The 263265-nt window shown below is 34.3% G+C and overlaps 16 protein-coding genes and 1 long non-coding RNA gene across 29 annotated transcripts in view; 9 read left to right on the forward strand and 8 right to left on the reverse strand.

Moving 5' to 3' along the window:
- The first annotated feature begins 18706 nt into the window (after positions 1–18706).
- On the forward strand, positions 18707–30829 carry LOC133199465 (polycystin-2-like). Of its 4 annotated transcripts, XM_061335271.1 has the most exons (15): positions 18709–19011; positions 20630–20957; positions 22317–22430; positions 23553–23680; positions 23840–24096; positions 24343–24730; positions 24824–25060; positions 25575–25756; positions 25880–26099; positions 26250–26383; positions 26492–26609; positions 27197–27535; positions 27850–28032; positions 28387–28405; positions 29393–30829. In XM_061335271.1, the coding sequence occupies exons 2-14, from the start codon at positions 20714–20716 to the stop codon at positions 28399–28401; spliced, it is 2559 nt and encodes an 852-aa protein (XP_061191255.1). In that variant the 5' UTR covers positions 18709–19011; positions 20630–20713; the 3' UTR covers positions 28402–28405; positions 29393–30829. The 4 variants fall into 4 exon arrangements, with proteins under 4 accessions (XP_061191252.1, XP_061191255.1, XP_061191253.1 ...); XM_061335268.1 differs by lacking the exon at positions 28387–28405 and having other exon boundaries at positions 18707–19011; XM_061335269.1 differs by lacking the exons at positions 18709–19011; positions 28387–28405 and adding an exon at positions 20263–20393 and having other exon boundaries at positions 20632–20957.
- Positions 30830–50825: 19996 nt separating this feature from the next.
- On the reverse strand, positions 50826–51416 carry LOC133199672 (uncharacterized). The gene has a single exon (XM_061335546.1). The coding sequence runs from the start codon at positions 51411–51413 to the stop codon at positions 50826–50828; it is 588 nt and encodes a 195-aa protein (XP_061191530.1). The 5' UTR covers positions 51414–51416.
- A 7564-nt stretch (positions 51417–58980) lies between these two features.
- Positions 58981–60036, reverse strand: LOC133199469 (ADP-ribosylation factor 1-like). The gene has a single exon (XM_061335274.1). It carries the CDS (start codon positions 59972–59974, stop codon positions 59351–59353), a length of 624 nt encoding a protein of 207 aa, XP_061191258.1. The 5' UTR covers positions 59975–60036; the 3' UTR covers positions 58981–59350.
- A 3020-nt stretch (positions 60037–63056) lies between these two features.
- Positions 63057–63793, reverse strand: LOC133199467 (uncharacterized). Its single transcript, XM_061335273.1, has one exon. The coding sequence runs from the start codon at positions 63750–63752 to the stop codon at positions 63114–63116; it is 639 nt and encodes a 212-aa protein (XP_061191257.1). The 5' UTR covers positions 63753–63793; the 3' UTR covers positions 63057–63113.
- Positions 63794–63980: 187 nt separating this feature from the next.
- On the forward strand, positions 63981–86712 carry LOC133199466 (sodium-coupled monocarboxylate transporter 1-like). Its single transcript, XM_061335272.1, has 15 exons — positions 63981–64669; positions 64872–64937; positions 66196–66247; positions 66360–66427; positions 67399–67553; positions 67645–67785; positions 67907–68036; positions 74252–74340; positions 78473–78591; positions 78716–78783; positions 83419–83505; positions 83681–83937; positions 84935–85035; positions 85235–85353; positions 85744–86712. The coding sequence occupies exons 1-15, from the start codon at positions 64298–64300 to the stop codon at positions 85870–85872; spliced, it is 1953 nt and encodes a 650-aa protein (XP_061191256.1). The 5' UTR covers positions 63981–64297; the 3' UTR covers positions 85873–86712.
- Positions 86713–88049: 1337 nt separating this feature from the next.
- LOC133199329 (alpha-2-macroglobulin receptor-associated protein-like) lies at positions 88050–95314 on the reverse strand. The gene is made up of 7 exons (XM_061335138.1): positions 95155–95314; positions 90432–90573; positions 90118–90267; positions 89784–89879; positions 89175–89401; positions 88824–88982; positions 88050–88569 (listed from the first exon to the last, which is right to left on the reverse strand). The coding sequence occupies exons 1-7, from the start codon at positions 95287–95289 to the stop codon at positions 88501–88503; spliced, it is 978 nt and encodes a 325-aa protein (XP_061191122.1). The 5' UTR covers positions 95290–95314; the 3' UTR covers positions 88050–88500.
- Positions 95315–95603: 289 nt separating this feature from the next.
- On the forward strand, positions 95604–99644 carry LOC133199330 (FAS-associated death domain protein-like). The gene is made up of 3 exons (XM_061335139.1): positions 95604–96063; positions 96964–96996; positions 98879–99644. The coding sequence occupies exons 1-3, from the start codon at positions 95694–95696 to the stop codon at positions 99145–99147; spliced, it is 672 nt and encodes a 223-aa protein (XP_061191123.1). The 5' UTR covers positions 95604–95693; the 3' UTR covers positions 99148–99644.
- An 8831-nt stretch (positions 99645–108475) lies between these two features.
- Positions 108476–126383, reverse strand: LOC133199470 (ankyrin repeat domain-containing protein 17-like). Of its 3 annotated transcripts, none has more exons than XM_061335277.1 (35): positions 126067–126383; positions 122110–122263; positions 121544–121700; positions 121074–121218; positions 120763–120910; positions 120432–120665; positions 120177–120319; positions 119886–120075; positions 119503–119694; positions 119288–119397; positions 119122–119209; positions 118895–119022; positions 118637–118774; positions 118413–118506; positions 117363–118310; positions 116417–117235; positions 116142–116287; positions 115908–116050; positions 115500–115605; positions 115306–115413; positions 115013–115188; positions 114814–114875; positions 114504–114700; positions 114133–114365; positions 113861–114003; positions 113329–113613; positions 113099–113198; positions 112835–112987; positions 112590–112751; positions 111099–112483; positions 110714–110971; positions 110260–110502; positions 109675–109829; positions 109004–109177; positions 108476–108785 (listed from the first exon to the last, which is right to left on the reverse strand). In XM_061335277.1, exons 1-35 carry the CDS (start codon positions 126238–126240, stop codon positions 108750–108752), a joined length of 8127 nt encoding a protein of 2708 aa, XP_061191261.1. In that variant the 5' UTR covers positions 126241–126383; the 3' UTR covers positions 108476–108749. The 3 variants fall into 3 exon arrangements, with proteins under 3 accessions (XP_061191261.1, XP_061191260.1, XP_061191259.1); XM_061335276.1 differs by having other exon boundaries at positions 121074–121224; XM_061335275.1 differs by having other exon boundaries at positions 109004–109174; positions 121074–121224; positions 121544–121712.
- A 3822-nt stretch (positions 126384–130205) lies between these two features.
- On the forward strand, positions 130206–132172 carry LOC133199472 (glutathione S-transferase 1-1-like). Its single transcript, XM_061335279.1, has 5 exons — positions 130206–130340; positions 130546–130725; positions 131378–131436; positions 131523–131667; positions 131885–132172. The coding sequence occupies exons 1-5, from the start codon at positions 130284–130286 to the stop codon at positions 132170–132172; spliced, it is 729 nt and encodes a 242-aa protein (XP_061191263.1). The 5' UTR covers positions 130206–130283.
- Positions 132173–132255: 83 nt separating this feature from the next.
- Positions 132256–140944, reverse strand: LOC133199471 (STAM-binding protein-like). The gene is made up of 10 exons (XM_061335278.1): positions 140881–140944; positions 140396–140625; positions 138179–138254; positions 137939–138031; positions 137341–137744; positions 136784–136958; positions 136282–136419; positions 135932–136044; positions 135604–135706; positions 132256–133665 (listed from the first exon to the last, which is right to left on the reverse strand). The coding sequence occupies exons 2-10, from the start codon at positions 140617–140619 to the stop codon at positions 133600–133602; spliced, it is 1392 nt and encodes a 463-aa protein (XP_061191262.1). The 5' UTR covers positions 140620–140625; positions 140881–140944; the 3' UTR covers positions 132256–133599.
- A 1857-nt stretch (positions 140945–142801) lies between these two features.
- LOC133199475 (protein FAM13B-like) lies at positions 142802–176107 on the forward strand. 3 transcript variants are annotated; one of them, XM_061335284.1, is made up of 29 exons: positions 142802–142919; positions 153562–153680; positions 159758–159855; positions 161196–161391; positions 161876–162085; positions 163981–164164; positions 164611–164734; positions 164954–165043; positions 165253–165407; positions 165682–165735; positions 165948–166040; positions 166267–166414; positions 166550–166602; positions 166742–166823; positions 167590–167917; positions 168051–168177; positions 169304–169363; positions 170539–170601; positions 173046–173107; positions 173313–173371; positions 173476–173557; positions 173648–173823; positions 174248–174331; positions 174511–174594; positions 174682–174759; positions 174952–175205; positions 175411–175512; positions 175620–175674; positions 175823–176107. In XM_061335284.1, exons 3-29 carry the CDS (start codon positions 159793–159795, stop codon positions 175889–175891), a joined length of 3135 nt encoding a protein of 1044 aa, XP_061191268.1. In that variant the 5' UTR covers positions 142802–142919; positions 153562–153680; positions 159758–159792; the 3' UTR covers positions 175892–176107. The 3 variants fall into 3 exon arrangements, with proteins under 3 accessions (XP_061191268.1, XP_061191269.1, XP_061191270.1); XM_061335285.1 differs by having other exon boundaries at positions 142850–142919; positions 167596–167917; XM_061335286.1 differs by lacking the exon at positions 169304–169363 and having other exon boundaries at positions 142852–142919; positions 175823–176106.
- Positions 176108–177931: 1824 nt separating this feature from the next.
- On the reverse strand, positions 177932–179431 carry LOC133199331 (L-rhamnonate dehydratase-like). The gene has a single exon (XM_061335140.1). The coding sequence runs from the start codon at positions 179335–179337 to the stop codon at positions 178048–178050; it is 1290 nt and encodes a 429-aa protein (XP_061191124.1). The 5' UTR covers positions 179338–179431; the 3' UTR covers positions 177932–178047.
- A 5299-nt stretch (positions 179432–184730) lies between these two features.
- On the forward strand, positions 184731–187853 carry LOC133199477 (L-threonine 3-dehydrogenase-like). The gene is made up of 5 exons (XM_061335289.1): positions 184731–185295; positions 185383–185533; positions 186052–186148; positions 186372–186540; positions 187544–187853. The coding sequence occupies exons 1-5, from the start codon at positions 184851–184853 to the stop codon at positions 187744–187746; spliced, it is 1065 nt and encodes a 354-aa protein (XP_061191273.1). The 5' UTR covers positions 184731–184850; the 3' UTR covers positions 187747–187853.
- A 3163-nt stretch (positions 187854–191016) lies between these two features.
- Positions 191017–206761, forward strand: LOC133199473 (calpain-9-like). Of its 4 annotated transcripts, none has more exons than XM_061335281.1 (20): positions 191017–191508; positions 192117–192186; positions 192552–192653; positions 194501–194654; positions 194741–194918; positions 195790–195882; positions 195984–196069; positions 196159–196236; positions 196398–196491; positions 197294–197381; positions 197538–197686; positions 200217–200434; positions 200890–200920; positions 201287–201410; positions 201518–201579; positions 203081–203149; positions 205780–205858; positions 205993–206121; positions 206353–206417; positions 206508–206761. In XM_061335281.1, exons 1-20 carry the CDS (start codon positions 191350–191352, stop codon positions 206532–206534), a joined length of 2055 nt encoding a protein of 684 aa, XP_061191265.1. In that variant the 5' UTR covers positions 191017–191349; the 3' UTR covers positions 206535–206761. The 4 variants fall into 4 exon arrangements, with proteins under 4 accessions (XP_061191265.1, XP_061191264.1, XP_061191267.1 ...); XM_061335280.1 differs by lacking the exon at positions 203081–203149 and adding an exon at positions 201748–201816 and having other exon boundaries at positions 191018–191508; XM_061335283.1 differs by having other exon boundaries at positions 191018–191508; positions 206005–206121.
- Positions 206762–210001: 3240 nt separating this feature from the next.
- On the forward strand, positions 210002–212412 carry LOC133199332 (uncharacterized). The gene is made up of 6 exons (XR_009722789.1): positions 210002–210067; positions 210774–210806; positions 211187–211237; positions 211453–211488; positions 211745–211808; positions 212205–212412. It is a non-coding gene; the product is annotated as an uncharacterized LOC133199332 (long non-coding RNA).
- Positions 212413–232984: 20572 nt separating this feature from the next.
- On the reverse strand, positions 232985–255479 carry LOC133199476 (cytochrome P450 4V2-like). 2 transcript variants are annotated; one of them, XM_061335287.1, is made up of 12 exons: positions 255309–255479; positions 249177–249289; positions 248334–248419; positions 247494–247684; positions 247194–247263; positions 245339–245465; positions 244594–244797; positions 243706–243808; positions 243467–243534; positions 241689–241755; positions 235019–235198; positions 232985–234497 (listed from the first exon to the last, which is right to left on the reverse strand). In XM_061335287.1, the coding sequence occupies exons 1-12, from the start codon at positions 255460–255462 to the stop codon at positions 234334–234336; spliced, it is 1527 nt and encodes a 508-aa protein (XP_061191271.1). In that variant the 5' UTR covers positions 255463–255479; the 3' UTR covers positions 232985–234333. The 2 variants fall into 2 exon arrangements, with proteins under 2 accessions (XP_061191271.1, XP_061191272.1); XM_061335288.1 differs by lacking the exon at positions 249177–249289 and adding an exon at positions 250103–250215.
- A 263-nt stretch (positions 255480–255742) lies between these two features.
- The window catches only part of LOC133199479 (uncharacterized), a 17308-nt gene continuing 9785 nt past the window's right edge, over positions 255743–263265 (forward strand). Inside the window, exons 1-4 of one of the 2 annotated variants that reach the window (XM_061335291.1) lie at positions 255743–255839; positions 262242–262485; positions 262907–263003; positions 263173–263265. The exon at positions 263173–263265 is cut by the window's right edge and continues 41 nt beyond it. In XM_061335291.1, the coding sequence (XP_061191275.1) occupies positions 255787–255839; positions 262242–262485; positions 262907–263003; positions 263173–263265 (487 nt within the window). In that variant the 5' untranslated portion in view covers positions 255743–255786. The remainder of the gene's footprint in view (positions 255840–262241; positions 262486–262906; positions 263004–263172) is intronic. The other variant, XM_061335290.1, reaches the window with a different exon arrangement.

Raw genomic sequence — 263265 nt, forward strand, 5'->3', positions numbered from 1 at the left:
TGTTAATGACTGTGGACAGATGTCGTTTTCAGAGACGGATCGATAATCTATCACAAATCCTCATATCCACATATCATATCCTCATATCCAAATCCACATATCGAACCAATACTTGAGAAACATTTAGTTTTATATAGATTGAGATACTCGTTCATACGTTTAACGATAAAACAATATTAAATTGAACTACATAGAATTCCGTAATTCAGTTCCATTACAAATGAAATAAATAAAAGTCAGAATAAACCCCAATATTAAGAAGAGTTTTCCATTTAAGGTATATTTAAAATACATGCTAGATCAAAAATATTTAAAAGATGTGTATCAATGCAGTAAACATGATTCGGAAAGGATTAATGTTCATGAGTACTGTGCGATTGTATCTTATTATTTCACATCCTTGTTTGATTAAAATCAAACTTAATTATTACACGTTTCATTTGAAAAACTTCCGTTTGGTCATTATTATACATGTATAAGATGTAGTCACTTGACCGTTATAAACCAATCGGAAAAATATTCGGAAATGAGAGTGTTCCGATTTAAGATCTTTAAGTTTCTATTTAAATATATGTACATTCAATAAGCTAAAAACTTGTCACAACATGTCCTCTACCCAGAACAGTCTACATCTAAGAAACGAGTGATACATTCTAGTGTGCACATTAAGCAATGGTGAACGTCGAGTTGACGTACGAGAATGGAAATCAACGAAAAATCGTTAGTTCCCTTCCAAGAAAGGCATCAGTTTAAACTTGCAGCTATTTAAAAGCCTAACGCTTGCAACTGATATGGTCCACGCAGCCTTGAACAAGAAAGAAGACCTCCACTATCACGTCCGTGCTAATATTTTCTTAACGGTTAAAGGAGACTGTCCCTGTGTTAACATAAGGAAATACTGGAAACCAAAGAATGAAGAAAACCTCATACCTACCAAGAAGGGGATTTGCATCCGTTCTCTCGAATATTTGAATTTAAAATCACATATGAGTGGCATTGACAAAGCGGTTCCCGATCTTGAAAACACTGTACCTCATTCCCTAAAAGACGATCATCAAAATCAGCTAGGGATGCTTCAATGTGCGATGTGAAATTCCTTAGAATACCAGAACTGTTTAAACGACTACAGACGAAATGTGTCGAATATTCTTTTTATGTGAAAACTTTACAAATCGTGTGTGACAATCACACCTTTTATGTTTTGTAAACCTAAATTTTTACTTTGTGTGTAAATTCGTATTAAGTATATGTAATCTAATAAATATATGTATCAAACACAAGTCCATGATTTTTGTTACATCATCATAACTCACTAGCGGAATGCGAATAAATTACAAGCCGATTGTTGACAAAGCGTTGTGCATCAAGCAAATAATGAAATTTGATCTGAAAGTCTCTTAAAACGTCAATAGATTTATAATATGATGTCTTCTACAAAATACCATCTAGATATAAACATCTGGACATTGATATATGTACATGATAAATAAATGAATGCAAAAACTATAAAGTATAAATCAATAAATGGTTTGTGCAACAAGGATTTTCATAAATGTAAATTGCGGAGTAGAACTTCATTAAAACACTCTCTCTTTTCTCCTCGTCTTGCTGTGTTGTGTATACTCAAAGTCACCGAACGATGTCGATCACGAACCAATACGACACATCGGAGGGGAGGGGGGGGGGAGCAGGGCGGTGTTTCTTTTGTTTTGAAGTCTTAGCAAAATACTGGTGTCGATAGCCGAATTTTGTAATCTAAAATAATTTATTATAAATAATTTGTGTTACTTTACACTATAAAATCATTCAAATGAAAGATACACCAAAGATGAGTGTTGTGTAATACTTAACATTGCTATCACCCGCTACGGACTGTTGTTGGTGTGACTGATCCGAGAGACCAAAAACTGTTTTACTATGAGAGGAGGAAGGGGGTTAGTGTAGATACACTATCAACACAACATAACTAACCATTCGCCAGTTTCAATTAAGCTAATGCTACATTCTTTCACATATAAAAATGTAAAAATAGAGAATGGGGATCAGAAATATGTGTTAGTCCTATGGTGAAAAATAAAGAAAAGAGGTAGACATAAGGGATATCGATGGGATTGCGCCAACAACAAATTCTTTTCAGCAAAATCAAAAGGAAGAAACTTGAAGTAAGAGTTGTTTAAAACTCTCATTGATGAGATAAACATGATCGCCACGGCAAGATGTAATAAATCAAGCTAGATTTTCACATCGGAGTCAATATTTTCTGCGTCATTAAAAAAGACAACCCTTGCCTAAATATTAGACAATTCTGGAGACGACACCAAGAAGAAGACATCGTGTGGGAAAAAAAGGAGTTTTTTTTTTGTCTGACCCACAGAGTACGAAAGACTGAAATCTCTCTTTAGCGAAAGACAGCAAGCTTCCGAATCAGACCTACCTTGGTTCCTTGCTATCTAATAGATGGTTATTTGAATGAATTAAGCATGCTGTGTTGCCCCTATCGAATCAATAAGAGTACCAGAACTGGTCATGAAACACTGAATCAAAATGTGTGTAATATCCAAAAATCTTTAAATAATTATATTTTCATGTTCGTGAAACTCGTGGAAATGTTATCATGTATATACATATGTAATTAACAATTAAACAAAATGATTATTTATGTTTATTGTTGTGTAGCTTAACTATGATTCATTTAAGATATATAAGGTACTCACTGGGTAGTGTCTATCGCTATATTTGAAAGATGAAACGTTGTTTGCCAAAGAGAAATGAATTGTGTTATCAATTTCGCACAAAATCATATGGGCGATATGATCCACATACATTTCCAAGTGTGATGTTTCACATAAAAATAATAGGATGAAATTGTTTGAACTTTTTCAAATAGGAAGAATAATTGCAATGGGACTACGCGACGATTTTAAATCGGTTTTTAAGACTCATCTTTATATAAACATGCTAAAGAGGAGGGGAGGATGGAGTGTTTGTGTGTATGAGGGTATATAACTTTTAAAACCTCTGTTACTTTCAATTAAATTTATCTGCAGAATAAAATATATTTTATTTATATTCTACATGTATATGAGAAATACAAGTCTTGGTACGACCAAATGAAGTTAGTATTGAAACCCCAAGACGTGGTCCCAAGAGGGTTCGCAGTCAAGGGAAGAAATGTATTGTCGCTCCACATATGATATGCACAAGAATCTGTCTCTACAAAATTAAAGGCGCTATCAAATAAAGACGTAGTCTTTTGAACTCTCTTTTGAACTCTCTTCTTCACAGGATGACAAAGATGGAAAACATCCAAATATATTTATTTTCTTTGTATGACGTCACATTTGTCGATCACGGAAATGATCTATTCGGGATCTGCCCATTTGTTCACGCCACGGACTTTCATTCACTCAGTTGAAGGGCTCCGACACCTTGAAAATATGGATGGAGACAGGAAAGAGTTAGTAAGACAATCGTATTAAGATTCGAGGTCTAAAAACTGGTGTTTTATATACGAATTGAGAGATCGGGTCCTAGAAGAAACATTTAGGAGAGATATGCATGAACTGTACGAATATGATAAGGCGATCATTCAGTATATCATTTGGAGATATTACCTTCAATCTTCAGGGGAAATAATAGCGAAGGGATATATGAGATTAAGAAAAAAAGGAATAGGGGCACAGTTTGGAAATTTTTTGCACCATTGTGGATGTTTGAGGTAGAAATATACTAGGAGCGTTATTGCAATGGTCATACAACCATGAAACAGTATCTCAGACCAGGAGACAGAGACGATGACTGTTGTCATGTAGAACTTGGAAACTTCTACGAACACTGTTCACGTGTATGGATCCCTAAATGGGTCAGGAAGAAAAGGTCTATTCAAATCGGTCATTGTTTTATTTGTTTGAAAGACAATACAAAAAGTTCCTGGATTTGTCGACGCTGTCATCAATATCCCTGCTGTCTACAATGTAAGAAAATCATGCAAATCATGAGAATTCAATCCTGCCCCGTTTGCCGCTATTGTGGTGAATAAACACATACTAACAATCTTTACCACTAATCCGGATAATCCTTCTTTTGTCTCTCTGTTGCTTTCGGACAGCAAAAGAATATGTTGTTTGATCGCCCCGCACAGATACTATACTACTTTTGATGTACCATTGCCGAAGAGGTTACCATAATAATATATGGCGAATTTCCACAGGTTGTACTTTACATAAAAACTATGAATTGTCAAAATAGGGAGCTCAAATCGTGTGTACACATAAGCTTCTTACCGATTTAATCCACGCCAAGCAAACATTTTGGGTGGTGACTACTGACAGATGCGGCGGAGAGGATTGCATTGGTTTTTTTTCTTCTTTTCCTTCTGCGGATCATGTAGAGTTTTCGATTCATTTGAAAATACCCCGAGAACCATCACGAGAGATTCCAACAAATCTGATTAACAATGGATCTTAACATTTATGTAACACAGTTCTCCAATCTAGTCAGAAACTTCAATATGAAAAATGTGGAGATAACACGAACAGTGTTTGAACATTTTTTGAACAATTGATGGATATTCAAAGTGGAAGTGGATGAAGAAACGTTTTCTGCTTTATTATTTTATTCAAGATATTTTTAAAATATAAAATGAAAAAAAGAAAGAAAGAAAGAAAATAAACACTGGAAAGAAATATACTAGATATAGAGATGTGGTAAATAAACAATAAAAAAAAATCCACGCAATTTGCCTGTGTAAATCTGATGTATTCGTTTAACAACATCAAAAAATCAATGCATAAATAAAAAAATTAAATCCAAGCTTATTCATTTTGTATTGCCATTTCTTTTTTACAGTCTCTCAGTTCTACAATGTTTACGGCGAATGTCTCCATGTTGTCTTCTTTAGAAGTTGCTTTCGGGTCTTCATTCAGATATAATTGAGTTTTCACTTCACTCATCACTTTCTCTAAATGACATCATTTTGCGAGTCTTCTCTTTGTGACTTTTTCATTAACTTTTCCTGAACATGACACGTCAACCAACAATGATTACCGTGTCAGTTACATCAGTAAAACTGGACATACGTCGTTTTTAGCGACGTCATAGCCCTCAACCGGAAAGCGTCCGATTTTCTTTTTCTTTTCCAAATATTAGCTGCTTGTGATGAATAGTGTGCTGACCATTGTGGTTCAGCCACTCCAACAAACAATAAGCAAGAGAGTAACGACCGCGTTCTCTTGGTTTATAAATTTACTTTCTACTAGACGAGACACGAAAGAACCCACAAGCATATTCTCTCAAAGCACTGATACATGTACATAGATTGGCATCTAAATCAATTATTGTACTACATCTTCGTTTTTAGAGGTTGGGATTTCACGGAAATGTTTAAACATGATTCTAAATCCCTTGAATTAGGTTTTGCTTTTATCGTATCCATATACGTCGTTGGCCTGATCAAAAGATGCAAAACTAGCCCCTCCTTTCTACTGTCAAAAATTAGCCCCCTCTTTTCTACTGTCAATCTGCATGCAAGACCGACTCCGAAATGCTGCATGTAAAGAATCAAAAGAACGTCCTGTGCGGAAGATTCGACTTTAAAGGTTATTGTACCAAACAAGAAAATCAGGACAGAATGTCGTTTTTTTCCTCCCAGACTCTGTAACAAAGGGTGTATTTTTCGTAATATTTGGACATTTTAAAGAGGGGAAAATAACTTCATGTAGAGGACGGTTGGAGCAATTAAATTTTTCATTAGACACTTAACATTTGATAAAGGAAAAAGCTGTTACATTCCTGCCCGTCGAAAAGACACGAAAACCCCGAAAAATTAGAGATGGAACTCAGATACTGAGTAGTATTTTAAAAATGTAAACACAGGAGCACATACGCAGGCATAAACATTATTTTATTTTCGGTTAATAAGCCATATTTCAAACCTAGCTCGAGATCCTTGACGAGATAGCTTTTGAAGAAATTAATGTCATATGCGGCCTAACTGAAAGGAATGCAAAATGATTTGTTTCAGTATTCTTTCATTTTAAAAACTTTAATTTTCTGAGTATTTTCTCCCTTCACCAATCATTTTTTTTTTAAATCACCGTCGTCATGTTCAAGGCATTCCGCCATGACTTTGTCCACATTGTCGACGAAAACAGGGTTTCAAGGGCCTCGAACACGTAGATAATTTCTGCTTTTGCACTATTAGCTATCATTGTCATGTATTAGAGCATGATCCTAACCAAAGTGTTGTTAACTGGTTTTATGATATAACGTGGATCAGTGTATCCATCTATGTAAGAACAGATGTCAACAGAGATGGGAATATGAGTATCTGTATATTGCTAAAAACCAGAGCTTTATTGTTTATAGATCCTTACATACTCTCAAAGTCAAACACTAAAAGCCACTCGTATATTCTTTCGTTCTCGGGAACGTTTACACCGAATTGATTTAATCGATCAAATACAGACCTTGGGGAATACTGAAACCAACCTTCATAGTTTTCCTTTTTTTTTTTAACTTTTCGTCCGAACACGAAAAAATTCATATTTTTTTTTAAAAAATGAAATGATGACAAATATATTTTGCACTGGAATTTTTTGGTATTAGAATTAAAATTCGAGATGTAAGACAGATGATTTCGAATAGATTTAATTTAAACCTGCTTGAAAATTTACCTTGTCATTTGTAGACAGACTGTGTCGATTGTTCAGAGAAAAGACATATATGTTAAAATTGAAGCATTTTTCATATCAAACAAATTTCTTTTGAGGTAATGCATCGTAAAGTTTTAGTCGTTTTGGTGAGCTGTTTTTTTTTTTTTTTTTTTTTTTTTTTTTTAAATAAGGCACAATGTTGAATCAAATTATTTACACGAGATTCTGAGTCATTGTGATACTAGCTTTGAGGAAGCACTATACATCGTAATGCACAAGATTAAATATCTGTATATCATTGACCTTTCTGGTCCTTTGTCAACTTAACAATGGATTTTGTTCGACTAATGTTGTGAAGTTAAATTACGTCCGTATTTTCAAATACAAGATTAAGATGTTTTATGAAAATGCGTGCATTGGTTACTAAATATGGCTTCCATTTTATGTAATTAGAATTATTAAGTCGTCGCATGTGCTACTGCAGGCAATTTAAATGTTCGCGCCGCGACACTTAAAAAGTCTCTGAAAAATCCTTGATTATGACGGGGTTTGAAATACCTATATTCTTTTGTTTCACTTTGTAACAATACGTGTTCAAATTCTGAATTTAATCTGAACGCTCTACTTTGACAATAATTCATGTTCTTTGCTGATGGCATGCTTTCCCCAATAGAAAACAATATCTATGGAGAAATTTTACACACTACAAACACATCCCTCTTGGTGACGTCTTAAAATGATCGGGACAATAAGTTTGTTTGGTTTTTTTTATATCCCTCAATTTATCATCAACGCTTCCAACTTCTTCCAGCGGAAGAATCCCGTTCCCCCATGGATTGCTTGTAACTGTCCCCTCTCTCTCCTACTTGAAAATGTTCGTTCATCTGGTGAACACAGTCCGAGCCGAGTAAAATCTGTTATTACAAGTTCTACATGTATCATTTCATCGGTTCTTGAAACATCAAAAAAAAAAAAAAAAAAAAAATAGAATTCAACAAATAAATGAAAATTTAAACTTTTTTCTTAAGTATTTCAATGTATGAAAAAAGAGCTTTTTTAAATATGGTAAGCTGGAAAATAAATATACGAAGCATAGCTCAGTTATAAAGCTTGAAAATGATATTTAAAAAAATGTCTAACTCACTTTGATTTTCAGCTGACCTGTGACTGCGTCACGAATCAAAATGATTGTTCTGTATAATGAAAAAAGATTTATTTGAAATTATTTGCTTAAAAATTTGAGGGGTTAATTTAAAAGAGAATTTATTAAATACCCCATTTTGAATACCATCGGATCTCTAACTTGATATCGGAAAATTCTGATTTTTCTTTAAAACGCACACAAACACAATCTTGAAAAATTTATATTTTATTAAAAAAAACGCTAAAAGATACAACAAAATAAAATTAATGAAAAAGAAATGTTATAACTAACACTTTTTAAAATCTTATTTGTTTGCTTTTAAAGTCTGATTTTTACATTTCAATTCTGAAGCAACTAATTTTTGCTTTACAGAATAATTAAAAAAAATATTTCTTCACAAAGATCCATTGAAATTAAAAAAAAATCTTCTTTTCTTGATTTGATTTTAATTTCACCCAATTCATAGGCATTTTTCAAGATTGTGTTTGTGTGCGTTTTAAAGAAAAATCAGAATTTTCCGATATCAAGTTAGAGATCCGATGGTATTCAAAATGGGGTATTTAATAAATTCTCTTTTAAATTAACCCCTCAAATTTTTAAGCAAATAATTTCAAATAAATCTTTTTTCATTATACAGAACAATCATTTTGATTCGTGACGCAGTCACAGGTCAGCTGAAAATCAAAGTGAGTTAGACATTTTTTTTAATATCATTTTCAAGCTTTATAACTGAGCTATGCTTCGTATATTTATTTTCCAGCTTACCATATTTAAAAAAGCTCTTTTTTCATACATTGAAATACTTAAGAAAAAAGTTTAAATTTTCATTTATTTGTTGAATTCTATTTTTTTTTTTTTTTTTTTTTTTTTTTTTTTTTTTTTATGTTTCAAGAACCGATGAAATGATACATGTAGAACTTGTAATAACAGATTTTACTCGGCTCGGACTGTGTTCACCAGATGAACGAACATTTTCAAGTAGGAGAGAGAGGGGACAGTTACAAGCAATCCATGGGGGAACGGGATTCTTCCGCTGGAAGAAGTTGGAAGCGTTGATGATAAATTGAAGGATATAAAAAAAACCAAACAAACTTATTGTCCCGATCATTTTAAGACGTCACCAAGAGGGATGTGTTTGTAGTGTGTAAAATTTCTCCATAGATATTGTTTTCTATTGGGGAAAGCATGCCATCAGCAAAGAACATGAATTATTGTCAAAGTAGAGCGTTCAGATTAAATTCAGAATTTGAACACGTATTGTTACAAAGTGAAACAAAAGAATATAGGTATTTCAAACCCCGTCATAATCAAGGATTTTTCAGAGACTTTTTAAGTGTCGCGGCGCGAACATTTAAATTGCCTGCAGTAGCACATGCGACGACTTAATAATTCTAATTACATAAAATGGAAGCCATATTTAGTAACCAATGCACGCATTTTCATAAAACATCTTAATCTTGTATTTGAAAATACGGACGTAATTTAACTTCACAACATTAGTCGAACAAAATCCATTGTTAAGTTGACAAAGGACCAGAAAGGTCAATGATATACAGATATTTAATCTTGTGCATTACGATGTATAGTGCTTCCTCAAAGCTAGTATCACAATGACTCAGAATCTCGTGTAAATAATTTGATTCAACATTGTGCCTTATTTAAAAAAAAAAAAAAAAAAAAAAAAAAAACAGCTCACCAAAACGACTAAAACTTTACGATGCATTACCTCAAAAGAAATTTGTTTGATATGAAAAATGCTTCAATTTTAACATATATGTCTTTTCTCTGAACAATCGACACAGTCTGTCTACAAATGACAAGGTAAATTTTCAAGCAGATTTAAATTAAATCTATTCGAAATCATCTGTCTTACATCTCGAATTTTAATTCTAATACCAAAAAATTCCAGTGCAAAATATATTTGTCATCATTTCATTTTTTTTAAAAAAATATGAATTTTTTCGTGTTCGGACGAAAAGTTAAAAAAAAGGGAAAACTATGAAGGTTGGTTTCAGTATTCCCCAAGGTCTGTATTTGATCGATTAAATCAATTCGGTGTAAACGTTCCCGAGAACGAAAGAATATACGAGTGGCTTTTAGTGTTTGACTTTGAGAGTATGTAAGGATCTATAAACAATAAAGCTCTGGTTTTTAGCAATATACAGATACTCATATTCCCATCTCTGTTGACATCTGTTCTTACATAGATGGATACACTGATCCACGTTATATCATAAAACCAGTTAACAACACTTTGGTTAGGATCATGCTCTAATACATGACAATGATAGCTAATAGTGCAAAAGCAGAAATTATCTACGTGTTCGAGGCCCTTGAAACCCTGTTTTCGTCGACAATGTGGACAAAGTCATGGCGGAATGCCTTGAACATGACGACGGTGATTTAAAAAAAAAAGATTGGTGAAGGGAGAAAATACTCAGAAAATTAAAGTTTTTAAAATGAAAGAATACTGAAACAAATCATTTTGCATTCCTTTCAGATAGGCCGCATATGACATTAATTTCTTCAAAAGCTATCTCGTCAAGGATCTCGAGCTAGGTTTGAAATATGGCTTATTAACCGAAAATAAAATAATGTTTATGCCTGCGTATGTGCTCCTGTGTTTACATTTTTAAAATACTACTCAGTATCTGAGTTCCATCTCTAATTTTTCGGGGTTTTCGTGTCTTTTCGACGGGCAGGAATGTAACAGCTTTTTCCTTTATCAAATGTTAAGTGTCTAATGAAAAATTTAATTGCTCCAACCGTCCTCTACATGAAGTTATTTTCCCCTCTTTAAAATGTCCAAATATTACGAAAAATACACCCTTTGTTACAGAGTCTGGGAGGAAAAAAACGACATTCTGTCCTGATTTTCTTGTTTGGTACAATAACCTTTAAAGTCGAATCTTCCGCACAGGACGTTCTTTTGATTCTTTACATGCAGCATTTCGGAGTCGGTCTTGCATGCAGATTGACAGTAGAAAAGAGGGGGCTAATTTTTGACAGTAGAAAGGAGGGGCTAGTTTTGCATCTTTTGATCAGGCCAACGACGTATATGGATACGATAAAAGCAAAACCTAATTCAAGGGATTTAGAATCATGTTTAAACATTTCCGTGAAATCCCAACCTCTAAAAACGAAGATGTAGTACAATAATTGATTTAGATGCCAATCTATGTACATGTATCAGTGCTTTGAGAGAATATGCTTGTGGGTTCTTTCGTGTCTCGTCTAGTAGAAAGTAAATTTATAAACCAAGAGAACGCGGTCGTTACTCTCTTGCTTATTGTTTGTTGGAGTGGCTGAACCACAATGGTCAGCACACTATTCATCACAAGCAGCTAATATTTGGAAAAGAAAAAGAAAATCGGACGCTTTCCGGTTGAGGGCTATGACGTCGCTAAAAACGACGTATGTCCAGTTTTACTGATGTAACTGACACGGTAATCATTGTTGGTTGACGTGTCATGTTCAGGAAAAGTTAATGAAAAAGTCACAAAGAGAAGACTCGCAAAATGATGTCATTTAGAGAAAGTGATGAGTGAAGTGAAAACTCAATTATATCTGAATGAAGACCCGAAAGCAACTTCTAAAGAAGACAACATGGAGACATTCGCCGTAAACATTGTAGAACTGAGAGACTGTAAAAAAGAAATGGCAATACAAAATGAATAAGCTTGGATTTAATTTTTTTATTTATGCATTGATTTTTTGATGTTGTTAAACGAATACATCAGATTTACACAGGCAAATTGCGTGGATTTTTTTTATTGTTTATTTACCACATCTCTATATCTAGTATATTTCTTTCCAGTGTTTATTTTCTTTCTTTCTTTCTTTTTTTCATTTTATATTTTAAAAATATCTTGAATAAAATAATAAAGCAGAAAACGTTTCTTCATCCACTTCCACTTTGAATATCCATCAATTGTTCAAAAAATGTTCAAACACTGTTCGTGTTATCTCCACATTTTTCATATTGAAGTTTCTGACTAGATTGGAGAACTGTGTTACATAAATGTTAAGATCCATTGTTAATCAGATTTGTTGGAATCTCTCGTGATGGTTCTCGGGGTATTTTCAAATGAATCGAAAACTCTACATGATCCGCAGAAGGAAAAGAAGAAAAAAAACCAATGCAATCCTCTCCGCCGCATCTGTCAGTAGTCACCACCCAAAATGTTTGCTTGGCGTGGATTAAATCGGTAAGAAGCTTATGTGTACACACGATTTGAGCTCCCTATTTTGACAATTCATAGTTTTTATGTAAAGTACAACCTGTGGAAATTCGCCATATATTATTATGGTAACCTCTTCGGCAATGGTACATCAAAAGTAGTATAGTATCTGTGCGGGGCGATCAAACAACATATTCTTTTGCTGTCCGAAAGCAACAGAGAGACAAAAGAAGGATTATCCGGATTAGTGGTAAAGATTGTTAGTATGTGTTTATTCACCACAATAGCGGCAAACGGGGCAGGATTGAATTCTCATGATTTGCATGATTTTCTTACATTGTAGACAGCAGGGATATTGATGACAGCGTCGACAAATCCAGGAACTTTTTGTATTGTCTTTCAAACAAATAAAACAATGATCGATTTGAATAGACCTTTTCTTCCTGACCCATTTAGGGATCCATACACGTGAACAGTGTTCGTAGAAGTTTCCAAGTTCTACATGACAACAGTCATCGTCTCTGTCTCCTGGTCTGAGATACTGTTTCATGGTTGTATGACCATTGCAATAACGCTCCTAGTATATTTCTACCTCAAACATCCACAATGGTGCAAAAAATTTCCAAACTGTGCCCCTATTCCTTTTTTTCTTAATCTCATATATCCCTTCGCTATTATTTCCCCTGAAGATTGAAGGTAATATCTCCAAATGATATACTGAATGATCGCCTTATCATATTCGTACAGTTCATGCATATCTCTCCTAAATGTTTCTTCTAGGACCCGATCTCTCAATTCGTATATAAAACACCAGTTTTTAGACCTCGAATCTTAATACGATTGTCTTACTAACTCTTTCCTGTCTCCATCCATATTTTCAAGGTGTCGGAGCCCTTCAACTGAGTGAATGAAAGTCCGTGGCGTGAACAAATGGGCAGATCCCGAATAGATCATTTCCGTGATCGACAAATGTGACGTCATACAAAGAAAATAAATATATTTGGATGTTTTCCATCTTTGTCATCCTGTGAAGAAGAGAGTTCAAAAGAGAGTTCAAAAGACTACGTCTTTATTTGATAGCGCCTTTAATTTTGTAGAGACAGATTCTTGTGCATATCATATGTGGAGCGACAATACAATTCTTCCCTTGACTGCGAACCCTCTTGGGACCACGTCTTGGGGTTTCAATACTAACTTCATTTGGTCGTACCAAGACTTGTATTTCTCATATACATGTAGAATATAAATAAAATATATTTTATTCTGCAGATAAATTTAATTGAAAGAAACAGAGGTTTTAAAAGTTATATACCCTCATACACACAAACACTCCATCCTCCCCTCCTCTTTAGCATGTTTATATAAAGATGAGTCTTAAAAACCGATTTAAAATCGTCGCGTAGTCCCATTGCAATTATTCTTCCTATTTGAAAAAGTTCAAACAATTTCATCCTATTATTTTTATGTGAAACATCACACTTGGAAATGTATGTGGATCATATCGCCCATATGATTTTGTGCGAAATTGATAACACAATTCATTTCTCTTTGGCAAACAACGTTTCATCTTTCAAATATAGCGATAGACACTACCCAGTGAGTACCTTATATATCTTAAATGAATCATAGTTAAGCTACACAACAATAAACATAAATAATCATTTTGTTTAATTGTTAATTACATATGTATATACATGATAACATTTCCACGAGTTTCACGAACATGAAAATATAATTATTTAAAGATTTTTGGATATTACACACATTTTGATTCAGTGTTTCATGACCAGTTCTGGTACTCTTATTGATTCGATAGGGGCAACACAGCATGCTTAATTCATTCAAATAACCATCTATTAGATAGCAAGGAACCAAGGTAGGTCTGATTCGGAAGCTTGCTGTCTTTCGCTAAAGAGAGATTTCAGTCTTTCGTACTCTGTGGGTCAGACAAAAAAAAAACTCCTTTTTTTCCCACACGATGTCTTCTTCTTGGTGTCGTCTCCAGAATTGTCTAATATTTAGGCAAGGGTTGTCTTTTTTAATGACGCAGAAAATATTGACTCCGATGTGAAAATCTAGCTTGATTTATTACATCTTGCCGTGGCGATCATGTTTATCTCATCAATGAGAGTTTTAAACAACTCTTACTTCAAGTTTCTTCCTTTTGATTTTGCTGAAAAGAATTTGTTGTTGGCGCAATCCCATCGATATCCCTTATGTCTACCTCTTTTTTTTATTTTTCACCATAGGACTAACACATATTTCTGATCCCCATTCTCTATTTTTACATTTTTATATGTGAAAGAATGTAGCATTAGCTTAATTGAAACTGGCGAATGGTTAGTTATGTTGTGTTGATAGTGTATCTACACTAACCCCCTTCCTCCTCTCATAGTAAAACAGTTTTTGGTCTCTCGGATCAGTCACACCAACAACAGTCCGTAGGGGGTGATAGCAATGTTAAGTATTACACAACACTCATCTTTGGTGTATCTTTCATTTGAATGATTTTATAGTGTAAAGTAACACAAATTATTTATAATAAATTATTTTAGATTACAAAATTCGGCTATCGACACCAGTATTTTGCTAAGACTTCAAAACAAAAGAAACACCGCCCTGCTCCCCCCCCCTCCCCTCCGATGTGTCGTATTGGTTCGTGATCGACATCGTTCGGTGACTTTGAGTATACACAACACAGCAAGACGAGGAGAAAAGAGAGAGTGTTTTAATGAAGTTCTACTCCGCAATTTACATTTATGAAAATCCTTGTTGCACAAACCATTTATTGATTTATACTTTATAGTTTTTGCATTCATTTATTTATCATGTACATATATCAATGTCCAGATGTTTATATCTAGATGGTATTTTGTAGAAGACATCATATTATAAATCTATTGACGTTTTAAGAGACTTTCAGATCAAATTTCATTATTTGCTTGATGCACAACGCTTTGTCAACAATCGGCTTGTAATTTATTCGCATTCCGCTAGTGAGTTATGATGATGTAACAAAAATCATGGACTTGTGTTTGATACATATATTTATTAGATTACATATACTTAATACGAATTTACACACAAAGTAAAAATTTAGGTTTACAAAACATAAAAGGTGTGATTGTCACACACGATTTGTAAAGTTTTCACATAAAAAGAATATTCGACACATTTCGTCTGTAGTCGTTTAAACAGTTCTGGTATTCTAAGGAATTTCACATCGCACATTGAAGCATCCCTAGCTGATTTTGATGATCGTCTTTTAGGGAATGAGGTACAGTGTTTTCAAGATCGGGAACCGCTTTGTCAATGCCACTCATATGTGATTTTAAATTCAAATATTCGAGAGAACGGATGCAAATCCCCTTCTTGGTAGGTATGAGGTTTTCTTCATTCTTTGGTTTCCAGTATTTCCTTATGTTAACACAGGGACAGTCTCCTTTAACCGTTAAGAAAATATTAGCACGGACGTGATAGTGGAGGTCTTCTTTCTTGTTCAAGGCTGCATGGACCATATCAGTTGCAAGCGTTAGGCTTTTAAATAGCTGCAAGTTTAAACTGATGCCTTTCTTGGAAGGGAACTAACGATTTTTCGTTGATTTCCATTCTCGTACGTCAACTCGACGTTCACCATTGCTTAATGTGCACACTAGAATGTATCACTCGTTTCTTAGATGTAGACTGTTCTGGGTAGAGGACATGTTGTGACAAGTTTTTAGCTTATTGAATGTACATATATTTAAATAGAAACTTAAAGATCTTAAATCGGAACACTCTCATTTCCGAATATTTTTCCGATTGGTTTATAACGGTCAAGTGACTACATCTTATACATGTATAATAATGACCAAACGGAAGTTTTTCAAATGAAACGTGTAATAATTAAGTTTGATTTTAATCAAACAAGGATGTGAAATAATAAGATACAATCGCACAGTACTCATGAACATTAATCCTTTCCGAATCATGTTTACTGCATTGATACACATCTTTTAAATATTTTTGATCTAGCATGTATTTTAAATATACCTTAAATGGAAAACTCTTCTTAATATTGGGGTTTATTCTGACTTTTATTTATTTCATTTGTAATGGAACTGAATTACGGAATTCTATGTAGTTCAATTTAATATTGTTTTATCGTTAAACGTATGAACGAGTATCTCAATCTATATAAAACTAAATGTTTCTCAAGTATTGGTTCGATATGTGGATTTGGATATGAGGATATGATATGTGGATATGAGGATTTGTGATAGATTATCGATCCGTCTCTGAAAACGACATCTGTCCACAGTCATTAACATCCATTTTCCCTTACGATCCTCATAAGGAACGTTAATTATTGTATCATCACCTACAAATCTTACAATCTTTTTCATTGCATTATATTAATCCAGAGTAATCGGGTAGAATCTTTTTTACAAAGAAAATATCAAATTTGACTCCTCTTATCAGAACATATAGCAAATATATTTTCCTCCGACTTTATTACACTTCATACTGACATACTCTCGGAATACACATTAACAAATTAATTCAATGAAACTTGACTGTTCTTATAAACCCGAAGATAAAACATTACACGACATTTGTCGAAATGGTCCCTACGAAAATTATCATTTTATCAAAGTATTTTAATATGTAAATATTACTTCTATGAATTGATGAACGGATTAAGTTGTTAAAAGGATTAAAACTTTCGTGTTATTGATCTATTCATATCCGATTTTTGACTTCCTGATCTTGTTATCCTGGTATAATACACTTCCGTGATCTATCGTAGCCTCCTCAAATTTGGTGGCTCCTCAAATTAGCACGAAATGTCCCTCACTATACTACTTAAAACCTTTTATAATAACAATAGGTATTATGATTTTTTTTTATATTTACGGAAAATTTCGGTAAAATTGATAGGTATGCGAACTCCTGTGATTCAAGCATTCGTATTTAAGATATTTAAGATAACAAACCAGGCAATATCATCTACAACCAGTGGTAGTTGGCAGTAAGCAGCTGGCAGTAAGCAGTGAGCAACTGGCAGTAAACAGTTGGCTGTCGTTTATGGAATACCATAGAAATGACATTCTTTCAAAAAATGGGTCTTGGTACAAAAAGGTCTAAAAATATATTTATAATTTAGATGTAAAACACGCATAACTTTTAAATAAATGCAATTAAATATTGTTTTTACGCAAGAAAATTCAGATATGTTTAATATTATATTTTCTCGATTTGGATTTTTCTCAGAGATTAAACCCCAAATATTTGAAATTAAACGTTTACATGCATAAAAATTGATATACAGAAATCTGCAGCTAGGGTGTAAGTTGCATCATCGGTGTAGTGCATGTCACTATAATTTTTTAAGACGTTTTCAATGGAAAAAAAATTAATTTATATTAATGTATAATTTGAGTCAAATTATTGATGTGATAATTTCTTTGTTTTAAATAAAGCTGAATATTATTTATCTAAAGTTGCCACAGCAGAGTTGGTCTGTACTCCTAAATTTAAGTGGCACTGATAAAAAAATATTACGATGACAATTGCCCCCCCCCCCCCCCCCCCCTTAAATATGTTTTACATGAGTTAGTTAAATGATGTTTTAAGTTTGAAAAAATTCCCTCAGAAATGACAATGGCTTTTCCACCCATAAATGTTTTACGTGAGTTAGTAAAATAATGTTTTAAGTTTGAAAAAAAAATCCCTCAGAAATTAAGTAGAGTATGGCTCTTCCTTAATATAGTTCATTCTCAGTTCAATTCAACATAAAATGGACATTTCAAAATATAATGAAACTCGTCTTCGGCGTCATTTTGACCAAACAATTTACAAAATCTCATATTCCTTAAGGTCAAGATCTAGTAAATGAAAGGTGCGTACAGATTTCTCAAATTTGAGAAATGAATTCCTTCAATGATGCTTTATAACTTTAGCTTGGTCAAGTAAGGTGTTTTGGGGCATAATTTGTAGATGAACAAGGTGAAAAATCATATTTCAAACTGTCATTTTCAATGAAAAATTAAGAAAACCAGACATGAATACGGGAGTTTTTTCCATATCAGACAAAGGAAATTTATCCAGATTGCCTACAGTCTCTTAGAAAACGATAATTTGTATGTTCTTGGCCTCTTCTTTAAAATAATATTAAATTGAATATAGGTATCGGGATTGCTTTTCACATGATTTCAAATTGAATTCCATGAAAATACTTTATTTTCTACATAATTCTATTTGTCTGTTTTCTTGGAGGTTCAGCTGGGGGAAAAATTGGCCTTTTATGGATTTTATTAAAATGATCATAAGGTTACATGGAAAACTTCATAAACAAAAAGATTAAGTTGAAAAATATACATTTGTACTACCCACAGGAAATAATGAATAGTTTAATAAAAATATCCCTCAATAATAAAAGGCATTGAAGAAGGGGGGTTCAGGTTGGTAAAGCATGCTTGTTTCAATTATAATATCGAAAGTGGTAAAAATTTTTTAAAAATGTGTGTGTAGGAATGAAATAATAACTATAACGTGTAATCAACTTAACGAACCATTATTATATTTAAATGCCACTTGTCACAGTTGATGCAGCATATCTCTCCCAACATCTTATCAAGATGAACAAATTCTTATATCTTATACAGTGCTTGGAAGCAAAACTGTGTGTCATCGATTGTCTTTGCCTTTAACATTTTTGAAACAGTTATTATTGATAAAAGAGTTCTTCGGAGTGTATAAAATGTACACGATCTTGGCAAAATCAATCAAGCCTATTGATTTTACCTATGCTTAAAATACGGTACCACAGGTAGTGCTAACAATTATTCCATGTATAATCGTGAAAAATCGATGGGAGTGAATAATTGATGGGACAGGTTTAGAAAAGTTTTGTTTCAGCAGCTACTTATTGTTATTTTCTGCTGACGCCAATATTGATCCCGGACCATTACCTTGGTAGCGGGTCGATCGCTGTATAAAGACCTATTACGTACCCACTTTCGCCCAACATCCGCACCGCACATTTCAGAGTATAGGTAAGGTCTCTTACTTTTTTGGTTTTTGTTGTTTTTTTATGAGTAATTAAATTGAAGTTGATATTTATCATACCAAATGTTATTACAGATGTTTTGGGTAGGATTTGATATTTTTATAACAGATAAAAAAGGAGATATCTATTATTTCAAATCAAAATGACCAAATATATTTTTCTTTATCTCTATCTACGCCATAACTAGTATATGTACTTAAATGAAATTGACTAGAAAGCTAATGAAAAGGTGACGAAAACGAACAGTAGATCAATCTCGTAAATCGAGTAAACTAAACGAATCGTAAACAAGGCAAAAACACGGACCTCTGGAAACACCGGAGCTGGGATCAGGAGCCTAGGAGTAAGCATCCTTTGTTGACCGGTCACATCCGCCGCAAGCCCAATGTATTGATCAGGTATTAGGAGCACTCCGTAGTCGAATTTAGTATAAAGCAATTACCTAACAAATGCTATCAAACATGTCAAGCAAAATACGCTAGGTTGTTTTTACAAACAAGATCATTATAAAGACCGTAGAATTTGCGAAAAACTGACTTTAAATGAGGTTGTTGAAATCCTTCTAACATCAACTTATTTGTCAGTAGCTTCTCTGATTAAAAATTGATCTTACTCGGAGCACTCTTGCGAACATCAACTTATTTGTCATTAGCTTGCCTCTGATTAAAAATTGATCGTACTCAGAGCATGCTCTTTCGTATCGAATCAGTTGGGAGACATATAAACACCATATGCAATTGATGCTGGAATATTACTACATATGGTCGTTTCTCTTCTCTAAGAAGAGATAAGACCCTATTCACATTAAATCACTAAAAAATAAGCTGAAAAGTTTGATAATCGAATAAATTTAATTACGAATTACGAAAGTACCACGAATCCATGAGATACCAGGCTAAATAAGGGAAGTTGACGATGGCTGAAATCCCCGTTTGTCGTACAGCTAAGTTATTAGTTGGCCATTATCGTCTATAGTCAGTAAAACATCCAATTATGAAACAGATGTGGGAGACTGTAGTGTCTTTAATTTCGAGTTCACATGGATATATCGAGTGGAAATATGAATGAAATTAACTATTGCTAATTTATAAAACGACTCTTCTATGTTTTTCCGCGATATATGATAATATTGACTATGGATAAATTATGCCAGGGACCTATATACTTAGTATATAGGTCCCTGTACGAATACACTGCAGAGCGAGTTAGTCAATAGTGAAGCGCCGTCTATTGAAAATATTTGACTTTATTAAAGCAGAGTGATCGTTCCTGATAGCATCATCAACATTAATCCAACAAAATAGTTTTCATTTATAAACGAAATATTCATTCAGAATGCTACAGCACTTGATCTTATCACATGAGTAAGTTCATTTATTCCATGGAGTTCTAACTGTATACTGATCATTCATATTGAACGTATCATTTACACAATATTTGATTAACTTATTATGGTTCATTGAACAAAATGAACCATCACCATGTTATGATCTTGTCGCTGTGATGTCATGTAGGAGCCTTTCGAAAAGAAACAGGTGTAGCGTAAGTGAAAATTACTGTTTATCTAATCCGTTCTAACATTTTAATATCTACTCATTACAGGTTACATTTCTATAGGTCTTATCTAACACCAACAAGCGTACAGTGAAGGGGTCTTTCTTGTGATTATCCCAAGACTTTAAACATGGCCTCGCGGGACAATCGGCCTATGAGCGCACAGTCACGCACGGCTTGGGAAGACATGGATTCTGGTTACGGTAGACCGGACAATCAGTTTGAGTTTGGGCCAAGAGACGATCCAGATTTACCAGTGGCTATGGAAAACGACATTTACATGGATCGCGACAAGGGAAAAAATGATCAGGTGGCCACCACCAAACCTGAAGAAAAGCAGGGATGCTTCACCAAATTCAGGAAGGGTGTCCGATGTAAGTTATCTTCTTTACATATATCAGCGCATTTCATTTTTATTGTAATTTGTAGGTAAACAAAATTATATGAAATAATGTTTCAAGGTACTTGTCAGTGAAGCTTTGTTATAGAAAATTATTAACAGTAACTAAATCCTGTACTGTTATAATTAATCTTTAATTGGTATTTTAGATTTTTATTTCAGAGATATACTTTTTTAAACTTTGGTTGTTTCAATTGCAACTATAAATTACACTTAGTATAAAGAATTCAGTGGAAATAAAATTAAACTTGTTTATTTTGTTAGTTCATTTTTAAATAGTTGCTGTATTGCAAAAAGGAATGGCTGTTTTTCTGTTATCTCTGTTTTGTGCCTATCATGTGTATTCATTCTTTGTCCCACTTTCTGAATTGATTAAATACTAAGCCTCGGATCGGGCATTTAAATTCTGTTTGTTCAAGTTTACTTAGTATAGGATTTTAGACCAAAGTCTTGCACTGTGGAATGAAAAAAAAAATATTGATTTCTCCTCAGTAAATTTAAATAACAAGGTGAAAAAAATGTGTTCCAACTAAATATATTTCAGAAAAGCTGATTTTGCTTGATAATTTATTTAGGAAAAGTTAATTGCTTTGGTAGAGAACAATGGAATTGGTAGAAACTATACATGTGTACAACCTAGATCCATACACTTAATATATAGGATTTACATAAATGTTGTTAGGTTAAATTAAATAAATATTGAATGACTAATTGGGGATTTCTTGAACTTAAAATATGATGGTCAAGAGATTGGTGGTGGAAATACTTAATAAAATAATGATTTATGTGACATAAAAACATTCATTTACATGTAATTGTATTATGGTCATATGCAACATATCTCAAAAAGTTACCTCTGCATTGATAAGTTTTCAAGATACATGTACTTTATAAATTCAAAAGCATGGTACCATCAGCAAGAGCAGATATTCTAAGAGTAAGATAAAATGTCAACATACATTACCAGAGGTTTTGAAATTTGAATAGGTATCAAATGCTAAAAATCCTTTAAGTGTGTTTTTCAAAGAAAAATAAACAAAAATTACCAAACATAGTTTTATTTGGTATTTTCTCAAAATTTGTTTAAGACGATCTGCTTAGCATTGTTAGGCATAAAAAAAATTGCTTACAGATACTTCTATTATTGGAACTCTTGATTGAGAATTTTCAAATAAATGTCAAAACTTTGTTGTGTATATCCTTTATTTAATATACATTAATATAGAAATGGGATGAATATTTTTATGGTTGATTTTTTCAAATTATACATAAATACAAGTAAAGATAAATAAATCCAAGTTTCCGTTATTATTATTTTTCTTTTCTTTTTTAGCTCTGTGGGCTACCAGGCAGACAGAGGAGACCAAAGGCAATAGAGAACTTCACGTGAAGACCACATTGAGGGAACTCATCATATACCTGGTGTTTCTCATCATTCTCTGTGTTGGTAAGAGGGGGAAAAACAATGATAAACATACACTTATATCATAAATAAGAGGGGGAAAAAACAATAATAAAAATACACTTATAACATAAATAAGAGGGGGAAAACAATGATAAACATACACTTATATCATAAATAAGAGGGGGAAAAACAATGATAAACATACACTTATATCAAAAATAAGAGGGGAAAAACAATGATAAACATACACGTATATCATAAATAAGAAGGGGAAAAACAATGATAAACATACACGTATAACATAAATAAGAGGGGAAAAACAATGATAAACATACACTTATATCATAAATAAGAGGGGGAAAAACAATGATAAACATACACTTATATCATAAATAAGAAGGGGAAAACAATGATAAACATACACTTATATCATAAATAAGAGGGGAAAAACAATGATAAACATACACTTATAACATAAATAAGAGGGGAAAAACAATGATAAACATACACTTATATCATAAATAAGAGGGGAAAAAACAATAATAAACATACACTTATATCATAAATAAGAAGGGGAAAAACAATGATAAACATACACTTATATCATAAATTCTAAATTGAAGGACAAAAAAAGTTTATCTTATATACACGTATGCCAGTGAGAATCCATGTAAAAACCACAAGTTTGTTTCCTGAAAAATGTCTGTGTTGGATAGTTTTTGGTACAGTATTGATTTTTCATACCTGAAGACAAAGATTATACATATTTCATCAAGTGCGCTCACAAACACCATAGTTATCAATACAGATGAAATATTGATTCCTGAACCTTTCTGTTTATTGCTTTAGATGAGCTTAATGGTTATCGATTTTGGAATATTCCGTATTCTAATTATGTTTTAAGGCTATTGATCTCTGAAAGTAATGATACCTCTTTTGCATGTACTAGCTTTTCTAATCTTGAAGAAGTCAATATTTTATTCCATTGCAACACAATCAATTTCCAGATAAAAGCAATAAGTCCAATTAAAGGTTCTTCGAAAACATTTTTAAAAAAATACACAAGAAGTAGCAAATTGATTTATTATCATTTATAAATTAATATTCAAGTGGCACAGTGCAACTGAAAGGAATAAGATATATAAAAGTGAATAATTTTTTTAGTGACCTTTGGAATGACCTCTACCACTATGTATTACTACACTAAGGTCATGAGTGACCTGTTCCTGGATACAACTCATAAGTCTGGTGGTAACTTTAGAACCATAACAAATGTCGAAGACTTCTGGAAAGTAAGATTATTATTTAAAATCCCGCAAATAAAAAAAATAATTAGCTGACGTAATAAACATTTTTGCATAAAAATCATTTGTTTCCCACACTTTTCCTTTTCTGATAAAAGAAGTCTAATTTATACTACCATGCTAAGTGAACCTATGGTTCAATGACAGTTTGCCCGAGACCCTTTGGTGCGAGGTCTTCACTGGGAGACTTGGTACAACAATCAGCCTCTGCCTCAATCTGAACAAGGATACATCTACTATGAGAACAAGCTACTTGGGCTTCCTCGACTGAGGCAACTAAAAGTCAGCTCCAATTCCTGTGTGGTCCATGAGAACTTTAAAGATGTCATCCGTGAATGTTATGACTCCTACTCTTCAAACCTGGAAGACAAAACCTCAGTCGCAAATGCAGATAATTACACTGCGTACGTAGAAGTACTTTGTATTAGTTTATTCCTTTTGGAGATTCACACTGGAGTGTGCTTTTAGATTTCAAAAAAATTAAAGTCTGATATTGCTACGTATGAGAAATATCTCTACATTACATGTATTGTTTATGAATCAATTGAATATTAAAGAAAAAAAAATTCATGCACAAAAAAATAGCAGGGATAAAGTAGATGTATGCTTGATATAACATGATGGTAAATGTTATATTCCTTGTTCTTCAGATTCACATACAAAACAGAGGATGAACTTGATGGAAGCAGTCATGAGGCAACCATTGCAACATACAGTGGAGCTGGATATGTCCAGAATCTTGGAAAAACAAAGAATGAATCCCTTGAAATCATAAATTATTTGTTTAATAAACTGTGGATAACTCGAGGGACTAGAGTTGTGTTTGTGGATTTCACTGTGTACAATGCTAATATCAATCTGTTCTGTGCCATTCGACTGATTGTGGAGTTCCCAGCAACAGGTGGAGCAATTTCATCCTGGGATTTCCGTACAGTGAAACTGATCCGATACGTAACCATCAAGGACTACTTCATCATGGCTTGTGAATTCATCTTTACTCTCTTCATTGTGTATTACATTGTTGAGGAAGCCCTTGAGGTAAATTTATTTTACTCAAACATTTTTTTTATCAGCTAGGCTTTGTAAAGAGTGTTTATACAAGATGACAAGTGTTTTTGAAATGTTTTGTAGATCAAGAAACACAAGCTTTCCTACTTCAAGAGTCTGTGGAATATCCTGGATCTGACTGTCATCATCATTGCCTTACTCTGTATAGCATTTGATATTTATCGGACGGTTGAAGTGGACAACAAGCTCAGTGAACTCATTAGTCACCCTGACCAGTATGCAGACTTTGAGTTCTTGAGTTACTGGCAAACAAGATTTGACAATGCAATTGCTATAGCTGTCTTCTTTGCCTGGGTGAAGGTAAATTAATTTTCGTTTTAGATTAAGGACCCTCTCTACACCAGTGCAAAATGTTTTTTGGACATTGAGAAAAATATATTGTATAAAGGTGTTAATATTGAGCTTATCTATTAAATTTTCACTATATGGTACGTGGCAATTACCCCCAGAAAAAATGTTTAAACACAACACAGTGTCAGTGAATAGATATCACTGCTGTTTACTTCCATAGAGACAATACATGTAAATAACATGTTCAATTTATTTATCTTGGCATTTTGAAATGTTAAGAATACTTGAATTAATTACAAATTGAATAATATACTGTAAATTTCTTTTTTTTTAAATTTAGATCTAAGGGCAGATCACTCTAACTACTTTAAAATACCAAGGAATCAAAACTCTTTAGTTTGCAGTGTATGTAGAGAGGGATTTTAATACTGCAAATGTACAAAACTTGACAATATAACAGAGTAAATTTTAAATGTAAATTGATCCTTTGTATAACCAGGATTTTTTGTTTTTTTTTTGAAAGATTTTCAAGTACATCAGTTTCAACAAGACAATGACTCAGCTTTCCTCTACTCTTGGCCGTTGTGCAAAGGATTTACTTGGTTTCGCTGTTATGTTCTTCATCATTTTCTTGGCCTTCACACAGCTGGGGTACCTGCTGTTTGGTACTCAAGTCAAGGACTTCAGTAACTTCCCCAACTCCTTGTAAGCTCTTAATGATCTGTTTAAAATTTAATTCTATATTTAAAATTTAATTCTATATTTCAATGCATATGAATGTTACATCATAATGTATATTGAAATACATGAACACATGTATGTTTGTAGCTTCACCCTATTCCGTATCATTCTGGGAGATTTCGACTTTCACCAGCTGGAGGCCGCCAACAGGTATCTGGGACCCATTTTCTTCATGTTGTTTGTCTTCTTCGTCTTCTTCGTGCTGATCAACATGTTCTTGGCCATCATTAATGACACATACTCTGAAGTGAAAGGAGACATGGCCAACCAAAAGAATGAGTTTGAGATGACAGACTACTTTAAGAGAGTGAGTGGTTTAGTAGTTTTTACACAGAGAAATAAGACAGTGATTCTATGGTTTTCTTTGCTTTACAGAGATACCAGAAGATAGCTTAGTGAGTAAAGTTGTTGATACACAGGGATATGATGTATATGTGATTTTTTGTTTGCTTTACAGGGATACCAGAAGATGGTGGACAAACTAAACCTGAAGCGTGACAAGATCCAGGATATTCATGAGACACTTAAACATGCCGACATCAATGGTGATGACAAGCTCGACTTTGACGAATGGAGACAGGATCTCAAAACGTAAGACCTATCATATAGATTCATTCTTTATTATAAGTTTATTCTTTCATAAATAATGCTTTTGAGTTTTGAATACATTGTATATATACCAAATTAAAAAAATTGTAGACGTGGTTATGCTGATGGTGAAATTGAGGCTCTCTTTGCTAAGTACGACATTGATGGTGATCGTGTATTGGACAAAGATGAACAAATCAGAATGCAGGAAGATCTCAATAACCAGAAGGTATTTACTTACCATATTTAATTCATCCTCTCAGAAAACTTACACTATAATGAGAACATACATCTGGACTTAATCAACCTTAATTACATACATGTATTCCTTTCAGAATGCTTGTAAGTTTTCCAACTTGATTTAATATACTACAACTTATGTGTCATAAGAACATCATTTTAAACAATGTTTGCTTCAAATAATTAATTCAGATAAGGTGTTTATTGTAGAGAAGCATGTTTAAATATAGAAAGCTTAAAGGAAAGCGTAAGGTAAAACAAAGAGCAGTAACCCAGGCAGCTTATAAAATTAACATAGACATATTAAACACAAACTGCACAAAGTCAGCTCATGGCAGTTGAATAACTGAAACACTGGCATTGTATGACGTAGTCAAAGAAATAACAAGATTTTCAGAGTTTTCACAGCTTTTTCACTGTCATAGTGATCAGAACAATTTTCACGCTGATTCTCTTGCAGTTCACCAGAAGTAGTGTGAGAGATGGCTACCTGAACTTGAATTTATATTGCAATGATTACAGGATTTAAATGGTTAACTTAGCCAAGATGTTAAATCAGTGTTAAATTTTATACAGGCTGCTCTAAATAAAGAATATGACGAGTTGGAGAAAAGTGGAAACAGACCAGGAACAGCGCGGAGAGCCAGCAGCAGAATCAGTGAGAATGACGACAGTGGTGACGAGAGTTCGGAGATCGATGACAACGGATCTAAATCCACCAGATCAGGCAGAGGTTCTAATGGTGTATCATACGAAGAATTTACAGTTTTATCTCGAAGGGTGGATAGAATGGAGCATTCTATTGGCAGTATAGTCTCTAAAATTGATGCTGTTTTAGTAAAATTAGAAGCTATGGAAAAAGCAAAACTCAAACGAAGAGAAACAATGGGCAAAATTTTAGACAGCATTACAGAGGTATGACATCCCAATTAATGTGTCACTAAATTTGAGTTTTGTTGATTTTATTTGCACCATTTATAAATATATCTGAAAGTTCCTAAATCCTTTTTCCATGACAGAGCACAAGAGTTAATGATTTTTTTTAATAATTTGATTAAAATTGTACACAACAGTAACCAAGTTTGTAATTTTCCTAACAGTTTTTTATTCCTTCACTTTTTTTCTTATTACCATTAATCAAAACAGATGTCACTGCCTCCATTGTTCTCAAGGGAGTGCAAGTTTTGTTGCATCACAATTTGTCTATAATAATAACCAATGTTATTTAGACGGATGGCAGCAATAGTGATGAAATGAAAAGAGAACAGATGGAAAAATTAGTTCGAGAAGAACTTGAACGATGGGATTCAGAAACCTCTTTTTCACCCAGCGGACGAGGTGCTTCTCCCAGTAGTGGGAGCAGTGCTAGAGGGGTCAGGGCACGATCTCGCCCAGGCTCAGGACAGCATGGGGTAAGTTAACCAGTGTAGGAAGGGAGAAATTTGTAAAGAAAAAAAGTCCTCTAAACTTGAAAAGTCTCAGTTGTTAAAGTTTTGCCTCAGTATGTTGTTTAATACATGAAAATAAATGTAAAATGATTATATTGACTTATGAAGGCGAAGAAATAATAACTTGGGGTAGGTTTGGTTTGAGGAATGACATCTAAAAAATGCTTTAATGTTTGAAATGCTTTTTGAGAAGTTGTCGAAGTATCTTTGATGAAATTATAATGTTGGATTCTTCATACCCTAACCTCTGTGACTTACATTAATGCAGAGTTTGGATTAGTAAGTGATTTAATAACTGTTTTTATTTGGTTTGTTTAGTCATCTGAAGTGTAATAGGGTAAATATGCAGACCTCCACATTTAAGTAACAGTTATTTTTATGAATCGTTTTCTTTTCTTTTTTTTTTTGGTTCTCATTTATGATTAGTATAATTTCAGTGCAAGTTGCATTATATGTAAACCTTTATTTTTGAGTTTTTATACCATTATCATTTGTTCAGTTGTAGAGACATTTGTTTTTTTTTTTTTAGATAAAACATGATTATTTTGTTCTAAATGTGTTATAAAAACTTCTTTGTATGATGTTGTAGTGGGGCAGGGGGAGGGAGGGGGTGTGGATTATAGTACATATGTATCAGCAATTGACTTGGTTGACTTGGGTTAACAAGTTTTTTCTCAGATAGGGAGGGAGTATAATATCAGTAAATAGATTCTTGGAACATTGGGGAATGTTATGTTTTACTAACAAGTTTGAGAAGTTTAACAAAACACTGTGATCTACCATTGACTAATGATAAAGACTGGACAATTGTTTGAGATAACTGAGAACTCACAAAACTAAACACACAGATATTTAAAACTGAAAAGACAATCTTATTTTGTTTAATATTGAAACTCCTACATATATAATGATGTGTAATTAAGAGAAAACAATAAATGAGTAGAACTTGTATCAATATGTAAAAGCCTTTTGTAGATGAATTCTGCTAAAGTCTGTTGAGTATCTATGGTGTATGTGTATTTGCAGGTTTTATATTTTTTTAGTTTTGTACATGCACTGTTTTGTCAGAGATGATTTAATATCTTATCTTAACTAGAGATAACGAAACATAATGTAAATTTATACATCATCCTCAAAAATCCATATTCTTTCATTAAAAATTTCTGTCAAAATTTAATATGTATTCAAAACTAATGTAAATTATACAAGTGTAATTATCCATAATATATATTTTGTGCTATGATTTTAATATTATAATTACCAGATAAACTTAAAAATTCCTTCTATTAGGGTGGCTTTGTTTTATATTTGTGTTTCATTTCAGGATTACTATGATTCTCGGGGTTACCATGTGTAGAGAAGGAACGCGATCAATGACATTTTACTCTATCATTCCTGCCATTGAACTGAATCTCGCATTACCCTAGCAGTTATGTTGTTGTGTGCCAGTAGGTGCAGCTTAAAACTTGATCACTTCTTAATGGGATAACTCTCTGCCCAGGTGTTTTAAAGAAACCAAACATTGTATACTTAATCAGGGGAAGTTGTTGCCATCTGATTTTGTTGCTTGACTGTGATAGATTACTATTATCTTTTTTTTTTTTGGTTAACCTTGAAAAAAGTGCTGAAATCTTTATATTGACACTTTAGCAAAATTGCGCTGATGTAAGGTTTGTCTTTAATCAAGTAAAAATTATTCAAAAAAAATGACTCTAACAGATCAGAGAGTTCAATTGAAACACCAAAAAGCAGTGCCACACCCAGACCTTAAGATCCACCCAAGCAAATCTTACATCACTGGGTTTTGTTACATTCATATATTATATGGAGAATGGATATGATCATTTATCAGTTTTTCTACAAAAATGTCCTGAATGGGACCAATATTGTCATTATGCAAAATTTATCAACTGCTGATTCTTAATTGTGATGTATTTAACTTTCATAGAATATACAGTGTTTCCTTATGCATGTTTTATACATTAATGGAGATACTAATTTTAGATATAAGTGAAATCCTGCTAATTTACATGATGTACCGTCCAATGAAATGTCCATTTTGATCCCTCCATTTAGCAGTTAGGTATCCCATTGTGAACTATCATAGATGCTGATAATTATTGTGATGTGTTAATCTAGTCTTTATGCCTTGTTTATATTCTGACTTGAATCAAGATGTCAATTTTTTTATTGTTTAAAACTGCTGTTGAAAAATTGTTAAGAAATCTAGAACAAATTGTTTATGTATATGTACCGGTAGTTGCATTTCCACAGAGCATGTCCAACCTACTAAATTTTGCAATACAACCAGTGCTGAGTGCAGGTGCAATGCTACATGTTTATAGTTTTTATTATTTGTCAATCTCAACAATTCGTGACTTTTTCGTCATGAAGCTCTACCCACAATCAGAGTCTCATCAGAATTCCGTCCACGTTTGATGTTTGTAACTTCTGAGTCCAACATGAGTTCAGTTCACTTAAAAAATTAAAAAAAAAAAAATGTACTTTCTTAAGATTTCTTCACAACCATGAAATAATAACTAAATTTGTATCAACAATAAAACTTGTAATACATTGTTGGTGAACACATGTAAGACTGATTTTTTTTCTTTTAAAGTAACTGCTCACCATGACAGATAAGGATTTATGCAGGAAGTCAGAAGTTACTTACAAGATTGTAACAATGTTGTGACAGACACTTTTTAACTCTGTGGTAGATGTACTTAACTTGTTACAGAACAAATATATTTCACTGCATTTGCCTTGTGTTATGTGTTCTCTATGAGGCTGCCTTTAATATGCTGTCAAAGTTTTGCTGAAGGTTGAATGTACAGCATGATAGTGGGGCTAATTAATAATACAAAACATGGAAGAGAAATAGGACTACTCAGAAAAAAAGGAGGGCTCAATGCATGATAGTGGGGCTAATTAATGATACTAAACAACATGAAATAGGCCTACTCAGAAAAAAAAGGAGGGCTTAATGCATGATAGTGGGGCTAATTAATGACACTAAACGATGTGAAATTGGCCTACTCGGAAAAAATGATACTAAACAACATAAAATAGGCTTACTTTGAAAAGAAGGAGGGCTCAATGCATGCAACACTAACAGTGATAAACTATACACAAGTATATGCTAACAATGATCAAGTCTATATTAGAATATGAATGCTATATATATTTCTGAGGGCAAATTTAAAAACAGCATATAAAACTATTATAATAAAACAATGTATGAAAGAATACTAGTCATAAATAAATGGTATATTGGTTAAATTGTTCAGTGTTGTTAGAAAACAAATCATTTACAGGAAAATCTTACTTTTGTACAAAGAACAAGGTATGGTTTCAACACAAATCTTGCCCTGTATTTTTCTTTACATTGAAAATTGCCATGTTAAATATGAAAGTGATGTCAACAATTAAAACTCTTGCTTTCTGAATCATTGAAATTCCATGCAGAAAGATCATAGAAATCATTTTTCTCGCATGACCTTCCAAATGCTAATTTTGACGTCATGAATTTGTACATTTTCCCCTATTTCCTTAAAAACTTGCAGAAGACATGAATTTTCAATGTAATTTTCTATCAGACAATATAGACTACATGCATCGCCCACAAAGATTTTGAGATATGCGATTTTGCAAAGAATTTTACACAACATATCTAAAAATTAAAGTGGACACTGTTTTTAGCTCTTCTGAGCCAAAGGCTCAAAGAGCTAATGCTATGGCCATTTGTGCGGTGTGCGTAAACTTTTTAGAATATGGGCCATAACTCAAGAACACCTTGGCCAATTATTGTCAAATTTGTCACAGGGTATCCTTGGCCCAAGGGCTCCCTTTTGTACTAAAAATAGGGTTGTGACCCTTAAACAAGGGGAGATAATTAGGAAAATAGAAACAAAAGTGCTGGTTGCTAAAAAATCTTCTCAAGAACCACTGGACAGATTATCACCAAACTTACACAAAAGGATGAGGATATGTTGTAGATTAAAAATTGTTCAAGGCATCACCCTGGGACAAAGGGCGTGGTCTCAAGGTCACTTCAAAGTTGACCAAAAATTACATTTTATTAAAATGTTGATACTTTGCTTACTATAAGGACTAGGATCATCAAATCTTGTCAGTTGATGCATCTAAGGACCTCATATCATGTTGACTCGAAAGTAGGTCACGGTGACCTACTTTTTAAATTTTGTGGCTGTTCTTTTTCAAAATGATTTAGAGGCATATTTTGAACAATTTAAGGCCTATGATCATCAAACTTTGTCAGTTGACGTATCTTGGATCCTCGAAGTACATCGACTCACCTTGACCTACTTTTTGAGTTTTATGGCTAATCTTTTTCAAAAGAATTAAGGTCATTAATTCGAATACAGAGAGGTTTTGAATCATGAAATCTTGCAAGATGATGCATCTTGGGGCCATAAAACATGTATTAAAAAGTAGGTCATAGTGACCTAGTTTTTGAACTTCACAGGCATTCGATTTCAAAGCGTTTTAGAGGCATAATTTGGACATTTTAAGGCCTATGATCATAAAACTTTGTAAGTTAATGCATCTTGGGTCCTCAAAAAACGTCAACTGAAAAGTAGGTCACTGTGACCTACTTTTCAATTAATATGACTATAATTAAATATTTTTCAGGTACTAATTGGCTTTAAATCATCAAACTTTGTCAGTTGATGCATCTTGGGTCTCTGGAGTAAGTCAACTGAAAAGTAGGTCACCTTGACCTACTTTTGAAAAATTATGGCTTTAATTAAATATTTCAGGAACTAATTGGCTTAGAATCATCAAACTTTGTCAGTTGATGCATCTTGGGTCCTTGGAGTAAGACAATTGAAAAGTAGGTCACCCTGATCTACTTTTAAAATTTATGGCTGTATTTAATATTTTTGGGAATTTTTTGGCTAAGAATCATCAAAATTTGTCAGTTGATGCATCTTGGGTCCTTGCAGTAGGTCGACTGAAAAGTAGGTCACTGTGACCTAATTCTCAATTTCTATGACTATAATTAAATATTTCAGGTACTAATTGGCTTAGAATCATCAAACTTTGTCAGTTGATGCATCTTGGGTCTTCAAAGTATGTCGACTGAAAAGTAGGTCACCATGACCTACTTTTGGAAATTTATGGCTTTAATTAAATATTTCAGGAACTAATTGGCTTAGAATCATCAAATTTTGTCAGTTGATGCATCTTGGGTCCTCGGAGTAGGTCGACTGAAAAGTAGGTCACCATGACCTACTTTTTATGGCTAAAATGAAATATTTCAGGTACTAATTGGCTTAGAATCATCAAACTTTGCCAGTTGATGCATCTTGGGTCTTCAAAGTATGTCGACTGAAAAGTAGGTCACCATGACCTATTTTGGAAATTTATGGCTTTAATTAAATATTTCAGGAACTAATTGGCTTAGAATCATCAAACTTTGTCAGTTAATGCATCTTGGGTCCGCAGAGTTAGTCGACTGAAAAGGATGTCACTGTGACCTCTTTTTGATATTTTATGCCTTATTTTAAATATATCAGGTACTTATTGGCTTAGAATCATCAAACTTTATCAGTTGATGCATCTTGGGTCCTTGCAGTAGGTCGACTGAAAAGTAGGTCACTGTGACCTACTTTTGAAATTTTATGGTTATAATTTTAAAAATATTTTAGGTATTAATTGGCTTAGAATCATCAAACTTAATTGATGCATCTTGGGTCCTCAGAGAATGACAAGTGATGAGTAGGTCACCATAACCAACTCTCAGGTACTAAGTGGCTTAGAATCATATTGGGTTCTTGGAGTGTTTCATCTAAAATGTAGGTCATGATGACCTACCTTTGGAATTTCAAGGGTTTATCTAAATATACAGGATACTTAGAGGTTCAAATAGAAGTGATAGGTTGTGCAGTTTATCAGAAGAGCGATTCAAGGCCCTTTGGCCTCTTGTCTTAAGGAAAATAACCCTTGAAATGGGTCATTTTGAGGCTTTTTCTATTTAAAATGGAGAAATGCATCAAATTAATGATATCATACATTTGTATTTCCAGAATGGTCCTCCTTCATGCCATATTTTTTCTTGATTTATCACAGTCATCTCAATAATACTCATATTTAAACCAGTTTCAAAACTTGGAAAACATTAAATTTTTAGGGGCACAAAAAGCCAAAACCGTGCCTTCTTTTTACACATTAAATGAAATGTGATTGTAGGTCATGAAGTCCCCAAAAATGTGATTTGTACATGTATAGTAGTATATTCAACTGATAAACTTGAGTCATATTTTGCCTGCGATAGTGACGGAACTGACTTTGGTATCACTTGATGTAGGTTATGTGGCCAAAGAGAAATGGATAAATAAGCCAGACTGAAGTTATATTCATAGGACACTTTAAGTGACTCAAATTGATAAGGAGAATGTTTACTTGTAAATGCAGATAAATGCACATTTATAAGTGAATGGAACAATATTATTTAGTTAATTGATATAACAACTACATTGTATATGTATCAGTTGTAAACTGTAGTTTACAAGCGTTATTTTATACATTAATATACACGCATTGATCCAAAGTTTCTGCATGAACATCAATTCCTTTAAATGGGAATCATTTTTCGATGTACAAAGAATTGTTCATCTGAGTTTTGTTTCACAGTACATGTAAAACTATGAAACTGCTTTTTTAAAGTTTATCACCATAAAGTAATATTTATAGAATCGGATGGCTATGAATTCTGATGAAATGTAATGCATACTGTGTAGGAAAAATGTTGAAGTCCAAACAGACTGATATTTACGAAAGAAGTTGCAGTCTCTGACCTTGTAATATTCCTGTAATTCAAAGAGTTTAGAATCTTAAAGTGGACAGCGAATAGGAAATGTTCTTTGAGGTTTTTATTTTGATAAAGTGTATCAGTTTACAATGCAGATGATATGAAACGCAAAATTGATGAACAATTTATAGCATTGTAGTTCATAACAGTAAGGAACTCAAAAAAAAAATTCCTTATACATTTCAACATAAAACCTTATACCCCTTTTGTGGCTCCTTCCGGCTGCAAGGATAGACCATGTTTACCTAATTATTGCATTCAAACAGTAAGCTGCTTTTTTCGTACAAGTTTCGATTTTGCGTTTTCTGTCTCTTTGATTTTTAGCTTACGTCAGGGAAATATCGAAAATGCTTGCTGTCTACGAGTTCTTATTTAAACACTTCTTAAAGTCAATTTTGCAAACTATTTGCATGATTAGAATAAGTATTGAACTCTCTACAAGAATTTAAAAAAAATTATGAACTATGTACCCAAAGTTTAAGAAAAGTGAAGTCAAGGTCAAAAGGAATGGTTAAGGTCCAAAAAATGTTGATGAAGTGGAATAGTTCTCATCAGTATGTATCAGCTTATATGGATTGACAAAAATATCTTGAAAAGTTTCCCTGAAATTAAGCTGAACACAAATTTAAGAAGCGAGGTCAAGGTCAAAGGAAAGATCGAGGTCAAAAAATGTTGATGCACTTGAATAGATTATCAATATGTATCAGCATATGACGTTTAATAAAAATATCTTGAATAGTTTTTTTTTGAAGCCGAGCTAAACGCAAGGTGTGACGGAAGGACGGAAGACGGGCATGACAAACACTATATGCCCCGGCCATATTCATGCCAGGGCATGAATATCTTTTAAAATATCTTATCATGAACCACAGGACCAGAAAAGATGAAACTTATATGCAATCTTCCTGAGGTAGTGTAGATTCCACATTGGTCAAATCATGGCCGCCTAGGATAGGGTGAGACCACAATAGGAGATCAAGGTTTTACAATGAATTATACAGGAAAAATTTTCTTCCTATGAATCACTGGACCAGAAAAAAAAAAACGAAAGTTATGTGAAAGTAGTGAAGGTTCTAAATTTGTTAAATCATGGTCCCTGGGGATAAGGTGGGACCCAGGAGATAGAGGTATATTGGGGAAAAAATTTCTTATGAAGCACTGGACCAGAAATGTTGAAACTTATGTGAAAGTTTCCTAATATCATTTAGATTTTAAATTGTTCAAATCAAGGCTTAGGGTATGATTGGGCCATAATAGGGGATCGAAGTTTTTCATTGAAATATACAGGAAAAGAATCTTGTGCAAAAGCTTTCAGACATGATGTAGATTCTAACCCAGCAGGCACACAACGTTGTTTAAACGTTGAATATCAGTTGAAAATGGGTTTAGACGTTGATAAATCTAGATTCAATATTGATTCAACGTTGACTTTTCAACGTTGAAAATGTAACGTTGATTCAACATTGAATTCAAAATGAGTTGAATTGCCAACATTGATTCAACGTCGGATCTTCGTTGAGGTGGCAGGGGATAGTTTCGTACTAAAGACCCGGTCAAATTTCTTAAAAAATTGAGATGTCCCCTGTTTGATGTGATATTTTATGTAGAAAAATGATTAGAATAATTATGGGACACATTTGCAGTGTAGCAGAGTGCTTGCTGAAAAAAATGATGTGCAACATGTAGGTGTCACTATGATGCTTATCATATACAGAGTTGTAAATGTGAAACTAAGACACGTGGTCAGTTGCAGAGGAAATTCAGCTGAAAAGCAGTAGGCCTTAGAAGAAGGTGTGTATCTCAGAGGGAAGGTGAATGGCCCCATATCAATTGGTGAATTTTTATTAGGGCTTGCATTGATTTACAGACTACTGGGTGTTTTATCCTGCTCGCTCGGGCCTGGGGGTGGGTTGTATGGGTGTGAATGAGGCCCATTCTTGGAAAAACAAGCCAAAATTTGGGGAGTCCCCAGGTGCATTTTTGGTACACGTGCACTCTAATAGGCAGATTACATGTAATTTGTTGACATAATTTGTGAGCCATGGGCATATGAAGTGTAATTAATTAGCCCCTGGAAAACTGTCCCCATGTACATGTTGTTATGGATCGCATGTATATGTGTACCCCCTCGGCACATGTTTGGCATTAAAAAAAACTATCCTCTGCCACCTTCAAGAAAACACCAATTTTCAGAAATATGTAATTTAGTCTAATTCTTCTCTAAATAAGTTTACTGATGTATGCCATTTTCAAAACTCACCATATTTCTTTTATTTGACTCTTATTCATTTAGGTAGAGAGACCTAAACACAAGGGGGGTAAACCTTTCCCAGTACACATTTTCAAAGAGTTTGAAGCATCAGCATAACAAATCTTAACAGAGTAAGGCAATTTTTTTCAGAGAAAAAAATATTTGTTTGAAAATAATAGTTTGGGCACTGTCACATATATTTTATCAAATTTTGATGCAATTACTTAGTATCAATTAAAATTAAAGGGGCTTAATCATTGCGATATCACTGAAATTACATAAATTTACTCTTTTTTTACATGTATTTCACTAAGTATCATTATTTTGAAAAAAAAAGAATGAGTCAGTATGCAAAAATATCAGTTCACAGAACCACATTTATTCAAAGAATTATTGTGCTTTAATTTTTTTTCAAATTAGACACATTTTACTATTGATGATTACATAAAAAATACCCCCCTCCCCTTCATTTTCCCCCTCATTTGTCTTCTATAATGTGATAGAACTTCAACTTTTCATTATTTTCATATAGATTATATATTTTTCTTTAAATTATAACAAAACAGATGGTCTTTTTGCATATTTAATGAACAAAATATCAAAAATATGTAAATTTTCATGTAATTATTGGATTCTACTAAGCACCTGAAATTTACTCACAAATGCCAAGTAAGGACAGGATGATCACTTTAAATATTCAGGGGAATCAAATGCATGTATTTGATCATTCAGATATGTTGAAATCGAATGAAATATACTCAGAAAAACCCTTAGCAAAATCAAATTGATTGAATTTTGATTTATTTTGTAGTTGTTTTCTGAGCATTGGATTTTCATTGTTTTTTGATTTGCAAAGAAATCAACTGTGCCTCCTTGCTAAATTGTATGGGAAAAAAGCATTGAAATAGCATTGAACATTGGATTTTGATTTATTTTGCATTGACTTTTGATTGAAAATGGCTGGATTTTTGCGAAATATGTAAATGAGATGAAGGATTAATCTGACATCACGGAAAAATGCAAAATCAATGCAAAACAAATGAAATACAGTATGAAGCATTTATTTGATGTCACTTAGCATTATTGTGACATCACAGAAAAATGTTAAAGTAATACATATTAAAACATTTAAGTGATGTTATGAAACTTGAGAAGTAACATAGAATAAATACATATGGTAACAAACAATATCCAGCATCATGCTCAATGCAAACATTATAACTAATAATCCATCACATGTATCTTTACCAAAATTTTGAATACTTATCTTAAAAATTCACCAGTACAGTTATAAATTCAAGTAAATGAATTACTAACTTCCATGTAATGTATCCATTATTTGTATGGCATCTACTTAATTCAACAGCACCATCTTTTCATCACCTTCAATATCACTTGTCTGTCACAAAACAACACTAGCTGTCTTCATCATTCTTAGATTCTACACAACTTTTTGCCATAATTTGAATAGTTTAGTCCACAGGGAAGAACACAACAAAATGTTGATCATTTCCATCAAAGTACATCATGGCTTCTAGCTTGTCTGGATGCAGCGCCAGCAGAATTTGAAATGGCTGATAAAGTGACGTAGAGTAATCACGTGATTTTTATCAGCCTCTCCCTGGATATATTTACAGCTGGTCAGCACTAATATAACCAGCAATATACACAGCTGATAAAGCTACCATTTATTTCTGAATCAATGCTTCAGAAAATAAATACAAATTCAATCATGGATTTACCAAAGAGATCAATTCATGTGTAATTTGTTATTGGTATGACATCATATAAATTCAAAATAAATGCAAAATAAATGCATTGAAACAACATTTATTTAAAAAATCAAATTTCAATCATTCCAAAATCAATGGTCTGAAGATTTTTGAATTGGATTCAATCAAAAATAAATGCATAACCAATGTTCAATGTATTTTCAAGACAAATAAAATCAAAAATCAATGCAAATATAGCATTTGTTTTTGCTAAGGGAAGGACAGTCAGGAAAATCAGATTTCCACAGTATATTTTCAATAGAATCAGGTAATGGTTGGAGGGGTAGGGTAGATAACTGCAATTTCCAGGACATTTCTTCTTGAACCTTTGATGCAAGAGGGGTTTTTGTATATTATAATAAATATCCTGAAAAATAGATTAGGTTTTCTTTTTGCAAACAAGCTATAGATGTATAAATTCAAGCAATTAAGAGGTAAAATGGGATTTCTCAAAACATCAAAAATAGGAGAGTATGTGTTACATGTGAGTACATTTCATCAAGGCATGCAATTCTTATTGAATTTTTTATATGTAGCTGCATTTAAAATTGATCAAAGTTACCATTAAACACTGTTTTGATAAGAAATAGTTTCTTTTGGATTGTAGGAGTTGGTCATTTTTGAAGTAACACAAAGAATATGGGGTTAAGGTGGTTGACCGACAATTGGTGGGGTCACTTATTTGCCTCTAACTTTTTTATTTTTCATTGAAATGGGACATATTTAGTATATTTGTACTCAAAATTGATTGCACTTTCTAAATATGGAAAGCTATTTTAATTGAAAAGCAAACTTTGAAAGTTAAAGGTGGCAGGGGATAGTTTCGTACTAAAGACCCGGTCAAATTTCTTAAAAAATTGAGATGTCCCCTGTTTGATGTGATATTTTATGTAGAAAAATGATTAGAATAATTATGGGACACATTTGCAGTGTAGCAGAGTGCTTGCTGAAAAAAATGATGTGCAACATGTAGGTGTCACTATGATGCTCATCATATACAGAGTTGTAAATGTGAAACTAAGACACGTGGTCAGTTGCAGAGGAAATTCAGCTGAAAAGCAGTAGGCCTTAGAAGAAGGTGTGTATCTCAGAGGGAAGGTGAATGGCCCCATATCAATTGGTGAATTTTTATTAGGGCTTGCATTGATTTACAGACTACTGGGTGTTTTATCCTGCTCGCTCGGGCCTGGGGGTGGGTTGTATGGGTGTGAATGAGGCCCATTCTTGGAAAAACAAGCCAAAATTTGGGGAGTCCCCAGGTGCATTTTTGGTACACGTGCACTCTAATAGGCAGATTACATGTAATTTGTTGACATAATTTGTGAGCCATGGGCATATGAAGTGTAATTAATTAGCCCCTGGAAAACTGTCCCCATGTACATGTTGTTATGGATCGCATGTATATGTGTACCCCCTCGGCACATGTTTGGCATTAAAAAAAACTATCCTCTGCCACCTTCAAGAAAACACCAATTTTCAGAAATATGTAATTTAGTCTAATTCTTCTCTAAATAAGTTTACTGATGTATGCCATTTTCAAAACTCACCATATTTCTTTTATTTGACTCTTATTCATTTAGGTAGAGAGACCTAAACACAAGGGGGGTAAACCTTTCCCAGTACACATTTTCAAAGAGTTTGAAGCATCAGCATAACAAATCTTAACAGAGTAAGGCAATTTTTTTCAGAGAAAAAAATATTTGTTTGAAAATAATAGTTTGGGCACTGTCACATATATTTTATCAAATTTTGATGCAATTACTTAGTATCAATTAAAATTAAAGGGGCTTAATCATTGCGATATCACTGAAATTACATAAATTTACTCTTTTTTTACATGTATTTCACTAAGTATCATTATTTTGAAAAAAAAAGAATGAGTCAGTATGCAAAAATATCAGTTCACAGAACCACATTTATTCAAAGAATTATTGTGCTTTAATTTTTTTTCAAATTAGACACATTTTACTATTGATGATTACATAAAAAATACCCCCCTCCCCTTCATTTTCCCCCTCATTTGTCTTCTATAATGTGATAGAACTTCAACTTTTCATTATTTTCATATAGATTATATATTTTTCTTTAAATTATAACAAAACAGATGGTCTTTTTGCATATTTAATGAACAAAATATCAAAAATATGTAAATTTTCATGTAATTATTGGATTCTACTAAGCACCTGAAATTTACTCACAAATGCCAAGTAAGGACAGGATGATCACTTTAAATATTCAGGGGAATCAAATGCATGTATTTGATCATTCAGATATGTTGAAATCGAATGAAATATACTCAGAAAAACCCTTAGCAAAATCAAATTGATTGAATTTTGATTTATTTTGTAGTTGTTTTCTGAGCATTGGATTTTCATTGTTTTTTGATTTGCAAAGAAATCAACTGTGCCTCCTTGCTAAATTGTATGGGAAAAAAGCATTGAAATAGCATTGAACATTGGATTTTGATTTATTTTGCATTGACTTTTGATTGAAAATGGCTGGATTTTTGCGAAATATGTAAATGAGATGAAGGATTAATCTGACATCACGGAAAAATGCAAAATCAATGCAAAACAAATGAAATACAGTATGAAGCATTTATTTGATGTCACTTAGCATTATTGTGACATCACAGAAAAATGTTAAAGTAATACATATTAAAACATTTAAGTGATGTTATGAAACTTGAGAAGTAACATAGAATAAATACATATGGTAACAAACAATATCCAGCATCATGCTCAATGCAAACATTATAACTAATAATCCATCACATGTATCTTTACCAAAATTTTGAATACTTATCTTAAAAATTCACCAGTACAGTTATAAATTCAAGTAAATGAATTACTAACTTCCATGTAATGTATCCATTATTTGTATGGCATCTACTTAATTCAACAGCACCATCTTTTCATCACCTTCAATATCACTTGTCTGTCACAAAACAACACTAGCTGTCTTCATCATTCTTAGATTCTACACAACTTTTTGCCATAATTTGAATAGTTTAGTCCACAGGGAAGAACACAACAAAATGTTGATCATTTCCATCAAAGTACATCATGGCTTCTAGCTTGTCTGGATGCAGCGCCAGCAGAATTTGAAATGGCTGATAAAGTGACGTAGAGTAATCACGTGATTTTTATCAGCCTCTCCCTGGATATATTTACAGCTGGTCAGCACTAATATAACCAGCAATATACACAGCTGATAAAGCTACCATTTATTTCTGAATCAATGCTTCAGAAAATAAATACAAATTCAATCATGGATTTACCAAAGAGATCAATTCATGTGTAATTTGTTATTGGTATGACATCATATAAATTCAAAATAAATGCAAAATAAATGCATTGAAACAACATTTATTTAAAAAATCAAATTTCAATCATTCCAAAATCAATGGTCTGAAGATTTTTGAATTGGATTCAATCAAAAATAAATGCATAACCAATGTTCAATGTATTTTCAAGACAAATAAAATCAAAAATCAATGCAAATATAGCATTTGTTTTTGCTAAGGGAAGGACAGTCAGGAAAATCAGATTTCCACAGTATATTTTCAATAGAATCAGGTAATGGTTGGAGGGGTAGGGTAGATAACTGCAATTTCCAGGACATTTCTTCTTGAACCTTTGATGCAAGAGGGGTTTTTGTATATTATAATAAATATCCTGAAAAATAGATTAGGTTTTCTTTTTGCAAACAAGCTATAGATGTATAAATTCAAGCAATTAAGAGGTAAAATGGGATTTCTCAAAACATCAAAAATAGGAGAGTATGTGTTACATGTGAGTACATTTCATCAAGGCATGCAATTCTTATTGAATTTTTTATATGTAGCTGCATTTAAAATTGATCAAAGTTACCATTAAACACTGTTTTGATAAGAAATAGTTTCTTTTGGATTGTAGGAGTTGGTCATTTTTGAAGTAACACAAAGAATATGGGGTTAAGGTGGTTGACCGACAATTGGTGGGGTCACTTATTTGCCTCTAACTTTTTTATTTTTCATTGAAATGGGACATATTTAGTATATTTGTACTCAAAATTGATTGCACTTTCTAAATATGGAAAGCTATTTTAATTGAAAAGCAAACTTTGAAAGTTAAAGGTGGCAGGGGATAGTTTCGTACTAAAGACCCGGTCAAATTTCTTAAAAAATTGAGATGTCCCCTGTTTGATGTGATATTTTATGTAGAAAAATGATTAGAATAATTATGGGACACATTTGCAGTGTAGCAGAGTGCTTGCTGAAAAAAATGATGTGCAACATGTAGGTGTCACTATGATGCTCATCATATACAGAGTTGTAAATGTGAAACTAAGACACGTGGTCAGTTGCAGAGGAAATTCAGCTGAAAAGCAGTAGGCCTTAGAAGAAGGTGTGTATCTCAGAGGGAAGGTGAATGGCCCCATATCAATTGGTGAATTTTTATTAGGGCTTGCATTGATTTACAGACTACTGGGTGTTTTATCCTGCTCGCTCGGGCCTGGGGGTGGGTTGTATGGGTGTGAATGAGGCCCAAATCTTGGAAAAACAAGCCAAAATTTGGGGAGTCCCCAGGTGCATTTTTGGTACACGTGCACTCTAATAGGCAGATTACATGTAATTTGTTGACATAATTTGTGAGCCATGGGCATATGAAGTGTAATTAATTAGCCCCTGGAAAACTGTCCCCATGTACATGTTGTTATGGATCGCATGTATATGTGTACCCCCTCGGCACATGTTTGGCATTAAAAAAAACTATCCTCTGCCACCTGAGCGGGAATCCTATTTTTCTCTGATAAGTAATTCGGACTATAATAATGTCGGACTATAACATTGTCGGACCATAACGAGGTCGGACTTAACAAAGTCGCACTACCGTATATCATTAATAACCATTACAACAAACAAGAATGGTAAATATATGTATTTTACAAATTCAGTGATTAATATGAATTCAGTACGAATTTGCCAATGTACGAATTAAGAGCATGCGCAATAGGACATCCGGAAAATATTCAAAAAGACAGGATAACAGTTACTGGTAAGTTTTGATAATTTTAAGATTTAATATATACAGCTGTTTTGAGATTTTAAAAATATAACTCGATTTGGCATCTATCTTAATTGCTCGTGATTATGGATGTTTTCGAATTCCAACTGACGCCAATTTCAGTTCAATATTTTTTTTTAAAGAATGCATGAAGACCATATTGAAAACTATTCCATTGTATAGTTTGGTTAATTGATCTTCATAGTTTGAGAGTATTACATATTGTGTATGTTAAGTGTTAGGATATATAGCATAAACGGATCAAAGATTCTGTAAAAAAAAGGGGGGGGTGGCCACTTGAACATGTTGAACAGTGTTGAAAGGGGAAGTCAACCATCTCCACCGAAAGCTTTCGGGCAGTTTTCACGGCACACCGAGTCCCGTTTACATCCCATTCTCACGTCTGTAACATCTTAAGGAACCCTGATTTTTTTATTTTCAGATTCTTATGGACCTGTCTTTGTATAGCTTTACTGGGGGGGGGGGGGTGCAGTCAGGAATTCCCCGTTTGTTTTCCAGTATATCCCTTTCCCCTTTTTTTATTTGATGAGTAAATAATTATTTTAAAAGTAATTTCCTCTTTTAATGATTTTTTTTCATGTCTTGGATTTGAGTTTTTCTTGTAAATAATTTTTCAGGCCCGTAGGAAGCAAATTTAGTTTGGGGGGCACAGCCATACATTTTCAGTCGACAGTTGAGGGGGCTCTACCAAAAATTTCCTGACAAGCAAAAAAAAAAGGTCATCAACTACCAAAATTCCTTGACAAGCAAAAAAAAAAAAAAAAAAAAAATGTCATCAGAGATTTTTATTGAGGGGGAACAAGGCAAATAGTATCTGTGTTTACTATAGTAATCTACATATCCCCCCCCCCCCCTCCCCGGTTCCTACGCCCAGGTGTTTTATGAAATATTGAACTGCTGCACAAGTTTGGGTTGAGAAATTCATGTGTAAGTCTTTTGCTTTGATGGAACACAAACTTTTAACAATTTTTTTCTTTACTTTCCTGTTACACTTTCAATTTACTTCATTTTATTTTGTGTTTTGTGAACAGTAGGCATGGCTTTTTAAGAAATGGAAGAGATAGATTTAATCTCACGGCCAAACAATGATATAGATGTACCTTGTTAATGAAGGACATTCCAGCACCTCACAGCCTCCAGCAAATTAAGCAGCTGATGAATGTTAACACATGGAAATTAAATGGTACAGTGCATTAACCATTCTCATTACACTTTAAAAATTTGCATTTTAAAGTTTTATTAATAAATATCATTTGCAATGCCAAGAAATTAACTAATTTTTGCATATATGTATTTATTTAATAATTCGTTTTTAATAATTATATTTGTCTTTGGATTGATTATTCATAATTTGGAAAAAAGCGCAAGATATTACTTGTTTATTAAGGAAGCTCTAAACACTGCGCACTAAAGAGTTCTACTTATAGGGTAGTTTTATGCAGTTAGAGTGATCTGCCCTTAGAAGTAAGATAGAAAAAAACCCAGTTATTTACAGTTAATTACACAATTTGTAATAGATCAGAATATTCCTAGCATTATATTAGACCGAGAATAAGTAATTGGAATTCATTTTTCCATTGATTTTCCCAATATAAGTAAACAACGGTGATTTCTGCTCACGAGTAGTCCATTGTCTTTGAACATTTTTCCTGCGGAAATAAGGCAGGTACCCTATGATGAACATGAACTAAACAGACTCAATATACACACCTTTATATGATATATTTTTCCAAAAAGCACTTTTTATTAGTGTATAGAGCTTCATTAAAGTTTTCGTCAATTTTCACTGAAAGATAATTTTGGAATAAAAAGATTATGAGATTGAACACAATTTTAACATATTTCATTATACAAATATTTATTATATTAAATTGTACATTGTAGGGGTAATCAACTAAAACGCTGCAAGACTCTGTCAACTCAGAAGACCAACATAATCCAGGAGAGAACACTAATCAGGAGATCAACAGCACCCCAGGCGTCCAACACCACCCACGAAGACCAACACCACCCTCAGGACTCTAACACCAAGATTTAATTAAAAATATATTTTTTAAAAGAAATATTTATCAGATTTCGGATTTCCGACATTTTGGTATGAGCATCACTGAAGAGACGTAATTTGTCGAAATGCGCATCTGGTGCATCAAAATGGTTACCGTATAAGATTTACATCTTATCTTGGAATGTTTTCATGTATTGGACTATTTCTTGACCACGGGTGAAAATAGAAAACGTTTGTAAAATGTTTGGGTTTTGTACTGATTACATGTAATTTATAAAATGTATTTTTGTGAAATTTATAATTGTAACTGATCTATTGATAGGAAGTTAATAAAATGTTTACAATATAGATTTATATATGTTTTCCTTCATATAGTTATGAAGGCATCATAGTTAATAAAAAATTAAAATTTTAAATAAGTAATCACCAACCCCCCCCCCTCCCGAAAAAAAAACAACGTTGAATTAACTTTTATTCAATGTCTAATCAACATTGATTTTCAACATTGAATCAACGTTGAGATTTCAACGTTGAACACAATTTTCAAAATCTTATATAAACTAAACGTTGAATCAACATATATAATCAACGTTGATTCAAAGTTTTTTTCAATGTTGTGTGCCTGCTGGGAAATTATTCAAATTTTTGCCTCCTGGGATAGGGTGGGGCCACAGTCGTTTTAGCAAATTTGACAATTCGTCACATCGATTTAAAAAATATTTTTGATAGGTCCTAAATGGGCTTCCTTATATAAAGGCCCTTAGCAACGGTTTTAAAAGTGGAGGGGGAAACCTCCATACAAAAAAAAATCTGACAAGCAAAAAATAAGAGTCCAAAAGGTTACAATGCTCACCTGAGTAACTATGGCTCGTCCGTTCTTCATCAGACTTTTCCCCTACATATCCGTATGTAAAATTAAGATTATATATTGTAGCCCCATCCTACCCCCAGCCCCAAGGAGTCATGATTAGAACAAACTTGAATCTGAGGATGTTTCCATATAAATATGACTAAACATGTCTTTGCTGATCTTAGAAGAAAATATTTTCCTATATATTCCTATTTAAAATTCGATTGCCCATCATGGTCCCACCCTACCCCTAGGGATCAAGATTTGAACAAACTTGAATTTAAATTTACCTGAGGATGCTTTCATACAAATATGATCATGACTTTACCGTTCTTGAAAAAAAATATTTTAAAGATTTTTCCTATGAAGTCCTATGTAAAATTTTAATGGCCCATATTGGCCACACTCTACCCCCGGGGTTCATGATTTGAACAAAACTTAATCTACACTACCTGAGGATGCTTCCATACAAATATGACATCATGAATTACTGTTCTTGAGAAGAAGAATTTTATAAAGATTTTTCCTATGTATTCCGATGTAAAACTTTGATCGCCTAAAGTGGCCCCATCCCGGGAGTCCTGACTCAAAAGGGATATCAAAGGTGCTTGGACACAGATTTGAAGTTAATATTTTCTCAAATTTTCTGTATAATTTCATGACTTATATATTGCTATAGCATTTCATACTAAAATGGAATAAAAATCTTATTTCATTTCGAAGTTATTAAAACTTCAAATTTCTGGACGCTTTGGATTGACACATCCTTGCGTTTTCACATATTTTAATTTTATTCTTAATACTTAAGAAAAATGGCAATTTTGTTGTGTATTAATAAAAAATATTTAAAGTATGACCCAGAAAATTCAGAGTAGAAATGTTCGAAAGCAAAACCCACTCACAGTATTGTAGGTCCGTGCTCAGTGGTGCGTGCAGAGTTTAACAATTGAACACACCCGGTGAATCGTAAACATTAACAACAACAGAGCTCGTGTCCTGTTTACAAAAACAGTTTACGTTTCACGGGTGTGTTCAATTTGTTAAATTCTGTACACATCACAGAGTACGGACTGACAATACTTGTGAGTTGGTTTTGCTTTCAAACATTTCTATTATGAATTTTCTGGATTATAGATGTAATATTTTTCATTAATACATAACAAAATCGCTTCTTTTCTTAAATATTAAGGATAAATTCGAAATTTGTGCAAGTGCAAAGATGTGTTAATCAAACGCGTCCCGGAATTCGTAGTTCCAATAATTTCCAGATAAAATAAGTTTTTAATTATATTTTCGTGTGAAATGCTATTGCAATATATAAGTCGTGATATTATACAGAAAATTTGAGAAAATATTAAGTTCAAATCTGTGTCTAAGCACCTTTAAAATTTAAGCGGGTTACTGCTACACTGCTAAAATAAGCCATAGTTAGCACCCCGCTAAAAAAAAATCCCGCTATACTGGGTATATTCGATGCAATCATTATTCAATTGGGGCTTGTGAAGTATGTTGACAAATGACAAGTTATTCAATCACAGTGCATTTTTACTGTGTAATTAACAAATCTGATTGGTTTGCTAAACAATCTGATTGTACACACAAGTACTCTGAAGTTGACATTAAAAGATGCTCGAGTTTCTGATTGACAATATCTATGTGGTTTTTGGAGACCAGGTCTTCCAACAATCTATTGGAATTCCCATGGGTACCAATTGGGCCCCGATATTAGCAGACCTATTTTTGTATTCATATGAAGCAGAATTTGTTCAAAATCTTTTACGTGAAAAGAAGAAAACACTTGCTGTGACCTTCAACTCGACATTTAGATACATCGACGACGCATTGTCAATTAACAATGGTTATTTCCATTTTTATGTCGACACGATATATCCCGGTGAGCTTGAGGTAAAGATACCACAGAGACTGACACATCTGTTTCTTATTTGGATGTTTTATTAGAAAAAGACGTTAATGGTAATCTAACAACAAAGCTTTATGATAAACGTGATGACTTTAACTTTTCAATCGTCAGCTTCCCTTACTTATGCAGCAATATACCCTTATCACCTGCATACGGGGTTTATATCTCTCAGTTGATTTGATACGCAAGAGCATGCTCTACGTATGAACAATTTCTAAAACGAGATAACTTATTGACAAACAAGCTGATGAAACAAGAACATCAGCAGTCTCGTTTAAAGTCATCATTTTGAAAGTTCTATGGTCGATACAATGACCTTGTCAGCAAATACAATCTATTATTAAGTCAAATGCTGACTGACTTTTTTCATTCCAATTGTTAGGCCATTATTTACTCACTGAATTGTCGACGAATTTTTTTTGTTATTACCCGATCATGACAAGGAGCACACGGCGGGTGTGACCGGTCGGCAGGGGATGCTCACTCCTCCATGGCACCTGATCCCACCTCTGATGTTTTAGAGGTCCAGGTTTGCTCTGCTCTTCTTTTGTAATGTTTAATGGACTTTTAAGCTCGAATACTGTTTGTTATCTCCACATATTGATAACACATGGTCGAGGGCTTGTGGACTGTTAGTCCCCGAGGGTCTCTACAGCCCAGGAGCTAAGTACTTCGGTACTAGCTTGAAAATACGGATATATATTTAATTGCTGTGGTAAAATTTAGAAATTTATTTCAAAATTAAGGTTCATCTGCCTCTTGCATAGCTCTGATCCTTCGACGTATTTTGCTACAGTCTTTGGCACCCCCCCCCCCTTTTCAGCTCTTCAAAGTTTTGTTATTTAAATTTTTCGGAATTTCCAACGTTACTGAAGAAACATCATTTGTCGAAATGCGCATCTGGTGCATCAGATTTGCGTGGTTTATACGATCTCATCCGAGGACCGGTCTTCATGTCCCACAGTGTAATATAATTGAATATCAGTGGCTACGACAACTAAACACGTAATATTTTCTCAGGTTTATTGATAATCTAAGGTTGCACAATAGAATAATTTGGATCAATGTTCTGAATTCCTTCCATCACGTTTTATAAAATTTTCTTGCTATTAAGCTTAAGGACATTTTAATAGAAATATCGGGTCAAATTTATTTAAACACAGATTAATAACAAATAACAAGATGCTGTCACAAAACAGTAAATAGTGAGGATAAATGTACCCTTTTTCGTACCTGAGTAACCGGAGAAGCTAGAAACAACAACAGTTTTTTTATAGTTACATGTTAAATTTTTGCCCCGAATTGGCCTCACTGATGAAAATGGAAATTCCAAAAACCTTCTTGCATATCTATATGAAGAGGTTGCTGGGAACATGATTTTGGTTTAAAACGTTGTTTTCGCCTTCTAATTGGTCTCCCCCTAAGTCGATAAAAAATAGGTAGCAACTGTTCCTTCGCCATGCGCTCGGCACTTTGAAGTGAAAGTTGCGGGTCCTTCGGATGAGACCTTAAAAACCGAGGCCCCGTGTCACGGCAGGCGTTGGCACGATAAAGATCCCTCACTGCTCAATGGCCCTGAGTGCCGAGTAAAGGTCAAAATTTGAAGCCCTTCACCGGTATATGGTGACGTCTCTATATGAGTGAAAAATTCTCGAATGGGACGTAAAACAATATACAATCAATCAATCTAATTGGTCTCCCAGGTGAAAAGAAAAGTCTGATGCCTTATTGCACATCTATAAGACCCCACCAATTATATTCCAAAAGATGAATTGGCTATTGCCTAAAATGTAAAAGAAGTTCTGGTCCAACATGGTTTTTATAGAAAAACGTCAATTTTCGGTCTCCTCTAGCCTCCCAATTGAAATATATTTCTAAACCTTATTGTACATCTACAGGAAACTTCCGATCATATTCCAAAAGATGACTTGTCTACTGGGAAAAACGTAAAAGGAGTTCTTTTTCGACCCTCAATAGCCCCCAAGATAAAATGATCTACTGCACATCTTCAAGGCAAGGCCATTCATTCCAGAAAATGTTTTTGACTACTGTCATCAATCGAACATAAAGCTTTTCATTTTCATTATTGGTTGCCATATGTAGGCAGGAAAACGATCTACTTTTGGATTTCTTAATGCAGGTCCATTTTGTTGTTTGGCTGTTTCCTCGAAAACCCATTGTATTAATTTATCGAATTCCTTTTCCATCTCGTCTGTTGGTCTGACTGTCGTTAGAAAAGCTTCACAAGGCATATCTTTTTGGATTTTCTTAATCTCCAATTTTTCCATTATCTCTTCTTTCCTCATACAGTTGGGGAGATCTCTCTTATTCAGAGCGAGAGCAATGGGAACATCACTCAGTTCATCTCCAGGCAGAAGTCTATGGAGTTCCTCTTTCGCCTCTGTAATTTTATCTCTGTCGCCACTGTCTACAACAAGCACAAAAGCATTTGTGTTCGGGTAGTAATGCCTCCGGAGCGGCCTTATTTTATCCCGAGTGCCTACATCCCATACTGTCACGTCCAGATTCTTGAATTTCAATGTGTTCACAATAAATCCTACAGTAGGAATTGTTGTGACAACTTCTCCGAGATGGTAATGGTAAAGAATGCTAGTTTTTCCGCCAGCATCAAAGCCAAACATCAAAACTTTTTCACGTCGGCAAATTATACCAGCAAATTCCCCATTCATAGTTTACATAAATGACATATCCCTCATGGCGTAACCAAAGTAAATAAACAATCTTACATGGACCTCGAGTCAGATGTAAAATAGCCTACTGTATAGGTCTTGACCTATTGGGCACTATAATAGGTGGTCAAATTGTTATAATGGAATAAATAACGTACTTTTTACATATTCTAAAAAACTACAGTTCCACGATTAGTCATACTGATATGCAAGCGTCCTAGATCACGTGCAGCCTATTTGATCAAATAATGACACCCGGAATTAGAGATGGCCACATTGACTGATTGAGTGACACTTAGGAGTAGACAGGGAAAGATCTCTAAAATCTCTACAAAATCGACAGGGTTGCTTTAAGCCTTCTTAATGCAACAGCATCTTCATGAAGGTTGTTTAAGTCATGACCTCTATGGTGAAGGTAGGACAGGGTCAGCATGTCACATGAGAAAACGTATATGCAAATTTTCACCGAAAGACGTTCATTAGAAAGGCCTGTAATTTGACATGAACCATTAAAGAGGTCAATGGGCCATATCGCTCACCCGATTTACTATGGCCCTGTTCCTCATCAGCAGATTTTTCCCTACATATTCCTCTGTAAAACTTTGATCACATATTGTGCACCCACTTTACCCTTAGCGGCCATGAATTGAACAAATTTGAATCACAGGTACTTGTGGACAGGACCCCCCCCCCCCCCCTCCAATATGCCCCACAAACCAAAAAAATATTTTTATGTATTTTTTTCATAAATTATTCTTCTAGTACACATTTACAATGTATTCCATAAGAAAAATCAAAAAAATAACGCAGAATTAACGTTTTACTAAAAAATCATACCCACGGTATTATAAAATAGAGAAGGTAAGTCACTTCCATTTGTTTACACTGGACCCCTCTTGGATATCAGGCCCGAAATATCATTTACCTAATACATGTCACCGAAATGTGTCATGATATCTTGTTTCGGTAGATATTTTTGTCTTTAATCGTGCTATTTAATTGCCCAGGCATCCCATAATAATCCGAGTATTCATCGTCAAACGTGAAAAATGCTACAAGATTTGGAAATGTCAGAGTAGAAATTACGGAAGTGATGCAAAAACGACACCTAGCGTGTAACTCTCGAGTTCCGAGTGTTATAGAACTAAGGGAAAAGTCAGAGGTCTACGAAAAAGTTCGGGAAAATTTTGATAAAGAAGTCGAAATTGATTCTTTAGAATTAAATTCTGCTTAAGATTTTCGAGATGAGCTAGGGTAGTCGTCAATATTCCCTTTAAAGGATGTTATCATTGATACCAAGTAGCGTAGTAATTCGGGTGACACATTTCGGTGACATGTATTAGGTAAATGTGTACTAGAAGAATAATTTATGAAAAAAATACATAAAAATATTTTTTGACCTGTGGGGCATATTGGAGGTTGGGGGGGGGGGGGGGGTCCTGTCCACAAGTACCTGTGATTTGAATCTACACTATCTGAGAATGTTTCTTTCTAAATCTAAATAATTATGACTTTGCTTATATGGAGATAACAAACAGTATTCAAGCTCAAAAGTCCATAAAACAATACAAATTTTGGAGCAGAGGGAACACAGACCTCTAAAAATTCAGAGGTGGGATCAGGTTCCATGGAGGAGTGAGCATCCCCTGCCGACCGGTCATACCCGCCACGTGCTCCCTGTCATGACTTTGACTTAATGATAGATTGTATTTGCTGACAAGGTCATTGTATCGACCATAGAACTTACGAAATGATGAATTTAAACGAGAATGTTGATATTCTTGTTTCATCAACCTGTTTGTCAATAACTTAACTCGTTTTAGAAATTATTCATACGTAGAGCATGCTCTTGCGTATCAAATCAACTGAGAGATATAAACCCCGTATGCAGGTGATAAGGGTATATTGCTGCATAAGTAAGGGAAGTTGACGATTGAAAAGTTAAAGTCATCACGTTTATCATAAAGCTTTGTTGTTAGATTACCATTAACGTCTTTTTCTAATAAAACATCCAAATATGAAACAGATGTGTCAGACTCTGTGGTATCTTTACCTCAAGCTCACCGGGATATATCGTGTCGACATAAAAATGGAAATAACCATTTTTAATTGACATTACGTCGTCGATATATCTAAATGTCGAGTTGAAGGTCACAGCAAGTGTTTTCTTCTTTTCACGTAAAAGATTTTGAACAAATTCTGCTTCATATGAATACAAAAATAGGTCTGCTTATATCGGGGCGGAATTGGTACAGATGGGAATTCCAATAGATTGTTGGAAGACCTGGTCTCCAAAAACCACATAGATATTGTCAATTAGAAACTCAAGCATCTTTTTAATGTCAACTCCAGAGTACTTGTGTGTACAACCAGAGTGCTTTTTAACAAAATAATTCTGTAAATGACCAATGACAAGGTAAGTATATTTACGATTTCCATTTTTATTGAAAAAGCAGCTGTCTATGATGTCAAAAAGCCTGGACTTCAATTTATCGTGGAATATGGTTGTATAAAGTGTTGAAAAGTCGTACGTTTTGATGCTATTGATTTTAGTAAAATTTTGTGATTTCAAATTTTCCAAAAGTTCTTTGGAGTTTTTAAGTATCCACATCTGATTTACACCACTACTCGAATATACTGTTGTACAGTACTCCTGAAGTTTCTCCTTCATTACAGTAAATATTTTAGTGAGGAGTAAAGAAAGGGGCTTGGTAGAACATTTACTTGAACCCGCTATGTATCTTTGTTTGTAAGGATTTTTATGAAGTTTAGGAATCCAGTAAAGGTATGGTAATTCAAATTCATTTGATTGTTGGGAATATTGAAAGTATCTAAAACGGTTATATGATTTTGAAGAATTTCCTCCTTAGAAAGGGAGGTATGGATGTAAGTTGGATTTCCGCCCGTAGAATTAAATCCTAGTTCCTCTAATATACAATTCAAATAGTGAGCCTTACAAACAAAGACAATGTTGTTACCAACTGAAAACTTTAGCTGTGGCCTTCAATTCGACATTCAGATATATCGACGATGTTTTATCAATTAACAATAGTTATTTCTCATTCGTATGTCGACTCGATACACCCGGTATCCCAGTGAACTTGAAAACAACCACAGAGTCTGCCACATTTCTTTCATATGTAGATGGTTTAAATGTTTCACTGACTATAGACGATAAAGGCCAATTAACAACTAAATTGTATGACAAACGAGATGACTTTAGCTTTTCCATCGTCAACTTTCCTTTTTATGTAGCAATATTCCACTAGCATCTGCCTATGGTGTTTATGTCTCCCAACCTAATCGCTACCCAAGAGCTTGCTCTGAGTACGATCAAATCTTGAAGCGAGACGGGTTACTTACTGATATGTTGATGATACAGGGATTTCAACAGCCTCGTTTAAAGTAAGCATTTCGTAAATTTTATAGTCGTTATAATGACCTTGTTAACAAATATAACATATCATTGGATCGTATTTTGGCTGACTTGTTTCATACCAATTGTTAGGATTTTGTTTTTGTACTGAATTGACTACGGATAGTTTCGTCTACCTGATTAATACACAGGGCTTACGGCGGGTGTGACCAGTCATCAGGGGATGCTTACTCCTCCTTGGCACCTGATCCCACCTCAGGAATTTTCAGGGGTCCGTGTTTTATGCCCTCTTCACATATTTGTATTGTTTATGGATTTTTTTTTAGATCAATCACTGTTCGGTATCTTTACCTTATACATTAGGCCGGCAATGAGCCTAAACTCATAACAAGCATCAGCAAAGCAGGTGATATGCCACTGCAGTGCTTCCTCCTCTGTATATCTTTGTCTTTGCTCTGAGTGACGCCAGATTTAAGAAGTCCTCATCACTCCTAGTGTGGAGAAAAATGCCATCTTCATTCTTGAAGACGTTTTGCACCAGCAACAAAATAAAGATGCCAAAGATTGTTGGTGCCAGCACACATCCTTGCTTAACACCATTTATGATTTGGAAGGGATTTTAGCTTGATCCATCATATTGGAAAGTGCCAGTTATGCCGTTTTGAAAGGACATGATCATACTTAAGAGCTTCGGAGGACAACCAATCCTGTATAGAAGCGAGGAACCCCTTCTGATGATCAGTTTGAATTCTTTATCAGGTCAATAAAAGCAAGGTACAAATGTCGTTTCTGTTCACAGCATTTTTCCTGAGGCTGCCAGAGGGAGATCACCCTGTCGATTGTTGATCTGACCGCGCTGATTCCACATTAATCGTTAATCGTTGGAGTCTTGATACTACACGAACAAAGACTTTTCTAACAATGCTGAGAGGAGAGATTCCGCAGTATTGGTTTGCATGTCAATAGTCTTTGTAAGCTCTTCAGTGGATGGTGGTGTATTTCAAAAGATCCATAATTGGTAGAATAATGATACTAGCACTCTCAATGTTTGAGTCGATGACTATACTTTCTCTGGAATAAATTTCTTGGTCATTTTATGCCCATCTTTCTACCTGTCAGTAATATCGCCTGATGTGGATTTAAGAGGGACAATCTTGCATGCACAAAGAGCAAAAGCTTTCCTCATCCTCTAGTAAATGGATCGGATATTATAGTAGAGATTTGGATGTCACGAAACAGGTTCAACAAGTGGTCATTTGGATACTTTCGAGCGACGCGTTGTACATTGCTGTTCTTGAGGCATAAAGTGTTTCCTCGGTAGGATGCTTTTTATCTGCATGTAATATCAAGTGAATGTTGCTCTCACTTTTTGGGCAATTCACAAGGGCTTCGCTTAATGCTATTGTGAATTGCTCACGTAGACCTCGCAAAGATGTTCCATCAGTGTTGTTTTATGGACGGCCTTTCTCCTCGGATCAAGGGCTACATTTTGGTTGTATGTGTTCTCTGTTGCTGACTAAGGAGTGGTCAGTATTGCAGACTGCATTGTAATAGGTGCATGTGAAAAGCAAATTTCTGACGAATGGTCTCTTAGTGATAATAAGGTCCAGCTTGTATCAGGCTTTTGACCTGGGATGCCTCCATGCCACTCTTTGATGTGGTTTGGTATGGAATAATATGCTTGGAAAATAGTTCAAGTAGTCGCTGCCTGTTCTCAATGAGCTTGCCAATTCCAAAGTGCCCAATGCATAGGACCAGGAACTGTATTCTGAACCCACCGGAGCTTTAGAGTCACCAAGCATGTATAATTCCCCTTTTAGAGAAAACTCTCCAATCTTTGAATCAAGTTCCTCATAAAATGCATTTTTGAACAAGTATGGAACACATAGTGTAGGGGCGTATATGCTGAATATGTTTACATGTGAAAAATTAAAACTAGAAACTTAATTCTTCAGAGAACACTTGGAGGATTTTCAATCTTTCAATCAGAGGTGAAGAGGCGTAGGGAAATAATTCGTGCAGTCTCCTTGGTTGGAAATTTAACTGATAAAATAAAGAGTTGTTCCATACACAAAATCAACCCCATGAAGCCTGCATTCGTATGCCTCGAGCCCTTGGCAAGAGAACGTGTAATCCCTCTCTACACTCAGACTATTTCCGCAACATGTCTTATGTAGTGCCTCCCCGTGATAGCAGATGGATACCGAGTACTTTTCAGACCCAGGCAAAATTACAGAGGGGTAGACTGGACTTCGTTGCCTAGTAAGGAGTCTCGTCTAGTATACAGATTTTATATTGTTTTACGTCCCATTCGTGAATGTCTTCACTCATTTAGAGACATCACCATAAACCGGTGAAGGGCTTCAAATTTAGACTTAAACTCGGCCCTCACAGGGTCATTGAGCATTGAGGGTTCTTTATCGTAGCAACGCCTACCGTGACACCTGACCTCGGTTTCTAAAGTCTCATCCGAAAGACCCGTGACTTTCGCTTCCAATGCCGGGAGCTTGGCGATGAACAGTAATCCAATATTCACGTTGTAGGTTTGAAGCAGCGCAGCGAAAGCGAATCAAACTCGGGCCTCCCAATCACGAAATGAATGCTCTACTACTAGGCTATCGTGACCGGTTAGTCTAGAAGAAAGTATACCCTGATTTCAAACTAGGTCGGTAGCGACCGCAAGCCTAAGGAGGCAACTACTCAAAGAAAAAGAAAAACCCGAAAATAAGAATTCAGGATTAAACAGTAGCCATGGGAGTAACCCCTGACAAAACCCCAGAGTGGAGCCCTGCAGGCATTTTGGCGAACCCTGTGATATCCTCCGACAATTCCTGTTGCATCGATGGTCCGACCGTATCAGCTTGTCCTTTTCATCATAAAATGCCAGCAAGGCTGAGAGGGAGGTTCTGACATCTGAGTAACCCAGGATTTCCATACAAATCTGCACAGGCCTACGCCCTGGAGAGGTCACTTCAGAGAACTAAAGATAAAGATCTGATAAGCAGACTGAAAATTCTGCACCAGTAAAAAAGAACCAATACGGGTAATAACAGTCTCGTGTTATAAGTTTGTCACCGTCTCGCTAGCCTAAAACCGTGTACCCCAAGTCAGTTAGATGTTGACACGCCACGGTCTGCCTGTTTCAATTGGTGCTTGGAATTAGAAATGAAAATCTAATAAGCAGATTGAACAAACAACAAAACAAAAAGAAACTGCCAGTCCTTTGGCTGGTCATCGACATTGCCGCTCTGTACGAGGTATGAATCCCCTCAATATCTGCTGAATGTTGTGCGATGCTTCTAGTGTTGGTGTTTGCGTCTGTGTGTTTGTCACTTCCCACTTACAGTCCTCACTGCTGGCTTAAAGAAATGCAAAAAGAAGGATAGAAAAGGGCATAATGGTAACCTTACAACAAAACTTTAGCATAAAAGTGATGAATTCAACTTTTCTATCGTCAGCTTCCCTTATCTATGTAGCAATATACCCTTATCACCTGCATATTGAGTTAATGTCTGCCAGTTGATTCGATACGCAGCTCTACGTAAAATTTCTAAAACAAGGCAAGCGATTGACAAACAAGTTGATGAAACAAGGACATCAACAGTCTTGTTTGAAGTCAACATTTCCATGTTCTACGGTCGATAAAATAATATTGTCAGCAAATACAATCTATCATTAAGTCGAATGCTGATTGACGTTTTTCATACTAACCCGTAGGCCAATATTTACACACTGAATAGTCTGCGGATTTTTTCGTTTGCCCAACCATGACAAGGAGCACACGACGATTGTGACCGGTCGACAGGGGATGCTTACTCCTCAATGGCACCTGATCCCACCTCTGATGCTTTTAGAGGTTTTTTGCTCTACTCCCGATTTGTATTGTTTTAATTGACGTTTGAGCTTGATTACTGTTCGTTATCTCCATATTTCATATATACCACTCTCTCCCAGTATGTAGTCTCTCCATTTATGAAGTCCATTTAACTTGTAATAAAATTTATTTTCACTTTATTTTTGCAAACTAATATTTTATATACATGTATGTCAGAACAAGCATGATAAAAAAAAATATGAAATTAATAATCGGAAGGTCTTTAAGAATAAAAAGGTTATAACAGCAAGAAAAATCTTAAGAACCTTATAATTTACAACAATGATACAGACCTTCACATTCTTCGAGGAGACAAACATTTGATTCTGAAAGGGGAGGGGCTGGCAATTCAGATTATTTGTTTTCATGCCATTCAAGGACAGATTATTTATTTTCTTTTTCACTTAAAAAAGTTTGACTGGGACAAATATTAAAAAGGAAAACGCCCATACTCTGTTTAATTGGGGGTGGGGTTGGGGGTTGAAGCATTAGCCAAGGACCGATTATTCATTTTCTTGCCAGTCGAGGACAGATTATTTATTTTAAAAATCTCTCCCCCCCCCCCTCCTCCTAAGAATTATACATTGGTCGTCCCCCTATGCGTCAATAATTTTTTCCAAGCAAGTGTCTTAATCTGACTCAATTAAGCAACAGGGTTCTGAGCTTTGCCAAAGCCCGTTCCATGAAGTCTACAGATCGTGCCTCTGTCGATTGAGTCTCTTTTACAGAACCCCGTCTTTCTCTAACGATCTCATAGACCCAGTATAACATTTGTTGAAGTTCCATTCCATTATCAGAAATCACTGACGTCACGAACGTCTCACAAGGTCTACGTTTCCTGATTTCTGACACTCCAAACGCATCTTGTATCGTTGAAATTGTCATGTGGTTAGGTTTATCCCATTTATGAAAGGCTATGGCTAGTGGAATATTCTGCAACTCGGGCTCAGACAAATGTCTCATTAACTCCTCTTTAGCTCTTTCAAGTCCATCTTCATCACTACTATCCACAACAAAAATGAGGGCGTCGTTGTTTGAATAATAATGTCTGTACAATGGCCGAATTTTATCTCGCCCCCCAACATCCCATCCAGTTAAAGTCAACCGCTTGTTTATCAATGTTTCAACATTAAAGCCAATCGTGGGTATCGTTGTTACAACTTCTCCAAGTTTAGTATAGTGTAGAATGCTGGTTTTACCCGAGTCGTACAATCCCAACACCATAATCCTCACAGGATGTCTCTTAGCAGATGAATTCCCCATACTGTTGCTAAATTATGATTAAGACATATTTTATGTATTCAATATCACTTTGCAGCTTACATGCATTAGTTCCACGTCATCCATTACAGGTGTCCAATAATATGTTGTCAATGTAAATTATTTATATGATATTAGTATGAACACCGAGCCCGACCTGAACTTTATTCATTGCAGTCTGTTATACTGAGGTATTGAAAAACACATTGAACAATTCTCGTGAATTGCAATAACTACTTGAAAAATGCCAGGAATAAAGTTTATCAGAATACAACAGAGTGAGATAATCACTCTGTAGTTGTAGATAAAAGTAATAAATGAAGCTCGTATTGCCGCCACTGAAAATTATACATATAAACGCATGACATAATTAAGGATGTAAAATTACTTAAATTAGTTCTTATATTTAATAAAAGGAAGCATATGATCAATGAATAAGGAAAATTTGTCACGCTGTAAAACCACCAATAGAAATATCACGAAGCTGAAAATTACCCAAAAAGCTTAGGAAAAAAAAAAGAAAACAAGAGAACAAAACTTAATGATTGAAAAATTGTGTCGGTCGAGGTATCTAGAAAGTAGATTAAAAAATATGGTACCATACAAGAAATGTTAATTTGTTTGTTGTTTATTTTTGCCACTGAGAAAACTGAATAGAAGAAGGTAATTAATACACTTCCTTCTCATCCTTGTTAAAATTAATGTTACAGTAACACATTCCTCGTGAACACTGTAGGATATTTATGTATGATTTTACTGTTAATGAACTGCTGTTTTTACGTACTGGTTTAAATACAGGTGGAGACTCTTTCCAGTCATAATGACTAGAATAAATCCAGTGTTGGACAACTTCATATCACGGATATCAATGTCTTTATACCCTTTGGTGGCAAACTATCATGTTGTAAATTTTGTATTTACTGCCAACCGGTAAATTCAAATTTACAAAATGATAAAACTATAGTGTAACAATAATTTATATGGTTTTGGGATATGGTGTTTCGAGTTAAACCTTATTCATACTTTTTTTCATAATTAACGTTGTAAACTGTAATCCACACTAGTAAGCTACAGTTTTACAAAAAAACTAATAAATACAGTAAAAATTGTAAGGTATATATGTTTTCGATCGAGCTATGAAATATAGCATCATATTAAAAAATCCTGATACAAAACGAGTTATTGTCGTTAAACTTTTCCAACGTTAAACAATGTTTATTTATTAGTTATGAATTAGAAACCCTTACAAGCCGAGTCACATACAGTAATATTAAAGTCATATATGGCGTATTTTTGATAAGTTCAGACTAACTAAAGTTAAAAAGATCTTTCTATTTGTTTTATTACTTTATATAAAGATAGCACTTTCCTGTAAATTACACAATTTAAATCAATCGCGTTTCATAAATATTAGAAATTTAAAACAATAACCTATTTATTTACCGACTCCGCATTTATATATGAGATACAGTTTAAAGTCAATTTAACTACAGAAACGTGGGAATATTCAAGCTCAAAATAGGTGAAAATTTTAATTTGAACGTAAATAACAAATATTAAGTTCATCTGCACTCGATCTTGTATTTTTATTTTTTAGCTCAGACACGCCATATATAGCTTTAACTATCATCTATAGTTGCTAGCCAAAGTTTTTTTTTACTCGTGAATTATTTTTATCAGATAAACCCTGTTAACACTTGTCAATTATAGCGTCATTGATAAATAAATACATGAATTGTGCATCATGGCACAATGAACAATGAACACATTGAACAATAGAGATGTTAAATTGAATTTAACTACACTTTATACCCTGTAAATGGTTGACAATTGATAAACTCCCTTTCACTCATTTTTGTGAATTTGGTCTGTTATAAATAAGCTTACGCATGTCTTCTTTGTATAGAGTATTTATGTTTTTCTCTAACCCGGAGTCCGTTAAATTTGTTATCGTTTACTGATATAAAGACAGTCCCCGTATTTTCTTAAACTTGCTTAAATTTAATGAACACAATCGGACACAGTATGAATTGATTACTGAAATTTCTCGACTTGATTTTCTTCAAGTACAATTTTGACTTAAAGAAATTGCAGAAAACTTTTTTAAATTAAACTCTTAAAATTTACAAAATCTGCCGTTCGGCAAGGTTGGAGTCGGTGGTTCGAGCGCTCTGGCTCTCCCTTTCCATCTCCCACATAATCGAACATAACATTTTAAAATACACCGTAACCAACAAATGGAAAATACAAAAGTATAGCGTTAAATTAAGAGCTCCGATAATCCACCCATGCATTTTGTGCATAAATCATGCACTAATATTGCTTCAATCAAGTGCTTCACAAATTACCAGAAAACACCCACAGGCGCTTGACGTTTTTAACCTTTCTTTCAATAAATAAAAAATCCCCCATACTATAATAATAACCTTGTTATTATTATAGTATGGGGGATTTTTTATTTATTGAAAGAAAGGTTAAAAACGTCAAGCGCCTGTGAAAACACTAATACAACTTTCAAAGTATAAAAGCGTCCAATATTTTAGCCAGTTATGCAATTTCTCAAAATGAAGAATTAACATATTGACAAAGCTGTCTCCAGTCGTTTTGTTATACAGTTTTTGTTAGGGGGTGATTTTATATTAAAAGAACCTTTAAAGAAGTCTTTAATAAAAGAGACAAATCAATGCATTCATGTAAATGTCTTATACTAATTTACAATAGAAAATGACAAATTAATCGTTTTAGTGTATACAGAATTTAAACGCTACTATTTTTTTTTTTTCAAAAAGCATCATGATAAATACTTCACCTGTTTTCTTGAAAAAGTAGATGTAAACAATTGAATACTAGTAATCGTAAGATTTGTAAGGTTTGGGTAATTTGTCTGAATTCTGTCCAGCATGCATCACTTCTCAACAGACATTCTAGATGTTAAGGACATTTTTTTAATATAGATTTAGAATCAATTTTAAAAAACACAATTGATTCAAATATGAGTGATTCCCATTATATATCAGCTTTATCCAGTCATCCGTATTAGTGAAGTCAGTGACCAAAAATAATCGTATTTTGTAAAATGTTATTATCTGCATCAAGACAACAAACTGATCAAAAGTTGTTTACGAAATAAAAATGTATACTGTCAATCAAACATCATGCTTTTCATTTTCATAATCGGTTGCCACATGTAAGTAGAAAATCGATCCACTTTTGGATTTATTAATGAAAGTCCATTTCGTCGTTTGGCTGTTTCCTCGGTAACCCATTCCATTAATTCATTGAACTCCGTTTTCACTTCGTCAGTTGGTCTGATTGTCGTCAGAAAAGCTTCACAAGGCCGATCTTTCCGGATTTTCTTAATATTTAATTTTTCCAGTATCTCTTCTTTCGTCATACAGTAGGGAAGATCTCTCTTATTCAGAGCAAGAGCAATAGGAACACCCTTCAGTTCATCTTCAGACAGAAGTCTATGGAGTTCCTCTTTCACCTCTGTAATTCTATCTCTATCGACACTGTCCACAACAAACACCAGAGCCTGGGTGTTCTGGAAGTAATGCCTCCAGAGTGGCCTCATTTTATCCCGAGTTCCTACATCCCATACTGTCAAGTCCAGATTCTTGAATTTCAATGTCTCCACATTAAATCCTATGGTAGGAATGGTGGTGACAACTTCTCCGAGATGTAGATAGTACATAATGCTGGTTTTCCCGGCAGCATCCAAACCCAACATCAAAATCCGCACTTGTTCACGTCGGCAAAATATACCAGCCAAATTCCCCATTTTGTCTTCTTTGAATAACCAGTGTACCTACATATCTATGTGCTTCTATATTTAAAACTGTCACTTCCTCCACGTCAATAAAGATTGCAAAATCGGAAGTAATGTAACCAAAGTAAATAAACAATCTCATGTGGACATCGAGCCCGATGTAAAATAAAATGCACTGTTTACTTCATGTTACACTATGTTGTCGAGTTACAAAAGCACTTGCGTCAATGCGAAAAAATCCTCAAGTTTATTTAAACAGATAAGACGGGTCTCAACGGACTTACTGATAAAATATGCAGCGCCGATAAAATTGGAATTAAAATTTATCTGTTTTACCGCAGAATTTCGATCTAAAAATAAATAGGTATATAGTGCACGGCACTCCAGATGTCTATGAAGGTCGCTGGGGCGGCTGCTTCAACAGTTCAAAATATTGAGCACACGAGTCACATACACTATAAATCTAAAGAGGTTGTAGTAACGTTCATTTGTCATTCATAAATAGCTGGGACAGTCGCGCAGCTGACACAGATATTAAGTAGTACACAAGGTGAACTATGGCGGGAGAGCGATTGTACAGTTTTCAGACCGGACAGAAGAATGAATTCCAGATTGTGGATTATATTCTCTTTGCAGGATTACTGTTTTGTTCTGCAGGGATTGGATTATTCTATGCCATCAAAGACAGGCAGAAATCTAACACAAAGGACTTTTTACTTGCTGGAGGAGACATGAACCCAATACCAGTGGCTTTGTCCCTCCTGGCAAGTTTCATGTCCGCTATCACTCTCCTGGGGACCCCTGCAGAAATGTATAACTACACCACGATTTACTGGTGGATAGGCCTGGGCTATTTTTTCGTTATTCTTGGAGGAGCCCATGTTTATATGCCTGTATTTTACAGACTTCGCGTAACCAGTTCATATGAGGTAAAATCTGCGCTTGCATATTTATCACAGCAAATAATACATGACATGAAGATATGGTTTGAAATATATTATAAAGATATACCATCCCCAAAAAGATGCCAAGATACAACCATCTTAATACCTAATTACAACCGATTAATAAGCCAACGTAACTGGAAATCACACAATCTATGTAATGAATATCATTAAACTCTAATTTCAGTATTTGGAACATCGGTTCGGGAAGATTTCTAGGACGATTGGTGCCATTATATATGTAACTCAAATGGTGAGTAGTGTACAGGTGAAAACCTTCATCCACAAAACAGTTTATAATGCCACAGCTGTTCAATATTTTTAGTTCAAGTTACACAGCGACCAGGCAGTTCAAATACACTTCTATCACGCTCAAGGCTTCTGCTCCTGAGCTAGGACTCCTGAATAACTGACTTTAGGAGAGAGTGCTCGAAATGAACGCACGCTGTTTACAAAAGAAAAAATGTTTTCAATTAAGTAGATTTGGGTCAGAGATTACATCTGAAATGAAAGCATGCTTTGGATTTTTATCTCTACTATTGCTTAATCACGAACGCTTACAGCAACCTGATATTGTTACAAATTTAGTCTCTCTCTCTCTCTCTCTCTCCCTGTCTACGATGTGGAATAGTGGGGAAAAGAGAGATGGACAAATAGGAATTTCTTTTTCATTTCCCACTTTTGTCTCGAGAAAGGGGGGGGGGGGGGTTATCGTAAATGATCAAGTTTTACGAACCAGGAAGATATGTGATCAGCTAAATAAAACTTTTTGTATTGGTCCGATTATCATTAATTTTAAGCCTACCAAAACACTCACAGAAACCAGTAAGCAATTAAGGACGGCTACTTGATGTCGGAAGCAGTTATCAACAACAGTCCCTTTATATTTTACATAATTTTTCGGAAATTGCAAGCATAACGAGCATGAAGTGAGATGAGAAAGAAAGAGTTCACTGCACGAAATGTTTATGGTCGTGCAAGTGCAACAGCCTATCAGATCTCACCTCCCACTCTTACTAAATCGAAGTCCTTGTACTATTTATTATACAATCTTCAGGCCCGTAGAATGCAGGGGGGGGGGGGGCTCCCCCCACTTTTTTTTCTGAGTATAATATTTTTCTATATGTAAATTTTCCTTTAGATGCTGGTGTTGCCCCCCCCCCTCCCCCCACTTTTTGTTGTTGTAAGCCGAGCACTGGCAAATTCTAGGATCTGTATAGTAAATTAGCTTTTTTTTTTGCTTGTAAGATAATCTTAAGAAGTTGTCAGATTTTTTTTGGAAGTTGCCCCGATAGTGGTAGCACTATTCACTTAAAAATGTGGCAGAAAACTAATACATAGGTAAATGAATACATTGGTTTCGGCCATGATTATAATAAATTAATACGAATGAAGAATTTCACAATCTGACAGTATAAGACACATTTATAATTACCATATGTTTATAAGGTTTATCATAAGGTTTATCATAAAAGGTTTTACTAATGAAGTAATTGTTTTTTTTCCACCAGACTCTGTACATGTCCATTGTGCTTTATGCGCCATCTTTAGCTCTGAATGCAGGTCAGTTTGGGAGATATTTTAGAAGTTTAATGCTGTTGACATAAACCTGAATGTTTTTTAACATAATAATTTTGACATTTAGAATATACATGGTTTTGTACTTATTTTCCAGTGACTGGTTTTACACTATGGGGTTCTATTTGGGCAGTAGGCTTAGTCTGTATTTTCTACACAACTATAGTAAGTATATTGGAACAATGTTCACATAGATCTATTTATTGTCGTTCTATGTAATTAATTTAATATTATTTTCATCGGTTTGGAAGAAGAGTAATGGATTACAACATATCAATAAAGCTGGTCATGTGTTGATTTTAGTTTTTAGAAAGATGTTGTAAATTTTCACAGACTGAACATTTAATATCAAAACGGTAAGTGGATCAGGAAACTGAAAAGGGGGGGGGGGTAGTAGAAAAACAAATCTGTTCGACAAGCATAAAACTTATTCGGACAGAAGTTAATACAATGATAAAATTTAATTGGAAATCTTATAGAAAGAAGAAATCTGAACAGTACTCAAGTTTTTGAACAATCAGTGAGGAATTATGGGTAGTAGGTGATGAGGTTTGTCCGGAAGGAGAGGGGGGTAGGAGCAAGATGTTGTGGTAGGTAATTTTTATGACGTTGTTTTGTGTCCCAATCCATACCACCAGTCCGAGAAATTACCTAAAACAAACATTTTATAAAAAAATCCTATCTCACTCTACATATAAAACCAACCATTGTTGATTTTATATGTAGATAACAAATATGTCATATACATAAAAATAACAAGAGTGTATCGGATAGGAATTTTTATTAAATATTTGTTTTGACTTTTGGGTAATTTTTGGGATTAATGATATGGATAAGACCACAAAATAGTCATAAAAAGATGACATTGAAAAAAAGTCGAAAAGGCCCGAGGGTCTATATTGTGAAGGGGGTCCTGTCCTTAAGCACATGTGGTTTGTACCATACTATACTGGTTTTTTCAATATTAACAGTAATAAAATGGTCTTTAACGAAGAATGGGGTGGGGTGAAGGAGTGGGGCTTTCCTCTATGCAAAATCGATGCGATCTTCTTGTAAAATCTATGAATTCACATTTTCCAATTATACACTAAATGGTGTATCAGAACTGACATGGATCTCCGTATTTTGCTTCACAGGGCGGGATGAAGGCCGTGCTATGGACCGATACCTTTCAGGTAGGTATGATGATGGCAGGACTACTAGCGGTGCTAATTCAGGGCAGTATAGAGGTGGGTGGATTCGGTAAGGCATGGGAGCGCTCCGTGGTATCCGGCCGCATCAACTTTGTTGAGTAAGATTTTGAATGTCAAAACTATATTAAAAGAGTTATTTAAAAATTAACTGAGTCCGTAATGTATAAATTATGATTGATTTATCTTCAGTTTTGACCCTGACCCTGCAATCCGCCACAGCTTTTGGACCTGTGTTGTTGGGGGTTGCTTCACCTGGCTTTCCGTGTATGGCGCCAATCAAGCTCAAATTCAACGCGCGGTCACGTGTTCAACCTTAAAGAAAGCACAAATGTAAGTTAGATATTGCAAGCAAAGCCTTCCTTACATTTCATATTCTCTTTATTAGCACAAAAATAAACACATAATAAAAGATATGAATACAAATAAATTAGTAGGTATTCGTTTTCGGTAGAGCTTATTGGTTGAATTGGCCAGGACTGTGCATCATTTTGTACATCTGCGCTATGATTGGTACTGTGATTTACGCCTTCTACGAGACCTGTGACCCAAAGACCTATGGATTAATCTCGGCTTCCGACCAGGTAAGTCTCTCACATGATCACTTGATATTCCTAGGTTAATGACACTGCTTTGTACATGAAATAAACTTGGCTGTTTGCTCTTAGTCTATATTACCAATTTAAGGTATATGTACCTATACATTCTATATAATATTCTCTGTATCCATTACTTTTTTGGCGACGCATGGTCACCGATTTTGATTAAACTTTACAACCAAGCACCAGAAACATGTATCAAATAAAATTGCTTGCTATATGTCTTGGTTGCCATGGTAACAGTCAGAAAAGTCTGAAAAATTTAGATTTTCAGAAGTCGGTAAAAAAATCAGTAATTGTTTTAAATTTTTTTATATCTTTTTAACGCGATTGAATCATAAACTGTGTAATTTACAGAAAGAAAAGTCCTATCTTTATTTAAAAAAAAATAACGAAACAAATAAAAAGATCTTTTAAATTTTGGTTATCAAAAATACCCCATATATTTTATATATATATATATATATATATATATATATATATATATATATATATATATATATATATATATATATATATATATATATATATATATTAAATCCCATTGAAATAAAATATATGCAGTGTTCTGATCAATAATAGTCATAATATTTATTTATTATCCCCTTTTTATTCTATTTGTTTATTTGAATATATAGAGAAAAAAATATGCATGTCAAGAAATTTAGATTAATTTTGTCCTTTCTGACATATTTCATTTTGTCAAATAAAATAGATTTTATTTGATAAAATGAAATATGTCAGAAAGGACACCATGATTAACCGATTAATCGGTAGGAAAGTCTTCCGGTTAACTGATTGCCCATTCTGTATTTGATTGCCATTTCTAATAAATACATATTAATTTACCGCAGTGTGTATGTATATCGTATATGTCCAAATACATACAGAATTAATGATATTGGTGATGCAACTCAGAAATGTTCCAGAAAAGTTTCCGAGGAAATCCGCGATTCTCATAATCCAGAATCGGCAAGAAAGGATATGGTGCTCGATTCTTGAATTCGATTATTGAATTCCAGAAACCTTTAATAAAGTTAAGGTTTTATTTCTTAAATGCATGCGTAAAATAATTTCGACAGTTTTTCTGACATGTTTTCCCGTTTTAACTAGAAGGTGGTATATTCAGAACAAATATTTTTCATTTCTGTTGGAGATTATTACAATATTTTCCAACCCCCATAGAATACTACTGTAGAAGTTGTCACAAGACTGTAATATCTTCACGTTTAAGTGTTTAATGCACTCTGACTCTCCCTTGTACTTCGGAAACTAGTGAAAAAGCCGCAATAGTTATTCTATAATTTACATATAAAAATTTATCATAAACTGCTGAGATGAGCATGTGGTGCATGGGTCTTTCAGTTTTTCATTTAATAAACTAATTACCAATCTTAAATTAAAGAATTTTATGACGCATAAATTCTGTTCAAAATAAAATTTAGAAAGGTTTTACTCTTTTTAAAAAATTTGCTCCTAATTGGTCTCCGGATGAAGATGAAAATTCTTAATAACAGGACATCAACAGTCATATTCCAAAATAGGAATTTTGGGAGCTAATTTTTTGTAGAAAAACGTCATTTTTCGACCCCATTTGGCCATTGGGATGAATGTTCCTAAACCTAAATGCACATATACAGGACACCACCAATTCTATTCCAAAAGGTTATAAAGCTATTGAGTAAAATTTAAGTGAAGTTTTGGAAATATGGGGATTTTTTAGGTTTAGAAAAAAACATTGGTTTTTGACCCCCAGTTGGCTTCAGTATGAAAATCTACAGTCCACTAATCATATTTTTAAAGATGATATGGGTAAGAGGAGTTTTTGAAGAAAAAAAAATGTTTTATATCCCCAGAGACCCCCAGGATAAAAATGAAAACCCCGAAACCTTATTGCATATCTACATGATACCAGCAATCATGAAAAAGATTAATTATCTACTGCTCATCACTATCAACTACCAAAAACTCCTTGACAAGCCCCCCCCCCCCCCCAAAAAAAAAGGGTCATCAGAGTTATTATTAAGGGGGCACAAGCATATAGTAGCTGTGTTTTCGATAGTATTCTATCTATTGGTTCCTACGGCCATGTATCCGCTTTATAGTTTACAAAATGTGTTTAATTTCGTGTAAAAGTGAATTCATTATAAGCGTTTTTACTGTACTTGAACATTTTTGTGTCCGTAAAAAATGCAACAATATACATCATGTTCTTTGCTCAACATTTCCTGCTTTTTTCCCCTCGCACTTTTTAAAGACGTGCAGTAAGGTCTCGGAATTTTCATTTTAAAACTGGGGGAGGGATGTGTGTCAAGAATTACTTCCGGTTCCCACAACTCTTACATTTTACGAAGTATAACTATTTTATTTTTTTAAATATGATTGGTGGTGTCTTGTAAATGCGTAAGAAGGTTTTCGAATTTTTATTTCTATTATGGGAGTAAGGCCCGTAAGAAGCAATTTCAGTTTAGGGGGCACAACCATACATTTTTCGGGGGGGGGGGGGGGCACCATCAACTACCAAAAATTCCTTGACAAGCAAAAAAAAAGGGGGGGCATCAGAAGTTTTTATTGAGGAGGCAAAAGCATATAGTAGCTATGTTTTCTAAACTGTTCTATATATCGGCAAAATTAGGGGGGATTCCTACGGCTATGGAAAACGACGTTTCTCTACACGGCTGTGATACTTGACACAGTAGCCACATCAACTTTTAGAATATATTTGGCGGTATCCTGTAGATGTGCAATAATTAAGGTTTTGGATTTCTTATTTTTTATCCTTGGGGCCAATTAGGGCTGAAAATTTAACACCCCACCCCCTATTTTTTCCTTGTACAAATACCTTCTTCCAAAACTCTTTTTTAAAAACAGAATTCATGCTTCGTTAAATTCTTTATATGAAATACTAACATAAAAGTCCCATAGGTCCATGCTCACCTGCTCATTTTATGTTCAAATGATGCATGTAACTATTGTGGCTCCTTTGCTAGTTACCGAGGTTCGAAGAGAGTTCTATCATGTTGTAAATTTTGAATTTACTAGGGGGAGGTAAATGCAAAATTTACAACATGATACCTAGTTATCATGTGGTAAATTTTGCATTTACCTCCCCCTAGTAAATTCAAAATTTACAACATGATAGTTCATTCAGAATCAAACACTTACATGCTGGTGTCGTATAGTCAACCTTCCGCTAGATGGACATTCCTCATAAAATTTTAATAGTAACGTGAGCCAATGCATTTATGATATGTATTTAAAGCTGCAAAGTTTTCTCACAATTTGTTGAGTGAAGTACGGTGGTCGTTCAATAAGAAATGCAAAAGGTCATCAAAAAAATAAGAAAAGCACAAAAATCTGTTTCTTTATATATCAGATCCTTCAAAGTATTCCCTGTTAACCTTTACACGTCACAAGTCTCTTTACCCATAACCGGAACCCCTCAGCATACTCTTTTTTTGGGGTAACCCAAAAGACACTGATGGATAGCACTCCCCACGACAGATAAAAATAGTAGCGTCTACCTTTGATGATTTTCTTGAGTTTTTGGAATAAGAAAATGTCAAAATGACTGAGATCTAGCAAATACGGGGGACGGTTTAGGTCTGTAAACGTTCCTTTCTCTAAAATTCCCTTTACATCCCTATGCTTATTTGCAGCAGCGTTGTCAGCTACAAGAAAATCACCCTGGGCATATGTATTTGAACTTCCCTTTTATAAAACCTGCTTATCTTTCCTCAATACAATTTTACAACATAAAAGCTACCATAGATGGTGATTCCCTTTAGTGTGGGTACATGTATAACTTGACCTTTCGAGTAAAGCGAAAAAACATGTAAGAACTGTTTGGAGCTATGGCTTCTCTTTGCAATAATAGGACATCAGCGAAATCCAAAGGACCAAAGAAAAGAAATTTTTATAACCTTAATTCGTTATACGTTTATTGCCAATTCGTGACAATTTTATAGGGGTTTGAAAAAAAAATAGAAATTGAAATTTCTCAGTCAGTAACACAAAAATGTCTTACAATTATCTCACCGTTTAAAGATCTTGTAAAAAAAAAATGCTTGAATGAAGAATTTTGGTTGCAAAATAAGGAATGAACATTTTCCCGTAAGCACCTAAGTATAATGCTTGAATATTAGGAATTCTTATAATGAACAGTGTTTAATGTGACAGATATTTTCACTATTTTCTATGAAATTTGTTATAAAAAATGTTATACGAATGAAAATACAAATGTAAATATTGTCTATATTTCCTCAGCGGGATAGTTAAAATAACTTTGTTATAGCCTTAGCTTTGTTATATTTTTCATTGGGTTTATCTAGGGACAATGCCGGGACATAAACTAAGAAGTCAGTTTTGTCCTGAATTCGCTATATCAGTGTTCATTACATTCGAGTTTTGCTGTATTGAATACACAAATATAAGGACTTGTTCTAAACATTGGCCTTGGAGAGTACGTATGCACCAAAGAACGTCGACAATTTTATTGGAGATGATGATATTAAAAACTGGATATATAGTGGTAGTCATTAAGTCTGAATTCCCTGTCTGAAGGTTCCCTGAACTCAGTTCAATTAAACAGCAGCAGCAACACATTGAAATAAAGAGATCGGCCACTATAGGAATGTTACGAAAAACTCGTGATTTCTTGATACTAGTGTTTATAGTTCATCATAAGAATGTTTTTATTACGAAGTGATTACATGTAATTATTTTCTCTCTCTCTCTCTCTCTCTCTCTCTCTCTAACAGGTGAGTCGACAAACCTAGAGTCTGCTCCATTTTTTAGCTCACCTGAGCCGAAGGATCAAGTGAGCTTTTCTGATCACATTTTGTCCGTCGTCCGTCCGTCCGTCTGTCTGTCCGTCTGTCTGTCTGTCCGTCCGTCTGTAAACTTTTCACATTTTTGACTTCTTCTCAAGAACCACTGGGCCAATTTTGACCAAACTTGGTACAAAGCATCCTTGGGTGAAGGGGAATTTAAATTGTTAAAATGAAGGGCCAAGTCCCCTCACAAGGGGAGATAATCAAGAGAAGACAAAAATAGGGTGGGGTCATTAAAAAATCTTCTTCTCAAGAACCACAGGGCCAGTAAAGCTGAAACTTATATGGAAGCATCCTGGGGTAGTGTAGATTCTAAAGTGTTCAAATCATGATTCCCGGGGGTAGGGCGGGGCCACAATGTGGAATCTATGTTTTACATAGAAATATAGGAAAAATCTTTAAAAATCTTCTTCTCAAGAACCACAGGGCCAGAAAAGCTGCAACTAATGTGGAAGCATCCTGGGGTAGTGTAGATTCTAAATTTTTAAAATCATGACCCCCGGGGGTAGGGCGGGGCCACAATAGGGAATCCAAGTTTTACATTGAAATATATAGAAAAAATCTTTAAAAATCTTCTCAAGAACCACTGGGCCAGAAAAGCTGAAACTAATGTGGAAGCATCTTGGGGTAGTGTAGATTCTAAATTGTTAAAATCATGACCCCAGAGTGTAGAGCGGGGCCACATTGGGGAATCCAAGTTTTACATTGAAATATATAGAAAAAATCTTTAAAAATCTTCTTCTCAAGAACCACTGGGCCAGAAAAGCTGAAACTAATGTGGAAGCATCTTGGGGTAGTGTAGATTCTAAATTGTTAAAATCATGACCCCCGGGGGTAGGGCGGGGCCACAATAGGGAATCCAAGTTTTACATTGAAATATATAGAAACAATCTTTAAAAATCTTCTTCTCAAGAACCATAGGGCCAGAAAAGCTGAAACTAATGTGGAAGTATCCTAGGGTAGTGTAGATATAAATTGTTAAAAGCATGACCCCCGGGGGTAGGGCGGGGTCACAATAGGGAATCCAAGTTTTACATTGAAATATATAGAAAAAATCTTTAAAAATCTTCTTCTCAAGAACCACTGGGCCAGAAAAGCTTAAACTAATGTAGAAGTATCCTGGGGTAGTGTAGATTCTAAATTGTTAAAATCATGACCCCTGGGATAGGATGGGACCACAATAGGTGTATTACATGGGGGATAGTCTGGTGAAGAACAGCAGGGCCAAAGTTACTCAGGTGAGCGTTGTGGCCCATGGGCCTCTTGTTATCACTTGTTACATTTAATTTCCTGATGCTGGGGTAAATCCAATCAGCGTACAGACAATAATTGATTTGATATAAGACATGTTTTTATTTTTTCCTGCAGTTACTACCGCTGTTTGTGATGGACGTCCTCGGACACGTCCCAGGTATCCCCGGGCTCTTCGTTTCCTGCCTCTTTTCTGGTGCTTTAAGGTATTCACTGTTAACTGGTGATCAGCATTGTCTTTTACTTATTTTAATTTTCAAATAAAAATCAGGTAATGACAGCATTGTCGAGAGGGAGAGGAGGTGGAATGGCTGAAAGCTACTTTTAATTGGCTAGATTATATTTTGTATCTTCGCCGCAAGGATCGCATGCACATTGACAGAATGAAATTAGACTTTGTCACCATTATTTTGAAAAGCTCCCCATCACCCTTTGAACGTTTGTTTTACTAGATTTTGAAAGTTTACCCTAATCCCAAATCTGAATAAGATTTTGATGGAATGAAATCACTTTGTTTGATTTTTAATAATTCGTTTTGTTTTTCACCTATAGCATATTTTGGTAGAGTGCCCCCTCATCACCCCCTCCCTAAAATCAGAACCCTTGTGCCTCCCCATTATATGGACTCTTCCAAATTGATACAGTTCTATCTTTCGTTTTATAAACAATTTTAAAACTGTAGCAATATACCATGTACTATAAATTTTATTAGTGGTAATTTTTTTTAGAAAAAAAGGTTGCATTTTTTTTTACAAGCACAGATAACAATTGATATTCTAATTATTTTAATTATTAGGTCACCTGAGTCACTCAGGTGACCTATTGCTATCCGTTTTTGTCCGTCGGCGTGCGTCGTGCGATGTGCGTTAACATTTGAACATTTTTAGCTTCTTCTCTGAAACCGCTCAACCAATTTCAACCAAATTTGGCATATAGCATCTATGGGTGAAGGGGAACAAAAATGGTGAATTTCATGATCCCTGCCTCCCCCCTGGGACCTGAGGGGTGGCGCTAAAACCACCAAAATTAATGCAATCTTTAAAAATCTTCTTCTTTACTCCTGGACATCAAGCAGTCAAACTGTTGGCATGATTGTAATAAGCATTGACCCCTCTACCAAAATTATGAAATTCATGGCCCCAGGGTCAGGGGTTCTGGTGCTAGGGAGGGATTATATAGATTATATAGTGAAAGTGCATTATTTCTTTGAAAATCTTCTTCTCTGCTCCTGGGTATTAAATAAACTAACTAAGTATATAGTTATGATGAGTAAGAGTGCCTCTTCCAAAATTGTGAAATTCATGGCTCCAGGGTTAGGGGTTCTGGTGTTAGGGCGGGGCTCTATTGATTATATAGTGAAAATGCATTAGTTCTTTGAAAATCTTCTTCTCTGCCCCTGGGTATTAAATACAGTAACTAAGTACATAGTTATGATGAGCAAGAGTGCCTCTTTCAAAATTGTGAATTTCATGGCCCCAGGGGCAGGGGTTCTGGTGTTAGGGCGGGGCTCTATTGATTATATAGTGAAAATGCATTAGTTCTTTGAAAATCTTCTTCTCTGCTCCTGGGTATTAAATAAGTAACTAAGTACATAGTTATGATAAGCAAAAGTGCCTCTTCCAAAATTGTGAATTTCATGGCCCCAGGGTCAGGGGTTCTGGTGTTAGGGCGGGGCTCTATTGATTATATAGTGAAAATGCATTAATTCTTTGAAAATTTTCTTCTCTGCTCCTGGGCATTAAATAAAGAAACTAAGTACATAGTTAGGATGAGCAAGAGTGCCTCTTTCAAAATTATGAATTTCATGGCCCCAGGGGCAGGGGTTCTGGTGTTAGGGCGGGGCTCTATTGATTATATAGTGAAAATGCATTAATTCTTTGAAAATCTTCTTCTCTGCTCCTGGGTATTAAATAAAGTAACTAAGTACATAGTTAGGATGAGCAAGAGTGCCTCTTTCAAAATTATGAATTTCATGGCCCCAGGGGCAGGGGTTCTGGTGTTAGGGCGGGGCTCTATTGATTATATAGTGAAAATGCATTAATTCTTTGAAAATCTTCTTCTCTGCTCCTGGGTATTAAATAAAGTAACTAAGTACATAGTTAGGATGAGCAAGAGTGCCTCTTTCAAAATTATGAATTTCATGGCCCCAGGGGCAGGGGTTCTGGTGTTAGGGCGGGGCTCTATTGATTATATAGTGAAAATGCATTAATTCTTTGAAAATCTTCTTCTCTGCTCCTGGGTATTAAATAAAGTAACTAAGTACATAGTTAGGATGAGCAAGAGTGCCTCTTTCAAAATTATGAATTTCATGGCCCCAGGGGCAGGGGTTCTGGTGTTAGGGTAAGGCTCTATTGATTATATAGTAAAAATGCCTTAATTCTTTGAAAATCTACTTCTCTGCTCCTGGGTATTATTGAAACAAATTAAATACATAGTTTTGATAAGCAATGATGCCTCTTCCAAAATTGTGAAATTCGTGGCTCCTGGATCAGGGGTTCTCTTGTTAGAGCGGGGCTCTATTGATTTAATGTGAAAATGTTTTGATTCTTTAAAAATCTTTTTCTCTGCCCCTGGGTATTATTCAAACAAACTAAGTACATTGTTATGATAAGCAATGATGCCTCTTCCAAAATTGTGAAATTCATGGCCCCGGGGACAGGAGTTCTGGTGCTAGGGCGGGGCTATATAGATCCTGTAGTGAAGGTGAATTATTTCTTTGAAAATCTTCTTCTCTGCCCCTGGGTATTGTTTAAACAAACCAAGTACATTGTTATGATAGGCAAGGATGCCTCTTCCAAAATTGTGAATTTTATGACCCCAGATTTAAGGGTTCTGGTGAGGGGGGGGGGGGGGGCTTCTATTGATTATAAAGTGAAAAAGCAAAATTTATTTGAAAATATTCCTTTCTGCTTCTGGTTAAAAAAGCAATGAAGCTAAGTGTATTGTTATGATGAGCAAGAGTGCTTCTTCCAGAGTAGTGAATTTCATGACCCCTGGGTCAGATGTGCTGGTGTGAGGGTGGGGCTCTTGATAATATAGTAAAAATGCATTAATTCTATTAAATAATCCTGTTTGCTCCTTGGTGTTAAGCAGATAAACAAAGTGATTAGTTATGATGAGCAAACTTATGGTCCCAGGGTCAGAAGCTCTGGTGTTGGGGGGGGGGGGGGGGGGGGCTCTATTGATAATATAGTGAATCTGTAGTAAAAATGCATTATTTCTTTAAAAATCATCTCCGCACCTGGGCATATCAGAGGCAAAAAGAGTAAAAGTTTTAATAAGGAAGATTATTTTTTACCAGATTTTTGAACATCTGGACCATTTGGTCAAGTGTTCTGGTCCTGGCCAGGGCTCTATTATGTTGTATTCTACTGAGAGGAGTTATTCCCCTTTGCCATTTACTTTTGATAATTTATCACTGTAAATAATGTACTTGAAAGGTAAATAGAATAAGATAATTATGCAAAAACTTTTATTGTATAATACAAAAAGTACTTTCGTAGTTTTAATGATCAGTTAGACTTGTAAGTAGTAGATAAATAAAAATGAGACAAAAATAACTTGTCTTATTAAATGTTCATCAAGGACCAAGAGAGGCCAATGTAAGAAATTTCAACAAAGGATTAAAATAGTACAGAAGCATTGATAATTTGTTAATATACTGTATGGTGATAGTGATAAATGAGGATCAGATTTATAGAACATAATTTATAAAGTGTTAATGAATATTAAGACCAATTATTTTGTTGATCATGATCACCCTATTTTTCTTGCTTTTTGGCAACAAAGTTTCACCTTTCAGTTCATTTTATACTCTATGCATTCTTTAAATTGTTGTATCATACTCAGGTGACCGTTAAGGCCCTTGGGCCTCTTGTGTTCATATATACCTCATATTTTCAATTTTGTGTTATGATAATAAATTATTGCTCCTCCTATTCTCTCTGTCAAACTTTCTTCATATCAAGGTCACATGCACTTGAGGTACGGACCCCCCCCCCCCTCTTTCCATTTTTTTTCTTTTTAAATCTGGGACCTAGTCACCTTTTTTTCTATTTTTGTATTCTAATATGCAATATTTGTTATCGATATTAATGTAACCTTTTGTCTCTAAGCTGTTTTTAAAAATATCGTTTCCGACATACAAAGATGCATCAGTCGAAAACGTTTACTAAGTAATGCTCAAACAAAACTCAATATTAGACGAAGATCTCCTATCATCTTTTTCTCCAAATTTATAGTGAATAAATTAAAATATTTAATTGACAGTTGTTTATAAAAATTCTATGATTACCTTATAAACATGCCCACTGATTCAGATACTGCTTCATTTTCCAGTACTCTTTCTTCTGGACTAAACTCTATCGCAGCTGTTCTTCTACAAGATGTCCTCCGAGTTTTCTGTGTCAAACGAATTAATTCCGAGATCATTGCCACTTATGCATCAAAGATTATAGGTAACAATTTACATGTACATTTTGTTCTGCATTTTATAACTTTCTTTTCCATTTGAAGAGATGTCTTTGACATATACATATTTATTCGTGGAATTTTCCAATTTTACCTGCCTGCTCTTTTCAGCCCTCGTCTTTGGCTTCATCTGTTTAGGACTGACCTACGTAGCATCTCTTTTGGGTGGAGTTCTGCAGGCAAGGAATTACATTCATTAGTGTCAAAACTGCGTGTTTTGTGAATGATTCTGAAAAACAAATCATAACACTTAGCAATTTTTTTTACGACTTGAATTTATTTTCTATCCAGTATATAAAGATATATGAATTATAGCTGCAGAACTGTAGCTCTCCGAAAAAAAAAATATTGACTGGTCGTCCATCCCAATTTTTTTCATACCAGCGAGCTACAGGTCTGCAGCTAATAAATATCGGTATATACATGTACAGTAAAACTTGGTTGTATAAAGAACATGATTAATAAGGAAATCTCGGTTACAAGGAATCCTGTAGAGTTATAAAGAATCTAAGTTACTAGTATACTTGCGGTAAAACTCACCAGACACGAAGAGCTAACTGCTAGTAAAAGTTATTTGACAGTCTTACCAAAGATTTAGCCTACTGGCCCGAGAAAATAATTGGCTTTCATAAATTTATTTTTTAGCAATTATGCGACTAGGACAAGGTCACCATAACTTCGGTTCAGAATCTATAGACCTATGAATTTTACTTCTTGCTACCGATACTATTAGTTATTTGAGAACGATTTGTCAAAAATATCAGTTAATTTAAAATATCGAAAAGTTTAATCCAGCCCGGCGTCAATCCATGCAAATGTATTCGCCTGCTGCAAAATTTGTGCTTCTCAAGCGGTCGGGCACACGGTTATTTCAATATATATATATATATATATATATATATATATATATATATATATATATATATATATATATATATATATAAGAAAACAAAAAGGTCCCAGTGACTTATAACTTAGTTTTACTGTATTGTCAGTTGTGACATGACCCGGCGAGTTTTCCTTTGAAGTCAGCCGTACAATAACTGCGATACAGAACACTTTTAGTGGGCGTTTCTTATGCAAATGAGCAGAAACTGTGCTGTATCTGAAAAATATCAACGATACAGTACGGTTTATTGACGGAAAACTGAATCCGTATCTTAAATAATATAGACATAAGAATCAATCAAATCGCAAGATAGCGCTGTTAGTATTTATTCAAAATTTGAGATGAATTAAGAATAGAATTTTACAACATAAAGTTACCAGTGGCGGATTCAAAAATTTTATAAAGGTGGGAGTGGGGGCAGTACACAAATGGTTTTCATCGAAAAAAAAATGTCCAAACTGGAAAATCGGGAGTTTCGTGGGGGGGGGGGAGGGGGGTAGATTCATAATCAGGCCTGACACTATATGTGCGTGATCGTTTCGTGTTCATAAATTAAAAGTGTATACAAGTTTAGCAAACATAATTTTCGAAAGCCAAAAAAGAAAAAAAATCGAAAGGGGGGGGGGGGGTACCGACACGCGCGAGTGAGAGCTGGATCTGCCTTGGTTTCTCTACATTTTGTTTCAAACATGAAGGTAATATGCCCCCTTTCTTACATCTGTTTATTTCAATTTGGAGCCAAGAATTTTGTATACACATGTATGACGACCGGTCGATGACATTGTCGGACATTTCTCTCAGAATACAACCTCCCCGAAACATTTTTGCTTGAAATACATTCCCATATATGATTCTTATGTATCAAAATGTTTTGCACTAAATTCGCAGCTTAGATTTTTAAAAAAAGTCAGCAAGAGCTAAATAGATAGGAAAAAACCTACGCAATCAAAATAAATTAAATTTTGGGAAAACACATTATATAATGCATCTCATAATTATAATTATTTAAATTGATAGATACCTGCACGTCCACCTCACTCGGCATTTCAGTTGCGACTGATAAAAATGGGGTACTAAATCAACTTTCTGCAAAATCATCTGATTGGTTGAGAGATATATACCCAAATACACATGTAAATTAGCGAGGTCATAAGAAAGGTCATGTCACAAGTCATTTAGAATACTCGTTTCCTACTGTATCGGAGATACAGCGCGGGGCCCGGCTCGAGCTATCGCTCTCGCCTTAAGCCCCGCCCTGTATCTCCGATACAGTAGGAAACTCGTACTCTACATATAACCTGTTAAATGTTTTCGTGATTTGAACACTCAATAGTAATATACAATATTTTGCATCTGTAGCTAGTCTCCGATGATCACAGTTTGCCCTTTATCTGTCAGGATGTCACTTTTGCACTTTTCTCGAGAACCACTGGACATCCTTGAATGACAGGAATCATTTTTATCCCCCTGTATTTGAAGATTCAGGAGTATAGAGTTTTTGGTCTGTTCATCCGTCTGTCTGTCTGTCTGTTTGCAAAAACTTTAACCTTGCCCATAACTTTTAAAATGGTTGGTGAAAGGGCTTTCATATTTCACATGTGTATTCCTTGTGACGAGACCTTTGTTCAGGTACCAACATATTTTACTTTTTACCTTGACCTTGGAATTTGACCTGCTTTTGCAAAATCTTACCAAACTTTAAATTTGGCCATAAAGTTTGAACGGTTGATGCTAGGGCCTTTATATTTAACAGATGTATTTCATGTGACCAGATCTTTCTTTAGGTACCAACATTTTTAGCTCACCTGAGCTGAAAGCTCAAGTGAGCTTTTCTGATCACATTTTGTCTGTAGTCCCTCTGTCCGTCTAGCTGTCTGTCTGTCCATCCGTCTGTAAACTTTTCACATTTTCAACTTCTTCTCCAGAACCACTGGGCCAATTTCAACCAAACTTGCCACAAAGCATCCTTGGGTAAAGGGAATTCAAGTTTGTTCAAATGAAGGGCCACGTCCTCATTCAAGGGGAGATAATTAATAAATAGTGAAAATATGTTGGCATATTTTAAAAATCTTCTTCCCAAGAACCACTGGCCCAAAAAGTTGAAACTTATAGGATACCTTTGTTACATAGTGTACATTGAAGTTTGTTCAAATCATGACCCCTGGGGGTAGGGTGAGGCCACAATGGGGGATCAAAGTTTTACATAGAAATATATAGGAAAAAATCTTAAAAATCTTCTTCTCAAGAACAGCAAAATCTTGTTTAGTCATATTTATATGTAAGCATCCTCAGGTAGTGTAGATTCAAATTTGTTCAAATCATGACCCCTGGGGGCAGGGTGGGGCCACAAGGGGGGATCAAAGTTTTACATAGAAATGTATGGGAAAAATCTTTAAAAGTCTTCTTCTAGAACAGCAAAACCTTGTTTAGTCATATTGATATGTAAGCATCCTCAGGTAGTGTAGATTCAAGTTTGTTCAAATCAATACCCCCTGGGGTTAGGGTGGGGCCACAATGGGGGATCAAAGCTTTACATAGGAATATATAGGAAAAAACTTTAAAAATCTTCTTCTCAAGAACAACAAAGCCATGAAAAGTCATATTGATATTGAAGCATCCTCCGGTAGTGTAGATTCAAATTTGTTCAAATCATGACCCCTGGGGGTAGGGTGGGGTCACAAGGGGGGATCAAAGTTTCACATCGAATTATATAGGAAAAAATCTATAAAAATCTTCTTCTCAAGACCAGCAAAACCATGTTGAGTCATATTGATATGGAAGTATTCTCAGGTATTGTAAATTCAAGTTTGTTCAAATCATGACCCCCGGGGGTAGTGTGGGGCCACAATGGGGGATCAAAGTTTTACATAGGAATATAAAGGAAAAAATCTTTTTCTCAAGAACAGCAGAGCCATGTTTAGTCATATTGATATGGAAGCATCCTTGGGTAGTGTAGATTCAAGTTGTAAACTTCTTTTCAATACTGAATTGATTTGTGCTTTTTCCTAGCCATTGTGCTCAGGTGAGCGGTGTGGACCATGGGCCTCTTGTTTTACCTTTTGGAGTTGACCTTTGAATTTGACCTACTTTTGAACAACTTTCACCTTGGTCATAACTTTTGAACAGCTGGTGATAGGACTTTCATATACCATAATGTATTCCTTGTGACAAAACCTTTCTTTGAATACCAACAGTTTTGACCTCTTGACCTTGGAGTTTAACCTACATTTGTAAAAAAAAAATTAACCTTGCTTGTAATTTTTGAATGGTTGGTTCTACACTTTTATATTTCACATATGTATTCCTTGAGACAAGACCTTTTCTTTTGTACCAATATTTTTGACTTCATGACTTGACCTTGGAGAATGGTCTACTTTTGAAAAACTTGAACCTTGGCCATATTTTCTGAATGGTTGTGCTAGGGCTTTCATATTTCACCTGTATATTCTTTGTGACAAGACCTTTCTTTAGGTACCACCATTTTTGAACTCTTGACCTTGGAGTTTAACCTTGGCCTTGAGCTACCATACAGGGGCATCAGTGTTTCACAAGCACATCTGGTTAAGTTTTGTAAGAAAAGTATGAGGCCATCTTTCAGGTAGAAATAAATAAGAAAAGATAAAAATAGGGCTTTTAAACTTGATGTCATAAGATTCTTTTCTTCCAAGGTTATCTTTCAGTGGCAAATTGTGGGGTTTTATTTATGTGGTAACCAGGATATACTTAGTATGACATCCAGTGTCTGTGAATTAGAATGGAGTCATCAGAATCTGTACAGAACCAATGCACTAGAAAATACTGAAACTTATAAGGAAAGATTCCTTAGTTATCCAACCATCCTCACATAGTAAAGGTTCAATTTTGTTCCAATAATATTCAATAGGGATAGGATGTATTACAGTAGTATAATCTGTTTTAATTCTAGGCTGCCCTAGCATTGTTTGGAGTAATTGGAGGGCCATTGTTGGGTGTTTTTACACTTGGAATGTTGTTTCCATGGGCAAATGAAAAGGTATTATAATGGTATTAATGATACATGTATCTTCAACTTAAAATTTCTGTTCATTACAATGTCCGAAACTCTTATTTTGTGCGCAAACATTTTCTTTTTCTTTTTTTTTTTTTAAATTTTTTTTTATTGAAAGTGAAATACTTTATTGTATATACCTTTAATGTAAATGATGCAGGGAGCTGTGACTGGAATGTTGACAAGTCTTGTCTTCATGCTGTGGATAAGTGTAGGGTACCAGGTCCACAAACCAAAGGTAGCCACATTCTCACCCATCTCTGTGGAGGGCTGCAACTGGAATCTGACCACAAAAGTTCCCCCGACAACCCTCAACTCATTCTATGTCAGTAACATGACTACTCAGAGCTCAGTGTTTATCTCTACAGTTAATGCCACCCTCACAACAGCAGCAGACATGGCAAAGGAAGATTCATAGTAAGTACAAGATAAATGGTGTTTACTGAATTTACAAAAATACAAAACCCTATGCTAGTCATATAGTCTCTAACTTTTCCCTTTTATCCCTGACATGACACATTAATAGACTCTCATAGTCCATTGTGTATATAGCACTTACCTAGTACTGTACCTATATTCAAACTGGAAAAATTACATGCAATAGCTAGATACCAACTGCTAGTATGTGGATGGTGGTACATGTATTTGACAGCTGATTGGGTACTCCACACCACAGGTACTTGTGGACAGGAACCCCACCCCCCCCCCCCACCCCCCAATATTCAACCCCGGGGCTTGTTGGACATTTTTTTTCACAAATTATATTTATTACACTTATTCATCATGTGTACCATAGGAAAAAATCGTGAAAACCCCAAAATAATTGTTCCACACAAAAATACCCCACTATACATTATATCTCCCTTATAATGTATAGTGGGGTATTTTTGTGTGGAACGAATCAGAGTTGGAGGTGACAAGTATATGGAGTGAATTATTTGAATAGGATAAAAAGCATTATTTATTACAGTGTATCTCTATTTTTCCCATATCTGATCAAAATTTTATCTTTTGGATCTATTTTTCTTCAGTAACAGCATGGCATTTTAACCACATTTGGTAAAAATGATCTTTAGGTAAACTGGATAATAGGAAAACTAAAAAACTCAATTCCAGTGTGTTCAAATGAAGGGAGATGCATGTAATCCTCTCCAGGGGAGATAATAAATAGAGAAAATAGGATAGGTTTTTTTTTTTTAAATCCTCTCCAAAAAAATAATGGACTTTGTTTAAAATAAATAAATTTCAAACTTTTTTTTAGATAGCTTTTACATATACCTTAGACTCAGATTTACTCTCAGACTTGAAATCCACAATATTTAAAGTTTTACATAGTTTACAGTATTGTGAGGTCTACTTCTTGAATTATTCAGTAACATGATAAATACTGATTTACCAGCATTGTTTTTTTCAGTAATGTTATGGACAGATTCTACTCCCTCTCCTACCTCTGGTACAGTGCCACGGCGATGATTGTGGTGATAGCAGTCGGAATGCTAGTCAGTGCAATCACAGGTAAAATATGAACAATGAACAATAGAAAACATGTTGTACATTTAAACTGAAAAAAAAACTATAAGTAATTAGTACATTATAAAAGTTTTTAATGTTGGTACATTGCACATACTACATGTATTTATCCATCTAGAATAAAGATTCTGCAGTGACCTTTAGTCTTTTTTGCTTGTTGATGACATGTCAGTGACTTTTACAGGATTAGAAAAGCCAAGTGAGATGGACCCTAAGCTTTTCTGCCCAATATTTGATGTATTCTGTCCATTTTTACCAGAGAAAATCAGGAAACCCCTCAGATTTGGAGTACGATATGATGAGGTATATCTTTTAGTTCTATGTGTACCCATGGCATATGTACTAAACCACACAAAAACCATACAACTGATATAGCAACCACATAAATCTCTTATTTGGAATTTACATCAGCAATGATTTCCATTACATTATATTTACAAAACATTTTCTTGGGTAATGGAAATCTGTGTGGTTGACAAAAAAAATGGTTCTTGTTTTAAATTTAATCAACTATATCTCAAGATTCCTAGGTTGGCCTTTTCATGGTGCTTACAATACTTTTAAGCTGTCGTGAATTCAAGAGAGAAAATTCAGGAAGTATTAAATTTATCCATACTTTAAACATGTTCAAATAAACCTTGTAAAATCACTTAAAACATATGTTGTTATACACCTGAATTGTTTCACTCCTAGATAAAACAGTGTGGAGACTTGGAATTAAAGTTTCAAGATGGTATAGAAGAAAAGGAGGAGGGATCTCCATTACAGCAAAAGGTTGTAGCAGAGGTCAATGGAGAAAATGCCAAGACAGCCATGTTGTGATGAAGGGCTGGAGGCGTGTCCTCATCTACTTGTAACGGCCATTGTGACCAAACTAGAACAAAACTAGCAAATGTATCGTAGATCTTGTGTTCATCACTTATATTTTTTTTTTCATTTTTTATCCCAAACATCCACTGAATCACATTGTAGTTACAGGTTAACGTACAGTATGTGGTTTAAGAATAAATAACAAAAAAAAAAAAATTTTCTTCAAGAATTTAAATATCTTTGCTTAATTAGGAGCCTCTCTAACTAATGAAGTGATATTTGTTTAGTTGAACAAATTTATGTTTGACCATGCTAAAAAATTTGGTGAAAAAAGGGGAAAAAGTAACTTTACAGCTAAGAGTAATTTTTGAAAATTAAAGAAATACATGTATATGAAGTTTTGTTACTGAAAAGTTTCTAGGAACATTTTGTAGAGTCTATTTTTACATTTTACATAATTAAAATTTTCTTATTAGATTTTGATTGAAAGAAATGATGAAAAAATAGCAATACAACTCTTCTGTATGGGAGATAAGAAAATTTGTTTGTGGTATTATCTTTACTGTGCTCGTTTATCTGCAGGTTGTTTGATGCTTCATTGTACCATACCATAGTCTTGTACAAATTATACAGAAAAAAAAATTTATATTAATACATACACAATGACATCATATTGTCAAGAAATACTCATGGATAATCTTTACTCAAGACATGTGCCAGTTCTATTCTCTACTCTCCCTAAATGTTTGATCTGTATAACAATGTTTTGTGAAATAAGATTTCAACATGAATTTAGTACATTTTGTCAGACAATCAGTGTCAATAAAACAAAAACTGTAGAGCAGTTCATAATGGTTTGGTTTGAATTTGTTTCGGATTTTATTAATGTTTGTGTAGAACTTTTGGCTCACCTGGCCCTGAGAGCCAGGTGAGCTAATACCATCACTTAGCATCTGTTGTCAGTGTCATCTTTGTTGAAACAAGGCCACCATTTGTGTAGATAAAACATAAGGATTCTAAGAAGTTTTTTGCTAATAATGCGAAAATAAATATCAAAAGCAGATAGGCAAAATCTGAGGGGTGAAAATAATCAGAATGGCAAGATCTAGTTACTTAGCAAATTTCATAAAAGTCTGTGCAGCAATGTTGAAGCTGCGGCTCCTGTAATTTCAAATTCTTCTCATATCGGCAGGTTTTGACTACCATCTTGAAAACTATCAACACAGGTCTATAAACTGTACGTAACCCACAGGTGTTCTATCCATTCAGTAACTCAAAAAGTTTTCCGTCCACACAGTAACCCACAGGTCTTTTATCCATACAAACGCCCATATGTCTACTATCCCATTCAGTAACCCACAGGTCTTATATCCATATAGTTGCCCACAAGTCTAATATCCATAAGTTAACCCACAGGTCTGGAATCCACACAGTACTCTACAGGTGTTCGATCCATTTAGTTACCAAAAGGGCTTCTGCACACCCCCACCATAAAGTTACCTTCATGCCTTTTAGTTACCCATACAACCTCTTTTTCATAGAGTAACCCAAGGGTCTACTATCCATACAGTAACCCAAAGGTCTTTTATCCATACAGTAACCCAAAGGTCTTCTATCCACGAGTTACTAACAAGACAACACTAAACTACCTTTCAGTAACACAGAAGGACCTTTACAAACTGTCGCAATAACCCAAGTGAAAATAGATAGTAAATCCTTGGGTTGCCAATAATGACATAAGAAAGACTGGATATGAACTTCCTGATGTGTATGCATCGCTAGATGTAATTCACATTTATGAGCAATATTTTCTTAGAAAGTGCCATTTTATAATTGACTGAAAAACAAAATAATGTTGATATAGTACTGTGGTAACTACAAACATATTATTCATATACATTTAGTGCCATTTTATAATTGGCTAAAAAACAAAATAATGTTCATATAGCACTGTGGTAACTACACAAATATCTTCCATATACACTTACATTTTGAAATGAAATAATGTACACATACATGTATATCAGTTTTAATCAAAAAAAAAATTATATACTGTATATCTCTTACTGCAATTTTTAAGATTGTATTCAAAAATAAAAAAAAAAATTGACAAAACCCAGTTCCCCAAAATATATCAATTAATACCATATATTGCTCTTGATAATAATGTGTACAAAGTATGAGATTCATAAAATAAAATTTTCATATTTTCATTATCAGTATTGCAGTTTGCTACAAGATAAATTCCATTTTCTTATAAGTTGCATACATAAATGACATGAGTATTGAAATGCACATGATTGAAACAAGCTCTTTCCTTTGTATCGTAAGCCAACTGTTTTATCATAGTAAACCAGAGGATATTTTTTTTCTTCTAATAATGACCATTTCAGCTTTCTTTTTTTAATGACATTTAAATTTTTCTAAGTTCAGGAATGTTTTACAATGAAGGACACAGGAGATTTGTTAGTTTTACCAGAAGAAAGTTTGTTGGACTTGACATGTTGTGTCCATTTATCTCTAGTTCTCGCCTCTTAGTCTATTCCTTTTCCTGTTTCTTTATCTGATATTAACTTTCTCAGTAACTACTGTAGTTTGTTTTCTGCTGCCAGACACAGACTACATGTACATCCTTTAATGTTAGAGCTCTATGTGCTGCTTTAATGCCTTGTTGATTCGGTACTTTAGGTCCGTGTGATATTTCTCAACCTGTATACAACAAAACCGAATCAGTCTTTATAACATTTTGAAACTTTCTTTCCCATTTCATTATTCATTCAACTGTTTAAATTAATTTGCTAAAATGTTAATTTCATGTTTTATTCTCCATATTTCATTTATTCTGCCACAAAAATAAAAGTGCTCTAAAAACACAGCTGTATACTAAACATTCCAAAAACTGCATTTTCAATCTTTTTTTTCCTATTAATCAAGGAGGTTCATTTCAAACAAAATGTATAAACCTTCCTTCCATAATCTCGAGCCATCTGTTCCAGCTTGGCATGCTTATCTGGAACTTCCCCATCTTTATAATTGAGTTTTAATGCTTCATCAGAAATTCTTAACTGATCCTGGTAGTATTCATGCTTTTGTAGCCTGTGTTCAAAATGCTGAAGTTCTGTCTAAAAATTAGGGCAAAGAATTCAAGATGACAAATCAAGGTAAAACATTCTAGTCACTCATATGCACATATTTTAACACATCTGAATTTATGTACCAGGGGTATTACAAATTAATTATCCACATTGTGTGGTTACCTGAATCAGCCAAATAAAAAGTTTTTCCAATATGGAATATGAATATAATGAGTGTACCTTGATGGATTCTAGTTCAGTTGGTGACATTCTAGCTCTCTGGGCAAGTGCCCACAGCTCATACACTCGTGGATCCTGGAAAGATTTGTCTGGAACATTAACTCCTGCAGCCATCGACTCTAGTTTGTCATACTCCGTCTTCAAATCCTTGTACATTGTTTTCAACTCCAGCTTCTTGTTTTTCTTCACCCTGTTTTGTTCCACATCAATCAAATTATCCTCATAATCTAAACAATTGAAAAATATAAACATATACATGTATAAGAAACTAAGAATTAAGGCCACAGTCTTCCATAATAAGTTATATGACTGAAACTTGCACTTGCAAATAAAATACAGTCAAACCTGTTATCTTGAACTTGAAAGGGCTAGGAAAAAACCTACGGTATATCCAAGATTTTGAGATATTGTAGGTAAAATGCACAACAAAATTTTACAGAAAATTTGGTTTGGACTTCCAAATCATTTTGACATATCCATGGTATTCTTGATATCGATGTTCAAGATACCCAAGTTCAACTGTATTGAGTATTTGTAATTGCTTTGTGTTAATAATTAAGAAAGAAGTCCTGTAATTTGGAATGAAAGTTAATATTATAATACATTTACCATCCCTGAGATTAAAGTTTTCCTGTAGAGAGTTGTATTCATCCACCTTCATCTGATGGTGTAAAAATTCCTCCTTCAATTTCTCCAATTCTGATTCTGAAATGGCATTTTTACATAATGTACACAAATATACATTATAAACTGACATAAAGAAAGATAAGCATGTAGTATGGACATACATGTTATTTCAATTGACAACAAAATGAGTACCGAAACATTCTGCTGGATTTAATTTATGAAGGTCATAAAACAAAGACATGTATGGTAAAAACTTGCAATATACATGACACATTACAAAGTGTATTAATTATCTTGAAAATAGATGTATTTTTACCTGAGAATCCAGCAAATTCTGCTTTCTTCCATAGCTTCTGAAGCTTTTTGTCTCGAAGTTGATGATCAAATGTTTCTGGTATTTCATTACTTATATCTTGTGGCTTTGGCATAGATACTACATTTTTCATGTTGTATTTCTCCAAAAGATCTGCAGAATTAAGATTTTTTTCTATACAATCCAAAATTGTTATCTTTACTGTCTACATTGACACCACTTTTAATAAAAATATTGTTTTCCTATTCTTTCCAAAAACTCATGCTTAATCGATATATGTAAATGTTCAGAATTCATATCTAATTACAAAATCTCACCCATTAACCTCTGTCTAACTTCTGCCTCTTTCATGCCATCTTTATCCATATCCTCGGCTTTCAACTTTTTAAGTTCTATTTCTACTTTGTCTTGAATTTTCAAATCTGCATAAAGATCAGCTAACTTTGGTCCTGAATGGAGCTTAAAGAATCAGAAATAATAAGTCGATGAATACAATTACTTGAACATTAGTCTTCATTCTACCACAATATATACAACAAAGAGATCATATAAACTTTGACCTAAAAACAAGAGGAACAAATGCTAGTTCAACATGTTACTGGCATTTTGCACTGCTTTATTTACCAGGTATGTACATATTTTTTAAAAATTCATAATAAAGTACTCATATATGACCAATGTAACTCTCATTAAGACATGTCATTTGACCACTTTGTGTGAATGTAAAATTCTATATCAGACTCTATAATATATTTTGTTGGCAAGAGGCCCATGCGCCATGATGCTCACCTGAGTCACTTTGGTCTTATTGTTCTTCATCAGAAGATTTTTAAAGATTTTTCCCTCTTTGATCCCTTAAATTTTGTGGCTTTAAGCTAATACCATGAGGGTTATGATTTAACCTAACTTGAATTCATACTTATATGGGGATGCCCATAATATCAATAAACAAGGGGTGTCCCAAAATTCCAAAGTCTGAGCTCATATGTTTTGCAAAAATTCATGTATCTTTAAATAATTTTCTAGGTGTACCATATACACTCCCCTATAAGTCCGTTTTTTGGGAGTTAAACTTTGGTCAAAAACTCTATGTCCGACTTATAGGCAAGTTATAAAAAGATTGGTATTTTAGAGGGTCAAGCCCTCTAATAGAAAGCTTAAAAAATACAACCGACTTTATAGGCGGACCGACTTATATGCGAGTATATACGGCTGTCCTACCAGCACAATCTCCGACATCAAAAACGAATCTTTAACATTACTAGTTTGGAAAATACACTATTTGTCATGAGACAGGATATTTTGATATTTTCATGAGTGCAAAGCACTCGTGAAAGTATTAAAAAAATCCTGTCCCACTGGTGAAAGAAATTCCATATTCATCTACTACACATTGAATATCCTCTATTTATATTTTCTTTGAACCCATAGATTTTATACTGTTTTTACAACTATACAGTTTATTGCATTTTGCTTGTACAGTTGCAAAAGAGGCCATTTCTGCTTGTTTGACTATGATTTCTAACTCCCAAGTTTTTTTTTGTTTTTGCTCAGTATTCACTGTCAAGCGTTAGTTTGTCTATGCTGTCAATCAGTTTTTCTATTTTGTGTATATACATAAGATCTTTCTTTTCTGCTTCTTTCTTGTACTCTTCTACTATTTCTTTCACAATGCTTTTTATGAGAGATTTAATTTAGGTCATCTGCTTTTATTATTATGTTTTCTTGATGGTCGCTAATTTCTTGTAGATCTTTTTTAATTATAGCCCATTTATCACCTTGGGCTTGCTCTGCTCTTTCTAGCACTTTTTTCCATTTTATCAGTTTTATCTTTGTTTTTTACCATTTGCCTTGTGTTTGCCATTTACACAATATAACAAGAAGCAGTTCACAATGTAGAATACTTATGAGATTTCAATATTTTAATCCACAAAAGCACTGTTTTCTGCCTTTACAATTTTCACTAATAACATTAAGCAACACTTTTAATTCCTGTCACATAGATTTTTCAAGAACAACTACAACTAATAAGACCTTAAATATGTCAAGTTCTCTCCTCATTATTACCTTGTGTCAACACAAGTGGAATGACTTCTCCTTTTTCATTAATTTTATTTAATACTTTTCACCTCTTTTTCATTACTCCTTTGAAAAGGGTATCACTCTTCATTTGAACGATGTGAATCCCCTCCACCCAAGAATACTTTGTGGCAAGTTTGGTTTAAACTGTCCCAGTCGTTATAGAGAAGAAATTGAACATGTGAAATATTAACAGACGACATGCCACATGCTACTTATAACTACCTAGGTATTTAAACCTACTCCAGGTAGCTATTTTTACCTACTTTTTGCTTTATTTGCATTTTGTGGCCAAACCCACGAACAGCGCAATATGGTAACCACCAAATTTCTTAATACAGTCACACTGATGATGAATACGACAAAAAATTTGGAAAAAATGATTACTTTCTAACTTATCAATTTTGCATAAAAACAACATCCAGTTTCATTTTCTGGTAGCTAAGGATCATAAAGTCTAAAATTACAAACCTGTATCAATTTTTAAGCTAATCTTCATGCAATCTTAGACAAAAAAATTTTGGGGATGATTTTTCATGCCCTTCCTGTCCAATTTCCGCCCTCAAAAAAGTTTACAAAATAATAATAATCTTTATTTAGGAATAGGCATTATGCAATGTACATGAACATTGAGGTGTGAGTATTATATACATATAAAACTTAATTAGACATGATTTAAGAGATGATTTTAAAACGAATTAACTAATAAATCTTATTTTGCATATAAATCAACTAAATATATTATATTATATATATGCCTAAACCCAAGGATAGCCCATGAAAGCCAGTATGGCTTATTTCAAATGGGGTCCTTTTACATGTAACAAAATTACTGGCATATGACATATATAATATACTTAATATAAACAATACATAATATACTTACTATAAACAAAATGGCTTAAAATTTCAATCATACTTAATATGCAAAAGCCTCTAAGAACAGTTTGGTTATAAATCTAATACATGTAGTATAAAAAGTCTTCTTTGGACATTTTCATAAGTTTTTCCATAAAATGCTTTTTGACCTCTTTTTTGAATTTTGATTTATTGGTTATTGTTTTAATCTGATCAGGTAGAGAATTCAAATCTTTAATTCTATTGTAAAAAAAGTTTCACTTTCCATTTTTGAACCCTTGGCACAAAAAAATTAAATTTACTTGACCTTGTACAATTTGTAGAAACATTTCGCTTAAAATTGCTGTACATATAATTTGGACCTTTATTATGATATATATTGTAGACATGGTTGAGGCTTAATTGACAAACTCTATTTCTGATATTCAAAAAACCCAATTTTTCAAATTCATTAACACTGACTCTTGATCTAGGTGAAACATCAAGAATAAATCTAATAATCTTGTTCTGTGAAACCTGAAGTCTTTTTTTTTAATTTTACAGATAGTCTTTCATACCAACAAGTGATAGCATAATCGATGTGACATTGAATTAAAGCAGTGCACAAAGATTTTCTTGATTGCATTGACAAACATGATTTTTGCCAATATAAAAATTTAAGTTGTTGGTTTGTTTTGCTAATAATACTTTCTACAATTTTCTCACCAGATAGTATGTTGTCTTAAAAAAACCCTCCTAAATATTTAACACAATTTTTACATTCAATTTTGATTCCATCACATACTACTGAAAAGGTGTTCATATCATATGACTTAAATTTTCTTGGAGGTCCAAATAAAATACTTTCTGTCTTTCCTAAAAGTAGAGAAAGTTTATTATCAACTAACCAGTGCTTACATTCCTCTAAAATCTCAGATAGTTTTTTATACTAATGACTTCTGGATTGGTGTGTGAAAAAAGAATAGCTGTATCATCTGCATATATATATAAAAGAACTTTGCATTCAGAATCATTACTGACACTGAGGTCATTTACATACAATAAAAATAAAAGAGGCCCAAGTATACTGCCTTGAGGTACCCCACACGAAATATAATTGACATCTGAAAAAGTGTTGTTAACATTTATCATTTGTTTTCTACTGGATAAGTAAGATTTAAACCATCCAACCGATTTTACACCAATGACTTGGATAATTGACAATGACAAATTAACACACTGAATTTTTTCTGTGCAAGTGCACAAGTAGTCCGAAATATCTGACGTTTTCCAGGCTTTTTTCACGATTTTGATATTTTACGTGCCAGGAAAACATCAGAACCGGCGCCATTAGGAAAACTGGGAATTCGCCGCCTCCAACCAGAGGCGGCATTCTCGGGTTGATTTTCAATCCTTGCAAAGCGAATGAAATGTCAAACTCACAATTTATCAATAGTACAATGCTTTTAGTACTCACCAACATCGTTTTTATGGTTTGTTTATAAATTATATAATCCGATGAAAACATTTTATCTGACTGTCGAGATTTGTTTTCATTTCGTGCATTTTAAAAATCTTTCTTCAAGTCCTGCATCGAAATGATGAGTGATGTTTTCTTTTCTTCGATATTGGTGAGTACTAGAAGCATTGTGCTATTGATAAATTGTAAAAACGGCATTTAATTCGGTTCCCAGGTATCAAAAATCAACTCCGATTGGAGACGGCGAAATTTCCAGTTTTCGTAATGGCGCCGGTTCTGACGTTTTCCTGGCACGTAAAATATCAAAATAGTAAAAAAGCCAGGAAAACGTCAGATATTTCGGACTAGTGCACAAGATGATAAACAATAAGTTTGACCTGTTTTAAAGATGCGCTGTAATTATTATCTAATTTTATTTTCAAAGACAGGTAAAAGTAGGTAGAAGTGAGCTTCTTCAAGTAGGTTTAAATACCTAGGTAGCTATTAATAGCTACGTAGGTAGAAATAGTCCTTTGGGCTGGACCTGATAAAAAGCCACTCTCTGACCCATCAAAAATTGTAACAATACTAACCCTTAGAATCAACTTAACAATATATGAATGCAATTGAAAAAAAAAATTAATGGGAACTCAAACAAAACAAACCTTCTGTGCTTTTTCCCATATCTGATTCACTTTGAGTGTCCTAAAGGGTCGTTCTCCATCCAATGTTTTTACATATACGTATAGTAAAAACAATAAGAACAAACTTTCTGGCTTTATGTTTATCAGTTTTAACATCTTTCTTGCTGAACTTTCCTGTTTATCATTTAAGACACGTGTACGTTACTGTATGTTGTGAGCATGACTCCAACAAACAGAAAGTAGAAAAAGTAAGACGATATTGATCCCGAATTTAAAAATAAATTTTGTTACAACTTTTGTGTTGACGCTAATCTTTGGTAAAGCATTTTACTGTGAAAAGATCGAAAAGATAGTACATGTATTAGTTTTACAAATGAAATGTTTTATGAACAATTTTCCTTTTTTATTTTTATTATTATTTTTTCCCCAAAGAAATCGGGTTCGAAATGAGGAACAACAACGGGAATTCCCAACCAAAGCCAAAGCCGAAGGACAAGAACATAAAAAGATGTTAAGTTCACTTGTGGGATTTTAAAGACAAACCATTGATACGAAACATTATGGCTGCTGATTTTGAATATAAACAAATGTTACTGAAGCTTGATAAATCATTGAAAACTGAGGAATTTGAGTCGCTCATGTTTCTGTGTAAAGATGATGTTAGGAAAAGAGAAAGAGAAAATGTTAAAAGACCTACAGATTTGTGGGAAATTCTGGAGACCCGAGAAAAACTAGGTCCAACAAATTTAATGTTTCTTAAGGATCTCATTCGTCATTCCTGTAATGGTCGTGTTGATGTGATGAAGATAATTGAAAACTTTGAGAATGGAATTCCAGATGATCAACAGTTTGTGCCACCTCGGCCAGTTTGTCAACCATCGCAACAACCAGTGATGGGGAATCGTACTCCTTATCAAATGAATCATTTAAGTAAGTTAAAAATGTAACATAAGATTAACCACTTGAACCACCAATGTCCATTTCTAGTATAGATGGTTAGAATAATCTACCTGTGTCTCGGAACAAGCCCTCACCACAGTTAGAATATGTCCCATATACTTGCAATGTAGCAAATCAGAGTGGATCCACTCCGAAATGACTGAAGAATACAAAAGGAGTTGCACTGAAAATAACTACCAAATTAATCATAACAAACCTTTTTGAGATTATATATGCCTTTTAACCTAAAAAATAATCAATATGAATATGAAAATTCAACTCATTTTCTCAACGTTTTTTCCTCGCTTCAAATTTAACGCCATGTTGACATTCGGAACTCTCTGGATTGTTCATAGAAAACGCACAGAGTTCGAGTTATTGCCCGTGTTTATTTTGCAACATTGCTAATACACAGAACAAATTCTATCGTTAAACCGGGTCTGTAGGACAATATCATTTTAACAATAGAACGTTCTATCTATAGTATAGAATGAAATACATGCCAATATGTAGGTATTGTATATACCCACTTATAAATGTATAAGTCATATAATTTTTTCAACTACACACATAAGCATGATTAATTAAATCAAATCAAGTTTTGATTTTTTTTTAATGACTGTCATTGCCATTGACCTAGACCTCAACTTTTCTCATTGTAATATGATGAGCTAAAAGTTGTTAAAGGTGACCCATCAAAAGTACAGTGTCGTGCCAAAATGTGCTTAATACGAAAACTTTCAAAATTGTAGAAGTCAGTGCTTTCCTGTATTTGTCATGTTGATTCACAAAATTTAATCACATTAAAATTAGCTATATGATCATACAGATTTGAGCTGACTGTCTTGTTGAAATTGGATTCATATAACTTTTTTTTTTTTATTTTCACAGATCCAAATACAAGTAATACAGTGAATGTAGACAGTAAGTCAACTACATGTATTTGCACTTATTTATAGCTCTACTGATCAGAGACCAGAAGAGCTTAAGACCATAGAAGATTAACTGGCAAGGTTGGAAATATGCAGCTAACGTCATTTAAATCTATTGCAGTCAATTTAAAAAACTTTCATATATGTATTTATTTCCAAGATCTGCCAACCCCCTCCCCCACACTGGAATTAAATGGTTGTCCCCTATTTATTTTCTTTAAAAAAAAAACAAACAATTGGACAGGTATAAAACTCTAATTATATAAAATTCAAACTACCGGTATTCCAAAATTGCTGAGGTAGATTAAAAATGAATTTTGAACTAGAGTTTCAATCCAATGTTTTCTCATATGCCTGCGCAGAATTGTATCTGCCTATTTCATTGTCCTTCATCAAATGTTTTGACTGAAACAGAATTGAAATGACGTGAGCTGCATATTTCCAATCTTGCCAGTAAGGTGTCTGTCATCCGTCTGTCTAGTGTCTCTCTATGATCAATGTTTTCAAATACTCCTCCTCCCACAGATTTGGTCTGATTTCAATAAAACTTGGTACAAAAGAAGACTATACTAAGATACATAATTCTATTTTCAGTTTTTGGTGTTGCCATGGTTACTAAAAATAGAATTTTCTGTGAAAATCTTTCAAAACGTTACTCCTCCTATAGTTTTAGTTGATTTCAATAAGACTTGATAAACAAGTAGACTTTACATGTACTAAGATAAATAATTCTATGTATTGTTTTTTTTATTAATTTCAACAAATGGTGTTGCCATGGTTACTAATAATAAAACCATCTGGATTGTCCAAATTTTAAAATGAGCAATTTATCTCAGATTTTGCAGTTTCATTTCAATTTCTTTTTTACATGTGATTGTCTAGTGTATCCTTCACAGCATAGCTGTGACTTATTTTTTGAAAATTACATCCATGGTTAAAGAAATATAACAAAAAATGTGTTTTATTTTCATAAATTATTTTTTTATTAACATAAAAATGTCCATGTAACTTTTTTTGACATGTTTTGCGAGATATTTTATACATTTATTAACCGAAAATTTTAAACTCTAAAACATCATATTTGCAAATATTTACATTTGCTATCTTTTTCTTCTTAACCAACTATGAAATTGATTTGAATGCCATTTTCATGTATACTCACTCGTAGAAATATACACAGAGAAACACTTAAGTGACGTCACAATGAGGCTACAGAGACTTTAATAAAAGTATAACGATATAGGGCAGCAAGAAATTCAAACACTGAGTATATTTTTGCTGCTTTTAAACATGTAAAATGTAAATCTAAGGAATGTTTTTAAGTTTAGTGTGAATTATTGGTATGTAAATCAAACAGATTTGCAACAAAGGCATATTTTTCATGAAGCACTAGCACACTTCATGAAATATGCCTATGTGACAAGTCTGTGTGATTTGCACATCATCAACTCACACAAAACTTTTCAAAATTCTGAAAAAATGCAAAAAATTCACAAATATAATTAAGAACCAAGATCAGTCTTTCAATGCTAAAACCTTATTTTAAAAGGGACGTGTTAAAGATCTATCAAATAAAATTTTGGTGTAGCATTCATCCTTAAAACATTACAGCTCTTATGTTTTTGGTATGAATTTAATAAAAATTGGTACAAAGGTTTAAGCAAGGATCATTATTCCTTTTTATTGATGTTGCCATTGCTGTTATAAGTTCAAGTCTACCAGTAGGTGCTGCTGTATAAGAACAAAGCAGTAGAGTTACAGTCTTGTCAGAGACTTCTGCTTTTTATTGCATTTCATCAATTTCATATAACTTTTGCCTTTGATGTTAACAAAAATTGTCAGATTATTATGCTAAAATAAGACTTCTTTTATAGAATATATGAAAGAAATCAATTTCTTAACAAAGAATTTGGGTAAGGAATGGCGATTCTTCATGAGGACGCTGGGTGTTACGGATGGCGACATGTTGTCAGTGGAACAGGATTATCCACGTAGTTTACGGGATCAGATATACCAGTGCTTGGTACAGTGGATAAGTGATAATGGTGGACAGTTTGATCGGGGAAAAGTAATAGGTGCGCTGCGAGACTCTGCCGTTGAAAGATATGACTTAGCTGGACGTATTGAAGATCATGACATTTAATCAAAATGCTGAACCTTGAAAGCAGATGAATATTTATGTGATACATTGTAGTGTGATACTCTGTGCACAGTTATTTGTTTTTGATTATACTGCAAGTGTCACTTGTCTTTTAACATTTATGAACCAAGTCTATAAATTTAAAACATTCATACTTCATTATCTTCCATTGAAAAGAGTATGTGGCCCTGAACTTCAGTCCCTTGTGTACAAAGATTTTCCTTAAAATTGACTTGGTAGTTCTTGAGAAGTAGTCAAAATTGTAAAACATTAAACAGCTGTACAGAATATAAACTTTGATAAGAAAAGCTCACTTGAGCTTTGAGCTCCATTGAGCTTACTAGAACCTCTATGTGCACATATTTGAGCATATTCAAGAAAAGTACAATATGTCATGTTCTTTTTGGTGGAGTCATAAATGCTATCCTTTATATGATCAGATGATATGTACATGTATATAATAAATTTAGATCACCTGAGTCAGACAGGTGACATTATTATCTGTTATCTCACTTTCTAAGAGCTGAACCTATTCCAAACATTTCTAGTTTATAGCATCTGTAGGTAGAGTAAACATTGTAATTGTCACAGTTCCTGTCTGTCTGACTAAAGTCAGCCCTTTCTATTTCACTTCCTTGTAGTAGGTGTCTTTAGTCTGACTGCAGTTCCTATCTATCTGACTCAAGCCAGCCCTTTCTATTTCACTTCCTTGTAGGGGCTGGCTTTAGTCAGACTGCAGTTCCTATCTGTCTGACTAAAGTCAGCCCTTTCTATTTCACTTCCTTGTAGGGGCTGGCTTTAGTCTGACTGCAGTGTTTGTCCGTCTGACTAAAGTCAGCCCCTTCTATTTCACTTCCTTGTAGGGGCTGGCTTTAGTCTGACTGCAGTGTTTGTCTGTCTGACTAAAGTCAGCCCCTTCTATTTCACTTCCTTGTAGGGGCTGGCTTTAGTCTGACTGCAGTTCTTGTCTGTCTGACTAAAGTCAGCCCCTTCTATTTCACTTCCTTGTAGGGGCTGGCTTTAGTCTGACTGCAGTGTTTGTCTGTCTGACTAAAGTCAGCCCCTTCTATTTCACTTCCTTGTAGGGGCTGGCTTTAGTCTGACTTCAGTTCTTGTCTGTCTGACTAAAAGCAGCCCCTTCTATTTCACTTCCTTGTAGGGGCTGGCTTTAGTCTGACTTCAGTTCTTGTCTGTCTGACTAAAAGCAGCCCTCTTCTATTTCACTCCCTTGTAGGGGCTGGCTTTAGTCTGACTGCAGTTCTTGTCTGTCTGACTAAAGTCAGCCCCTTCTATTTCACTTCCTTGTAAGGGCTGGCTTTAGTCTGACTGCAGTGTTTGTCTGACTAAAGTCAGCCCCTTCTATTTCACTTCCTTGTAGGGGCTGGCTTTAGTCTGACTGCAGTTCTTGTCTGTCTGACTAAAGTCAATCCCTTCTATTTCACTTCCTTGTAAGGACTGACTTTAGTCAAGCTACAGTTCCTATCTGTCTAACTAAAGTCAGCCCCTTCTATTTCACTTCCTTGTAAGGACTGGCTTTAGTCTGACTGCAGTTCCTGTCTGTTTCTTTGGTGGTGGGAGCAAAACCATCACTTCCAAAATCCTCTACTACTGAACATATCGCATTAGATTATATTCTCTGGATCATCAGATTGGCCCATAGGATGGGGGCTTTTTTTTTCTCTGGGACATTTGGCAAACAAGATCGAGTTTATGCTTGGGATGTTTTTTTTTTTTAAATGACTAGTTCACGGCCAGGAACACGTTAAGTTCCTAGACAGTACCGTTGTCAGAAACCTTTAAAGTTAAGCACTGAAACTGGTTCGTTGTCATGAACGTACAGGTGAGGTTATGATAAAATCCGTCCGGTGTCATGACTTCAGAAGACAGGCTGTGAGAAGTTTTTCATTTTTCAAGTTAAATTATCTATAACAATGTCTGAAATTGCAATGGGAAACAGGGCTGACACCCTATTTGGTGCTGTATGAATTTCAGCCGTTAAAAACAAGTAATAAAACTTAAAGAAGAGTTTGCGTTGGCGACATTATATAACTCTGTTGAAATCACTTGTGGATTTGATTCGTTTTCCTACTGAGATGTTATATTTTTCGTAAATAGAATATAATATACACACCAATTGGTGCAGACAGTGTCAAGACATGTTGAAAGCCTTTACTGAAAAATTGAGAACAAATCAAAACTGAAAATTTTGATTTATTTCAATTTTTGTCCGTTGTCATGACAAGATACGAAAATTCAGTCCTTTGTCATCGGTCCGTTGTTGCTACTGGTTTGTATACACTACGATCTCATGTTGGTTTAGGTATCGTTAATCATGCCATCAAAAAGAGGGTTGTGACGGTACATCTTGTCGTTTTGTACATATTGTCGTCGGCGAAAAAATGTACCTACCCTTACTGCACATATCGTCGTCCATCGATACATATTGTCGCCGGCGACAATTTGTACCGAGACGAGCCTTTTTTTCCTCCTGCGTAATGGAAGACAAAATGTACAGTCAAGAATCGGCACGTTTTGTCGTCGGCGACAATATGTACTGACCATTGGCACATTTTGTCGCCGATATATTGTGTTGAATATTTACTAAGGTCGTGGAGAGAGAGAGGGGGAGAGAGAGATTGACACACATACACAGAGAAAGAGAGAGATCTAGACAGACAGAAGGATAGACAAAGTGTTTGGAGGATAAATAAACAAACAAGTTGTATGTATGCATTACTCGCAATTTTGTAGGGAGAAATGGTGTTGCTCAGAAAATTGTGTCCAGCATTGGTTTACATGACTATGATATGTCAAAAATACCGTAATTCTTGAGATATCTGAAAAATCAGTCTATTCTTTTTTTCTCATTATATATACATGGATATGAGATTGAAAGTTATTTGTTCAGTAGAAATGTTATCTGGAATTCATTTTTTTCTTTGCTTAATTCTCATAAGAGTGCCGATATAATTGGTGTAGGGATTGACATATTTTAGCTCACCTGAACTGATAGCTCTAGTGTGCTTTTCTGATCATATTTCTTGTGTCGTCCGTCTGCCTGTCGGTAAACTTTTCACATTTTCAGCTTCTTTTCATGAACTACTGGCCAATTTCAATTTCAACCAAACTTACCAGAAAGCAAACGTGGATAAAGGGAGTCAAGTCTGTTCAAATTAATGGCCATGCCCTCTTTCAAGAAAGTACATGTATAGTTAAGAATTAGTGAAAATTTAGTGACATCTTTAAATAATTTCTCAAGAACAATTGTGTGAGAAAAGTTGAAACTTATGTGAAAGCTTTATTATAATTAAAGTGTAGATTCATTTTTATTCAGATCATGTCTGGGAAAGGGTGGGGCTACAATGGGTGATCAAAGTTTTAAGAATAATTCATTCAAAATTTTCTTCTCAGGAACTTCTGGATCAGAAGAGATTATACTTATGTGAAAGTACATATATGAAGTGTACTTTTCATTTTTTAGATTTTGGCACGAATTTTCAATGGCCCTGAGTTCCAAGAATAGGTCTAAATTTTTGGCCCTTCTCCGGCAAGTGATGATGTTAAATTTCCTTATGAGTGAAAAATTCTCTAGAGGGATATTAAAACAACAAACAAACAAACAAAAACAAAATCAATTTTGTTCAAATCATGACCTCCATAGGTAGGGTGGGTCCTTAATTGGTGATAAAAGTTTTCAGTTGGAATATACGGTATACAAAAACTCTTTTAAAAACTTCTCAAGAACCAAAGGCGGATCTAGCACCGGTGCACCCCCCCCCCATCCCTATCTCCCACCCTGCCCCCTCCGTTTGATTTTTTTCATTTTTCTTTGCTTTTGTAAATTCTGTTTTTTTAACCTGTATATACTCTCAATTTTGTCCACAGGTAAAATTTCATGACTAAATAATATACTTAACTTATACAGTAACATGCACTCAAACGATTTTTTTTGTCTTGTCAAAAAAAATCTGAACCCCCCCCCCTTTCCCCGTTCTGAAATTTTTAGATCAAATATTGAGAACAGCAGTAGGCCCGTGATTAGCAATGTTTATATGGAAGCATCCTCAGGTAGTGTAGATTCAAGTTTCTTTTAATCATGACCCCCGGGCCTAGGTTGGGGCCACAAAGGGCGATCAAAGTTTTACACAGGAATATATAGGAAAATTCTTTAAACTTTCTCTTCTCAGCAACAGCAAAGCAATGATTAGCCATATCTGTATGGAAACATTGCCATGCATTGTCATGCGAGATATACTGATGGACGACAATATGTTCAGTGAGTGTATGTACACATTGTCGAAGGCGACATATGAACATGACGACAAAATGTACCGCCACAATCACGCTGCATGAATAGCATACGAAATACGTCAATGTGATTTACACACAAATTACATTCACAAATCCACCAAAACCAGAGGCCCATAGGCCACATCGCTCACCTGAGCACTTTGGTTCGGAAATCGGAGAAATCAGTTCGGTATTCAAAAGTTTAATTATTAAAGGGGGGGGGGGTATGATTTGAAAAAAAACTTGAATCTACACCACCTAAAGATGCTTTTGAACTAATATGACTAATAATGGCTTTATTTTCTAAAGAAGAAATTTTTATTGATATATCTTTCATAACCCTTTGTTTAACTATGATCCCCTCTCTGTTGGGATCATGATTTGAACGAATTTAAATCTGCATTACCTGAGGATGCTTTTATTTTATTATGACCAATTATGTTTTTGCTGTTCTTGAGAATAAGATTTTTTAATGATTTCCCCAAGTGAATAAACTTGAATCTTCACTACCTGAGGATGCTTCCATATACACTAGATAAATTGCTAACGCGCCACTTATTACTCTTATTCGTGAATTGATCATTTTCCTGATTGGCACTAGTATGTAAAATATGCCATCTTTTCCAAAAAATGTCTTGGTGTCATGTCAAGACCCTTAAAGGACCTTTTTGTCCGAAAACCAATGCCCCGACGTGCACTGCGCACCGTTTTTGCCAAGATATGAAGTTGGTGATTACCGATGGTGGTCTGTGACGTTGCGACGGGAGCAGTCTCCCACTTAAAAATCAAATGATATATCCTGATTGACTACCATATCGCTTAGTAGTCATCCAATGCCTTGGTGTCCTACCAAATCCACCCAACTTCCGGTTGCCCCAATATTGTGGAACAATCTTGAAGTTATTGTGTGGTGCTTACTTAATGCCGTCGATATCTTATGATTGTTTATTCATTTTCAACAATTTTTCACCAGAGAAATGCATAATCTTTGAATTGTTCTAATTTTTCACAAATTTCTTCAAAGGAACCCCCTGCAGATAGCATACTGGCTGCCTTAGCAGGCTCTTCTAGGGTCAAACGCCGCATACGGTGTAACTTTTTTTCTGAGTTTTTAATTAGTACAAACAGAAAGAACACAACCACAAAGAAAAATTTGATAATTTATTCCACCAAAAATATGATTTTAATTTTTTCTATGAAGTGGTTACGCGTCAGTAAACATTGCTGTTATTTATCAGTTAAAACATTTAAATGTCTCACTTCTTATTAAAGTAACTTAATTGTATATCCAAAACATCATAACCAAGTTTTGAAAAGAAAAATGTTAATTTATTTAGGTGGTGCGTTAGTGTTTTTGTCTAGTGTAAATATAACCAATCATGGCTTTGCTGTTCTTGAGAAGAAGATTTTTAAAGATTTTCCCTATGTTATCCTAAGTAAAATTTTGATAGCCCACTGTGGCCCCATCCTACCCCCGGGGGTCACGATTTGAACAAATTTGAATCTTCATTACCTGAGGATGCTTCCAAATAAGTTTCATATTATCGGCCCTTGTCTTGCCCGATTTTTGTATATTTTTTTTCGTCGGCCGACCAATTTTATGCATGTCAGTCGGGTAAAGATTTTTTTTTTTGGCGTCTGTGGCCGATTCAATTGAAGCACTCATTGAATAGTCCGTCCACCAACCTTCGATCATAGGACGACCATCAGCATATAGTTTTTAAAGTCGGTCGTCAGTCGGTCGACATTTAGGAATTGAGTTTTCGTACAACTGGCGGCCGAAGATGAACATCAAACTGCGGCCTAGCGAACGATGATCGGGCGACGGTTGGCCAACTTATAAATATTTTTACTTTTAAAGGTATCGATGTTCCTTAGGAATTAATATCACTACTCTGCGTCGCCCGATACTTGTGTCGGCCGATCATGTTTTTTCAGCTGATGATACGAAAATAATTTGGTCGACCATCGGCTTAAATGTGACCTAAGCGTAACATTTTAATTTTGTTATTCTGATGATATACAAGGAAATGCATATGTTTGCATACTAGCTAGGAAGCAGGTTCCTAAGAGAAAATGAATTGAAAATAAAAACATCGCTGAATAGTTAGCACATTAGTGTGAGCTGCTGTAAGATAACCCCGAGATTCAAATACATTTGTAATATGCTTTGTATTTTTTTAAATTAGGCATATATTTGATCATTTCTGTTGCATTTTATTGATTTACTTACATGTTAAGAAAAATGACACCGGACCAGACAAACTTAAAATGTAATGACAACGGACTTTTTGGTTATAAATTGCGATTTTTTAAAACATGTTAGCTATAAAATCTGTTGGTTGCCTAATACATTGCAAATGAAGTTTCTCTTAATATTTTAGAATAAAAGAACCATTTCGATGAATTAAGTATAAGAAATATATAATTTTCTAGCTCACGATCTTCGCTTCACACATGGGCATGTGATCGCCAACCAAAACTCCTCAAAATGTATTGTGGATATCAAATACATAAATCTTTGTATGGAATAATGAATGTTGTATCTGTTTCCCAAAATTCAAATTTATTCTTAGAATTTGTCAAAAACGTTAAAATTTAGTTATTATGTGTAAATTCTTGTATCTTTTGCATGACACCGGACGAATCAGTATTACTAATTATTTCCCTGCTGTTCTTGAGAAGTAATATTCCTTTATAATATTTGGACACCCTATTGTGGCTCCATCTTAAGAACATTGAAAATGATTTGATTAAAGAGGTATATGAGGTATATGCATATTTTTGCCCAAACAAGTCAATGAAATTTCTTGAAATGTGCTGAATTGTATATATTATTGTATGAAAAATCTAAATTAACAAAAAATATGTTTTCGAAGTAAGTTATTGACAAATTTTGGATTTTGTATTATTCTTCAGAAAGGGAAAAAAATAGACAAAATTTGTTCAATTTTTACTATAAAATTTAATGCAGAGCGCAGACCTGCTCCAAATCAATATTCATATATATCATTGAAATTATCATTCTACACATGATATTAAAACACTGAGTTGGAGCAGACCTGCACTTGGTGACTTTTACCCAAAATATTGATGTAATATACACCTCTATAAATCATGGAAAGTTAGAATTTACGTCGTTTTCCTGACATCATATCTAGCATATGGTGTCATGGCTGATGAAAATATTGAATGCTATGAAGTCTGCAGATATCTCCCTGCTTTAGAACATAACTATATGTTTCTCCGTCAAAGATTGATTTATTTTTGGGGGCAAACATTGGTCATTACTGAATCCTTTGAATCTACCCTATTATGTGGCTTTAATGGTCTTGACATTTTTTCCTATATACTAGTCTACAATATATATTCTCTGACCACAGTTGTTGCTCCTAGTACAAGAGGCCGTATGAACAAATTTGAATTTACATTGCCTATAAATGCTGGAAAATCAATTTGAAATGTTGCCCTGTTGGTTTTCTTCATCGGATTTTGAATGATTCTTCCTACACATTCTTCTGTAAAACTTGAACCCCCTGTTGCGATCCCAAGAGCATGATTTGAACAAACATAATTCTACACTACACAACTACTTATATATGAATACGACTCTTCTTGAGATTTTTTCCTATGTATTCCTATGCAAAACTTTGGACTTCCTATTGTGGCCTCACACTACCATAAGAGGTCATGATTTGAACAACTACCTGTATAAACATAGCTGCATACTTTTCACCACAAACTAAGATCATATTCCTGATTTTAGATGATTTTGATAGGGTCAAAACACTTAGAGAGAAGGATGACATTATCTACAAGACTTTAGAGTGACGTTACGGCTGCAAAATGTGTGCTTTTTCAGTCAAATTTACCCAATACATCATTAAGAAATAAGGTATAAAGTTGATCTAAACAGTTTAAGAAACTGGAATATTCTCTTTTAAAACAAAATTAACATAATTAGAATCTGCTGGAAATCCAAGGGTTGTACAAACCAAAACAATCTTAAATCTGTTTATTTGTACCATGTGAATTCTGAATGACATGTGTCTAAACTGTAGAGTTTACAATTATAATGGAATATGAGGTTACAGCAATTCTCAGAAGAAAATATCATAAATTTTCTGATAAACTATTAATCGTGAACTTTTTGAACTGTTTTCAGACTAATTTTAAAGAATTATAAGTACAAATATCAATGTTTTGTGTACTGGGGTCCGAAAAGGGAAAATCAACCAAATCGAACGTTATCACGACAAAAATATTTTCAGGACAGTTCCATAAGAATTTGCACTTTAAATAGCAATAATATTTATATATCATAGATGTATTATTATGTTGAGTAAACACTGCTCTTTCTTTCTTTGAAAGCGATGGAGAAATGATAACGTGCATCAACAAACCTTTCGAGAAAAACCTTCACAAGCCCTGCGCGAGTCTTGCTCATTCAATGGTTAAATTAATTCCCAACTAAAATTTGGTCAGGAAATTTGCATTTTGAAGCTCTATTTTCGTTTTTTTCTTTTGTTGACTTTGTCAAGGTAGCAGGCTTACCGGGCTACCATCTTTTACCATGCTGTATTGTTTATGATAAGTATGCATGCCTGAGTAGCATGGAATGTGGAGCCCCTGTTGCGATGTATATATTTATGGTCCATAAATAATTATTAATTTTAATAATAAAAATTATTTAATTATAAAACTTGTAATTTCCAAAAGTTTATACATTTAGTTGTAAAAAAAAATTTCAATTCCTATCAGAAAATGTTATCAAGTCCTTATTTTTTATGAGATGCGCCATATTGTCTCTAAGTTTGTGACAGAAAAACATGAGAAGCACCTAATGCGTAGCTAATATTTTTTGAAAAATTGCTGCATGATGCTTAGATGGTGATCATGAATTACGACTGACTGCACCTGAATCAGAATATGAACCCAGCAATTTAAAGTCAATGCATTACATCTTAAAAGCAACATATTTTTTGGGGGGTGGGGGAGGGAAGAATATTTTCAGAAAAAGAAAAAAAACTTTAACAAACACTTTGAATTCCAAGGTACTTTTTTATTTATACACCTTGAATACATACAACTAGATTTTTGCCTTCAAATGGGAATTGCTATCAGCTTTGACAAATAACAAGGAAAATGATGCAAGCATTCTGTTTTCATGTCTACAGTCATTACAAGAAGATTTCATGTTCACATGCTACATAAAGAATAATCATATTACATGTGTCATCACTGTCAAAATCAAACCAATCAACAAAAATTCTCTGGGAATAATAGCCACATCCTTTTTTGGATAAAATCAACCATTACATGCTGGTCTGTGAACTCCAAGAATTCCACATCTGTTTAGTGAAGATAAAACAGTATATAAGTGTGAATTCCATTCTGTATCTTGTTATCAATTACCAAAATAATTGTTTCATATATGCATGTAATCTTGCTTTGATTTTAGGCACCAAACAAAATTCTGTGTATTAACCCAGAATACAAATACATGCACTTACAAAATTTAACTGAAAATTTATAAAGTAAGAAACTATAAACACCACTTTCCACTCACCACTTTATCGGAAGCTTCAGACACCTGCCCCTTCACCTGTGGATTCCACATGTTATTGTTTGGTATTCCATCCCCCACTGGACCAGGAATAAAGCTCTGCTGAGCCATTGAGAACTGACCTCCCCCAGGACCAATACCCTTAGTGTAGTACTCCATACTCATAGAGCTACTCTGCTGGAGAAAGAATAAAGGTAATCAATGATTACAAAGCTCACTTCAATAAATGTAATGCATGTAAAGGACTTAAGTTTAAATATCAAATAATTGTACAATAAGAATAAAAAATATTTCTATTGATGCGGTGTTTCAGTTAAACATTCAGTAAATGTAGCATTGGAAGGTAACGACAGTAGAGTATATCCTTATATTATTTACAAATATTATCTATGAGAAGATACTGTATCTGAAGCATTTTAGTAGTAAGTATCTCTAGATGCAACATCCCTGCAGGTGTGACTTATAGTTTCTGGAGAAATGAAACTGCTCCAGACTTGAAACTTCAAGACTGAAGCAAAAGTGGGAGGAGGGGTGATTTCGCAAAAAGCTTATCTAACTTTGATGTGAGCTATACAATTTAAAAAGGAAATAAATACCAATAATCAAATTCTATTCATTATACCCTAATTTTCAGCATGGTTGTAGTATTCCATGTACATATACTTAAAGCTTACATTCAGAACTTTGTCCATTTGTTGGTCAGACATGTCTCTCCCTTCCAAAAAATCTGTATGATTTTTAAGAGAAGCCTCACTGGAGGTGATTGCAGGGGAACTGTTGTCATGTATAGAGGAAGTTGTACTCACAGGCCCCCATTGCATGCTTAGTTCTAAAATCAGACAGGTTAGTAACCTTAAATGTGATTCAGATTATTCATTACATAGATGCAGTAAACAATTATGGTTTTTCAGATTAAATCATTTCAATGATTGCAAGTTCTGACAGCAGAAAAGAGTCACTTCATCTTTTTGTACTATATATGTATATAGGAAACTGCTTATATACAGATAAACCTTGTTATCTCGAACTCAATGGGACCAAGAAAAAAATTTGAGATATCCATATATTCGAGATATGATATCAAGGGTAAAATACATAAAGAATAAGTGGTTGGGACCTCAATCACTTTGACATATCCATGATATTCGAGATATCAGTGTTGGAGATACAGAAGTTCAACTGTATTATAAAAGATAAAAAATGTTCCAACAGAAAAAATTGCTTTTAATTTCTTAATTTGGAACAATGCAAAAACATACCATTGGCAATGTTCCAGAAAGCTGGACTGTAGTCATTAGCGGTAGACATGGTAGGTGCTGGAATGGGGCCAGGGGCACGTCGCTGCGCCCTCTCTCCTCCAATAGGACCCATTGGTCGCTCTCCTCCTATAGGTCCTACAGGTCTCCTATCCTCTGTCTTGATCTGGTCAGACAATTGGGGGGACACAGTGAGGGGTGATGCAGCAGGAGGTGGGGGACCAATAGGACCAGGGGAATTCCCATCTGCAACAAGATTGTATTCATTTAGTTTTACTTTAATAATATGCAACACACAAGTCATAATCAGATGTGCATTGGTTATAGTTCATATAAGTTAAATGTCAGATGAAATGTGCAGTGAAATGCATGAGGGGTTGGGATAAATGATAAACAAGGACAAAATGAAATGAAAATGGGAATGCCAAGCAAATGATGATGCCACTGAGAAATTTACCTCTTGGCATCCCACCCATTAATGGAGCACTACTGGGTCGCCCTTGTGTAAGAGGAGAGAAGGGACGTGGTGGAACAGGAGGTTGTCCTGGTACACCCAGGCCTGAGGGGACAGTGTTGCCACTTGTTGGGACCCCCACTGATGGGGATGATCCTGCAGGAGGCTGAGCCTGTCCACTTGCCACAAACTGATGGATCAAGTTGGCAAATTCCTGCTGTGATATCATCCCTGGTGACAACAAGTTAGGTCCTGGGCCACCTAATCAAATTCAAATTTCAAATGGAGTTATTGTAAGGTTCCAATTTAGGAAAATTTTAACCTTGAGTGATATCACAAGACCTAATAATATAGATTTTATGAGACATGCCAAAAATAATTAAATTACCCAAATTTTGCAGCTGCTGAGCCAGTGCCTGTTGGTACAGAAGATATCCCATAGCCAAGTTGTTAGGTGGCATGTTTCCTCCTGGGTGATTTGGCGGAGCTCCTGCTTGGCGTGAAGTGAAATCTGGAGCATTTGGATTGAGTGTACTCTCAATCTTTGGCAGAGTCATAGGTTGAGATGGTGTTGAATATTCCTCTTTCTGACCAGCTGTAGATGAAATGTGACCAGGATCAATACTAGCATTTGTCTGATTTCGTGGGGACATGTTAGTATTAGGTGTAGATGTACTAGATCTTGGAGACATTGATGGGGATTGATTGGGCATACCAGTGCGGAACATTCTACTATCGATTTCATTCATCATCTGAGGTGGCATTTGCATTCCTTTAAATCTCATTTCCATTTCCTGCGGGGATGGGTTTCTGACAGGTCTGAATCCAGGAGCTTTGGCCTGAAGTTGAGGATCAACTTTTGTTGGAGCTAAATCTGATGCAGCACTAGAAGTGGTGAGACTGCCAATCACTCCTGCTGCTGCAACACTGGCAAAATTCATCCTCTCAGAGGCATCATCCTTTTTCAAGAGCTGATCAGCAACATTGCTGAATAAATTATTAAAAGGTGAAAAGGATCCAGCATGAGAATTAGGTGGCAGAAATTGTCCATTTGGCCCTATTACGGTTGGAGCAGTAGGTCCGTTCTGCTGTCCACTTATTATAGGCAATGGTTGTGGATCCTGTTTGTGACTTCCTGGTCGCTGAAGTACCTTGACATTCCCTGGAACAGGTGGTCGTATCTGTACTGGCTTGTTTGGCAATGGCTGTTTACTGATATCAGGTTTAATGGTAAAAACAGGGGAACCTGAGGTTGTCACTTTAGAGGTAGAAGAAGCCAGAGTATAAGAAACTGATGTGTTACTACAGGTACTGAGTGGTACTCCAAACCCTCCTCTATTCTTTGTTTCATTAGGAAACAGTTGGCGAGTGACATTTTTCTCTGGGTTGGTCTGCACTAGTTGGATTGATGAAGTCTGTTTTGGTTGATTCCTCCTTGGGGATGGAACAGGTGGTTGTGCTGGTGGACCACCCCACACCATTGAACTAGGAACAGAGCTACTGACGGTTGTTTGGGATCGAGCACTGCTTGACTGATTTTGACCACGAGGACCCATATTTCTGGTGTTAGAGGATGTCTTTGTGCTGGAAGATGATGTCTGGCCATGTGTTGTTGCTGGAGGCAACACAGTCTCGGGAATAAAGAACATGGACTGGTCTTTAGTGCTGGTCTTGTTCTTATTTTTAGGTAGAAGTTCCAGCAAATCCTTGTCTGGATCTGCTACCAGAGCAGAGATGAGGGTATGAGCCTGCTTGGTTCCTTCCACAGTGCCCCTACAATGACAGGAAGTGATTAGTGTGTAATTGATTAATTTTAATTACACCTCAATACGAGTTTTCACGGCATAACAGCTCTTTTTTCTTCAAAAGTTGAGCTAACCTGATGGTAATGACCCTCTCTCCAGATCCACGTTGTTTCTCTACTTCAATATGTGCCCCTGAAACCTCTCTTATAGCATTGATATTACAACCCCCTCGACCAATTACACGACTGATGGCAGATGAGGGCACTTGCACTTTCTTGGACTTGCAGGAGACTGGTCTGCAAAAGAGTTATTCCAATATAACTACTGCAATGCACAATTATAAATGCGTTTTGGTTTACACTGAAGAGGTTGCAGTTACCTTCTGACGACCTCTTTCCATCCCTCTTCCTTCTTTTGACCTTTCTTTGGGCTTGCTATCACAGGAGTTGACTTCACATGAAGGCTGTGAACAGAGGGTGTCACATTTTCACCATTCTGTTTGTTGACATGCAACACATGGTCTGACTTATCACTGTAAATAAGAAATTGTTTTCTTGCCTTTACAAAGAAAGCAAAGAAAGAACTGGAATCATTTTACAGAGTGCTTTAGATAAGAATTTCTTTTAGAACACAGTATACTTACGGCTTGGTTTTCTCCACATTCTTTCTTAGTTTCTCCACTTCTCTATCACTGATTTTCAAGCTCGCTGGAAGAGTACCAAAGTCATCCAAATCCCCAATACCTGCAACAAGAAACATAATCATAATCTTCAACCCTGTAATTCAGTAAATCAATTCTTTTTTTCTATATTTCTAAAGCAAATTAGCATTTTAATATAATAAAAGAGTTTCAGAGTAGCAAATCCAACTTACCAGATCCAAATGCTGATGAAGCTGAGTTATCCCCCTTTTTCTTCCTGTTCACACTCTCCTGTCCAGTTGAGTGGTTGGAAGTGGTAGTGGTACTAAGAGTCCTGGTGGTAGTGACTGGTACAGGGACATTCTCTACATCTGATACTCTCTCTTTCTCTTTGCGATTTCTCTTGTTCTTTCTAGATTCCGTTGAACTTATGGTAGACGTTTCAACAATGCGATTGTTATTCTTGTTCCTCCCTGATTTGCTGTAAGTTGGTTCACTGGCAGTTGGTAACAAAGTGCCTGAAAAGTAAGGTTATTTAAGATTAATACAAAATGTTAGCATTTAAGATCCATGTACATGTATATGACGAAGTTCTATTAAATTTGTTAGTATTTAACATACATGTACATGTATATAATGTAGTTCTTACAAAATATTATTATTTAAGACACAAGTACATGTATATGTATATACAGTGTATATACATGTAGTTCTAGAAAAGTTTTCATCAAATTAATAAGAACAGATCCTTAATATGTAATTTACCCATGGTCGACACAACAGTGGCAGTTGGGGGAGTCATTGGGATCCTTTCATCAAGGTCTAATTTTTCTTCCTTTTCTGGATGGTAATGGTCATCCTCACAATTTTCTGGTTCTGGTGTAGAGTTCTTACTATTGCTGTTTGTGCTGAACAAAATACAATTGTAAATGTTTGAATCTCTGATACATATGTATTACAGACTCAATCTTTATCAGAAACTTAAGAGCATATGCAATCATTACTATAGTGTATATGAATCATCTTTTAATACTTACTCCTCTTCTTCCTCCTCTGGATCTTTGACATCTTTCTCCTGTTGTTTTTCCTTCTTTTTCTTCTTCTTTCTCTCTCTCTTTTTGGCAGCCGCTGCTTTCTTGTTTTCCTCATGTTGTCTCTCCTTGTCCAACTCCTCCAGTAAAATGTTGGCATTTTTAAAGGCCTCTGCTGCTTGTCGATCTTTAGCACTTACAATGATCTCCATGCACTGTTGACATTTCTTCTGTAGTTCCTATAAGGAAATGTCATTTTATTAATCATCAGGGAAAAAAAGAGTCTGTTAATAATTCTTTAGCAATTTGACTTATTCTAAAATAAATGAAAACTATCTGCATGCATTTTCACACTAGTATAAATAGATCTGTTGTACCTTATCAGACACAGTAGCAATATATCTGGACAGCTCTTGATCCGATGGAAATTGGTTTACATGCTTCACCATCCACTTGCTAACCTTCACATGACCTTTACGAAACGATGACATTAAGCAGGAGACCTTACGATTGTCTTGACTGTCAATATCAGCTCCTGCTGATACCAATAACTGAACAACATCTAAATGACCTCCTGAAACACAACACAGACGTGTAAATATTGAATATCAAGTCCTTCATTAATGAAACTACACATAGATTTATTCATCAATTCTAAATAGTATAGCATCACATTTCTATACTTACCATTGCACGCAAGCCAAAGAGGAGAGTTCCCCTTCTTGTTCTTCACATCTACTGCAGCATTCCTAAAATGTAATCCAGATATATAGGTACATGTACATGCAAGTTTCATTTCAATCATTGTTTTTCAATGGGTACAAATAATTTTCACTGAAACTCTTTTCAATCAGTGTTTTTAATGGGTACAAATAATTTTACAAACCTTGACAAAAGGAGTTCTACAAATCTGTAATGTCCTTTGTCTGCGGCAATAGTCAGAGCAGTGTCCCTTGAGGAAGGAACAGGAGGGGCGTTGACATCAGCCCCTTTATCCAGCAACACTCTACCAACTTCCACATAGCCTCCTGAGGCTGCCTCCATCAGTGGGGTTAGACCAGTCTGAAGTGTGAACAATGTCAATAAATTTTTACAGTGTTTAAAAAAAAATTAGAAAAAACAAATTTAATAGCACTAGTCAATGACAATGTTTAAATCCATAAAACATGCAATACTAACCTTAGCCCTGTGTTCAATATTGGCTTTTCTATCTACCAGTAGACTCACTACTTCATGTCTACCTTGGAAACAGGCCAAGGTCAAAGCTGTGTTTCTGTTTGTCTCAATCTGAAGATGGTAAGTTGATAATAATGCAAACGTTTTCCTCACATTTACATGTGTAATTCTAATGTCCATATAAAAATGATGCTTACCTGTGCATTGATGTCACTTCCCATGTCCAGTAAGAGCTTCACTGCTGCTGTGTGTCCATTCATTGCCGCCAACATTAAAGGAGAAATGCCTAGTTTACTTCCAGTCCTAGAAAAAATTATAAGCACATAACATATAACAAGAATATTTAGCGATCATCTAATTTTGGCATTATTAGTGATGGTTTTGTCAATGCTGAAATGAAGTATTGCTAATAATTCAAGCACAAATACAGTATAATAAATATACTTATCCCAAAATCACTAAAAATTAACTACACTAATATATTTGGCCACTTTTGGATAAAATTGTTAACTTTGTCTATTGCTAAAATAACCTGTTAGTAGTAATTCACTATAATAGAAACAACTACAAGTTTGAAGAAATCCCAATTCAAGACCTCATATTACCTGGAATTGATTTCTGCTCCATGAGACAGGAGAAGTTTGATGATGTTTACATATCCTCCCGAGGCAGCCAGACTTAGAGGGGTATAATCTGAGACATTCCTGTGTTCCTTGTTGGCACCCTTCGAAAGCAACAGCTCAACCACCTGTTACAAAATAGCACAATTTGTCATTACCTGGAAATCAATTCCATCAAAAATCAAACCAGCATTTCATAATACAGTGTTCTTCTCTTACCTCATATCTACCACCAGAGCAAGCCAGAGAGAGTGGAGTGTCTTTTGTTCTCTCTGACTGAGCCTCCATATCTGCTCCTGATTCCAACAAGATTTCAACAACATCAACATGACCTGCTGTTGCAGCCAGAATCAATGGAGTGAAACCTGAAATTCCATCATTCAGTGTAAATTGAAGCTGTTATTATTCAACTCCTGCATCAATTGTTCTTCAGCAAATCAAATGTCAAATGATGTATATTTTATGCAGAATATGTAAAACATTATTACATGTACCTTTTTTGTCCCTATGCTCAATGTCTGCTCCTTTTGATAACAGGAGGTTGACAAGCTCCGAGTGTCCCCCATGACAGGCTAATGTCAATGCTGTGTCATGATTGCTCTCCGTTTGGGAGTCTAGATCTGGGGTACAGAGTGGGGAGATGCTCTGAGGTGAGGCTGGAGAGGGATTGGGGGTAAGTGGTGTGGAAGGTGGGGGAGTTATGGTCTCAATACCCTGCATGTTCCCATTGCCTGTCGCCTGTTGTTGATTGGTGTACAGATGTCGCTTGGTGCGAGCATTCTTTTGTACCTGGGCTGTTTGAGGCGGTGCAGGTTGTGGAGGTTTGATCTGCTGTTGTAACTGCTGTGTCAATATCTGAGCTTGTTGCTGCTGCTGCAGAAGTTGCTGTTGTTGCTGCTGAGTCATTGGCTGTGGTGGCTGAATCAGCTGAAGGGGTTGCTGGATCATGGGTTGCTGTGCAAACTGTTGTTGTGGGATCTGCTGGGGTATCTGTTGACAGGACATAGAAGGATTGGTTATCTGGGGTTGGAAGGTTTGTTGAGACAACATAGTAAGTAGGTGTTCTTGTTGCTCTGGAGTCAGTTGTAATTGAGGGAGCTGTGGAAACTGGATGGTTTGTTGTTGGGATTGATTCTGCTGTTGCTGGGGATTTTGTTGTTGCTGTTGTAGTTGCAACTGTTGCTGTTGTTGATGACGAAGAACAATATTCTGGATTTGTTGTCTGTAAGTTGCCAGAGCCACAGCAGAGTTGTTGTTGGCTGGAGACTGGATACCAGCTGATGATTGAGCAACTTGCTGGTTGGACTGGTTTCCTGAAATAAGAGATATCAGATACTGTATATTGAAGCTGATCTTCTGAATATCACTTTCCCTAAAAGAAAAAAATAATGAGTCCTGAGAATGACTCAGAGAAAAAGCATAATGCATTTCACAACTGACCTTTGTTCTGATCTCCAGGTAGCATGTTCGAAGGAGCTGAGGTTGCAGTTGGTGTGGTAGGAGCACTGGAACTAGGAGTTTTTACTCTGTTCCCTCCCTTACCATTGGCTCCACGTTTTGGGGTATTTCCGTTATTGCGCGGCCAGTCTTTACTCTCCTTTGGTGTGCTGGCTTCAGATGAAGCTGGTGAGGGCAGACTCATGGGCTGACTAGAAGATGCTGGTAACAGATTGGAATCATACGGTATGTTTGGGAATACAATCTGGCCGCTAGCTGCAACATCCGCTGGTAAGAGACTTGTAACTTGTTTGTCAAGGTCATTGGAGGGCTGAGGGCTGGCTGGCGATTCACCCTCTACCTTTTCCTCTGAGGACGACCCCTCTGCACTGTTCTCTTCCTGTTTTATTTTGACTTGTACTTCCAGAGTTCGCTGTAGAACTTTAGCCCCTTGTTGCAGGACATGCTGCAGGTGCTGCTGTTGTTGCTGCTGCTCAAGCTGATGCTGAGCACTCAAGAACAACTGCGCCTGTGCCTTCTCCTGCAATTCTTTCTCGACCTTCTGTAGCTCATGAAGAATCTGCTGCTTCCTAAGGATCTGTTCCTCTCTCGTTGCTGAGGTGCTATCTAATTCTTTTGCCATAACATTATTAATGATTGCCTCTAATCTTTCACTGGCCTTGACATCCAGAGATTCATCTGGTAGATTCCCCATGTCCCCATACTGTGGGGGTGTTGGTGTACTGTCCCCAGGCTGAGGGGTGACGGCTGGGGGAGGGGGTGGTGGTGGTATATTTGTGGTTTTGCTGGGTTTACTTGAACCGTCACCCCCACTGTTGTTATGGTTTCTTTTCCCTACAGATTTCTGCATGTTTTTCCACACCTGGTCAGGATTTCTCAGGGGAAGATTAGCATCCTTCTCACTAGCCTTCTTTATCACATTTTGTGCAGCTAGCAAATAAAAAGATTTACAATTTCATCATCTTTATGATACCTGGAATTTTTCTTTTATACTCCAAAAAATTCTTAGATATTCATGCAAGTTGTTTCTACCTGTTTGGAGAGAGGTAATGTTATTCTGAGCAGGCGAAGAATTGGGATCACTTGGAGGAACAATGTTTCCCAGGCCCTGCACAGGTACACGTGACTGCAACACATAATACAACCCAATAAATATACTAATCACCAAAAATGTGTACTTTCAGCAACTAAGAAAATATAACATTTGAAAAGAAAGAATCCAATTATATATTTTTTGACTAGAATCAGAGGAATACCTCAGGAATGTTGCTCTCTGATGGTACAAGGGCAGATTCAGGGGAATTCATAAGTACTCTGTTTGGATACTCCAACAAAAGCTTGACAACCTGTGTATGCCCACCTTTGGCAGCCTCAATGATCATTGTAGACCCATCCTAAAAAGGGAAAAAAAGGTCCATTGATATGTGTGACAAAGATCTGGAATATTACTTGCATATACAATGTACTTCAATGTTATACTTTTTGGGGATTTCTAACATGAACTTATGCCTTGCCTTCAGTTTGTGGGCTGGGTCAGCTCCATGGGCCAGGAGGAGTTCAACAACAGCCAGATGTCCACCAGCACAGGCAAGAGAAAGGACAGTGTGGTCATTGGTGGAAGTTGCACGGTTCACATCAGCTCCTACAAAATGATTGCCAATATGTATTTTTTAAATCACACAACAATAAAAAAAAATTATCAAAGTGCTCCCTCTACAAATACATATAGAGTGTACACTACCTTTGCTGATGAGAAATTGCACTGTACAGAGATAGCCAGCCCTTGCAGCTTTCATCAGTGGTGTTCTGCCTCCCTCCGACTCATGTTCCTGTGTGAAACATTCATAAATAAATCAGATCATCAAAACAATGCAATTTGACTGAATATTGCAAAAATCATTACATACCAGTTCAGCTCCATGCTCCAGAAGAGCCTCTGCAACATCGGTGTGACCATTTTCACAAGCATATGTCAAAGCTGTGTCTCCAGTCCCAGTGGTAGCATGGACGTTTGCACCTAGAGACATAAATCCTCTCATTAATCTCTTCCAATAAAGTATATATTCATCTCTGTACATCTTTTTAAATTGATGGATAATCATAAATAAATGCCAAGACCAACCTGCTTTCAAGAGATACCGCACAAGATCTAGATGTCCTTCTTGTGCAGCCTCCATCAATGGAGTGCTACAGCCCAGCTCTATGTTTGCCCCTGCTTTAATCAAGAAGTCTGCCACTTCTAGAAATCCCCCACAGCAAGCCAGGGTTAATCCTGTTTCCTGGGTCTCCTCTGTCTGAGCATTAATGTAAGCTCCTGTAATAGAAGGAAACATTTCCTTTAAATTACATGTACATGTACTTCTAAAAAACTTTCACTTGTTCCCTTCTTTAAATCTGAAATCTGAAATCAATACATCAAACAGATGGTATGGTTTAATTGTCTAATGAGGCTGGAAATTGACTGGTAATATGTATTCTTGAACTCATTTGCCAGACATTACTCACCATTTGCCAGAAGTAATCCAACCATTTCCTCATGACCCTCTCTAGCAGCCTCCATTAGAGGAGTGTATCCCTCATCATTCACCTCCTCTAGATTAGCTCCTCTTTCGATCAGCAGGGCTGCCAAATCAACATGGCCTCCACAGGCTGCCAGAGTGAGGGGAGACTCAAAGCTGTCAGCTGGCATATTGACCTACAATACAAAACATGATTCTCTATCACATCATGATAGTTCTTTATTTTCAGTAATATTTCATACCGCATGGAATTGATTGATATGGATCCACCACTGACCTGGGCACCACTGTCCAGCAGAAGCCGTGCCACTTCTACATGTCCATCCATTGAAGCTTCCATTAATGCTGTGTGCATTTCATCTGTCTTGTGCTCTTGATCTGCCCCTGCTTCCAGCAAAAACTTCACCATTTCTAAATGCCCTGTTAACATGCATTACATCTTATATAATTTCTCCAAACATACATGTAGATAAAAACTACTCATTTCACAGAACATAAGTTTAAGCAGTATTCAAAAGCTATACAAACTTACCTTTATAACAAGCTAAGGTGAGAGCACTCTCCTTAAATTCATTAGAGTGGGTGTTGATTCCTGCCCCAGCAGCTAGGAGAATTCTGGCCACACCTACATGTCCCGCACTGGCTGACTCCATTAATGGGGTGTGTCCATTCTCGTTGTGCTGTTCAACATTGGCTCCGGCCTCTATCAATTCTTGCACTACATCTTCAAACCCACCACATGCTGCATAGTGCAGAGGGGTGTTGCCTAGACGAGTAAATATGGATTACAGGAATCAATTTAGATATTAATACATGTAGAAATGATTAAATTTAAGCCAGATTTTGGCATCAAAATACGGTACCTGCAGAGGACTGTGCATTGACATCTGCATCATGAGTGATGAGAAGTTTAACAATGTCCACATATCCCCCACTGGCAGCTTCCATTAGAGGGGTACAGTCTCCCTTGATCCCTCTGTCTTCTACATTAGCCTTCATTGCCAATAAGACCTGTAAAACAATTCACTTCATTGCTTACATGTGAAATAAGCTAAAAAGGAAATTTGTAAAATAAACATTTATTTTCTGCACAATTAAACTGGATGTGAAAGTTTACAGTTCTTTTCCTAAAACTTTCAGAGATATTACATCCAGCATTAGATTCAAAACTTACTTGAGCCAGTTCATAATAACCAGCTGAACACGCTAGTGAAAGTAAGCTTTCTCCTTCTTCAGTGGTCTCATGAACACTTCCTCCCTCGTGTAACAGTTTACGGACTGTTGGTACGTCCCCATCACTGCAAGCTTCAGCCAGGGACCTGGAACTTTAAACAATTATCAATAATATTTAACCCAAGGGATAGATGATGATTTACATTTAAATTTCAAACAGATTCGCTTTGATATCTTTATTTAAGATATTTTCTCCGACTTAACATGAAAAAAAAAATTTCATATCCATTGGATCAAACATATACAATTCATTTATGAATTGATCGGGAAATGTCCAGAAAAAATCTGATTTTTTCTGGACATTTCCCGATCAATTCATAAATGAATTGTATATGTTTGATCCAATGGATATGAAATTTTTTTTTTTATGTTAAAGTATGACAATCTTTGACTGTAAGTGTAGATAAGTACCCCTCTGCTCCTGTTAATTGTCCCTGCTGCTCTGCTCTCATTCTGTGTAGGGCTTGAGCTGCTTCATCTAGCGCACAACTGACCGAGGATGTTAGTTTCCTTAATACTTCAGGGTCAGTCAGAGCTTTTCCATCAGCTGTTGATAGCTTTCCTATGCCTGAAGATAAACCTGTGGTTTTTATACTAATAGGTAACAGAAGAAGCTTCGAAAAGTGTATGTTTATCATCTTTTATATGAACACTGTATACAAAGTATCTACCTTTTAAAAATTTGGACCACACAGTAAAATATTATTTCACTCCACTTTTTAATTCCATAACTGTTTTCCTACTGTAGAGTTATATGCCTTATGTAAAATGAGCTCAATTTTAAAGTCCCTCAAGTCTCGAGATGAAAACAAGACAAAATTGGTTAAAAAAAAAAATCTTGACAAATTTATTTTACTTTCATTCAATCTCTTTGAATAACATATTGCTGCATTACTTTACTTTATAACAATGAACATACTATGGTGCCTATCCAGTACAGTAAGTAGCAGTATTGACAAATCAATCGTAATGATTACCTGCTGCCTCCAATAAGGCCTCAAGTCGGGCGTGTGTTTCAGGGTCTATTGAAGGGATGTTTGATGCCTCTATTCCTTCTGTTGGTAAAAGAAATTTTGGTTCAATATCCTGGTCTTCTTCATCGATGTCATGATCCATTATAAAGGAACCAACCTAGATGAGAGATAAAAATCAGGTATGAAGTCTGTCAGTAAACCATGCTATAGATATGTTTTGTTATAGAATCTGGAAGAATAAATGAAAATGATATCAAATTATATCCACTGAATGTAATGATTAGATCTATCTCCCTGCAAGGTATTGGTACATCATAATTTGTCTCCAGGGAAAGTGCAATAGATATTCAAAAGTGAAGATATTTGTAACTTGAAAACTAATTTTGGAACTATAAATTATTTTTCATTTTAATATCATCCTGCCATTCCTATATTATTTTATTGGTCAAATAAAAGGTTATCACAGTCTAATGATGAAGAAAATGATTTTGAAATTAAAAAAAAAAAGGCATCTGATATTGTTCATGTCTTTCAAATTGTTTATGGATCATATATTAACTTTTACTTTACATGCATCTTGATCAAGAAAAGACAGAGTTAAACATCTTTTCCCTATGAATACTCCATTTCTGACATAAATCAAAACTGTATTGAGATCAGAATCAAAAAGAGTCATATACAATAATTTGGCATCCATTTCCATTTTGTAAAGAATCAGAACAGAAAGCGACACAATTTTAGCGTTTCCAAGTGTTACAAGTACAAAATTGTTTTTAACCTGTCCAAACATAACAGAATGAAATATTATGTTTCAATAAGTCAGCTTCATTTTCATTGTTACCTTTTTCTTCATCAAAATCAAATGACTTCTGTTAAAAATGTCAATTCAGAAGTTGTGTTTTTGAGATATAGAAGTCCTAATGTCTAGGTGCTACAACAAAATGAAACTTTGGGGGATGAAGATAAGAGAGGCTACCTCTAGTCAACAATAATTTAAATAATGTCCATTTGAATGGGGTCCCCCCCCCCCCAAAAAAAATAAACCACTGTATCAATAAATACTCTGCATCAAAAAAAAAAAAAACCATGTGTTTAATGTGCTTCTCAATGAGCAATCCTATGGTGTCAACAGGTCAGGGTGTAGGGGTCACCCAAAATAGAAGTATGCATGAAAGACTTTTTTTTGCTTTTATGGTGCAGTTTTTCTCTCCTTTCTTTGTCACCCCCTATTGTTTTTTTTCTTAGTTATGATGCCTAGACTGTGTACCTGCCTAATAAGGGGAACCTATACTTGCCAAAGTTTGAAGGTTATGGAAATCCAGAAAAATGCTTTCACAAAAAACCCTGTGCCTTTTGCTTATCTGAAGATCTATAAAAATAGACAGAATTTTTTAGAACTGATAGAATACAACTTCCTTTCACAATCCATTCTAAATCTGTTACGATATCCTCCCCTGGGGCTAATTGCAAGGGTGGGGGGGGTCAGAATCTTGTTTTTGGCCATTATGCATTTTTACACTAAGGCTGTGGAAAGGATATACATGTATAAACATTCATAAAAGATTCATAGTCTTTTTTTTTTTCATTTGCCAATTACTCCATGTGTATGATATGCACATTATAATATTGAAGGTTTGCTTTATAAAAATGTGCAGTAATACAGTATATAATTAAGAGATGAACTTTAGAGTTTTACACCACATCTGATTTCCTATTCAGATGTCAGTCATTATAAATATGCTAGAAATTAAGATTGTGATTTTTATAATTTTATGCATGATCATGGGCATTCACTATTAATATTAGCTCTTTGGTTTTTTATCAGAATATGTAACAACTGATCTATTTAATGCTATTTGATCTTCTTAATGCTCATGAATCTCTGTTATAACATTTACATCACCAAGACTAATTAATTTTTAGATGTTATTGTGTCTGTTGTATAGAAAAAAAATATTTTTTTTAATTTGAGTTTATTGTGAACATAAAATTAAAAAGACAACCTTAGTTTCAAATACATGTACTATGCCCATTCTTTTTAATCTCCTAAACAAAAAATACTATATATGAACAGACCTGCATCCCCATAACTAATGTTTTCAGTAGTCATCAGTCAGCTAAATTTGATCTTTATGCAGGAAGCATTTTTTACTTTCAATGCACAGAAAATTTGAGATCACATTCATAAAATTATTCATTACTGTTACAGAAAAAATGCCTTGAAAGTTGAAACTGTACCTAATTTACACATGATGACTCTTTGGGCAAAAACTCAACGAGTCAGAAAATATTTTCAAAACTACTTTGCATCTCAATCTAATCTGCCTTGATGTTTGAGAGCATCCATTTGGATATCTATTAATTGTAATTTAATTTAAAATTCTAATTTAAGTCAAAAATCATAAAAATTTAATTATACTCAAATCAGGAGAGTAGGCACATCTGAATGAATCCGTTATTGATGCGCCCTGTTTTTACTTATTTTTGAAGAATTGATTTACTCCTTTAATTTTTATAGTGGCATATTCCGATTCTTCTAATTTGTGAATCGAAAGTAGCCCAAGATGTGGCAAGACGTGTTGTAGATAGCCCAATAACACAAATATTGCAAGTGTCTGACATAATTGTCATCTTCAGATTATGACAACAAGAGATATTGAATTTGTAAAACAATGAATTCTTGTTGTTCATTCTTTAAAACATGGATTGATAGTACCTAATTTTAGAATGAATATCATTTGTTGAAACAATAAAAAATTCCTTATTATATTTCATTGCCATTTTTCCCAAATGAATCGTACCATTTCCAATTGAAAGAAAAGAAAATGCTAAATATACAGTACCTGGCCATAAGCGAGTCATAATTAACTTTTATTTTTCCACTAATATTTTTGGGAAATATTGCAGTGTTATCTGTTGCTTATTTTTTACGACTAAAACACCATAAAAAGGAGATTTTTTTGCAGTTTCTTCACATAATTTCAACCTAATTTTACCTGTGAATATTGTGGGGATATCACCTGTTAAATGCAAAATAAAAAAGTTAAGACTCTAATTTATTAAGAAATCATAGTAATTTGAGTTTAGAAATTTTTGTCTCGACAGTTTCATAAATCATTCTCAATGATTAGTGCACCATTTTGTTTAGTATTTAAGGACAAGAAAATTGAACAATTCTGCATGATTCATTGAAAAAATCATGGAAATTGGGCTAAAATTGACCTCACAATAAGATTTTATAAAAGTAAGTTTTTCAATAAAATATACTGTGAAAATGCAACTATGACTCACTTATGGCCATATACTTATCTTGTGTTTATACCTGCCCTACTTTCAGTTCATATTTTATGACACAAAATCTGAGATTATGGTGTTGCCATGCTTGTTTGATAAAACATCAGAAATCCAAGGGTAAAATTATAAGAAAATATACTTCACTCCAACTGCTACTCACTAAATTCACAATCTACATCTGAATTTACATTTTCTGTGCATATCATCCTGAATATACAAATCATCAAGGAAATTTCAGTCAACACCTCTTTTTATCTCTTTTTCATATTCAATCTACCCTACACTGATCATCAAAACTATAGAAAACTTTCATTTCCCTAAAATGTGATGACAATTATATTACTGTGAAAGAAAGTTGTGGAATGGAAGTCCCAAATGAAATCAATATCATGTGCAAATTAATTTGCATACATTATCCTACATACTTCCATATCTGTGCATTCTATATTTCTGAAATCCTTAGACTACATTGATATTAATCGTATTTTACGTATTTCAGAGAGACAAAATTTGTAGCAAAGGATTATGTGCACTTTCTTGGTGGAAAAATGGTCACATGCTTTTGTCCAATTAGAAACGCAGGTTCCTGACGATAAGTATTTACACATTTTCTGCAAATTACTGACATCAAATTGATTGAGACGTGGACATTAACACGAGACTTACATCAGAAACCTCGTCATCATCACTTATGTCTTGGCCAAATGTTGACTGCGAGGACTGTATGGCTTCGTTTTTCTCTAGCGATGGATACGGTACTGTCTGACTACCTTGCTCGATTTCGACAGTTCTAATGTTTTTATTTGTTGATACATTTTCATCTGAGGTAACATTCTGCATTGTTGCGATCAAACTTATCTCAAAAACATAAAATTATTACGTTTCGTTCGATTCAAACTTGTTCTTGGTGTGCAATTCTCCTCATGCTAAGTTGCCACCTTGACCGCCATTACCAATGTTCCATTGCAATGTCCCGGATGAACATATGTGCGCAGGAGCAGACAACTAATAAATTTTCCGGAAGCATGCGTGCGATGTGGGAAGTGCGCATTTTTTTAAAATCGAAAAACCAATTTTCAATACACATTTCACTGAAATGCAAATAGTTCAATAAATATTCGTCAATGTTTGGATGAGGCGAACAAATGTCAGACATGTGGCGTCGGCCCAACAACACCTTGGTCCACGGACATTTAGCTCAACGTCACTTCGACCGAAAGGGCTGGGCCCAAGGCTATTGACAAATCGGCCGAAAATTAAAAACTCAGGGGCCTGTTTTACTAAAGAACTTGCGGCTAAGAACAACTTAAGTTGTTTTTAAATTTTTGCCAAATCAATCATTCTGTGTAAAATTGCTAACGTAAAAGTATAGTCCTTCTACATTACTCTTAAAAAAAACAAAACATTAATTTAATGATTTTCAATGTAAATAAAAGTTATAAGGAAGTTATAAGCCGAATTCCATTTTTGGTCTTAGTCGTAAGTTCTTTTGTAAAACGGGCCAAAGGCCTGTAGCAACAGCTTCAAAAGGGGACCACCCACCCCCACCCCCACCCCCAAAAAACGTAAACTGACCAAAATTATTTGACAATAAAAAAAGCTAATTTACTGTCCAAATCCTGGAATTTGCCAGTGTTTGGCCTTACAACTTAAAAAAAGTGGGGAGAGGGACCAATAACCCAGCCGCGGCATTCTACGGGCCTGAAAGTAGCCGTCCATCACTATGATAACTTCAACCCAATGTGCAAGTTGGGTAAAATTTTGAATTAAACAAATAATAAAAATAAATCATATGTTGAGCAGAGGTGTCTTGAAATTTCGGCCGAGACGTCGGGCTAGCGCAACGGCCTCAGGCAGTTTTCGTGGTTGACGTGATCATGTCTCTTTATGAGATTTGATCACATGACCAACCACTATTAGTTTTAAAATGATACCTTTTTTCTTAATAAAGTCTAAAAAAAAAAAAAAAAAGAACTGGGGGGGGGGGGGGGTGGAGGGTCACTATTGTTCTCCAGGAGGGAGTCAGCCTTCAGGGGGAAGTCTCAAGCTATGTCACTGGTACTGGCAAAATTATATTGGGGGAGGGGCGGATCAAGGTACTTGCATTTCCAATTAAGATACTTTGATTTTAAATATATATCACTGCATGAGTTAAAATTTTAAGGTCATATGTCTTCAAAGTTGAAGATGGTGATTGAATTTACTAGAATTTCTTCATTCTTCAATTTAGTTAAGTAATTACTAATTAGTATTTCAAACGACAGAAAGTGTCTGATATTTTCAAGGTGCTATCTTACATTTTTAAACCAAAAACTGGTCCCATATTTATAAGCTACGATTATTCGATTCGGTCGATTAAGACATTCCCTTGTCCCACCATTTTTTAGGAGGGAAGTACGAAAGAAATGCTTCAAAGATAATGATTATTTTATTTTACTTAGCTTACAGAACTAATAACTAATATCCAGTTCAATATCCCTCTTCAATTGTGTGTGTGTGTGTGTGGGGGGGGGGGGGGGGTTATAGATCCTTTGTCACAAGAGAGATAACTCGCTAATTCATAAATCTTCAACTTACAACTTGTTTCCATTTTCAGTGAAGTTTACTGAAGAACTGCGCCTACCTCCAAGTCAATTTTCAAAAGTTAACATATTTGAATGATTTTTTCATAATTATAGAGATATTTATATGAAGTTTCATAAAACACTAGTTCTTTAAGAAAAGAAAGAGAGATAACTCTATAATTTTGGTAAAACTTGTGTTTTTCACTATAGAAATCAACGGAAAACGGAAAATATTTTTAAAACATCTTCCCCCCCCCCCCCCCCCGAGAAACAAAAATTCCTTTTTACAGGTAATATAGACTGTCAATTTACAAATTCGTACCAAAGCTTTTTGTGTTTCACAGGGGGGAACATATATCTACAGACAAAAAAGTACAAAAATTCTTATTTTTTCACCAATTTCAAATGAGTTTACAACTAAAACATTGTATTTTATTTATGATATATGCTTAATTTTATATGCTTAAAACATAAGAAAAGATTTAAGGAACATTTATTCATATCCAAGAATATTTTAAAATGTGATGATGCTTCAAAGCCCGATTTCAATGGAAAATATTGTCTACCCCCCTTTTTTAAATTGCTAGAATTAGGGGTAATTAACTATTTAACACTGGTATTAAAATTATCAGTCAATTACCATTGAACTAGTCTTTGCATTCAACAAAGATTTTACGGCCAAAATCATTAGTATTGAATTAAATGGGTTTAAAATGTAGGCGGGAATCGAAAGTTAGCGTGCATAGTCCTTTCATTTCTACCTCCGTCTTCTGTCCCGTTTTACTGAGCAAAAATGCCAAATGCATGGTTATTTTCCCGTAACATGATTAATTCGCATGAACAAGGTGTTCTTCGGTGAATATGAGGCGTCTGAGGGTGTTTTTCTATCTGATAAATGTGAAACAGAAAACTAAAACGAACGACAAAAATCAACAAAAAACATAAACAAAACAGTAAACTAACAAAAGAAATTACCAAAAGGGAAACAAACAGACAAAAAGGGGGGGGGGAAGTAGAAGCAAACAAAAACAACAACAAAAGACAAAACAAAGCATCCAATAAACTTAACAAAAATATATTTGTATTTCAGTGATTTAACTAGTTCCTTCAAAACTTCAGTCAGTTACAGGATCGAAAACCCGATCCCCCACCCCCTTCCTCACACGCACACACACTTTAGTTTTGAATTAATACAGCCTGTCCAAAGTTTTGCACATACAAAAAAATCATAATACACTACTACAAACTGCAGTAAAAATCTGCGTTAATTTACTTGTTGTCTAAGATTCGAAGAGTAATCTTGTTTGTGCAAACAAAAACAATATATTACAAAGCATCTTTCAATCGTTTTAATCTTTTTTCCCCAATCATTTGATTTTAATGGCATGTGGAAAATTAGTGCAGATTTCCTCTTATATAAAATATCTTGACCACAAAACGGCTTTTTTTTTTCAATGTATAAAATCCAGATAATTGACAAAATTCCTGAGGAGTGGCGTCAATTATCTGCCAGCCGCCATATCCAGGTAGACCCAATTCAAAAGGTAAAATCTTGAGATGCTCAGATTAAGTGGGGTGAATTTGTCAGTTTGGAACTGTATAGTAAAACAATCATCAATACTCACGTTTTTCCGAATAAAATGTTTGTAATACAGTTTTTAACATTACTACAGGTACAATGAAAAATGGGGACGACTTTTCGTACTAATTAAACAGTATATCATTATGTTCGGACCCCTCCCCCCCCCCCCCATACCACGTGCCTGTCCAGATCTATGATTGTAGCACTGAATAGCTTCAAACATGGAGTGTCAGTCGTTCTAGTAATTCTGAAGGAATGCAAAGTTTGGTCATTGCTTGTTATAGATTTGTTTATAGAGACAGGCTCATGCACCTGAATCTTCTGTTAAAAAGGTCTCAGTTAATAATTGCTGGTCCAGCCATGTGCCACAGAAACAATGCCCTCAGAAACGGGACTAATCAAGTGTTCAATTGAAGGTTCTTTAATTACAATATGTTATCTCAAGAGATCAAATGTCTGGCATTTGTGGAAACATGTCTATCGATACACCACTGAGAGGTTTGTGCTCCTTTTACTATATATATTCTATCAAATTTCAAACGTGTATTGCAGGTTTTAAATACGTTCACCTACGCGCTTAATTTCTCCAAGACAAAGGAAACAACAACTGAAAGGACTCTTCTTTGACGAGTCAATGGACTGTTACTTTTCTCTTACCAACTGTGCTAACAGTAATGTGTTTGGAGGAAGGGTCTGAAATGTCGTTTTCAAGCACCTGTTCCTGAACGAGATTTCCAATGTTGGTGTGCCTGTGTTTTAGGGAAAAACCAGAGGAGATAATTGTCAGAACAAAGGTAGGTAGTGGCCAATAGCCCGGTGCTTCCGTGGAAAGTCCCGACAGCCCCTCTACAGCAGTGCTAAAAGATAGACATTGTTAGAATATTCATATAAACGGTAGAATTCACAATCTGTTTTCAAAACTACAGATATATTGCAATATATTAGTGAAAAGGCATTGAATAGTTGAGTTTGTAATGAGGATTGTTTTTCCTCTGTCAGATGGGACATGGTGCCAGCAGCTCTGTTGGTAAGGGGGGCGGGATACCGACTCTGTACATTTACGGACTAAGTGCCCCCGCCAGAGCAGCATGGATGACGGCCAAGGCTGCTGAGATTCCAGTCCACCTCAAATACATCGACCTCTTTAAAGGCGAACACAAGACGCCAGACTTTGCAAAGGTACCTGCGTTTCCAATTAACAATTTGAAACAAGTGCATCTACACACAATCAATCAGCCCATACTTTTTATCTGTTAAAGATTGATATTTTATGACCCACATAATGATATGATCTTGACATTTAATCTTGGAGTCAAAGTTGTATTTCGGAGAGGGGGGGGGGCTCCCCGGCAAGAAAACATGTGGGGTATATAACTTTAATGACACAGAAGTGTCTTGAATCATCAGGACATCCGGTTGACTATGCACTTTGAATTAATTTGAAGGGAAAACTTGTGACATTGTTCTAAAGCAACATTCATGCTTTGAAACTGTTTTCTACTTTCTTAAAAAAAATGTTTTATGTAATGTGTACTAATCTAGGGTTTACATACTTAAATAACCAGAAACACTTATCACCAAAAAAGGACTTAAAATTTTGTCCACAGTGTCAGTTTTTGCATGAATGTAGGAGATCTAAATGTGAGAAGACTCCCTCTACAACTAAATCCATTTGTGTGGAATATTTCATTTATTGACCCCATACCTGATTATCATTTTTTTTAAATGGGCCTTTTATTTTGCCTTTACCCAAATCTAAATCATATCCATGACTGTTTTGTTTAAATAATTGAATGAAAATAAAATGTAAAAATTGTTCACATTTTTGTAGATCAATCCTGATATGACCTTGCCAACATTAGTAGATGGAGATTTTACATTGTGGGAAAGGTCAGTGCAATTTCTTCCACTTATGGAATGGCAACCATTTAAAATTAACTCACACAAATGTAACTGCAATTGATTTTTCTATGTAGTCGTCCTATAATGCAATACATGGTCAGCAAATGGGGAGGGAAGCACTCCTATTTATATCCTAAAGACCTTCAAAAGAGGGCCATATGTGATCGACTCATGAACTTTGACCTTGGATCTGTGTACAAAACAGTTACAGAATTCACAGTAAGTGAAAAACCATAAAATCTCTTTGATACTTGGTGCAATAATAACTAAAGACCTTTCTTGGGTTAACAGTACCCCAAGTTATTTCATTTGATACATAGTGTAATGAATTCAGTCAATAATGAGGCCTTTCTTGGGTTAACAGTACCCCCAGTTATATGTGTGATACATTTTGCAATGAATTTAGTCAATATTGAGGCTTTTCTTGGGTTTACAGTACCCCCAGTTATTTCAAGGGAAGCCTCCTGATCCTGACAAAGAGGCTGCCATGAAGAAAGCATTCGAATACCTCAACCGACATTTGGATGGTGGTCAACAGTACATGACTGGTGATAACCTCACAGTCGTAGACATCTCCATGGCAACCAATATCTCCTTGACTGAGATCAAAGGTTACAAACTGGACCAGTGGCCGGATCTGGCAATGTGGTACCGTCGAATGAAGGCCCTCCCTTACTGGGCCGAGTGTAATCGTGGACTGTACGAGTGGAAGTCCCCTCAGTGATAACAGAACCAAAAATACTCACAATGTTGATATAAATTGCACAAAATTTACACAACACTTACAAAATGAGAAACACAAAGGAATAAAATACACATTTTTATTTTATTTCATAGTGCATGAACATTTAACTGAAAAATAACCCAGAAGATTTTGGACTACAGAGCCGCAAATGTTGCTTGTTGATTTGTTATTATAATTTACAAATTTTATCTGGGTACAATATCACAGCCATGCATACATGTAAAACATCAATGCCACATAATGTACACTCTGTATGCCATGATCACTTTAAAATGACTAACAAATATTAATGCAGTGTCTAAACAATAACTTGCCTACAGTACAGTTTTTATTATTTTTGAAGACGACAACATTTGAAATATGTAAAATGCACTACATTCTTATAGTTCTTACATATATTTACACATATATACTTTTTAAAAAATAAGTTCTCAATAAAAATTAAAACCTGGAAGATGGTTGCCCAGCATATTTTATATCAGAGTTCCTTCTGACTTAAACACATGGTATTGTCAGGTGATAAAAATAACATACCAAGTTTATTAAGGAAGTTTTCCACTACCATAAAAGCAACAAACATTTCCAACAAAAATTGACATCTTGATGGTTTCATGTACATGTATTTTCAGTAAGTAAAATATATTTCAATTGAATCATTTTTAAAATGCATTGAAATATAAATTATGGTCAGAAAGTAAAAAGAACAGAGATGTCTAATAATAATGAAAAAATACTTTTACACAGTAAGTCGGTCTATACATTTGTCAAGTTTATAATCACTAATATTTATAATGGTATACATTTTGGTTGCATTTCTGTCTAAAGTTACACCTAACATATCCATGATTACACTACCTGGTGTATAAATGTCTTTCCTAACAGAATTAACAGTAATAAATTTTATAGGAAAAGATACTTTGATGTGAAATATCAACCCTGTAAGTGGCTATAGATGACTAAACATACCTTATTTCTATGAAATCAACGAGGACCCTCAATAAAAGATCTCAGAAAAACAAACAAATTTAAAAAAAAAAAAAAGGGGGGGTGTGAACCCTGAACCTGTTATCAAGGCCTGATGAATAAATCACCACACATGACCTTTGATAATGATAACTTGCCATGAAATTTCAACAAATGTATTTTAATGGGTGTTATGAAATTTGAATTGCAAATAAAAAATACACAAGGAGAGCAAATATCTGAAGAAAAATGTTTTTATCTGAAAAAATGTACACATGCAGAATAAGCAATATGAATTTAAAACAATACACTTGGACTGTATATCATATCAGGTTATTAGACATTGTTCATATACATGTAGTTAGGATTTGTTCATAAGTTATCTGGCCTCAGCACCGTAATACTACTGTCACTCCCCGCAGATCAAACATTCAAAGGACGTCTCATTTTTGTCTCAAATCAGCCACTTCAATTCTCTCTGTGTCCACGACACGAACATGGGAACAAGACTATAGGAATTAAAATAATGTTATTAGTGTAGCCCAAACATCATATCTATTAAGGTTCAGACCTCATTTTACAATAGAACTTAAAACTTGGACCAAAAACTTTAGCTGGTATAAAATCTTGCAAAATCAATTATCTGTAAAATATTGCTTGCATAAAACTATATTTCGAATTTCTTTAAAAATGGATTAATAACATTTTCAAATTAATGTAAACATGCACAGATATTGTATGGAAAATTACATTTTAGTCTAACTCTTAGACATAAGATACTTATAGTAAAATGGACCCCAGTATAATCAGCCTTCAGTAATTACATGTTATAGGTAACAGAGAGCAGAATATCAAGTATGCAATCTATGTAACCACTAACATGGTGTCAATGTTGCACAAAAATATAATTACCGGTAGGAACAAGAGGCCCACAGACCACTATACTCAGCTGAGTCACTGTGACCCTGCTGTTCATCTTAAGATTTTTTATAAATTCCCCCCTTTAATTTCATAAAAATTTTTACTCCATATTGTGGACCAAAACCTGATCCTAAATGGGCTTTTTAATTTTTACAAAGTTAAATCCACACAGCATTGGGATGAATCAAAATGATTAACATGGCCATGCTGTTCCTGAAAAGATACCCCCCCCCCCCCCCCAATACATAGGCTTTATGTAGAATTTGGGTCTCTGATTTTAGTCGATCTTTAATCCCAGGGTTCATAATTGAGGAAAACAAGAGGCCAAAGGGCCTTAATGGTCACCTGAGTATTATACAGGTACTGTGAGCAAGCATGCAAAATGATACCCCCTGCTGCATTTTTTTTAAGTGTCCATTCATATTTTGTAAATGTGACCTTGACATATGATAATTAAAACATAGGTAATCAGAGATTATAGAGCTCACCTCAATGAATGTTGTCTTTAAGTAAGGCAAAGTCCGACATTAAACTAATAATCTAGTAGTGTACATCCCAAAGTGCACCATTTATACAATTTTGATCTGATAGGGCTTGCAGTTACTTGGGAATGAACTTATCCAAAAACTTCAAATTAGTCACTCATCAAGAAAATGTAATTCAAATCCAGCATCTGAAGCAAGTTTAAGAGTGTTCATTCCTTGATGCATCATCCATGCAAGTTTGGTTCAGATAGGCCTTAATTAGTTTCTTGGTAATGGACCTACTTCTTTGTAAAATTTTGATCTCCTACTGTAGCCTCAAAGTATTCCAGGGGGCCCTGATCTGAACAAACTTGAATCTGAACTATCTGATGATGCTTGCATATCAATATGAGTAATAATTTCTTTTTTGTTTATTAGAGGAAGATTTTTCTAATACAATGTACATGTATATTCCCCTTGTAAAACTTTGATCTATCATAGCCCCACCCTAACCCCAGGGGGTCATGATTTGGACAAACTTGAACCTGCTCTACCTGAGGAAGCTTCCATATTAAAATGACTGATCATGGGTTTGCTGTTCTTGAGAAAAAGATCTTGAAAGATTTTTTTCTATATATTCAACTTTGATCGCCTATTGTGGCCACATCCTACCCTCAAGGGTCATGATTCGAACAAATTTGAATATACACTATGTCAGGAAGCTTAAACTTAATTTTCCTCTTTTCTGGCCAAGTGGTTCTTGAAAAGTATGTCATTAATTTATTCACTAATCCTTCATTATCTCCCCTTGAAAGAGGACATGACCCTTTATTGGAACAAAATTGAATTTCCTTTACTCAAGGATGCTTTGTGGCAAGTTTGGTTAAAATTGGCCCAGTGGTTCTGGAGAAGACGATGAAAATGTGAAAAGTTTATGACAACAACAGACAACAGACATTTTGCAATCAGCTCACTTGAGCCCTTGATTCAGGTGAGCTGAAAAGGTATGGTATGAGCAAAATTAGGCAACTCTCACCATCTATTTTCTGTTTGTTTACTTACATCAAACAATGGTGGTGTTTTTGTGTGTTGGTGAAATCCTCTCTCCCTGCATTGTCCAATCTCTGGAAGGCCTCGATCAGATGTCAGTGTAAATATTCCTGTCCTGTTCAAGTATAAATAATTTTCAAAAGATATCCCAAGAAAAATATTACAATGTATGTGAAAATCAGAAAATAAATACATGTAGGGAGAAAAGCCAAATTATAAAGCTCTAGAAAAATATTAAAATGTACATGTATGTGAAAATCAGAAAATAAATACCGAGTTGAAGAAAATCCAAAGTAAAGCTCTATAAAGTTAAATATGTATAGTAGTGAAGATTACTTACTCATTATACTTTGGTGCACATACAATAGCTATGGCCTCAGGTAACATAGCCTGGTACCCATACTGATTATGCATGTCTACACTAGAGAGGAAAGCTGTCTGGCTTGGATGTGTCTATAAAATCAAGCATAATCTACATGTACATGTTTTTTAGACGAGAGAAAATTTTCTGTCGACTAAAAATCACAAAATCTTAATAGATATCAGAGTAAATCCAGACTAAGTGATTTGCATCTTTGCAAGCTACGGGTTTTCGACACACTATACTCCCCGCAAATCCTGTTTGTGCGAAGCGTAGTGGACCTAAAACCCTTGGCTTGCAAAGATGAGTGATTTGATGAATACACCTACATGAATCCACCCCAAAGTGATGAGATCCCTTGGATCTTGGTACAAAAATAAGTCCTCCTCATCCTCTGCTACACATGTGTCTGTAGTTCCTGTCTGTTTAGGGACCAGCACATGTGTTATGTGGAAACTGTTATGTATCTACAGGAAAAAAAGGCTCCTGGCATTCACACTTTCAGAAAAGTTAAAGAATTCATTTATAACAGGTAACAAAGTGCTGGAAAATTGTTAATTTTTATCTACAGATAGAATAATTTTGGCATTCAAGCTTTAACAAAGAATAGTAATATGAACTGTATTTAACATGTAACAAGGCGATGGAGAAATTGTTACTTTTTATATAGAAATAAAATGATTCTGGGATTCAAACTTTCATTAAAAAAAAAAAATATTTATTATCATATAACAAATTCCTGGGAAAATTGTTAATTCAGAGGTAAGACTGTTTCTTAACACATTTTAAGTTAAAGAGTACAAGAATTTCAGTTTATAGGCTAGTACTAACCAACTTTCCAGCAAGAATACCACAGGTTTCAATATTTCTTAATGTGTTATGCTCCGCGAGCACCATAAACTTCCTCATCAGATCTGATGGGACAACAACTTCACGAAGGCCAGAGAAGCCGGTGCTGGTAAAGTGGTCAGGTTTGGTGCTTCTGTCAATATCTGGAACACCATTTCTAAAACAACACACACTGTTAATACTGTATGTGTACTTAAAAAGCGGACTTCATAGTTTAGCGGCTTTGCCACAGACAATGATGCACTAATTCATGAATACTGCTAAGAAATCATTTATAAATTATAAATATCATATATGGCAGGGACATGTGTAGTGTATCATCATGTATTCATGATTTCAACCAACAACTCCATACCCAGTGATTGCGCTAAATTTTGAATATGCCAATTTATGTACATGTACAGTATGTAAACTAAAAGTAGGAGCACTATACACATTCAGAGAGTCCCATTTTGAATAAGATTCAGTATATAATCATCATATGAACTTGCATTTGATAATCTGACAGACATAAATCTCTGTCTGTGACTGACACTTACATGGTTGGAGTGGAGTAATCAGAAATGACTAGGTTTTTCTTCAGCTCTCTATCAGGAATACTGGGATACTGAGAATCTTTAATCAGATTTTTCTCCACTGGTCTTTCCCCAAAGTCATTGTGTATATAAGTCAGATTCCCTCCTGTTGCAGATGGGCGCTGGTTATTCAACCCTTCCTTGTTGTCATTTTTCACAATTTTCTCATTACTTTCACTGTCTTGATCAATATTTTTCAGTAATTCTTTTTCTTTTAATTCCTGTAATTTGCGTTCCTGTTCATCTAGCCATTTTGTTTCGGCTTCACTTTTAGCCTGGATTTGTCTGGCTTCCTCTTCCTGTCGTCTAGCTTCCTCTTCTTGTCGTAATCTTTCTTGTTCTCTCTCTAACTCCTCTTGTATAATACGCTATACCAAAGCAGAAGCAAAATAATATTTGTAAGAATTTAAACAGTGATAGACAATTCCTGAATTATTTCTTGTCAAAGTGATAGGCATATTTGAATATAGCAATAGTGTTTATAATTTACAATTTCAGAAATAAATTTAAGTCAAAAACATAAATGAAATGATTTTTTTTATGGATTTTCCATTCTTATTACCTCTTCCTCTACACGTCTCTTTTCGATTTCTGTGTATCTCTTTTTCAAAATGGTTTTCAACTCTTCAGCAATAGGAAACACAAGCTTTACTTTCTATAAAGTAAAATAAATAATCACTTCAAGTTTCAGCATATATCACACTCTGCTTAAGTCCGCTGTGTTCCAATTTCTGCAATGATGATATAAATATACATGTATGTAGCACAGATTATAAAACAAAAAATATCTACACAGACTTACCTTCTTTATTGCCACAACATCACCAGCAGGAGCCGAATTATAGTCAGGATGTTTGGGTAATTTTTCCACAAACAGACTAAAGATAAATTTGAAAGTCATATGTTTGTTGAAACAACTGAAAATTGCAAAAGCCATGGAAAAAAACCTAATACACAAGAGACTTTATCATCACTAAACGTATCAATGAGTATTTCGAACTTTTTTTTTAATTTTTATTACATGTATTATCTTTTTTAGGTGCTATTTTTCCCTCTATACAATGCCATTTACCTTGAAGACCATTTGAAACATAATTTTAATGCTCTAGAAAATAAATTGCTTATAGAGAAAATAAGAATTCCTCTCATTCATGATGATGTAAGACATAATGCAACCCATGTATTACAGAGTAAGATTTTCTTATCTTGTATAATATGATGTCATAAATAATTTTGTGATGTCACAACAGATAACTAAATGTAAGCATGTAAGTGATACACAAGACAGTACAATGGTTATTTGAGTGCACGCTTTGATAAATGTTTTATCTCCTTCATCTTTAACATTTGGATTTACACTTGCAGTATACACTTGTATATGGTACATTTGTTTTAACTGTGGCTTTAGATTTTTTTTATACATAATTTTATTCACAAAAAGTGAATGGGATTATGCAGCACGCATATACTTTTTTTTAGCCCTCTCCCTACATCAAGGTCAAGGTGAATACACACTTTAAGTGTAAAATTAATTAAACAATAAAACAATCACTATAGAAAAAGATTTATATATAGAAAAAGGCTTTAGATTTGAAGTCCTAGAATGGAAGTATAAGAAATTTATATAATATGTTTGGGTTCTTATGACAACTTCAATTGATTTGATAAAACTTTAGTAATGATAAACAAATAATCATTCAATATGTTTGAGTGTAAGAAAGATAAAATCCTGCCCTTAGAGATCTCGTTTGTACTAGCTTAGAAATAGAACTTGGCAACCCTCATTCATCCCTGTGATTCCACTCCTACATTGACCTATAGTAGTAGTTTTAAATGATTCTTGTAATATAGTTCAAAACACTTTGTTGAAGAATTTACTTTGTTGGACCCTAGGAATCATAATACATTTGAGTGCTTATTTAGGGCTTTGAATTCAATGTCACGCTAGAGCCTCTAATGCCTTTACATATATAAAAAAATTTCATGTTACTCTGAGAAATTGCAGATTGGACTGCATGCTTTTATGCTGCATTTGTATGGAACGCCAAATTAACATATATTCAAATATTTGAACCTATCTTCAAATATTTGTACCTATCTCCAAATGAATTGAAGATAGGTACAATTGAACTAAAGATAGGTACAATTGAATTAAAGATAGGTGTAAATAATCATACCTATCTCTAAATATTTAAACCTAGGTTCAAATAAATTATACCTATCTTTAATGGAATTACACCTATCTTCTATTCAATTAAAGATAGGTTTAATTGAATTATACCTATCTTCAATTCATTTGAAGATAGGTACAATTGATTTAAAGATAGGTATAATTGATTTGAAGATAGGTACAATCGTAACATATCCACAGACGATTTGAAGGTAGGTACAATTCAATTATACCTAGGTTCATTTCGTTTTTTGTTATTGAAAATAATGAAAGCTCCCTCTAACAATGACTTGAACATGGAGGGAACTGCACAGTGAATTTTTATGGGGAGTAGTTGTTATTGTCAGTATCTTTATAATTAAAGATAGGTTCAATTCATTTGCACCTATCTTTAAATCAATTATACCTATCTTTAATTCATGGCATTTGCACCTGTCTTCAAATCAATTGTACCTACAATGTATCTTCAAATCAATTGTACCTATCTTCAAATGAATTAAAGATAGGTATAATTGAATTAAACCTATCTTTAATTCATTTGGAGATAGATACAATTGATTTGAAGATAGGTACAATTGATTTGAAGATAGGTATAATTAATTGAAGATAGGTTCAAATATTTGAATATAATATGTTAATTTGGCGTTCCATACATTTGGAAATGATTACGCCAAGTAAGAAAAAATTTCTTGCGCTGAAAATCCTAAAAACTGTTTTTAAAATCATAAATTTTACTGCAAAACTTCAAGTATTCTACAATATCTCTAAATATTTTAATTTAGTACATATTTCTTTAGACAATACAATAAACTGTTTTCATTGTCTGACAGAGTAAATCAAAAAACTTACGATATGAACTTTGTATACAGAATGAATGCTTGCTCATAGTTTTTTTCATCCTGGTAGACTTTTGCCATCCTCAGCATTTCATGACCAGATCTGAGGTACCTCCTAGGGGGAATCTGAGGGTCAATCTCCACTTTACAGGCATAATTACATAATTCCCTCACCCTGGCTCCAGGGTCTCTGATGTGAGAGGTGAGGGAAACATCTCTTACGGCAACTTGTGCCATGACAACCTATGAAAATAAATTAGCTTGAAAAATTCATTTACAATACCTCAACAATAAAGTGAATACAATACAGTAAATGAAATTAAGTTCATTCACTCAAAATAAACGATTGGGTATCATACAAAACTATCATATAAAAAATTCAACTTCTTTCTAATTTTAGGAATTACTGAAGCTCTTGTGTTCACTGATCATATATCAAAATATTTACTACACCTATAATTAGATCAATGTTCTTGTTAAAAATTTGTCACATCTTACCGACAGGAACTGGGAAAGTTATTTACAAATAATTTGTCATCTGCAAATTTTCTTCCTACATTTTGTTTACTTTTTTTTGGCATGATGCTCTATTAAGTTGAAGCTTTAGTAGGTCATACCACAAATGTGTCGCACAGTTGCTCGGGGAAGACAAATTAATAAAAATAAAGATATTGCTTGTACCACAGAAATAAATAAATACATGTACAGTGCCATGAATCTCTCTGTACACTGCACAAATGCAATACATAATTCTTCTTTTCAGCGCTAGCAGAAAAGAGTGAATTTTAGATTTCAACCCGGTTCTTCCTTTATATATTTTTATACGTTTTATACGTCATACATTCTTCGGTACGAAAGCCTATTAGGATCAATCTATGGAGAAAAAATTTTTTATAAATTATAACGTCTTCCGAAAAGACGTTATCAGGCCCGTAGGAAGCAATTTCACTTTGAGGGGGCACAGCCATACATTTTCAGTTTTTTTTGGGGGGGGGGCACTATCAACTACCCGGCAAAATTCCTTGACAAGCCAAAAAAAAAAAAAAAAAAAAAAAAGAAGAAGAAGAAGTCATCAGACGTTATTATTGACGGGACACAAGCATATAATAGTTACGTTTTCTATAGTATTCTATATATCGGCAAAATTATGGGGGAGGGGCACGGCCCCCGTGTCCCCCCGGTTCCTACGGCCATGGTAATAACACAAAAGAGCGTAACAACGCGAAAAAAAAGTTATTACGCCTTTTCAAAAGGCGTTATTACGGCCTTTCCAAAAGGTGTTATCACGCCTTTTATTCTCAATACATGACTAACTTAGCCCATCCCGGGGGCTGAAATCTTATCCTCGGGACATGAATTTCACAATTAAATATAGGGCTATTTTCTCAAAAAATTATTTAAACATATTGTGATTAAATTTCAAGGAAAAAAAAAGATTTTTTTAAATGTGTAATATATTTTCAATGTTAAACCAACTTAGTCCTTCTCTGATGCCAGACACCTCTACCAAGGATCATGGATTTCACAAAATTGGTTGAAGGCTAATTGCTCATTATACCCATGCAAGTTGTTTGCCTGCTTTTTCCCAAGAGGAGAAAAAAATATTTTCAAATTTGACATGAATTTTTAATACATGGTCAGCAAAGCCCCAAGCTGCATCTGCCTATATCCTGGATTTTCACAAGTAGAGTGTTGACTTCTCTTAATACACATGCAAACAGTTGTCTGCAAGATGTGCAGGGATATAGAAAATACTTTATATTGCATAGATAAAATGGCTTTGATTCAACCTATTATGTATTTATTAATGTAAAATAACGCCTTTCCATTTTTGGATATAAAGCCTTTTCAAAAAAGCCGGTAGTACGAGTGCGAGGGGGGAGGGGGGGGACTTAAAAAGTTGTTACAATAAAGATTCTGACACTTTCAGACAAAAAAAAAAAATGTTTGAAAAAACTTACCATACCTAGAGTTTATGTATATAGGTGTGTTACGATTTTCAGAAACATGGTTTTCTTGTCTGAAAGTGTCAGAATCTTTATTGTAAGAACTTTTCAAGTGTATTTAAAGTAGATTCAAAATTTTAATAGTTCATTTTACATTTAACAATCCGGGAGACAAGCCCCTATGATAGCAGCCACCGTAGCTATAGCTTAAATGACTCAAAAAACATTTTTTTTAATGAAGGCTTTACCAGCTTTTCTCACGGAACCCTCCCATTTTAAAGAATCTGGATCAGCAAAACGCGAAATGAAAATGTACAAGTTAACTAAACCTTTAATGTCAATTAAAATAGTCGCTAGTATTTTAGTTAAGTGATGATGTTTTTTAACATCTGAAAAAGCATAGACCTTTGGTATGGTAAAAGAACATTCTGTTTTTTTATTTATCTTCTAGACATAGTAGTGCATCACGAGATGAGCATTTGCTGCGAGACATATCTGACGGAAATTACCGATTGGCTCCAAAGAGAGTGCGAGTCCAAACGAAAAATTTTCAGATTTTTAATTAGTGATTTGGAATCATTATATTTGAAGGTATGTTGTAATTTTAGTTACATTTATCAGTTAATGTTGTTGTGATCTACAAATTAGCTTGAGACATTGCATCGTTATATTGCAAATGCAGGACGGAAAATGACATCTGTAACGTTAGACGTTGTTACAGGCGCAGCAAAATATCGTGAAGGGAATTTAATATTTTGTGATTAAGTCATGTCATCCAAGAATATTTTCTCTATGGCAAGTGTGAAAAATGACTTCCAATTCTATTTATACATGGGAAATTATCAATTGATAGAACTTGTGTAGAGAGGTGTCACTCCACCCATGCATTTGCTGGTCTACTTGCATGTTTAAATTTATATCAAGTGTTCCTTAATGGTTGGAAATACAATGCAGAATTTTGAGTAATTCTTAGTTAACCTTTTCACTCAATGAATTATGCACTGAAATCCACTTATTTTTTAAGTACATCATGAAATAGTGGTATGTATTTGCACTACACACTGACTCATACATTCCTCATATTGCATAAGAAATAGGCACCACAATGTGATGTTTAAATAATATAAGTGCTGTTATAACAAATGTTTTCTGCATTTTTGCAGTCAAAAAGAATTTCCCATAACTACTCATTTCATTAGTATTATTTTGATTAATCACACACACCTCAAATTATTTAGAAATTAGTGTATACATTTAACAGTATCAGGTTCGTTCACCCTATCTACCTGTTCGCATGAGTCCTTTCGCGCAGGGTCCGTTCGCCATTATTCTTGTTCGCCCTATATCTCGTTCGCCCTGTTTCTCGTTCGCCATATTATATATATAGTATATAGTAAATATCAACATTTATTATTATTAATTTTATTCAATATTTTACGACTTAGTGTTGTTTTTTTTTTCAAATGTTGCTACAGTATTTTTTTAATTTACCATAATCTTAATTAAATAATTCAAATTTGATATTTTATGCTCTTTACATGCTTAATTGATTTAATTGTACTTAATAATGTCACTGTAATTTAGGGGATCATACAATCTGCGTTATGTTTTGAAAACAATTAAAGGACTGAGATGTTAATTTCTGTTGGTCTGCTGGGTCTTTGATAGTACAGGTATTTATAGTGTGACCACATGCATACGACTGTTGTCTCCCGTGTGCAATTTATGTACCAATGTACATACAATTTATTTAAAAAATCCATTGGTTCATTATTCAACTTTCTGCAATATAAATAAGGTGAATGGACCCTGTGTGAAAAGTTTTAGCATGTTTAGGGCGATTGAACTCTGGGCGAACGGGAATTAGGGTGAACGGCATCAAGGGCTAACAAGTTTTAGGGCGAACGAACATACAACCACATTTAACATATAATAAGTAGTAATAAATACACCCCATTGACCTCGGCCTTGATATTTGACATTGAAAGTTAATAAAAAAAAAAACTTCATCATTGTTTAGTATGATCCACTCCTATCATCTTGTTAAAATCAAGATAAATAAGATGTTACAGTCAGATTGAAATAGAAAAACGTGTACCACTATTGGATTTGAAGTTGGCTTTGACATTTGACTCAATGGTTTTGACAATTATTCTTGTCAAGGACAGCCTCTAATATGATAGATTGATAGATCAGGATGTTGTAATTCACATGCTACCATTGGGGTTACGTAGGCCTGGAGCATGTGATTGGTACTAAATTAGGCATATTCGTGTTATATATGACTTGTTCATGCAGATCATCATCTGTTTTCACACATGTTTATGTTAATCAGGATGAGATGTGGTTTGAACACTCCCATTGGAAGTGATCTTGATATTTGACTTAAACTGGCAATTACACATATTTCTTGAGGATGTGAATGAATTATCATTTTCATTTATCTTGGCCTTGAGATGTGACCATATTATTAGTGAATTAAAGACATTTACTTCTTTGTATATTGTCTATTTTGATTACTGTATAGGGGATTAATTTCATGGGTTGTAATTTTCACGTTTTTCTCTCCTCGAACACGATCGCGGTTTGTTGAATTCGCGAAATCGGTATATAATAAAAGTTACCTCCCTTGTCTTTATCCGTGTAATCCATAGTATACCTAGAACGACATTAATCAGCGTTCACGAACAACAGGGTAGGTTTATATAAAATGAATAGATTTAGTAGTTAATTGGTGATTAATAAAAACAAGTGCTGTTATTAAGTTTTTTTTTACTATAAACGTCAAATGAATTTCCTATATGCTTTTACGATGAGTGCATATGTACACATCTTTCCGAAGGTATAGCACATCGCAGCAAAAAAAAAAAAAACACTGGACGCTAATAAAAGTATTAATGTATATACATAATAATATCCTTCCATATCTTCAGCAAGGTCGATAGTTATTCGAATGGTATTTTTTTTAAACCAAAATTTCCATAAAAACTAATACGCATAATGCTAATGTAGGTAACAAATACAGGTGGTAACGTTACGCACGGGTAATCAAAACCAATGACCCATGTGTTTTGATTGATGCAGCATGTATATATTAAAACGGCTTTTTAACAATAAATACAGGTTATTAGCTGCTTATTTAAATTAAAGTAAAGCGTGATAATTAAGATAATTGAATGACAAGTACTACTCGTAATTACTGAAATGACCATGTATTGTACGTATATATACCTATCTTAGTCTATTCTCAAATTTCCAAATAAAACATTGAGGTTTAATATTTAAAACTTATTCACTGTTTCTTGAATTCACGGATTGATTAACACCGTGAATATAGCGAATATTAACACCGCGAGTTATTTTCCCCCTATACAGTATCACATTTTAATTTAAAGTAATTGAAAGTCAGTTGGATGTCTTCAATAAATATATCAAAGTTTATCCAAGCCTTAACCTTTGTCCTAGATATTGGTAATTGATAGACATACCATGCTGACAAAAACCAGCTTATTTTAAGTGGCTACTGTATTTGTGAGTCCCAAGTAGCTAGCTTATATAATGATTAATTTGAGCCTCATATTAACAAACAGTACTGGAAAACTGGTTCTGACAAATTTTTGAGACTGAGAGGTTCTTACTAACTTCACACCCCCTCCCTCCCCCCCCCCCCCCCCCATACACACAAGCGAAAGTAGTTCATTGTAACCACATTTGTGGGTAACCTGTCATATCTGTCATCTTCAAGTTCCTTTTATAGATAAATTAAGTTGTAACTTAATGAATAGCAAGTTTTATGTTGACTTTGTCCTTATCTTTGACATTTTATTTTTAGTCCACTACCGGTGAAACTGGAGGGGACTATAGGTTTCCTCTGAGTCTGTCCATCCATCTGTCTGTCTGTCCATCTGTCTAGCTGTCCCTCTGTCTGTCTGTCAGTCTGTCCCACTTGGTTTTCCGCATTTTTTTTCTAAAGGCTTCAGTGATTCATTTTGAAAATGGTTATCATGGGTCCAAAGGACCCCTCTTAATGACAACAATGAGTCCCGTGCCAAAATCAATGCGTCCAAATCCAAGGGTATTGTGTATTAGATGTTACAGAGGAAATTCTGGTGAAATGAAAAGGGTAGGCCTATTGCACGAAAGTGCAAATGTTTTATTGTAGCTGTCACTAGCTGTGAGTGATTTATACTTTTACTATCAATTGTCCAAGTAAGAGTAAATGATTTTGTGTCATAAAAATAATACATTGTCCACTGTGCACTTTGGTTCTATTTTTAGATTGTACATATGATCTCACACATTGTATCAGTCATAAAATGCACAAAAGCAGAATGAAGTTAAAAAAGGTTAAGAAATGACAAATAGTCAGAAATAAAAATGATTAAATTTTATACTTCTTAGCTTGTAAGGAAAAAACGAAAAGAAAAAAAAAAACAATGATACAGGTTACAGCTTAAATACAAAGGTATAGTGTTCACTTCAGAAATGTTCCACGGTATCTAGACATAATCAGTGATAATCAAATTATGATATCTAACTCTCAAATATTTTCTGATAATTGCTTTTAACTGCAGCTGTGAAATCTGACCAGTTGTTGGCAACCTTATACCTGTTAAGATCATTCATGCATATCACTTAGCACGTGGATATGATGCAATTGGTCAAGTTTTGAATCAGATTATAACAATATAATTTAAAATATTACATGTCCTTCTATAAATTTACTGTGTCCATTGGGATGCACATTTATTGAAATAATGCGTCCTGGGCAAAATTTGTGCGTAATTTACAAGTGTGCATTTCGTTCCGCTCCAATGATTTTTGACAGAATTAAGACCTTTTAAATTTTTCAGGGTTTTCCGCAATTTTTTTTCTAAATGCTTGAATATATTGAGCTGATTTTTGGCATGTGACTTTACCTTGATGAGTTATAGATCAAGTTCACATTTTGATCTGCTTCATTGATTTTTGATGGAATTGTGGCATTTTCAATTTTTAACGGGAACCAGATTACACTTGCCGGTAGGGGACTAGTATAGATGGTTTTCCATCAAGGTGATTTAAGCAAGAGTTGTTTCCCATGGCCGCCATATTGTAGGTCAATATCCCCATATCCCTTCATTATTCAACCAAGTTCAGTTTGTTATACTGGGCACTGAGGTGAGGACAACACTGTTTTTCTTATGAATATATGTTTGTTAATGCTACTTTTAATTCATAATTTCAATATTGTAAATATTTTTTACCATATATTTTTGGCATGCATTTTTAAAATTGGTTGCTCAAAGAGGAAAATTCACTACTTTGACCTACAAGATGGTGGCCAAGGGGAATAACTCTGAGGAAAAATATGTCATAGGAAAACCATCTATTGCTAATGCAATACTCTCAGAATGCTTGTTTATTTACTGAACTTTTATTTACTGAACTAGTAAATAGATTGCAGAGGTATGCTTCTGTTTCAGTTCTTACTTTACTGGACAAACTGGTCAAACCAACAAGGATTTCTTTGTATAAATATATTGAAAGTACAATATATATATATATATATATATATATATATATATATATACAATATATTATACAATTATATATATTATGAAAGTACAATTATTACATTACAAGTACAAGTGCTACTTTTATCTTCCTTTGTTTTAAGTACAAACCAGTAGAACTACAGTCTCATCAGAGACTTCTGGTTTGCTAATAAGCATGTGATTCTTTCCATTGATAAGGTTATTTTAAACTGTAGGCTAAATTAATTCATGGCATTTTCTTTTCTTTGACATTTTGTTGACTCATTTAAGATGATAACATTTTTATATACTTCTAAGTTCTTTCCAGTTCATATTTCAATTTTTTATGATCTAGTCCTTCCGCTAGCACTTCATATTATAACAATTTTCCACTGATGTATCTATATATATATATATATATATATATATATATATATATAAAAAATATCAGAAGTACAGGAGGTGAAAGTCTGTTGAAAAACTATGTGCAGTAAGATGCATTAAATTGCTAGTATACGAGGGTTGTTAGAAAAGTTCGTGGACAAGTTCTATAGTAAGCGCGCTATTTATATGAAACCAGTAAAGCTCTGCAGATAAAAAGTATACATATTTCCAATAAATATGCAAAAATTTGGTGTTTTCTGAGGATCTTTAAAAATTATACAGGTATGTTATTTAAATAAAGCATGCTTCTTGGAGCTTATTACTTTTTCGCACATTTACATCACATAGAAATTTTTGTGAAATTGAAAATTGCAATGTTGTAGTGCATGAAGATTTATGAAATTCCACATGTTGCTACAATATTCATGAAACATTTGAATTAAATTGGAGGGGATTTGACTGTTTTATTGCTAATTATAGATGTTCAATGCGTAAAAACAAAGTCAAGAATAGCAACTTCATTTAACGTCTTGGAGCTCCGATCTATTAAAAAATTATGTCTACAGACAGGAAAATGTCTGAAAGAGACTAGAATGTTTTTTGGATGCTGCTGGGGACTTCCTACACATATCTAGAACCAAAGTGTTCAAATGGTAGTGGCTTTGTAAGAATGGAAGGATTGACATTTTTGATCAACTTCTGCGATACCCCAATACCCCGCTTATCGCATAGATGTTGCGCTTATGGATTTTGCATTGTTTCCATACCTGATCACTTAACTGCGTAGACATGGATTTTAAGATCTCACTAAATATCCGATACGCCACAAGACATTTTAGAAAAATGTAACATGTCTTGCTATAGTTAATATGCATTTTTAAATAGGAAAAGACATGAAAAGTCTATAGAACTGAAAGAAATTTAAACCTGTGAAAAAGCTTAACAGGTCTGGAATCAGGTTGTCACGACACCAAACGTCAAGTGATTGCTTTGTGAATCCTATTGCCGCACAGTAAAAATCATTGTATTTTTTTCAAAAATATAATAAATGGACCTGATCTTTTACATATGTCATTCTTCAAAGTACGCAATAAATTTTCCGTAAATCAATGTGTCCGTAAACTTTTCTAACAACCCTCGTATATATCCTTAGGACATATTATTTTCATATGACAATGAATGCAAGGCATACTAGTTTAAGTTCAGTTGAAAATAGATTGAAGTGAATAACATATCATTTGGCCATTTGTAGGTAATAGCCATCTCCTTCCCTTCTGAGTTATTAATAGTAACCGAGAAATAGCATAAAGAAGCTGTTAATATTCTTATAATTGCATTCATTAGTTTCTGTTTAGAGAGGTGACATGTACCTGATGTTTACCTGTATCTCACATGTCAATTAGAGACGTGTCTACAATGACAGTCAATACTTAGTATTGCAATGACCTCATGGTTATCTATCTTACTACCGCTCTTCTGTGGTGAAGTCAAGGAATCTCTAAATTCATGCAAGATTTCTGGGGCATAAATAGGATTTTTTGATATTTTCATGAGTGCAAAGCATATACATATCACTTTTATTAGCTCACCTGAGCTGAAAGCTCAAGTGAGCTTTTCTGATCACCCGTTGTCCGTCGTCCGTCCGTCCGTCTGTAAACTTTTCACATTTTCAACTTCTTCTCAAGAACCACTGGGCCAATTGTAACCAAACTTGGTACAAAGCATCCTTGGGTGAAGGGGAGTATAAATTGTTGAAATGAAGGGCCAAGTCCCCTTCAAAAGGGAAATAATCAAGAAAATACAAAAATTGGGTGGGGTCATTAAAAAATCTTCTTCTCAAGAACCATTGGGCCAGAAAAGCTGAAATTTATGTGGAAGCATCCTGGGATAGTGTAGATTCTAAATTGTTCAAATCATGGCCCCCCGAGGATAGGGCGGGGCCACAATAGGGAATCCAAGTTTTACATTGAAATATGTAGTAAAAATCTTTAAAAATCTTCTTCTCAAGAACTACTGTGCCAGAAAAGGTGAAACTTATGTGGAAGCATCCTTGGGTAGTGTAGATTTTAAATTGTTCAAATCATGACCCCCGGGGGTAAGGCGGGGCCACAATAGGGAATCCAAGTTTTACATTGAAATATGTAATAATTATCTTTAAAAATCTTCATCTCAAGAACCACTTAGCCAGAAAGGCTGAAACTTATGTGGAAGCATTCTGGGTTAGTGTAGATTCTAAATTGTTCAAATCATGACCCCGGGGGTAGGGCGGGGCCACAATAGGGAATCCAAGTTTTACCTTGAAATATGTAATAAAAATCTTTAAAAATCTTCTTCTCAAGAACCACTTAGCCAGAAAGGCTGAAACTTATGTGGAAGCATCCTTGGGTAGTGTAGATTTTAAATTGTTCAAATCATGACCCCCAGGGGTAGGGCGGGGCCACAATAGGGAATCCAAGTTTAACATTGAAATATATAGTAAAAATCTTTAAAAATCTTCTTCTCAAGAACCACTTAGCCAGAAAGGCTGAAACTTATGTGGAAGCATCCGTGGGTTAGTGTAGATTCTAAATTGTTCAAATCATGACCCCCAGGGGTAGGGCGGGGGGCCACAATAGGGAATCCAAGTTTTACATTGAAATATGTAATAAAGATCTTTATAAATCTTCTTCTCAAGAACCACTTAGCCAGAAAAGGTGAAACTTATGTGGAAGCATCCTTAGATAGTGAAGATTCTAAATTGTTCAAATCATGACCCCGGGGGGGGGGGGGGGGGGGGGGGGTAGGGCGGGGCCACAATAGGGAATCCAAGTTTTACATTGAAATATGTAATAAAGATCTTTAAAAATCTTCTTCTCAAGAACCACTTAGCCAGAAAAGGTGAAACTTATGTGGAAGCATTCTGGGTTAGTGTAGATTCTAAATTGTTCAAATCATGACCCCGGGGGGTAGGGCGGGGCCACAATAGGGAATCCAAGTTTTACATTGAAATATGTAATAAAGATCTTTAAAAATCTTCTTTTCAAGAACCACTTAGCCAGAAAGGCTGAAACTTATGTGGAAGCATTCTGGGTTAGTGTAGATTCTAAATTGTTCAAATCATGGCCCCCGAGGATAGGGCGGGGCCACAATAGGGAATCCAAGTTTTACATTGAAATATGTAGTAAAAATCTTTAAAAATCTTCTTCTCAAGAACTACTGTGCCAGAAAAAGTGAAACTTATGTGGAAGCATCCTTGGGTAGTGTAGATTCTAAATTGTTCAAATCATGACCCCCGGGGGTAGGGCGGGGCCACAATAGGGAATCCAAGTTTTACATTGAAATATGTAATAAAGATCTTTAAAAATCTTCTTCTCAAGAACCACTTAGCCAGAAAAGGTGAAACTTATGTGGAAGCATTCTGGGTTAGTGTAGATTCTAAATTGTTCAAATCATGACCCCAGGGGGTAGGGCGGGGCCACAATAGGGAATCCAAGTTTTACCTTGAAATATGTAATAAAAATCTTTAAAAATCTTCTTCTCAAGAACCACTTAGCCAGAAAAGGTGAAACTTATGTGGAAGCATCCTTAGATAGTGTAGATTCTAAATTGTTCAAATCATGACCCCCGGGGGGGGGGGGGGTAGGGCGGGGCCACAATAGGGAATCCAAGTTTTACATTGAAATATGTAGTAAAAATCTTTAAAAATCTTCTTCTCAAGAACTACTGTGCCAGAAAAGGTGAAACTTATGTGGAAGCATCCTTGGGTAGTGTAGATTCTAAATTGTTCAAATCATGACCCCCGGGGGTAGGGCGGGGCCACAATAAGGAATCCAAGTTTTACATTGAAATATGTAATAAAGATCTTTAAAAATCTTCTTCTCAAGAACCACTTAGCCAGAAAAGGTGAAACTTATGTGGAAGCATTCTGGGTTAGTGTAGATTCTAAATTGTTCAAATCATGACCCCGGGGGGTAGGGTGGGGCCACAATAAGTACTACAAGGGGGTGAAATCAGGTGAAAAACAGCAAGGCCAAAGTTTCTCAGGTGCGCGTTGTGGCCCATGGGCCTCTTGTTCAATAAATAAATCACATATTTCACTCTTGAAAATGTAATAACATTGTTTATGCTTGTGACAATCAAATGAAACTGCCAATTTCTTCCCAAGTATGTTGCTAAAATCCATTGAATATCCTCTATTTATGCTAGTGACATTTGAATGATTCGAACAATCAGTATGGAGAAAGTACATGTACAATGTATTGTTGAGGGTTGATATCAAATAGTAGGTTGTCTAATTAGGAATATTTAGAGAAAATAACTAAAACAAAAATTGGACAAGTCCCCATTGGTGCCCTGCAGTCAGTCTGTTCTGAACTGTTCAGTTGTTTAGTCCCAGTCTATTCCTCTCTTGTTAGCATTATACTAAGCCTTACCATGTGATTTTCAGATTATTATGTGTATTGGTTAAAACCATGTAGTTTATTTGTAACAATGTAAACTTGAATGGTATATTTTTTTTCTATGATTTAAAGTTAACTTCCTTGTGGTCGTTTTACAATGAACTGCTAAGTGTAAACAAAGAATGAGCTGCTAAGTGTAAACAAAAAAGACGGTCCCTGAAACTTCACAAATGAATAACTGAACATATGAATAAACATTCCTCCACAGGATATAAAGTATACTCTTGCGAGCATGTAAACTCATTAAAACAGCAGCCTTTTCATTTAAAAGTAAATTATTGGCTGTGGTCCAGCGTACATATGTCTCAAATCCACTGCTACAGAAATTGTTATGTCCAACATAACAATCTTTGCTGATAGTTTTCTGTTGAGCTATTTTTGTTCAGTTAGTTTACAAGTACTTCTGATTTATTCTTTCTTCATCAGTGTTGCATAGGCCCAGTCCAATAAGTGGGTCATGATTGGACTTTGAGTAAAGTTGTAAAACCTATCTAATATTTGATTAAATTGATTTAAGAATGTAAATTTATTATCACCCATCTGATAGCCACCTAAAATGAAAATGTGGTTGAAGTTTTATTAGATCAGATAATGTTATAAATTTTTAACATATGATTTCTCAGAGACTGCAGAAAGTCTAGCAGTTGTGTATTGCACACAATAGATCTAGGTTTTCCTGATCTTGGCATAAAGTTACTGAAATAGAAGCAGTATATTATAAAGCAGCAAATAGAAATACCATCAATATATCTATGTGCTCTCCAATGACTACCTCCAGGGAAGGGTAGTGTTATACTCTATTGGAACACAGGTACCTTCACAGAGAAGTGTTGTAGGTGATAGAATATCAGTCTCCTACTTATGTAACTGACTTTGTTATTTTTTTTTTATCAGATATATCCAGGAATCATACAGAATCATTTGAATTAGCTGAATGTTGAAACTACGTATTTTGTCCTGTCGTTCGCTCAAACAGCCGTAGAAAAGCAACACACACTGGAGACTGCAGCAAGGTAAGAGTTCTCTTCTCTTGTATTTACAACTGGGAATTTGCTTCATACAATGGAACAGATTGATTTTGTGATTTAACAATCTTTTAACAATTCCATGCGTATCAAAATTTTGATAGTATATTTAATATTTTGCTAATATTATCACTTTGTCTGAAAGAATCACCGACAATATTGCACTGTGATTTTTTTTTACTGTCTCATTAAATATGATGTAATTTTTGAAAAGTATTTAGATTATTGGTAAATATAAAACAAAATAAATTTCATCAGTGATAATATAGTCCCATGACTAAAGTTTCAAGTGGAAAGCTTCAATAGAATATTTAAGAAGAATTAAAATGGGTTTTTTTTTATGATTTTAGTTGATTTTTAGGACCATTTTGTAATATAGAGTTAAAAAAAAACTTTTTAAAAAATTTAGATCTATTAAGGAATTGTCCACAGTTTTTCATTGTTAAACTTTGGTGAATTTAAATTGATGAATTAATTGATTTTTACTTAAAATAACCAATTCATCAGCCCACAACTAATATTTACTGCTTATTGGAACCCCTTTCTGTGGGCACCTTACAGTGATCAATCGGGGGCTCTGCCTGTCCATCAAATACAACTCTTCCAGAGTATATTTTCTTTCCCCTTGACCCAACCTGGCTCTTTCTTCACTCATACAGTACCCTTGGGTTAAAAGTTATGCAGTAAAGGTTTTATATAAAAGTTCAAGGTCAAAATAAGCCCCATTGTAAAATTCTTGTTTGGAGCATATTTTCTTTACCCAATGGCCCAATACAGCTTATTCTTCACCAATAGAGTGTCTTTGGATAAGGGGTTTGCAGTGAACTTGAACATATTTTTAGGTCAGAGGTCACAGTCAAAGTAAAATCCTTGTCTGGACTATACCCTTGGACCAGTTTGGCTCATATTCCATAGTGGTCTTGGTCTAAATTTCCATGTCAATGTCAAAATAAGTCTCTATATAGACCATATTTCTTTTCTCTTGGCCCAATCTGGCTAAAATTTCGTTAAAGAGTGCCCTTGGATAAAGTGAGTGCAGTGTCCTTGAGCCAATTTTTAAAGTCAGAGGTGAAGGTTAAAGCAGATTTCATTGTAAAGTCATCTGGAGTATGATTTCTGTCTTTAGACAAGTTGGACACACACTTCATCCACATAAACTAAATGAAATTCTTTTCCTTTGACCTAAATGAAAAATTTTCTGAGTATTTTTAAGTTTTCCAAAAGTTCCCTTTACCCTTATGTCCTCAAACATAAAATATAAAAGTTAGCTTCTTGTGATAATTATTATCTCATTATGTAATTCTAATCTATTGTTATTTTTTGGGGTAGTGTTGGGTGTCCTTCTTCCAGTTTAGTTGCATTAAAGCAAAAATTTTAAGCAATTTCTTAAAAATATGGCATATTGATAACGATCTTCATGTAAACATTATTATTTTTCACAGTGTACTCTTATATTACTTAGACTTTTGCTTATTTTAGATTTTGCAGTATATATTTGTTAATAACTCAGCAACCACTGGTGTACTTTTGTTGAATGTAAGTGAATTGGGTAGAATCACCAGGAATGGTTAATTGACTTTTTCTGGAAAATATATTATGATAAGAATAAAAGATATGTAATTCATGGAGACTTTAATAGTCCAATAATATGAAGTATAAAAATTTGATCCATATCAAAACAATTAAATTTAGGTAGAGTACAAAAGAAAAATGTACATAAAAACTTACATTTTTCTCATTATATATTAAACCTATGGAAATTTACTGCAAATTTACTCATTTCAATTTAATTATTTTTCAAATGTGGTTTTGTGAAATTAACATAAAGATTATACCAGTATGACACTTTTCTGAATGAAAGGAACTACTCAAGTTGTTTTCTCTCCTTAGTATCAGAAAATTGTGTAGTAGAATGTCCTTAGTATCGAAAGATTATGTTAGAATGTCTTTAGTATCAGAAAAATGTGTGTTAGAATGTCATTAGTATCAGATAAGGCCTAGGTTGTCCTGTCAGTTATAGTACAGAGTCTTCTAGGTAAATGGTCCATCAGTCAGCCAGGAATCTATTGTAGCACTACCAGTACATTCTGTATGCTGCATTATATACTGATGTGTCATTCAATGGTATGCTCTGCAGTGCATCACTTCTTGAAGGGCCCCTGTACTGATTTGATTGCAGTCTGATTGTTAGAGGAAAACACAAATATCTTCAAGAAAATGACATAAGGTGATGGCTTGAGCAAGTTCCCTTGGTCATTTTGTAGATGATGCTTTGATTTGAATGTTAACACTAATTAATATTACCAAGTGTCTGTCAGAATGTTAACACTAATTAATATTACCAAGTGTCTGTCAGACTTACACATGTGTGTAGGACTTCCCAGCAGTAATGTTTAGTAGGGCCCTCAGTAGTAATTCTATGAAGGAAAACCATATAGTAATTTTACTAAGGACCACTTTTAGTTATGTAGGACCATCATCAGTAATGTTCAATAGGATCACTAGCAGAAATGCTATGTAGGACTGTCATCAGGAATGTTTATATGTAGGATCACTGCATGCAACATTATGTAGGATCACATCCTGTAGTGTTAGGTCTAAAAAAAATTGTTTGTTTCCTGTAACCTGACCGACCCATTCAAATTACCCCCAGGTGGATTTTTTGTGTCTGATCAGTCAGCTGATTCAATTTATACAAAAATGTTAATTGTAGCTTTATTTGAGGTATAAATATGTCAAAATAGTCAACATTAACTTTAAATATAAAGACATCATTTTTTAACATCAAGCATTTCCCCCACAACTATTTGAAGTTCATTTTCTGCCGCTAGACGGCCATGTTGGGTGTCCGCTGTAAATATCACACCTGGTTAATTCAGTCCGGGGATGTTTGACCCCTTTCATAAGCAAAAAAAAAAAAAAATCCCGACCTACCGACCCTTGATTTTTTGGGAATGTTACAGGAAACAAACATAATTTTTTTTTAGGCCTTATGTAGGAACACAACCAGTAAAGTAATGTAGGATTACCCCCATTATAGTTATGTGAGAAAACCTACTGAAATATTATGTAGGATCACCTCCTGAAATATTATGTAGAATTACCACCTATAATGTTATGCAGGATTACCAATTGTAATATTATGTAGGATTACCATCTGTAATGTTATGTAGGATCACCACATGTAATGATATCTAGGATCACTGCTTTAAATATTATGTAAGATCAACTCCTGTAAATATAGGATCACCATTTGTAATGTAATGTAGAATTGTCACCTGTAATGGTATGTAGGATCACTACCTGTAATGTTATGAAGGATCATCTGTTATGTTATGTAGGCTCACACCTTGTAATGTAATGTAGGATCACCACCTGTAATGCTAAATAGGATCACCATCTGTAATGTATGTAGGATCACCAGCTGTAATATTTGTAGGATTACTAGCTGTTCTGTTTGTAGGATTACCACCTGTAATGTTATGTAGGATCACCTCCTGTAATGTTATGTAGGATCACCACCTGTAATGTCATGTAGGATCACCTCCTGTAATGTCATGTAGGATCACCACCTGTAATGTCATGTAGGATCACCTCCTATAATGTTATGTAGGATCACCAGCAGTAATACATGTAGGATCACCAGTTGTAATATTTGTAGGATTACTAGCTGTACTGTTTGTAGGATTACCACCTGTAATGTTATGTAGGATCACCAGCTGTAATGTTATGTAGGATTACCACCTGTAATGTTATGTAGGATCACCACCTGTAATGTTATGTGGGATTACCACCTGTAATGTTATGTAGGATCACCACCTGTAATTTTATGTAGGATTACCACCTGTAATGTTATGTAGGATCACTAGCTGTAATGTTTATAGGATCATCACCTGTAATGCTATGTATGATCACCACCTGTAATGTTATGTATGATCACCACCTGTAATGTTATGTAGGATTACCACCTATAATGTTATATAGGATCACCTCCTGTAATGTTATGTAGGAACACTACCTGGTATATAGGACCACTTCTGTGTCTTTAGGACCTTCATAAGTAATTTCACGTAGGACCATTATCAGGCATTATCCATTGTACAGTAAAACTCAGTAATAATGAGGTCACACAGATATTGAATTTTGCTTCCTTATAACTGATATTCTTTATATCAATGTAAGGAACATAGTGAAAAGAAGTCTCTGGGATCTGTAAAAAATTTCTTTTTACTAAGATTTTAATATAAGTGATTCTTATAAGCAATTTGTATAAGTTCTGTATAACCGAGTTTGACTGTATTTAGTAATGTTATTATGTCTCTACAGCACTATGAAGCTTTGAATTTGACTTCCTTATATATTCCGAATCATATAATTGATTTGATTAGACCAAACACAGATAATCTTGAGATTGATTAGACCAAACAAATATAAAGAAAATCTGGAGAAAGACAGCATTTTTTTTTTTTCTTCTTCTATTTGTCCAACATCAGATGCAGAAGATCTTAAGAACTTGAATACTGTTCATTATCTCCATATTTCAAGCAAATCATAACTTAAGTAAGTTGACATCATTGATTATTTGTCTGTGAGTTGTGCTGACATTTAGTTGGTGACTAGAAGGATTTAGGACTTCAAAACATTCAGCATATTTTCTGATAAATGCTGCCAGTGTGTTGGCACATTCTCATTCAAAGGGCCTTTAGAACACAAACTGAAATAGAGTGGCATGGTTCTAAGATTATAAACTTCTATTGTTATTTGATCTACAGAGTTATTCAAGCAGGTCCAAAATAATATTTAGGTAATCTGGATTTCATAACATGCATTTAAAACTTGGCAATTTAATTCACACTCAGTGAAATATACTGATAACTTCATTCTTAAGAAGTTTTTAAATCATAAGAAAGATAAAATTCTGAGTTGTACCAACTGTTTTTAAGGCCAGAAGCTTTTAACTCCATTTATGTGTTTTTGAGCTAATCTGTTTGGATCTGAGGGTCACATTATAGAATGTTAAAGTGTTTCGGCTCAGTCAGAGTGGGTGACCTTGAGGGATGTAAATAAACACCAGGTCTTCTGGCCAGATAATGGGTTAAACATCCAAATATTATAGTGCTGTGGAAAACCCCGTTTCCAACTGTAGTGGTTTTGGAATTCTTTTTAGAGAAACATTTCTCTCCATTCTGTAGGAAAAGTCTGGGAAATCTCCAGTCTTATCTAACAAACCAGGTAAACATTCTTTTTCATTCATAAAGTCTGTTTTTAAGATTAAAGAGTCATCTGCATCCTACTGTCATGTTTGTTTATTTTTACAGCTTATCTTTAAAGCTTCCAAAAGAAAGAGTGCAGGAAACTGCAGTTGTGTTTTTGTAGGAATTCGGTGAGGGAATAAGATGATGCACGAGATAGCCGTTCTGATAACATTTCTTCCTTTTCTCTATTTTTCTTTACCTCTGCATTGTCACTGATTTTGGCATCAAGAATTATCTAGGGGGATGTAAATCTGCACAAACAGAAAAGTGGGTGTATATTATAAGCCTGATATCGGGATTCCTAACTGGTGGTTCAATACCAGAATAGCAGCTCAGAGATAAACAGGCCTGCAGATTTATAAAAATAATAGATTTTAGGCCAGTATTTAAGATCACACAAGTTGAAAATCAGAAATTGTTAAAATAAAGAAACAATAGAGAGAAAATGAAAAGTATTTGCCTACTCCTTATTTTTTCATGGTAGGTAGTTTTAATACTTTTAATAGTTATTCAAGAATTGGAAATCTTTAAAAAATTAATGTACTGTTTCAAAAAAAAAAAGGTTAATGAGAGTGTAGTGTGTATATATGCCAATAAATCGGTCATCTCTAATAGTAGACAATTTCACAGGTTTGTCTTGTCATTCATTTTCATATCGTGACATAACAAAAATATGTACAGAGTATTTTGTACAGGCTTACTGAGAGCGGTTGATGGATGGTCCTACTAAATCCTGTGAGTGCTGACTGTGACAGAAATAAGGTTCCATGTAGAAGGGGCACCTGCTAATTTGTACTGTTTTGTTTGTAGAATGCAGTACCAGTAGAGACTGAGGGGGGGACGAAATGAGAGTTAATGTAAAGGACGGATCTAGTGACTTGTATTCCACACAAGGCATTCACACAGCAGTAAGTGGAAAATCTGTTTATATAAATTAAAGAAGTATCTTCTCATGTAAATTTATATTCGTTATGTTGGTAAAATATTATGTATATATAAGGTCTGTACTCAGATGAATTTACCGGTATGTACAAATCAAGGTTTTTTCCTTGAAAAGCAATTACTAAATGAGGAAAAAAACCATAATGCTTATTAAGTTTATATTATTATATGTGAATTATCTGATATAGCTATGGTCTAATCATTAAAAATTGCAAAAACCTACTATCAGAAAGGATTAAATACTTCAATTTTATTCTAGCACTTGAGGAAATTGTTTTAATTTGTCATTTGGTAATTGATAGGTGAAATTACAAACTTTCTCTTTTCTACTGTAGAAATTATTTAGACTATAGAAATTATTCACAAGAATTTTGATTTCTAAAAGTGCAAGACCCTTTCTGCATACTATAAATGTCATGATAACCATTCTAAATATTTCAATGTTATGCACATTCTGTAATCAATAAGAAACTGACAGCGTGTAGACCTCTCCAAAAATATATTTACGTGGTAGTTATGGCAGGACTGATAGGAAAACCATGTCAGCTGTAGAGTGGGCAGATCACTCCTTTATTTATTAGTATTTTTTTTTCTTCAAGTGTCAGAGAAAAGTGAAAACCCTTATGCATATTTTCACTTAAAATTAGAATTTCTTTGCACTTCAAAGTTTGTTGATGTAAAAAGCTTGAAGTGTTAGAACTACAAACCAAAATACCTGTAATTTGTTTAGCTCATTTGAAATGCTTCTTAGAACATCAAGTACTCTATAAATTCTTCAGTTTTGTGACTCAGTGGATTTAGTACTGGTTTTTATAGGATGAAGTAAAATCTAACCTGCTGTGAATGAACTTTATAGTGAAGGTGATGGTCTTCAGTATGAGTTGTACTTTAGTATCATTAGCTACTTATATAAGAAAAACAGCAGTGATGATAGGGGAAAATGCTGAATTAGCATAGTTGATTACTTTATCAATGTTAGGGATATTTAAAAAATTGTTATTGACAAAAATGTCAATAGTTATGTAACAGACCTGCAATGCTCATTAGCAATAACAATTCTGAAAGTTATATGCTGATATGACAATAAAAATAATTGTTTGATTTCCATAGGTATATTGTCATGATCCACATAAACATTGTTTTATGCTATGTTGGTTATCAGTAGACCATGGCTAAAATTAGGAACACTACTTAAAGTGGTAGATAACTTGGTCAGAGTTTATCGTTTATTTTTGGATTTGTCATCAAACAGCTTGTCAGAAATATTCTCCGCTTTAACAGTTTGCTACTTTGACTTTTTTTTCAGTCAAAGACTGGAAATTTGACCATGTCGTCTGTGGACAAGATGAAAAAATTATTAAGTCCTGGCACAAGAAAAAAAGGACTAGGGAATATGAACAAGACGTTTGGCGTGCCGCTTGAGGAACTAATGAGCAGGGCCTCCTCGGGAATGACGGTGCCGTACATAGTCAGCAAAATCTGTGAACACATTCGAGATAAAGGTGTGTAACAACATAGACTAAACAAATATGTAGAACAGACTCAGATATCTAGAGTGCTGCATGCTCTGTAGATCAATATGACGACAATGTATATATATAACATTGTCCTGAAACTCTAGGTTTATGTTTATGGCAGCCAGAAGGAAAAGTACAAGGTCATAAATTTAAGTACAAAGTCATGAACTATCCCAATCTTGTTTACATTAGGGTATACTGTGCTGAAAATTGTAGGCAAAATAAAATTATTACACTTACTATGGTGCAGTAAATGTTTGTAAGAAATTTTGACACTGAAAAAAAAAAACAACATGGATTTCACATTTGTAATAAGATATTTGATGTGTTGAAAAGTTTAAAATTAAGTTTAAAAATACATTTAATGTGTTTCATGAAAAAGAGACCATTGTGACATGTTTCAGTAATGTATATACATATATGAAAAAATTCCTGACAATACGATTTTTTATTCATCTATGCTCTGCAGGATTTGAAGTGGAGGGAATTTTCCGAATTAATGGCAGTACCAGAATTGTGGAGAAGTACCGTACGAGTTTTGACATGCGAGGGGATGCAGACTTTTATGAAGAGGAAGATTTGATGGCAGTGGCAAGCTTACTCAAGTTATTTTTACGAGAAATTCCAGGTTCTTTGATTCCAGAGAATAAGACTCAGAGGTTCATAGCCATTCAAGAAGGTATTTAAAAATTGCACAAGACATTATGGATAAGATTACAATTTACAAAGATAGAACTAGTGAAAAAAAATCACTTTATATCTTTTTTAATATAAAATGTAAAATTTATTTTCTCTTTGAATGTCTAGTGGAGAATAAATTTGCTTTATGTCAAAATGTGTGTTTGTGACAGCTGTCTTAATGCATAAACATGTCCAAAAAAGAGAACTGGACACATTAAATGTGTCCAAAAAAGAGAACTGGACACGTTTCCAGTATATAGTCAGTTTCAGAGACTGCATGTTCAGATGTACATTATAATATTCATATTATCTAGTATTTTTATTGATCATTGCAAGTTGGACAGAGATAAAATGTACTACAATGTATAGCCTTTTCAATTCTCTATTAAGTTTCCACAAGGTCATAATTCCAGAGAATCTCAATTTCTATTCAATCTTGGGGTAGGAAATTACACGAATTTCTTGGATTACTATTGTATATGATATCTTAAATGTAATTTAAGTTGCTTTGTCAAATTTCCTGTGAAAATCTGTGATCGTGCACCAGCTGGCACATAGTGTAAATTAATCCCATAAAAAAAAGAGTATGTCTAAAGTACTTAAATGTAATGCCCTGAATATATTGAAATATTATTTAAATTCAAACATGATAGTTTGTGAATCTTTTTCACCCATGTCTTTCATCACCAACATTTTCAGTGTATGTATATGGGTGTTTGTGTTTGTTTTTTTTTTGGGGGGGGGATAACTTTAATTTCAAATTATCGGTGTTGTCAATGAGTAACTGGTTAATCATCGTATGATGCAAGTATCGGTTAGTAAAACTGCTACTCAGTTACTTAGATATATTGAATTTTATAAAGTAAATTAGTAGGAATAATGTATTATTGTTTATAATGTCCCCGTTTCCTTTACCGTTATTTAACGTTAGTACAAGTATCAATCTAGGGTTTTACAAATGCGATCGATTTGTTTTGATTAGTATTTCACAGTTTATCTAATTGATGGCTTTGATTGCCAAGGTGTATACAAGAAGGCTTGATTTAATTTTAATAACCTCACATTAATTTTATAAACCTGTGCTCGTCCGCAGTACTAAATTAAAGAAGATGCCGCCACAAGCATGGAAATATTTAAAAAAAAATGGCTGAATTTAAATCCGTGAAGTGTAAATTTTGTAAAGGTGGAATTAACATACATGTACACGGGTGGGAAAATGCTTAACCACGTCAGACTGAAGTTTAACTGTGAAACCAGTGATATATAAAGCGCAAACCAGCCAACGATTATGGGGTGTTCGAGAAGAAATTTATTTAGAAGATATGATGTATTTGTAATTATAAGTAAAGTTCATATGCAGTGCATTTGTGTTTTGTATATACCGATATACAAATGATGTGTAACGAAATTACATACAATATATATTGCAGTTGAGTACATATATGTCGAACAAGAATGTTTCGATGTCTAAAGAAAAACCGTCCGAGTAACTGGTTACTTGATTGGAAAAGTAAACTTTTAACCAGTTTCTAAAAATCATCTGATTTGACGACACTACAAATTATACATCTTAACTGTCTTTTTGGGGCCCAATTTCCTCATATATCTATAAGTGTCCTGGGAACATCTGGATTGTATAATGAGTTTTCATATAAAGATAGAGAATTTTTGTGTTCTGAAATAATCATTAATGCTAAATGTTTCAGACATATGAATCACCTTTTGGGAAGGAAAAGAAAACCAATCCGCAGATTATATGATATGAAATTAGAGTCTAGATATCCATGGATTGCAGACAAATAAGAAATTTATGAAAATACAACATAATACAAGTTATATAAGGTTACAAAACAGTTAATATAAAATGAGGAATGTATTTCTTTATTTTCACAGAGTATCAAAATGACCCATCTGGTTGTATATCTGCCCTGAAGGCAGAACTCTCGGAGCTAGACGAGGTACGATATAATGTACTACGGTACCTGATCCGTTTCCTGGTGGTCGTGTCACAGTTTGAACGCACCAACAAAATGAGTCCAATGTCTCTAGCTATTGTGTTTGGACCAAACCTGTTCAGGTAATTCTGTTTTATTTAAAGAGAAATGATTTTCAAATTATGAAGAACTAGTGTACGATTCTTAGCATGATGTTTGTTAATTACATGGTACTTTCTAATTATTGTGTATTTTTACTGTGAGGTGTCCTAATGCTAATTCTTACTGTGATGTCTGTTAATTACAGGATACTTTCTAATTATTGTGTATTTTTACTGTGAGGTGTCCTAATGCTAATTCTTAGTGTGATGTCTGTTAATTACATGATACTTTCTAATTATTGTGTATTTTTACTGTGAGGTGTCCTACTGGTAATTCTTAATGCGATACCTGTTATAATTACATGTTACCTGTTTTAATTATTGTCTACTTTTTGTAATATTCTGTTGGCTGTCTTACTGGTAATCACAGTAATTAGTGTTTGTCTTTGTATTAATGTCTGTGATAATGGTCTTACTTATTACATCAGATGTGGTCAGGGAATCGTAGGATTGAAAGACCAAGGGAAGATAAATCAGATTGTGTATAAATTCATCACACTGTATGATTCTCTGTTCAGAGAGGAAAATGAAATCTCTCCATATAATGAATGGGTAAGTGGGGAAATGTGTTTGAATAATATTTAACGATATATGTGTCTTGTGTGTGTGTGTGTGTGTATATATATATATATATATATATATATATATATATATATATATATATATATATATATATATATATATATATATATATATATATTCTTAATTATTAATATAAGATATAATTTTTATGATATAGATGAATAAGTGATTTAAATATTTTTGTTTTAGATTAAACAAAAACAGAAAGGCCCTCCTAGACCTCCCCCTCCCAAGCTCCATGTAGAGGAGTACAAACCAGTCCCTAAACCAAGGAACACAGTAAGTCTGACCCAAAGTCAGTCAAGGTCATTGTGTCAGAGGTGTCAAGGTCACAATAAATGACACCGAATCATCAGCAGTGTATGTGATGCACCATGCAGAATAAAACTGGATACTCTCTCTTTGGTCATGAGCTTTGTTAATATTTTTAGATACACTGTACTTTATATCCATCAATTTCTAATATTACCTTGTTGGTATGTCTGTAGGGAAGAATGGACCCCTATGACAGTTCCCCCTACCAAGAGATGGAGGAATTTGACCACAGCGAGGAATCATCTAGTAACACCCAGGGGCGGAGTCACAGTCCACGTTGTAGTGATGATGAAATTGCAGGCAGGGCCTCACCATTTATGCTTGACAGGTAAAACTAAACAACAAAGAATTAGTTTTCTTTCCTTTGTTTAATTTTTTGACATCTGGTTAAGTAATTGCATTAGTAGAACAATAATTAATATATTAAGTGTTTCTTAAATTGTTTATGCAATTACAGATGAAACCTATTACATTCTGTATAGAGAACAATTGACTTTGCTTTGTTTCTTGTTATGTCGAGCTTTTCTGTGTACACCTGGTTTATGTTTTACAATGTATTGGAAATTTCAGTGCAGTAAGCAGGTGGTTTGTTTTTCTTTCAGTGACGGTGGATACAGCATCATAGAATCTCCATTACCATCAGCAAGAACGTCAGAGTAAGTCAAAATACCCCCACTGTATACAGGAGCTGCCAAACCCTGACATGATTGGTTTTGCACATGATAAAGAAACTTAAAAACAGAATCTATTTAAACTCTTCTATTTAATTTAACCAGTCCAACTTTACTTTTTTCCTAGAATTCTTTTGAAGATTGTATTAAAATGTCATAAACATAGGAAGATAAAGATGTATGGTATCTTTTTACAGAGTGGTAGAGAATGTTATAGCCAAGTCTATAAAAGAGCACCTGTTTGGGGATGACATTAGTATGTGTGAAACCTTTGTGGAGGAGGAAGAGAGGTAAGGACAAAACTCAGAATCTCTAGAAATCAATAGAGGTTAAAAGTTAAAGTAGAGGTTTATTAAATCTGAATTAAACCTTTATCAAAATTACAAAAAAGAGATAATTTCAAAATAAGCACTATAATCACATTTTAAATTGAAATGGAACTGCAGGCTTGTGTAAATAGAGTGATTTTGATAGCATTCGCTTTCACAAAAAAAAAAATTAATGACTTATTTGTAGCAAAGAAAATTTGGAGAACACAATACCAGTGAAAGACCGTATTAAGCAGTTTGAGTGTGGGACAGACCTCGCTGAAACACAGAAATCCTCCAAGTCTGTCAGGCAGTCTCCTACTGGACACGAATCCATGGACAACTCCCTGTCAAAGGTTAGTACATGTAGATAGGCTATTGATATTTTATTTCTTTTATGTATCAGCTATTTATTTTGTCTGATGAACAGTTAATGTTTTAAGTATTTCGTCTGGTGAACAGTTAATATTTTATGTATTTCTATTTCATAGGGACAACAGAATGTGAAGATGAATGGATACAAACTTGAAGCAGATATAATCAGGTATGTAGAATTATACATCTCAAATGAAGATTTAAATTATTCTGTAAGTTTAGGTACATGTACATGTATATGAATTTTTTTGAAAGCTTTTATACAGTAATTGAACAAGTGTTAATTGGTACATGTAATTTGTTTTTAGTACAAAAGAAAATGACATCAGTGGTGTACACAGAGAGGATGATTTTGAGAGTGTGAAGAGAGATTCTGGAACATTATCATCGGTAAGCTCAACATTTCTTCACAGTATGCTTATGGAGAAAGTTTTACTAAAGATTTCAATCATTTTTTTAAAAAAATTAATGAATCACTTGGACAGAAAAAAAGGCTTGAGCCTATAGGGAGATTTGTGATTGTAATTAAAAAAAATCTCAATCTTTTGTATTAATCCAAAGTGTCATGGTCAGGTTTGTCTGTTATGCCTGTTTAAGAAATGTGTACTTTTAGACAGAATTTAAAGGAAAAATTATTAAGCAGAGTTTCAACTTAGAGCAACCCTGCACAAGGGATAAAAATGATGAGAAACTGGCTCACAACATGATTTGGTCTTCCCTTAGACTTGTTTTTAGTGCTGATCACATGTATAGGAAGAATAGGTTGATTATTTAGTCTCAAGAAACATCAGCAAGATGATTTTTTTTTTTACACAGTATCACATAGGATGAATCCCATTGGAACTACATTACTAACTTTTAGCATACCAAGATACTCCATTTCTCAAAATTTTGATATCATAAATTCAAGATAATAATTTGCTCATGGAGACTGCTTGTTAGGTGAGACAAAATTTGTTTTAGTAACTGTTTCAAAAATGTTTGAAATGTGGTAGGATATAGCCAGAAAAGTATTGCCTTAAATTGTAAAAATATTTGTGTTTCTTTAAACTTTGAAGTTTAGTGTTCACATCATTTCTTCATAAGCGAGCAATTAATATGCCACTGGATATTATTACTTTTTTGGCAATAATACAGAATTTGCTCTCTATCATAGCTCCAGTTCAAGAAGCCTGCTGGTCCTAGAAATCGCCGTTCTCCAAGTAGACTGTCTCGTGGAAACTCTTTAGAAGAGAAAGATGACATCAAGGATGGAAACCACCAGTCCAGAAATGATAATGCCTCTGCAGAATTGGAGACTTCTTCACTTCCTGAAAGCAAACCAAGTCAGAAGGAGCCGGTACCCAAACCCCGTGTGGCCTTCCTAGAACTCACAAATCACACAGAGAACAAAAGTTCACCTGATGCCTCACCCAACAATGCCAGGAAGCCATTTATTCCACCATTAGATCTGTCAACGCTTCATGAACATGTTGAAAGCTCGGGTCTGTACTTCTGATAAAACTCTATCATAATGATTGCCTACTACCAAGAAATTCCAATCAAGCTACAAGGAATTTGACTGAATCACAAGGAAAGCAAAAGTAATTGTAACTTTTATGTGATGTTTACTTTCAGATCCAATCCCAGCTGACAAGGGACAATCTGTCTCGTACCAGTTAGCCAAGTCCCACATCAACGGGGGAGGTACCTCGGACGTTGTCATCTCTCCTCGGAGTAACAAACTCATCAAAAGGAAATCCAAGTAAGGGAATTAACACTGAAAGGAGAGCATGTGATGCTAGCAAAATAAACAAAACGAGGTTTTCTGCAAGTTATGATAGGTTTAGTGCAAGTTTATGTAGAAGCAGTTGCCTTTCAAATTAAGGTAGTTTGATCCTCAGGTTCTGAAAATGAGCTTTTAGGTAATTGAAAATGCTCACAAAATGTCTCTGATTTCATAGAGTAACATGAATTTACCCATGGTATTTCTTTAAAGTTCATCATTATAGTTAATTGTATTATATAGGGAATATTATCAGATCTCACATATATTTTCAGGAAATGCGAATAAAAACTTCAGCTATGTATGTTCTAATTGAAAATTGATCAACAAATATATTTTAGGATAAAAAAAATATAGGTATCCAGGCATTTGGAGAAAATTGCGTCTTTTTTATGCTTATGTACTATTTTAGTTCTTCTATTTACTTCAATTGTTATAGGGTAAAAAGCTTCCGCTATCATTGCTAGACATCACAAATCATGTGTAATTTCATATCATGCAAATAAGCATTGGTATCTAATGATAGATTAAGGGAAATTCAATTTGTATAAAAAATGAATTTATTTTTGTCTTTTATGGGGTACAAATGTCAACTTTTTACAAGACCGTTTCTAAGACTTCAAAGAACCTAGAATCCTATTGAGATGCATAAAATGACAATTGTTGCATGAAAAGATCTCAATTTCAAGCTTCATTTTGAGACTTTTTAAATAAAATGATAAGTTTAAGAGTTATCCTTCCTGGCTGAGGATGGGATATCCTTAAGAATTGGTGATATCAGAGTGTTATCAATATATATGCTTACTGTAGGTAATTTTAAAAAGACAAAAAAAATTATTATTATATTATTTGGAAAAAAAGAAACTAAAACCATTTTCCTGAAAAATAACAACTGGATGACATATAGGACAATACATGTATATATATTTAATGTTTTACATTTTTTATGTAATGTGTATAAAAACCCTATCATTAAATGTTCGTAGCTGTGCTAATTTCTATGTGATAGATACACTGTTCCTGGGCTACCGGTACATTTATCTTGGAACAATAGATTAACAGTGATTGTGAGTTTTATATTAGTGACCTTTATTTCCTTTTCTAGTCAAGATGATCTAGAAGCTCCCCCATCTCCCAGTGCCTATCAGAGCAGCCCCCCGGCCAGGTGATACGGCACTCTAGACTCTCACTCTTAATTTTCTAGATTTCTTGCTTAACATAGGGAAAGGAAAAATAGCACAATTATTTAACCTTAATGAATTTATTATTACTAGTAATTGTCCTACTTGAAAGAACTCAGTGTACTGGAATACAAGGTATATTCTTGAGCTTACTGTTTAACTTGGAATCTAATTACAAGTCATATTTTGAATAGATGTTTTAAATAATAGGAAATTATTTGGAGTTAAATAATGTGTTGTTTCTAATATTAAACCATCAAGGGAAAACTGAGAAAGGATGATACACTATTAAAATGAAAAAAAAATGGACACAGTCATGATGCCAAATAATATGTTAAATACCTCATTCGTTCAAACTGAAAATACCTCATTTGTTCAACTGATTATCTTTCAAAGGAGAAAATAATTTATTCTAATTTTGTAATGAAATAGTATCATATTGAAAAGAAAGGAAATTTTTATGCACAAAATTACATACACTGTATATAGTGTCATAAATCTGAATGCAATCATAGACATACATATGTACTTTTTAATGAAACTTTGCATATACATGTACTAGCTTGCATTGTATTCCTAGTACAAAGGGTTTTTAATAATAATTTTTGGTTGAATTTTTTTCTCTGTATTTCTAACTTTGCAAATTAGCTAACAGAGTAATTCTTAAGTTACCGTGTTCATGTATCTCACCCAAACTTTTTCACCAGTTAACATTCATGCACTCTTGGTTTGAATTTCTCGACATTGATAAGTTAACTGCTAGCTCTTTCCATTAATTTGATGCTGTAGTTTCCATTTGAGTAACATTATGTGGTTTCTTTTTCAACTTATCAGAAAACTCTCTTACTGTTTCCTCTTATTTCTTATGCCATCCTTTTTTGATACTTTATATAGAAGTATATATTTCTGGCTAGATTTTGTATTTCATGTATTGAATATGTCATTTCTTTGTGATAAGAGCTGTTGGAAGGACCAGTTTGTGTGAAAAGTACAAATATTATTTGTTCCCCCATTTTGAAGTAGAAAACCTTTTGAGTCTCAGCACATGGATGCTACAAAATCATAATTAATTTCTCCTATCAAACATCTGTGACTAAATTTACTGAGCATTTTGTATCTTTTCTGTAAATTTGAAATTAAAATTTTTTTTATTTTGCAGTGTGCCAATGAATACTGATGTAGCCCCGTCTCCACCTGTCAATCAAGATCATTATAAACACAGGTAGGCTCTGCCGTAACATGATGAAGTTAAGATCTGAATCAGGGTTTACAGTATATGTCAATCTCATTAAAATTAGTTCTTTGATCTGCTCCCCATGTTTTTTATATCGTGATGTAACAAAATGGGAAGATGATTAAAGATCTAATTTTTATTAGCTCACCTGAGCCAAAGGCTCAAGTGAGCTTTTCTGACCAAAATTTGTCCATTGTCTGTCGTCGTCGTTGTCATTGGCGTCGTCGTCGTTGTAAACTTTTCACATTTTCTTCTTCTTCTCCAGAACCACTGGGCCAATTTCAACCAAACTTGCCACAAAGTATCCTTGGGTGAAGGGGATTCAAGTTTGTTCAAATGAAGGGCCACGCCCTCTTTCAAGGGGAGATAATTAAGAATTAGTGAAAAAATAAATGCATCATTTAAAAATCTTCTTCTCAAGAACCATAGGGCCAGGAAAGATGAAACTCATGTGGAAGCATCTTCAGGTAGTGTACATTCAATTTTGTTCAAATCATGACCCCCGGGGGTAGGGCGGGGCCACAATTGAGGATCAAAGTTTTACATAGAAATATATAGGAAAAACCTTTAAAAATCTTCTTCTCAAGAACAGCAAAGCCATGATGAGTCATGTTTATATGGAAGCATCCTCGGGTAGTGTAGATTCAAGTTTGTTCAAACCATGACCCCCGGGGGTAGGGCGGGGCCACAATGGAGGATCAAAGTTTTACATAGAAATATATAAGAAAAATCTTTAAAAATCTCATTCTCAAGAACAGCAAAGTCATGATGAGTCATATTTATATGGAAGCATCCTCGGGTAGCGTAGATTCAAGTTTGTTCAAACCATGACCCCCGGGGGTAGGGCGGGGCCACAATGGAGGATCAAAGTTTTACATAGAAATGTATAGGAAAAATCTTTAAAAATCTTCTTCTCAAGAACAGCAAAGCCACGATGAGTCATATTTATATGGAAGCATCCTCAGGTAGTGTAGATTTTATTTTGTTCAAACCATGACCCCTGGGGGTAGGGCGTGGCCACAATGGAGGATCAAAGTTTTACATAGAAATGTATAGGAAAAATCTTTAAAAATCTTCTTCTCAAGAACAGCAAAGCCACGATGAGTCATATTTATATGGAAGCATCCTCAGGTAGTGTAGATTTTATTTTGTTCAAACCATGACCCCTGGGGGTAGGGCGTGGCCACAATGGAGGATCAAAGTTTTACATAGAAATATATAAGAAAAATCTTTAAAAATCTCATTCTCAAGAACAGCAAAGTCATGATGAGTCATATTTATATGGAAGCATCCTCAGGTAGTGTAGATTCAAGTTTGTTAAAATCATGACCCCCGTGGGTAGGATGGGGCCACAATGGAGGATCAAAGTTTTACATAGAAATATATAGGAAAAATCTTTAAAAATCTTCTTCTCAAGCACAGCAAAGCCATGATGAGTCATATTTATATGGAAGCATCCTCAGGTAGTGTAGATTCAAGTTTGTTCAAACCATGACCCCCGGGGGTAGGGCGGGGCCACAATGGAGAATCAAAGTTTTACATAGAAATATATAGGAAAAATCTTCTTCTCAGGAACAGCAAAGCCCAGATTGTTCATATTTTTATGGAAGCATCCTCAGGTAGGGTAGATTCAAATTTATTCAGATCATGACCCCCGGGGGTAGGATGGGGCCACAATGGAGGATCAAAGTTTTACATAGAAATGTATAGGAAAAATTTTAAAAATCTTCTTCTCAGGAACAGCAAAGCCCTGATTGATCATATTTATGTGGAAGCATCCTCAGGTAGTGTAGATTCTATTTTGTTCAAATCATGACCCCCGTGGGTAGGATGGGGCCACAAAGTCTTAAATAGAAATATATAGCAAAATATCTTCTGATGAAGAACTGCAAACCATGATTAGTCATTTTGATATGGAAGCATCCTCAGGTAGTGTAGATAAAATTTTGTTCAAATGATGACCCCCAGGGGTTGGGTGGGGCCCATTGGGGGATCGAAAGTTTTACATAAGAACAAATAGAAAAAATATTTCTTATCAAGAACAGGAAAGCTATGTTTAGTCATATTGATATGGAAGCATCCTCAGGTAGTGTAGATCATGTAGATTCAAGTTCAAATGATGACCCCTGGGATAGGGAGGAACCACAATGGGGGATCAAATTTTTACAAAGGAATAAAGGAATATATGGGAAAATTTTTTAAAAATCTTCTCAAGTAACCCCCCCCCCAAACCCCCCCGGGTAATCTTTTCAATACTGAACTGATTTGTGCTTTTGCCTAGCCAATGTGCTCAGGTGAGCGATGTGGCCCATGGGCCTCTTGTTGGATTTGGTGCAAGATAGAAACATTTATCTAGCCAGCTTTATTCAATTTTTTGGATTTGGTGCAAGATAGAAACATTTATCTAGCCAGCTTTATTCAATTTTTTGCAGCTCAGCAAACATGGAAACTGACATCACAGCCAGGATAAAGCAACAAAGCAAGAAACTACACGGTAAGTTCAGAATCCCCAAAAAAGATTACAGGGTTTGTGTACCACACAAAAAATTACTAGCCTGTACAAGAAGGTAAATTCTGAAAAATTAAAGAATATGCACATAATATTTTATCATAGATGGAGAATTATTTCAGTAATTATTTAACTGACACTAAAAAAAAAATAATTGAAAGTAAATTAGAATCATTGTCATTTCCAATAGCTCTGAAGAAAAAACTGAAGCACTTTGAGGACAACTTTGAAAAGGAAAATGGTTACAAGGTAAACAAATAGTTAATGTGTCTGTGAAGTTGAGACATTGTCTTTCATAATCTAAATATTTGGTCTGAGATATGTTTACAAAACTACTTTGTAATATTTTTAAGCCCTCACTAGCGGACAAAGCCAGCAAGCCCACCATCAAGAAATGGATGAATGACATCTCAAAAGCAAAGAGAGAGATAAAGAGTAGGTCTTCTTACTTAATGTTTTTAGATTAATTGACATAGTATAGAAATGTTTGTAATATTTTGTACCATATTTAATCTTTTTGCTTAGGATTAAAGGAGGAGGCTGAGATGGGAAACCGCAGTCGCCACGGCAGTGGAGCATCCTCCAGTGGAGAGCGACTAGAGCCACCTGAACTCCCGCCTACAATGGAACAAACACTGAATGTCATCCTGCTGAAACTGGACGATAAACGACGGGATGCTAGACGCCCTGAGGATGTTGATGTAATGAATAGGAAATTTGAAATCCCTTTTGTATCTGATAATAAGGGTGATGGATAAGAATAAAACTGGGGACAAAGGCCTGTAAATTTGTACTTGGTTTGTAAAAATAATTCAGTTAAAAGGTTTGATAGGTTTATCAATGTTTTCTGAATCATTTTTCTTTGGATAAATGAAAAAAACACAAATTATAGAAACTGTCACTTTTACTGCAGTGTGTCATTTTGAAGATCAATAACTGCTGAAAGCATCCCCATTTAACTCTTAAATGATACCTTTGTTTTCCATTTTAAATTTTAGGCTAGTAGATTTTATTTCCCTGTGCAAAATTTTAAGCATTTACAGGCTTGAATGATTTGTGCACCTTAAAGTTTTCTGAAAGATTGATAAAACAAATCATAAAATGGGACTTGATTTGCTTTGCCAGATGATGACCACAGACCAGATTTTAGATGAAAAGTTAGCAGTTCAGAAATCCTTGCTTCATTTTGAAAATCTTCATGGAAGACCAGTAAGTTATAGGAATCTTAAAAATTAATATCAAGTTAAAATCGAAAAAATCATCAACAAGTCAAATTAAGGAGTATTTACTATTTCAGATATTTCAAATTAATTGATTTTTAGTACTCTAAAAAATGTATGCCATATTATTATGTTTATGCTACAGTATTATTATTAAATCTGTCATAGAAAACAAGGGAGGAGAAGGATTTGATGAGACCTTTGTATGACCGATACAGGAAAATTAAAAGACTCTTGTCTAAACCTAATTCCGTAAGTATATCAGAGTAATTCACAAAAACTATTTTCCTGTTTGTTGTAATGAAATAAGAATTGCTATATTATATGTTTGTTACTTAGCCAAGAGAGAAGAATGAGTTACAAACAGTGCCAGAGGACGGACCAATAGAATTAGAGGGAGGCTTCCAAAACCCATATGTAAGTCAAAACACAGAGAACAGTCTTTAAATTAACAGATGTACAGTTATTTAAATTATGCATTGATGTATAATCACCATGCACAAATGATTTAACATAACAACTTTATGTTCCTGTATGAAGGTACAACTTATTAATGAACAATAAAGAACATGTGCTCCAAATTTAATATTACAATGGGTATAATTACAGAGACCCTCAGTGCGGATTCCCACGGCTCATTATGATGACCTTGAGGATGGCCTTGGTTCTGGTTTGGGGACAATGGGGACTATGGACTTTGCTGTCACTAGAGACTTTTCTGTCCTCCCTGATTCGATGCGGCCAATATCAAAGGAGGCTACCAGGAAGGAACATTCTCCTAAAGTGAAGAGGAAACTGAGCCTGCCAGAAGAAGAGGAGGAGGGCAATCAGAACCAGGAGACAAATCTTCATGAAATGTCAATGTAAGTCTGGCTTATCTGGCCTTCAATTCTGATAAAATTTCAGGTGCGTGAAATTTCCCTTTTGGAAGTGCATGTATATTTGTAGTGTAGATTAGAAGTGATCATGACAAGCCTTCTATGGATATCCGAAAGAATTATAGATAATATGTTTCGTCTTGAGAATATATTAACTTCAGATTTTAGTTATGCTTAAAACTTTCTTCAGACCAGAGCTTCAGGATGAGTTGATGAAGTCTAAGGGAGAGAAGAAAAGAATACGCAGGACCTTAAGGAACTTTGAAGAAGATTTCTTTCAAAAAAATGGAAGGTATGTATGTTTTTACCAAAATTACTAAAATATATGCACACAAACATTTCATTTGTTCCCTTTTAGTTTACATGTATTCTCATTATTCTGACCTTTAACCTTTACAGGAAGGTACAGCGAGATGATAGAGAACCATTGCAGACAGAGTACACAAGCTACAAGGTACTGATTATCGGGTTATAAACAGAACAGATTCACTAAACCCCCCTTTTGTTGTGTTATTCAGTTCCATTTGAACATAATTTACATGTAGTTAACCTCTTAAAAACATTTGTTCATACTAATAGAAATGTAACCTTTTGTATTTCAGCAAGTGAAAGCCAAATTAAAACTGCTGGAGGCATTGTTATCAAAGCTACAAAACACCGATGAAGTCTGACTGCTTTATCAATGAGTGGCTTGTGTATTTTGTGTCAGTGGATGATCCCAGTGTTCATAGAAACATTGTCAGGGAAAGATGTCAAGTTCATCTCAGAAAACTGTATCTAGTCAAACACTGCAATGACCAAGAAATCATGCGTTAGGGTCTGTGAAGATATCTGACAGAAAGAGTGCCGTAGCTTTGAGTTGCTGTATTGTTGCTTTGGTTATGTTATCTAGTTTGCATAGTTTTAATGTTCAGTCCTTTTTGGAACTGTTTATACAGCTGGGTATACCAATAATAACAGTACTTTTTTCAATATTGCTACAAGGTTTATATGCAGTACCGTCCAAAGTAATATTCACCATTTTAATAGATATCTTTTTTAAAACTTGATAATGTCTTCATAAACATACATGTAGTTTCAGAGTTTCATTCAGTACATGTAACAAATCTATAATTTATTTTCATTTATATAACCTTCTAGTCTATGTATTTTTTTCTATTATGCTTGTCATACAAGGGTAGTATAAAAGTATTTTTGTATAAAATCAGGTTCATGCAAGATGTATACTAGTTTTCAGGACAGGTGAGAAAAAAAAAGAAAATGACATTGAAACTTTATTTAATCCTTATAGTCATTCATGATGATGTCTCTGGTGTCCCAGTTACATGTAGTTATCTATACTCGCAAATCTGTAGCAAATTGAGTAATTAGATGTCTGGCTTTGCAGAGTTGAAGTTAATGATATTTTGAACATATACATAATAGGTTGATAAATACATAATAGGTTGATAAGCCAGTATTACCTATTACTTCAAGGAAATTAACTAATACTTCAAGACAATAATCTAATACTACATGTACATACAAGAAAATTATCTTATACTGTACTTATAGAAAATTGTTGATGTCAGTTGACTTATCACATGTTAAGTCAGATTTTGCACACCTGGCATTCCACCAAATGTCTCTGTTTCATACAGTGTGGTATACCCTCCATGTTTTGTAAATTGTTGGATTAGTGACCTACCAAGGTTACTTTCTTAAGTGATAATACAAATGGCATTGTGAATATGTATGACAGTCATGTATATTGCTTCAGTAGTTGTGTGATTTAAAGAAAGGATCTGGATGAGAGACATCACTAAGCTTACCTATATGAATATTACAGAGAATGGTTCCCTGTGACAGATGATGCCAAATCACTTCAAATGTTAGATATGAAATGAATGTTTTGACACCATAAAGCATGGCAGTGGTTTTAAGTTTTTTGTTGATTTTTTTTAAGATGAAGATTATTCAATATTTTTAGTTAGCTTGACAAGTTTACAGTGCTAAGGAAGTGCTATGTATACTCTGTGATTTTCAGAAGTTGCAACATTGTTTATGAAAGAAAGTAAATAAGGGATAAAACAGTGTATAGTTTTGTGGGGGGAGGGGGACTTCAGCTTAATTCACTTACTTCTTTAGAATGCTTGCGAGAGAGAGTGAATGTTAAAAATATTCTAGTATGATTCTGTAAGTCACATTTCGTGGGAATCTGTTTTGCGATACAATTGTAATGGATTTATTTGAGTTCTACCTTTCTTGTATTCTCTGTACAAAAATTACTAGAAGTTGGAATTACGCCCCTTTTCCGTTTATGAGACCAAAACTGTATCGCAAAATCAAGTTCTCACAAAGTAAATGATTTACAATTGATATAAGGAAAAAATTGTATAAATTAATTAAGAGGGAACAAAATCCTGTTTTGTCTGTCAAACATCTTGACTAGGATAAATTTCTCATTAGTATCAGTTCACATTCCATTTTGTATGGCATTGCGAGGTCTTTGTATGGCAGTACTTTTGATAGACATTTACCAAGGTTTGATGGCAATGTTACAACTCTGAGTTGCTTGTTGTGAATATTGTACAGATAAACATGTTCTTTTGTTAAGTTGTTATACATATATATTATGACAAAATTAAACTGTTTTAAGTCTCTGATTGAGATTGTTATTTATTTAACAAAATTCTCTTATTACCACCACAACTGAGCAAAATGATGTTGAAGATAAAGTAAGGTATTCTGGGTTATATCACTTGATACCTCTAAATTTCAATAACGTAGAATGCTAGAAAAGCTGAAAAATAGTATGTTTTCATTATCGTAAAAAAGACGCACACGTTCAAAATGGCATGTGAGATTTCTTTGTGGACTTGAACGTAGCGTTACTAAGCGCCTGTACTCTAGATTCTTCCGAAGAACGTTGGAATGGTCGACGCAGTGTGTCTTTACACAGAGTCACGCCAAACCCAGGCCGATCGGGCAAGTCGATAAAACCGTCCGCTGGTAAGGGTTCGTCTGGAAATAACCCACCAAAATATGGGACTATTTTATCCGCTTTCGGGCTAAGGTTGATAAATTCTGCAAGAGGACAGTTACGAAAGGCATATTGTAGATGGTAAGAATAAATACTGGATCCATGGGGAACAACCAACACGTCATGGGCTGACGCCATGGCGACGATTCGTCGCGCTTCCGTGATTCCGCCGAGCCACGAGATGTCTGGTTGGAGAATGTCCACACATTTAGAATTAAGAAGAAGTTGATATCCATAGCGACTATATTCATGTTCCGCTGTAGTCAGTAAAACTGTGGAACCACGCAAGGCTTCCCGTACTTCTTTGTAACCTTCATAGCTGTCAGGTGGCAAGAACTCTTCTATCCACTTCAATCCTAAGGGCTCAAGTGCTTTCGCTAGTTTCACGGTGTAAGGTACACTCAGTGCCATATAACAATCCAGCATGAGCGGGAAATCTGGACCTACAATTTCACGCCATTTCTTGAATATTTCCACGTTTTTCTTCAATCCCTGGTCACCATCAGCTGGCCCATAAGCACACGGAATTTTTGCGCCAACAAATCCCAATTGTTTTGCGATATCTGGACGAGCAGTAGTAGAATACACTGGGAGGCGTTGCTTCGTTTTCCCGCCAAGTAATGCATAGACCGGTTCATTTCTCAGCTTTCCCAGCAGATCCCATAGTGCAAGATCGATAGCACTAATGCACTGAATAGGCAAACCCTTGCGTCCGTAGTTGAGGGTGGCCCGGAACATTTGGTCCCACATGAGCTCCACATCTCGAGGATCCTGTCCCTCCACAAACCTGCTGAGGTGTTTCTCCACGATGTAACAGCCAGGGACACCACCAATGGTTACACCGACTCCACATGTTCCATCGTCTGCTTCCACCTCCACAACCAGAGTGCCGAGAGCGTTGATCCCCCAGGATTTCCGAGTGGAGGCATACTGCTCGTACCCAGACATGGGGTTTGCTATAGGGGTGGGGTAGCCATTAATCCAGTGAGTATCTTCCACATCGTGGCAGTCGGCGCCCTGGTCCTCGGGTTTAGATTCTGAGACGTAAGCTCGTACACACTTAATCCTTGGAAATATTTTAGTTTTTCCTTCCATCGTGGCCGTTTCAGTGATCTTGCTTGTACCGTTATGCCAGTTTGGAATGAGAATCCTTTATCTTTCTGACCGTGACAGTACATATTACGGCAAAGATTTCTGTTAGGTCATTATATACAGACGCACGGAAAACCAATACATAGGTAATACAGATAAGCAGTATTCATGTCAACGTTTGCATTTATTGTTCCATCTTGCCTCCAAATGCTTCGAATGTAGACGAAAGTTACAAATGCCCAATACTTGAATACATGAACCGGTATATAGATAAAATGCATCTCGATGCATCTTGGAAACAAGTATTTCTAGTTCCAATGGGGTTATAAAAAATGATTATTGACCCACGGAATGTGTATGTTGATTATCCAATAGGAAAAGCGGGAAACCAAATCTTGAAACAAGTGAATGTTCACATTGAGACTGATCGTTCAAAGAAATATGTCGGGCTTAAGGGCATATGCTACAAAAACAGTTGAATGCATGGATTGGTATAAATTTTTGGATTATTTTGAATGATGCATATACATGTATCACATTTCTAAAATATTTAAGAAATTGAAGACTTTGTATATTGTTCAGATTCCTTATTTAGGTTACCTGTGTCACCCCAGGTGACCTTTTGCTATCTGTTTCTTTCCGCCATCGTCCGTCGTGCGTTAACATTTGAACATTTTTAGCTTCTACTCTGGAACCTCTGAACCAATTTCAACCAATTTTGGCATATAGCATCTATGGGTGAAGGGGAACAAAAACTGTTATTTTCATGGTCCCTGCCCCCTGGGACCAAAGGGGTGGGGCTAAAACCATCAAAATTAATGCAATCGTTAAAAATCTTCTTATCTCCTATACATCAAGCAGTCAACTGTTGACATGATTGCAATAAGCATGGAGCCCTCTACCAAATTTGTGAAATTCATGGCTCCAGGGTCAAAAATTCGAGAGCTAGGGTGGGGCTCTATTGATTCTTTAGTGAAAATGCATTTTAATGCTTTGAAAATCTTCTCTACAGATGAGAATGAAGCATACAAACTAAGTGCATGTTTGTGGTGTGCAAGGGCGCCTCTTCCAAAGTAGTGAAATTCTTGGTCCATGGGTTACGTTCTGGAGTTAGGGTGGGGCTCTAAATAGTGAAAATGCATAAATTCTCTGAAATTATTTTCGGCTTTTGAATATTTAGCAGAGAAACTTAAGTGTATGTTTATAATGAGAAGAAGGGCATCTTCCAAAATTGTGAAATCCATGGCCCCTGAGACGGGGTTCTGGAGTGAGAGTGGGGTCTATTATGATCATGTATGGGAATATTTACTTTGCTTTAAGAGAAGTTATTCCCCTTTGTTATTCATTTTTGATAATTAATCAATGTCAATAATGTAATTGATAGGTAAATTGACTTAAAGAATAATACAAGATTTTTTTTAAAATATATAATACGAAACTACTTAAATTATAGTTTTTAGTATTTAGGCAGACTTGTAAATAATAGATGATTTTAAAAAAATGAGGCAAAAATATCTTATTGAAGTACATTATGCAATTACGGACTCTTTTGGTGGTGAATATGGTTTGATATTAACCTGAAAAAAAAATCAATATTGACCGAGGCGAATATTGCATTTTGATAGCACTGGCATATCCAGGGCATTTTGAGCGAGACAAACTAATTTGTTGATATCTGATCATCCCATATCCCTTGTTTTTAATTTTCGGTTGTTTTGTTTTATTATATAATTTATACCATTCCCATGGATGCTTTATACTCAGGTGACCGTGAAGGCCCTTGGACTTTTTTTGGCACCACCCTTATAAATATATGCAATTTTTCATCATTTGATAGAACACAGAGAAACTTCGAATGAAAAATGAAACTTTATGCGGCTAAACTTATTTATTTTACTTAGATATAACAAGATTTAGTGTTTTTGTTTTGTTTTGGTTTTTGAAAGAAAAGGTCTGTAGCGTAGCATCCGTCCTGAATGGAAGATACAGTTACAAACCAATAACTATATACGTAATATGTCCACAGTTTCTTTCCAGTCATTACAATAGGTTCTGTTGAGATTTTGTACATTCCATTGGTACATTCCTTATAGTTTCTTTTGGGACATTATCTATAGCTTATACATCATATTGCCAAACAAATCTATTTAGATATTGTCTGAAGTTTTCATTGAGGTATATAAGTTTCCATCCCTAAGATAGCGTCTGGTGTTCTCGAGTGAAGTTGAATAGGACTTTATGCCAGGGGCTCTGAAGACATTACTGTAGTAAGATTGGTCCTATGTTATAACTATTAAATTGCACTGATTACGAAATTACGTACGAAGAATCAATTCAATCTTGAAAGATACTTGAAAGATAATTAAATGCTCTTACTTAATTGTATATTAAGCATTTATATTCAACTAATGCCTTGTTTCACACTTCAAAGTTATTGACCCTTTAAATCTTTATTTTTTATTGGCTCATTTAAATACGAAAGGAATAAAGATCACACTTAATTGTTCGGAAAAAGATCTAAATAATGGTGAGAGTGATAGATGGAAATTTTCGTCAGTACATCTTCACATTCCCTGTCAATGATGCATAATTATTATTTGACTAAATTTTCATTTATTATCAAGATTCTTTGTACAAAAGTGTCCATATTTGGAACTCGGTATTGGAAACCTTTCATCAACATATATAATATACTTGTAGAGTAAGAAAATACATGTATGAACCAAACCACTGTAAATGGCTAAGTCAAAATCAAAATTTTAATAATGAAAGTAATTTTTTAGTTCAATTAGACTAAAGATCATGATTAAGAAAAATGGCTGGGACCATCTGTAAATTTGCCCAAGAACAAGCTTCCAGAGTGTCTTTGTTAATATAAAGACCTCAAAGGGGTCTTTGACACAGGAATGTAAAAGTAGGTTTAGTAAATTTCTTTCAACATCTTAATTGTTCTCAAGAAAAACAGGCCATATTTAGTCAAATTAATAAGACAGCCTCTCCCATGTTATGAAGATTCAAAATCTCTTTGACCTCATGACCTTCTGGGTTGTGTCACAATAGGTCAAAATAACTGGAAATAGTCTTTAAAAGAATAGGGCTACAACATAATTAAAATCAATATGCATGCATCCGTATGTGGTGTAAATTCAATGGCCCCATGGGATAAGGTCAAAATAGAGGTCCATGTTTTTGACAAGAATATACAAAAAAGTTTTTTTAAATCTTACTCAGAGAAGCATGGTCAAGCATCACCATGTACACATGCTGTAGAGATTTGTATTTGTTCATATGATTTTCAAAAAAGAAAAAAAAAAAGGCGAGAGTACAGTACGAGTACAAAGCTTAACGCAGGAATGTAAAGGCCACCTTAAAGGGGCACAGACACATTTGCATTGTCGTTTTGAATTTTTCTATTTATTTAAAAAATAACTTCAGTTTTATGGTTTGAACTTACATGAAAATTCTTTATATTTAATGACAATGGCGTTCTCCATAACTTTGCAACAAATACCGTGTTTCTAAACATGGGGCTCGAGCCCTGTTAATATTTATATGTTTACATTTTATTGGGTATGTTCGAATTGCTAGCACAACACTGCACACATCACTTAACATGAATTGACAACACTTGCTATCCATAGAGACTTTTCTTGTACCACTCCAACTACGCCTGTTGAAATAACTTTTTGAAACTTCCTTTTCTTCACGCAAGCTCTTGAACAAGCCACAAATTTCCCACATTTCTTTAATATTAAGTGCAAGGATGTTTGACAATAAAACACGCCAGAAATCCGTAGTTTAGGTAATTTCCAGATACTAAATATAAAGAGTTTTCTAAACAAGCTTTTATAATATATAGACCTGAAACGTTCTCACAACATGCAAGACGTAAAATTCTACCAAAAATTTTGAAGTAAATAACTTCCAATCTGTATCTATGACCCATTAAAGAAGCTCTAAACACTAATGAAAAAAAAAGACTTTTAGTATCATATAAAGGTGTACATACCGAGTTTATCTAGTTCATTTTCAACATGGGTACCTGTCATATTTTTACAGGAGAAACGTTCAAAGACACTGAGGGACAAGTGAACAAGAATTGCTTCGGGAAAATACCTGCAAATAATGTGTTCTATTACTTTTTCTTGGTCTAATACATGTATAATGTTAAGAATACAACAATCTACTTCAAATCGTGTCATTTACAGCAAATTTCCACTTATTCCTTTGTTCATCAAAGGGCAGCTCACTCCAACTGCATAAAACTACCAGGTAATTAGAATTCTTCAGTGAGCAGTGTTTAGAGCTTCCTTAACACAAAAAAAATGTCAGTAGGTTGAGGCCAATGGGTCTCTTGTCTATGAATCTGTGTGAATCTAAGTTTACAAATGATCAGTTTATGTAGTTGTGATAGGTAGTTAAGTTGAAAATACATAGGTATGCTTTATAGATGCTCGAATTCCAAAAAGACATAATTTGCAAGTGCGTCAGTAAATCCCTTTCTCCGATAATTTAGTTTCGTCAGGAATTTAATATCACTTACAAGGACTTGAGAAAATATATTTTTCATCAAAGATACAAAAAATGACAAGATAAATAACAAACATTAACGATTTATTCAAATATAAAATAAAGAGATTTAAATACAATACAGATCATTAATAGAACATTGACATTTTATAAACGAATTATATATATATCAACACATACTTTTTTTCTCCAGTCAATGGCTCCAAAAACATCCAATAACCTTTATCTATGAATTCAGTCAAAAGTGGCACAAATGAAATCAAAATAAAAAAGAGAGAGAAATGCGTCTTTAGCTTTTGTTTACGATCCGCGCCTGTAGCAGTTCTTTGAAATATTATCAAGCAGATTACCCACATTATCTCTTAATATCATAATCTCCGATGAAAGCCATTAATTTTAACTAATTTCAGCTCCCTATATCCATTGATACTTTGTGCCAAGTTCGTTGAAAATGGTCCAGAGATTTTGAAAAGTGGAAAGGATTGAAGAATGTTCAAACATTTATGACATGTAAGTGGTCGACAAGACATACTCAGCGGAAAAGTCTGAAAAGTGCCATATGGTCGTCGTACCGGGTTGATTAAATGACACGGGATTGTCCACACACATAATTTTATACAATTCTAAAGATGAGTTGCCTGCAAATATATTCAAATTAGGTCCAAAGGGCAAACCAACCAGATAGGTGCTAAGTATTCAGGCTAATAATGTTTCTTGTCTAAACTGTTAGAAAGGACATTGATACTAACTGTTATGTGGTGTTGCCATATTTTGACTGGCTGCAAAAACATTTGAACATTTATATCATTTAAGCTTTAAACCTTAACTATCATTAAACTTTAAAGATGCTCATGGATCACCATAGCACTTGTAAACATTTTTGACCTGAATTAAGTAAGATTTGGACACATCGATAGTCCACTTTATCACAAGCTACATTCCGCACAGATACTGACGCAAACATTAGTAGGCGATAATCCAGCAACATGGCTGCTCCAACCACCATGAAGGCGCTGATCAAGACAAAGGAAGGCAAGTCGTTTGACTATGTAGATGTTCCTGTACCAGAGCCCAGCGGTGACGAAGTTCTTATCAAAGTTGATGCTGTGTCTGTGTGTGGTTCCGACATTAACCTTTACTCCTGGAACCAAGTGGCCCAGGTCATAGCTTCCATTCCCTTTACTCCGGGTCACGAATGCGCAGGGACCGTGGTGAAATGTGGTCCTGATGCCAAAGGCATGAAGGTGGGGGTCAAGGTTGGGGTGGAAAACCACTACTACTGTGGGGAGTGTTATCAGTGTCAGCATGACACGAAAGCAATATGTAAGAACATGGGGCAGTTTGGGCATGGTAAGAAGACGCCTTACGGAGGGTGTTCCGAGTATACCATCGTACCCGCTAAATATCTGTATCAAATGAAAAGAAATATTGGTGAGTGATATACATTTATCATTTATATTTTTTCAGCGCTGTAGTGAGTAAAGTTCTAATGTGGTCAATTTTACATCTATTTTTCAGATGCTGACGAGATTGCAATGTTAGAACCACTAGGTGTCGCTCATAATGCCACAGAGAGGCTTGAAGTGGCGGGAGAAGACGTGCTTATCATTGGATGTGGACCTGTAGGTCTCCTTGTTCTCATGGTCGCCAAAGCTATAGGAGCAAAACGGTGCATATATTAGATTTATTTATTACCATATAAAGATGCACGTATTTCTTGATACAACCTCATTTACAGATGTTCTTTACATTCCAGTCCTGTCATATTTTCCTGAATGTTGTATAGCATTATTTCGTTTACATTTATCAATAAATATACCCAATAAGAAATTTTATGATAAAAATTGTTTCATGACCTAGATCTTAAATCTCCCTTTAATGCAATTTGTGCGTCTTTTCGAATACTTTGAAGGATTAAGTTTTTCCTTTTGTAGATCGATAGTGCTCTATAGAATATTTTCGCTGACCTTATTATGTCCATATAGTTTTATGTTACTATAGTAAACTCAATTCTTGAGAAAATGCTCAAAAGTTTAAAAAAAATCTCATGATCCATTAACCAGACACATTTTTCAAGGGGCATTTTCATCCTACTCGAATACGTTTTAATCTTGTTGTGCAAACACATTAGTAACTTACAACTCACGTTCTATATCTCCTGTGCATTACCTTGTTGAATCATTGCAGAGTAATATCAGCAGACATTGATCAAAAACGGCTAGATATGGCGAAGTCTTTAGGGGCAGATGTGATCACTAACACTCGCGAAAAGAACCTCAAAGATGTAAGATATGTCTCAGTTATCTCTAGTTGAGTTCAAGTTCAGAGAATATACAAATATATATCCTAGTAGTGTTACTGTGTATCATGTGTATACATGCATTTCTTACAAAAAGCCCCCAAAATTGTATTTGGTCACTTCTTACAACGAAGGAAAGCCCTTACAACCCAATCTGACACTTTAACAAAACTCACCGAGACATTACAGTGTATTGTCTTCTTGACAGTTTATCATGGAGTTTACAAATGGTGATGGAATTGGGAGGATCTGTGAGTGTAGTGGTGCTAGTACAATGGTGAATTCAACCTTCTCAATGTTACGAAAAGGTGGACAAATGACCTTCGTGGGACTTCCAAAGGAACCACTTCACGTGGAGAACGTATTGCAAGATGTTGGTGTGTATAAAAAGAGACCAACTGAACACCCTCTCTTTCAAATCAGTATGATATTTAGCCATATTACATAAAAAATCAGGTTTGTATGTGACTATAACTTAACTTTATCAAATCAGCGCTGTTGTTCTGACTAGTAGATTGTTTAGTTGTGTGATGCAATGGCTGGCAAATGATTCCGTCATTGTATGACTGATATTGTACATGACCTGTAATTGTTTTAAATACTTAGACAAACCATTCTATCCTCTGAATGACCTTTAACTCTGATTAAAATTTTTAGCAAACTTTCCTGGCCCTTCTAAGATCTAAAACCCTCTCTGAATGTCTAACATATTTTAAACTAAATGCTCTGCCTAGGACTAGAATAACGCTCTTTCATTGAATAACGGATATCACGTGCCTATCTTTAAATATTTCTTTGAACCGGTCACAGTAGCCCCGTGGTAGGACGTTCGATTCGTGTTTGATTCCCGTTCCTTCAACAAGCGCCCGGCACTAAAAGTGAAAGTCACAGGTGTTCGGTTAAAAACCAAGGTCCCGTGTCACAGTAGGCGTTGGCACGATAAAGAACTCACTACTCAATGGCCCTGAGTGCCGAGTAAAGGTCTAAATTTCAAGCCCTTCAGCGGTATATGGGGACAATTCTATGAGAGAAAAAAAATTTCGAATGGGACTTATCACGTTAAACCTTATACAATCAATCAACATTTCTTTCGATTCCTAAAAGTAAAATTTGGACGGTAACATGGAGGATTAAAAGATGTTATGTCATCAACCCGTCATATTTCTGTGGACAGGAACAAATCTAATAAGTAATAATAATGTATAATATACTAGAATTCTTATACTGCTAATAGCTCTATGTATAAAATTAAAACATGAAAAGTTTGTACTAGGCTCCAATATAGTTCGTGGCCAGAGTACCATTTGGTCAAGGTCATTTTTGTCCTCCATACAGATTTGTCACGCTCTATGACATATAGGCCTATGTATCTTTTTTCAGTGTTTAAGGCACTGACTCTAAAAACCATCCATGGCCGTCAGATTTATCACACCTGGGAAGAAACGGAGAGATTGGTTGCAGACGGCAAAATTGACGTCAAAAAGGTCATAACTAACAGGTTCCCGATGTCAAAATTCGAAGACGCCTTCAAAGCTCTGTTTGCGGGGAAGGACTGTAAGATTATACTGTATCCCTCACAGTGATCAGCAGCAAGGGAATATGTCCTGGATCAGCGAGAAATTGGAATACAAATAAACAGATATTTCGAAGACCAATTCAAACAATTACAATTCTTTACTTACAGTGATTTAAAGAGTAAAATGCTATATTGAGTAGTTTATTTTTAATTTTATATAAATTAATAAAATTAATAAAGTATATTAATTTATAATTATGTGTTTTGCTACTTATGAAAATTTGTAATTCTGTTGAAATGTACGATTTAAGTTTAACATACTGAACACAACCAAGTATATAGCTCTAAGGCTTATCATTTTATTTCTAGGCCATCATTAAAAATATCTTTGTTTCCCCTAACCCGACCCTAAAATTTCAAGTTGGGTAGGTAGGTAGGTAATTCTTTTTTTTTCTGACAGCAGTTTTGAAAATACATTCTGAAAAATTGAATACTAGTAATATCTTTAAAAATAAGAAAGAACAAAAGAAACCGATTTTTAAACCGAATATCATACAAATGAAATTTAAAAGCAACATGTATGATAAATTAATTCACAAATATTATTCATTTGAACTTGTGAAATATCTCAGGCCAGCGTATTTTATTAAAATCGAAAAGACAAGATTCGCAAATACTCAACCATTGGCCATCCGAGTAAATTTTCCAAACCTACTATCATCTTCGAGTGCTTACACAGACAAAATGTCAAGGGCCTCACGTTGCGCAGTAATTCAAGTGTTTCGTTTGTAGTCTTGACGTAATTCAGGAGCTTATTGTAAGTCACAGGTCCCAATGTGGGAAGTGGAGACTGGTCAGTCGAATGAGACCGTAAAAAAAGTAGGACCATGCAGTGTCGCAGTATACATGTAGATGTTGGCAAGATAAAAGATCTCTTACTGATGCTTTATAATCAATGGCCATAAGTGTCGAGAAAAAGTCTAAATTAGGAGCCCTCCACCAGGCAGATGTTGAAATGTTGTCGACCTAACAATTTAAAAAAGGTATTTTAAAGCAAAAATACAACCTATTTTCAAGGGGCTAACTAAAGAAAAATACACTGGACGTCTCAGAAAGAACCATTAGCCAATTTTAAAGATTTCAACACTATTTGAAAAAGAATGTACCTGTATAAACAATATTTAATTCAACCAAACCATATCTAAAATGATTAAAGTTTCATATATCTAATCTTATAGTCACGAAGTTTACCCCATAAATAAAAGGAAGGAAGAATTATATTTATCAAGATGAAATAATTATACAGAATTATCTGTTGGGGGAATGTATCCAATGATTTAGTGGAATAATATCCACTGATCTGTTTGAATAATATTTATTAATCTGTTGGAATAATGTCTCAACAGAATTGCTAGAGCAATGTACATACTGTACTATTGATAAATGTATCCAATGACTGAATGGAATAATATTCACTGATCTGTTGGAATAATATCCACTGTTCTGTTGAAAAGTTGTTTCTTCTGATCTGTTGGTATTTTGTATCCACTGGAACAATGAACCCACTGTTCTGTTAAATAATATTCACTGTTCTGTTTGAAAAGTGTTTCCAATGACCTGTTGGTATTGTATATCCACTGATCTGTTGGAACAATGTATCCACTGATGATACATTGGAACAATAAAATCCACTCATCTATTGGTTCAATATATTCACTGAACTGTTGAAAAAATATCCACTGATCTCTTTAACCATTTCCACTGTCCTGATGAAATAATTTACCAGATAAACTGTTGGAACAATTTATCCAATGATCTGTTGTTTATAATATCAATTCATCTGTTGGAATAAAACCAACCGACCTGTTGAAACAATATCCCAATATCTGTAGAAACAATATATCCACTGTTGGAACAGTGTTTCTATTTATCTGTTGGAATAATGTATCAATTGATCTGTTGGAACAATGTATCCATTAATTTGTGAGAAGAATATCCGGTATTGATCTAATGGAACAATATCCACTTATCTGTTGGAACAATGTAAGCACTGATTTAGGGGAATAATATCCACTGTTGATATTTTTTTTAATCTGTTGGATTAATGTCTCCACTGTTTTGCTGGAACAATGTCTCCACTGATTTATTGAATATATCCACTGATTTTGTTTAAATTAAATACACTGATTTTTTAAACAGTACTTATTGATCTGTTGGAGTAATATGATATCCACTGATGTGTTGGAACTATTTCCACTGATCTATTGGAACAATATCCACTGATGTTAGAACAGTGTATCCACTGATCTGTTGGAACAAATTCCACTGATTTGGATCAATATCTATACTGATTCGATTGAACATTATGATCCACTGATTTGTTGGAACGATGTAGAAACTGATGTGTTTGAAGATTTGTAATGAATTGACGTTTTACTAGTGATCATGAATTCTCTCCAAATCTAACCCTATGAAAGAATGCTTGAAACAAAATACGTTAGGGAGTTTTTCTAAATTTATATGATGGTATTTACGACTTTAGAAGAATACCGGCTTTGTAGCCGTGGATAATTGAAATTTGGATGAAAACGCAATGTGACTTCGGATCTCTTTTACACCACTCCTTTCTTTTGATACTGTAACCGAAATTCGTCTGATAATACATTAATTAGATTTCATCCTGTTATGTACGTCACCAACTCCTATACTTACTAAGAAATTCACCTCTGTGTACCGTGTTCATGGCCAAGTTAACCTGGCCTTAGATCTTCCTACCTCTCCTCTGCCAAACTCAGCAACTAGATCTGATAATGTCAAACACTAGTGTATTTTACATGGTTTAAAAAGATGCTGCATATAGAAGAATAAACAATACACTTGTGATGGACAAGGAAAACACAATCTAAAACGAAACATCTGGCTCTGGGGGTCCCATGAACAGTACGCCTGAACTAACTTTAGCTGAAATATCAAATGTTTGCCAGTTTTCAGACTTTCAAAGTCTTAAAAATTCCCCTGAATTAATTTATAATTTCACATTGCATTTAGTTTATTTATTCCCGTTGTCTATAATTAAAAAATGCCTCATAAACATATATTCGGCTGACTGTACAGTGATAGTATCTTCTATAACTTAGAAGTGAATTAACCCCTTAAAATGACGTTTAAGCAGCCATCTGTATGGTCAACTGTATACGTATTCAGGAGCCTTAACCGTCAACTTACCTCAAATCAACATATACTTTAAAATACGTCACCTGCAGCTTGTCTACGCTTTGGTATCCCGATTTTGGAAGAGTGACTATATTAACAGTGCAACAGCAACATTTTCTGACACAGCGGTGTAGTCTAAACATCATATGTAAACGAAGGGTCATTTCAATGTGGAACGCTAATTAAACAGAAAGTAAATGCACTGCGATATGTGGGAGATTATAGTAATATCTGAAGGCGGACATTTAAACGCCCAAATTCGATCGTTTGATGCCAGAGACAGGGGGGTCGTGTCCTTGGTTGTATTTCCTGCGTGGAGAAAACTCCGATAACTTCCACCGGACTCGGTACAGAACGAAGGTACAAATGCCGGTGTGTGTTCACTAAACCATACCACATTGCGTTTGACAAGCCGCCGTGTTAGAGGGTTTCCTTAGATGAAGGATCTGAGTTCAGTATGTCGGGCAGAGAAAAGGATTATCATACACTGAGAAAAGAACTTCTCAGGACCAACTCTCTGTTTGTGGACGCCGACTTCCCCCCAGACAACAGCTCTCTGACCTTTGACAGGACCCCTCCCGCAGGACTCAGGACTGTCATATGGAAGCGCCCGACAGTAAGTTTACTAAAATTCCTCCACGTAATCTTCAAGAACTCTTAACTTTTTTTTTGTATTTTAATCCGTTCTGGTATTTAATTACATAAACATATTCTAACCTAAGAATTATAAATGGTGAAATCAGGAAACATGCCTCGACATTGGTTTGGAGTGCGTAATTTGTAAGAACGCGAGGCTAAAAGTATTTTCGTGTTTAGAGTCAATAACAGTTCACTTTGATTTACCTGTTTAACGCACAACAGCTGTTTCAATACTTAAAAACCCTGCATGGGAGTTTGTAATTATCTACCTCTCTATATCTACTACAACATTGTAAACAATCACCTTAGTTTCTCTGTTATTGTAGTCGTACAATCAACGAACAACCATTCATTCGCTAATGCCCTTGTTTATTGACATAAGAAGATTTGAAATCTCTAAATTAATGCATTTCAAAGTAAATCGTGTTTTAAGTTAAAAAATTGGCGAGAATTTCATTTCACGCATCATGTAATTGTGTATATAGGAAATCATCTTCCGTGAATTACATCGAATTAATATATACATGACAACCATGTACAGTTCATGATTTGTAGATTTTCCTCAACTGCTCATTTTTTTTGTAGGACTTGTCCCGAAACCCCAGATTTATAGTAAAGAATGCCACAAGATTCGACCTTGATCAAGGATACTTAGGTAATACTCAGAGAGGGAAGCTAATTAAATATGAAATATTAAAGGTGGACTAGCTTTGAAGCTATTCAATCGAACCATGAAACGCAATCCTTACAATGCAGAATTTCCATAATTCAGTCAATATACATATTTTAACTGGCTCGGAGCTGGCAATCCACAAGTATAATGTATATATATGTGGTAATAATACACAAAACCGGTATCTTATGTTTGTACATGGAATAATAAAAAACCTCATTTGTAATGTAAACACCTCTGTTATTCTGATGGTGATTAGGACAGCTGGTCCCTGCATCGCTGCGCACACCTGTTTCTGAAGGCTGTTTGACCACCGTCCGAGTGCCTCTTTCTGTTCATTTTTACAGGCAACTGTTGGTTCATCGCTGGAGCTGCTCTGGTAGCCACCAAAAAGAAACTACTTGAAAGGGTGGTGCCTCTAGACCAAGAGTTTGACAGAACATATGCAGGTCAACACATTATGTTTTTCTTATACGCCTAACAATTAACTATAACACTTTTAATTTCCGTTAACTTTATATGTCAACTGAGCTGCTGTCAGTTATAAATTTGATACGTTCCTATTGAATGTTACAGACGTCTCAATGTCCGCATTAGAAGTCTCCCTCATTGAGGTGACATCCTACATTATGTGGATGTCACAGCTATTGATTCTTAAGTTCATTATGTAATACGAGAACAGGACAATATATTCAATTTTACCACGTCCTAAAGATTGCTATACTAAGTATTTTCCTCATGAAATAAAAATTCAAAGGAAGAACCTACTTGTAAAAAAAAAATCTTTACTTGACTCTGGTGTTAAGTCGCATGTTATTATATTAATTAATTTACATGTATGTAACTGGATCGCTAAAGAACCTGCTGCCCAGCTTTCATGCGTTTTGAAGGCTTTGAAATGCAATAATATATGTTTTTGAAGACACGTTGGCAAAGTTGGGGTCTGAAATAACAATCTATTCCATCACCTTTGTTTTCAGAATTATTCATGTGGAAGTCTCAGTAAAATATAATGATCTATTGAGGTCTCTTAAGTCTCCCTAATAATAGGAGGCACTCGTATTTCCTTCACCTTTGACATATTTATGTTTTTTAAGTCACAAATAGTTGTTCAGGGTTTGTAAAATATGGATTTAGATGATGATGAATGAACGATGATCAAAAGCCATTAAGTGGGTGTAAGTTAAAAATGACATATTCTTATTTTTATATAAGTTTATTTTGTGGGTTTTAATAATTCTTTTATATTTATTATATTTTCGTGAATCGTATCCTATAAGGTACAAAAGCGAGGCATCGAAAAATACAATTATTCTATTTGTTTAATTCATGCATAATTCACGGAAGTAGGTCCTGTATATTTAGAAAAAAAGGCATTTCAAATTTAAAAAAGAGATGGTCAAATTTAAAAACATTCTTTCCTTAACAGAATTGAAACACTGAGAAAATTTAGTTTAGTGAAACCCTGAGTTGTTATATGAAACGAGTTACTTACTGCCCTGCAGATAAATTATACTTATTACTTATAGATGAATTAACTGTTGACCAGATTAATTCGTTGTTACTCAGTATAATTATTTGTTGCGAAGTATTACCATTAATGGCAATGTGCTTATTATCAAAAGATAACTTGGAAGTTCGATGTACATGTATATACATTTATCCAAGTTTAAGGCAATTCTGATTTATCTATTTATAACCTTACAATTGCTCAAATTAGCAATGGGTATATGCCTATTACTTGTCAGATGTATGAAATACTCTAAGTACAGTTCAAAAATATTTTTTAAATTTTTAATACAGGTAATAATTCATTTTTCTTTAATGATTACACTTACATAAGTTTTCCTTTTTTTGTTGTGACCTCCCTTTTTTTCCTGAAAATAGTTTCTGATGTGATTTTACTACATAAATTGTCATTTGGAAGCTGCTTAGCCCCCCCCCCCCATTTGGAACCCTCTTTGAAAAAAGTTGCTATGGGCCTGTCTATAATTGTAAAGATATTTGCTAGAATTGTTATTTGAATATCTCCGATGCAGTTTAAAGAAAATATATATTTTAGCAGCAGTTTTTGTGAACAGTTTAGTAAGCGGTACGTGACATTTAAAAGTAATCGACATCTTACAAAAAGCAACTAATAACTGAAATTAGTTTGCAATAAGTTTTTGTCAGATCACAATTGTCATATTTTCAAATAGCTTTTGTCAGATAGAGGTTATCATCTAGTAGAGAAATTGCTAAGCGGGTTAGTACATATATGCTAGAGGTTTCTATTGACAAGATTTTTTTAATGTAGGTATTTTCCATTTTAACTTTTGGTGGTACGGGAAGTGGGTGGAGGTGGTGATTGATGACTACCTGCCCACGGACGGCTACCGCCTGATATACGCCAGGAACAGGGAGGAACCGAACGAATTCTGGGCAGCATTGTTAGAAAAGGCGTACGCAAAGTAAGAATTATTGCTATCAGACATGCCTTATAATTTATTCACATTTATAACAGTAATATCTGGAACCGTTCCATATTTTACAACAGATTAAGGGGTTGTTACGAAGGCGTAGATGGAGGGAAACTTCAGGACAGTGTGGTCGACCTCACCGGAGGAATCTCGGAAACTGTGGACATTAAGGACAAGTCTCAGATCCCAGTGGATATCTATGAGATTTTGTGGCGATCCTGGAAGATGAACAGTTTTCTTGGCTGTAGTATATCGGTTGGTTAAGTACTTTAAATGAAAGAATGTTGGTATATTTTGAGGGTTATTCAGCCATATTCAATTACATATCAAAGATGAAGTAATTTGTTATGGGAAGCATAAATTCAAGTCACTCTGTCATAAAACCTTGTTAGATTATATAATGTAAAAAATTGGTATAAAAGTCAACAAGTTATACTGATGGTAAATTAAGCACATATATAAAACTCAAACAAAATTGGGGTTATGAGAATTATAATATTCATCAGTAGTTAAAAATTTTCATCACAGAAAATCTCTATGTAAATTAAGAATTTCTTGTCAAAGATTGTAAATTGAAGTGGGAAGATTTACCAACATCCCTCGAGAAGATCAGTTATGTAATAGATGCAATTCTAACAGTGTAGATGATGAAACTCCAATTTTTGATAAGATGTAAAAATATGATCATCAAAGAAAAGAAATTTTTCAGTCAATTAATTAAAAGTAAATTTCCAAATTTATCGGCGTTAGATGATGAACAAAAACTTTTTTGGTCACCCAATACTGAAGACAAAGAAATGGGCAAATTCATAAATGATAACATGTTGTAGTAGCCATACACTTTTATATGTAGTATTCCTTTTAACTGAAATAGTACAATATTATTGTTGAAATGAGCAATGTCATTTACAAATTGTTATTCTATTTGGCATATCTTTTCCTTATTATTGTAATAATTTCATGCTTGTCTGTTATGGGCTCTAAATTAGGAAATAAATGTTCTATTCTGTTCATTATTTCCGAAGTATCTGATTACCACTATTCAATTGAACACAGTCCACAAAGACATGAATAAATAAATTTTTAAGATAAACATAAAAAATTTTGTTACAAATTTCTTTTTTAGCTACCTCCAAATGTAAGTTCATCATCTAGGGAAGTACGGCGGCCAAACGGATTGTACATGGGCCACGCATACAGCATCACCGCCCTAGCTGTGGTAAACAAAAAAATCTTTTGCATCGAAGATTTAAGAAAGACAAGAAGATTAACTTTATTACTTTTTGTAAACGTGCACATGTAAACCATTACTTTTTTCAGATCCCCTACAAGGGGTCGAGCGTTCGTCTTTGTAGACTTCGGAATCCATGGGGACGGAGCGAGTGGAATGGTGATTGGTCAGACGAGTAAGTATCGTCTGCTTCCAACGTTTCTTGCAACTAGTCATCAACTTTCCTCAAATATACGGTAAATGAATCTTCTCATTCATTTGCAGGTCTTATCAAATCCGAAACTTGTCATCGGAAGCGAAACAAAGACTTGGGATCGTTATACAGGATGACGGTGAATTCTGGTAATGATACCTCTGTGTATCTCATCATTTTTATCAATTAATAGAGTCTATTTTTTAACTGATTTTTATGCGTGATTTTATATGAGTACGTTTATAGAATTAAAAAGTAATTTAATCTTTTCTGGATTTTATTTCAACTTTTCTAAACATTTTTCCCACAGGATACCGATTGACGATGTGTTGGTTAATTTCGAGGAAATACAACTCATTCACCTTCAGCCAGACGCCACAACACAGGGGGTGGCTGTAAACGAGGTGAGGGCATGGGATTAGAATCACCTCCTATCTGTATAAGCATATAAAACACGATTTTGAAAAAAACACTGCTTGTTAATATAATAATTGAAAAAAACAAAACAAAACAAAACAACATGTCTGTGAGATGGACTATACAGTATGTTCTTATAGCTGACTTTTTTTGAAACTCTTTTAGTGACTTTCATTAATTATGATCTACATATAGCAAATAAAAATATGTTTGTGGCTTTTGTAAAGCCACAAACACATTTTTTAGCGAAAAAAGGAAGCATCAGAAAAATACTTAATTTTCAATTTAATATAAAAAAACGACTGAGAAAGAGCGTCAGGTAATGTTTAGAAAAAAAAAATACTGGGTGGTGATATCAACAGATCGTCTTTAAACTCAGTTAAACATACTTTGACATTCGATAGCATTGTAGAGCACATTGTTAAAAGTTTAGTTTGTAGAGATAGAGGAATTTCGTTCAATGAAAATCAACATGCAGGCCTACGTTATCTGCGATCTAGATTGTGAATTACAGGTTTTAAAAGATGGTACAAAAAGTTGATCGTCTATGACGACATCCTAGCGTTTACCGCTGTGATCTCGGAACAAATTACCATTTAATTTCCAGACAGATTGACACATCAACAGAAATTTGAGGTTGATAACAATTGGAATGACAAACTAGACAAATAAAAGAAAAACTGTCGGTGTATAGATATGTCACATACGTCTAGTTAAGGGAATATTAAAGTTTTGTTGGAAAAAAGTAACTGTAATTGAAAAAGTCTAACATGTATTATATGCTTTCAGGGTAAACGTCAGTGGAACGTGACGGTTTACCATGACCAGTGGATTAAGGGCGTCACGGCTGGGGGATGTGGAAATGCGCCATACCAAGGTTACAGCAGAATTTCATGTTCATTAATTTATGTCGTATTGCTGTTCAATTATATTGGAGTAGATACGACATGTAGATAGTAAACATTAAATTAAATTTAAAGGAAATATAATCCCAGATATCGTCTAAAAGGACATAAATTTGTTGTAAATTTAGACTTGTACTGGAAGAACCCCCAGTTTTCCGTGACTTTACGAGATGTTGATGACACAGACAACAAGCCAACATGTACTGTCATCATCAGCTTAATAGAAAAGGAGCAAAACAACAAGTCCAAAATAGCCATCGGCTTCGACGTTTACAAGGTGAGGATCCCAATAGAACAAAATAAAAAGAATTGAATGAAAAACTACACATTAACGTTGGCCATTCTTAAGTTTTATTTTTCTCTGTTCCCTCCACAATTAAACAATAATTCACACAAGGATAAACAAATCAACTTAGGCCATGGTAAATAATATCTGTTTTATGTCCCTTGATTCTTTGAAAAGGTACCCTCCAGTCCGAATAAAAAAACACATTCCAAAAAAAAGGTGCTTTCACAAAGTATCCTTAATACTCAAGAAAAATAGAAATTTTGTTGTGTATTAATGAAAAATACGAAAACTGTAATCCAGAAAATTCAGAGTAGAAATGCGAGAAAGCAAAACCAACTCACCGGTATTGTCAGTCCGTGCTCAGTGATTTGTGCAGACTATACAAATTGAACACACCCAGTAAAACGTAAACACTAACAATAACAGAGCTCGTGCCCTGTTGTTTGACGTGATGTTATGAAGAATGTCGTTGTTTTTGAATTCTCAGAATATTCATGTAAGTTCAAAATCATTAAATTGAAGTTATTTTTTGAATAAAAATAGACATTTAAAATTGTAAACATTGCAACTGTGTTCAGTCCCCTTTAAGTTTCTTCAAAAGAGAAAAACCAAAGATCGCCGGAATCTAATATCTACGAAAGCCTATTAGGTTCAAACTACGGTAAAAAAAAATTTAAAAGGCGTTGATACGCGAAAGAAGGCGTAATAACGCCTTTTGAAAAGGCGTTATAACGCGGAAAAAGGCGTAATAACGCAAATAAAGGCATAATTATGCCTTTCTAAAAGGCGTTATAACGCGAAAAAAGGCGTAATTACGCCTTTCCAAAAGGCGTTATTACGCCTTTCCAAAAGGCGTTATTACGCCTCATATTTTTCAATACATGACTTACATACACCCGTGGGGCTGATTATTATTAGATTCCCAGGAAAAAAAGATTTTTTAATGTGTTAAATATTTTCAGTGTTAAACCAACTTAGTCCTTCTCTGATGCCAGACACCTCTACCAAGATGCATGGATTTCAGAAATTTGGTTGAAGGCTAATTGCTCATTATACCTATGCAAATAGTTTGCCTGTTTTTTTCAAGAGGAGAGAAAAATATTTCAAATTTGACATGAATTTTTAATACATGGCTAGCAAAGCCCAAAGCTGGCTCTGCCTATATCCTGGATTTTCAAAAGTAGAGTGTTGACTTCGCTTAATACGCATGCAAACAGCTGTCTGCGAGATGTGCGGGGATATAGAAAATGCTATAATTTATAAAATTAAAACTATAATCTAAATATTGCATAAATAAAGATGGCTTTGGTTCAATCTTTCATATATATATATTTTAAAAGAACGCCTTTCCCTTTTTGGATATAACTCCTTTTCAAACAGGCCGGTAGTACGAATGCGAGTTGGGGGGGGGGGGGGGACCTCACTTTTTGGGAGAATAGTCTTGCTATAGTTTAAGTATAAAAAATCATTTATTGATTGCTTGGTCCCTTTTGGAAAGGCGTGATAACGCCTTTTGGAAAGGCACGCCTTTATTTGCGTTATTACGCCTTTTTTCGCGTTATAACGCCTTTAAATTATTTTTTTTTACCGTAGTTTGATCCTAATAGGCTTTCGTAGATATCAAATTGAACCTTGCATGTTACTTGTCATATATTGAAATAAGTAGATTTTTTTCTACCATTTACTCATAAAATAAAAACGCTGAAGGAGGGGGGTGGTGAATGTAAATGGAGGAAAGGAAATATATGAGACTCTATCTATAGCAAGTGGAAATGAACATAGAATGAGGCCGATAGTGCTGATTGAACTGTACGTTAACTAGTAATATTCAAAACGTACTAGACATAAAAATATCTAAATGAAGAAACTAAAATGATTTTTTAAAAATATCCCATTTATAAAAGGTCCAACCCTTGGGTTGCCTGTTATTATAAAACCTTATCTACCTATTTTTTCTCAAAAAATATGAAACAAAAACTGCATGTATGTATAGTCCAATAAGCATTATTTAGAGGATTTGATTCCATTATTGCATTTTTCTTTTAAAAAGATAATGTAAAATCAAGGAACTGTACACAAAATATACACTATATAGCAAAAGTCAACACATTCTCAACAACAAAAAACCAAATATATTATTGGAAAATATCAATTTCTTTAACTATTGAATTTATGTTTTTATTTTTTGTTTAATTTTTTGATTGTTTCCTTGTTGTTTCTTTCTTTATTGAATTTAAGTTTTGCTTTGTTTCCGTTTTTTTCCCCCTGATTTGGGATGTGCTTGTTATATTCCTAATATAAATAATCGAACAGTTAATAAGGGTGTCCTAGCATTATAAGTTGTTCTGAATAGATTGCTAGTATTTTGGAAGTTACTATTATTGAACTGTAATTGAACTCTACTTAATATGTTGGTAGTGTAATACTGCACTTTTTATTGTAAAAACACACAATTATTATTCATTTAGAATTTAATTTAGCTAAGTTGTTTTTAAGATGTTTCTCTATTACTTTGCAGTTGAAGTATCCTCAGAGTCAGCCATTAGATGGGGAGACAGCCCCCAGAAACGCCCTCATTCTAAAGAAAAGATCAGGGGTCTATCAATATAACCGGGAGATCACCCGGAGGTTTGACCTGACCCCAGGGACATATGTCGTCATTCCAAGTACGTTTAGGCCTCACGAGGAGGCGGAGTTTATGCTCAGGATTTACACAGAGAAAATAATTAGTAGTCTGTAAGTATACTAAGAGTACATTACCTTGTCAGAGAAAAAAAAATCTGAAAATAAAATGTACATTTAGATTGAAGTGAAAAGTATGTATTTATGAGAAAAATTGAGGCTATACAGAAAACCTCTGCCAAGACACTTTAGATAGGAAAACTTGTTGTAGGAACTATTTTTCTAGCAAAGCTTTTTTATTTGATAATGTCACATGATGACTACCTGGGAACTTTTAACATTCGCGAGTGTCTGTCGTGAAATTCGTTAATATTTCTACACGCGAATAAGAGCTGGAATGGCATTGCATACAAAATTCCGGATTTATGCTGTGATAAAATTTGTGATTCAGATGAATAAATTTCCTCGTAGATTTTATTCATTACGAATTCCTTCCTGTAGAATCTTGTTAATTGATTACAGAATGCGCTCGCTAATTAACTAATAAATATTTCTTGCCTATATTGCAGTGTGTTAGATGAACGCAACGGCGAAGTTAAGGTATGTTAGTTATTACGCGATCGAGGTTTGATTACATTACTAGTGTTTAAGTGTTTTAAGTTTTATTTTGAAATACAAATCATGCTAGTTTTCTCACAAAAAAAAACTGATAATAAACTTAGTAATCTCTTTCAAATAAATCGGAGGTTGGTTATACATTTATTCATTCGATACTAGACGAGGCTTTCTTCACAAATTCAATTAAATTGCATTATTTTGCATTTATTGTAATTGAAATTGCCACTTGTTTCGAGGAAAAAAACAACTTTAAAAAACCCAGAGGATGACTAAACAGCATTAAATCTTAATGTTTGTAATTGAATACCTTACGCAATACCTATAAGAAATTCCATTCTGATTTTAAAGCCAGAAGCCAAACCTCCGCCAGTAAGGGACGCCTTTCGTGAGTTATTTCTAAAACACGCTGGTGAGGATGGAAAACTGAAAGCTAAGGAGCTGAAGGAATTTATTTTAGAACTATCAAGATCAGGTAGATCAATCAACAAAATCGCACTTTTAGTTTTTTTCCCTTTGTTCCGAATGAGTTTTATCTACAAATTGTTAGAGAGAAAAGAGTTGTTTTTTTTTATTTTACAGAAATAAATGAGCCTTTAAAATTCAGCACAGAAACCTGCAGAAGCCTTATCACAATGATGGATGTATCTTTTTTAAACTTAAAAAGCAGAATGCGTCCTGCATGCTTAGTAATTAACACCAGATGTGAAAGCATCGTGAAAATTTGAGTAAATTGTTTACGTGTTGTTGACTTTGTGTAAGATGTAGAAGCATGCCATATTGTGTTGTTATGTTAGCTTAACTGAACAAAGCGGAATAAATCTGGCGCAATGAGCTATGAGGATTCAGTCAAGATGTGGAAAGAAGTTAAAGGCTATAGAGTATGTATGTTAGTAAAGTTACCTATATGTAAGATAAAGACTATAGAATATAGAGTACGTATGTTAGTTTATTAATGGCGAAGTAAGATAAAAGCTATAGAGTACGTAAGTTAGCTAGTTACAGGAACGTAAGATAAAGGCTATAGAGTATGTATGTTAGCTAGTTACAGGGAAGTAAGATAAAGGTTTTAGAGTACGCATGTTAGCTAGTTACAGGGACGTAAGATAAAGGCTATAGAGTATGTATGTTAGCTAGTTACAGAGACGTAAGATAAAGGCTATAGAGTACGTAAGTTAGCTAGTTACAAGAACGTAAGATATAGGCTATAGAGTACGTATGATAGCTAATTACAGGGACGTAAGATAAAGACTAAAGTGTACATATGTTATCTAGTTACAGGGATGTAAGCAAAGGCGGATCCAGCGCCACCCCACCCCACCCCCTCCCATTGTAATTTTTTTGAAGTTTTGTTTGTATAACAAGCATTTACCTTCAGTTTAGTACAAAAATTGATAAAATGATACTATTGCCCCCCTCCTCCCCCGTTATGAAATTCCTGGATCCGCCACTGGTAAGATAAAGGCTATAGAGTACGTAAGTTAGCTGTAGTTACAGGGACGTAAGAAAAAGACTTGGTTACAGGGACATAAGATGAAGGCTATGGAGTACGTATATTAGCTAGTTACAGGGACATAAGATGAAGGCTATAGAGGATGTTTCATAGCTAGATACACATGTACGTATACTTTAGTACAAAGACACTTTTACATAACTACATGTATTAATTAAGTGAAATATACTAGTTTACACGGAACTTACTACATTACAAATATTTATATATCTATGTAAATGCGAATGTTAGTATTTAGTAAGCAAGGTTGTACATATACATGTATACTAGTGTTTGTACTGACCCCCTTCCCCCACCTTTTCTCCCTTATAAAAAAAAAGTTTGGTAGAATTTTATACATTTCGCATGTCTTTGTTGCGTGAATGTCTGGTCACAGTTTACTGTTTAGAACTGAACCAAACCTAACCACTGTCTAGCGAACTAGTCTTAATTATTTCCAAGTTATTGAATGCTAACATATGGTATCCCTTTTCGTGAATGACTGAACAAATCAGTGTTGTATACACAACAGGTGTGCCATATACATGTAAATACTTACACAGAGCGTGTAGACTTTAGAATATAGTAATAGATTGACTGATTTTAATCAAAATTGTCTTCCCGTTTAACACTTGACTTCAGTTTTTAAAAAGTCATCCAGAACGGGGAGAATTTCGAAAGCTGACACTTATAACGCCTGGAGAACGATTTTAAGCGGGAAGGTACTATGAAATGCAGTCTGTTGTTTTTCAATTTCATTAATTGCTGCTCATGGAGAGATTTAAGAGAAAACCCCAGATATTATCTATGTCGAAATTCAATAATTTGGCATGTACAGTTGCATAAATGTGATCGCCCGTAATATAAATATACTTCCATATTCTGAAATGCCAATTATAACCCCTTATATTTTACTAAAACTGATCAAATTTATTTGATCATTGATGTGAGTGTAACGACGAATTTATTTGATTATTATTTAAAACTATTGACCTCTTCCATTTCTTTAGTCACAGTCTGAATTCTGTCTTTTATACATGTACTATGAATTATCTGTCTTTTATACATATATTATGCTGCGGAAACCATTATATATCCATTTACTAGAATATTTGTTTCAAAACTTGACGCATTCAGTAATACACATGTATTACAATTGTTGCAGTCCGTTTTCTGTATACATGTATTTATTAAATATCTTACTTTGCTTATATAAGTCCGTTTTTCATAAATCCCTATCTCTTGATAAATATCAGCTTTGTTTAAGGAACTTTTTTAACAAACCTGTGCACTCCCTCGTGTGAGCCCAATTTCAATAGATATATTAGTTATATACATGAAATATGGACGAACAGTAATCGCTCAAAAGTCCATTGAAACAATACAAATCGGGAGCAGAGCAAACACGGACCTCTAAAATCATCAGAGGTGGGATCAGGTTCCATGGAGGAATAAGCACCCCCTGTCGACCGGTCACACCCGCCGTGTGCTCCTTTGTCATGATCGGGCAAACGGCAAAATCCGTAGACAATTCAGTGTATAAATAATGGTCTAACAATTAGTATGAAAAATTTCAGCATTCAACTTAATGATAGATTGTATTTGCTGACAAGGTCATTGTATCGACCATACAACTTGCGAAATGTTGTCTTCAAGCGAGACTTTGTTTTACCAATTCTAAATAGTCGTCTTAATTGGGAGGAATAAAAGAACCGCAGAAATATATATAATTTTATATTGCATCAGTAATGGCCAATTCCTATAATGTACTACGAGAATAATTCCATTCACTCTGTCACCTTTTTCTGGTTTTGCTGAATCTACCCATTATTATATTTACAGGTCATATCCTACAAGAGCGTATTTCCTTTATCATCTTGTCTATAAACATGTCCACTTTGTTAGCTCTACTGGTCAGAGACCAGAAGAGCTTATGCGATAGTAAGGTGTCCGTCCGTCTGTCTGTCTGTCTGTCTGTCTGTCCGTCTGTCTGTAAACAATTTTTCAAAACGCTACTCCTCCTACAGTTTTGGTCCGATTTCAATATAACTTGGCACACAAGTAGACTACACTAAGATACATAATTTAGTGCATCGGTTTTTGATTTCGATGGACGGTGTTGCCATGGTTACTAAAAATAGAAATTTCTGTGAAATTCCTTTAAAACGCTACTCCTCCTACAGTTTTGGTCCGATTTCAATATAACTTGGCACACAAGTAGACTACACTAAGATACATAATTTAGTGCATCGGTTTTTGATTTCGATGGACGGTGTTGCCATGGTTACTAAAAATAGAAATTTCTGTGAAATTCCTTTAAAACGCTACTCCTCCTACAGTTTTGGTCCGATTTCAATATAACTTGGCACACAAGTAGACTACACTAAGATACATAATTTAGTGCATCGGTTTTTGATTTCGATGGACGGTGTTGCCATGGTTACTAAAAATAGAAATTTCTGTGAAATTCCTTTAAAACGCTACTCCTCCTACAGTTTTGGTCCGATTTCAATATAACTTGGCACACAAGTAGACTACACTAAGATACATAATTTAGTGCATCGGTTTTTGATTTCGATGGACGGTGTTGCCATGGTTACTAAAAATAGAAATTTCTGTGAAATTTCTTTAAAACGCTACTCCTCCTACAGTTTTGGTCCGATTTCAATATAACTTGGCACACAAGTAGACTACACTAAGATACATAATTTAGTGCATCGGTTTTTGATTTCGATGGACGGTGTTGCCATGGTTACTAAAAATAGAAATTTCTGTGAAATTCCTTTAAAACACTACTCCTGCTACAGTTTTAGTCTGCTTCTAATATAATTAGGCATACAAGAAGACTATACTAAGATACATAATTTATTGCATTGGTTTTTGAATTCGATGAACAGTGTTGCCATGGTTACTTAAAATAGAAATTTCTGTGAAATTCCTTTAAAATGTTACTCCTCCTACAATTTTGGTCTGATTTCAATCTAATTTGGCACACAGTTAGGATACACTATGATACATAATATGTATTTCTGTTTTTTTTTTATTTGGGTGAGTGGTGTTGTCATGGTTACCGGTACTAAAAATAGAAATTTCCATGAAATACTTTCAAAACGCTACTACTCCTAGTTTTCATTTGATTTCAATATAACTTGTCACAAAAGTAGACTACATTAAGATACATAATTCTATTTATTGTTGCATGTTGCAATGTTTCAAATCCAAGTGCTACTTTTCTTTTGTTATACAAACAGACCAGTAGAGCTACAGTCTCATCAGAGACTTCTGGTTTTCCAATAAGAATTTGCTTGCACTCTGTTTTATACAAGTTTGTTTTATTCTGTTGTGATTGCAGGCTGTTTTCCAACAGTTTGACATAGATGGATCGGGGACGGTGGATACGTATGAACTAGACAAACTATTTAGCACATTAGGTAACAAATATGAAAACTACTCTTATTTTCAAAATCAATACTAATTATTTTAAACCATCAGACAACATCAATCTTTTCCTCCTACTAAAATGTCCCTCATCTGACAGATAAGTTTCTTGGCTTCACGTGTTAAGCTCCCTCTCTAGGTTTCCCTGTGAATAGAATGGTACAAACAGCAATAGTCAGACGGTACGCCGACAGAAACAACAAGATCCGCCTCACAGACTTCATCATAGTCATCTGTAAATTAACCCTCATGTATCGTAAGTATCAAATCTCATTTTTTCCCTTTTTAAAAAAAAAATTGATAGCATTTCTATAGAATTGCGCTAGAACATTTCAAGGCTAATATACCGGGTATATTTTAACAATTTGAATTTTAAGATATCATAAGAGCTAGTTTAGTGTTAAATTTATAGTAGCTTATCTATTAGCATTATTATAAAGGACGAAACAAGTACAAAATGAAGTAAAACGATTTTTTTCTTCTTCAGAAATATACAAGGATCAGCAAATTAAAACAGGCAGCCCTGATTCTGCTTCTTTCACTATGAACGAGGTACGTAGTATAATAACTCGAACACGGTGCAGAAAAGTGGGTCACATTCATCTTATACTGTATATAAGTTCTACCCTACTGTCTTTGCAGTTCCTTTATTATACAATGTACTGCTGAGCCTTGTTCAACATGGCGGATATGACAGACGTGCCAACCTGTGTTCACATTATTTTCCATTTCCCTGGAAAGAACTACATTAAATTATACATGTATCTACTTGTAGTCCCTTAGGAGAAAGTCTAATACGTGATGCAATATTTCAGTACTACCTGAGAGGCAAACTTTTTTGTTATATATTTTTATACATATTTGCATTGTGTTTTAATAAAGAGTTTAATTTGTAATTTACTTCATTTTTTATCATAAAAAAGGTACACTTGGGGTCTGTTCTTCTTCAAATCAAGATGTTCTTATAAAACGTCAGAACTGTTTTACTGCAAATAAACACAGGTACTTGTCGACATGACAACCCCCCCCCCCCGGGGGGGGTCAAAAAATATTTTTATGTCTTTTTTTCATAAATTATTCTTCTAGTACACATTTACAATGTATTCCATAAGAAAAATCCAAAAAATAACGCAGAATTAACGTCTTACTAAAAAAAATCATACCCTCGGTATTATAAGACAGAGTCTTGTAGCATTTTTTTACGTTTGACGATGAATACTCGGATTATTATGGAATGCCTGGCCAATAGCACGATTAAAGACAAAAATATCTACCGTAACAAGATATCATGACACATTTTGGTGACATGTATTAGGTAAATGATATTTCGGGCCTGATATCCAAGAGGGGTCCAGTGTAAACAAATGTTACCTTCTCTATTTTATAATACCCAGGGTATGATTTTTTAGTAAAACGTTAATTCTGCGTTATTTTTTTTTTTTTTTTGGATTTTTCTTATGGAATATATTGTAAATGTGTACTAATAAAGTTTGATATAGCATATAATACTAAATGGTCGACATATTTCCATTAGAATGAGCGATTTTCATAGATTTTTTCGATTCATGGTAACATGAAATTTATATTTCATAAAAAGACTCAAGCATGACAATCTTATTGAAATCTTCAAGAGAAATAATCATCACTATTCGTAGTTGTCCATTCTATATAAATTCTCAAAATTGCTAGAAATATCCAAACTCATCTGTATTTTTTTCAGATTTTAGTCATGTGACCCAAGCTATTAGTTTGTAATTCAGGCCTAACCTGGAAGCCACTAGTCAATGCTAGAATGTCTCCCAGACTGGTTATCCCTACAACATGAAGTAATATGATACTTCTGTAGGCAAATACCGATCACGGAAGCCTAGTGGTAGGGCGCTCGCTTCGTGATCGGGAGGCCCGGGTTCGATTCTCGTTCGCCGCGCCGCGTTAAACCTAGGACTTAAACATAGGTAGTGACTGTTCCTTCGCCAAGCGCCCGACACTAGAAGGGTTTTTTGGATGAGACCTTAAAAACCGAGATCCTGTGTCACGGGAGGCGTTGGCACGATAAAGAACCCTCACTGCTAATGGCCCTAAGTGCCGAGTATAGGTCTAAATTTGAAGCCCTTCACTGGCATACGATGACGTCTCTATATGAATGAAAAATTCTCGAATGGGACGTTAAACAGCATACAATCAATCAATCTGTAGGCATATGGTGTGTATTAGACTTGTACCATGGTTTTATATAAAAATTGCTGTATGGATGTAGCAGTATGTACATGTACATGTCAGTCTTAAAATGTGGAGATGTTGGGGTCGTGATGTTGTGTTAATTTTTGTTAGTTTATTTGAGTGGCCCTTTTTGTTTCACTTAGCTGAGTAAAAGGACCATATGTTTTTGTGTTAAAATCTCATGACTGGTAGACATTCATACTAATACATGCACATACAATTGTATCATTGTAGGTTCTAGTAAATGCTCTACAAAACCTCTTTCTTTACTCCTTACGAAAATAATAATAGCACTTCAGGAGTACTGTACAACACAGAGAATTTTTTCCGGGGGGAGAGGGAGGATGTCCACATCAACAGTAACAAACGTTAAACTCGGATTTCTTTTTTTATTTTTGACAAGCACGAAAAAAAATAAACAAAATGAAACAAATAAAAAAGTAATAATTATGATAATAGTAATAACTTAACAACTTGTCCAAACCTGAAAATCCTATTTCTATTTCGATGGGGGGTGGAGGAGACGACGGTTTCCAAAGTCAATTTTCCTCTGAAAGATGACTCTTCGGGGTCCGTGTTTCATCGGAGGGTCCAAGGTGAATTTTTTTTCCCGTTACTTTTACATAGAAATTAGATTACTGTGAAAATTCAAAGTAGGGGCGGGGTATGGAAGCCAGCAAAAGATACATTTATAACCAAAAAATTATAGAGGTAAAACATTTATTGACTATGTTCTCGGGCAAAATGCGTTTTGTTGACCCCTCGAACCAAACTGTTTGCCTTCGGCCTAACGGCCTCAGGCAAAGAAACAGTTTGGTTCTTGGAACCAAAAAACGCATGTTGCCCTCGAACCCAGTCAATGAATGTATAATGTTGTCTTTAGTTTGTTCGTTAGTGTTCGTTAGTGTTCGTTAATTCGTGAAATAAAAACTATGCTTAATGTTTGCAATTTTCTGTGTTCTAGGTTGAAATACGAGAACAGTAATTTTTGACGAATGCCGCTTGCTAAAACGTATTTATTTCTTAAGATACAATCATAATTTTTACACATATAGTCAGGAGTTTAGATATCATTTTGTCTACCAAATACATAATAAACTTGATTTTCTAGAATAGTGAGAGTTAAAGACTGACCGCACAAATGCACTTTTCCTCTTCTTTTTTTTTTATCCTGATCGACGTAAAGAGCACTCAGAAGTCTCCAAGAATATATTTGTTGGTTCAACATCTTTCGATATTGTGACGCCACCTCTTGCCGGTGGAGGACTGCAAAAGACCTGTACTCGGCACATATATCAGCACCTACTGCTACACGGGACCTTGGTATATACATATCCGCGTCACACAATGTATTCGAACCCTCGACGTAAGGGTCAACTCCTTATTCTGCGAATCTTAGAGCAAACGCTCTAACCCATGCGGGCGACCCCAAGAATATGGAAAGAAAACTACCGCGCCTGCTCAACCAAATAACTGTCCTATTAATCATTTTAATTAAGCATCTAAAGTCACACAAAAGAAAAGAAGTATAGATTCATTTTTTAAAGAAGTCTTCCACCTCGTGATATTGCAGTGATCGAGACTGGAGGCAGAGACCCGAGACAGATTTTTTTTTCCAGGTCGGTCGCTAAGGGGGGTTAAAAATTGAATGAAAAAATAAACAAACATGAAATTCGCTTCAGGCAGGTATAGCACACATGCTATAACATAAGTTTTCCCCCCTGGAATATGAATGTCTGTGAATATTACATACTGATATTTATATGCTCATGAACACAACATATGACGACATAAAAATTAGAATCGGAAGTGAATTAATCTCAGTAAACAAGTAAACAAAGCACCTGACCGGATGCTTTGTTTTTGGACATTTGCATATATATATGAGAAAAATAGTCTCTGTGAACACAACACCAGTTGACCATCACCAACCATTAACATTTTTTAACAATGGATAAAAAGAAAGGCAAAAAAGACGCAGTGTGAGTTTCTGTCTCCCTTCATCGAATACGCAGTCAAATTATATATTTTTTAAAGAAGAACACCTATCGTGAGATTCACTTGATAGTTGCTCTACGATTATGGAGAACTTTTTTTTTAATCGGTCAATAGTAACTGATATTAATTTTAAATATATTTAGTATTCTAAATGCTGTAAATAATTCATTATATATTACAAAGAAGTTTTCTTCCCGCGTAATTATCCGTCTACCCAAACCGTCCCCTCGCGAAAATTATATTCTTGCATATATATTAATTTTGTATTTTAAAAAAATCATACACAACAAAAACCAATATTCGAGGAATCTTAGTCTTCTTTATTAATACCAAATTACTTTCCTTGGTGGCGGGAAAAATTGGTAATCTACAATATATTGAACGAATCGAACGCAAAACTTTTTGGACTGTCTTTCCTCACATGTTAATGATTTCAAAAAAAAAATACAGCCTCCGTAGGTTATTAGGATGTATTATTGTAAAATAATTCACGAAAATATAATTCACAAGGACTTATCTCGCTCTCAATTTTACTATAAATAAAACTTCAATTCTCTGTTATATCATATAATATCCATGTAATATAATATATATATATATATATATATATATATATATATATATATATATATATATATATATATATATATATATATATATATATATATATATCATTTTCATTTTCGACAGCCACAGCCAAAGTAGCGGTGGTTCAAACCACAGGTAAGATATTTGTTTCTCTTTATTTTCTCTTATACATTGTAAATGCAAACAATTGCTTTTTGTCAATAAAAATCAAATGAAATTTAATGGAATGATTTATTTCGGCGTTTTTTTCCAACGTTTACCTTAAAGAAAGACAGCATATTAGAAACTTTTTATATCCCTTGTTTGTATTGAGCCAAGGATGCAGCCTTAAGGCTAAAGACTCTCAATTATTATTATTATTATTATTATTATTTTGCTTGAGCAGAGATTGTTTAGATTTAATGCCTTTAATTAATAATATGTATATGTTTTGAATGCTGAAAATCACAAAGGAGAAATAAATTCGCAAACATAAATATATCTTACCACTTTGAATTATGTCCTAACAATTACAGTGGTGGCAGCCATCAAGGCGGTGGGTCTCACGGCAGTAGCTCTTCGCACGGGTGAGCTGTTACTTAATAATACATTCACTTTAGAAACGTACACATAAAAGTACTTAAAATACCTTTAAAAATTCCTTCTTTCCGAAGCACAAGAGGAATATTTTAAAGGTCTTTAATTAATTTTTTTTAATCAATTATTCAATTAAAGAATTGGTATTTGAAGAATACATTATGATATTTTATTATAACTTTAAACTGGTATCTTTAAAAAACAGAGGTCATGACCCTGTGCCACCATCTCCTTCTTCTAGGTAAGTTAAATAATATGAGTGAATTGATAACATACAAGCAGACAGTTTTACGAAAATTAAAAGAATGTACAAAGTACTAGTATTCTGTCACATTTTGCAAAGTTCTATGGTTATTGTGTACTTCTTCTTCTTCTTTTTTTTTTTTTTAAATATTTCATTGCATTAAATGTATTTTTGATGAAGAGAATGAACATGTAATTATTAATTTTTGCATGAAAATTAGAATTTCTTGTATATAAAATTGATACATTTACAGCCACGGAGGCGGAGGAGGCCATCACGGTCATATTACACCACCGCCATCACCTAAATAGTAAAATGTAAGTCGAAAGATATGACACAACTATCCCTACACAATTACAAGCAAGTTGTAATATCAAATACATATCAATAAAATATAGCCAATCAACCTATCTCATAAATAAACTGGCGAAACATTTCACATCATCGTCCCATAATCATATCATGTTGTAAATTTTGAAAGTAACAGGAATTTTCAATTTAATAAATAAAAAAAAATTGTTCATAATATTCATGTTAATGCTTATCTTTGTTGAATATTTGATCCGAAAACTCAGAATTTTGTGAATTTTAATGAAATATTTTCAAGTTATAGACATTTAAAAATTTGACAAAACTTATTTTTACAGTTACTGTTTGTATATTTCGGTGTGGTTGTTCTGCTTTTATTTATTATCAAATCATTTTTTTTTCAGTGTTTCGATTTGATGTATTCAACTTTAAAGAAGCTATAATATCCTGTACTACCAAGTCTTTGCAACTTATGTTAATCTTTTACAATGTAAATTAAAATTCAGTGTTCCATATAAATTCTGTAAATGCTCCGAAAAAATATTATAAATGTATGTCTTGTGATTCTAGTCTCAACATTATGCCTGAAATAAATGACACTTTTAAGTCTGATTTTATGCCGTTGTTGAAAATGCAGGACTAATTTATCCACGTCAGAAACATTGATCTTTGGTAAGTTTTTGCCATTAACACACTTTACAAATGGAAATCAGAGGAAAAGGTCAGAAGAATAGGAGGTCACAATGGCACTATGTACATGTAATAAAGATTTTGTGAAAGTCTCATTTAGTTTTATTCAGAATGGCAGTGTCGTTGTTTCGCCATGGGAGTCCCAAAATTTCTCTTCGATCAAAAACGTAAAATAGGGGGTGCATAATGGCATTACGAAATAAAGATTCTGTGAAAGTTTCATGGAATACAGTGGTATAAGAGGAGTTGTGGGTACGAGATGGCTACCCCGTAAGTGTTAAGAAAGTACAGAAGGAAGGACGTACAAGTACGGACGGAAGGATGGACATCCATCACTACATTCCCCTATTTTCCAAGCGGAGGGTATGTTAATGAACATTAACTTGTTTAACCCGAATTCACTCATAATCAAATGGTTACCGTTCTCCTTCAGGGTACACAAATTCATAATTCATTGAAATGAAATATGAAGATAGAGAACAGTGAAAAGCTCAAAAGTCCATACCGAACAATGCAAATTGGAAACGAAGCAATCATCAGAGGTGGGATTGGGTCCCATGGAGAAGTAAGCATCCCCTGTCGACAGATCATACCCGCCGTGTGCTTCGTAGACAAGCCTATCTTGCAGAGAATAGAGGATAATATACATATTATATACTAATAATATAATAGCTTTTATCTGATAACCAAATGAAGGAAGATCTAAACACTGCACAGTGCACACGAAAGAGTCCTACTGTGCAACAATGTTTTCGATAACAATTTCTAAAACGAGGTAAGTTATTGACAAACAAGTTGATGAAACAAGAATATCAGCAGCCTCGTTTAAAGTCATCATTTCGTAGGTTCTATGGTCGATACCACAGGTACTTGTGGACAGGAACCCCCCCCCCCCCCTCCAATATGCCCCACAAGTCAAAAAATATTTTTATGTATTTTTTTCATAAATTATTCTTCTAGTACACATTTACAATGTATTCCATAAGAAAAATCCAAAAAATAACGCAGAATTAACGTTTTACTAAAAAATCATACCCGCGGTATTATAAAATAGAGAAGGTAAGTCACTTCCATTTGTTTACACTGGACCCTCTTGGATATCAGGCCCGAAATATCATTTACCTAATACATGTCACCGAAATGTGTCATGATATCTTGTTTCGGTAGATATTTTTGTCTTTAATCGTGCTATTTAATTGCCCAGGCATCCCATAATAATCCGAGTATTCATCGTCAAACGTGAAAAATGCTACAAGATTTGGAAATGTCAGAGTAGAAATTACGGAAGTGATGCAAAAACGACACCTAGCGTGTAACTCTCGAGTTCCGAGTGTTATAGAACTAAGGGAAAAGTCAGAGGTGTACGAAAAAGTTCGGGAAAATTTTGATAAAGAAGTCGAAATTGATTCATTAGAATTAAATTCTGCTTAAGATTTTCGAGATGAGCGAGGGTAGTCGTCAATATTCCCTTTAAAGGATGTTATCATTGATACCAAGTAGCGGTTTAAAAATCGCTTAAACATTTATTTACAACTTACAAGACATGTAACCCCCCTTCCCCTTCTACATGGACATGCTTGCAATTAATTCCGATAATATTAAGCTTAATAATTATGTGTATTTTTTAATATTCTTATGCGATGATTATCATTTGCCGAGGAATTAAAATGTGAGTCTTTTCAAAATTAATTCTTAAGAATGAAAATCAGAACCCCATTTTTTTAAAAAAAAATAATTTTCATGCTCTTCTTTACTTTCGCGTCGCACTGCTGATTTTATTTCTGGCCTTGATTACATATATATCAAGCTGCTATTATTTTAATTGAACAAACGGAAGCTTAACTTGTAAAAAATAAAGACTTTTAAAAAAGTTCTTTAGGTACGTCTTTTCTAACAGTCGTAGTTAGATAATTGCAACTTGTATTACGTAGCAATTGACGTTTAAATATTGCATGGGTTGTACAACCATTCATCAACCGGTCAATTTGTTTTTCTCCAACACTGTAACTTGTAATGACGTTGCACAGCCCCCGTCCCCAAATTAATCAATATTGATTAAATACATGTAGCGAATTCATAACAAATGGGGAAAAAAAGAGATTTTTTTGTACAGTTTTAATTAATCACATTTCTGTCTTTACTTATTTTTAAAACTAGTTTATCATTCTAAATATTATATTTACTACCACATTAGTTTAACGGATATCCACCTTTCCGCAGACACAATTTAATGAAAATTCCATGTCCACGCAGATGGGGAAGGCGGTCGAGGTGGAGTGGGGGGGGGGGGTTGTTACATGTCAAGTTTATAATGTTTAAGCGATTTTCAAACCGCTATTTGGTATCAATGATAACATCCTTTAAAGGGAATATTGACGACTACCCTCGCTCATCTCGAAAATCTTAAGCAGAATTTAATTCTAATGAATCAATTTCGACTTCTTTATCAAAATTTTCCCGAACTTTTTCGTACACCTCTGACTTTTCCCTTAGTTCTATAACACTCGGAACTCGAGAGTTACACGCTAGGTGTCGTTTTTGCATCACTTCCGTAATTTCTACTCTGACATTTCCAAATCTTGTAGCATTTTTCACGTTTGACGATGAATACTCGGATTATTATGGGATGCCTGGGCAATTAAATAGCACGATTAAAGACAAAAATATCTACCGAAACAAGATATCATGACACATTTCGGTGACATGTATTAGGTAAATGATATTTCGGGCCTGATATCCAAGAGGGTCCAGTGTAAACAAATGGAAGTGACTTACCTTCTCTATTTTATAATACCGCGGGTATGATTTTTTAGTAAAACGTTAATTCTGCGTTATTTTTTGGATTTTTCTTATGGAATACATTGTAAATGTGTACTAGAAGAATAATTTATGAAAAAAAATATATAAAAATATTTTTTGACTTGTGGGGCATATTGGAGGGGGGGGGGTTCCTGTCCACAATACCGCGGGTATGATTTTTTAGTAAAACGTTAATTCTGCGTTATTTTTTGGATTTTTCTTATGGAATACATTGTAAATGTGTACTAGAAGAATAATTTATGAAAAAAAAAATATAAAAATATTTTTTGACTTGTGGGGCATATTGGAGGGGGGGGGGGGTTTCCTGTCCACAAGTACCTGTGGTCGATACAATGATACAATGACCTTGTCAGCAAATACAATCTATCATTAAGTGAAATGCTGACTGACGTTTTTCATGCTAATTTTTAGACCACTATTTACACACTGAATTTTCCGTTATTTCCCGATCATGACAGTGAGCACAAGGCGGGTGTGATCGGTCGGCATTGGATACTCAATTCTCCATGGTACCTGATCCCACCTCTGACATTTTAGAAGTCCGTGTTTGCTCTGCTCCTGATTTGTATTATTTAATGGACATTTGAACTTGAATATATATATATATATATATATATATATATATATATATATATATATATATATATATATATATATATATATATATATATATATATATAATTATAATTGTATGGTAGTTTTAATACTTCGAGTGATCTGCCCTTAAAATAAGATAGAGAAAATGATAGAGTAAAATGGAAAACAGTTAATGACAAAGATTGTAATGGATTAAAGTATTTTTACATTATATTAGACCAAGATAAAGTATCTGAATACATTATTTATCCCAGTGTAAGTAAACAACAGCGATTTCTGTTCACTAATGCTTCGCCGCTTTTTAACTTTTTTTCCCTGGGGAAATAGGGTACCCTACGATGAAAATGAAGAAGCTAAACTCAAAATATACATCTTTATATGATATAATTTTCTTAATGTCTAGACAGCATTTTTCTTGAAACTTGAAACTTTTATTTTCACTAAAGCCCCCACATGGGGTATGTTAGTACAATAAGAGTTTAACAATTGAACAAATCAACATGTGAACAGTTAACATAATTAACCACAAAAAGAACTTTGATATGGACAGTACTGACGGTTGTATAAAAAAAAATCGTTTAATGTTTACATTGTAGGAAGTTCAGGCATGAAATAATTTAAGAACAGTTTTACAAAACTTAGCTAAACCTATTAGTTCATATATATCAGAAGTATTCATCAAATTATAAAAAGATATTGTGTTTGGATTTGTGTAAATATTGCTAGGTATAAATTTCTGTCTTTCATTCTTAAAAAAAGGGACACTTAAATAAATAATGAAACTCATCACCAAGTTCATTGTTATTGCAGAGGTTACAATGTCTCTCAGATCTATCAATACTATAAAATCTACCAGCTTCAATTGGCAAGTTATGACTGACACAACGAAATTTACATAAATGTAATCTAAGATCATTTGGTAACATGTTTAGATAATTTTCAAAACCAAAATCACACTTGTACATTCTATAATTAAGGCATTTTGGAGAATTTAATACATTTACATTCCAGTCTTGGATAAAACTATTTCTTAATGTATTCTTAACCAACACACCAATTTTGCATGATTTATCAACATACTGAGCATTCCACATTAGATCCAAATTACAATCATGTAAAATATTCTTAATTTCCATGAGCCATTTTGAATGGTAAAAACCTTTTGAGCTAAATTGATACAAAATTGAGTACAATGTGAAGGAAATTTTCTCATTTTTACCACACAAAATCCTTTGCCAGAAACCAGCCATTCTAGACTTTACTAATATACTAAGTAGTATTCTACCCAGCTCTCCATAAACAATACATTGAGGAGTAGTTTTTTTTAACTTTCAATTTTTTTTTTTTTTTTACAAAATTCCATATGAAAGGATTCTAAAATGCTGCAGTTTTCAAAACCCAATACTTCTACACCATACAACAAAATAGGTTTCATTAGTGGTTAGAGCTTCCTTAATATAGAGTTATTTCTCTTGGTGTTGGCTATACATAAAATTCATATTGAAAAGATTTTTTAAAAAAATAGTGAAAAATAGTGTCTTTAAAGAAAGAATAACCAGCGTTTGAAACACCCATGAAAAGGACTAATGAAAATGGTTTATCAGAATCAGAAGTGAATAGGAAATTTCTTTAGGTTAACACTAAATGACAAAGTCCATCCTTTAAAAATATAGACACATGTATTGCATAGAGAAAAGTGTAAAAACAATGGCCTTTGATGAGAATATTGCGTCATTCTATTACACTGTCACGATGAAATTTTCATATGTTTTAGCGTGTAATTTACAGAGAAGAAAAGAAGAAAAAATTGATTTGATGTAACACAGCCTCTATCAAGTACCTTAAAGTTAAACAATGGAAATTTTCTTGTTCATAGACTTTTTCCTTTTAAATTTGATATTAAGACATGCCACAGAAGACACTTAATATATTAAATGTACTTGTAATCAACCTTAATTACTTGAAAATTTTGAGATTTCACCATACGGTGATTAACTGAGATTTAATCAATTTATATGTCATTTCAAGGATTAACATTTTCTAGTACCACGGCAAACTTTTGACATTGAAAAACACCTAGGCAGTGTACAGTTCTCATAAATGTAAAATTATTTGGTTATATTGTTAATAGTAAATATCAATTTAAAAAGGATCAAGCATATATATAAGTAATGAAAAATACATTGTGAATTGCCTTTTGACACCGAAAAAAGAATATCGAGATAGCATACACTTGAACGAAATACAATTATTTGCTCAGGTTGTTAGTGGTAATTATTCTATTAATTCTAAAATGATAATGAGAAATACATCATATATATAATATATATATATATATATATATATATATATATATATATATATATATATATATATATATATATATATATATATATATATATATATGGAAAAATTTGTTAGAATTGCAGTATACCGTACTAACTGCGTTGTTTTATATTTATTAATCGTTGCATATTACTATCTAAATAAAAGCAACAGCATTTTAGTCTATCGATCAGAAAGAAACATTTATTTATTATATTAAACTATATGAAATGGATATTTACCATGAAGTAGGAAAGAAAATGTCATCACACAAAATTATTACTTTAATACCGAAAGAAAATTTGTAAAAAATCATAATGCTGTCAAAATGTTATGGAACAGACGATATTTTGCTATGTTTTTCATTGTTAATCTTTACTAAAATCAGTCAAAGCCTATAAAGAAAGAGATTATTAAGATAAAAGTTAGAAATTTTGCATAATTGACCGATTAATAAGATCAATACAAGGTAAAATGTTTTCTCTTCAAATTTTTGAAGAGTAATTGTCCTGTTTTCTCACAGAAGTCAATTGGTCACAAGTTTTTGCTCTGGTAAAACAGCAGAAATATCTCATTGTAGCAGGGAAAAATGTTTGAGAAGGACAGTAGCAAAGAGGTGTAGTAAAATATTTAATGACTGCGCCAAGATGCCTGCTACCTTGTCCAGAATCCTTAGAACTACAACTAATATTAAAGGTAGAAATAGAAAAAAAATGTCTAGTTCTGTATGTACATGTATGAACTAAAATCAAAGTACTGGCGTAGATAGTCAGGTGACGATCTATGGCTATAAGTGGACATGTTATAACAGTCCACTGAAAGCGTGTGCCACACTGTTACTTATACACATCTCAAACGGGGATTCCACGTCATCAAACATGACAAAAGTCTGATACTAACCGCGGAAGAACGCGTAAAAACAGGAAAGTATATTTTGAAGAGAAACAGACACTTATCCGGAGAAAGGGGACATGTCAGAGCCGGATTATCGTCAGAGGAAAGAGAATACTGGAAGGAAACAAGAACATGTTTCAGCAGGTCAAGGGATGTCAAACATCTTTGAAGCCTTCTAATTTTACATCCATACATCCATTCCGAATCACTTATGACAATTTTACAAACTTACTTGGTGTATCTTTATCAAATTTAAATTATATATATATATATATATATATATATATATATATATATATATATATATATATATATATATATATATATATATATATATATATATATATATATATATATATATATATATATCCTTAAATTCCAGTAATATAATAAATATAATAACGAAATCGATCACTATCTGTTATCTTCACCTTTCTCACAAAATACGTCCCAACGATATATTTTAATTACAAACAATGCCTTTATAACGACCGTCGAATTTGCGAAAAGCTGACTTTATATACGGGGTTGTATAATTTGATAAACGTATTTCACATTTCCATTACTTTTTACATTGTGTAATTAGATGAATGTAATTTATATTTCCCCTACGTTTAACATTATGTAATTCAAATAATGTATTTTATATTTCCCCTACGTTTTAAATCGTGAAATTCGAATAATGTATTTTACATTTTTCCTTCCTTTTACATTGAGTAGTGCTTAATGTATGAAATATGAAGATAACGAACACTAATCAAACTCAAAAGTCCACTGAAACAATACAAATTTGGAGCAGAGCAAACACGGGCCTCTAAAAACATCAGAGGTGGGATCTGGTACCATGGAGGAGTAAGCATCCCCTGTTGACCGGTCACACCTCACACCCACTATGTGCTCCTTGTAATGACCGGGCAAATCCGTAGGCAAATCAAAAAAAGTAATGACCTAACAATTTGTATGAAAAACGTTCAGTCAACATTCTCTCTCTCTCTCAAAATTCAAAGTCTTGTAAAATGTTAATGATTGTATAATTTTATTAAAGGTTGTGTTTTAATAAAAAATAAAATAAAACGTTGTACACTGTGTAATTCTTTTTACGTACCTTGTTTTATACGTTTCAACCCCATTTTATATTCTGTAATTCTATTCATGTATTTTATGTTTTCACTATAATGTGTGTGATTCCATTAATTTATTTTACAATTCCACAATCTCTCCACGTTTATTTTGTTTTTCTGTGTTATACTGCTACCTTAGTACAAAGCAGTGTGTGTATTGTTTGATTTTTTTGAACCGCCCAGCCACAAACAATCAGCTTTAACAGTTTTATATCAGGATAATATAAACAGTAATTAGAATCTGAAACCATTTTACATAAATTTTTGATATAATAGAATGTTTTCCTGATAGAAAAAAAATAATAAAAAGTTAATTTTAAACAACTTTACATATGATGAGATCAAATTTTGCAAATGATCTTTGCTTAATGGGGAAAAAATAACCGTTTTTTATCTTCACATTTCATTTAAGAAATTAGCAGTAGTTTTGCTTAGTTTAAGGTTATTCATCTTGGAAAATAAAGAATGCATTCTAGATAAAAACAAGAGACTTCTTTGTCGAACTTTTATTGCCAAATAATTAAATGATAAAGTCAAAATTACAAACTTCAGTCAAATTTCTTTAATTCAATATCATTGTACATCTACAAACATATATGACATTTGCCTACGACATGGACTAGTTACAAAAATATATGCGGTCAGCAAGCGTGCGTACGATTGGTTGCCTATTCAGAAGATGATGACGTGACTCTTTTAGATTTGTATAAATAAGCAACCTTTTTCTGGTAAAACTTGACAACCTGTCCTGCCCAAAACTATTGAGTCTGTCGCACATTTTATGACGCTGCTATTAATGTCATTCTTACTCTTCAAGTTCGAATGCACTTAAAACTAGATTAATGCGACAAACTTTTGTAAGTGTCTGTTTTATTTTCTCGACATTATTATTTTTCGTTATCCGGAATGTTCTTAATTTCACCAACCAGTGTTCACACATTGTAAAGTGAGTTTTTTATGAAGAAAAATTTGAACAATTTATCGTTTGTTCTCTGTAATGTATTAGTACAATATTCCAGTTGCTGTAAAAAATAAATGTAAGAAGATTTTTAGCACTTGTTTTACCCAGTGGTTAAGATAAGGAAAGCTATAAGGCAATGTTCATATAAAGAGTACTTGTCTCACATTAGTCGCCTATCGTAATTTAATTCAGTCTTGATGTTCATTTCTTACTATTTTAACATTTGTCGTTAAAGAATTCGGGCAGAATTTTAAAAGTACTCACTAATTATTGAATGTATAAATGTCGTTCTTTCAGGGTAAAAATTGTTATGGCGAATGGGTTAAAATAATGAACGTCAAAATTTAAAAACAAAAAGGAAAAATGAACTTTAAAAAAAATTGCTGAAATACAAAAAAAAAAAAAAAGAAAAAAAAAATACTTAAGTTGAAGTCAATGTTCAGTCTCTGTTGCAACTACGATCTCCGAATGAAACCCGAAACAAAACAAGAGCGATCACCGATTTGAAATCAACGAAATTATCTGATATGCCGGTAAGTGGCGCACATCATACATTTATTGACTGGGTTCGAGGGCAACATGTACCTGAGAACACAGACAGTATATTTTTTGTTATATCTTTTCATATCTTATGCTGGCTTCCATGATACATGCAAATTTCGTTTATTTGCACTGCGGATTTAATTCGGTCAGTTTTGCAACTATCGAACATCCATAGCTGTGACGTAAAATACATCACGGTAGACCAACATATCATCGACAGGTCCAACATCTCACCCAGCGGTCCAAGATGGATTTTCTTCGGACTGCTCAGTAAAACACTGGAAATGTTAGAGATTTTAGCATACATTTATATTGGAAACAATTTCTAAGGTATATCAATAACAATTGTTATGCTAAAAAAATAAAAGTCTAACATTTCCCGTATTTTACTGAGTGGTCATAAAACATCGATGTTTGACCGCAGAGTGAGATATTGGACCTGTCGATGAGATATTGGACTGCTTATGTCACACTGTAGGCGGGGTCAGTTAAATCTTATTTGCATTCGTTGGTGTTCGACAGTGACAGAATTGACCGAGTTATAGTGCAGTAAAGGAAATTTACATAATGGAAGCCAGCACAAGATAAATGTATATCAAAAAAATAGAGGTATAACAAAGCATTTATTGACTGTGTTCTCGAGCACACCTCGACATCTCGAACCAAGCTGTTTGCCATCGGCCTTACGGCCTCAGGCAGTTTAGTTCTTGGGTCCGACAAAAAGCATGTTGCCCTCGAACCCAGTCAATAAATGTATAAATATCTAAATTTACGTTAGATTCTGTTGAGTGTTGTTTACATTGGAAATATGAACCCGGTTTTTCATTTTCTTTGTCCGTTCTTTATTATATTCACTGAAACTATCAAACTATCAATAGTCATTGAAAAATGCAATTTTGTACATGTATTTACAGGATTACGATATGATCGATTGTTTGTTAGTGGGTATAAAAAGGTATCAAACGTTTAGTGGTACTTTTTGTCGTTTGTTAAGAATTGCTGAACGATGTACATATATCAGCTATAGATTAAATATAATTACAATGCAAAAAATACCCTTTTCTCCATTTGCTCTGTTCATTTGCTCAAACAGTATAGAAACAGCAATTTTTTTTTTCAATTTTATCTCTGATATTCTCCAAATGATTTACCTGTATCTAACACAATACAAAGACAGACCCTTATTCAAAATCTTGGTTTTTTCAAGAACTAATAAACTACAGTAGGATATAAATTATATATTAACATGTTTTTTTCTGACTGTTGTTAGGATTTATTGTTGAATTTGTTCATTGCAAAAAAAAATGAGAAAGAGCTGGAAATTAAAATAGTAAAACACAATAATACTGGAATTTTTCCAGACTGCATGCAGATATCCGTGTCCAGAACATTAAAACCTCGTACCAATCAATAATGAATACTGATGGTTAACGCTTGTTCGAATGAGCTTAATTATCGCATCATATCTGGCGTAGAGATTCGTTTAGCAGGCTTTAGCTAAATGTTGTCATTCGTCCATTGACAACAAAACCTTTTATTTGATCCTCGTCATTTCAAGGAATGTTGTTGATGTACCAAAAACATGATACAAAGGGCGGAAGAAAGGAAATGTTATAGCTGAGCTCCGGAAAACAACAACTTATCAGAGTTGGAAAAGCGTCATCTGGAGGGAATACTGGACGATATTGTCACTTTATAGGAAGCAAAGAAAATGTTTGAGCTAGTCGAGGGATGTCAACAATTTTTTCGCAGTTTTCCACATCCATATCAATTCACTTGTGCTTATATTTGAAACTTGCCTTTTGTGCTCCTGAATAAATTTCATTTATTTGAGATATCTCTGTCTATGTCATTGTCATGATTAGTAGAATAAATAAAAAAAGGTCAATGTGTTCACAGTCTAAAGTAACAATTATAAAATTGAAAAACAATTATATCTATATCTATATCTATATCTATATCTATATATATATAAGTTTGCAAAGACGAAACTCTACCGCAGCTCCACCACATGTTCCGGTCCTAAACACAAGCTGACCAATCACCGTCTCAAATCCTTAGCCCCTAGCCCCTGATATACTCTATGCCCTATGCACTAAAACAAAATAACTTTTCTAGAATACTGACTACTAAACAACAGAGATAACCAAACTACCTAATATAAAACAAATATACAGACATAAAGTAACAAACTCCTATAAAATGGTAATAAAAACTAGCTTATCGGCTGGAAAAAACATAAATGACCACACACAGAACTTAACCGTTCCCCGGCTACCGGTTCCAGACTAATTTCTGAAATTCCTATTTCTGAAACCCTGTTAAAAAGATGCTTGAGTTTCTGATTGGCAATATCTATGAGGCTTTTAGAGACCAGGCCTCAGGATCATGAAACAAACTTAGACTTAAGTCAAATTTTCAATTGCCTGTAAAATGTTTCGTAATTGTCAACTTTATCTCTAAATTTGCAGATAGCAACACTTTCATAAAGCAATATTGAAAAATATTTTAATTTTGGTCTGCTTGACTTCTATAACATTTTAGAACAACATGAAGATTTTGACTTAAGCTTAAGATGTTTCATGATCCTGGGGCCTGGTCTTCCAACAATCTGTTGGAATTTACATGGGTACCAATTGCGCCCCGTTATTAGCAGAACTATTTTTGTATTCATATGAAGCAGAATTTATTCAAAATCTTATACATGAGGAGAAGAAAACACTTGTTGTGGCTTTCAACTCGACATTTAGATATGTCGACTACGTATTGTCAATTAACAATATAGTTATTTCCATTCATATGTCGACACGATATATCGTCAACTTCCCTTACCTATGCCGTAGATCGCCCGCGTGGCGCAGTGGTTAGAGCGTCTGCTCTAGAGTCGCGAGGTAAGGAGTTGGTCCTTACGTCGCGGGTTCGAATCCCACTGTGGGACGTGGAGACCGGTCCTTCGGATGAGACCGTATAAACCGAGGTCTCGTGTCGCAGTAGGTGTTGGCACGAAAAAGACCCCTCACTGCTCAATGGCCGTAAGTGCCGAGCATAGGACAAAATTTGCAGCTCTCCACCGGCAAGTAGTGGCGTCTCCATATGAGTGAAAAATTCTCGAGAGGGACGTTAAACAACATACAAACAAAAACCTATGCAGTAGGGATGTCAATTTTATTCGGACAGCTTAGTCGAATAGTCGGAGGCTTTAGTCGAACGATAGTCGAATATTCGTTGAAATTTAAATCAATTTTTCATGTCATTTTCACTATTTGTCTTTTATAGACTATTTCAGTAGTTGTATAGTATTTAACCTACGTTATCACCATTATACAACGAATTTCTGAATCGTAAACATTTACGTAGTACAATACGTAGTACATCTACATTTATCCAATGTATTTGATTTCAAAATTAATATATTTACTGCACATTTTATCTAAATGCAGGATATCAAACACTCGCATTTGTCCTTTCTTTAAAGCGTGCCTCTTATAAAAACAGAGAGAGCTTACGATAAATTTTAATTATGAGATTTTGTGCAAATTATCAATACAATCTTAAAATGATTGCATGATATTAATATCAGAAAGAAACACCATTTAATTACGCTCATAACCGTCCCCAAATTTACATGCATTTACAATTTTGTAACAGTTGTTTAATTATTCTTTATGAATAGTTGCATTACGTCAGATCTTATGGTATTGCAGGTTGAAACTTTATAATTTGAATGTACAAAACCAAACAATTCTTGAACGTCCTCTCCGTTTACTACAATAAGTGGTAGACAACCCTTGATAATCATGTTTGTAATAGCAACATTTTTCTTTCCGGCTCTGCTTTTTTGGCAATTTTGCGGAGAACTTACTAAAGAAAAGTTTCACTTGAAGACTGTGTTTACTACATGTATGTTTGACGAATTCGGCATATGATACATCATATTTGATGTTCCACTGCAGAAAACTAGTTCAGTTTCACATAACCTTGATAACGTACTTTTTCATCCTGACATCTTTTAAAGTATACCAAAACTGTAGATTTTGGAGGCATATTTGCCGAACATAAATTGGCATACAAATAATTTCCTTTGAACAGTTAAACCATACCCTGAGTTTTACTTACGAGAACATTGATCTGTAAAGATCGAACGATAGTCGAGTACTCGAATATTCGTTGACATCCCTACTATGCAGCAATATAACTTTATCACCTGCATATGGGGTTTATATCTCTCAGTTGATTTGATACTCAAGAGCATGCTCTACGTATGAACAATTTCTTAAACAAGGTAATTTATTGACAAACAAGTTAATGAAACAAGAATATCAACAGTCTCGTTTAAAGTCATCATTTCGTAAGTTCTATGGTCGATACAATGATCTTGTCAGCAAATACAATCTATCATAAAGTCAAATGCTGACTGACGTTTTACATACTAATTGTTAGACCATTATTTACACACCGAATTGTCGACGGACTATTTTTCCGTTATTTTCCGAGCATGACAAGGAGCACAGGGCGGGTGTGACCGGTCAGCAGGAGATGCTCATTCCTCCATGGCACCTGATCCCACCTCTGATGTTTTAGAGGTCCGTGTTTGCTCTGCTCCTGATTTGTATTGTTTGAATGGACTTTTGAGCTTGAATACTGTTCGTTATCTCCATATATTTCATTCACCATAGATGAGAACGTCCATGGTAACCAAAACTGTGGACGTGTCACAAGCCTCTTTCGCTGCCACGAGTCTCTTTCGTTTTGACCAAACCAGTTTATATACGCACACTCAAAACTATAAACACCTAACGCAAACTCAAACAAAAAGCTTAAAAACCAAACATAATATTAACTAAACAAAAGTCATCTTCATCACATAGATGTTCATGAATCTGTTAAGTAGGTGTGGATTTAAGTGGATGACCAGTTAAGCAGTTGTGGATCTATACAGATTGTCAGTAAAATACATGTGATTCTAGGCAGATGAGAAGTTATGGTTAAATCTACATGGATGATCAAGTAGACGTTCATGAATACGAATGAGTGAAATAACTGTTGACCATTGAAATAGGTATGAATCCATAGAGAGGAACAGTGAAGAAGAAGTTGATATAAATGATTACCAAGGATAGAGTTTCGGATCGGTTGGGCTGTGAAGGAATCCGCTGTGAAGTAGGTGTGGAACTACATGGATTACAAATGAAGTAGATATTATTCTAGACGTATGACAGTAAAGTAGGTGTGAAATGAGAAGAAAGACTCGTCAATTAGGTGTAGATTCACAGTATTAAATATATGAATCTAGACAGATGAGAAATGAAGTTGGTCAGAATCTAAACAAATGAGCAGCAATGAAGATGTGGATCAAGACGAATACTGTAACCAGTGCAGTAGATGTGGATCTATGCAGATGACCAGTGAAGTAGATGTGGATCTATGCGGATGACCAGTGAAGTAGATGTGGATCTATGCGGATGACCAGTGAAGTAGGTGTGGATCTATGCAGATGACCAGTGAAGTAGATGTGGATCTATGCGGATGACCAGTGAAGTAGGTGTGGATCTATGCAGATGACCAGTGAAGTAGATGAGGATCTATGCAGATGACCAGTGAAGTAGATGTGGATCTATGCAGATGACCAGTGAAGTAGATGTGGATCTATGCGGATGATCAGTGAAGTAGATGTGGATCTATGCTGATGATCAGTGAAGTAGATGTGGATCTATGCAGTTGATCAGTGAAGTAGATGTGGATCTATGCAGATGACCAGTGAAGTAGATGTGGATCTATGCAGTTGATCAGTGAAGTAGATGTGGATCTATGCAGATGACCAGTGAAGTAGATGTGGATCTATGCTGATGATCAGTGAAGTAGATGTGGATCTATGCAGTTGATCAGTGAAGTAGATGTGGATCTATGCAGATGACCAGTGAAGTCAATGTGGATCTAGACAGTTAACAAGGATGTGTCCACGGATGAAGTAGTTGTGGATTTACACTACTGAATAGTGAGGCAATTGAGAAACTGGTTGGATGATCAATAAAACAGGTGTGAATCACACCCTTGTGCAGTGAATTAGATGTGGATCTTCAAGAAGTTGTTAATCTAGAAGAATGATCAGTTAAGTTGGTGTGAATAGATGGCCTGTCTGTTCGTTGCATGCAAATCTACCTAGATGACAAGTGAAGCAGGTGTGGATCTATATAGAAGACCAGTGAAGTAGGTAGAAATCCAGATAGATGAGAAGTGAAGAAGTTGTTGATATGGATGAATAGTGATATAGATCTGGATCTATACAGATAGACAGTGACTAAGTTTGGGATCCACATGGATGACTAGTGAAGTAGGTTTTAATCTACACGGATGAGTAGTGAATAGGTGTGAATCTTGACAAATAATTAGCCAAGTAAGTGTAACTCTAAATGGATAACCAGTTGGGCCGGCGTGAGTCTGGATGAAATGAGGATGACCAGTGAGGTACATGCGAGGAAGGTGTAAATCCACACAGCCAGGTGACCGATGAAGTAGATGTAAATCGATATGAAAGACAAATAAAGTACGCGTGAATTTAGATGGATGATCGGTGAAGTAGGTGTGGATCTACATGAATTACCAGAGAGCTTACGGACGAACACCGGCAAGACAACGGGAAGTTACCGATAGCAAGTCACCTGATTGACCAATGTGACCTTGAAATGAAAAAATTCCTGAATACAAAAAAAAAACAAACATTATACATACTTGAAATCTAAGAAGTAAGTAAATCCCCAAAAGTAACAATGCTGTGGTAAATATATATTATAAATTCACCACAAAAACTTGTACCATTGGGGGACCCTCCAGTTCCTCAGTTCCAAAATGCTAGCACACCTCAGTGTGTCTGCGCCGCCGCTTACCGAGGAATCTGTCAGGCCCGTGTGTCCGCTTATCTCCTAGGTCTCTGGAAGCCCAGGTTGGTCTTTAGAAAAAGTCAACCGATCGAGGCCCTAATTGTCTACCTCTCAGGTAAAGTCCTCGGGTCGAAGTAAGCGGCTGAGAAACGCCCCCAATACCATGTTTGTCTCCCCATAATGGCGAGATGTTGTCAGGCTTGAGTTGAATAGCGATCTAATGAAACGAACCACGTTCGTACTTTAAATAGATAAAATATTTCACAATACATTGAAATATCTAGGAACTTGCAACGTAAGTACTTTAAAAAGACGCACATCTGACATTGATCGAACTATTGCGTAGTGCTTTCAATTGCTCGGCTGTATAGCTCAATAGGGGTAATACAATTTGGTCTGCTAAGTATCGCATATTATTAGAGAGAGAGAGAGAGAGTGAGTGAGTGAGTGAGAGCAGTTAGTTACCAAAAAATGTATTTAAAAAAAAAGTGCTATTTTTCTGGAAAAAAAACCCTCTTTAAATACTGAAATTACCTTTACTACTGTCATATACAATATCCATTCATGATTAATATTTATAATTAGATTTATTCAATTCATTACTTTGCTCACAGTTCGTGTTTCCAGAACAGAAAACGTACTGTAGCAATACTAATATAATATCACAATAATTACAGTCTGTTTTCTTTCAAATTATTTTGGGTATACTTTGGTTATATCATACTTTTGTGTCTTCTTTTGCATACAACTTTGTTAATAGCGCATTTTCAACGTTTCTGTGCACTCTTAAGAGCTTGGTTTCCATGGTTATATTCAACAATTATACATGTACTTTGTTTACAGCCTTTTTTTTTTAAATAGGCATTTTCCATCTTAATTGGGAAATGAAATTAAACGCATAAGATAGATGCTATTTAACCTACCATTTAAAGTTGACTTTGCTCCTATAAAACGTATTCCATACGTTCATTATTACATTGCTTACTTATATGACGCGCCGTTTTAAGACAGGTATTTCCTGACTTAAATAAATATTGACGTCAACAATTTGAAATATTAATATCTAAAATGATATCAAGAAATAAATTACTGATATCATAAAATCTATTTTCTGATATCAAAAAATGAATTTTGATTGCAGAAAATCATCTATTATATAAAAAAGTTGACCATGATTTTCTGACATAAAAAATGCTGAGACGTTACGCACATACGATGTTGGTGTTAAATTTGGTAACGTTATAAATGCCGTTTTCTAAACTAAGCACACACTGAAGAGTCCTAATTTCATCCAAAAAGAGATTTTTCATATCAAAATATTGATATTTTATTTTTAAAAAATGTAAGCGACATTAAGAGAACTCATGCTCCTACAATGTTTATCTCATTTCCCTGTTTTGTTTTGTTTTCTTCTTCATCTTCTTCTTATTATTATTATTAAAAATTGGAGTTGTTGATTTAAAAAAATACGGTTTCCGTTTCAAGAATTTTCAATTTTCTGAGATCAAAATCAATTTTCTGATATCGTGATCTTCGATATCAAGAAATCATTTTTTTAATATCAGAAATTAAATTAGTTTTCTGATAGCAAATACATGTAACTGAATACTTTCTATCAAAAATCTTTTTTCCCCGAATTTCTGACATCACATTTTTTTTTCGATATTAAAAAAATCAAAATTATTATATCAAAAAATTATTATATTCTAATATGAGATTACAGAATTTTACATAACAAATATCTCATTTACATTTTGATACCAGAAAACTTCTTAAGGTTTCAAACGGCACCTCATATAAAGACAACGTCTTATGTTCATTTGTTTGGACTTCCAGTTCTTGGCTTACATTCTCTATTTTCCATAATGCATTTCTACCACTGCTTCACTTACGGAAGGATACAGTTCAAAGAGGAGAGACAAGAGAGTTATAAAACTAAACAAACTACAACTATTTACTTTATTAAACTACTCTATTAAAAAATACATGTACAAACTGTAATCGATGCATGGTTCTTTAATTTTGATTTTTTATATTATCATTTATATGTTATTCTATCAGTATGACATGTGATCTCAGATACATGTGTATCAAAACATCCAATCCACTTCTGATGTTAAAATGATTTGCATGTATATCTGAATTCAAAGTCTGGCTATCAGAAAATCATTTCTTGATACCAAATAAAACAAAACATATTCCAAGTATTAATCTCACTGATTTCTGAAATCGGAAAATCCTTTCTAATTTGTCGACATCCAAATTCAAATATTTTCTTGATATCAGAAATTTTTTTTGAAGAAAAATCCCACTAATTGACTGACATCGGAAAACCATTTGTAATGACCCGAATACATTAGAGGATAAATTATCGTTGACAACCCAAGGATGTTTTACATTGATTCTCTCTATCGGGGGGTGGGGGTGTACTCAAAACCGCGCATGAATCTTTACGAGGCCATCTTAAAATACAGCTACACTTATTATAGAATTACGTGTATATAGGAAATTGCACTTCATAGAAAATTATAAAAAAAGGGAGATATGTAAGTGATATAGATGAAATCACCTATTTATTTATCATCTATTCGAAAAAGTGATATCTCCTACTCGCATAAGCGCTATTACCTATTAGAATAGGTGATATCGCATATTAGAAATAAATAGGTGATACATGTATATAGAATCACCTATTCGAATAGGTGATATCATTAAATGGCAATAAATACCAAAATGGTGCCTCAATTGAAAGGTCATCAAAATTTTAGGTTATAATTCAACAAGCCCATAAGCGGATCTGGAGGAGGGTCCGGACTCCCCATCCCCGGATTTGCAGTGTTATTAAATGTACATATTTAAGTAACTAAAAAAAATGACCTTGAACACCCACCCCACGTTTGGGGAAAAACTTTTTTTGTCAACAATTTCTGGGTTGATTTTTTTCCCCGACTGGGTTGAAACACCCCCCCCCCCCCATAAAATTCCTGGATAGCGCCTGAAGCTAGCTGTGCAATGTGTGATCACAAACGCACCAATTTAAAAAAACAAAAAGTATATATTCCTCTGAATATGACTTTAATACTGATTCACCACAAATACAAAATTAAAGAAATAAATTATTTCTTTGGTTTTCTAAGAATATGTCTAACTTTTTTTATGACTAGCATATCAAAATTACCATGAATTACAAAGAGAATATATTATACAAAGTGAATACAAAGGTGAGACTATTGCCCTGCTTTTACTGCATACACAAAGTACTGCATGTTAGAAAAATCTGAATGAATGATAAGAAAAAGAAAGTGTGGTTCCAATTTCAAGACAATTTAAAAATACAGCTGTCACAACATTGGGTTTATGCTTTATAGATATGCTGAAGGAAGACTTCAAAAACAGAACAGAAATCAAATGAGAGAAATCAACCATAGCCCTACTAATGTTGAGATTTTTTTTTTGTTTCTATTTATTCTCTCATAAAACTTTGATCCCCTACAGTGGCCACACCCTTGCCCCAGGGGCAATGACTTTTTTATTACTTGGGGATGATGGCATATTATACACTTATTTCATGACTACGAGGGGAACAGTCAAACTGTTGTCCCGAGGTAATGGGGAAGACCTGGGAAACTGTTGCCCGAGGCCGAAGGCCGAGGGCAACAGTTTCCCAGGTCTTCCCCATTATCGAGGGACAACAGTTTGACTGTTTCCCGAGTTGTCATGAAATAAGTGTTTTATTACCTAACCTACTATATAATTTCTTAAAGTAATGATATCGACATAATAATCAATGGCTTTTAAAATACATTGACAAAAGTTTGTATTATTTTTTAAAACCAAACTAAACAAGATGAATATTAATCAAATATTCACACCGATTGGTGTAAAATCAGAAAAATTAATGGGTGTGATATTATCATGCACTAATAAATTGAAAAAAAAAGCATGTAGTAAACAACATAATGATGTCTTAAAGATTTGAATATTGCACGTTTATGGCAAAGATCTATACTGAATGAAAGGGGCCTACATTTTTCCCAAACTACCCTCAGAAAAGGTGTTCATGGCCTCTTCTTTGAAATGATATTAAATTGAATACATATTTAAATTGGTATCAGGTTTACTTTTCAGATGATAATTTCAAATTGAATAAAAATGCTTCAATTTATATATAATTCAATATTATAGCTGTAAAGTACGTGAAATTAACTATGACGTCATAATGGAACAGTTCAGCCATGCAACAGTTCATTCTGTGACCGGGTAAACAGTTTTGACTGTTTCATGATTTGCAAAAACATTAAAAAGAATCAGGAAACAGTTCAAAATGCCTAATTACAATTTATATAGTAGGTTAGGTAATAACAACAACTAATTCATGTCCTGAAGTTTTTCTTATGATTTTTTAAAATGTTCTGCTATAAAAATATGTATATTCCTATGTCAAGCATTGGTTCCATATTGAGACCCCATTTGTCCCAGAGGCAATGACGTGAGCAAACTTAAATCTTCACTATATGTTTATATTAATATATTTTAATATGACTACTTGTGGTCATGTTTTCCTGTAGAAGAAATACCAGGTACCTAGATTTTTCCCCCTTTAGATTGCCATGTGAAAATGAAACCCATTGTGAATCCCCACTCTTTACCCAAAGATGCTTTGTGGCAAGTTAACTTGAAAATGCCTCGATGGTTCTTGATAAAAAGTCAAAAATGTAAAAGTTAATAACAATTGACAATGACCAGACTATGATCAGAAAAGCTCACTTCAGCTTTCAGCACGGGTAAGATAAAACGCAGAACAAACGTATAAAGAAACAAAACAAAAATGCACAACAATTATGTGAACAAAGAATGATATGCATTTCTTTCTCAAATAAAGAAAATCAAAACTGTAAATATGTCTATAACAAAGCATAACTCACTAACAAACTAATCTTATTACATTTGTCTACATGTATAGTGTAGGTACCAGTGTCATTATTATGAAACCTAAAAATCTAATTCCTAAAGAAAAAGTACATCTACATTTACTGATAAGGGTTCCTTGGATTACCACTTATAATGAAAAAAGAACTGTCTTCTATGAGCAATCAACATAAAGTGAATTTTTGTATAAATATATTTATCACATGTTTACTCCTTTAAACAGTGGATATAGCTCATAGAATATCGTTTTCATATCCACAATTGTGACGTCACAATGGTTTTTGTGTGAATCTGATCAAGTGAAATATTGAGGATTTACATATATAAAACAGAGTAAAAAATGAAATAACTATATGTGAAACATGTGATAAAAAGAATCTCCCATGATTTGTGGTTAGATGAGTTTTTTTTATCCAACTTGTTGGTGTTTTTGTCTCCTCACCAAGGCTTGGGGATAGAAGCACACAATTCGTTTGATAAAAAATCATATCCATTCACAAACAATGGGAGATCCTATATGTACATATAAGGCAAGACATGCACTACACTCAAAATGTCAAAAAGCACTAAAACATGATATGTGTTTAAAATTTTCATTCAAGGTGTTAAAAAAATCACAGTGTGGGACATAAAAAAGTGCATTTAGTTGAACTTTTGTAAAAAAATCATTTGTAGAAATGTCACCTTAATATACGATTAAATTCTTCCCCCCCAAAAATAATTAATTATAGAAATTGATACTTTGATTCAAGCTATCATAGTATGTCATGGATTGTTACTTTTGGCGGGGGCGTATTTCCACAAAGATCCCATGTTCTGGCCTCATTATGAGGTCTCCAATGGGAAGCAGCTCCTCTCTGGTCTGTTTGGAGGTAACACTGAATTTTCTGAAGATGTTGGAAAGCATCACTTTCTCTTCCAGGAGGGCAAATTTCTGGCCTTTATACAAATTAGAAATACTGGTATTTAAATATGCAGAGATAAGAAAACATTGTACAGCATCCACAAATGAAAAATTAAATATCTGGCCTCAGACCATAAATTGAGAACAGACTTCAGTAAAAATTTTGATTTTGAATATTTGGATTTTAGTTTCATATATGCATTTTAAAAATAGCAGGTTTGTATAATATTCAAGTACTAGTACAAGATAAAAAATTTTGTTTGATTATCAAATTTATTTCAAATATATATCAATTTGAAATTTTAACTTAAGACTGTACTCAGTTTATGGTCTTAAGGCCCAGAAATACAGAAATGTACATAATAATTGAAAAAAAAAACCTGTTATATTGTACTCTGTAATAACAGATTGAAACAATTTTAAATTCCAGCATTTATCTTCTCAATGACCTTTTAAGTACTGATAACACAAAGTAAAAGTATTTTCCAGGAATGCTTGCCTCATGAAAAAATATAGCTAAGAGAAATGAACTTTCATTTGCTTCAATCCAACCTACCAATGCAGTTCCTGGGTCCAGCTGAAAAAGGGACGTAGGAATAGGGATGTCGTTTGAGACTGTTTTCTGGTGAAAATCGGTCAGGATCAAATTTCTCTGGGTCAGGGAAGTATCGTGTGTCTCTGTGTAACCCGGGCGGTGTAATGATCACTGTCGTACCCTTGGGAATTTTGTATTCATCTAAATACATTGTAATCAATTAAATGCTAACATACCATAAAACTTTTGTGTGTTTTTTTTTTTTATATATTCAAAGGCAAAGAGCAAGAGCCACGAACCATAAAAAACGGCCCTGTAATTTTCGCAAAATTTCATGTCAATTTCGATAATATTGACACACTGTATATTTAAGTACTTAATACAATCTCTTTGTATATACCAAGATTTTTCAGTTCCGTTGTACCATAAGGACTATGGGATGAAGCAAACTTGTGAAGGTTATACAGAAACACAAAAAAAAAGCCATTTTTAGGCATTCTATGGAAGAATTAGATGTGGCCACAGTTATGAACATTCTTCTTATTTAACATGTGAAAAGAAACAGTTGTAAACTTCTCTCTAGCAAAGAATGATTGGTGTTCGTGACTGTGGCCAATGTTAATTTTTTGTTTATATTAAATTCTGAATTCACCAAATTTTGTGGTATTGCTTATCATTTCAAATTGTATACAATTGTGTTTTACCTATCTGCACAAATGGTGATAATAATATCCTCAGTTTATTCTTTACAATGTGTTTAAGAAATAAAAATGACAATAAAAGGCTCTGAAGCATAGTATTTTGCATAAAAATCTTATTTTATTTTTTTCACAATTAAGTGAATGTAAATTTCAACGTCAGTTATGACGTCAGACAGGTACGTCACAATTAAGGTATAATGAACGCTGCCAATTAAAGAAACCTAATGAAGAATGTGAAAAAAGTACTCTGAATTTGGATCAACAACCAACCCGAATAAAGCAGGTATTGTATTTTATATATATTAGTCCCTAAAGTTGAAATTAATTATCGATCTGCATTTCATATTGGGATAGATAATAATATCCATGCACTTATACAGACATATTTTAGACATTTGATAAAAATCTTGCAGCACTCTTACTTGTCAAGCTTACAAGTGCATACTTCGATATATTTACAAAATGGAAAACACCTTATTTTGTGCGCATGTCTACAGAAACTCTGATTGGCTGTCATAAATAATTTCGACCTTCACCTACAACGTTAACACATCCGGCGTCTACTTTCTGTTTAGCTCCTGTTGAAGAAATACGTTTTCTGCTTTCTGCTATACCAACATAATTGCTAATAAAATTTTGACACATTTCTATTAAAAGCAAATACTTGTGTACCAACAATTTTCTCCGATATTTACTGTATATTTGCAGATTAATCATTTCATATGAATTCTCCTCGATGCCCATAAAAGTATATTTCAGGTACTCGGACAAAGATTTGTCCCACGCATGTTTTTGTTTTCAATTTAATTTCTTTTATAATCTGTTACCATTAAATCTACATCCTCTTGATGAATACAACCCACTCTGCAAAACATTGTTCAACACACACTTCTCACATATATGTGCATAAAAAGGGAGAGAAACTAGGTTTGCACTTCCTCTCCAAAGTTTTTTAAGGGGGTGGGGGTGAGGGGGGGGGGGGTTAATGATTGTATAGTAATAAATATTGAAACATCTCCCTCTCAAACTATGAAACACATTTATTCATATATCAATCAACATGCTGGGGATCAACAGAGTTGGGCCACTGAAAAAAGTCATACTTTTCAGAACTGAAAAAAAGTATGTCACATCCTCATTTTGTGTTTAAAAAAGTCTATTCATTTATATCACAACTTTTCCACTTAATTAACATCAACCATCTAGAGCGGTGGGGTAAGGTAGAAGATCCATAAAATTGACAAGGGGGGGGGTATTAATAATCCCCAGATTGGTGCCAGATCCAAAATAAATAAATAAATAAATGTATGTGTGCGTTAAGGGGGGGGGGGTTCAAAGATTTTTTTTACAAGCAAAAAAAAAGTTATAGCATCTTTCATAGATAGGATTTAGGTACTTGCATACTTATTGTACAATTGCTAATTTACTTGAAGTGATTGTTTTTTAATATAATTATGTAATTATACAATGTAGTTTTTTTTTTAAATTGATTGTCCCTCCTAGTGACCCTAATGTCCAAAAAGTAGCCAACATGGTGATAAATAATGCCTGGTCCCTTACTGAATAATACTTTAATTACTTTTATTTAATTAAAAGAAGAAAAAATATAAAAAATGTAAATACTATGTACTCTTGTAGTAAGACTTTAATAAAGGAGAGAGAGAGGTGAGAAAGAGCAAATACCTCTGCATGAGCAGCATCAACATTTTACATTAAAAAATTGACTATAATTTATCCATTTTTCCATCTAAACACATCATAATAAAGTTTCAAATTAATTTAATATTTACAGTATGCCAGGATTTGGTCCAAAATATTTCAACTGCATTTTGTGTGGATTCAGAACTAAACCTAAAAATCGGAGACATGTACGGAAAGATATACAGAAATACTTGAGAAAAAGTTTCATGCTTGAGTCAAAAATTGGTGACACAATTTGCAATAAATGCGTATGCACATTTCACAGAACTAAGTCTTACAGTCCTCCTGCTGAGAAAGTACAGTGCACAGTTAAGGAAGCTAAGAAATCTGATCGTTCCATGTCATCTTGTCCATCACATATTAGGCTGAATATCCAAAGCACTGTAAGATCACACTCTTACTGCAGTTTATGTAAGCGCCCTGGTCCTAAGTTGATTACTGTGCCAACTGGAGTAAGATTTAGATTTTTTCTTGATCACAATGTTCTACTACCAGCGGGGTGTAGGTGTTGTCCAAACCATGTACAAAATGACAAAATTGTTGGAAACTTCAATTTTCAGCCGTCAACGTCTGTTCTTTTAAATTCTGAAGATCTAGAGAAATTAATTGGAAAATTACGCACAACTGCAATAACGTATTCAAAGACAAGAATCGACTTTGACAATGAGGATGAAATGACTGATGATGATTACATAACTTTGACTGGCCACAAAAAGTCTGACTTTCAGGAAATATGTCAACATGCTGAGCAGGTAAGGAAAACCCCAGCAAGGAGCTTGAGAACGTCAGTTGGAATTTTTTTGATGAAAATGAAATCAGGACTCTCTAACAAGCTGATGGCAACTATTTTCAATATTTCAAAGTCAAGTCTGCGACGTGCCATATCATCAGTTCGGATTGCGCTCATCAATTCCTTTGTTCCACAGTATCTAGGCTTTGAGCATGTGACAAGGGAGAGAATAATATCAGAACACATCCGTCCTCTGGCTGAATTCTTATTTGGTGATCCGGAAGAATCCCGAGCAATCCTGATAATTGATGGCACATACATTTACATCCAGAAAAGTGATAATTTCAAATTTCAAAGAAGAACTTACAGTCTACATAAAGGAAGGCCATTAGTGAAGCCAATGGTGATTTGTTCTACCTCAGGGTACTTTTTGAGTATCCTTGGCCCATACTTCTCGGATTCTAAAAATAATGATGCTGCAATCTTGAATCATGCTCTGAAGAAAAACATTGACAGCATTCGAGACTGGGTCCAAGAGAATGATGTTTTCGTAGTTGACCGAGGCTTCAGGGATTCACTAGATCTACTTGAAGACCTTGGTATTAGAGCACAGATGCCATCTTTCCTGAAGAAGGGTGAGAAACAGCTCTCCAGTGCCAATGCAAATTCTTCCAGACTTGTTGCAAAGGTGAGCATATTGAACCTAAAATTTAAATATACTCAATTTATTAAGTATTCCATTAATAAACAATATTTCCTGTCTTACAAGAGATAAAAAAAAAATCAAGGAAAAAAAAACATATAAAAAAAACCCCACTCCCTCCCTAAAATAAGAAAAGGCTTTAAATGGACTTACTGGTACATAATATGTTTGAATAATTTGTTTTCAGGTGAGGTGGGTAATAGAATCGGCAAATGCCAGGATCAAGAAATGGAAATTTCTTAACCATGTTCTACCAACAAACCAAGTGAAATATATAGGAGATTATGTTCGAATAGTGTGTGCCCTATCAAATAGGTTTTCCCCACCTCTATCCACTACAACAAGTAATGATGAAGAAATGGCCGCAAAAATGTTATACCTGTCACATCAAGTCAATAAACTCCAGGAGAGAGTTATTGATAATGGATTGGACAAACGTAAGGTTATTTGGAAATCAGTTGATGATGATACATTGGATGACTTCCCAAGATTGGATGAAGAGGACTTGTCCAACATAACCTGTGGAACATACCAGCTTAGACTAAGTCCATCCTATATAAAAGAACACATTGATGGGGAGGCTGATATTTACATCAACCGGGAAGACCCTGGCTTGATTCAAGTGAAGCTTCAGTCACGTCATGTGTCATCAAGGAAGTACACCTTATGGATAGAATTCACACCTTCAAACATTGTGGCCACCTACTGCAAGTGTCGTGCTGGGGCCCGCGTAGTTGGCGTTTGCTCTCATGTCGCAGCTGTGCTTTGGTATTTGGGTTTCTCTAGACACCAGGAGTGCCAGACTTATGGAATTCAGGATTGGGGTAATTCACTGTGTGATGCATCCATCCTTGATGAGTCTGATTCAGATGAAAGTGTCATGGAAGAATAATGATTACATTATTCCGACATCTTTTGCAGGCTAATACTCTTTCAACAAAGGTACCTATAATGATATAAATAAACAAATATGTACATACATGTATTACAAATTAACTGCTCAATAACCATTTATATTAGCTTAAAAGAACTTAATTGTAGATGCCTGTTGTTAATTACAATTATGTGTATATATTTAGCCTGATACTGCTTCCAGACAGCTTAACAGGTTGTTCCAAACTTGATTTCTCCCTCTTTCATAAAAATCATTACTGCATGTACTTGTACATGTACATATGAGAGTTATATCCATGTTATTTCTCTGTGTGAATTTCATATAGTTTTATATTTAGATCTGAATTTATTAACACTAGTGGAAACAGAGACAATATTTTCAATACAATTAATTTGTACATTTTGTGTATACATGTAATAAATTCAACCCCTTCTTTATCACACCAAAACTGTTTCCTGTCTTCATTTTAATCACCTGTCATAATTTACAGTAATTCTATGCAATAAAATGCAGTAATAAAACAAATTAATAAATAATATTTTAAAAAAAAAGGCAACAAAGCCAAAATTAAACACATAAAACAAGAATGCATCGTTTCTTTTCAAAATGATGTTGCAATGTAACAATTGCTTGCATTTTATTTTACACATGATAATCAATCAACATATCATCTGTTCATATATACAAAAACTGTTTATGACGAAGTTTATTAATACAATACTGAGTTATAATTAGGAATATATAGGAATATATTGTACATACATATATATTTGGTCGTTTAAAAAAATTCAGGAAAATTTAATTATCCCCCTTTTCAACTTGGCGGCGTTTACATGGTTTAAGCTGTTTTCTACCGTACGAAAGACTTGTATAACATTTTCGATAAAATGTCATGTTGTTCCCTGATTCATTAAGACTTACTGACAATTGCAACAGCAAAAATGAAATACGTACCAGTCCATTTTTCTCCATATTTCGGTTACAAACTCGCACATGCATCACAAGGCTGCCAGCATAAACGGTCAGGACGAGCCCGATCAAAATACTATATAATTCGATGAGGTTCAATCGACCTCGTAAAATACTACGGAAGAAAATCTCGATTTTTAATTAATTCATCAAACCATACTGAAAATATTATTTTCTTTTTTGTGTGTATTTGTTATATGCGACAATAATATATAATTATTTACATGTAGATGTACCATTCCAATGCTTAAGCAGTTAAGATAAAAATATACTGTATGTACATGTATTAGCCTGTATGTGTACATGTAATTTAAGCTTTCGTTTAGCATCTTTTCAGAAAAAAGTTATTCTTCAGTGAATTTTACAAAGACATATTACTTTTTTTTCAGTTAGATAAATGAAATTCTAATATAAGATCATAAAAAAAAATTAATTTAAAAAAAAAAACTAAACTAAACAACCAAATAAAAAGAAGAAAGTGTGTAAATATTCGCAACGTTAAAATGACTTTACTGGGTTTACATGGGTAAAAACAATGCTATAAATCTTCTTTTCTGAAAAGAAAAGTATTTGGAATATGGAAAAAATATAAGTATATTTAAAAAAAATATGTTCAAAAGTATAATATCTGAAAATTTGATTAAATTTGGACACAGGGCCATTTAATTGGTGCATCAAAGCTGTTCAAAGTGGTGAAATGGCATTATTTTTTAATTATTATTAAGGAATCGAATTTTTGCATTTTTCAAAATTTGAAGGAAAAAATTCACACATGTTCAAATGTACAATCTAAATGAATAGACATGTTACACTCCTTAATGTAATTATTTAAGCAGGATTTATAATCTGTTGCAATCATAATTGTTTATTCATAACACTGATTAACTATAAATCAATAATTATAACAAGTCACACATGACCTACATTTGCACCAAATATTGAATAAGAGCACAATATACAGTGTAAATATAGGTCTATAAAAATTCTCTCACCAAATTGACAGTCCTCTGTTAACTTTCTACCAAAGAACGGCACAGAAGGGAACAGTCTTAAAGCCTCCTGTAATGGATAATAAAAGAGATAATGCTTCTGACAATGGATATGTCTACAATTACTGCTCAGTCTACCATTACTTTATCAGTACTGCTCAGTCTACCATTACTTTATCAGTACTGCTCAGTCTACCATAGCTTTATCAGTACTACTCAGTCTACCACAGCTTTATCAGTACTGCTCAGTCTACCATAGCTTTATCAGTACTGCTCAGTCTACCATAGCTTTATCAGTACTGCTCAGTCTACCATTATTTTATCAGTACTGCTCAGTCTACCATAGCTTTATCAGTACTGCTCAGTCTACCATAGCTTTATCAGTACTACTCAGTCTACCACAGCTTTATCAGTACTGCTCAGTCTACCATAGCTTTATCAGTACTGCTCAGTCTACCATAGCTTTATCAGTACTGCTCAGTCTACCATAGCTTTATCAGTACTGCTCAGTCTACCATAGCTTTATCAGTACTGCTTAGTCTACCATAGCTTTGTCAGTACTGCTTAGTCTACCACTGTTTTATCAATACTTCTCAGTCCACCATAATTTTATCAGTACTTCTTTGTCTACCATGGCTGTAGCAGTACTACTCAGTTTAAAATTTCCTTATCAGTATGGTCTAACATTGCTTTATTCTACCATTATCAGTACTGCTCAGTAATTCATCAGTTATATTGATACAGCACTCCAGACCTATTGCCTTCCAATTGCTCAAGTTAAATCTACCAGATATTTAAACATAAACTATCCTGTTCATATTTTGATCCAATATATACTGTGTTAACTTACAATGTCTTAATCTTCAGTGTGTCTTAAATGCTGTTCTTATTTTGGGTAAACATTATCATGATTATTAATTTTAATGGTGTTTTTGTAAAATAATGATGTCCCAACTGATTCTAAACAAAACTTAGCCACTACATACTGTATGTGGTTATGAATAATTCAGATTCTTGTATTATGATACAAGAATCTCTCTTATAATCACATACATTGAAGTTGCTTACGGGTAATAGAGTAAAACTTGTTTAGTACGAACACGGATATTGCAAATTCACGGATATAGCGAAGTAATTTCACAGGTCCTAGTGACTTCGTTATAACTGAGTTTCACTGTAATAATATGGATATCAGGATAAACTTGACTTGTCTGATTTTCATGCATCATCTCTAACTATAACCCATTGTGAACACAATGTGATTTACCCAACATTGTTGAATTTATATGAGTTAACACTGTAGTGTGGACTGGTCCTGCATACCTCTATACAACACTCTAGATTTACCTGATTTTAATTGCCTTAATTCTATAGTATGTATCTTACCTTGACACAGCACTCCAGATTGACCTGAGTTTACCTGACTTAACTCTGTAGAGCCTTACCTTTATACAGCACTCCAGATTGACCTGAGTTTACCTGACTAAACTCTGTCCCTGATTTAACTCTGTAGTGCCTTACCTTTATACAGCACTCCAGATTGACCTGAGTTTACCTGACTTAACTCTGTCCCTGACTTAATTCTGTAGTGTCTTACCTTTACACAGCACTCCAGATTGACCTGAGTTTACCTGACTTAACTCTGTCCCTGACTTAACTCTGTAGTGCCTTACCTTTATACAGCACTCCAGATATACCTGACTTCACTCTCTAGAGCCTTACCTTTATACAGCACTCCAGATTGACCTGAGTTTACCTGACTGAACTCTATAGAGCCTTACCTTTATACAGCATTCCAGATACCTCATCTCCTTTAGATCATTCATTGTAGCTGGCCTGTCACTGTCCCCTACAGCGTACAATAGAATAGAACCTACTCTTATCTTTATGATTTTCAAAATGTTTCTTTTTTTTTTAATTATCATAAACAAACTCATTCAAAATGCACACATTATGATAGTTTAGTATTTATATACGGAGATGAGAGAGATACTTTGTTTTCTATCTAAAATAAACTCACCAAATACCTGGTCCATTTCCTCATGGACTTTAGCCTGAACCTGGGGATCTGCACCAATTAAATGGACAGCCCAGTTCATGGCTGCCGCTGTTGTATCATGCCCCTGATATTGATAAAAAAACAAATACTGTCAGATGAAATACTTAAGGTTCTTTTTTTATTAAATCAAAAAAAAGCCTAACATTATTTTGGAAGATAGTTCTATTAAATATTTGTAAATTGTACCATAGTTTTTTATTCTTAATCATACTTTTAAAATTTATTGTGAATCCGTTGCTATTTAAAAGAATCACATTTTTACAATCTCAACAATTTAGTAAGAGAGAAATTCTAATATTAAATGCATAATACATGTGCATAAGAAATCCATCCTACATACCATTAAAAACATGAAAAACATTTGAATCATTTTATATGATACAATATACTCTGAAGTCTTGTACAAAATACTGTTAGACCAAAACTGACACTCTGATAGTTTCAATTTAAAAAGTTCAGATTAATCTGCTTTTAATTGTCATGGTTAGTTTAATTTTTGACTTTCTCCTCATTCATGTGAAAATATTTACAAAATTACTTCAGAGAATGAAAAGAAAGCTTACATACAGTTTTATTCTTAATTTTATTCTTTAGAAAATGGCTACTTGGGTGATATTTTCTACTGTTTACAACATAAAATATTTGCCAGGAAAGTTATAATGTCAAACCTTGTTATCTCAAACTTGATGGGACTGAGCAAAAACTTTGAGATATGTGAGGATTCAAGATATCAAGGGTAAAATACTTAAAGAATAAGTGGGTTGGGACCTTCAAATCACTTCAACATATCCATGGTATTCAAGATATCGGTGTTTGAGATACCAAAGTTCAACTGTATTTAAAATATACCTCAAACATGAATGTGTCCACTTCCTCTCTGATATCCTCCATGGACAACTGGGAGCCATCTTCTGTTTTACACAGCAGCATGTCCAGGAAGGCTAACCTCTGACCTTTGCTCCTGTACATGTCTTCCTCCGAGTGCTGACTCAGCATTTCCTCCATACTGTGTCGCGATTCCTCAGTCTGACTCTCCATTTTCTCCTTGATTACCTTCATTCATAACAAAGAAAATGAGCTTTGGTTAAAAAAATACTGCCCTGTTAACTTCAAAAAGCTTTAGAAATACCATAGTGTGTAATAGACAGGTTTCCAATATACAAGGAAATACATTTACCGTAGTATGAAATATAGTGAATTTACAGATATAACAAGTTTTGTATTTAAAACCTCCCCCAGCATATTCGGTAGTCATATTTGAAGAAAACATATATATTGTGAATTTGCTATATATACTATAACAAATTCGTTACACAGTTATAATGAACTATGGATATAGTAAAGTAAATTACCAGGTCTCCAGGAATTTGCTATAACCGAGTTTTACTGTACTGTGGTATTTAAATACCAGAAAGTTTCTTTCTATTTTTGACTATTTAAAGTCATAAATGTTTTAAAATTGTGTGATTCAAAAAAGGTTTTGGTCATATGTTACCAACATAAATACAGGTAAATGAGTTGAAAGTACAGATTATATATATGTAGTTAAACATATACTGTTAAGTAAATACATGTACACTGATAATAAAGCCACCTTTTTAGTGAATCCATGGAGAATCTGAAGACATCTATCATGCTCCTTTCCATATCCAATAGTGTTGTAGAGGAAGTCAGGCCAGTACCAGGGTGTCCTCTGTCTCTGTAAGACTAGCTCAGTCATCCTATCACAACAAACGTCAGAATTATCCTGAGGCTGACTGTAATAAGCTCAAAAAAGTATATATAAAAATGTGCAAAAGTATATGACTAGCTCCATCACCCTGTCACAAACAAGTGTGGTGGTTATCATAATGATAACTATAATAAGCTCAAGCAAGTACCGGTATATATACACAAGTGTAAAGGTAAAATCAGATTATATATATAATATTAGCAATATTAACAAAATGATCATCACAAACAACAAGAGCTGTCCTAATAGGAGTAATGCCCCTTCAGGGCTAAGACAAAAGTAGCTTTAAAAAAGAACTCTGCCATCTCAATAAAAACTAGAGGTACTGTGAGCACTGAGCTCACAAAATGATACCTCCCGCCTACCATATGACTATAATGGCAAAGTCCATGTTTTGCTATGGGAGACCCAAAATAAGTGTCAGATCATCAAGTAAAATAGGAGGTGCACAATGGCATTATGTAATAAAGATTCTGTGAAAGTATCATTAAATTTTATTCAGTGGTATAGGAGGAGTTGTGGATAAGAGATGGGTACCCTCTCCATATTATAGAAAGAATGGCAGTGTCCATGTTTTGCTATTGGAAATCTAACCCGAAATATGTGTCTGATCAAAAAGTAAAATAAGAGGTGCACAATGGCACTATGTAACAAAGATTCTGTGAAAGTCTCATTAAATTTCATTTCGTGGTACAAGAGGAGTTGCGGACAAGAGATGGGTACCCCAAAGCATAACAGATGGACGTACAGACAGATGGACACCCCTCTCACTATACATCCCCCGCTTTTCAAGTGGGGGGTAAAATTAATCTACTGTGAATTTCCATGGCCTGAATCTTGTTAAGATATATTTGTAGAAATTTTTAACACCTATCTCGGTTTTGAGTACAAAAAATATAACCATCAAGTCCAAGCATTAAATTGTACTTCTGAACTCCCTGACCTTGACCTTTGTTCAGGGTCATGACATATCTTACGATCATAATTAACACTGAAGGCAAGTATGATCTTCTATAGTTATTTCATTACCAAGTTATGTTGCTGACAATAAATTTACACTTAATATCTAGTGACCTTGTCCAAATGGATATGGTGCAGGGTTGTTACACACCCTCTGGTCACAAGCAACCTTTGTGCTTAGTATAAATGTAATCTACTAATATTTTTTCTCAAAAACAAAGTTATGGCCAAATCATGAATTTTATATTTCTAAAGCCAGTAACCATGACCTTGTCTCAATTACCTAGAATCCTTTGTCTCATATCAGTTTCTAAGGTTTCTCAATATCAAAGTTGGGGCTAGAACAATAATTAAATAATTATGTACCTGTGACCTTGACCTTTTCAAAATGACCTTGGTACAGAGTCAAGACATACTTCTGGTCTTAAGCTACCTTTGCATCAAGTATGAGTCTCTAAAACTTTTTGGTTTTAAAGTTATTTTAGACAAGAATTTCTTTCCTCTAATTCCTGTACAAAAAATCTTATAGTTATATCATTTGAACTTGTGCACCTGGTATTTTCAGATTAATTTGTCAAAATTAAATAAAAGGTTATAAAAATTTTATTATTTCTACAAAGTTTGACAATACAAATTCAATAGTTTGTGAGATAAACTCTGAACAAAATATGTCTACAGATAGACAGGCTGACATGGTTATTCCAATATATCCCCCTATACTTTGTTTGTGGGGGTATAATTTATGTTTAATACTTACTTGTAGACAGACTTGACATAGTCTGACTCGCTGTTACTCTGAGCATCAACAGTTCTTCCCATCGCAGTCTCTGTCAAAGAGAAGCTTTAGTAGTACATTGTATGGAATATTATACAAAAGAATCCATAAGTAAATGGGTTACAGTATTTCAATTTTATAAAACCTTTGCCTTTGAAATTAACTTTTTAATGAAATTTAGATCCAAAAGCATGATTTGTACTAAACAAAAGTACAAGTGTGTAGTAATGTGAGTAGAACAAAACTACATGTCCCGAGGAAGAAAGTAAGATTGTCAGATACCACAAATGATATCCAATGCACAGAGGGTGATGTAATTGAAGATGTTGAATTCTCTTCCATCGGCCACCTCAGAGAGCTTCTTTACCATGATGGTGGCTTGATCATGGAACACACCCACAAAGTCATTCAGAATCTTGAAATGGAACGTTGGTGTCAGCATCCTCCGACGAGATTTCCATTTACTCCCAGTGCTAGAACATATCACATGGTGTGAATGTTATAGAAATACAAACTCAAAATGCTCATATTTTCTGGAACATTGGTGAACAACTATTTAACATACCCATTTATTATTTAAGCACAATTGCAGTTGTATGCTTGGTATTTGACATACGTACTGGGTACTTTTAAATTTTTATCTAAATCCTTGCAAAGTATAACTGTACAAATAACAGCAAGCCAATCAGGTACTGGTGAAGCTTATTGCATATAAGATATATCTCTGATACTGTGACACTATGGGTTCAGAGGCATTTATTTATTTCAAAAAATAAGATCTAACTCTAAGATTTTGACATTTCAACTTGTCAGATGGAATCCTGTTATGCTTATACCACTAAAATGGACCTCACAATGCAATATTGAAAACAGGAATACATAATTGTTCTATTTTTGTCTCTGTCCACATCTTAAGCATTGGTCTTTGAAATTATTAGATACCTGGATATGATATGAAAGTTAATCACATTTTGTTTGCATGGAAATCAGGTCATTGTGTCAGGAAAATATTACAGGTTAAAGCATCATTCAATTTTATTTATTTATTTATTGGGGGGGGGGGGGGGGGGGACTGTGATTGTTTTATAGACTTATTTTCCCACTGATGTCTTTTTCACTGACCTGGTTAGAAGACCTGTCCCTAGCCATGGATGGAGGAATCTATACTCATCAGCTTTATCCAAATGTTTACTGCTCTGAAGAATCACCTGAAAATATGCTTTGTATTAAGCCATGTCTTATGTAAGTCCACAGCAATTTTTTAATGCGCTAGGAGCCACAACCAAAAGGATCTAAAGAATGTACTATATAGATATTTTAATAAGGAATATAGCTTAAAGTTAGTGTATTTGAATATTCAGAATTTAAGGTTGCCCATCCTTCAAGATTGTGTTCCCCGCAATTTGATATGTCACTTAAGAAAGTTTCTGAATTTATTTAATTCTGAAGAGCTACCTTTGTTTTATAATAAAAAGATGACATAGTTGTAATTATTATACAGGCAAAACAGCAAATCTTTTTATCCAAATACATGTAAACAAAATAAATTTCCTGACTGGAAAAAAGATCAAAAACTATATTTCAATAAAGAAAATGATAGGTATACATGCATTTACAGAATTTTTTTAAAAAATAATTTAAAATGTCCTTTCCTCTAAATTAACTTTCAATCTTTTATCTTTGAATAGTATTCAAACTTCACTTAAAGATGGGTTAAATGTAAGTACTAGTGCTAGGATTTACGTAAATTCAATTTCTTTCAAAATGTTTTTTGTAAGATGTAATAGGAAATTTTTTTCTTTTCTTTTAACTGTTATATAAATTCAAACAAGTAAAAAAAAAAATCACAATTAAAGAATGGAGTTAGCAGAAAATAGTAAAAATTAGCAAGTAAAGTATACATACAGGCACTGTCCTCAACGAGGGATAAAAAGATTTTTAAAAAAAATAGAGGTGATAACAAACCTCAGCATACTCTGGTTTGTAAACTATGATCAATCCTATAAATCCAAGCCAAAGTCGAAATATTCCCCTAGCCTCGTAAAACTTCATATACCCTTCCATCTGATCATAAAACCCTGAAATCAACAATACTTAAAATGTCAGCACTTTAATGTACTTCAACCTTAGCTTTTAATGTGTATGCTTACCCTCTTGCTTCACATTTTTCTAAAACCCTGCTGCTGTCTGCAATGAAATATGACCACAGGTGCCATATTTAACATCATAAGCATCAATGGCCCCATATTTTTCTTAAAGGCAGAGATTTTTTACTGGGTGGTAAATTCCAGGTGAGGGACTCTAGGGGCTTATTATGTACAGATGTAAATGCCTTGAGGGCTAGCAGTCTACCTGTGGTCGTGTGTTCTTAATATTGAATCAAAATCGAAAATTACTTTGAAAAAAGTTATTAAAAAAAACAACTTTTGATTTATTATCATGAAGAATATTATAATTATTTCAAAAACTAAAGGTATAAATATTAATTATACATTATCAAGCTAAAAATGTTCAAAGTAATACAGCTTCTTTATACCATGTGTGGTATAAAATATCAAAGGATCAAAAATTTTAAATTTGAAGTTCACCACAAGTGCCAAATAAGGTGTACAGGGTATACAAAGAGACTAGTAAGTAAATGTCTATCAAGTCCCAGTACCCAATGATGAATCTAAAGGCACTTGATTGACAGGGGTACATAGACCAGGTATTTCTAAAGGAGGTGCTTGAAATCTCTTCCTTAAATATGTGAAAAAAAATCTATTTTTTAATCACACTATCAAATATCATGATTTATAAGAAATCTTTTACAATATTTTGTAAATAAACAGGGCAGTGATGCTATTGATGTGAAATCCCACTCTGTGGTTGTTCAGTAATAATTAACACACCTCTACATACTCAGGCTTGTACAGAGCAACTGTTAACTTTGTTCCCAACAGCAGTCGAAATATTCCATAATTGGCATAATCAGCAGTGAACTGAGTCAGCTGGTCAAAGAATTCTGTTAAAAAAAACATTATTACTAGGTAGGATTGCATCTTCTCCTGATTTTGTGGGCTACACATTTTCTGGAGGGCTGTAAAGGATTACGTCACATACAAGTATATCCTAATCTAAAAATTTCAAATACAAAAAAAAAATCAGCTTTGATGAACTTGATCTCAAATTTCCAATTTCTGTTATTTTCTTCAACAACATGAAATATGACCTCATTCACAGATTCTTCTTGGTTTCCACTTTATAATGTTCTAAATGTGCTCCTTTAATGGCTCCGAGTAAACATCTACAAAGTTTATTGTCTGTCTGAAACTGCTTTAGTAAACCTAGGCTTTTACATTGAAGTGTCTTATAACCTATAGTGCTTCAATAAGCTGTATTAGCCTTTTATACAATACACAAAAAATCTTGATTTCTTTTTTAGTCCCCAACCGGTGAAACCGGAGGGGACTATAGGTTTCCTCTGAGTCTGTCCGTCCGTCTGTCTAGCTGTCCCTCTGTCTGTCAGTCTGTCCCACTTGGTTTTCTGCACTTTTTCCCTAAACGCTTGCGGATATTGAGCTGATTTTGAGTATGTGAGTGTACCTTGATGGGTTACAGATCAAGTTTGCGTTTCATTCCGCTTCATTGATTTTGACGGAATTATGGCTTTTTCAATTTTTTCAGGGTTTTCCGCAATTTTCTTCTAAACGCTTTCAGATATTGAGCTGATTTCGGGTATGTAACTTTACCTTGATTAGTTATAGATCAAGTTTGCATTTCGCCCCGCTTCATTGATTTTTGACGGAATTATGCAGGGCCGTAGGAACGGGGGGGGGGGCACGGGGGGGCCGTGCCCCCCCAATAATTTTGCCGATATATAGAATACTATAGAAAACATAGCTACTACATGCTTGTGCCCCCTCATTAATAACGTCTGATGACCTTTTTTTTTTTTTTTTTTTTTTGCTTGTCAAGGAATTTTGGAGTCGATAGTGCCCCCTCAACTGAAAATGTATGATTGTGCCCCCTCAAAGTGAAATTGCTTCCTACGGGCCTGTTATGACATTTTCAATTCTTAACGGGAGCCAGATTACACTTGCCGGTAGGGGACTAGTATTGCTAATGCAATACTCTCAGAATGCTTGTTTTATATAAGTGAGCATTTTAAAGTAAAGATATTTTAAAATAGTTTAATTATAAGTTATAGCGCAGTAAGAAGCATTCATTAAGTTTAAAAGTAATATTGAATATTTAAAAACTTAGATTTATTTAATGTTTAAATTCAGCGATAGTTAGATAGTCGGTGCACTTGGGGTTCTGACCCGGAGGGGACTATAGATTTCATCTGAGTCTGTCCGTCCGTCTGTCTGTCTGCCCCTCTGTCAGTCTGTCCCACTTTGTTTTCCACACTTTTCTCCTAAACGCTTAAAGATATTGAGCTGATTTTTGGTAAGTGAGTGTATCTTGATGAGTTACAGATCAAGTTTGCATTTCGTTCCGCTTCATTAATTTTTGACGGAATTACGACCTCTTAAATTTCTAAGGGTTTTCCGCATTTTTTTTCTTTTCGCTTTCAGATATTGAGCTGATTTTTGGTATGTAACTTTACCTTGAATAGTTATAGATCAAGTTTGCATTTCATTCCGCTTCAATGATTTTTGACGGAATTATGGCATTTTCAATTTTTAACGGGAACCAGATTACACATGCCGGTAGGGGACTAGTATTGCTAATGCAATACTCTCAGAATACTTGTTTTAAATGCATTCTTTTCTAACAATTTTTATTTTTCAGTAAAACAGTTAGGAAAAAAAAATGAAAAAAAAAGTAACTACAAAAGACTATATAAAACATGAAGTGTTTGTGAAACACTGATGCCCCTGCATGGCAGCTAAAGGCCAATGTTAAAGAATTTTTTTTCAAAAGTAGGCCAAACTCCAAGTTCAAAAATGTTGGTACAAAAAAAAAGTTATGGGCAAAATTTAAGGTATTACAAAAGTAGGTCTAACTCCAAGGTCAAGGTGTTGAGGTCAAAAATGTTGGTACAAAAAGAAAGGCCTTGTCACTAGAAATACACAAGTACATGAATAACTACAATTGTTCAGAAGTTATGGGCAAGGTTAAAGTTTTTCAAAAGTAGGTCAAACTCCATGGTTAGGTGTTGAGGTAAAAAAAAATGTTTTTACCCAAATAAAGGTCTTGTCACAAGAAATATACCCCAGTACATGTGAAATATGAAAAGCCTAGCACCACAATTCAGATGTTATGGGCAACGTTAAAATTTTTCAAAAGTAGGTTGAACTCATGAGGTAAAAAAAATGTTATTACACAAAGAAGGTCCTGTCACAGGGAAATCACATAAGACATACAAATGTCAGATGTCAGGCTCAGATCCAGGAATTTTTTCCAGGGTGGGGGTAGGGGGTGTTTCCACCCAGTCAAAAAACTTCCAACCCAGAAAATTTCTTGACAAATAAAAAAAACAACACTAAAATCCTTTCTCAGTCGTATCAAACCCCGAAAATTTCTTGACAAGCAAAGAAAAAAAAGATGTAATGTCCATTCCCAAACGTGAAAAAAACTTTTTCATGGCGATGTTGGTGGGGAGTCAACATTTTCTAGAGGGGTCCAAAGTCACTTTTTATTTGGTTCAGTATATACTTTTAATAACTCTGGAAATTCCAAGGGGGAGGGGTCTGGACCCCCCCCCCGCCCCCCCCCCCCCCCTTCTAGATGTTATAGGTGTTATGGCCAAGGTAAAAGGTGGTTTAAATTTTTCAAAAAATAGGTTATACTCAAAGGTCAAAGTCATAAGGTCAAAAATGTTGGTATTTAATGAAAAGATCTTGTCATAAGGAATATACATGTAAAATAAGATAGCCCTAGCACCTGACCATTTAAAAGTTATGGGCAAAATTAGTTTTTGCAGACAAATGGACTGTCCAAAAACTACTGTACAGCAGGAAATTAACTTGTGGAGTTAATATTTGCCGCTATATTTACAGAAATAAAAACTCCGCGAATTCAACATAAAATGAATAATTCTTCCAAAATTTATAAGGATAAATCTTTTCCGATCGCGATTTTATCCTGCTGTACAGTATATGCTCCCGAATCTTTGATTAAAGGGGTTTAAAATAATGGTGGTAGTGAATATTTGCCAGTATTTTGATTAAATATTCTACAAAAACATATAACTACACTGAGAGGGAAAAATTCTTGCTAGCTATATTGGTTATTATAATACAGAGATGAATATCCTACCTGTGTGATATTTTGTACTGTATGAATGATTGTTTTTCACAATGTTTACAATTTAAAATGACCCTGGATATATCTAAAAGGTTTAAAATATTAAATTAAATGATAATGACGAGAAAATGAGAGAAAAAAAATCCATTAGACAAGTCTCATCATGATCAAGCTCTTTGGAATAGCCAATAAGCTACTCAGCTTTCCAAACTTGATAGCTAAAAGGATTATGCCAGATGTGTGTAATGTTAGTTAGAATAATCTAACTGTGCCTCGGGACAAGCCCTCACCACAGTTAGAATACGTCCCATATACTTGCAATGTAGCAAATCGGAGTGGATCCACTCCGAAATGATTTTGAAGAATACAAAAGGAATTGCACTGAAAATAACTACCAAATTAATCATAACAAACCTTTTTGAGATTGTATATGCCTTTTAACCCAAAAAATAATCCATTTAAATATGAAAATTGAACTCATTTTCTCAACGATTCTTTCCTCGCTTCAAATTTAACGCCATGTTGACATTCGGAACTCCCTGGATTGTTCATAGAAAATACACAGAGTTCGAGTTATCGCCCGTGTTTATTTTGCAACATTGCCAATATATGGAACGAATTCTATCATTAAACCGGGTCCATAGTACAATATCATTTTAACGATAGAACGTTCTATCTAGTGTAATGTATGTAAGATAGTTGACATGGTTGATGAGTAAAACAGGTCCAGCAAAATCTCTTGATTTAGCTGTATAGCTTGAATTAGCAATAAAGCTTTATTAAGCTATTCATAATAAGTTAAACTTTGTTATCTCGAACACTGATACCTCAAATAGACAAATACCATGTATATGTCGTAGTGATTTGGAAGTCACAATCCCTTATTTTTTAAGTAAAAGATATCTTGAATCCTCCAATATCTAAGGGTGCAACGATAAACCATTTGACGGTTTATCGCGGTATATTTTTCCACGGTTCAATTTACGATACGCAAAACTGATATCGCGGTTCGGTTCAATCGGTCCAGAATTATCCGAATCGTCCATTTTGTTTGCTTTTTTACAATTTCAAAATGGCGTCCGCGCAAAACGTGAAGTCGCCGATAACGCTTTAACGGAAGTTAAATAATCTCCAGCATCTTACAGACCTCAGATTTAACACGGAGAAGGACTTAATGTGATTATAGGTTATAGATGTTAAGACAAATGATAAACCCTTTAGATCGAAACGTATTCCTTGGTAATACACGATATTTCATCACGTGTTTATTTCGATGAATATTCACTGTCTTGTTGACTAAAATGTGTTAACACGAGAAATATGACAACTGTTTTTCTACGTAAATAAAATGAATAAAAGAATTGAGTGTCTTCCTTTTTCATTCCAATTTAAAAGGAAGATTATTAGGAAAGGTTCCCGTAGTTCCCTGTAAATGTTCATCATTGGTTTAGAAAATTGTCAAAACTCAAAGATCTATCCAACAGTCCAATTCAAGTTAACAAAATCTTATTTTGATTATTATTTAAAAATATGAACATTTTATATAACCCTGTCAAGTTTTTAAAAAATATGATGACAAACTTGAAAGACTTTTTAACCTTGTCATGTATCGTGATACGTATCGTATCGTGAACTGAATACCGTGATACGTATCGTATCGTGAGGTTAGTGTATCGTTGCACCCCTACCAATATCTCAAATTTTTTTCTTGGTCCTATTGAGTTCGAGATAACGAAGTTTGACTGTTCTGTTATTTCATCACCCTTTTTTCTTAAATGTGGTTTTTTTTCAGCATGCACAAAAAGTTGCACTTTGGCACAGTGATAGTATTAAAACTTGAACTCTTCATATATTAAGTGATACCTCTGCTGGTATGTTTTAGCTGGTGAGCATTTCCAAGAATTGGTAAGGCTACTGGACCTGGAATTATATCAATCTTTTTCCTTGATAACTCTCTTTTAATTACCCATGCTGTAAAAAGTATAATAGCTACAGCCAAAATTATTGCCGCTGCCATTTTGACCAACTATTCCAGTCACATGACAGATCTAAATCCACCTAGCGGAAATTACGGTAAATAATGGAATCGTGGTTACATCCGATGTAAAATGTAGTGCAAAGTTTGATTTATCTTTAATCTTTAGAATTATATTTACATCAATTCTTTTAACTAAAACTAAATCTATTATTTTTTTCCTAGTTAATATTTATAAGCATATATTCATTTTCCACTGAAAATGTAAAGTCCATCAATGACGTCATGCGCTGTAATACTTATTTCCGGCATCGTGATAGTCTGGGCCGTGGTTGAGAGAGAAAAATATCCTTCGACGAAATTAAGATGTCTTATAGAGACAGAATGTTCGATTCTTCTGGTCGGTCAGACAGAAAAGGGTAAACAATTTTTTTTTATATACAGTTTCTAAGGGCGTTAAAGAACAGAGAGAGGCTTTTAATTATTGACAAAGAGGTCTACAAACGTGGCCATTTTGAATAATTTTTATTTTTGTTGATTCAGAATTTAAAGTATTTGTACTGTTAAAATATCGAAAAGTATTACTCTGTATTGACATTGATCAAATATATAGGTTTTAAAAGTTTTACAACAAGGTGCTTTTTTTTAAAATGTCATGTGAAATGGGCAAATTTGGTTCAACTAACCACAAAGTCTGTTCACCACGAAACATTCGCTGTCTCAGTTAATTAAATAAAAAAATAAAATATTCCCATATCCTTCTTGGCTCCCCCAATTTAAGTTCAGCATTTCCTTAAGAAGATGTTGCTTTTGTTATGTTTTAAACAATGTTTTACAATAATGAGCTTCACAAGTGAAGCAACGGGAGTGCAAAGCAAATTGTGGCAAATAGTGTCAAATTCTGTTCTGGTGCTGTATTAAGTGAAACTTACAACAACACATAGTATACTTCACATCAGTCAATGTTTCTAACCTTATTTCTGGTGCAACTAGAGCTGAAACGAATGTTTGAATATTGGCAAATGAACAGTAAATGGCGAATATTCGAATGGAAAATAGCAATCAAATATTTGATAACATGATTTATACTTCAATGTTTACTTTGTTGGTTAAATTATTAAGGGTGAAACGATACACCTCCTTCAAAGTTCGATACATATTGTATAATTTTGTCTTGGTACGGTTATTTTCGATACAATACATTTTGATAGAAGGAAACAAGTTCAACCTTGTTTTATGCTTTCTTTTACTAAATCTAGTCACTTAATTTACGAATTTTTATTTGCAAATGACTAGAAGAAATTGATTAGAATTATTTGACTGTCAAAAATTATTTTACAAACTATCAGTCATCAAAAATTTACGTTTTCTATACTTATTTATACTGAGTAACGTGTTTTACCTTATGCCAAACCCAACTGAATAACGATCCCGACCAAAAAATGAACCAAACCGAAAATTAGAGATTTTGCACTGTGTATCAAACCGAGAAAAAATACCGCAGTGAGTTGATACCGCGGTGAACCGTTTCACTCCTATAAATTATATTGGTACTTTAACAATAAAAACTTTTAGTATTAATAAGGATTTAGTGCTACTTTATCCTGTCAATGCTCCACGTGAACTTTTGATTACCTCTCTGGATTTTATTAGAAAGTGCCAGAAATATGATTAGAAGTTAAAACAAAGAATGCACATAATTTTCCTCAGTGTAAATCCTTTTGAAATTATCCTCAAGGTATTTCATTTTCATATTGAGTGTAATTCACGCCTACCAATTTGCATAGCCCCGCCATTTCCATGCGTTTTTTTCTATCACTAAATCTTATAGTCTTAGGTTTCTATTTGCAAATTGTTGAGAAAAGTTAGGTGCCTTTGCACAATATTCATTCAATGACACTGTAGTCCTTTACTCTTTTATTTTAATGTCCGTCAATTATTCAACCTTCCATATTTTAAATTATCAAATCTGATGGATTTGTATTTCTATCATATTTACATCCTTATGTGCAGATGTAAATTATTAATATCCTTGTCAGTTTTTAGGTCACCTGAGTAAACTCAGGTGACCTATTGCTATCCGTTTTCGTCCGTCGTCGTTCATCGGTCATAAACTTTTGAACATTTTTAGCTTCTTCTCTGGAACCACTGAACCAATTACATCTAAATTTGGTATACAGCATTTATGGGTGAAGGGGAACAAAAATTGTGAATTTCATGGTCCCTGCCCCCCTGGGGCCTGAGGGGTGGGGCTAAAACCACCAAAAATAATGCAATCTTTAAAAATCTTCTTCTTTACTCCTGGACATCAAGCAGTCAAACTGTTGGCATCATTGTAATCAGCATTGAGCCCTCTACCAAAATTGTGAAATTCATGGCCCCAGGGCCAGGGGTTCTGGCCCCAGGGTGGGGCTATATAGATCATATAGTGAAAGTGTGTTATTTCTTTGAAAATCTTCTTCTCTGCTCCTGGGTATTAAATAAAGTTACTAAGTACATAGTTATGATGAGCAAGAATGCCTCTTCCAAAATTGTGAAATTCATGGCCCCAGGGTCAGGGGTTCTGGTGTTAGAGTGGGGCTCTATTGATTATATAGTGAAAATGCATTAATTCTTTGAAAATCTTCTTCTCTGCTCCTGGGTATCAAATAAAGGAATTAAGTAAATAGTTATGATAAGCAAGAGTGCCTCTTTCAAAATTGTGAAATTCATGGCCCCAGGGTCAGGGGTTCTGGTGTTAGGGCGGGGCTCTATAGATTATATAGTGAAAAAGCACTAATTCTTTGAAAACCTTCTTCTTTGCTCCTGGGTATTAAATAAAGTAACTAAGTACATAGTTATGATGAGCTAAAGTGCCTTTTTAAAAATTGTGAATTTCATGGCCCCAGGGTCAGGGGTTCTGGTGTTAGGGCGGGGCTCTATTGATTATATAGTGAAAATGCATTAATTCTTTGAAAATTTTCTTCTCTGCTTCTGGATATTTAATAAAGAAACTAAGTACATAGTTATGATGAGCAAGAGTGCCTCTTCCAAAATTGTGAATTTCATGGTCCCAGGGTCAGGGGTTCTGGTGTTAGGGTGGGGCTCTATCGACTATATAGTGAAAATGCATTTATTCTTTGAAAATCTTCTCCTCTGCTCCTGGGCATTAAGGTGATAAACTAAGTACATAGTTATGATGTGGAGGTGGGCCTCTTCCAGAATTGTGAAAGCCATGGCCCCTGGGTCAGGGGTTCTGGTGTTAGGGCGGGGCTCTATTGATTATATATAGTGAAAATGCTCTAATTCTTTGAAAATCTTCTTCTCTGCTCCTGGGTATTATTTAAACAAACTAAGTGCATGGTTATGATGCATAAGGATGCCTTTTCAAAAATTGTGAATTTCATGGCCCCAGGGTCAGGGGTTCTGGTGTTAGGGCGGGGCTCTATTGATTATATAGTGAAAATGCATTGATTCTTTGAAAATCTTCTTCTCTGCTACTGGAGATTATTTTAACAAACTAAGTGCATGATTATGATAGACAAGGATGCCTCTTCCAAAATTTTAAATATATATCGCCTCAGTTTTGGGGGTTCTTGAGGGGGGGGGGCTCTATTGATTATATAGTGAAAAAGCATTAATTCTATTAATTAATCATTGATTAATCCTGTCGGCTCCTTAGCGTTGAGCTGATAAATAAATTGCTTAGCTATGATAAAAATGGGAGCTTCGAACAGAATTTTTAAATCTTGTGGTCCTTGGGTCAGGGGTTCTGGCATAACGAGGGAGGGGGGGGGGCTCTTGATAATATAGTGGAAAAGTGTTAATTCTTTGAAGTCCATAGTAATGATGATGAGGGTAACTCTTCCAAATTTGTAAATTTCTTGACCCTTGGTCTTGGGTTCTGGTGTTAGGGTAAGGCTTTGTTGAATCTGTAGTGAAAATGCATTGTACCTGTGAAATTCTTCTCTGCTTCTTGGCATATCGGAAGCAAACTGAGTAAAAGTTTAAATGATATGAGTAAGCGTATTTCTACCAGATTTTTAAACATCTGGACCATTCGTCTAAGCATTCTGGTCCTGGGCAGGGCTCTATTAATTTGTATTCTACTGAGAGAAGTTATTCCCCTTTTCCATTCACCTTTGATAATTAATCACTGTAAATAATGAAAGGTTAATAGAATGAGATGATTTTGCAAGAATGTTTATCGTATAATTAAAAAAGTACTTTCTTAGTTTTAATAATCAGGTAGACCTGTAAGTAATAGATAAATAAAAATGAGACAAAAATAACTTATCTTATTAAAAGTTCTTCAAAGACCATAAGAGAGGTCAATGCTAGAGGTCTTAATATGGGTTTATAAATAGTACAGAAGCACTAATAGTTTGTTAATAGGCTGCATGGTGATTAGTGTTAAGTGGGGGACAGATTAGAACTCAATTTCTGAGTTGATAGTGAATACTAGATTAATTATTTTGTTGATCCTGATCTTCCTACTTCTGTTGTTTTTGTTCCTCTGCTCTGCCTCTGGGTATTAAGGCCAAAGTTTTTTTTTCATATGGTTTACGATTCCGCCGACCCTTATTTTCACCAATCATGAAAATAAAAATAATGTCTTTTTCCCACATATTTTTCCGGATTTATCTCAGCTGAACTGGTGGGTTTTAAATTTTAGAATGCATCTTAGTCGATGAGACCTTTACAAACATTTAGGTGACCGTAAATAAACACGTGCAAACCAAAAATGGCGGTTCTGTCATGTAACAAGGTAATTCCTCACTGAAAGCAATGACACACACTTAAAGAACTTTTTCTGCATGAAAAAGTGAATAAAATATTGGATGCATGATCCCTTTCTCCAATTGCAATGTCTCAATTGGCTAAATTCATACCATAATATTGGAGAGTTTATGCCCAACCCTGATCGACCTAGCAGACACGGTTACACCTATAGATAACAAGGATTTATCAGTGCCTTCTCAGGGGCCGAAATTCAGCCCCATTTCCAATTGAAAATGAGTTCATTTTTTTCCCAATTTGGCAGTATTTTTTGCCAATTGGTGAACAATGCTTTTATTTTTAATTATCTTGAAAAAACACAAAGTAAAATTGTCAGACTGTCTGTAATTTTCATCTATTTAACTCATTTAGCAAAGCTACAGTCATAACACATGTTTAAAAACACTGTAAAAACATCGCCAACTTTTAATCCGAATTTCCTCCGTTTTTCTAAAAAAGATGATATTGTGTAATTATATAGATTTATTAAGTTATTTCCACCTACTCAATTGACCTGCGAGTGAATGCTAAGGACTTTAGGCATTATTTCAGATAGAAAAATATATTTTCAATGCATTAATACATATTAAAAGAGGACTTTTAGAAAATGTGTACTGGGTATAATTTTTTGCAGGAGGTTTATAATCTCCAGAAACAGATACTATATGACCTAAATTGAAATCTCATACACACATGTACTACCCTAAGTTGTATAAATGCTTTACACTCATTTAAAGTCCAATTTACTTTTATTAGTCTTATTCATAATTGATCTTGTATGATGAAGATGGATCATATTTAATTGTCGTTTGGTTGCCCAAATTAGAGTTCATGCTGAAATTTTAAATGAATTATCCCTGAATACAGGATTTAAATTTTTTCCAATTTCATCAAATAGCTGATAATTTATTCCCAATTCCCCAAAAATGGTGTTTCCCAAAATAGGCTGATAAATCCATTGATAATAGTTAGGCCAATTTAGTGTTGAGAGATACATCTTAGTTGAAGTAACGCTGACTGGTATTTCAAATTCAATATACAAATCTTTGCAAATTTCATACTCAATTGAGATTAAAGCCCTTTGAATTAATTACTAAGTAAATAATGAGCATTGCCTACTGTGCAGGTACATAACAAAAATTTAAAGAAGGACTTGATGGAGAAATTATTAGGCTATTGTGCCGCAGGTTGAACATTAAATTTGATAGCTGTATGATCAAATTATTATAACCTTTATTTCAATGTCAATTACTTTTGATATTGTTAAACAATTAAATTGTATTTTTCTTCAATCTAAATTTAACTTAAATTTGGATCCTTATTTTTAGTTTGTTGGGATACCGAGGTTTATAACACATCACATTTCACTGAAGAGCACAAAAAGAAGTTGAACATCATGAACCAAGCACTGATTGACAAACAAAAATCAGAACTATATGTAAATGAAAATGACATTCAGTCTAAAGTTAGAAATGAATCAAAATTAAATAAAAAGAGTTATGTGATCTAGACAATAAAACTTAAAAGTACTATTGATGTGTATTATTTTTATTAAAATAAACATTGCTGGTATTTTAAAATGAAACTTGAATCCTAAATTATTTTTATTTTTCGACCACCCAATGCATTTTTTTGAGACAGAAAATCGTAAACCAAAAAAAATAAAAACTTTGGCCTAACTAATCAAAGTAAGCATGCTAACTGTATAGTTATGATGAGCAATAGTGCTTCTTTCAAAATTGTGAATTACATGGCCTCTGGTTTGAAATACAAACCAAATTCAATTGTTGGAAAGTTGTTACACAATACTCAGGTGACCTATAAGGCCCGTGGGCCTCTTGTTTTTTTTTTTCAAGAAAGATCAGGGCATACAGAAACCTTTGTTGCATTTGTAATTTTGTATGATCAATGAAAGACAATTCAGTGTTTAAAGATATAGCAGTTTCACTTGGTTGGATTTAAAGAGAAAAAAATGACATGAAGGCAAAAAATGCTGATGATTGAATATTCTGATTTCACCAAGTACATTTGCAAGAATGGTATAATTGCAACCACCATTTCAGATTTGGAGGTGGTAGTGGCTTGCCTAAAGCCTTTGGTTCATCAAAGTTTGGAGATAGAGGAGGCCCTAGAAGTGGGGGAGGAGGAAGATTTGGAATGGACCGAGGTGGAATGCGAGGAGGTAAAATGGGTAAAGGTCATCAACCAGGAGAAAATCTACGCAAGCCAAGGTGGGACCTGTCAAGATTGCCAAAGTTTGAGAAGAATTTTTATGTGGAACACCCAAATGTATCCAACAGATCACAGGTTAGTATTCCACTATGCAATGATTGTCTTTAACATAACTGTATATCATATATGATGTGCACTATTTTCTTAAGAGGGATGTACATTATGCAACAAAAACACATCCAACAAAAAGTAACACCCATTTTTATGTGCTGAACTTGTAAAAAGAATTCTGTCATGTCAAAATAGTAAGAATAGAATACTTAGTTGATTTTACAGAAAAGCCAATTTCATTTGTGATGGAAGAAGAAAATTTGCAACATTCCAGTTGTATAATCCTAATTTTTTTATGCATAGAACATTGGTATCAACAATTATTTGAATAATAATCAGCTATAATCCTTGTCCTCAGTAATTTCAATATTTGGTATACTATTCAAAAGTTTAATACATGAAATAAACACACAGCAGTATTGATAAATTATAAACTTTATTGCAGATGGAAATTGAACAATTTTATAATGAACATGAAGTCACAGTCAAGGGATTAAATATTCCAAAACCAATTTTCACATTTGATGAAGGAGGATTCCCAGGTAATATATAATTTACAAGCAGTATAGCAGATTTTAATTCAACAGTCATATGTTGTTTTTCAGCAAGGAATCTTCTGGAGGTATTTTCATGATAAATTATTCTTAAAATACAACTGAAGTTTAACCAGTCTTTTCAAGTATTTTTTTTAATGTGTATTAATCTGTTTAGAGTATGTGATGTCCTCTATTAGAAGACAGAACTGGTCATGTCCTACACCGATCCAAACTGTCAGTTGGCCTGTTGCACTGTCAGGAAGGGATT

This window comes from Saccostrea echinata, unplaced genomic scaffold, assembly GCF_033153115.1.
Source record: "Saccostrea echinata isolate AGI-Se365-2 ecotype Australia unplaced genomic scaffold, CSIRO_AGI_Sech_v1 ptg000034l, whole genome shotgun sequence".
Lineage (NCBI taxonomy): Eukaryota > Metazoa > Mollusca > Bivalvia > Ostreida > Ostreidae > Saccostrea > Saccostrea echinata.

What these genes read in the sequence shown, in the direction of transcription:
- LOC133199465 (XM_061335268.1), top strand. Translation starts at nt 20,714, where the DNA reads ATGGCCTCGCGGGACAATCGGCCTATGAGCGCACAGTCACGCACGGCT. An exon ending in AATGCAGATAATTACACTGC is followed by an intron (nt 24,097 to 24,342) that starts GTACGTAGAAGT and finishes CTTGTTCTTCAG; the next exon opens with ATTCACATACAAAACAGAGG. An exon ending in CAGGCTCAGGACAGCATGGG is followed by an intron (nt 28,033 to 29,392) that starts GTAAGTTAACCA and finishes GTTTCATTTCAG; the next exon opens with GATTACTATGATTCTCGGGG.
- LOC133199672 (XM_061335546.1), bottom strand. Translation starts at nt 51,413, where the DNA reads ATGTTTGGCTTTGATGCTGGCGGAAAAACTAGCATTCTTTACCATTAC.
- LOC133199469 (XM_061335274.1), bottom strand. Translation starts at nt 59,974, where the DNA reads ATGGGGAATTCATCTGCTAAGAGACATCCTGTGAGGATTATGGTGTTG.
- LOC133199467 (XM_061335273.1), bottom strand. Translation starts at nt 63,752, where the DNA reads ATGGGGAATTTGGCTGGTATATTTTGCCGACGTGAACAAGTGCGGATT.
- LOC133199466 (XM_061335272.1), top strand. Translation starts at nt 64,298, where the DNA reads ATGGCGGGAGAGCGATTGTACAGTTTTCAGACCGGACAGAAGAATGAA. An exon ending in CTCTTTTCTGGTGCTTTAAG is followed by an intron (nt 74,341 to 78,472) that starts GTATTCACTGTT and finishes TTCATTTTCCAG; the next exon opens with TACTCTTTCTTCTGGACTAA. An exon ending in TTCCATGGGCAAATGAAAAG is followed by an intron (nt 83,506 to 83,680) that starts GTATTATAATGG and finishes TAAATGATGCAG; the next exon opens with GGAGCTGTGACTGGAATGTT.
- LOC133199329 (XM_061335138.1), bottom strand. Translation starts at nt 95,289, where the DNA reads ATGTTAAAACTGATAAACATAAAGCCAGAAAGTTTGTTCTTATTGTTT. An exon ending in TATGGGAAAAAGCACAGAAG is followed by an intron (nt 90,574 to 95,154) that starts GTTTGTTTTGTT and finishes TGATTCTTTAAG; the next exon opens with CTCCATTCAGGACCAAAGTT. An exon ending in CTCGAGATTATGGAAGGAAG is followed by an intron (nt 88,570 to 88,823) that starts GTTTATACATTT and finishes TGTTGTATACAG; the next exon opens with GTTGAGAAATATCACACGGA.
- LOC133199330 (XM_061335139.1), top strand. Translation starts at nt 95,694, where the DNA reads ATGGCTGCTGATTTTGAATATAAACAAATGTTACTGAAGCTTGATAAA. An exon ending in TTATCAAATGAATCATTTAA is followed by an intron (nt 96,064 to 96,963) that starts GTAAGTTAAAAA and finishes TTATTTTCACAG; the next exon opens with ATCCAAATACAAGTAATACA. An exon ending in TAATACAGTGAATGTAGACA is followed by an intron (nt 96,997 to 98,878) that starts GTAAGTCAACTA and finishes CTTCTTTTATAG; the next exon opens with AATATATGAAAGAAATCAAT.
- LOC133199470 (XM_061335275.1), bottom strand. Translation starts at nt 126,240, where the DNA reads ATGCAGAATGTTACCTCAGATGAAAATGTATCAACAAATAAAAACATT. An exon ending in TGCTGGACAGTGGTGCCCAG is followed by an intron (nt 120,076 to 120,176) that starts GTCAGTGGTGGA and finishes TTTGTATTGTAG; the next exon opens with GTCAATATGCCAGCTGACAG. An exon ending in TCTTTGGCTTGCGTGCAATG is followed by an intron (nt 114,701 to 114,813) that starts GTAAGTATAGAA and finishes GTTGTGTTTCAG; the next exon opens with GAGGTCATTTAGATGTTGTT.
- LOC133199472 (XM_061335279.1), top strand. Translation starts at nt 130,284, where the DNA reads ATGTTGGTGTGCCTGTGTTTTAGGGAAAAACCAGAGGAGATAATTGTC. An exon ending in GATTTTACATTGTGGGAAAG is followed by an intron (nt 131,437 to 131,522) that starts GTCAGTGCAATT and finishes TTTTCTATGTAG; the next exon opens with TCGTCCTATAATGCAATACA. An exon ending in AAACAGTTACAGAATTCACA is followed by an intron (nt 131,668 to 131,884) that starts GTAAGTGAAAAA and finishes TTGGGTTTACAG; the next exon opens with TACCCCCAGTTATTTCAAGG.
- LOC133199471 (XM_061335278.1), bottom strand. Translation starts at nt 140,619, where the DNA reads ATGGCACAAGTTGCCGTAAGAGATGTTTCCCTCACCTCTCACATCAGA. An exon ending in AGAGACGTGTAGAGGAAGAG is followed by an intron (nt 137,745 to 137,938) that starts GTAATAAGAATG and finishes GCTTTGGTATAG; the next exon opens with CGTATTATACAAGAGGAGTT. An exon ending in TGTGCACCAAAGTATAATGA is followed by an intron (nt 135,707 to 135,931) that starts GTAAGTAATCTT and finishes ATACTTGAACAG; the next exon opens with GACAGGAATATTTACACTGA.
- LOC133199475 (XM_061335284.1), top strand. Translation starts at nt 159,793, where the DNA reads ATGAGAGTTAATGTAAAGGACGGATCTAGTGACTTGTATTCCACACAA. An exon ending in TTTGGACCAAACCTGTTCAG is followed by an intron (nt 164,165 to 164,610) that starts GTAATTCTGTTT and finishes TTATTACATCAG; the next exon opens with ATGTGGTCAGGGAATCGTAG. An exon ending in CTCATCAAAAGGAAATCCAA is followed by an intron (nt 168,178 to 169,303) that starts GTAAGGGAATTA and finishes TTCCTTTTCTAG; the next exon opens with TCAAGATGATCTAGAAGCTC.
- LOC133199331 (XM_061335140.1), bottom strand. Translation starts at nt 179,337, where the DNA reads ATGGAAGGAAAAACTAAAATATTTCCAAGGATTAAGTGTGTACGAGCT.
- LOC133199477 (XM_061335289.1), top strand. Translation starts at nt 184,851, where the DNA reads ATGGCTGCTCCAACCACCATGAAGGCGCTGATCAAGACAAAGGAAGGC. An exon ending in AAAGCTATAGGAGCAAAACG is followed by an intron (nt 185,534 to 186,051) that starts GTGCATATATTA and finishes GAATCATTGCAG; the next exon opens with AGTAATATCAGCAGACATTG. An exon ending in GCGAAAAGAACCTCAAAGAT is followed by an intron (nt 186,149 to 186,371) that starts GTAAGATATGTC and finishes TCTTCTTGACAG; the next exon opens with TTTATCATGGAGTTTACAAA.
- LOC133199473 (XM_061335281.1), top strand. Translation starts at nt 191,350, where the DNA reads ATGTCGGGCAGAGAAAAGGATTATCATACACTGAGAAAAGAACTTCTC. An exon ending in AGGGGGTGGCTGTAAACGAG is followed by an intron (nt 196,492 to 197,293) that starts GTGAGGGCATGG and finishes ATATGCTTTCAG; the next exon opens with GGTAAACGTCAGTGGAACGT. An exon ending in AACGCAACGGCGAAGTTAAG is followed by an intron (nt 200,921 to 201,286) that starts GTATGTTAGTTA and finishes CTGATTTTAAAG; the next exon opens with CCAGAAGCCAAACCTCCGCC.
- LOC133199476 (XM_061335287.1), bottom strand. Translation starts at nt 255,462, where the DNA reads ATGGCAGCGGCAATAATTTTGGCTGTAGCTATTATACTTTTTACAGCA. An exon ending in GGGACAGGTCTTCTAACCAG is followed by an intron (nt 247,685 to 248,333) that starts GTCAGTGAAAAA and finishes GATATGTTCTAG; the next exon opens with CACTGGGAGTAAATGGAAAT. An exon ending in TCCATGGATTCACTAAAAAG is followed by an intron (nt 244,798 to 245,338) that starts GTGGCTTTATTA and finishes TTATGAATGAAG; the next exon opens with GTAATCAAGGAGAAAATGGA.